General features: G+C 43.1%; 5 protein-coding genes across 23 annotated transcripts; 2 read left to right on the forward strand and 3 right to left on the reverse strand.

The window, feature by feature from the left end:
* Positions 1–22,710: 22,710 nt before the first annotated feature.
* On the forward strand, positions 22,711–90,079 carry NIBAN2 (niban apoptosis regulator 2). 6 transcript variants are annotated; one of them, XM_075835380.1, is made up of 15 exons: positions 22,711–22,732; positions 30,418–30,504; positions 72,832–72,962; positions 73,373–73,501; positions 73,579–73,684; positions 75,636–75,800; positions 77,829–77,944; positions 78,050–78,154; positions 81,575–81,737; positions 82,409–82,596; positions 82,675–82,830; positions 84,259–84,375; positions 86,846–86,953; positions 87,751–87,862; positions 87,946–90,079. In XM_075835380.1, the coding sequence occupies exons 2-15, from the start codon at positions 30,450–30,452 to the stop codon at positions 88,986–88,988; spliced, it is 2,694 nt and encodes an 897-aa protein (XP_075691495.1). In that variant the 5' UTR covers positions 22,711–22,732; positions 30,418–30,449; the 3' UTR covers positions 88,989–90,079. The 6 variants fall into 6 exon arrangements, with proteins under 6 accessions (XP_075691495.1, XP_075691496.1, XP_075691491.1 ...); XM_075835381.1 differs by lacking the exon at positions 22,711–22,732 and adding an exon at positions 23,004–23,022; XM_075835376.1 differs by lacking the exon at positions 22,711–22,732 and adding an exon at positions 23,031–23,556.
* Positions 90,080–91,116: 1,037 nt separating this feature from the next.
* Positions 91,117–112,892, reverse strand: SLC31A2 (solute carrier family 31 member 2). The gene is made up of 4 exons (XM_075835382.1): positions 112,715–112,892; positions 97,692–97,758; positions 92,756–93,008; positions 91,117–92,645 (listed from the first exon to the last, which is right to left on the reverse strand). The coding sequence occupies exons 1-4, from the start codon at positions 112,718–112,720 to the stop codon at positions 92,459–92,461; spliced, it is 513 nt and encodes a 170-aa protein (XP_075691497.1). The 5' UTR covers positions 112,721–112,892; the 3' UTR covers positions 91,117–92,458.
* A 6,891-nt stretch (positions 112,893–119,783) lies between these two features.
* Positions 119,784–201,049, reverse strand: HUWE1 (HECT, UBA and WWE domain containing E3 ubiquitin protein ligase 1). 8 transcript variants are annotated; one of them, XM_075835391.1, is made up of 84 exons: positions 200,916–201,049; positions 185,477–185,615; positions 181,938–182,007; positions 181,411–181,509; positions 180,997–181,203; positions 179,961–180,113; positions 179,808–179,870; positions 178,655–178,732; positions 178,503–178,550; positions 178,354–178,422; positions 177,450–177,549; positions 175,443–175,543; positions 175,048–175,198; positions 172,784–172,911; positions 170,175–170,315; positions 169,150–169,255; positions 168,882–168,986; positions 168,318–168,419; positions 168,143–168,223; positions 167,932–168,038; positions 167,483–167,660; positions 166,864–166,955; positions 166,439–166,650; positions 165,672–165,729; positions 164,026–164,202; positions 163,286–163,531; positions 163,012–163,145; positions 162,249–162,349; positions 161,829–162,014; positions 161,441–161,657; positions 161,227–161,349; positions 160,595–160,832; positions 159,510–159,740; positions 159,225–159,347; positions 158,617–158,712; positions 157,893–158,162; positions 157,624–157,776; positions 156,157–156,284; positions 155,973–156,054; positions 155,081–155,257; positions 154,783–154,942; positions 154,324–154,682; positions 153,471–153,666; positions 153,176–153,343; positions 151,490–151,638; positions 150,266–150,332; positions 149,351–149,571; positions 149,058–149,269; positions 148,413–148,595; positions 148,109–148,281; positions 147,796–147,941; positions 147,637–147,694; positions 147,265–147,363; positions 147,008–147,141; positions 146,707–146,872; positions 146,352–146,580; positions 146,084–146,262; positions 145,841–145,930; positions 145,182–145,336; positions 144,981–145,026; positions 144,013–144,291; positions 143,645–143,894; positions 143,011–143,144; positions 142,698–142,915; positions 142,324–142,612; positions 141,553–141,655; positions 139,398–139,941; positions 137,436–137,955; positions 135,270–135,376; positions 133,974–134,130; positions 133,759–133,891; positions 133,444–133,676; positions 132,696–132,778; positions 132,216–132,297; positions 131,972–132,127; positions 131,640–131,885; positions 131,282–131,399; positions 128,986–129,126; positions 128,598–128,885; positions 128,302–128,407; positions 126,790–126,907; positions 126,517–126,698; positions 120,563–120,753; positions 119,784–120,397 (listed from the first exon to the last, which is right to left on the reverse strand). In XM_075835391.1, the coding sequence occupies exons 3-84, from the start codon at positions 181,980–181,982 to the stop codon at positions 120,295–120,297; spliced, it is 13,077 nt and encodes a 4,358-aa protein (XP_075691506.1). In that variant the 5' UTR covers positions 181,983–182,007; positions 185,477–185,615; positions 200,916–201,049; the 3' UTR covers positions 119,784–120,294. The 8 variants fall into 8 exon arrangements, with proteins under 8 accessions (XP_075691506.1, XP_075691505.1, XP_075691501.1 ...); XM_075835390.1 differs by having other exon boundaries at positions 132,651–132,778; XM_075835386.1 differs by having other exon boundaries at positions 132,651–132,778; positions 142,698–142,936.
* A 143-nt stretch (positions 201,050–201,192) lies between these two features.
* TOR2A (torsin family 2 member A) lies at positions 201,193–221,785 on the forward strand. Of its 7 annotated transcripts, none has more exons than XM_075835395.1 (5): positions 201,193–201,291; positions 209,700–209,965; positions 212,147–212,322; positions 214,597–214,724; positions 221,500–221,785. In XM_075835395.1, exons 1-5 carry the CDS (start codon positions 201,276–201,278, stop codon positions 221,742–221,744), a joined length of 831 nt encoding a protein of 276 aa, XP_075691510.1. In that variant the 5' UTR covers positions 201,193–201,275; the 3' UTR covers positions 221,745–221,785. The 7 variants fall into 7 exon arrangements, with proteins under 7 accessions (XP_075691510.1, XP_075691509.1, XP_075691508.1 ...); XM_075835394.1 differs by having other exon boundaries at positions 201,200–201,333; XM_075835393.1 differs by lacking the exon at positions 201,193–201,291 and adding an exon at positions 208,013–208,491.
* A 2,020-nt stretch (positions 221,786–223,805) lies between these two features.
* On the reverse strand, positions 223,806–243,472 carry TTC16 (tetratricopeptide repeat domain 16). Its single transcript, XM_075835392.1, has 14 exons — positions 243,325–243,472; positions 241,453–241,504; positions 241,211–241,377; positions 240,468–240,558; positions 239,751–239,894; positions 237,148–237,248; positions 236,335–236,464; positions 235,209–235,423; positions 230,665–230,927; positions 229,113–229,254; positions 228,861–229,026; positions 226,325–226,458; positions 226,123–226,231; positions 223,806–224,221 (listed from the first exon to the last, which is right to left on the reverse strand). Exons 2-14 carry the CDS (start codon positions 241,495–241,497, stop codon positions 224,063–224,065), a joined length of 1,866 nt encoding a protein of 621 aa, XP_075691507.1. The 5' UTR covers positions 241,498–241,504; positions 243,325–243,472; the 3' UTR covers positions 223,806–224,062.
* Between the last annotated feature and the right edge of the window lie 321 nt (positions 243,473–243,793).

Here is a 243,793-nt window from a genome sequence, read left to right on the forward strand (position 1 = left end):
GTGTCTTTTGGCCCTTTCCCTGGTCCCTTTGGGAACCAGCTATTGTTTCTTCTGTATTTCACTTCCTCCAGTGACAAATGAACTAAAATGCTGAATATTTTGTTGCAGCTGATGTATTTATAGTTAAGGCTTGGTTCACATGTCGTTTTTTCCCGTATATTTCAGGTATACCTCTGACAGAAGGTAGCGACGTATCCCACTGTGTAGGCATACAGTGGGATACGTCACTCAAACTCCCCGGGCAGAACGCTACTGGAAGCGCTGCACCCGGGGAAGCTCCTGACGTCACTTTTCATATATGCACAGCAGCTTCAAGATGAAACGCTCTGGCCGCGAAATCTGCTCCTGGAGGAGCCCTTGACGACACTGTCCGTATATGAACAGTGACATCAGGGGTTTCCCCAGGGCTGGAGTCCCCAGGCCGAGCGCTACCTTATGCTCTTCCCGGAGACTCCAGCCCTGGGGAAACTCCCCAAGGTATACGTTTAACACATGGACACCATATATATTTTTTTCCAGGATCAAAAAGTCATACTCCAGCCCCAGAAGCCAAAAGGACACTGTTTTGGCCTCCGTAGGGCTAGTGGAGCCCTATGGACACCTTTAGTGTGCATATCGGTTGCTTTCCCGACGTACACGCTAAACGTAGGGCAAAAACGTGATGTGCACAGACCCTAAGCGCTATGAAACACTTACCAGTGTTTCATCTATTTTTACTACAACATTCTTTGTCTGTAGACTTATACCAGTCACCGCATGTTCAGGTTATACCAAATCTTATCATCATCATTATTATTATTATTATTATTATTATTATTATTATTATTATTATTATTATTATTATTATTATTATTATCATGTTATTGTACTATATGGTGGTTATGCAGTACTAGCTTCTGGCACTAGAGGGCAGCAGGAATCAGCTTTGTATATGGAAGTTACTCAGTGTCAAACACGCCCAAATATCTGGCTTGATGCCTTGGTTGCCAGGTTGTGCTATATTTAGTCCATTAAGCTGCTTTGCAAGAAAAAAAAACATCAGATCTAAATCATAGACAAGCACTTCCGGTGCTTAGCCCCTGGAAAACAGAAACAAAACGCAGTAATGAATAACTTTATTACATTTACATTGCACAACCAGAGGGGGCTTTCTGAAAATAGCACCCGTCAGCTCTCCTGACATGTCTGTGTTAGTTAATCTTTTCTTCGAATTCTGCATTCACTGTTATTACTCCTGGAAATGTATGAATAAATTGACAACTGTGCGTTACCATTGCCATTGTTAAAAGTGTGTGTCCTGTTGTCAGAATATATAGGGACACACCCCATTTACAAGGGGAATGGAAACATCCAGTTGTCAATTTACTTAAATTTCCAGGAGGAATAACAGAGGGATGGTACAATGCAGAGTTCTAAGAAAAGATGCTCCAGCATTTTTATCTTATGGGGATTACAAGTATTTACTAAAAACAGATATGACAGGAGAGCTGGCAGGTGAGTTGATATGAGAGTAATAATGGTGGGGGTTTAGCATTTGTGGCCACTCTTCTAATTGGAAAAAAATTGTGAAATCCTATAAGCGCTCCTCGGATATCAGCCTGCTTTCTTTGTTTCCACCACTGGGAATTATTCAAGGATTCCAACACTGCGCATAATCAAATCAGCTCTACAAGGTCAGGAAATTGTCAAAGCCAAACCATGAAGATCTATGGCTCGCTATCTAAATGTCTTCCTGTCATGGTCTTATTGCGAGTATATTGGTTCTGCTGCAAAATCAAGGGTCACATATTCCTATAATACTTCTTAACTGCCAGCCCACTATGGACACATGTAGCCTATTAGGGTATATGAGTATCATAGAAGGGTCCCCCACTCAGGATCCCCCTCCCAGAGCAAGAGGGAACGGGCATCAGCTTTCTGTCTGGCGGACCTTGTCAGTCCATGTATTACACTGTAATACTACATTTTCCCTGTAGCACCCACTGAATGGGAAATGAGCAGCTGATGGCAGAAAAAAACACGGGCGCCGGACCTCTAAACGGTTGTCTGTGATGAAATACTTAGGGTCCGTTTACACCGCCGATCAAGGAGACAGCTCGTTGATCGGCGTTCGTTTGCTCCTTTCACAAGGAGCAATGATCGGGTATATATAGGGACGGGCGATCGTTACAGCGATCATTTGTCCAAATATATTTCCATTATGTCGGCAGCACATCTCTCTGTTTACACAGGGAGATGTGCCGCCGACTGGTGACCATTTTATTGGCCGCGTAAACCAGCTAATCAGCCGATGAATGAGCGTTGGCTCGTGTATCAGATGATCGTTGCCCTGTTTACATAGGGCAATGATCGGGAATGAGCGTTAGTAGGAACGCTCGACTGCCCGATCATTGGCCTGTGCAAAAGAGCCTTTACTTTAACCTCTATTGCTCTCTCCTAGGAGAACAAGCACTGGTGTGGGTAGGATCATTGTCTGATCACTACTCCCTTCATACCCTGTATATGCACAAAAAGCAGACCAGTGGGATGGACAGGCGTCAGCCCCAGGCAAATTTGGGCAAATGTCTACAAAATCATTTGGGCCACTTTCCTAAATCTACTTGAAGTCTTTAGAGTATGTTCACACATAGCGGATTTGTTGCAAATTTTCGGTGCTTATCCTTATTGTTCCATTTCTTTAGTGTAAAGCAGCATTCCCCTGTTACCCCAGACACATTTCAGCTACCTGGTACTGCTACTGGGGAACAGAACAGAATAATCATACACCGCGGGCTGTGCTCTAGCATGAAAATCTGTGTGACCTTTTCATAAAAAGAGTCAGATCAGGAAAAAAATGCATCTGTCCAATGACAGAATCTTAACAATTAGAATAATTTAAGGGTTGGCAGGACCATACAGGTGTAGATGTGCAATGAGGAACAAAGGCGTGGAAGGATAAAATAACCCACGTAGGTCATAGCGAGGACAAGCTAGATACTCCTAATTTTACATAATTTGTGCTAATCCATGTATAGATTTCCTCCTGATGATCGGAAAGGGCAGCTATGTGGCCCATGAGTTGGAAGGGTCCTGTCCAGGATAACGCTATGCCCTCTCTTATAGGCTATGTGTACCTGCATAGGGATTCCTCTCTCTGCAGCAATGTAAGCACAGAAATAAAATAAACAGACAGAGGCAGTGTCGGACTGGAGTGCCTTGGGCCCACCAGAGGAAATCATTCTTATGGCCCACACTTCAGCTATATAGAAATAATGTAGCACTTTTATTTCTGTAGTAAAATATGTGTAGTAAAACAAAGACCAATATTACCACCATATAGTGATCTTAATAGAGTTCTACACAGGCGCTCTACAGACCATATAAGTTAATACAGTACAGTTACATCTAGTGACTCACAGGTGACGTCTTCTCTGATTAGAGTTGTTCACTTCTTCCCTAGACTGTATCTATATATCCTGGCCAAGGCAGAGCGGCTTGTTGGCAACCCCTCTGACACCCAGCACCAGGGTCACATGCCCTGCTAACTTTCCTCAAGCTATGCCCCTAACTGGTACTCCTCTAAATTGTTCGCAGGTGCACCTTCTCCATGTGATGTCACCATCCAGTGATCACATGATTGCAGGGACTTCATCTGCACATGTGTTCCAGAAAACCATCCTAATTATATATGGGATTTTTCTTTCTCCCATGTTGCACATTGTCCTGATTGCTGCCCCTGGAGCCCCAATTCATTATAGGGGTTATTTTTATCACAGAAAGTGATGGCATTTCACTACCATCACTTTCTGATTAGTGGGGGTTCGACTGCTTGGAGAGTTTAGCGCTGTGTCCCTTTCAAAGTTTTTCGCAGCACGGTTGCATTTATATGCAGGAGCCCTTTTTATGCTTTCTTCTAAAAAAAATGCGGTACTCTTGCCCATTTACTCTGCTAGTATGGCAGTTCAAGTAAATGGGTTTGAGCTACAATACACGGTCCATGGACAAGAGTGGCGCTATTTCTGGAAGAAAGCCGCCATGTTTTTCTAATCTCATAAACCTTTTTAATCATCAGTGTATCTTTGTTCTTAGTTCCCCAAAAAGATAATCTGTTTGACCCACCGATCTCAGTTGCAGACTGGTTGCATGGCCTTAATCACATAATGCTTGATAAAAGCCATAAAACTTTTTTTTAACAATTTAAGTAAATGGGAACTGTTTCTCGACACTTGCAGAAAAGCCTTGGTTTCTAGTGGACTGAAATTATTGCGTCTGCAGCTTCAGTGAGACTTTTTTGCATTCCTATGTGTCTAAAGGTGCCCATTAACATTAGATGAAAGTCGACCGGACCTGCTAATCTCGGCAGGAAAGGTCAACCGTCTAATGAAGGTCAACCGTCCAATGTGTGTGAGTGTGTCCCAACCAGTGGCGTATTATCATTAGGGCGTTTCGGGCGGTCGCCCGGGGCCCAAGGCTCCCAGGGGGCCCAAGGCTCCCAGGAGGCCCATGACCGCACGAATACCCTCATGCCCAGTGGCGTCGCTAGCATCGGAGGGAGCCCCGGTGCCAGGACCGCACCTGTCAGGCGAGGGGAGCTTCGCTTCTACTTAGCAGCCGTGGTCTGTGCTGCTTTAGAAGCTCCCCCTCCAGCCCCCCTTCCCTGCTCTAAACATCTCTCCTCTGCTGCTAGCTGTCGGGACATGGGGGAGGGGAGACTGTCGGCGGGCTCTGTGTCGTGCTGTGAGCAGGAGAAGAGCTGCAGTGAAGACATAAAAGGTAAGTGCATGTGTGTTTAATGTCCATATTCATGTATGTTTCATGTCCATATTCATGTGTGTTTAATGTCCATATTCATGTGTGTTTAATGTCCATATTCATGTATGTTTAATGTCCATATTCATGTGTGTTTAATGTCCATATTCATGTGTGTTTCATGTCCATATTCATGTGTGTTTCATGTCCATATTCATGTGTGTTTAATGTCCATATTCATGTGTGTTTAATGTCCATATTCATGTGTGTTTCATGTCCATATTCATGTATGTTTAATGTCCATATTCATGTGTGTTTAATGTCCATATTCATGTGTGTTTAATGTCCATATTCATGTGTGTTTCATGTCCATATTCATGTGTGTTTCATGTCCATATTCATGTGTGTTTAATGTCCATATTCATGTATGTTTAATGTCCATATTCATGTGTGTTTAATGTCCATATTCATGTGTGTTTAATGTCCATATTCATGTGTGTTTCATGTCCATATTCATGTGTGTTTAATGTCCATATTCATGTGTGTTTAATGTCCATATTCATGTATGTTTAATGTCCATATTCATGTGTGTTTAATGTCCATATTCATGTGTGTTTAATGTCCATATTCATGTGTGTTTCATGTCCATATTCATGTGTGTTTCATGTCCATATTCATGTGTGTTTAATGTCCATATTCATGTGTGTTTAATGTCCATATTCATGTGTGTTTAATGTCCATATTCATGTATGTTTAATGTCCATATTCATGTGTGTTTAATGTCCATATTCATGTGTGTTTAATGTCCATATTCATGTGTGTTTCATGTCCATATTCATGTGTGTTTAATGTCCATATTCATGTGTGTTTAATGTCCATATTCATGTATGTTTAATGTCCATATTCATGTGTGTTTAATGTCCATATTCATGTGTGTTTAATGTCCATATTCATGTATGTTTAATGTGTATATTCATGTATGTTTAATGTCCATATTCATGTGTGTTTAATGTGTATATTCATGTGTGTTTAATGTCCATATTCATGTGTTTACAAGGTGTACTTTGTGTATAATGTGCATACTCGTGTGTACTTTGTGTACTATGCATACTTTGTGTATAATGTGCGTACTTTGTGTATAATGTGCCTACTTTGTGTACTTTGTTCATAATGTGCGTACTTTGTGCATAATGTGCGTACTTTGTGTACTTTGTGCATAATGTGCGTACTTTGTGTACTGTGTGTACTTTGTGCATAATATGCGTACTTTGTGCATAATGTGCGTACTTTGTGCATAATGTGCCTACTTTGTGTACTTTGTGCATAATGTGCGTACTTTGTGCATAATGTGCGTACTTTGTGCATAATGTGGTACTTTGTGTACTGTGCGTACTTTGTGCATAATGTGCCTACTTTGTGTACTTTGTGCATAATGTGCGTACTTTGTGCATAATGTGCCTACTTTGTGTACTTTGTGCATAATGTGCGTACTTTGTGTACTGTGTGTACTTTGTGCATAATGTGCGTACTTTGTGCATAATGTGCGTACTTTGTGTACTGTGTGTACTTTGTGCATAATGTGCCTAGTTTGTGTACTAGTGTTTAGGTAGTGTTAGCAATAGTTACGGCGCGGCAGGGTGGTGGTGGAGAAGGGGGGCCCAAGTTTGGGTAACAGCCCAGGGCCCATGGTCTTCTTAATCCGCCACTGGTCCCAACTCTCCTCGATGGAAGATGTCTGAGGGAAGGAAGGATAGGGTATGTTGGATTTCAACATGGTCGATCCTTCGTTGTCATAGGAGATACTTATTTCCCTCTCCCCATTGAAAACATACCGTATATGTATATGGGGCAGTTGGGAGGAATATGTGTACATGTAGTGTATAGACAATTTAGCTATCCGGCCTAAAGCACACGGACGTATTACGGCCCCATACAACCTCCGAGTTGTAATAAGGCACCCATAAAAGTCCTACAGTACCTACTGTAATCTGTCAGATGCCATATTACAGGAATATTCTTCCCTTGAAACATTAATCACCCCAATATAATAAAAGGTATTGCAAAATAATAAAAAACACATATGCAACTACAACATTCTGTATATAGTTCCTCTAAACATCAATGTCATCATAGCAACAATATAAATATGAATAAAGTATCTGTGACTCATCCTATTGGGAAACCTCAGTGACAAAGCCGGATACGTACGGTACATGTTTTACTTTGCTTTTATTTTTTCTTTATTTTAATTTTAGGAATAGTTTTTCTTCATTATGATCGCAGCAAATGGTCTCCTGTACTTAGAATTGAATGGTTAATGGTGTGAAGGGAAATCTGCACATAAACCACAACAACCAGACAGGCACTTCCTCTCTTTACGTCTATCATTCAGCTCACGATACTGTGGCTGGAAGCCGCACGTGCAGGATGTAAGTGGCGGTTTCGACAATAGAGCTGCAGCCATTCCATTTTTCTACTTATTAACCCTATAGAATTAAAAATTGGATACACTTGAATACTGTTAAATCAGAAAGCCTATAGGATTAAAGTGCCGGCATCCTGCTTTGGTATTTTGGTATATTGATTCGCCCAAAACCTGCCGTGCAAAAGAAGGACGAGACGGTTTGGGCTGGAAAGTTTTATTGTCTTGTTTGTTCCACTATAAGAGAAAAACCAAAAACAGTGACTCCCTTTTTTCCCCTCATTGTCTTCGACAGGCACAGAGACAGCTCAGGCAGCAGTCCAGTGTAAGGACCCATCAAACAACTTACCACAGGGCTGGATCATAGGGGGGGCAAATTCCCCTAGGGCCTCCACTGCCCTCTTCAGGATGATTCACAGCAGGGTCTATCTACGGGTTTCTCTGGCCATTGTACAGCACTGATATTTAGACAGTATTTTTTAGGCATATTATAGCTCTGTTATTGGGGCACTGTGGCGGCATTATTCATCATGGTAATTTTCTTTGCTCTCTTTATGGTAGTTTTTGACTATTGTGATTAACCTGCTGTACATCTTTAACCTATACTGTTTTTTCTCCCTTCCTAAAAAAAACTATGCCCCCTCCCCCCCCCAAACATCTTTTTTTGCACATTGGAGTGCTGTGGTTTCTCCCTTACTTCTGTGGTCATCTGAAATTAGCTATACCACTAGTCTGAAGGGCCCTTTAGCAAGAAATTTTAGTTGTAAATGTAAAATAAGGAGGAATCAATCTTCTGTATAAATGCCATTTTACAGCGGTCAATTATTGCGCAAACGAGTGTTTACAGAACGCACGTTCCCGATCATTGCGCAACGATCAGCTGATGATCGAGCAAACGCTAGTTCATTGGCTGATTATGTCATTTATACAGCCGAAAATATTGTCATTGTCAGCAGCACATCTCCCCGTGCAAACAGAGAGACGTGCCGACATGATAGAAACTTATGGGGACGAGTGATCGTAGTAAGGAGCGCTCGTTCCCTTACATAGCTCCTTGTGATAGGAGCAAATGAGCTCCGATCAAAGAGTTGTCTCGTTGATCCACGCACGTTTACATCGTAGTTTACACGTCGGGCCGTATAATAGGACTTCGAGTATGGTAGCTGCTGGACTAAGTAAAAGAAAGGCAATGGCTTTTACTTCTTGAATACTCTGAATGAGGGTAACTCAATCTACTAATTATAGACGTGTGAAGGTTTCACTACTTGTTCTCCAATTGTCCTCTATTCTGTACAGATCAAAGTTTTACAAGTCTACAAGGTCTGACATTTCTGGCAAAATCAGGTTGTTTGCAGGTATGAGACCAATTAGGAGTGTTGTGTCAATCATTTGACGCATGGCACAACCACCCTATACAAGGCATCCTAATACAGCATGGAGAGGGACCAGAAGAGAGCTCATTCAGTGCCAGTGTGCCACAGAAATCACATTACAATTCGCTTGCCGTTGCTTCCTTCTGCATGGTTTCAATGGCCTGGATTTCTAGCGTGTTCACTTCAGAAAACAAAGGAAGCACAACAAGCACCAGCAATCCCTGACTGCAAGGTAGCTATATACCATCACCTGTTTCCTCCCTATACCCTCAAATGAGTGGTATTGTAACCCCCGAAGGATTGTTATATTAGATGTACTGTTAATGCAGCATGTAGGTTCCATGGCCCGTTTACTCACCCCCCGGCGGCCGCAGCCATGGATCTGTGAACGCTGGTCCCCATCTCCTTCCCAGGAGACGCCAGCCCTCACTTCCGCTCCGGTCCGCTGTGTCCCGTACGGTGCGTGCGCACGCTCATGCTCGGCCTTAAAGGGCCAGCGCGCACAAATGAACTCATCATCATCAACTGCCCATGATTCCATGGACTATAAAAAAGGGCCCTGCCCTTCTGAGCTTTGCCTGAGCATTGTTAGTTTATCCTATGTCAGTCTTGAAAATGGTCCCTTAGTGTTATCCTGTTCATGTTGTTACCCGTGCCCTGTTACCTGTATCCCGTACTGTGTCCTTGTTCCAGAGCCTGTTAGTGTTGGAGTCGTGTTCCTCTGCACCTGCTGTCGTCTGCCACATCCAGTGTCTCCTGCCACGTCCAGTGCCATCTGCCACGTCCAGTGTCATCTGCCATGTCCAGTGTGATCCACCACGTCTGGCGCAACCTGCTGCACCTGCTGTCATCCGCCACGTCTGGCGTCACCTGCTGCATCCATCTCCATCCGTGCCAAAGCCTCGGCTACTGTCTGGCTATACAGGTACCCTAGTGCGGGACTTTGTATTGCTGGGGTACTCTGTTGTTTGGCCAGCTGCCTCCCCGCTACAGTGGTGCGGCCTAGTGGGTCTACATACCCACAGACCGTGACACAGCATCCCAGTTTTTTCCTTCTGTGGCATATTCAAGCGCTGTAGAAGTTGATGGCACCATATAAATAAATGATAATAATATTCAGAGTGCACATGGGCAGAGTACAGTTAAAATACGCAGTGTATTTTCTGTGCTCTATACCGGCAGCAATAAAGTTTTTTTTCATCTGTGACATGGACAGGGCCCTAATTTCTGTTCTCCCTGTAACCGAAAAAAGCATCAAAATCCATGTCAATTATTTGCAGTTTTTCTCAACAAATCAAACAGGATGGCCACATTTGTCAAAACGCCAGCAAATCAAAAACACTATTTCTGTTTTACTCATGTCTAGTCATGAGTCTCAAAAGACTCTGCATTGTAAATACTCCCTATGTGTATTTTCTAGGCAGCCTCTTAGATAGCGTGTGAACATGGCTCTTGGGAGTCACACTCTAGGGGGATCTGGCAGAGATATACCACAGTTCTCCAAAACATGGGATTGAAAGTAAGTAAAGGCACCCACAACAATAATTGTCAGAGATATGGCTAGATGGATTATTGCTGTGTATGTGATCAATTCCAACACATGGAAATGTGTCCTACTTGTGGTACCAGTCACTACGGATTAGTTATTGCATGAGAAAATACAGGTGCAACAATATATATAGATTATAGATCAGATTGGGGATAAAACAACCTGTATATGGCCATCGTAACACTTTAGGGGGTGGAAGGGTGCTACTTTAAACAAAAAACTGAATTGTAGTACTGGATTGTGTAGGCTGGGATTAAACGGTCATTTCGACCATGGTGTGTGAACCCAGACTTAGGCCTGATTTAAACGCTGCGTTTTGCGTGCGCAAAAGGCACTTAACAGCTGCGTGTGTCATCAGTGTATGATGCGCGGCTGCGAGATTTTCTCGCAGTCGCCATCATTTTGACACTCCGTTTGGATGTTTGTAAACAGAAAAGCACGTGGTGCTTTTCTGTTTACATTCAGAGAATGACAGCTGTTGCGCGAACCACGCAGTTCGCACGGAAGTGCTTCCGAGCGACCTGCTTGATTTTCACTCACCCATTGACTTCAATGGGAGCGTGATGCACAAAAAACGCAGAAATATAGAACGTCATGAGTTTTAGGCAGCGGACTCACGCTGCGCAAAACTCACGGACTGTCTGCACGGCCCCATAGCCTAATATAGGTGCGTACGACACGCGTGAAAAGCACGAGCGTATATTACGCTCGTCTAAATGATGCCTTAGGTATTATTTAGACAAGCATAATATACGCGCGTGCGACGCGCGTGCTTTTCACGCGTGTCGTTTCACCTATATTAGGCTATGGGGCAGTGCAGACAGTCCGTGAGTTTTGCGCAGCGTGAGTCCGCTGCCTAAAACTCACGACATGTTCTATATTTCTGCGTTTTTTGCGCATCACGCACCCATTGAAGTCAATGGGTGCGTGAAAACCACGCAGGTCGCACTGAAGCACTTCCGTGCGAACTGCGTGGTTCGCGCAACAGCTGTCATTCTCTGAATGTAAAAAGAAAAGCACCACGTGCTTTTCTGTTTACAAACATCCACACTGATGACACACGCAGCTGTTAAGTGCCTTTTGCGCACGCAAAATGCCGCGTTTTTTGCGTGCACAAAATGCACACGCTCGTGTAAATCAGGCCTTAAGGAATAGTCTCATCGCAAAAAACACTTTTTGTAATAAAGCCAGCCCAGTGATCAGCTGATTGCTGTGGATCAGGCTTCTGTAGTTGCATCAAGCCATGGATTTTTTATGCAGGAGCCACTGCTGGGGAAATGTGGTATTACATACAGACCTTTAATACAGGGGCAGGCTGGGTTCGCCAGCGTGAGAGCCAATCTAAGTTTGCAGCTCTGATCTGACTCATAGAGAGGGCAACCCCCTCCTCTATGATGTCTATATACCCCAATAGGGAATAAGAAAAGGAGTTGTCTGACAATCCGTTTAAATGGATTGCACTGAATGCTAACCATATAAAATGACCATGTACATATACAATATTACATTACTAAATTACAGATCTGTGCTGTACACATCCATAATGGGGCACCCTTTTTCTGCTATGTCCCATACTGTACTGTGCCTTCGGTTTTGTATGGAGGCACAAAGAAGTTTTTATTTTCATGGATTTCGTATGAAAAGTAAATATGACATTCTCCATCGCTGGTTGTATTGGGACTACATTGCTTTAGAAGGAGAGTATTGTGTCTCACAGAAGCGCCATATAGTGACAAACAGGGAGCCTATGGGTCCATAATACTTTACAAGTCAAATCGACATAATTACTTTATGACGTAAAAGACACTGCACCCGTATAAGTCGAGCAATACTTATTACATTACAGGCCCTCTGTTATGCAGAATACATAGCAGGGACTTATATAATCATTCTATTATGCAGTAATATCTGCGCTGCTGGTTCTTATAATTGGGAGGACTAGGCGGCAATAAATAATACAAGGCTGATTCATAATGTCTGAAACCAATCCGGAATTTTTTTCATACCTTCCTAGTATCAGTGTAGCATTGGTGACAGACATACAGGCCAGGTATTCATGTAATCCTCTGCTGATGCAAAGTAAGGAGCAACCAATTAATCCTCTCCCAAGTGCACGGCACATGAATGATGAAAACCTTATTTAGCCGTGTCCTGGATCATTACATAATGGGAAATCCTCCAATTCTCTAATAGAAATTGTTTCCATTTCTCAGCATTTTCCAGATCTGTTTGCCATTAAATGGTAAGAACGTATGCAGGACTCTCCTCTCCGGAGAAACGCAATTGTTAACAAAAAGAGGGTGAAGAATTGGCTCAGGGGTCATCGAATGGGTGACCATAGGTTTGGGTGACGTGGAATCGTGAGTGCAAGCCCAAATAATCTGGCCAGTAGTGCCCCATTCAATAGTGACAGGTGATGCGCCCTGCCGGATATGCACCCTAGGTGGCAAAAACGTGGCGTCGTATTGGGGTTCCAATTTGATCTTTGTTATGAGGCCCCCTCTCTTCTATGTATACCACTGCCTATGTGATGTAAGAATAGCAGCAGCACAAATCTCTCTACTTCAGGCTGATAGCTTGCATCTAAACTGATACATTGTAACTAAACCTTCAGTTGTGTGAGCAGGACTTGGTCATCACAGTTTTTACCCTTATTGTGTAAACGAAAGTGGTTTCATTCAATGACAGCAAGTATGGATCTTAAAGAAGGTAAACAATTGAACACAAATGTTCATGGTAGAAATGATTAAGCTTCAGGCCAGGGCTACACGGCGACTTTGGCAGCAACAAGAGTCGCGCTGCCAAAGTCGCCGTGTAGCCCTGCCTGCATCTCGGGTGAGAAAAGTCAATGTGGCCCGTGGGTTGCCATGAGTGCGACATGACAAACATAAGAAATTCGGACCTGCTGGATTTTTTGTGACTGTCATTAGCTGCGATGCAGGCAGGGCGACACAGTAATCTCCTGTGTCGTGGCCAAAGTCGCCGTGTAGCCCTAGCCTGCCCTTGCCTTATTAATAAGACTGGACAAACTCTTCAAATATTTCCTCAAACTCTTGAAACTTTTTATGTTTTTAAAGCCATTAATTAAATAAGGATTAAGACCAGAAGTCAGAATTAAAACGGTTGTAAGAGATTAGATAACCATGGCTGCATTCTTCTAAAAACAGCGCCACTCTTATTCATAGGCTGTGTCTGGTATTGCAGCTCAGCCTCACCTTACTCTTATACAACCTTTTAATGTCAAAGATCAAATTTTATATTTGCTTCCACATTTGCATTCTAAGCACTAATTTGTGTGCAAGGTCTGTAAGGAAAAAAAAAATCTTCATAGAGATTGCAACAAGCCTTCTCACATACAAATGCAAACTCATAACTTTTATTATATGAGATCAAGTTTTGTATAATCTGCCCAACCAACATGTTGAAACAAATGTGACATGACTGCTGCCCTCCCTATGAAGGAAAGTTGGACAGCGCTGATCCAGATCGCTGTTTTCATACTTGGAAGCTCTCCACTTGTCTTTGATTTCATCAATTCTGTCATGGTAGATGCAGAGGGAGGACGAGGGGCCTCCGAAGCGTGGGAATGAAATCTTGATGTATGTTGCTTGCATTGTAAGGGCTAATGCGCACGGCAAAGTTCTGTGTACACCGACCCTGTATAGCGGCACATGGAGTCCCGGACCTGAAGTCCCCCTGTGTGCCACCATATGGTGCCTCCATGAGGCACTGCGTTCTCCGCCACAAGCAATAGCGGATTACGTATGAATCCATGAGAAAAATAAAAATGTATACACCTGAAAAGTGTGAATGAAGCCTAAAGACCCATTCACACATAGCAGTTATCTAAACTACAGCTCCATAATTACAGTTGATATATAGATGTCATCATGATAATAAGTAACTTACATAAATATATCGCTTTACTTTTACAGATCTTGAGTTAAAGAGGACCTGTCACCTCTCCTGACAGCTCTATTTTAGTAAACGATTGTATTCCCCATTAGATAACAATTCTGGAGAATATTTTCTTATAACTCCCCATTGTTTCGTACCTCTGTTATTCTTCCTAGAAATGTATGAATAATTTGACAACTGGGTGTTACCAGTTGGGGGTGTGTCCCTGCACAGACTGACAATGTCCAATCAGTGCTGACAGAGTGAGATTGTGTAGGGACACGCCCCTTGAAAAGAGGAATGGTAACACCCAGTTGTCATTTTATTCATACATTTCTAGGAGGAATAACAGAGGAATGGCACAAAGAGTTCTAAGAAAAGATGTTCCAGAACTGTGTTTTCATGCGGAATACAAGTATTTACTAAAATAGACATGTCAGGAGAGGTGACCGATCCTCTCTAAACTGGCCATAGACATGATAGTTTTCTCCGAAGATCCCAACACGGATGCATGGCATAGCATTATATGAGATGTGGACAATGAGGGTAGCATATTTCTGATAAACAACTGTAGACCATGCACAAACACTAATATAATAGCAGCATTAAGAAATGTTAGCTGGAAAAAATGATCTCTCTAAAGACAAAATATCCAGACAAGAAAAAGAAGCAAGTCATGGAACTTGGCAAACAGCCTTTTTTTACACAAAATTTATCTCTAAAATCACATTTTTGTACATGGAGACCGGAGACTTGTAGTCCGTCTGATATGTCAGTTTAAAACACAAATTTAGAACTGACTGCAAATAAATATAATCGTCGAGTATAATCATGACAGTATTAAATATACAAATACCATAGTAAGTCGTGTTTAGACTGCCGAAGCTGGACAAAAGGGGGCGTCCATATCATCTGAAGGACATGGACCACGATACAGGACAGGGACATAAGGAGCTCCCATGTTCCTTGTTGCTGTTCTAAAGTTGAGCCAAAGCAAGAGGAGATATATACCTGTATGGGAGATAGACAGACCAGCACCTCTCCATTATATCATACTTCACAGACACAGAAATGCTGGTTATCTCCTATTATTTTGGCCCACGACAAGGACCCATGTTCTCCTGATCAGCTATAGCCCCAGCAGTTGGACCTCCACCGATCAGACATTTTATAGGCCATACCTAAGGGTATATTCACACTCAGTAGCAAAATACGTCTGAAATTACGGAGCTATTTTCGCCTGAAAACAGCTCCTGATTTTCAGACGTTTTTTAACAACTCGCGTTTTTCGCTGCGTATTTTACGGACGTTATTTGAGCTGTTTTTCAATGGAGTCAATGAAAAACGGCTCCAAAAACGTCCCAAGAAGTGACATGCACTTCTTTGACGCGGGCGTCTTTTTACGCGCCGTCTTTTGACAACGATGCGTAAAGTTACACCTCGTGGGAACAGAACATCGTAAAACCCATTGAAAGCAATGGGCAGATGTTTGTAGGCGTAATGGAGCAGTTTTTTCAGGCCTAATTCGAGGCGTAAAACGCTCGAATTACATCTGAAAACAGTGCGTGTGAACATACCCTAACAGCGCTTATCTTCCAGTGGAACCGACCCCATGCAGATCAGACATTGGCCAGCTTTAATCTTAAAGGGGTTGTCCAGGATAAGAAAAAAAAATTCCGGTTTCTTCCAAAAAGCCCCACCACTGGTAACGTCAATGGAGCCGAGCTGCAGTATCACACACAACCCATGGATAGGTGTGGCTCTGTTTTTGGAAGAAAGCAGCCATGTTTTTCTCATCCTGGACAACCCCTTTAAATGCCAAAATTGAGCCAATATTTTTCCTACTCATCTTTTCAAGTCTGGATGGTATTTAGCACCCGCAAGATGCAGCGACAGTTGCAAGAAATTAAAATTTTATGGACTTCTTGTGGCGTCACAGTCGCAGCAACTTGCAGGTTGCAATGCAGCCACATTCACTTACATTACTGCAATGTACACAGCGCGACACAGCGATCCCTGGATGCATGACCTGTGTTGCGGACAAAGTCGCCGTGAAGCCCTAGCCTAAATCAATGAATTTTAGAAACATAGATGTGCTGCAGCTTCTATAGGGCACTTCTAGAGGTGGAATCCAGCTCAGGTAAGCTCCATCCTTCTTATCCCTGTGAGCTGTACCGGCACAGATACTGTTAGGCTGGGTTCACACGAGCATGTTACGTCCGTAATGTACGGAACGTATTTCGGCCGCAAGTCCCGGACCGAACACTGTGCAGGGAGCCGGGCTCCTAGCATCATACTTATGTACGACGCTAGGAGTCCCTGCCTCTCCGTGGAACTACTGTCCCGTACTGAAAACATGATTACAGTATGGGACAGTTGTCCCGCAGCGAGGCAGGGACTTCTAGCATCGTACATAACTATGATACTAGGAGCCCGGCTCCCTGCAGTGTGTTCGGTCCGGGACTTGCGGCCGAAATACGTTTCGTCCATTACGGACGTAACATGCTCGTGTGAACCCAGCCTTAAGGCCCTTTTACACTGGGCAATTATCGGGCAGGGTTCATATAACGCTCGTTACCGAGCTTGTTCATCTGCTGATCGTATCGTTTAAAAAAAGTTAAATATTATGGTTGCTGGCAGCAAACAGGGAGACGCGCTGCCGACATGGTAATAATGTATGGGGACGAGCGATCAGGGTAACGACCACTCATCCCCATCCATAGATCCGTGTGACAGGAGCAAACGAGCGCCGATCAACGAGTTGCATTGGCCAAAATAGGCAAGTGTAAGTGGAGCCTTACATGATCAAAGAGCTGGAGGGGTGTCCATCCTATCTAACAAAGACCCTAGGTAAGGGGGGCCCATTTTTATTTTGGACAGGGCTCCCTCTCTGAATTCTGCCATCATGCATGTAGCCTTGCAGTTCTTTTTCCAGGAGTGATGAGATCGCAGTAGGCTTGCTGCTTGGTAACAGTAAGAATAAATGATGCAGAATTTCTCTGCAGTCTTGGATCGCTTATGTTGCCATCCCACTGTCACCAGAAATAACGTGGTTAAGGAGTAAACTAAAAATACATTTTTCTTATTTTGATGTCGGAGCCTGCAGCCAGATTCCCTTATTTAGTATAATTTCTTCTAAGAAATATGATTCTCTGCTTTTGTTTCAGATCTTTTCAATGTTGTTCTGGCTGCAAACAACTGCAATGAATGATTGTATGTATAGGCCGTATAACACGATTCACAATACTATGCTGATGGCACAGTTCACTTTCTTCAGGACGGGTGCGAGTCTCCATAGTTGGCCCCTACCAATCACACTGTCATGGAAAATGCCATTATAAGGGTATATTAAGCAAACACTTTAAAGACAATCCTACAAAAGGACTGCCCTTTAAATTAGGGCACCATACAAAAACGAGCCAGCAGGTGTCACGAAGGGTCTGTGGACCCACTGGGCCGTATCACCTTGGCGGTAAGGCAGCTGGCCAACAGGGAGCAGGTGAAAGTCTATAGTTCATATAGGTACCTGTGGCAGCTCGGACAGCAGCAGGACAGGCTCGGCTTGGACTAGGCAGCAGGAATACGTCAGGCGAGGTGAAGCAGGTCAGACATGGATACAGCACGACACGACTTTGGCACAGCACAGTGCTCGACCAGGATGGTATGGAAATGCAAGGAACAGGAACTGGAACAGGTACAGGAAACAGGAACTGGTACAGGTACACACTAGGAGGCCATCACATAGACAAACTAGGGAACACAACAATGCTCAGGCATAGAACTAGGGGGACTGGACCCCTCTTATAGTCCAGGGTACTCACGGGTCAAAGTTCATCAACAAGGTCCGGTGTGCACGCTGACCCTTTAAGAGCGGGCACTAGTGTGCGCGCGCACCCTACGTGATCCGGCTGAGGTGAGTGGACGCGAGCGCTGGCGTCTCCTGAGGAGGAGCCACGGACATTACAGCAGGTGAGCAGCCCCCACCCCAAATTCCCAATAATGTGACCACATCCACGTACTATAGTCTGTAAGATGCCATGGATGCAGCCGCGGAAATTGGGTGGGGGCATGTGACGGGTGTAGGAACATCTGTTAGATGCCCTTAGTTAAAGGGGTCTGTTCTCGTGACAGATTCCCTTTAAGAAAAGTTTGATGAAGTGACCAATAATCCAAAGGGCCTTTCCGTGTACATTTCCCTGTGCAAATCTGGTGCCTGAGCAATAGGGTTTATCATATTTCTGTGTGATTTGCTATTTTACCTTATTCCTGGCCTGGTACCAACCCAGCCGGTTTTCTCGCTCTGCGTGCCCTGACCTGTGTGAGTTACTCGCCTAAGAACCAACGCTGCCTCTCCTGATCCAACTTTATTCTTCCAGAAGGTCCGTAATGTGGGAAAAGTCGACAATCCCTTAAAGGGGGATTCGCATCTCAGACATTTGTGTCATATCCACGGGATACATTTCTGAGATGGGAATACCCTTCTGAGCTGATTAATTCCTCAAAGGGGTTTTCTGAGACACCCCCCCCCCCCCCAAATGAAAACTAAAAAACATTTTCCTTTACTGTATACAACTTGTAGACCATATTCCACACAAATTTTTTTATTTGATGTCACTCCCGTTGAGCGCCCCTGCTTCCTGCTTAGCCTCCGTTTCCCATTATTTCCCATGATTCCTTGAACACTGTAAGAAACATGTATTTGAATTGGATACTCATTGGGGATGGAAATGAGTAATTTCCCTTCCTCCTGCAATGACTTTACAGATTAGCGCATGCGCTGGGCAATCGGTATTACATAGCAGGGATAGCACTGGCACAAAAACCACGCTTGTGTCACACATTGAGAATCTAGCGGGGACGGCACATCTGCATTTTCTCGATGATAAAAACATGCCCCAGAAACGAAACGTCACTAGTGACGTGCTGTATACTAGGCTAGGGCTATCGGCTCCTGGTCTATGTGATCGGTATAGAGGGTATAGAGCACATCACTAGAGGTAGCAGGAAACGTCACATCGGAGGTCATAGGATGAGTAGAGAAACAAGACACTTTGGAAAATGTAAGTAAATCACTAAGTGGAGGCTAAATATAGACCAGAGATAAAAGTTTAACTCGGAAAACCCCTTTAATATATCTGTATAGCAGTTGGAGCTGTGTTTTTTTTTTTTATACAAAGCATCAAATCCCCTTCATAGACATAGATTTAAAACATAACATATTGGCTACCTGCAGCCACCACTAGAGGTAGCATGGGAGGCTACTGCATACTGTCTTATTAATGAGTTCAATTTATAACCCGTATGCAGTAAGCTCCTAAGCTCCCTCTAGTGGTGGCAGCCAGCAGCATAAACATTATGTTTTAAGTCTATAGCGATGCACAGGATTTGGATCTCTGTATTGAAAAAATGACGTTCCGACTGCTATGAAGATATTTTCAGAAATTAGCCAGCGCAGAAATTTAGATTTAAAAAAAGAAAAGAAGAATGGCGTATAAGTCTGGACATTCTTTTTAAGCCCCACACCCTTATCTAGCCTTGAGCCAAATTTAGCTCTATGAGACTATTATAACCTGCATTTGCTGTATAAGGGTTCTGGTTTGCAAATGACTATGGGTTCAAAAAAGAAAAGGGACAGTAGAGGTTTGCAAGAAAAAAGTTTAGTCTAGAAAAGTAAAAGGCGGTGGCATTCATGTGCATTTGATTATAACTGGTCGTAACTGCTGATTTCGCCAACCCTTCAGCTTCAAGCACTGGCGTTTTGTTCAGTCTCTTTGTTAGCAGCCTGGGTGCTGCTGTCCGGTATGTGTCATCTGCGCTACACACAGACCTCAATGTATTTTATCTGGAGATACTCCAGTTCTCTGTTGGTAAAAGGAGCAGATGGCGTGACCAGGACATCTCCTCCGAGCAGAAGCTGTTTTTGATTCAATACAAGAAGTATGTCTTAGTGATCGCTTTTTATATAAGAAGATAAGACAGATTGTTTTTAGAGGACTGTGTATCCTGCTTAGGGCACGTACACAACTATCAATGTGCTGCCATACGGTGACTGGGCCCAGTTGCCTCGTGGCAAGAAGTGTTGATCAAATTTACGAGCCAATGATGCCACTCTCATCCATTGGCTGTGTCCCTTGAATGGGGTTGAGCTGCAATATCAACAGGGCCTAAGCAATGAGGGTGGCACTATGTTTCGGAGAATTTCAGAAGGGTTTCATCTCTCCATCATCTTGTAATGCTATACGAGCCATTTAACTTATATGTATAGCCCGTGAAATGGGAAGTCAATGGAGAAAACCACAAAGCAAAATCATAGGAGGAGATGAATAAAAGCCATAGCAAATAAAACAGTAGTGCAATAGAAAATAAAAAAAGGACGTAAGGTAAAAAAAATAGCTGAAAATACATCAAATTGTAATGTACTTACCTTAGTAATTCTGTGCCATTCCTGCACCGCAGGTACCCGCCTGTCCCCAGTCATCTCTGTTTACCTTGCTCACACAATGACGTGATGTGTTCATGTCACGTGGTTGTGGCGGCCAGTCACCGCCGCACTAAGTAAAGGTACTGGAGGTGTGGGAGCGACACCGTATTTACAGTAAACACAAATACAATTACCTTTATACATATATCACTTACTGGTACGCGGCAGCCGTTAAGGATAAGGGCGGATTTACACGAACGTGAGCGTTTTGCACGCGTTGCAGCAGCGTGACAGCTCCGTGTGTCATGTTCATATGGATGCGCGGCTGCGTGCTTTTCGCACAGCCGCCATCATTATGACACTCCGTTTGGATGCTTGTAAACAGAAAAGCACGCGGTGCTTTTCTGTTTACATTCATTCTTTTACTGCTGTTGCGCGAATCACGCGCGTCCCACGGAAGTGCTTCCGTGTGGTGCGCGTGATTTTCACGCACCCATTGACTTCAATGGGTGCGTGATGCGCGAAAAACGCCGAAATATAGAACATGTCGTGAGTTTTACGCAGCGGACTCACGCTGCGCAAAACTCACGCACAGTCTGCACTGCCCCATAGATTTGCATAGGTCCGTGTGACCCGCGTGAAAACCACGCGGGCTGCACGGACGCAAATTACGTTCGTGTAAATCCGCCCTAAGTATGGAGGGGGCTCACGGGCTGAGCTCGCTCCATACACAGCGGATGACGACTGTGTTATACAGCCGACACCTCACTGCAGAGGGCGGAATCAAGGATCACTTTGATCCTGCCTGATTAAAACACCTTAAATGCAGCGGCATCTAAATTGTTAGAATCAGGGGGCGCCCCTCAAACACACAAATAAAAATATTAAACGTTCAAAAAAAATTACATTTTCCCATTTTTTCCCTAAAGCAATGTTAAAAAAAATAAAAGTTAACATAACTGGTATCGCCACGTCCGTAAATGTCCGAACTATCACAGTATAGCGTTATTTAACCCGCTCGGTGAACGACGTAAAAAATATATATAAAACATGCAAATTGCTGTTTTTTGGTCACCTTAGATCTAAAAAAAAAAGGAATAAAAAGTGATCAAAAAGTCCCATGTACCCCAAAATGGTATCGGTGAAAACGACAGCTTGCCCCACAAAATGTAAGCCCTCCCACCTCTAAATTGATGGAAAAATAAAAAGTTATGTCTTTCAGAATAGGGCGAAATAGTTTTATTTTTTTAAAAGTGGTAAAACATAAAACAAAACATATCAATTTGGTATCGCGGTAATCGTATCTACCTGTAGCATAAGGTGAATATGTAGCTTTTACCACCTGATGGACGCTGTAAAAACAAAACCTCCCAAAAAATGGTGTAATCGCTGTTATTTGCACATTTCATCCCACAAATATTTTTTTTTCCAGGTTCCCAGTAGATTATTCGGTACAATAAATGAAAAACTACAACTTGTCCCGCGCAAAACAAGCCCTCATATGGCTTTGTCGACGAAGAAATCTTTCAGTGGCTGGGGTAGGGCCAAAAACAATGCTATGTTGTATCTGGCTGGTTATGAAAATTGGGGGGGACCCCCACATTGTTTCTTCCTATTATTATTAGTTTTTTTTAAATGACATGGGGTCCCCCCCCATTTTTCATAACCAGCCAGATACAACATAGCAGCAGGCTAGCATTACCAGGGTTGGAAGGGTCACTGTTTTTGGGCTTTCCCAGCCTAATAATACCAACCTGTGGCCTCCCCAGTACCTGACCGTCACTGCAGATGGTCGGGTACTGGATCACACTCGGCTCTTCCCGGTACCCCTGGTGGCGGTGGGTACCAGGGTAATAATGGGGGTTAGTGTAGGCTCTGCAGCGGCTAACATTAAGCCCCGCCTTAGCAATGGATGCTGTCAATCAGCCAGCGGCCATTACTAATGTGGTAGTAATCTATTTTAAAGAAATACAAAGATACTGAAAAAATATATTCCTTCGAAATACACATAATCCTTGTTAACCATTTTATTGAAAATAAAAAAGCCATCATCAAAGTAGTCCTCGAATCCGACGTAGTCCAACAACGAACCTGTAAGAAAGCACAAGCACACAAAAAACAAAACATTAGTAACAGGTAGGTATGGTTTTTGTAACCTCCACCGCCTCCAAGACTCTGTCTACACCCCTATAATAACAAAGCATCAAAGCACTTTTATAGCCGGAGTACCCCAATCACAGGTACAGTGCCCATAGCAACAATGTCGCCATAGCAGCCAGGGCGCCATGTTCAAAAGGACACATCGGGGATCAGTGCTGGAAGAAGGTTACTCGTCTTGACCGGTCGGTCTATAGTTGACCTCTTCTGCTGAGTAATCTGAAGGCATGCCTGCTCTGCCTAGAGGCCTCCCCTTTCTTCAGGAGAGATCTGTAGGATCCATGAAAAAGCAGTAGACAACCATGGGGAAAAAGGGGCCATGTTGTCCATAGCAACCAATCAGAGTTCAGCTCCCATTTATGAAACAGCACGAAAAAAATGAAAGCTGGACTCTGATTGGTTGCTATTGGCAAAAAGTTTCCTTATGTGGGCACTTTCCACCATTTTGTGCAGGACAGGCGTCTATTTTATTAATGTAATCAGCAGAGAGCAGTCTGTTATCTCAGGGTTATATCGCGATTGTGTCGTCTGATCTTCTCTGTCTCTTGTCTCACATTTATCTCCTGGTGCATTGTGTGTCTTATCTCAGTAAATGTCACACTGCATTCTTACAAGGAGTTGTCATGGCTTATACTTCGTGTTCTCGTCCTTAAAAATTGAATTCATTCCTGACATTCCAGTCAGAGTGACTTGTTTCCCTGCTGCGTCACTACCTCTTATTTGTGCCATCTCCTCATAATGCCATGTCCGCCCTCCCGCAATGACGGGGATTCTTGGATGATAGCAAACACGAAGCAGCCATCTTCTACCGACTAGAACTTGGCTTCCATGCTGCTCTCTAGTATTTAGGTAGTAAGGAATGCTGAGATTTGTAGTTCACCACAGCTGGCAGCGCTCTGTGGTTATAACAGGCAGCGTCCACTAGATGGCGCAGGACGTGTTTAGTAAACTACACCTTGAGATGATACGATACGCAGATCTTCCTGACGACATCGCCATAGAATTGCGGGTATGTGGCCCAGGTTGTGTGGCCTTCTGGCCTGAGGCTTAGTAATGTAATAGTGTATAGATGTTAAATAATCTTACCATGAACTAACACCATAATATCCTGGTATGAAGTTGGCACCTATGAGGTAAGGCAACAGTGCTGGCATTACTTGTATGTGTGTCTAATATTAACAATAACTGCTGCAAATATTTATATGCCACAGCTCCCCCATAACAGAACCAATCACAAGGCCCCAATAAGGCCCAGTTCACGCATGTACCAGTAGTGGTGTGGCAAGGAGCAGCTACCAGTTTATTTGTGGTGAAGTTTTAGGAAATGTTCAGGTTCAATGCCATGTCTTGAAAAAAAACTACAAATAGTACGTCCTGTGCCCGCTATAGTGCTGCCATATCAGTGCCAGCCATTGTGCCTCAACGTTGTCAGCTACAGTGTACATATAACACTGACGTACACAGTAATCTTATCAGTAACATCCACAGTGCCCCTATAAGGGTATGTGCACACACACTAATTACGTCCGGAATTGACGGATGTATTTCGGCCACAAGTACCGGACCGAACACAGTGCAGGGAGCCGGGCTCCTAGCATCATACTTATGTACGACGCTAGGAGTCCCTGCCTCGCTGCAGGACAACTGTCCCGTACTGTAAACATGATTACAGTACGGGACAGTTGTCCTGCAGCGAGGCAGGGACTCCTAGCATTGTACATAAGTATGATGCTAGGAGCCCGGCTCCCTGCACTGTGTTCGGTCCGGTACTTGCGGCCGAAATACGTCCGTCAATTACGGACGTAATTAGTGTGTGTGCACATACCCTTACAGTGGCAGACACAGTGATCTAATAAGTAACACCCACAGTGCCCCCACAAGAGTGACAGACACTGATCTCATCAGTAACACCCACAGTGCCCCCATAACAGTGACAGACACAGTGCTCTCATCAGAACAGCCACAGTGCCCCCAGTGGCGTTTATCACGGACACTTTTGGAGCTGTTTTTCTATAAAGTCAATGAAAAACGGCTCCAAAAACGGCTCAGGAAGCGACATGCACTTCATTTTTCGTGGGCCTCTTTTTATGCGCCGTTTTTTTGAAAAGGAGGTGTAAAAAAACGCCCCGTCGGAACAGAACGCCGTATTTCCCATTGAAATCAATGGGCATATGTTTGTAGGCGTTCTGCTTCCTTTTTTTCAGCCGTTTTTGAAGGCGTAAACGCCCCGAAGTACGCCTGAAAACATTCCGTGTGCTCATACCCTAACAGTGACGTACATAGTAATCTCATCAGTAACAGCCACAGTGCCCCCATAACAGTGATAGACACAATGCACTCATCAGTAAAGGTCACCGTGCCCCCATAACAATGACGTACACACGTTAATACATTCCCCTCATGGTGTTTTCGTTTCTCACCATTTTCCATATTTACTTGCTGTCAGTGAATAGAAATATTCTTGTTTATATACAGATTCTGAAACCTGTACAGACCTGATTCTCCTTACACTTGTATACAATCTAGGCCAGTGATTGTGAGGTGGGGCCCCCAGTCGAGGGTAAGACTGATCTGGGGGGGCAGTTGTGCTGATATCCCGCACCGCTCACGGAGGATCACCCTGTATAGTACATGCAGTTCCACAATGTGGTTTTCATAGCAGCAGTTATAGAAACGTTTCATAGAATCACTTCTTTAAAAAAGATCAGCAGCCGCTCATGTGCAGCCCCGGCTCGGGGGCGGCCTGCCTGTCAGAAGCAATCTATGCCACAGACAGGGGCACAACAACCTGAATTTCTGATACAATTCTGCCAGTCCCAGACTTAACCCCTGGGCGGCCTGGAGAATGTGCATGTTGGTAAATAGTCAGAGCTTCTTCTCTTCAGAGGTCGCATGATGTGTAATATGGGGGGACACATTCTCTTATGTTATCATGTCATTGTGGGGACAGAGTCCCTAGAAGTTCAGGACCCGTGGGCCTATGCCCAGAGCTTTTCTTCCCCGTAGGGTCTATTCACACTGCGTTTGCAGAGTACTTCAGTGGTATATGTCATAAGAATTCCCCGACGTATATCTCCGACAGATGCCACTTTATAGGCATACATTGGCATCCATCACCCATAGCCTCCTGTGTTAAAAATCCGTATACCGCCCAGTATCATGTGTGGTACTGTCTGCTGAGGCCTTGTATCTAAGCTTATCATATAGGATACTGTCTTCTGGGGTCTGTATCTAAGCCTATTATGTTTGATACTGTCTGCTGAGCCCCTGTATCTAAGCCTATCATGTGTGATACTGTCTGCTGGGTTCTGCATCTAAGCCTCTCATGTGTGATACTGTCTGCTGGGTTCTGTATGTAAGCCTATCATGTTTGATACTGTCTGCTGGGTTCTGTATCTAAGCCTCTCATGTGTGATACTGTCTGCTGGGTTCTGTATGTAAGCCTCTCATGTGTGATACTGTCTGCTGGGTTCTGTATCTAAGCCTATCATGTGTGATACTGTCTTCTGGGGTCTGTATTTAGGCCTATCATGTTTGATACTGTCTGCTGGGTTCTGTATCTAAGCCTCTCATGTGTGATACTGTCTGCTGGGTTCTGTATCTAAGCCTCTCATGTGCAATACTGTCTGCTGGGTTCTGTAGCTAAGCCTATTATGTTTGATACGACGATCTGCTGAGCCCCTGTATCTAAGCCTATCATGTTCGATACTGTCTTCTGGGGTCTGTATCTATCATGTTTAATACGTCTGCCCATGGATACGTTTGACGAATGTGCCAGGAGGTTTCGCGGGGCGTACGCCAAGCTGGCACGGCAGTGTGGATTCCTTCTTTCTGATAGGGGTACGTTCATAACTACCATTTTTAGTTCTGTCATTTTTATACAAAAACATTAGACAAAACGTGGCAAGAATCTGGGCTGGAAATGTGAACATACCCATATACTGCTGTAACTGTAGAGAATCCTGTGCAGGTTCACATAGTCAATACCAGGGGGGGGGGGGGGGATAGGACAAGCCTCAGACCCCCCATTCTCCTAGACTGCCTCTGATCAATTATCACAAAAGACCATCAATTGCTACGTAATGTCACATAATGTCAGACGCCACATTGTTTCCAGCCGCTTGTAACAATTGCAGCCTAAAGACTTGGAGAAAATAAAAGATACAAAAGTGTTTGTGGAGAGGAACAGGGAGGGGAGTGTGAGCGGAGGGAGTGTCAGCACAGGGAGGGGGCAGAGAGAGCGGGTGAGAGGAGAGACTGCTGGGTGTGTCACACTGTGAGAGGCAGCGAGAGAGACAGGCTCCCCGTGCTAGGTATGTACTACAACCGCTGCTACAATGCTCCGAAGGGCACTGATTTCTACAGATGGTGGACACAAAGACGACCCTGTTGATGTGGCATAGACGTGGGTATGATGGGAGGCAGCGTGCCATACACAGCACTCTGGACATGTGCTGAGGAGTTTCCAAACTTCCATCCGCTCCGATGTTATTTACCACTGGTGTAATGTGGAGATCGGAGGAGCTGCGGCTTCAAGGGCTTGTCCTATATGGACCGTGTGATGTACAGACTGTGTATAGGGAAAGCAGTCAGACAATGAATGAGACAGCCTGGGTGTGGAGGTCAGACACATTCTGCTCTCAGTCTGTCTCTCTGGGAAGCAGCCAGACCCGTCTCCCTCCCCTGACTCTCTTACTCAGAAGTACGAGCCATGCTAGCTGACTTTAACCCTATACCAGTCTTCATCTACTAATCGTACTCATATGATGAGCAAGCCTGACGCTTATTATATCTACATCTCCACCCTCATTTGTTTTCTGGGGAGAGGAGGTATATTTGGCTGATGGGGGTTATTAACTTCTAGTACTCACACTTTGTAATAGACTCAGGGTAGGGGCACACCTGGCAGATTCGCTGCAGATTTTTCGTAATGGATTTCCTTACAGAAATTCCGCAGCATTTACAGTAGCAGCAAAGTGGATGAGATTTCAACAAATCTCATCCACGCGCTGCGGAAAAAAGTGCCGAAAATGACTTGTGGCGCAGCGCCTCAATCTGCAGCATGTCAATTTCTCTTGCAAAAAAAGCTGCGGAATTTATGCACAGAAAATCCGGTCGGAAATTCCGCAGTGTGTACGCTGTGTGTGGACTTACCCGTAGGCCTGATTCAGACGAACGTGAGCTTTTTGCGCACGCAAAAACCGCTGCGTTTTGCGTGCGCAAAAGGCAATTGACAGCTCCGTGTGCCCTGTTCATATGGATGCGCGGCTGCGTGCTTTTCACGCAGCCGCCATCTTTATGACACTCCGTTTGGATGTTTGTAAACAGAAAAGCACGTGGTGCTTTTCTGTTTACATTCAATCTTTTACTGTTATTGCGCGAATAACGCTTGTCCCACGGAAGTGCTTCCGTGGGGCATGCGTGATTTACACGTACCCATTGACTTCAATGGGTGCGTGATGCGCGAAAAACGCCGAAACATACATGTCGTGAGTTTTACGCAGCGGACTAACGCTGCGCAAAACTCACGGACTGTCTGCACTGCCCCATAGACTTGTGTAGGTCCGCGCGAGCTGCGTGAAAACAACGCGGCCGGCACGGACGCAAAACACGTTCGTCTGAATCCGCCCTTAAAGTGATGCTTTATTGATGCAAATTTTGACCTCAGACGCACAGTAAACTACTGGTTCTCTCTGTCACAGTTCTACACATGAAGTGCCGTTTTACTTTCTATGCAGGTAAACGTGTACAAATATATGACCCATTCCAGGGTGACCCCATAGTTCACTGAATATAAAGCTGTACTAATATATGACCCGTTCCAGGGGACCCCATAGTTCACTGCATATAAAGCTGTACTAATATATGACCCATTCCAGGGGACCACATAGTGTACTGCATATAAAGATGTACTAATATAGGACCTATCCCAGGGGACCCCATAGTTCACTGCATATAAAGCTGTACTAATATATGACCCATTCCAGGGTGACCCCATAGTTCACTGCATATAAAGCTGTACTAATATATGACCCATTCCAGGGGACCCCATAGTGTACTGCATATAAAGATGTACTAATATATGACCCATTCCAGGGTGACCCCATAGTTCACTGCATATAAAGATGTACTAATATATGACCCATTCCAGGGTGACCCCATAGTTCACTGCATATAAAGCTGTACTAATATATGATCCATTCCAGGGGACCCCATAGTGTACTGCATATAAAGATGTACTAATATATGACCCATTCCAGGGTGACCCCATAGTTCACTGAATATAAAGCTGTACTAATATATGACCCGTTCCAGGGGACCCCATAGTTCACTGCATATAAAGCTGTACTAATATATGACCCATTCCAGGGGACCCCATAGTGTACTGCATATAAAGATGTACTAATATAGGACCTATCCCAGGGGACCCCATAGTTCACTGCATATAAAGCTGTACTAATATATGACCCATTCCAGGGTGACCCCATAGTTCACTGCATATAAAGCTGTACTAATATATGACCCATTCCAGGGGACCCCATAGTGTACTGCATATCAAGATGTACTAATATATGACCCATTCCAGGGTGACCCCATAGTTCACTGCATATAAAGATGTACTAATATATGACCCATTCCAGGGTGACCCCATAGTTCACTGCATATAAAGCTGTACTAATATATGATCCATTCCAGGGGACCCCATAGTGTACTGCATATAAAGATGTACTAATATATGACCCATTCCAGGGGACCCCATAGTGTACTGCATATAAAGATGTACTAATATATGACCCATTCCAGGGGACCCCATAGTGTACTGCATATAAAGATGTACTAATATAGGACCTATCCCAGGGGACCTCATAGTTCACTGCATATAAAGCTGTACTAATATATGACCAATTCCAGGGGACCCCATAGTGTACTGCATATAAAGATGTACTAATATAGGACCTATCCCCGTGGACCCCATAGTGTACTGCATATAAAGCTGTACTAATATATGACCCATTCCAGGGGACCCCATAGTGTACTGCATATAAAGATGTACTAATATATGACCCATTCCAGGGGACCCCATAGTGTACTGCATATAAAGATGTACTAATATATGACCAATTCCAGGGGACCCCATAGTGTACTGCATATAAAGATGTACTAATATAGGACCTATCCCAGGGGACCCCATAGTTCACTGCATATAAAGATGTACTAATATATGACCCATTCCAGGGGACCCCATAGTTCACTGCATATAAAGATGTACTAATATATGACCCATTCCAGGGGACCCCATAGTGTACTGCATATCAAGATGTACTAATATAGGACCTATCCCAGGGGACCCCATAGTTCACTGTGTGCATGTGGTCAGAATGGTGTCACTGAAGAACCCCTCTTATAGGGACCCTGTTTACATTTGCTTCTCTATATGGACTGCACTTAGATTCCTATGTTAAGAAACAATCCCCTGAACGCTTTCAGCTTCGTCCTCAGTGACCACGTTTTAACACCAGCATGAGATCCAGCGCTCTAATGGTTAAATGATAGTTGGCTGTCCTTATCCATGCTGCATGTTTTTCTTCATTTATGTAGATCTCTTCATGTGATCTATCTCACTCTGGCACCATCTGTCTACTTTGGCATTTTCCAGTGCCAGCTTTCTTCTGCATCATCGTCTTCCGGTTTCTTTTTTTTTTTCCTCCTGAAAATCTTCTATTCTCTTCACATGCCATCTTCTTGTCTTCAGTGCCATGACAACTCCCTCTACTCGCCAATTCACAGGCACTTCTCACCGCAACCCGCCGCTAATCCCACCTCTCCTCACACCCTCTGATCTCCTCTAATTCTCAGCTGTTTCTTCTAGGCAGGACCTGCTGTGATCACCGGTGGTAGGCCATGGGGGATGTTATATCAAGTCACCTGGATGAAAGCAGACGCCAGTACATTACAGGTAAACCTACGGAACTCTATCAGCGAGGCGGCCATGGAAAGCTGAGGAGGATGTTTCCTTATAGAACGTCTTCTGTTTTTTTTTCGTTTTTTCTGATATTGAGTGTCTTTTCTTAGGACTGGGATTACAACTTTTATTCTTGTTTGCGTGGGTTCTTTGTTTGAAGTGGCGCAGTCTTGTAGAACATCTTTCCTGAGGGAGTGAGTGGGTGCCGGCTGCCTTCAAAGACCCTTGAATAGCAGGTGTCTATATGTAGTAAGGTGGTTGTTATTGAAGAACACCTCCGTTTTGGGGCACCAAAGCGTTTCCACTTGGATGATCGTTGCTTTGTGTAAATGGGCCATAGGTGAAATCATGGGAGATTTAAAGGGGTTGTACGCTTTTGGCCACAAACGGCATGAGAGTGAGTAGATATTTATTGGCAGTGTCCGGCACAGAAATAACCGTTACTTAATTTAGGTGGTTCCTCCCAGGTTTCCTGACTAAAGCAGTAAAAACTGTTGCAGACAGAAAGTAGAATTTGTAGTAACCAATCAGATCATTTCTAACTTGTATGAGAAAAATGAATGCTTGAATCTGATTGGACACGATCAGCAACACCAAGAAGCACATCAGAGCAAATTCGCTGTTTTTGGGATTCATATATAAGGTCATTTTCTTTACGGAAAAATCCAAGGTAGACATTTACACCACGTATTCCTATGGGTGTTTTTTTTTTTTTTTTTTTTTTTAAAGTCTGCAACTTTAATGAATTTTATCATAGACTTCAATACTATGTGAAATTTTACACTGAAATCCGCAGCAAATGCACTACCAAATCCACTGTGGAATTACGGTTGTGGATTTTGTGGCGTATTCCATGAGAACTCATAAGGTAAACTCCCAAAACGTCCCATACTTCCAAAATGTAAGAGCAGGAGGACTTACAATGGGAATGATGAGTATCACTTTCTTTTGATTCTGGATAATGTCTCCTGCACACGGCCATATTATGGCTCTGTACATGCGCCATTGTAATAATATTAAGTTGTGCGCGCTCTGTATTGTGCGCAGCCCTAATACGGCCCCAATACAAGTCTTTGGGGTCGTTCTGTACCTCTGTATGTCTTGGATTTCATACATGTACCGGTAGTTTAGAGAATCTCTGCCCTATATAAGTTGAAGTGATGCAATTACGGCTGTAGGAAGGTCAGCGCAGGTCGTTTCACTGTGTGTTTTGGTTTACGGTTGCCGTTTTCCTCCCTACACAATTGTCTTTATATGACTGAGTGGAATAATAGCTAGGTTGGCTTGTGGTGTAATGAGGCTTGACATTGGAGAACAAGGCTCGTCCTGTGAACTGAAAAACAAGAATTCTCTTGGAGACATTGAAACTAATTTTGGGATGGGAAGATTGTGTTGTAATTACCTGTCGCCATTTCCCGCATATGAACCTGTTAAATGCGGAGAGGTTTGGATGGTTGTGTCATCCACCTCCAGGTGATCTCTCATGGAGAATGTAATGATCTGTGCAGGAAAGGAGTAGGGGAGCAAAGCTAGTGCATGGACGAAAGTCACCGTGATCTATGTATTGGGTAAAATATAGGAGTAGGAGTTGCCTCAAATATTAAAATATCCCTAGATTTCCATAAAATGCTGCTTTTAGTGGTTAAATATTAATAGACACTGATGGGGTCTATTCACACGGTGCAGTTTATTGCAGAGATTAATGCAAAATTGCAGCAAAGTGTCAGGGTTTTGCAGCGATTTTTGTAAAAAAACTCCGCATTTTGGCACGATTCCGTGGTAATCACTCTACTAAAGCGCTATTTCTCCGCACCTTGTCAATAGACCCATTTAAACATTATTTTAATCACTTTCACAGACCGCTATATTTATAAAATCTTGCAGTGGATGATGAATGGCGTCTGAGGCATTTTTTCAGCTGCCAGACCCATTCTAAGGGCATGTGCACACACAAACTAAAAAACGGCTGGTTTTCAGACGTTTTTTTTAAGCCACTCGCGTTTTTCGTGGCCGTTTTTGAAGCTGTTTTTCAATAGTCAATGAAAAACCGCTCCAAGAAGTGACATGCACTTTATCTTCGTGGTCGTTTTTTTACGCGGCCGTTTTTCAAAACGGCCACGTAAAAAAACGGTCCGTCGGAACAGAACGACGTTTTCCCATAGCCTCATGGGCAGATGTTTGGAGGCGTTCTGCCTCCGAATTTTCGGCCGTTTACGGCCAGAAAACCTGCCGAATATAAGCAGTGTGAACATACCCTAAGGCTTCGTTCAGGTCTACGTCGGGACTCGGTTCATGGGAACCCATGAACGTAATCCAAAATGATACAAACAGAAACCATAGTTTTCCGTTTGCATCCGGTGCAAATGGTGTCTGTTTGTCACCGTTGTGTAAGGGTTCTATTGTTTTGACGGAATCAATACCGTAGTCGACTGCGCTATTCATTAGGTCAAAACGACGAAGCCATTGGCATCGGATCCATCACCATTGAAATCAATGGTGATGCAGACAGAAACCTATGGTTTCTGTTTTTCATTGTGGATTCCGTTCATGGGTTCCCCTGAGGGAAAATTCCTGAGGAACCCGTGAACGGAGTTATAACACAGATATGAACATAGCCTAAATCAATGGGATAAATAAACAGCTTTCTGAAACTGGTCATAACATCTGTCATATGCGTCATATATTCTGTAAAAACTGAAGCCAATGGTGACAGTCTGAACAGAGTCGCAGTTTTAACACTATTTTTTTCAAAACCGCAGCAGTACACATACTCTCTGCCAGTACTTGCCTGTCGTACGCTTCCTCTATATGGGTGTTTTAAAATGTGACATGTTTAGTTGCAGGGTTTTTTTTACCATGACTTTTGCAAATACCTCAAACGCATCGTCTGAATTTACCCTTAGGGTATGTTCACATGGAGTATTTTGGCGCGGTTTTTTACTTCGGACGTTTCCATCTCTCTGACCTCCCATTGATATCAATGGGAGGCAGAGATCGCGTTTTTCGCAGCGTTTTTTGTCCGCGGTGCTCAATGGCCGCGAGCAGAAAACGCAGCGAAGAACGCGGCAAATGTTCTGCCAGCAGGTTAAAATCTGGCTAAAAATTCCTGCAAAAAAAACTTTGTATGAACAGGCCCTTGGGAGTCAAATTGTGCTTCATGTGCTCCGGCTTACTACAATGGTGGGCAGTGGATTCTGGGAATGTTCAGTGAAGATCATTCTCACCAGGATTGATCAAAGAGGTTGTTTTTTGTTTCTTATACAAACAATTCCTTTCTTTCATCAGTTTTTTTTGTGAGATCGCTTTTTTTCCCTATTTATGTTGTGCATACATATGGCTATTCATCTCTTGCTGAACTATGGTTCCCAGCATGCTCTCACAGCTGAACTTTGGTTGTGTTTGATCTAGAGTAGTGGTCCACATCATGCGGTCTGGGACCTAGGGGAGGGAGGATATAAGATTGTGAGATCCTCCATTTGCCAGACATGCAGCATATTATATTGATGACCAGCTGTTGACGTTTTGTAGCCACACTGAGCCTGACAGGGCGGCTATAAGCACTTCTGTGCTTCTCCACATACCGGGGGTTGTCGTCCAGTCATTCTTTTTATGCAAATGTTGACTTACTAGAAAGTATTAGGCCTTGTTTACACTACGCTTTTTTTACCCCCAGAAAATCGTAGCAAAAAAGATTGACCGGAATGTGTGAACACGGCCTGTGTAGTACTATGATTTGTGGGCTCAGGTCAATGTTTGCTGGTATTCCCTACATGGTGGTCCTAATGATAACCATTAAAGGGGTTGTCTAGTTTAGAAAGCCGTTTTTATATACTTTATTACGGGGGGTCCCGTGTTCAGGATCCTCAGCTAGAGTGGAGAGAGGTTACAAAGACCGTCTTATACTCTGGAAGACCTTTCCTAACCTGCTTTACGGAGACAGCTCATTGATTTGAACCTGTCAGCACTGCTTTTAGTAAATACTTGTATTCCACATAAAATAACAATTCTGCAGTGTCTCTTAGAACCCTGTGTTGTACCGTTCCTCTGTTATTCCTCCTGCAAATTTATGAATAAATTACCATTGAGTATTATGAGGTGGGGGTGTGTCTCTATACAGTCTGACACTGTCCAATCAGTGCTGAGAGGGTGAGACTGTGTAGTGACACGCCCCTTTGATAAGGAGAATGGTGACACCCAGTTGTCAATTCATTCATACGTTTCTAGGAGGAATAACAGGAATTGCACTACACAAGGTAAAGATGCTCAAGAATTGGGATTTTATGGCGAATACAAATATTTACTAAGACACGTCAGAGGTAACAGGTTCTGCTTTCATTTTCCCCTGCGACGGTGCTGTCAGGAAAGGGAAAACTTAATGCCAGCTTTTCCCACTGATTAAGGCCTTATTCACACGAACGTGTTTTATGTCCGTGCTACGCGCGTGGAAATCACGCGCATCGCGCGGACCTATGTTAGTGAAGGGGGCCATTCAGACGGTCAGTGAATTTCACACAGCGTATGTGTGCTGCGTGAAACTCACGACATGTCCTATACTTGCCCGTGTTTCACGCAGTAAATCGCGCACGGAAGCACTTCCGGGTGTGGCGCGTGATTCGCGCTACAGTAGTAAAATAAATGAATGAAAACAGAAAAGCACCTTGTGCTTTTCTGTTTGTAAACATAAAAACAGAATGTCATAATGATGGCGGCTGCGCGAAAATCACGCAGCATATACAGATGAGACACGGACCTTTTGCGCATGCAAAACGGACACGTCCGTGTGAATAAGTCCTAAAGCTTCTCAAGGGACCCTACTAACAAATAGGAAATGTCCAAAGTGGAGAACCGCTTTTTGAAGGTAGTAGTTCCGTCACTGACTGGGTCAGAAAATATTGTCATTTTCACATTTAAAGGGGTTTGCAAGTCCCAAAAATGCGATTCACAGTATTCGTTTTCTGCCATATTGCGTTCAGAAAAACTTCTGACGTGCCACTTTTCTTACACTCGTGCATTGTTTTCATCTTATGTCTTTATAACATTTTCTATGCAGGAACTGATGTCTTGTATTTGACTTATAAGCAACTACTTTTGCATTTCGCACAATACGGTCTTGGCCGGCAGTCTGGGTTTCCAAACAGTGCCGAATGCTAAAAATTCAGTCTCCATACGACTGCTGCTGTACCTAATGAAGGTCGTGCTGAGTATTGTAAGACTCATTACCAAATATACCCCGCGTCTGTCTATTAGTAACAGGGCATAATCGGTTGAAGAAGTGGAAGTATTTCGGAGTACCACGTAGTCAGTGAGCGATTTGCAAGGAGGGGAAGGGGGGGGGGGGGAGTAGAGCCAGACGTTTCCATGGGTTAGGGCAGGATGCAGAGGACGGAAATTCCAGGGTATGGATGGGGAGGGGGAGGTGACTTTACTTCTGCAGACTAAAGGGAAGTCTTAGGATCCCCAGCACTTTTGCTTGTTGGTCAAAATGAGTTTGTCCAGCAGAAGTGTTCTCATTTTCTGTGTCTAGGATTATTACATTTGTGGAATAGCAGCATGGAAGAAATGAATGCTTCAATAAAAAGAAATCTTATGTTAATCAAAAGTTACAAATGATGTCAAAAGTTTACATGATCGAGACTGATACCTGTCAGATGTCAGAGCAAAAGCACCCACCGAGTGAAGCGCCCTAACTTCCGATTAGAGGGGCCAATAAATCGATTGCGATTTTTTGTTGTGGCTTTTAACCGCGCGGCACACTACCGCAACGTGTGAACTCAGACTAAGAAGAACGGTTCAGGTGATCCTTCCCAGCTCAGCGGAAGTGATGCTTGCCCTCATAGCCTTCATCCACCGGAAGCGCAGAGGACTATTCAGTGAATCTTACGTATTTTGGGGTACTTAGTGGCTAAGCACAATATACAGGCTTTCTCCATGATGAGCCATCTCTCTCAACTGTTTTGGAACTACAACTCCCAGCATGCTGTGGTTTTAGCAACCGCTGGAGACTCAGTTTGGAGGCCGCTGCTCTAATAAATAACTAACCACAGAAATAATTGTAATAGGAAACTGTATTGCAGATTTTCTCTACACAAGTCATGTCCTGATAATTCCTTGTCTGAGGTGACACCGATAAGATCTGAAGACCAATCATTCCCATCATAGCAGAGTAAACCCTACTATTCCCCAACGTGGAGTTTTACGATTTCAGAATAAATAACACAATTGTAGCAATAACTGCGATAAGAAGATTGTAACGTTTTTTCACGGCAGACTATTTTCGTACCTGTTACTTTCCTCGTTTACATAAATCCGTGATCACTTCAATGGGCCATTTTTAGACGGATCACACTGAAAATCCCGGCCGTAACCAATGTAGTGAAAAAGCTTCCGTGCCATAACGTGACCCTACACACTAGACTCTTCACTGCAGTTGTATATCCGAGGAAAAGATCAGATCTGTTTTTTGGTTTTTTTGGGGATTTACAGCGTCTGTCATGTGTTAACTCTTTCAAGAATGGGAAAAATGTTGTGTTTTTTTTTAACTAGTGTTTGATACCACCCATATTATAAATCCTATCATTGCGCTGTTAATTAGTAATGAAACGGTCGCTGCTGTTCCCATGGTAACAATGAGGCTGAAACAAAGACGTTAATCACGTTTTTCCTTTCATCTTTTAACTTTGTTTGAACAACATTAATCTTTATACATGAAGATCATGTTATCTTTTTATTAAGGTACCGTATATGATTTTCCAGTCTTCCTGCCTAATGCATGTCTGCTGGTAGGCGGAACGAAACCACCATTATTAGGGCACCCTCCCGCTAGGTAAAGACCCTGAAATGGACACACGACTTTCTATTGCTGGATGGTGGTCAGTCACAGCTTTTGTCAAACTTCATAAAACAACTAACTTTATAAGACCGTATTTAAAATGGCATAGCTAGAAAGCGGTATACCAGCGGCTGGACTCCCGACGGGTGATTCTCCAGTTTAAGCTCCTCCTCTCACCGCTCGAATACTCAGACCGCCAGCTGTGACTTCACTTTAAGAAGAAATATGTCATGAGAGAAATGCGTTAATATAGATATAAAACATGTTCCACTTCATAAAAACAGGCATCTTAAATAACTATCAAAGAGGTAGCCAAGACCTATAATAGTGAGGGGGGCTCGGACAACTAGCTTCCAGGACCCCCACCAGGACGAGGCCAATCTCAGGTGAGAAGGGGCTTAAATAAAATCTCATCGGAGTGGAGGGGGGAGAACAAGCTCCACCAGGGCAGCACCACTAGACCGGAAACTGCAAGGGGCAAACCTCTATTCTTAAAGGTGGCAACAAGACAGCGTATGCCACTGCCCAAAAATTTGTATTGGGGGTTATATATTGGCGCAAAGGGCTTGTACGCACTGCATGTGCATCCGGATGCCGCGAGAGGCACCATATTCTCACAGGTTTTTCCTTACTTGGGGCAGAGACTGAGATTGTTGCCCTAACCTTGTATCTAAATACCCAAGGCACAGTGGCCTGCTAGTGCCTCCTATGGGACCTAGCACCTGGGGCACATACCCTGCTACCCGGCCCCCTCCCCCCAGTTTAGCTGCAGACTACACAGATCTGTAATACGACAGTGCATAGACCTTAGGGGTGGCGAGTTCTGCTGTGAGATGCATATCCAGATTAGGGGCTCTGCTTTAAGCCCAGCAGATGATTTTAATTGATTTATGGACTGTTCTGAGTCGCAGAAAAAACGCTCCATCATATAAAACTATGTGGCAGGATTAGCAGAAATAAATTTGATTCGTATGGAGATGATTTTTACGGAAGTGCTCTTTACACTTTTCTCAGATTCATCTGCCTTTGATCAGTGTCAGTCTCTCTATTTTTGCATTTATCATCCTGTAAGTGTTGTCTATTAATGATCGTGTAGAGTTGACTTACAACAGAAAAGTTGCATATAGCATGAAGGGTATAAAGTTCCACCATAAAAACAACCAGCCTTAGGATAGGCCACCTGCCGGACCCCCACTAATCAGTAAGTGGCGCCGTCCCTTCGTTCTGTGGATTGGTGGGGCTCGGACGCCCACCTTTCATACATTGAAGTCTGGAAAACTTCTTGAACTTTTTATTATGGTCTTAAAGGAACAAGCTGGGCAAAAATGATACATAATGTATAATGCCTAATGCAGGGCCTGAAGGGGTGGAGCATGACACAGATTCAAAGAACACCAAAGGGAAAAGCCAAGAAGGCTCTCTAAATATTTCCACTGATTGTTTTGTAACTATTACAAGGTATTTCTCCTGTCACTTGTTACTGGATGGATCAGCCAAATTATCAGCCATCTATAAAATAGTAAAGAAAATGTTTAACAGACAACTGTAGAGTCTTCGCTTTTTATGCAAACCCCCCACCATACAACAGTAACCTTGAATCCCCCCGATGATATTCCTGTATAGATACGATGAGATACAGATGATATACATTAAAATCTGCTTCTGTATTGAAGACATCTGCTCCTCGCTAAGCTCATGTTTGTGGCAACTGAATTCCAATGAGCCACGCTGTCAGACGAAATGTCAGCGCACACAATGAACATTAACTGTCACATATCCAGCCTGATACTTGTGAGAGCGATCTGTTCCTGTGCAACTGCCTGAAAGTGGAGATAAAATGAACAAATTTTTGATTGTGTCAAAAGGAGTCATTACCTAGACAGATCTAAAGCTAGGTAACTAGTGGGTGCTAATATCACCCAATAAAAGGCAGCCCAGAAGCACCAGGTACCCTAAGGCCGGGTTCACACTGAGTTTTTTGCAGTTGGAAAATCTGCCTCAAAATTCAGTTTGGACGTTTGAGGCAGATTTTCCTCTGCCTGCACGCCGATTTTCGTGGCATTTTTCGCCCACGTTCATTGAGCGCCGCGGGCATAATACGCTGCGAAATACGCTTTCTCTGCCTCCCATTGATGTCAGAGGCATAACCGTGCGAAGATAGGGCATGTCCCTTCTTTCTCCCGCGAGCCGGTTTTACCCCTCGCGGGAGAAAGCCGCCTCCGCCTCCCATTGAAATCAATGAGAGGCATTTTCGGCTGGTTTTGCGGCGCGGTTTCACACCTTGCGCTGGTTTCACACCTCATGCATGGGCTATAGCCAGAAGCCCATTTCTTTCTAATCCACTTCTGGCTTTGGTTCAAAAATCGGCTACAAATTCGCCATGTGTGCATCAAGCCTTATGCCGGGTCCACACGGGAAGAAAATGCTGCAGCTTTTCTGTTCAGTAAATTCGCAGCAGATTGAAGTACCAGCCATGTGGATGAGTTTTAAACAAATTTCACCCACTTGCGGCAGAACATTTTCATATCGTATTTCACCCTTTTTAATGTAGTAGGGGTGAAATCAGCAATGCAATCCACAGCAAAATCTGCCGGTAGTAGATAGTAGAAAAATCTGCAACAAATCCGCTACATGTGTGGGTATCCTGAAAGCGGTTGTTTTATCCCGGATATTGATGACGGATCACAATGTCAAATTGGTAAGAATCTGACCACTGTTACCCTTGCCTATCTCTAAAATGAGCTGGCTGTTGCACTAGTTATCTGCCATGCCACGTCTCCTTACATAGTTACATAGTTACATAGTTAGTACGGCTGAAAAAAGACACATGTCCATCAAGTTCAACCAAGGGAAAAGGGAAGGAAAAATTTCTACACATAGGAGCTAATATTTTTTTGTTCTAGGAAATTATCTAACCCTTTTTTAAAGCCATCTACTGTCCCTGCAGTGACCAGCTCCTGCGGTAGGCTATTCCATAAATTCACAGTTCTCACTGTAAAGAAGCCTTGTCGCCTCTGCAGCTTGAACCTTTTTTTCTCCAGACGGAGGGAGTGCCCCCTTGTTTTTTGAGGGGGTTTTACAAGGAACAGGATTTCACCATATTTTTTGTATGTGCCATTAATATATTTATATAAGTTAATCATGTCCCCCCTTAGTCGTCTTTTTTCAAGGCTAAATAGGTTTAATTCTTTCAATCTTTCCTCATAACTTAAATTCTCCATGCCCCTTATTAGCTTCGTTGCTCTTCTTTGTATTTTTTCCAACTCCAGGGCATCCTTTCTATGAACTGGAGCCCAGAACTGAACTGCATATTCTAGATGAGGCCTCACTAATGCTTTGTAAAGTGGCATTATTACATCCCTGTCCCGCGAGTCCATGCCTCTTTTAATACACGACAATATCCTGCTGGCCTTTGAAGCAGCTGATTGACACTGCATGCTGTTATTGAGTTTATGATTTACAAGTACACCCAGATCCTTCTCAACAAGTGAATCCGCCAGTGTAGCGCCCCCTAGGACATATGATGCATGCAGGTTGTTGGTACCAAGATGCATAACTTTACATTTATCTACATTAAACTTCATTTGCCAAGTGGACGCCCAAACACTTAGTTTGTTTAAATCTGCCTGCAATTCACAAACATCTTCCATAGTCTGAACTATATTACATAGCTTGGTGTCATCTGCAAAAATAGAAATAGTGCTATTAATCCCATCCTCTATATCATTAATAAATAAGTTGAATAATAGTGGTCCCAGCACTGAACCCTGGGGTACACCACTTATAACCGGGGACCATTCAGAGAAGGAATCATTGACCACAACTCTCTGGATACGGTCCTTGAGCCAATTCTCAATCCAATTACAAACTATATTTTCTAAACCTATAGTCCTTAATTTACCCATTAGGCGTCTATGGGGGACAGTGTCAAATGCCTTTGCAAAGTCCAAAAACACTAAATCCACAGCGGCCCCTCTGTCTAGACTTCTGCTCACCTCTTCATAAAAACAGATTAGGTTAGTTTGACAACTTCTGTCCTCCTGACTTCTCTGCTTAGCTTTTTCTGTCTTCTAGTCTATGGCTCACCATGTGAGCACCTGAAAAAGCTAATGAGACGGGCCATATACAATATATTTATTCTTTGTAGATCAGACTGACACTCTGTCTACGGGTAACCTTGGATTCTTCTAGGGTTGGGGAAGTGTTTTTTGCAGTTCAAGGCCCCATGCACACAACTGTGCTTTTGTGGCCACAATTTATCCGCATATTTGTGGATGAATTGCAGACCCATTCTTTTCTATGGCCCCATGCATACGACCGTGGTTACACGGATGGGGCGCAAATCCGCAGAGACTCAGGAAAAGCAATTTTACGGTCTGGATTTGCAGATTCATTAATACTGGTGAATTGTTGTGGATCCCTGAATCCTGATGAGACACGGATGCGCAACAAAGGTTTTTTGTGTCTGATGGACCACAACGGACCCTTGGTTTTGCGAACCGCAAAACCAATGCGGTGGTGTGCATAAGACCTTAGTATTTATTGACCTTTTGCATTGTGTGTATTTTTTTACTCCTATACGATCTTTTCGGTAGACTCCGTGGATGTGCTTTATGGGCAGCTACACCCATGTGTTTTCTACGCCACGCTTTATACTGATACACACCGGCATTCATAACCTGTACACAGAAGCTCCTGTATGCACAGATCTCTGCCAGCGAAGAGGTTAACTGCAGAGCCGGTGTTTGGTGTAAACTGGTTATGTTTGTTTTGTGAGTCCTTTAGATATTTGGAAGAGGCGGCAACGTCCTGCGTCCTGCCCGCTGGGCCTGTCACAAGTCCCCTTGTACACAGCGTCACAATGACACCTCTGTTGCATAGAGTAGCTCACTCACTGTTTGTGTATGTTTAGTATAAAACTATGAAGACATTTTGGGGAGTGGTGGAAATATTTAGTAATATAAGAGCATTATTATTTTTTTTTCCTGGAGCTCAAGGTGGAGCTGAGAGCGCTGCATGGTGAGATTTTATTGACTGCTAATATGAAATGATAATGGAGATTTGTATGGGAAAAGCAGACCGCCTGCGTATTCAGGGAACTCTTACTGGTCTTCTCCGTGACGTGGTTTCATGTCCTCCCTAAGAATCACGTGTCACTTAGGAGCTGGGACCACTGTCCTTGATGCCATTACCAACGTGAGCATTAAGGTGTTAAACGGCACAGTGGTCACATGTCTCTCCTATATTAGTTCCTGAGAACTCCATAACCTTTCTTCCATGATATCACACTTTCTTATTGTTGGCTTCTGGCCAGCGCCCTTTGAATAAAACAAATCTATGTCTCATCCATTCAGAAATGTGGATTAACGAGGGGTTGGAGCAAAACAATGGAGTTTGTGGAGCAGTTTCTGTGTGCAGGAGCAGATTATAAAGGGTTGGGGTACTTAAATTTAGGCCGTTGCCCCAGGTATTAATAAGACACCTAAGGCATGCATTAAGAGGGTTTTACACTGGGCGATTATCGGGCAGATGAGCGTTCACAAAATGCTCGGTGCCGATAATTGCGCAGTGTAAACGGGGGAACGATCAGCAGATGAACGGGCAAACACTCGATCATTTGATCGTATCGTATTATCGATGTTGGCAGCAGGACTCCCTGTGTAAAGGGGAGACATGCTGCCGGCATGATGATAAAGTATGGGGTGAGCGATAGGAGTAACGACTGCTTGTTCTCATCCATAGCTCTATGTGACCGGAGGAAGCGAGCGCTGATCAATGATGTCTCGTTAAGCGGCCGGTGCAGCGAGCGCCGATCATCCGCCAGTGTAAAAGAGCTTTTAGTCTGAGCAAACCCTGCAATGCTTTATTGTAAACTCCTGCTGTTTTCCTGTTACCAGAGAGCAGGGCATTGTGGGAGCTCAGGTGACAGTTACAAGGTCAGAGCTCCGCTGTTAGGTCACATGACTGTGGAGAGCATTTCAAGATGGAACCAGCAAAATTTGTACTTTCACTTTTGGTGTGAATGGTAAAGAAAACGCTGAAAATCAGTACAACAAAAGTAAAGGGAAGTATTTACAAAGTTACTCAACCTCGTATGTGGATTTTAACCGGAAAGTTATTCAAAGGGGGATTTTACCTTTTAAAATGCATCTCCAGGCAGGATCGGCCGTCTGCTTATTGTGTATGTGGGCCGGACATCCGATATCCGGGAAAAGAGTGATCTGACCTGTTGGAGTTTTTGTACACATCTGCGTCGGGACTCCGTTCGTGGGTTCCGTCTGACCTCTCCGTCCGGGGAACCCATGAATGGAATCCAGACTGAAACCAATGGAAACCATAGGTTTCAGTTTGCATAATTATTGATTTCAATGGTGACGGATCCGGTGCAAATGGTTTCCGTTTGTCACCGTTGTGTAAGGGTTCTGTTGTTTTGATGGAATCCATACTGTAGTCGACTGCGTTATACATTCTGTCAAAATAACAACCCTTACACAACGGTGACAAACGGAAATCATTTGCGCCGGATCCGTCACCATTGAAATCAATGATAATGCAAACGGAAACCTATGCTTTCCATTTGTTTCAGTTTGGATTCTGTTCATGGGTTCCCCTGACGGAAAGGTCCGACGTAGCCCATGAACAGAGTCCCGACGCAGATGTGGGCGAAGCTTAACGTGGCCAATCCTTTGTTTCTACAGGAGGGGCCAGAGGGGTCTGGCAATTTCCCTCCATATTGAGATAAACATCTACACTCCGCCAAGTGTGAGTGTTTATGGTGCAGCCGGGAGAGATAGCTGTCGGCAAAACAACTGTTTAGCCGATACTTATGGCCACCTTTAGGCCTCATGCTCACTTCAGTTTTTTTCCTTCATGGTGCTATCCGTTTTTTTTCACTGATCGCACCCTGACCCATTCATTTCAATGGCCCCATGCACACTTCCGTTATTTTCACGGATCCGCCGTAGAGCATGTCCTACTTTTGTCAGTGATTCAGTGATCGTGAGGGCCATGGAAGTCAATGGGTCCGTTTTTGACAGATCCGTTGCCCTAGCAATGGCAGGGCGTGCCAAAGTTCAGACTGGGACATGGGACATGTTCAAATGAAGTTCAATACATTCCGATTTTTTTGTTTTTTTTAACGGAAGCACTACGCCCATTTGAAATGGGATGGCCGTGAAAATGGTGATGGAAGTGTGCATGAGGCCTAAATGTGAGTTTACATGCTGCAATTATGATTTGCATCCACAAATTGTCGCTGCGTCTAAATGTTCTATAGCCTGTTGACCCCGCAGCCATCATACATGAAATTAAAGTGGTTATCCAGAGTTAGAACAATGGATCTGCCCCCCCCCCTGAAACAGTCAGTATTAAAATTGAGATTGTTTGTTCGTATCTTATAAAAAAAAATCGCCCTGTGTAGAGTCTTTGAAAAAAAAATAAAATATTTTTTTGTTCAGAAGTAGTCCGTGATTGACCAATTTATCTGAACAGACTATACAGGAGACTTGCTTGCCCCACTGGGAATCCGGGGAGACGTACCTTTTTATATAAATCTCTCCAATTATGTACAAATGTAGGAAGTCGCCATAATGATAGATTCATACGTTTGGTCTCCACAGAACTGTCGCGTGTAAGCCTATCCTTATATAGTGTATAGCGCTGGGAGTGTTTATACGGAGGACATGCGAATCATGGCACCTAAGAGCCCCTCTCTGGTTTTCCTACATCAGGCCTCATACGCACGACTGTAGTGTGTTGTTTTTTTTACTGTCCCCGAATACGGATACATAGTCATCCGCATATCTGGCACGATGTTGGCAAATACAGTCCGTAGTACGTCCCTATTTACGGATCTGCAAAAAAAAGGGAGGCTACAAATGATGTCGCCAACATGTCCCAACCACTTGAAGAGGTCCCATGATTGCTTAGGTTCCATTTTCTTGGAGAATCCCCTGTTGACGCATGCCAACGCTTCTGCAATTACGGATGGCTACATTTTCACATCCGTAACTGTCCGTAATTTTGCACACGCCCAAAGACTTATATGAGCAATTCTGTGCCGCAGTTGCAGACATGACTAGGACATGTTCTATATTTTGCGGATCATTTCTACGGCACGGACGCACATCCGTAAATAAATGGAAAGGTTTTCCGTGACCTATATAAATGAATTGTTCCGCAGATTATACGTTATTACTGATAAAAACTACAGTCATGTGCACGGGGCCTTTAAAGGAATAAGGCCAGGAGAACCCGCGAGACCATGGGGTTGTCTAAAGTGGCCAAAATACAATACATTTAAAGTCTGTTGCTTAAGGTAGCCAAGCCCAGTTGTACGTTTCATATTGGTGCCAATATTTTGTTAAAACCGTTAATGAAAACTGATGATTTATCAAACTTTCATTATAAACAGAAGTATGCAGAGAACTAAACGGTAAACGCACTATGACATTGTATACATGTCAGCTTTGTGTTACCAGTGTGTTACCTACACAAACTGACTAACATAATGAGTACCAAGAACTGAATGTCCTGTCTACCTTTGACAACCATTTTACAGTATACAGGTATAAGTAATCTACATGAAAAGTGGGGTAACTAAATCTTGACTACCATACTGACACTGAATTAATCACAATTTAGCAGGCTTTGGAGGAGAAATCTCCCAGTTTTCCCTGCTGATTCAGAGTCCGCATAACATTTTGCAGTATAGTAAGTGTAGCCTGTGCATTGGGCACTGTATGGTAGTCTTATGGATAAAAGCAGGGCTGGCGTCGGCACCCGGCGAACCCGGGCAAGTGCCGGGGCTCACTTGGCCACCGGGTACTGTCGCTGCCGTCGTCACAGCATCACTATACATATATGGACAGTGATGTCAGGAGGAGAGAAGGAGTCCCAGGCAGAGCGCCACAAGTGGCTCTGCTCTGGGACTCCGTCTCTGGGGAAGCCCCTGACATCACTGTCCATATATGGACAGTGTTGTCAGGAGCAGAGCAGTGTCCCAGGCAGAGTGCTAGTAGCGCTCTGCCTGGGACTTTGGCTCTGGGGCTGCCCATGACCTCACTAGCTGTATATGGACGGTGATGTCAGGGGCTTCCCCAGAGCTGGAGTACCGGAGCAGAGCCTTTACTAGTTCTCTGCCCGGAACTTCAGCTCTTCTCCGGACATCACTATCCATATATGGACAGTGATGTCAGGAGCAGAGCAGGAGTCCCAGGCTAGTAGGACACCAGGGTTGCCCCTGACAACACTGTCCATATATGGACAGTGACGTCAGGGTTTTCTCCTGAAGCGGAATCCCCAGCCAGAGAATCGGCAAATCCCCAGCCAGAGCATCGGCAATGTTCTGGCTGGGAATTCCACTCCTAGAGGGAACCCCAAAGGCACTACCTACAGGGAGGGATGATGTGTGGTACTACCTGGGGGGCTGTGTGGCACTACCTGGCAGGTGGGGTCTGTGTGGCACTACCTGGCAGGTGGGGTCTGTGTGGCACGATCTACAGAGGGCACTCAATTTATGGGTATACAAACTGGTGGCCTAACTTCTACCTGGGGCATAAACAGGGCCTAATGAATACATAGGGGCACAAAGTGACTTTTACTGCCGCCATGAGTTCCCCCGCAAAGGGGCCTACTAAGTCTGTGTCGCCCAAGGGCCCACATAAACCTGGAGCCGGCCCTGGATAAAAGCCTAATTGTCCCACTACATTATAGGAGCTCAACTAAGGCTCTGTATAGGCATGAAGTGGCATATGTCCCCTAAGCTAACTTTAAGAATGTTTCTTGTGGAATACCTCTGCATAAAAAAGCGCATAAACCGCCGTATACGGAAGACAGAGGACAAAAAGACACTCTATTGGCCTCCGTTGGGTGAATGGAGCTCTATGGATACGTTTGGCATATATCCCATTTGTAGGGCTCAAATGTGATGTGAACAGAGCCTAAGCTATTACTGACAACAAGTTTGTTGTCCGTTTCTTATGATGGCCAGCAGAATTGTGAATGCAGCTCTGGAGTATAAACTAGGCTATAACTCCTGATTAGTAAAAGACCTGTACGGTATATGCAAAGTTGCTCAACTTTTTATTTAGATTATATCTATACATAATCTGTAAAATTGTCTTCATAGGTGGACACACCCTTTAAAATTTACAGGGTTTACAGCGGTTTATGGTCTGTGATTGGGGTGCAGATTATTGGTTGCTGTAAAACAGCCTGAAGTCTGCTGGCTGGCCTTATTAGAAAACCACTGTTGCTAAAGTAAATAATAGCTCAATTTCAGCAATTATTGATCTATTGTTAAACGCAAATATACTTTCCTGTGAGTCTTATTTTTGGTCTTCACAGACTGCCCCTACCTCCTGTAATCTGTCAGGGTGACTGGCCATACACTAGTGATTTTGATTGTCCGAGATAAAAGATTTAGAGAATTGTCGTCCATTGATAGTTCATTTTTCTTCCACCAAATTAACATGTTTGACAACAACTAAGCCCCCGAGATCTGACGGGTTAGATTTCTTTGGTTGTTTCATACGACTGATGGTATGTAAAGAGCATGCGCTGACATTGTTATAAAATGGGCGTTAAATGGATATTGCAGGTCTCTTCTTCGGCATATTGGAATAAATAGTTTCACAAGCATTGCCAAGCTCATCCTATATTATTCACATATATTTTACCGCCTACGATAGAGGTTATGCAGATGTCACAGATCGGGATTTCGTGAAGAATTCTAGAAAGTAACACAAGAATAAATCTAGCTTTAGGAAGTAAGGATTACATCGTAAATTTCTCTGAGAACAGAGAATTGAGTGTCTTTCTCATTGGGATTTCGGAGATGCAGAGTATGTTTTCTCCCCAGGGTCTGGGCGTGTAGAATAATTGAGGGCTGTCATCATTTAATGAGCAGGCGTGTGGTTGGGTATTGGCACAGAATGTGCTTTTCATCTCTCGTTGACAGGATTTAGGGTGGAGAGCTGATCTTGGCTCAATGTTTGTTATATCTAGGTCTGGTTGGGTAAGATTCCTGTGCTGCATCTACCACACTGGGCTGCAATGCCGATAGGTGCCAGCCCTGCTGGATGGCAGATGCACCAGGTTTTCTGGACACAATAATAATGAGCACTTTACTTACCCGTGCCAATCGTCCTTATTCATAACTATGTGAGGAATCTAGGAAAGCTACCTCAAATCTGATGTAAAACCTACACGGACATTAACTGCGGCCTCCTTGCATATGATATCACGGACTTGTAGTAGAAGCCTCCTCCTTGCATTATGATATCACTGACTTGTAGCAGAAGCCTCCTTCTTGCATATGATATCACTGACTTGCAGTAGAAGCCTCCTCCTTGCATATGATATCACTGACTTGTAGTAGAAGCCTCCTCCTTGCATATGATATCACTTGACTTGTGGTAGAAGCCTCCTCCTTGCATATGATATCACTTGACTTGTGGTAGAAGCCTCCTCCTTGCATGTGATATCACTGACTTGTAGTAGAAGCCTCCTCCTTGCATATGATATCACTGACTTGTAGCAGAAGCCTCCTCCTTGCATATGATATCACTGACTTGTAGCAGAAGCCTCCTCCTTGCATATGATATCACTGACTTATAATAGAAGCCTCCTCCTTGCATATGATATCACTGACTTGCAGTAGAAGCCTCCTCCTTGCATATGATATCACTGACTTGTAGTAGAAGCCTCCTCCTTTCATATGATATCACTGACTTGCAGTAGAAGCCTCCTCCTTGCATATGATATCACTGACTTGCAGTAGAAGCCTCCTCCTTGCATATGATATCACTGACTTGTAGCAGAAGCCTCCTCCTTGCATATATCACATCACTGACTTGCAGTAGAAGCCTCCTCCTTGCATATGATATCACTGACTTGTAGCAGAAGCCTCCTCCTTGCATATATCACATCACTGACTTGCAGTAGAAGCCTCCTCCTTGCATATGATATCACTGACTTGTAGTAGAAGCCTCCACCCAAAATGCACATACTGTACTAATCTTGACCTTTCAATAGAGAGTTGAGTTGCGTCACTGTCAAAAGTTAACCTTATAGCAATTATATACGGGATCAATTGAGCATGCGTAGACGGACTGCAAGAGAAATTAGCACATTTCACTATGACTTAGGAGCGTCGTCATATGTATCATGTCGAAGGTCGAATATAGGCTATGTTGAGTACAGGGTGCAACTAAAGGGATCTGATCATATATCTTTTATGTCCCAGCATCAGTAGGGGTCTGTGAGACCCCATCCCTGATCTCCACCATGTGAGCAACATGGATTATAATCCCATTAATTTCCATGGGATTTCTGTTCGCATAACCTGGAGATGCAGATATTTCCAAGTTCGCCGTTGTAGACTTTAAAGAGGCTCTGTCACCAGATTTTGCAACCCCTATCTGCTATTGCAGCAGATAGGCGCTGCAATGTAGATTACAGTAACGTTTTTATTTTTAAAAAACGAGCATTTTTGGCCAAGTTATGACCATTTTTGTAATTATGCAAATGAGGCTTGCAAAAGTCCAAGTGGGTGTGTTTAAAAGTAAAAGTCCAAGTGGGCGTGTATTAGGTGCGTACATCGGGGCGTTTTTAATACTTTTACTAGCTGGGCGCTGTGAAGAGAAGTAACATCCTCTTCTCTTCAGAACGCCCAGCTTGTGACAGTGCAGATCTGTGACGTCACTCACAGGTCCTGCATCGTGACGGCCACATCGGCAGCAGAGGCTACAGTTGATTCTGCAGCAGCATCAGCGTTTGCAGGTAAGATCGACTTACCTGCAAACGCTGATGCTGCTGCAGAATCAACTGTAGCCTCTGGTACCGATGTGGCCGTCACGATGCAGGACCTGTGAGTGACGTCACAGATCTGCACTGTCACAAGCTGGGCGTTCTGAAGAGAAGAGGATGTTACTTCTCATCAGAGCGCCCAGCTAGTGAAAGTATTAAAAACGCCCCGATGTACGCACATAATACACACCCACTTGGACTTTTACTTTTAAACACACCCACTTGGACTTTTGCAAGCCTCATTTGCATAACTACAAAAATGGTCATAACTTGGCCAAAAATGCTCGTTTTTTTAAAATAAAAACGTTACTGTAATCTACATTGCAGCGCCGATCTGCTGCAATAGCAGATAGGGGTTGCAAAATCTGGTGACAGAGCCTCTGGGTTGGGGTCCTTCTATTTTAGCAACCGATCATAGACTGTAACCTTATGGAGGTACCGGCAGCACTGTAATGTAATTTAGGAAATGTAGTGAAAGGGTTACTACTCTTTAGGTTGTTCTAGACAATTGAGGCAGGTCTGGGCCTGTAACAAAAGCCTGTAGCAAGGTATTCTCTTTTAATAGTGACTGTCAGAAGACACATCACAATAGAGTTCTATAACCATGACATGGACATTCATCTTTATTTGTTATACGTGGTTTGTGATTTGCTTGACTTCCAGTCTGCCTTCTCTCATGCTTGACTTGTACCCTGTAGTCACTGGTTCTGTGCAACTAGAAACACAAAGGCCAGGGATCCACGGCGATATGTGTCCCGATTATTGCAGTGTTTGATCGCAGTAGATTGCTTTGCGTATTGCAGGTTATTGACAGTGCTCGTCCTATAGGGGGTGCATGAAATTGCATGTGTACATTGGTGCCGGAACGTGTATATTCTGGCATCTTGCTTTAGGTGCCTATGAATTAAGAAAATGCCTTTAAACTGTACCTAACTTTCTCAGACCCCTGAAAGGCAAGGTATCTAGTTGGCCTGCAAAACACAGAACTGATGGGAACTGGTGTCTACCAACCCTTTTTTTTAAAATTTATTTTAGTTTATCTAGTTGGACTGCAATTGCAAATTGATGAAAAAGTTGCTGCAGGCTTTGATAGAAAGGTGTCAGAACACACCGCATATTGCTGCTTGCTGTGTTAGGGGCTCCGCAGCCACAGACCGGTCAGAGTGCCCATGTTGCCTCCTGCCCACTGCCGAAAGTACCTACAATGGGCACCGCTGATGACAGAAACATAGAGCAATGGTAGAAGGTGGCCTGGTCTGATGAATCACGTTTTCTATTTACATCATGTAGACGGCTGGGTGTTTGTGCGTTGCTTACCTGGGGAAGAGACGGCACCACGGTGCACTATGGGAAGACGGCAAACTGTGAGAGGCAGTGTGGTGCGCTAGGCATTTGGGTGCTGGCATTCATGTGGCTGTTTTTTCATAAAGTATTCCATACGCAGCTTTCAGCAGGATAATGCATCGGTCACACTGCAAAAATTGTTCAGGAATTGTTTGAGGAACATGACAAAGAGTTCACGGTGTTGATTTGGCGTCCAAATTCCCCGAAACTCAATCTGATCACACATCTGTGGGATGGTAAAACATGGGCAAGTCTGATCCATGAAGGCCCACCTCACTGGACTTAAAGGGATTGTTTGAGATTAGAAAACCATGGCTGTTTTCAAAACCACACTACAACTTAAAGAGGCTCTGTCACCAGATTTTGCAACCCCTATCTGCTATTGCAGCAGATCGGCGCTGCAATGTAGATTACAGTAACGTTTTTATTTTTAAAAAACGAGCATTTTTGGCCAAGTTATGACCATTTTTGTAGTTATGCAAATGGGGCTTGCAAAAGTCCAAGTGGGTGTGTTTAAAAGTAAAAGTCCAAGTGGGCGTGTATTATGTGCGTACATCGGGGCGTTTTTCCTACTTTTACTAGCTGGGCGTTGTGTATAGAAGTATCATCCACTTCTCTTCACAACGCCCAGCTTCTGGCAGTGCAGACACAGCGTGTTCTCGAGAGATCACGCTGTGACGTCACTCACAGGTCCTGCATCGTGTCAGACGAGCGAGGACACCGGCACCAGAGGCTTCAGTTGATTCTGCAGCAGCATCAGCGTTTGCAGGTAAATCGATGTAGCTACTTACCTGCAATCGCCGATGCTGCTGCAGAATCAACTGTAGCCTCTGGTGCCGATGTGTCCTCGCTCGTCTGACACGATGCAGGACCTGTGAGTGACGTCACAGCAGTGATCTGACAGAAGCTGGGCGTTCTGAAGAGAAGTGGATGATACTTCTCGTCAGAACGCCCAGCTAGTAAAAGTATTAAAAACGCCCCGATGTAGGCACATAATACACGCCCACTTGGACTTTTACTTTTAAACACACCCACTTGGACTTTTGCAAGCCTCATTTGCATAACTACAAAAATGGTCATAACTTGGCCAAAAATGCTCGTTTTTTAAAAATAAAAACGTTACTGTAATCTACATTGCAGCGCCTATCTGCTGAAATAGCAGATAGGGGCTGCAAAATCTGGTGACAGAGCCTCTTTAAGCTTCATTCACATCTGCGTCAGGACTCCTGTTCATGGGCTCAGTCGGTTCTTTCCATCGGGGGAACCCATGAACTGAATCCAAACGGAAACCTTAGGTTTGCGTTTGCACCACCGTTGATTTCAATGGTGACTAATCCAGTGCAAATGGTTTCAGTTTCTCACCATTGTGTGAGGGTTCCGTCGTTTTGACGGAATTAATACAGTAGTCGACTGCGCTATTCATTCCGTCAAAACAACGGAACCCTCACACAACGGTGACCAACGGAAACCATTTGCACCGGATTCGTCACCATTGAAATCAATGGTGATGTAAACAGATACCTATGGTTTCAGTTTGGATTTCAAGCCTAGAAATAAGCGAGAAATATAGATAGAACCACTTTTAATATCTTATTATATAGTTTTCAATAAATATTGTTGAATTACTAGATGACATGTAGCGCATTAACACATAATATAGTGACTGTTATTAAATAAATAAATCAGCCATAGGAGGATGGTATGGAGGGCAGTGTTTGTTTTCATACATGTTCTCCATATAAAATGGATGTATAGTATTCTATTTTTGCACTCTGTCATATCTCCCTTTTTGGATTCATTCCTAGTTTTGGCTACTAACAACTGAACGAAAAAACTGCATCAAAATGCAAAGTGTGAACTAGGCCTAAGCATATTCATTTAATCCGAGCAATGAGACATATGTATGTTTGCTAGTAGCAATTGTGTTTTTGTTGTTGCCATAGACCTGTGTGTTTTTATGATCCAAAATTGCTGTGGCCAGCTTAACCGCGATCTCCTTGTTGTGTCTCAGATTGGGAGGTGTCCTTTAAATCACTGGTATGCTAATGAGGGGATTTGTGACCTAAGGCAGCCGGGTACTTCAGCGCCTTGCTCCAGAGCCAGCACTATGTATTAATGCAACTGTGAGCCGCCATGACCTTTGAACTGTTGGAAATCTGATTGACAGTGAATTGTTTTAAAAATAAATAAATAAAAATAAGTAAATAAAATTAAAAATATATATATTTATTTATTTTGGAGAATTTTAACCACTTTCCATCCAAGCAAGATTTAAAAGAGGACCGGTCACCTCTCCTGACATGACTGTTTTAGTAAATAATTATATTCCCCAAGAAATAACAATTCTGAAGCACCTTATCTTAGAGGAACAGCAGAACATACAGTTCTGTTATTCCTCCTGTAGATTTATAAATAAATTGACAACTGGGTGTTACCAGTTGGGGGGGGGGGGGTGTCCCTCCAGAGACTGACCATGTCCAATCAGTGCTGACTGAGTGAGACTGTAGGGACAGTCCCCTTAGACTAGGGGAATGGTAGCCCCAAAAAGCCTTGCTTTTACACAGTCACTCACCAAGTTGCAGTGCGGGCTGCTGCTTCTGGCTCCTGCAGACATCCACCGACGTGGAACGCTACTTTACCTCCTCCTCACACGTCGCACACATGTCACCTGCGTAGACACCAGGCACAAAATGAATTCATACACCTGACCCGGTCCTTTAAATTCAGACACCCAGCCGGATTCCTAAACTAATTCAGACCCGTAAATTAATTTACACCCCCAATCATATCCCCATATTGATTTAGTCTCCCCGCCAGACCCATGAATTAATTTACACCCTCAATCAGACCCCTACATTAATTCAGACCCCAGACCAGACTCCTAAATTAATTCAGAATCCCAACCTGAACCAAAAATTAAGACCCATAATTTAATTTACACCCAATCACATTCCTAAATTGATTTACACCTCAGACCAGACACCCCTCCAAAAAAAAAAAAAAAAAAAATTCAGTACCCATGTACTTACATTTCCGGGTTATTTTTCCTGCACTTCAGTCTCTGGGCGCCTCTTCATCCCGGACAACAGGGCCCTGCTTCACAAGCCCGGCCAATAAAAGGAACAGGGGCCTGGCCAAACTAAAGAAACAGGAGCTCGCATTCCCCCTGGCACAACCAACCACCCGCCGGCTAGTCCGCCCGCCATAAGGCACGCCCTCACTGTCCACCGGCGCCGCCCATAGTTTGGATAATGGAACGAGCCTCATATTAACGTCCTAACGAGGCACATAACGTCATGACGCTACCCAGCGTCAGTCCTGTGAAGAAGAGCCCAGAGTTAGTTAAGAGAAGGGAACGGGCCCTGCAATATAATGGGGCCCATTCCTTACTCCAAATTAACTTTGGCTTGCGCTGGTGGACAGTGTCAGTGGGCCACTGTTCTTTCTGTTTTTGGCCAGGCCCCTGATGGGAGTACCACCGGTACTGCCCTGATAGCGGCCCTGACAACCAATATGGCTTCTGTTACAGGGATTGCTACCTAGATTTCCTGAAATAAAAATCAACCTAGATAGGCCTCATACATGTGACTGTAGTCATATCCATAATACAGACCTGTAGGCACCCCGTTTGCCAAAGTATTCCATGTGCAACAATAAGGTGAGAAATGTTGCACACTTGCCATCCAGGTATCTGTGAAATCTGTTTGCCCACCCTTCTGTGAGCCATAGTGTAATGGCCATATTGGTTGTCCCCTAGCTTAGGACTCATACACACTATCATGTTACACTCCGTAAAACGTCCGGAGCTGTAATGCGGCAACCATAGAAGTCTAATTTGTGGCGCGCAGAGATTTTTCACTCTGATTTTGTATGAAAGTCTATCGGATGCCGTTTTACAGAGCAAGGTAAGAATATACTTCTAATTCAGCGCCATACGTAGGCAACACATAGCGTTACTCAGGTTTCCTCCCATACTTGAAAAATATAATGATTTTCTGTTAGACTTTCTATGAAATTGGACTTGAGAGAAGGGAAGTTAGAGTGTGAGCCCCATTGGGGACATGGACTTGTGTGAATGGTGGCAATCTCTTTACAGCGTCGCAGAATGTTAACGCTATGTAAGCAACAGGAAATAAATATAGAGCTGTAGGGACTCCGGGTTTCTCCGTACATGCTGCGTATGCATCAGACCTTTACCGGAAAGGATGCAACTAAGAAAAAGCGGCGTTTTTAGCAGCAGAGGTCAATTCAAAGATACTTCATGTTTTGTTTTTTTTTTCTTGAATTTTCGTATACCACGCTGTATATTGTAAATATATCAGAGGAATTGGGAGGAGTAAATGGAAGCTATTGTAGGAATTTGAAGCTCCGGCTGGTGGTATACTGGAATCACTCTCTCTGTTGTATATTATTCCTGTTGTCAAATATCTCATTTAAAGCATTGGCCAGTCCGGTGTTCTGTTTCCTGTCCACGATCCCCTTTCTCTTTTCTGACTGTGTAAATCTTTTTGTGGCTAGGTAAAACTCCCTGTGCCCATGTTAATTAATTGGACGTACATCTGATGGGGGGGGGAGGGGTTATTGGCACAAGTAATGGCAGCCCAAGAGTCCTGTAAACGGCAGAGTTCTTGAAATTCTTCACACTTAGTTTTATCTGAAGTTGCGCTCTTATGTAACCATCGTTTGCTTCGATAAGCTCATGTAAACAAAAAGCCCTCACTTGGCAGCAGTCGTGGTCCCCGGGATCAGAGCTCAGGGCCACAGAGTGTGTATATAGTATGTCCTGTGTGTTTTACTCTCCCCCAATGCACACGCCCTGATCAAATCAATGCCAGGTCAGATAATTTTTTTTTAAAAAGACAAACCGAAAAACGTGATAAATGAGTCACGTGGAGTGCAACTCGTTCACTCTTCCTGACACATTTGGACGTGGTTCCTGCACTGGTTTATGGTTAGAGAGCCTTTTCATATAAAATAGTCATCCAATCGACTACCAATATAGAGGATGTCCGACTACTAGAAGGCAAACCTGCCAAGTTATGTAGTTAGACCAGATTGGGAATGTATTACATTATGGCAAGTCAGATTGACAACTCGACAAGGATGGGTGACACTGGCAACCCCTGTGTCCTGTAATGTTGGCCATATCCTGTGTCACTCTATTCTCAAAGAAACAGATATAACTAAGACTTCGTTCACATCTGCGTCAGGACTCGTGGGTTCCGTCGGACCTTTCCATCGGGAACCCATGAACAGAATCCAAACTGAAACAAACCGAAACCGTAGGTTTCCATTGGCATAACCATTGATTTCAACGGTGACCAATCCGGCGCAAATGGTTTCCCTTTGTCACCGTTGCGTAAAGGTTCCGTCGTTTTGACGGAATGAATAGCTCAGTTGACTACGGTATTGATGGCGTCAAAACGACGGAACCCTTAAACAACGGGAACAAACGGAGACCATTTGCACTGGATTCGTCTGCTTTAAAATCAATGGGGATGCAACCGGAAACCTATGGCTTCAGTTTGGATTCCATTCATAGGTTCCCCTGACGAAAAGCTCCAACGGAACCCCTGAATGGAGACCTGGCGCAGATGTGAACTAAGCCTTAGGCCTCAGGCACACATCCGTTGCAGTTGTACGGCCGCTAATGACGGATCCGTGAAACACGGACTGCACACGGATGGCTTCAGTGTGCAGTCCGTCGTTTCAACGGACCAAATGGAAGAAATGGCCGAGACTGTTCCGTCAAAAACAGACAGGTGTAGGTTCCATTAAAACAACGGAAGTGTGCATGGCCCCGTAGAAATGAATGTCCGTGGTCTATCCATTAAACTGATAGCGCACTGCAGAAAATAACTGAACTGGACACGAGGCCTTAGAGATCACTGAAGAGTGCACATGTTTATTACAATAGGGAGACGGAGATAAGCTGCTGCAAGAAACCTCTGGCAGCTGCCTATCTTCTATGGATCGGGTATGTTGAAATCCAAAGTGCCTTTTCCTCTTTTCCCCTGACATCTGCCCCCATACACATTAGATTGTAGATAGATCTCACCGATATTGCCAGGGGAACATCCGATGTCTGAGACCAGGTTTAGCATTGAATTAGAGTAATATTTTCTGTGTGTTTAATAGTCTGACCTTTCTACCACAAGGTTACATTCTTTGCTAACTCTTCTTACTACAACCTCTACCTGTCCATGTGAGACTACAAATGAGGCAATCGCTCTCACACTGACATGCTAGAATACTTCCATACTTCAGATCAGATAGCTGTCGGCTGTCAGGCTATTCCTCCCCACACCCCCATAAACATGCCCGATCTGCTTGGATGAGCATACGTATTTATTTTAATGTGGAGAAGGGGAAAGGCTGATGATGGACCCCTCTGACAGCGACTCATGGGAATAAATAAGGCATGTTGAAATCCTACTATGTTTTGACTACCACGGACCTCCGATTGTCGGCAGATTTCCCTAAGTTTAGCTGGGTCTACCAATGGTTTTCTGATAAATATCTCATGTCTGTGGACATTTAGCCGCGTTAAGTGAACATACTCTTTAAGGACTTGTTTAGGGTATGTTCACACACACAAATTACGGGCGTAATTCGGGCGTTTTTGCCCCGAATTACGTCCGAAAAATGCGGCTTGAAAGCGTTGACAAACATCTGCCCATTGAAAGCAATGGGCTGACGTTTGTCTGTTCACACGAGGCGTAAATTTACGAGCCGCTGTCAAATGACGGCGCGTAAATAGACGCCTGTGTCAAAGTGACCTGTCGCTTCTTGGGGCGTAATTGGAGCCGTTATTCATTGACTGCAATGAAAAGCAGCGCCAATTACGTCCGTAATGGACGCGGCGTTCAAGCGCCTGCACATGCCGTTACGGCTGAAATTACGGGGATGTTTTCTCCTGAAAACATCCCCATAATTTCGGCCGTTACGGACGCTGTCGTGTGAACAATTACGCCAATTACGCCCCAAGAAGTGACAGGTCACTTCTTTGACACGGGCGTCTATTTACGCGCCGTCATTTGACAGCGGCTCGTAAATATACGCCTCGTGTGAACAGACAAACGTCAGCCCATTGCTTTCAATGGGCAGATGTTTGTCAACGCTTTCAAGCCGCATTTTTCAGACGTAATTCGGGGCAAAAACGCCCGAATTACGTCCGTAATTAGTGTGTGTGAACATACCCTCACTGGTAAGACGCGCACTGCTGTATTGGGCACACCTGCATAGAAACCAGAATAGTCCTAAATACACTGCCAGAAATAGCCCATAGCAGGTGCAGTAGTAAATCTTCACGTGTATCTGCACATGTACTGCTGGTCATTTAAAAAATAAATGTATTCCATACAAGAAGTGTCTGACCTCTCCTATACACAGCAACTGTATGTCTGGATTTTACATTAATAGAGTCCTATGTACTGATTGGTCGATCATGGGACTAGGAGCAGATGTCTGTGAGTCAGAAGGGGGTGTAGTGAATCACACATTGCTCAGTGTAACTCCTTCCTGCTTACTTCATCCCATGCTATCCTCTATCTAGTCTCACACTTGTGTATTGTCAATGTGTGTTGGTTTCTGATCTTAAACAGTGAATCCATTTATAATAAAACCCACAAAATAAATGATTGCAAAAGAACATCAGATAATGATGATGCGAGGCACTCTCAGTACTATAAGAGAACGTAAAATATGTGCATGGGTGTCTGTCCTAAATATACATTTTACATCACAACTGGTAATATGTACTTCTACAGATTTTATTACTACCGCTATTACTGCAGCTTCTATTATCACTGCCGGTACTGATACTACAGCTGTGATCACTACTGCTGCTACTACTATTACTATAGCTTCTATTATCACTGCCGGTACTGTTACTACAGCTGTGATCACTACTGGTACTACTACTACTATTACTACTGCTTCTATTATCACTGCCAGTACTGTTACTACAGCTGTGATCACTACTGCTGCTACTACTATTACTATAGCTTCTATTATCACTGCCGGTACTGATACTACAGCTGTGATCTCTACTGGTACTACTATTACTGCAGCTTCTATTATCACTGCCGTTACTGATACTACAGTTGTGATCGCTACTGGTACTACTATTACTGCAGCTTCTATTATCACTGCCGGTACTGTTACTACAGCTGTGATCTCTACTGGTACTACTATTGCAGCTTCTATTATCCCTGCCAGTACTGTTACTACAGCTGTGATCACTACTGGTACTACTATTACTGCAGCTTCTATTATCACTGCCAGTACTGTTACTACAGCTGTGATCACTACTGGTACTACTATTACTACTGCTTCTATTATCACTGCCAGTACTGTTACTACAGCTGTGATCACTACTGCTGCTACTACTATTACTATAGCTTCTATTATCACTGCCGGTACTGATACTACAGCTGTGATCTCTACTGGTACTACTATTACTGCAGCTTCTATTATCACTGCCGGTACTGATACTACAGTTGTGATCGCTACTGGTACTACTATTACTGCAGCTTCTATTATCACTGCCGGTACTGATACTGCAGCTGTGATCACTACTGGTACTACTACTGCAGCTTCTATTATTACTGCCGGTACTGATACTACAGCTGTGATCTCTACTGGTACTACTATTACTGCAGCTTCTATTATCACTGCCGGTACTGATACTACAGTTGTGATCGCTACTGGTACTACTATTACTGCAGCTTCTATTATCCCTGCCAGTACTGATACTGGAGCTGTGATCACTACTGGTACTACTACTATTACTATAGCTTCTATTATCACTGCCGGTACTGATACTACAGTTGTGATTGCTACTGGTACTACTACTACTATTACTATAGCTTCTATTATCACTGCCGGTACTGATACTACAGCTGTGATCTCTACTGGTACTACTATTACTGCAGCTTCTATTATCACTGCCGGTACTGATACTACAGTTGTGATCGCTACTGGTACTACTATTACTGCAGCTTCTATTATCACTGCCGGTACTGTTACTACAGCTGTGATCTCTACTGGTACTACTATTGCAGCTTCTATTATCCCTGCCAGTACTGTTACTACAGTTGTGATCACTACTGGTACTACTATTACTGCAGCTTCTATTATCACTGCCGGTACTGTTACTACAGCTGTGATCTCTACTGGTACTACTATTGCAGCTTCTATTATCCCTGCCAGTACTGTTACTACAGCTGTGATCACTACTGGTACTACTATTACTGCAGCTTCTATTATCACTGCCAGTACTGTTACTACAGCTGTGATCACTACTGCTGCTACTACTATTACTGCAGCTTCTATTATCACTGCCGGTACTGATACTGCAGCTGTGATCACTACTGGTACTACTACTGCAGCTTCTATTATCACTGCCAGTACTGTTACTACAGCTGTGATCACTACTGCTGCTACTACTATTACTATAGCTTCTATTATCACTGCCGGTACTGTTACTACAGCTGTGATCACTACTGGTACTACTATTACTACTGCTTCTATTATCACTGCCAGTACTGTTACTACAGCTGTGATCACTACTGGTACTACTACTATTACTATAGCTTCTATTATCACTGCCGGTACTGATACTACAGTTGTGATCTCTACTGGTACTACTACTATTACTGCAGCTTCTATTATCACTGCCGGTACTGATACTACAGTTGTGATCGCTACTGGTACTACTATTACTGCAGCTTCTATTATCCCTGCCAGTACTGATACTGCAGCTGTGATCACTACTGGTACTACTACTATTACTATAGCTTCTATTATCACTGCCAGTACTGATACTACAGTTGTGATTGCTACTGGTACTACTACTATTACTATAGCTTCTATTATCACTGCCGGTACTGATACTACAGTTGTGATTGCTACTGGTACTACTACTATTACTATAGCTTCTATTATCACTGCCGGTACTGATACTACAGCTGTGATCTCTACTGGTACTACTATTACTGCAGCTTCTATTATCACTGCCGGTACTGATACTACAGTTGTGATCGCTACTGGTACTACTATTACTGCAGCTTCTATTATCACTGCCGGTACTGTTACTACAGCTGTGATCTCTACTGGTACTACTATTGCAGCTTCTATTATCCCTGCCAGTACTGTTACTACAGTTGTGATCACTACTGGTACTACTATTACTGCAGCTTCTATTATCACTGCCGATACTGTTACTACAGCTTTGATCTCTACTGGTACTACTATAGCTTCTATTATCACTGCCAGTACTGATACTGCAGCTGTGATCTCTACTGGTACTACTACTACTGCAGCTTCTATTATCACTGTTTGTACTTTTATTACTGCTGCAGCTGGCCAAAGATATGAAGATTATTTGGCTGATATGACCATTAACAAGCTGTAGGACTCATAATCTCCATCTATGAGGATACAGCAACTTTCTCTGACTGATATTCATATAGCGGAGGTCCATGGCGATTTGATTTTCCACAATGTGATTATTATGCTTTGAGAACACGGACGCATGGAACAGCGAGTACACAGTAAATTTTATGCAGCCCCAGTAAGTTAACATTACGCTTGATCACGTGTAATGTCACACTGTAATCTACAACCAACACAAGGTGGAATACTTGCGATGCGTTAAATTGCCGTGGAGCCTGGGCCTAAAAGTTATTCTTGTTCTCCGCCCCATTCAAGTGAATAGAGCCATACCGTTCTGTGAGGGGTAAAAGAGGCCCAAGCTACATGGACACATAACACAAACACATCTTCTAGAAATGAAATGATGCACTAAGGTGGAGTACGCCAATCTGCAATCTTGAGGACAGATAATGACGTTTTACCAGACGAATTTGACCACTGGCAACTTTATCAGCATCAATAGAAATCTCAGGCCTGAATGTTTTGTGTAGTCCGTCTACTCTTATGCGAGAAGATTTTTATAGCTGCATTTTGTGTTGAGGTATTTAGTGATTCTAGGAAATATATGGAAATGTCGGCTCACCCTCCTAGGTGCACGAATAAAACCGCGATCTCCACGCTGTAGAAACAACAATCCAGAAGGAAAAGGTTCAGCACTCCTTGTGGAACATGAAAAAATCCTCTTTATTGGTTAAAATAGATAGCCAGCGGAAGACTGAACAGCAAACAGTGGACAAGAAACATAAAACATACGTTCCCTCTGACGCGTTTCTAGCTCTCAAGAGCCATTACTCATAGATTTAGTGATTCTAGAAATGAAAGCTTGTGGTTAAGCTGCAGGTGTAACCAATATGGGAACCCCCTCCCCATCCCCCGCCTGCTTAAGGGAGCCCCATATTGCTTTCATGAAAGAGTGTGTGTTTTTTTGTCTTCTTTTAAATTCACGTTCCTCTTTTAGACTGAGAAATTGTGGTGAAAAACGCGTTTGACCGTGACGTGAAAACCCAGTCTCTCACAATGAAAATGTAAATGACAGTTGGCCGAACCCACGGAGTTTGGTGAGAACGGACGATTATCTGATCTTTATGGGGGTGTCCTGACTCTACCCCAATGGCAATTGTCGGGGAGAGAAGGATCGGGCATTTTATTTCAATATGCCTGTAAGCTGCTGGCAGAAGAGCCTGGAGGGGACAGAAAGGGTCTGACAGCGGCTATTTCCATCTGCCAATTGAAAACACATGTACGTGCTCAGTGTGTATGTGGTAGTCGGCAGGAATAGCTGTCGACCGAACACTCTATCTCCTAACTAATCTAATAGGCGCTTTGCTGCTGATAACTACCGTGTGATTTATTTTCAAAAACGTTTATTTGCAAAGTTATGAGCATTTTTATAAATATGCTAATTTGGCTATACTTGCCAAATGGGAGGTAACAATTTATTTTTCTCTGGGCGGTGTTATGTTTTCTGTAAGACGCTGTCCAATCTGTTTACAGCTTCTCCCCCTTCCCTGCCCAGCAACACAGTGTGATCATATAGTATACAGCTTCCATTCCCCACTGTGTTTTTAACTGGTGATATCTCCAGTTGTTTTGCAGCTAGAACTGCGATACAGGTGCCACGTAAAAGATTAGAATCTCCTCTTTCATATGCCGGAGATATGGCTGTTTGAAGTGCTTCCCCCCCCCCCCCCCCCTCAAGCCTCAGTCTCTCACACTGTGTGAAGCAGCTTTATGCTGATAGGACAGCGTCAGAGGCTGTGAGGAAGCTCCACCCTCAGGAGTATCACTGGTGTTGACACCCACTTGTCTAGTGTAGCCTCATTTGCATATTTAGAAAAATGCTAAACTTTTAAAAAACTTTATGGGACACAATTTTCACTAGTATTATCAGTGTGGCAGCGCCTATTAGATTAGCTAGAAGATTGGGCATTATTAAACTAGTGGCAGAGCCTCTTTAACATACCTGGTGCCCTCCTTTTCAATGTTGCTGCCACAGCTAGTCCCATTCCTAATCTCCTTATCATATAAGTACAACACCCTATGCACTGTGTGTTTTGGTAGTATAATAGGAGGAAATTCCAGCAGGTGTTAGTAGGATGGGTATTCGTGATTTAATTTCAACTTCTTTTGCTTATTTCTTCTGTGTTTTAAGGTGGATTTTACTTGTGGTTTCCCAAAATAGATGAGAACAGCGTTTATAAAAAGCACACACCATCTCCTCCTTCTAACGTTTAATCTTGACGTAACCACAGAAGGTAAACATCCGAGAATCCTTCTTACATTGCATTTTATTTTCAAATTTAAGAAGGGAATCTCGGATGAAGACGGGTGTTTACCATTTTAGTTATTCTTTATGGGATAATTGTACCTATAATTGTAGTATCTAGCCAAAGAGTACTTTTTAGACTCTCTGTATGCTGAATATGTTTTGGTACATTTATTAATGAACATTTATATGGTCGGTGCATTTTCTTGGCAAGAAGACCCAGAAAAATGGTTTATGCTGGCTCTTCTTGCTCTCGTGGACACCAGCATAGACTGGCCTGCCAGTCTTCAGAAGTTTTTAGTGTCCTAGGGAATTCTCCTGGGAAGATTCCTATTCCCATCACTGCACTCAAGAATTGTTGGCAAGTATTCAATTCATTTATTTTTTGCTGCAGGTGGCTGTAGAGGTGTGTGTTTTTTGGCTGATCTATCCAGTGAGTAGGGGTTGGCGCAGTGATCCGTGCATCTACGACAAAAAAACAGCAAACCAATCCCTTCTGACCAAATCTATAAAATCAAATCTATTTTTGCATCAGTGAAAGTGCATACATACACTATGTACTAGATATTCAGGCCCTGTAGCTGTTATGGGACTGCTCTGGTTGGTCCCTTTTACCATGGGCAGTAGGATGTATAATGCAGCGCTTCTATCCACTGGCACTGCAGAACTTGGAAAACAGGGGAGGATAGACCTATAGAATGCACGGTCCTTCCAGTGGGTGAAGCTACATGGCCCCATGTGTAAACAGCGCGATCTCCAGATTTGAGGCTGTGCAGTGTAGGGGAGATGCTGTATGACCCAGCATCATACAGACCACACAAACACCGCCCACAGAGAGAGCAGCGTTACCGCCCCTTTGGCTAGTATTAAGTCATTAGCATATTTAGAAAAAAAGACTATAACTTTTAAAATAATAATAGGTTTTTGGATAAAATTTGCACTGGAATTATCAGCGGCACAGCGCCTATTAGATTAGTTAGGAGACTGGCCATTAATAAACTAGTGACAGATCCTCTTTAATGGTGAGGTTTCTTTATAGGTAATCCATACAATCTCCTAATCCTTGTAATTTCTTAGCCGTGTTCATTGAAGTTGAATATATTAGAACTTTTATGGAAAATCACACAAAATATAAGAGCTCGAACACTAAGTAGTTATTAAAAACTCCTGATAGCACACCTCAGAACCAACTAAAAAAAACACCTTTGATTTGCCAACCGCATACTATTTTTCCAGCGCCGCGCCACACAAACGGACTTTGTTGATTGTCTGACTGTGGGACTGCTGGTAAATGATCGATCGCTGGTGCAGTTACTGAACAATGACGGGTCTTGTTGTTGGCTATGAGACAATTATTTTTGGATATTTTTAACTGCCCAAGTCTATTTGTATTTAGTCTTTATGTGTCATGATGGCAGGGCGGGGAGTCTTTTAACATGTTGCAACTTCCAAAATACTTGGAATGTTTTTGTATTCCATTAGCAACCTCACTGGGTTATTAGTAAAGAGGTCAGCCAAAAGAAGCAAAATTTGCAAAAAATAGATCTCCAACAATGTGCAGAAAGGTCTACAAAGGTTTATCCTTCATCCTTCATCCTTCATGGTGATATGTCTTCCGGAGTCCCCAAAGAGTAAGGGCCTGTTCACATCAGCGTTGGCTTTCCGTTCTGGGGTTCTGTCGGAGGTTTCCGTCGGGTGAACACCACAACAGAAAGTCAAACTGAAGCCAGATCGTCCGTTTCCGTCACCATTGATATCAATGGTGTTCTACCTCATGTACACACGTATGCCAACTTATTCTAAAAAGTTACCAGAAAAGTTAGGGAAGCTTCAATAAAAGTGTGGGGGTAGTGTACTTGTGCTGGACGTATGGGAGACCAGGTGCTTTACGACTGTCACGCAGGTCGAAGAGGCAAAACTGTTTAACCTTTAATAATTAGAATTGTTCGTGTAAGTGACCGCAAAAGTGCATCAATGTAGGAGAACCGTTTTTATGTAGCTGTGAGGTATGGACATCCACTTTACTGCCTGCCGAATGTACTTAAAGCAGACCGGTCACCTCTCCTGACATGTCTGTGTTAGTAAATAATTGTATTCTACATGAAATAACAATTCTGAAGCATCTTAGAACTCTATGTTGTGCCGTTCCTCTGTTATGCCTAAAAGAAATTTATGAATAAATTGACTACTGGGTGTTATCAGTTGGGGGCGTGTCCCTACAAAAACTGACAGTCCAATCCGTGCTGACCGGGTGAGACTTGTAGGGACACGCCCCTTTGACAAGGGGAATGGTAACATCCAGTTGTCAATTTATTCATACATTTCTAGGAGGAATAAAAGAGGGATGGCACAACACAGAGTTCTAAGAAAATATGTTCCAGAATTGTTGTTTCATGGGGAATACAAGTATATCATTGGTGACAGGCCGTCTTTAAAGTTCCTTTGAGGTTGCTGAGGCCTTCATTTTGTTGTAGCAATCTGTCGTCCGTATGTAATAATGCTAAGGCCATGTCAGGATGATTTTCTGGATTTTATTAGATTCCGTCTTCTGCTGTATCCATGTGTGGGTGTTCCTTCAAAACCATCATCTCTTCTTTCTATACAATTAGAATCGATGCAGTTTTCGTGAAGAGGAACTGATGGTGTCTCATATGGTTGGTTTATATATGTTCTGGTCTTCCGATGTTGTCAAATGGTTTAATTTTTGGGTGCCCAAACTGGCATCAGCTAAATTGTATACCAAATGCACTGTGCCATGAGATGCCTGGTACAAGCACCAGGGAAGTTGCCGAACTGTTTACTTGAGGTGCAATGTTTACTGCTACCAGTCATTGTAATAATGGAGACCCCCCCCCCCCCATCTCCCTTACCTATAAAATGACCAGCGTGCAAATGTGTATCGTGTTTAGCAGGGAACTGGTATAACACTGAATAAATCTCTTCTATTCTATGAAACGTCATTATTCAGAGCACATGACCAGATCAATGCTGTTTTGTAGACTCTGTAATGTCCTCACACCACTGTGGTGTGAGGCACATTATACCTCGGCCCTTGATACCGGACTGATTCTGCATGAACTAATACTTGGTACCAGCTACATTTGTGTCCATAGAATGGCCTCCTATGACCGAAGGCAACAGGTGCAATGAAGCAAGAAAAATGTCCTGAATTAATTGGATTATTTGCATTTTACTATATGGAGTCCTGGTACATTGCTCCTGAACATATTATTTATAGCAGTCATAGGATTTCAGAGTGGGGAGGTGGTTTTGCAAAGTATATGATTTGTTATACTATAAACCTGATACTTTGTAACCACTGACTTGATACATTTTGAGTTGCAAAATCTAAACAACCTTTTACCCCTACATTGTACTGAAGACCGGCCAGTCCTGTTCACACGTCCCATGTAGAATTCGGATTCGTTGTTGGACTAGATCAGGGTTGGGGAACCTTTTTTCTGCTGGAGGCCGTTTGGATATTTATAACCTCATTCGCCGGCCATACAAAATTATCAACTTAAAAATTATCCTGCTGTATTTGGTCAAACATTTAATTAACTCGCCCCTATCGTGACGGCTGGATCTGCTTCTCTTCGGTGAGGCGTGCGATGTTAGTCTGTATTGATGATGTTACTTCTGCGTCGGTCAGTCTGGAGCGCAGTCGACTATTTACAATAGTAAGATTTGAAAAGAGTCGCTCGCTGCAGTAAATTGTTCCGACTTACTTAAAGGGGTTTTCCCATCAGGGACATTTATGACCTATCCAGAGAACATGTCATAAATGTCACCTCTGGGGCCCGCACCTATCTCTAGAACGGGGCCCCCGAAACCCCTGTCTACCGCTCTGTGTTCCGGCTGATTTCCGACCATGAAGAAGAAAACAGCGTAACTCGCTGAGCTATGCAGTTTCCGTAACTCCCATAGTAGTGAATGCAGTTACGGAAGCAGCGTAGCATGCAGGTTATGCTGTTTCCGTAACTACCATTCAGCTCTATGGGACTTACGGAAACCGCGTAGCTCAGCGAGCTACGCTGCTTTCTTATTCATGGTCTGAAATCACAAGCTTCAGCCACAACACAAAGAAATAGAACGGGGTTTAGGGGGCCTGTTCTAGAGAGAGATCTGGGACCCGCACCTATCTGACATTTAGGACACATCCTGTGGATATATCATAAATGTCCTTGATGGGAAAACCCCTTTGTCACCTCACCTCAATTCCTGCGTTTAGGACAGGTCCTATGTCTACACTACAACTAAACTTCTACATTTAGGCCTCAGCTTAGTTTCTCAATTTTAGGTCCGGAGCAGCAGGAGGGCAGATGGAGCCAAGTTTTGTCATTCACTACTAGTGAATGAGGATGCAGCGGTCTGAGTGAGCACGCACCAACCTCAGACCGCTGCCGCCATACTTGGCTCCATCCGCCCCCCTCCTGCTCCTAAATGTGAGTGAGTAGGGCGGACCGAGCCAAGTAGCGAATGAAATTTTTTTGCTTAATGTTTTTTTCAGACGTTTTTGTAAAAATTGCAACAAAAATTTATTTTATAAATACACCAAAATGATGATCATTACTGATCTGTCAGATCGTTTAAAGGGGTTGTATGGTTTAGAAAACCCATTTTCAAATGCCTAAATGGGACATAAAGGGTTAGAGGTTGGTTCATCAAGACAACCCCCTTATAATGTGGTGACAGAGCCTCTTTAAAAGTGCCCCATATTGTACATGATGTGATCGGCGCTGTAATGTAGATTACAGCAGTGTTTTTTATTTAGAAAAACGATAATTCTTGACTGAGTTATGACCTATTTTAGATTTATGCTAATGAGTTTCTCAATGGACAACTGGGCGTGTTTTACTATATGACCAAGTGGGCGTTGTACAGAGAAGTGTATGACGCTGACCAATCGGCGACCAATCGGCGTCATACACTTCTCGCCATTCATTTACACAGCACATAGCGATATAGCTTTGTTGAATCCGCTCAGAATTTATTCTGGGATAGCGGTCTGCTTTCTTTTCTTGCTCTGGAGGAGCCAGCAAGTCCTTATATTACACAGACCGTCCATGTAATGCTTCATTTCCCCACTGGTGGTGTTGCAGGGAAATTGAACACTTGTGCAGGACAACCTATCACCAGGGGGCCCTTTCTACAAAGGGGACAATCTATTTGCCAAGCCTTGTTGATAAGCTGACCATACGGTGTATCACAAAGTAGTGTTTTCCCACAATTGCATGTATCCCCTCTGCTAAATTAGAGCTACATAGAAATGAATGGAGTGCTGGCCGAGCATGTCCACCAGTGCTCCATTCTCATGAAACACTTCGGGGGACTTCCGACACCCCATTCTCCTCGTCGCTGGGGGTCCCAGCGGTCGGAACCCCAGCGATCACACATATATGTCCCCTATACTGTGGACAGGGGATAGATGTGTTTTGTGGGACAACCCCTTTAAGAAACTTTTACAGGTTTTATTTGGTGGGTACAAGTGCACCCACTCTTTCAGCTATGATTCCTATCACAAAGACCTGTTCCTCTACATTTTAATAAGGCTATTCTAAGGCTGGGTTCACACGACCTATTTTCAGGCGTAAAAGAGGCGTATTATGCCTCGATTTACGCCTTAAAATACGGCTCCAATACGTTGGCAAACATCTGCTCATTCGTTTCAATGGGTTTGCCGACGTACTGTGCAGACAACCTGTCATTTTACACGTCGCTGTCAAAAGACGGCGCGTAAAATAACCGCCTCGTCAAAGAAGTGTAGGACACTTCTTTGGCCGTAATTTGAGCCATTTTTCATTGATTCCAATGAAGAACAGCTCCAAATTACAGCCGTAATTGACGCCTCGCAAAAGGCGAGTACGAGCAATTACGTTTGAAATGACGGAGCTGTTTTCTCCTGAAAACCGCTCCGTAATTTCAGAAGTAATTGCAGTTATCGTGTGCACATACCCTTGGAGTAAACATTTTTATCGCCATTTGTGAATTGAAAGTTCTTCTTTGTGTGTATTCTGCTTTTTAGATATATATCACACAAATCCTTTAGTCTTATTCGCACTACTAATATTGCGGCTGTAAGTTGCACCAATGTTATGGGTATTTTTTGTAAAGAAATGGTGTAGGAAATATTCTTAGAAATGCTTCTATTAAAAAGTGCGTTGCAACAGCAAATGTTTTCCCATAAAAACAAACAAACTGCTGTCCCTAAAAAAAAAAAAAAAAAAAAAAAGTGTGGTTCTCTATAATAGTGTCAGTGGGGTTTTATAAAATCCTACTCTCTAACATATGTAATCTCTGAAACCAAATCCCATCCTCAAGGTGTGAACAGAGCTTTACAGTTTATCTCTTGGTTTCGCAGTCTTGACACCATTTTTATAGTATCCGTCATGTAAGCTATAGATATTACAGAGTCAAGCACATGGCGAACAAGTATCGTGAGCAGTCATGCAATATAGCGGGTGTGACTATGGTAAATGGAAGGTAGGTCCTAATTCTAGCTGGAATGAATGTGGTAATGACCATGTAACCATAGAATGAGGTATTGTTAATGCAGCGTTCTATGTCCAAGCACGCAGAACAAGAGGTGGTTACAATGCAATCTGCAACACAAAGGACTTCATGGTCATAGTCGGAACGGGCGGTCCCGCAGGAAGGTTAGAAGGTTACACTTCTTTGACCTTTTAACTGGAAAAAGGGATGCCGATACTGACAGGTGGTGCCCCCCCCCCCTATTGCAGAGGGCACCATAGGGGCAGATATGTCACCCCAGCACTATGCTGTCAATGCAAAGCCATTAGAATTAGAGCAGTCCTGTCGCATGTTATGAGTCGCACATTGACAGGCAGCTTACATGTAACGCCCTCACTGATCTAAGATCATTCTGTGCGCCACATAAAGGCATCACTCTTTCCAATCTTCAACTGCCCATTTCATATTCCAAAGGCATCAAGATTTAGATTCACCCTTGGTTGGGAGTAGGTAGTTGTGGCACATGATGCACTTTAGCCATATTGTACTTCATAGGAACCTGTCAGCAGGTCCAAACTGCCCTATCCATGACTGTATCTTTCTGTATATGGAGGGACCTGTCAATCAAGCTGAGCCAGCGGAAACCTCTCCCTGAGCCTGGCACTTATTAAAACTATGGGGGAGATTTATTAAAACTGGTACAAAAGAGGAGTGGAGTAGTTACCCATGGCAACTAATCTGTTTTTTGCTTTCCTTTTTAAGGACCTCTGCAAAATGAATGGTGGAATCTGATTGGTTGCTATGGGCGATCTCCAGTTCTAATACATTTCCCCTTATATTTTCACTAAAAACCCTTCAAAATAAAAGATAGTTCGGTGTAGTTAGCGCGGGACCCGCTATTGGTCTTCATCGGGTGAATGAGGCTTTTGGCTACATTCGGAAAAATCCCTGGTGCATATGCCGAATGTGTTCTCATGGCGTGATTTAAACATAGCCTTACCTGCCCCTTTAAGGGCCACTCCATGTATATAATTGTTTGTTAAAGGAACACTCTGGTCAAAGCTTATATACCGTTCTGCCTCGTGCAGGGTCTGAGGGGGCAATACATGTGTGTGCACAAACAAACCCACTAAAGAACAAGTCCCTATGTCATGCACCCTCTGCCAGGTCCTGCGCTAGGCATAAAACAGTATCATTTCTGCCCATAGGTTTTCTTTTTAGTAGTTCTGTACTGCCCTTTTACACAGCCTGACATGGGCGGTTATGAGGAACGAGCATTCATATGAACGCTTGTTTGCCCGATATTTGGCCCATGTAAATGAACCTTTTAAAAGTGAAGTTGAGATCTGAACCCAGGGAGCAATGTAAACGCTCTGTCCATGGAGTGGATGTATAAGCAAACCGCCAGCTACCTGTGCTATGCAAGTGATCACATATGTTTAAGTGGAATGTGTGAACCTGGCCTAAATGTTAGAGAGGGGTGAGAGGCGGCTTTCTATCATTCAGACGGCGCACTGAGGAGGAGCTCACTAATCCCCTATTTTCTTGTAAATACCATGGCTGCTTGTCTTCCAGTCCTGTCAGGGTAATACATGTGTGACTGATCATCAGCATATTTGTCAGATGTATTGTCCAGTTTAATCCGCAATGACACACACCGTGTCCGGGGATGACGCCTGTACATGTTCTTTGTGTGATACATGGACAGCGTGATCTCACACATTGCCTACGTCAGTCAGCTGCAGTCCGGATTATATTTTTGCTTATATTAGTCAAAAGCTAATCCTAACTGAGCTGTTCTTCTCGGACATCTACGCTAAGCCCTAGATCCCTTGTATTCTTTTTGGATCTGATGACTGTCTCCGTGTCACTTCGGCGCTGGCTGTACGTCTGGGCACATACCCGGGACACCCCCAACTACTGTCCAGTATTGCAGTCTTTATAGTGCGAATAAAACGAGCTCAGTCTGTAACTAATGTGTGAAGTGTAATGCACAAAAACCACAATATGCCAGAACTCGTTTCCTTAAAGAATTCCCATCATGCAGACAATTGCATAAATCTATATAGAAATGTGTATATGAATGGTTATGTGCGTATGCAATGTGCTGTCGTACCAGAGTACGGTCATATATTCAGGTTCTGTCCCGTTTCTTTTCATACAGACCGAACTGGAAAATTGCTGGCTGAATTTGGGAAGTTATACGAGGAGCAATATGGAGTTGCCTTGTTTAATAGTGTCCGGTATGAGATTGAAGGAAATGGAGGCCCGCAGACGCAACTACTTCATCGAAAGGTAGGAATGGAGACCATCAATGACTATAATATTGTGAAATGCAAAAACTTATATTATTGGCTTTTGCAAGGTTAAAAAAAAATATAGATTTATCAAGAAGCCACCATCTTGTCCGGTCTACCGTCATACCTTGTTGATGGAAAAACCTGTAGGTCGTTGTACAAGGTCAGGTTTACATTTGACGTTATAACTTTTGCTATTTGACCTTGTTTCCCTATTGGTGTATTATTTATATAATGCAAGTTAAAACCTGTTTGAGATGAAGATCTTCTAGAGGGGGGATTCTCTCAAAAATGAGGCCAAAATACAAGTATACAGTATATAAGGGAATTGAAAGTCGGTCACTGAAAGGTCCAGATCTGTAGTGGTCTGTGTGTTTTTTAATTATTTTTTTTTCTTCCTCCATTTAGGTCCCATTGAAAGACAGGGTGATCTTTTCGGGGAACCTATTCCAGTACCTGGAGGATACAAAGAAGTGGAGGAACCGTTTCTGCCTCGTTCCTCACCACTATGGACCAGTGCTTTATGAGAACAAAATAGTAAGTGTTGTCCAATGTCCTCCTCAACAACCTACAGCCGGGCCCAGCAACTGTAAGAACTTTATTTATCGTCCTAGGCTTATGAGCGTGGCCTGCAACCCCGAGCTGGCATCAACTGCGCAGGGTACAGAGTCCTCACCTCCCTGGATCAGTACACTGAAATGCTTAATAACACAATCCCAGGTATGTATTGCGTGAAATAGTCTCATACTTGCCTGTGTCTGGTCAGATTCTGTCGTTTTCAGTGTGCCGATCACTTATGTACCACGGCCTGCCCCATTTCAGTCGTGGTCTTCGCTTACTTTTGCTGAATCTTATACTTGGTGTTCGTGTATATATCATGGTATAGAGTATAGACACTGCAATATTTTGGCTTGATAGACGACATGGAAGCTCTTACAGATATTGGATCCTCACGCTCCAATGCAGATGGAGTTCTGAAATGTGGAAATGGCCCACACAATGACAGCGGCAATGAGACCGATCACTATTCAGAAGTGAGGAGGAGGAAAGGAAGACACAGCGTTTTCGTACTCCTTTATGATAAAACCACAAGGGCTGCAAGGACACAAACACCGTATCCCAAAAAAAGGCACGACAGCAGTTTCACGTCACATGACGCTTCATCTCGGTGCCTCAGATGACATTTACAGCGATCACATGGCCGCAACAAAGTTTCACGTGTGATAAATAAAACACCACACATACACAGAACAATATGAAAAGCAGAAACATTTACATAGAAACAAGGCAGTAAAGGATATTCATCATACAAGTAACTAATGCCAACATAGTATTCCAATCGATTATTTAACTCCATAGGGCCCAGTGCATCGAACCGTGCAATGCATAAGTGATCGTAACTATTGAAATACTATGTTATTAGTTACTTGTATGATGAGTATCCTTTACTGCCTTGTTTCTATGTAAATGTTTCTGCTTTTCATATTGTTCTGTGTATGTGTGGTGTTTTATTTATCACACGTGAAACTTTGTTGCGGTCATGTGATCACTGTAAATGTCATGTGAGGCACCGAGATGAAGCGTCATGTGACGTGAAACTGCTGTCGTGCCTTTTTTTTTGGGAGTACTGTGTTTGTGTCCTTGCAGCCCTTGTGGTTTTATCATAAAGGAGTACGAAAATAACGTGAAAATCTGGATCTGGTGAGTGCCGTGTCTCCTTTCTTCCTCCTTGCTTATGAAGATTGCATTACTCTATATGTTCATGTGACACTGAGCACCACCGCTTGATATCTTCCAAAAAGCTTTTTTACTCTAGTGTGGCTAACGCTTATTTTTACTGCACCTGGTGCAGGTGCTGATCGATCCCTTCATTTCAACAGACCTATCACTATGTATGGCTGGTTTACCACACAATGTTCATATAGTGCCTGGTTATTCTATGTGTAATGAGGTTATAAAGTCATTAAAGGAGTGAATAGGAGGGCAGTAGGTTAAAGAGGCTCTGCCACTCGTTTAGTAATGCCCTCTCTCCTAGCTAATCTAATAGGCGCTATCACACTGATAATACTAGTGAAAATTGTACCCCAATATGTTTATTATTTATGTTATGAGCTTTTTTTGAAAATATGTAAATGAGGCTATACCAGGCAAGTGGGAGGTCAACACCAGCGATTCTCCTGAGGTGGAGCCTCCTCACAGCCTCTGACGCTGTCCTATCAGCATGAAGCTGCTTCACACAGTATGAGAGACTCAGGCTGGAGGGGGAGCACTTCAAACAGCCATATCTCCGGCTGTGGATCGCAGTTCTAGCTGTTACACAACCGGAGATATCGCCAGTTGAATACACAGTTGGGAATGGAAGCTGTATACTATATGATCACACTGTGTTGCTGGGCAGGGAAGGGGGGAGAAGCTGTATGCTGATTGGACAGCGTCACATTACTCCGCCCAGAGTGAAAAGAAAGAGTCACCTCCTATTTGGCTATTGGAGCCACATTTACATATTTAGAAAAATGCGCAAAACTTTGCAAACAATAAATATTTTTTTAAACAGATTACACTGTAGTTATCCGCAGCAAAGCGCCTATTAGATTAGTTGGGAAATGGTGAATTGATAAACTAGTGACAGAGTCTCTTTAACTTGATTTCCACTTTCTTCTGTTATCTGCAGGTGCAAAAGTGAAGGCAGGCAGCGCACAGATGAAATGTGCAACACCCTTCCCTGTCATACTGTGGCACCCATACAGCCGTCACTATCACTTCTGTTTTATGACTGAGCGTGAGCAACAGCGATGGAGTGCCGTGTTCCAGGACTGCGTACGTCATTGCAATAATGGTAAGCATGCAACCGGAAATAGTTAATAAGAAGCAGCAAATACCGCTACCGTGGTCACGTTATATCCGTGTAATAAGGCAGTGGTCTAATATTGGCTGTCCTGTCACTAGAGAGGGTTCAGATCGTGCGCTATAAATGTTTTGTGAGTATAAATGACAATTCAAATGGATTTTTATTTTCCAAATTCACTGACATGTCGACCTTCTTGTGATGCACAGACATATCATTTAGTTATCCCAGTAGATCGCACTGGTAGGGGTACGTGAGTTGGGACTTTAGTGTCTTTTAATCTGATCACAAAAAGCAATTGATTTCAGTGATGTGATGGCTGCGTACACACTACAAGACCCCGTTTATAACCGCTGCTGTTCGGACCCAATGGAGCCAGCATCTTACATTAATACAGGGCATTGGTGGAGAATTTCAGGTCTCGGCCTCCTATCAGTTGAAGTTTCTTTTCATACTTACTCCATGAACCGTACTTTATCTAGGCTGACGTCCTTTTACTATAATCTTTCGTCTCCCGCTTGCTCTGCCGTGTCCTCCACAGTCGCTGACCCCGCTGTATACCTGAATACACACAATTACACTTCTATAGTGCACACCTGCAGCTCACACCTGTAGCAGCCTTTCCTCTGTAGGCTAGAAGGAGATAGTTTGGCGATACCGAAGAGCATGACACACACAGGACATTAATGCCGTATTTAAAAAAAAAGATATTTTTAATATAAATATTGATCTGTTTTCCCCAACGTCGCCTGAGAGAGCCCATTGACTTTAAATGGTTTCATCAGGTTTTCGTCATGGTGTCCGTGGTTTTACCGGACACAAACCGTGCAGCATGCTCTATGCGTTGCTATTTTGTCCGGCAAAAAACGGCAGAATCTGCGACGAAGCCTCAGACGTAGATGTGAACAGAACCTCATGGGGTATTATATTATTGTGAGGAAAATGCTAGAATAAGGGGATTTGCACAATCTATTGTCTGGCCTTCCTCTCATAATACCATTGTTTGTATTGTAAGAGGATTTTCAATGTCTAAGGGCAAAGCCTTTTGGGGAGAACTGTAGGTAATGAAGGGACATGGCCATAAATTATTTTAAACAAGTAGTTAACAAAAAATAATCCAGTGCTGACCCTTCTCACACAACCGTTTACGTGCTGCATTGTTTGGAAGTCTTGTAGTTTTCTAATGGGCTTTGGATTCCAACCTTACACGTATGTGGTTTGAGTTCATCAATCACAATTCTGTCCAAGCCACTTCACATCTCCTGTAGGTCAGCAGCTCGGACCAACCACCTACCCAGTTTTTCAAGCTGTTCCAAATAAAACATCTTGCTCAAGTTACAGTACGATGGCTGCAGTCCTTTTATCTGTAACTTGGAGATCTCCGAAAATATGCAAGAAAAACTACAGTATCCTATTCGAGAAGACCGGTCCGCTCTTCTGATATTTTTGTTTTCGTAAATACATGTATTCCCTAATTCTGGAGTCTTTGTTTGTACTATCCCTCTGTTATTCCTCCTGGAAATGTATGAATAAATTGACAATTGGGTGTTCTCATTCCCCTATACAGTCAGTCAGCACTGATTGGACAATGTCAGACTGTGTCGGGACTCTTTCTGATGATTTTTTTTCCGCAGTGTGTGGATGAGATTTGTTAAAATCTCATCGACTCTGCTGATACTGTAATACGCTGCGGATATTCCACAGTAAAATCTGCGGTTACGCTGCGCGTGTCCCTACTCTTACGCTGTGCAGTACTGATAGTCAGACACATCCTATTGACAAGGGCAATGGTAATGTCCATTCATAAATTTCCAGGAGGAATAACAGATGAATTGCAGAATGCAGGTTACCAAGAACAGGTAATCCACCATTATTATTTTATAGGGAACATAAGTATTTACTAAAACAGACATGGCCAGAGAACCGACCGGTTTTTGTTTTTTTAAGTTTAACAATTGTACATAAAAGGGTTGTCTGGTTTTAAGTAACGTTTAACAAATGATCTGTCTTACCGGTCAGGTATCCCTGAAGAAGCGCGAGTGGAATCAGCAGCTTTTACAGACTCTGTTCGGCTCTATAGGCAAGCTCGAGATGAGTATGGGACCTGGGACATGCTGTGTGGTAACCAAGTACAGGTAAGTGGCTACTGAATATATAATCCAATACAAAATCCGGGTCTCTAATCCATTGTTAAACCTGCTGATAAGATTTACCCATAGTATGTTTTTGCCTTTGTGCAGGTCCTCAGCAATCTAGTGATGGAGGACCTTATTCCTGACTTGAAAAACATAATTGGCCCCAAACTGAGGGGTAAACCCCAGGAACGGCAGAGGACGTGGTTGTTGGTGAGTCGCAGAATCCATTCCTGTGAAATAAATGTCATGAACGTAATAAAAACCTGAACTGCAGAAAGAAAGTTGTAGGAAATAATAAAGCCTTGCTCCTCGACAGCGACGTCCTAGATCTAGTTTCATCAGTATGACGTACCTTCTATGTTTATTTCTCTTCTTCCACCACCCCAGTCGTGTATTTTGTAGGCATGTTACTTCAGGCTGTTTATCGACCATGTGACGACTTGTCCGTGTGACCACCAAATGAGTACACGGATCGAAACTTCTGATACTGTGTGTCGCTCAGAAATATCACACGTTTTCTGAAAGTTTAGTTAGGGTATGTACACACAGCGTTTTTCGGGCCGTAAACGCTCCAAAAAAGGCTGAAAATACGGGGTGCTGAACGCCTCCAAACGTCTGCCCATTGATTTCAATGGCAAAAACAGTGTTTCGTCCCCACGGGGCGGTTTTTACGCGCCGTTTTTTACAGCCGTTTTTTGTTAAGCGTGTGAACATAGCCTTACTCTTCAGGCTTTTCAGGAACTAGTTAATGTTCTGATATTTGATAGGGCCTTTGTTCTAGTTTTTACTGTACGATAGATTTCCTCTGTGAAAGTCAATTGGAGGAAACTGCAGGGAAATTTCTGGGAATCTCTTGCAGTCAAAGATGTGAGATCGGGGATTGCAACTTGTAATGTCACATTTCATATAAGGTCACTAATCCTAAAATATAGTTTGTAACAAAAAAAAAAAAATGGCGCTCCAAAATTGTATTAGAACAATATTTATAGATTAACAAATGAACAGCCCACAAGGTGGTATAATAATATAGTTCACCCGTACAATGTTTCCGAGGAAGACATGGAGGACAATATACAATAGCCAAGCTAATCTTGAAGGGCATGTCCACCTATAACCACTATTTTAGATATATAGATATAATCTGCATAAAAGGTCAAGTGAGATTTGTAATTGCATTGCTTATATTTTACTGAATTAGAGTTACAGCCTGTATTCACAATTCTGCTGGTCGTCATTGGAAACTGTCCACAAGTTTATGGTCAGACACTCCCCTAACCGCTTATAATTGCTATAATGCAGTGGGACTGTGTTTTTCTCCTACATCAGATTAATATATAAGTACTTGGTGTACGGATGACACTTTCCAGAATGCAAATCACCAGATTAAAGGCCTGTGCAGACATTGAAAAAAGCAAAGCATGCTGGGTGGCCTAAGCCTGCAGAATTGTGGATGCAGCTCTGGAGTATAATACAAGCTGTAACAAATAAGTAATATCATGTATTTACAAAGTAACTTACAATGAAACTACATAATGTTATGTGTAAAATGATGTTCAAAGCTTTAAATGGGTTTTTAAACCCGGCGATATAAAGGAGAGGATTACTAAACCCGGCGATATAAAGGAGAGGATTAATAAACCCGGCGATATAAAGGAGAGGATTACTAAACCCGGCGATATAATGGAGAGGATTACTAAACCCGGCGATATAATGGAGAGGATTACTAAACCCGGCAATATAAAGGAGAGGATCACTAAACCCGGCGATATAAAGGAGAGGATTACTAAACCCGGCGATATAAAGGAGAGGATTACTAAACCCGGCGATCTAAAGGAGAGGATCACTAAACCCGGCGATCTAAAGGAGAGGATCACTAAACCCGGCGATCTAAAGGAGAGGATCACTAAACCCGGCGATCTAAAGGAGAGGATCACTAAACCCGGCGATCTAAAGGAGAGGATCACTAAACCCGGCGATCTAAAGGAGAGGATCACTAAACCCGGCGATCTAAAGGAGAGGATCACTAAACCCGGCGATCTAAAGGAGAGGATCACTAAACCCGGCGATCTAAAGGAGAGGATCACTAAACCCGGCGATCTAAAGGAGAGGATCACTAAACCCGGCGATCTAAAGGAGAGGATCACTAAACCCGGCGATCTAAAGGAGAGGATCACTAAACCCGGCGATCTAAAGGAGAGGATCACTAAACCCGGCGATCTAAAGGAGAGGATCACTAAACCCGGCGATCTAAAGGAGAGGATCACTAAACCCGGCGATCTAAAGGAGAGGATCACTAAACCCGGCGATCTAAAGGAGAGGATCACTAAACCCGGCGATCTAAAGGAGAGGATCACTAAACCCGGCGATCTAAAGGAGAGGATCACTAAACCCGGCGATCTAAAGGAGAGGATCACTAAACCCGGCGATCTAAAGGAGAGGATCACTAAACCCGGCGATCTAAAGGAGAGGATCACTAAACCCGGCGATCTAAAGGAGAGGATCACTAAACCCGGCGATATAAAGCAGAGGATCACTAAACCCGGCGATATAAAGCAGAGGACTCGTGGGACTTGTCATTAGCACACGCAGAGATTTATTAGTTTACCCGGTTACTGGAGTGGATGTGGTTTGCACATACTGGCAACCAACTATAAAAATGTCACAAGACGGATCTTCTGAGATTACAAGATACTGATATAAGGAATGTTACTAGGGATGTGATCTTGGTCATAGACTTTTTATATGTTAGAAGATTTTATGTTATTTTTGTCCCTGTAATGTAGCATGGCATTGACAAGTCAGTTGCGAATAACGTTTGAGGCTGTCACTTGATTTCCGGAGACTTCTCCCTTCTCTCTGGGTATTTGCCAGTTATTATCTCTAACCGAAGTGCTCAGTGAGATAAGTGGAGAGAAAATACTTCACAAACAGAGTGGTAGACTTTGAGATGCGAAAACCCCATTAAACCTAAAGTGATGGCATATCGTATGATTAGTGGTGGTCCGAGGACCACGCAGATCCTGAGAATAAAGGTGTACTCCCAGCCACCCGCTGTGCAGGGGGCTCTAGCACAGTGGCCATTACTTTATGAGATGGGAACGCCCAGTAGAGTGTCGCTGGCAGTCACAGGAGGTTCTACCACGCTGGAGGGGAAGGGTGCCCGCCTCTGATCCACTTGCGCTGCTACATGAAAGCGGTCTGTGGTATATTTCAAAGTGACAACCAATATGGCTGCACTTCCCGTCATTAACTTTGCAAATTAGCTGCTCCAACAACACAGAAAAATACAACCAACTATATACTGTAAATAACTAGACATGGCTCTAACTTCCACTAGATCACCAAATGAACTATGACGGCGGCCCAGCTTGCCGGCCCATTGCTGTGGCTGCTGTACGTCTACCACCCGGCAACTTCAGGGAAATATTTATTAAATTGGGGTTTTCTTTAGTCTTTGTTTCCTCTGAGATAAGCCGGCTCCACGTTTTGTCTGGCTGTGCTTCACCCTCTTGTCTGCTTGGACATAAGCAAGCAAGCTGAACGCGCAAGTTTATCAAAACACGTCTATAGAAAGCTAAAGGCCGGCCTGGAAGAAGATGATCTGTTCCTTAAACAATTTCTGTTTCATAGATTTCCGATACAGTGTACCGGATGGTGCATGAGCAGACGCGACAGTTTTACGAAGGACTGGAAAAAAGATGCAGTGGCCGGAGAGCAGAGATGGAGAGTCAGATCCGAACGGACATGGACCAGATCATCGCCTGCAAGGAGCACGTGTCAAACAAGATTCGCGGTAAAGAAGTCATTGATTATTTATATATATATATATATATATATATCAATCTATATCTGCTTTTATAATTCTGCTGGTTGCCTTGGATACAGTCAGCAGTTTAGCGCCATCTTATTGTCAGACATGTGACCTTAGTGCTAAGAGTAGAACGGTCTATGGATCATCGGGATTGAAAACCTTGTCTGTCTGGTTAACATCATGGCCTACAATATAAGGGGTTAACCAACCAAGAAAACCCTGTTAAAGTGGACACCAAAAACCTTTAAATTGCAGTCATACCTGGATTTCTGACTTTCCCTTTGGTTCCAGTGCAAATTTTTTCGGATCTCCCTATGGGCCTCTGTTCCCGTTATCCGCTTCATTAGTTTCGGCCACCTATATCCTATTATATGAATAAATTGACAACTGGGCAGTCTCCACCACCCAGCATCACAAAATTAGGAGATAGGCGGCCAACGTGTATGGGGCGAATAACAGGGGAACAAAGGCCCATATAGAGATCCTCCTCAAATCAGGGAAAGCAGGAATCCAGGTTTGGACAAAATTGAATGTTTTTGGAGACCTGTCTGTTCTTAATATCGTTTAGTCTGAATATGTCCTAGAAAAGGGTATTTAATGTTCTTCAGGATTACTAAACTCGAGCGTCTCATCGGATGTGTTTTATGTAACAGCCGCCGTGTTGCCCAAAGCCGAACTGTGTGTGAGAAACCACGTCCAGTCACACATCCCATCTATTCTGGAAGCTCTGATGGTGCCAACAAGTCAGGGTTTTACTGAAGTACGAGAACTGGTCTTCACCGAGGCCACAGAGATGAACAAGAACCTGGTGAATGAGGGAGGACGGGACAAGCTGGGTGAGGTAAGGTTTCAAGAAGTGTGGTGCCAATGCCAAGGGGCACATGATGGTGGTTTTAACTTTTATTTGTGTGTCCACCAGAATATGGAGAAGATCTCCCAGCTGGCCTATCATCCAGTAAAAATGCAGCAGTGCTACGAGAAGATGGATCACCTGAATTTAGACGGCCTACAGCAGAGGTTTGATGTGGGAAATCCATCTGTGTTCAAGCAGCGGGCACAGATTCTCATGAGGGAGGTGAGCGAACACTCCGGTAATGTGTGAGATTCAGCCACGTGTTCTACTTGTCACCATGAAGGAGGCGCATGACACTGTGATCATTCAATATATCAATGAAGTTGAAATCTTAGTCTAATGCCAAAAAAGAAATGGTGCCCGATCCCAGACGGTTTTGTATGGCACTTGTTAATCCCAAAGCGATTGCATTTATATATAAAAATGTTCCAATTGTATGATCAAAATGAACACTCCTAAAGTTTTGCCATCTCCATTTTCAGTCTGAAGTCGTTGTCTGCGAGTCTTTACATTTGAGACAATTGTCATTTACTAATAAAATGAGTCTACAATTGGCAAATCGTACGCATTATCCAAGCATGTAAAGTCGCCCATTGTCACAGAGCAAGAATGTTTTGATTATTGAACTCTGCCCTCTATGCTAAAATGACTGATACACTAAATCCTAGTTTGTCATTTGTGGTCACTTACATGGCGGCGTTATTCGTGCATTTTGTACTTTTAGTGGAGGCTTTTTGATTCTTACTCTTTGTCTATTGAAAGGATGAAACGATGGCTCCCTCTAGTGGTCTTTTGTAGACTCTTCTAGTTACACTAACTGGATGATTGCAAAAAGTAGAGCTCAAAAGGATTAGTTTGGCTGTGGGGCTGTTTTGCCGTAGTACCCCTCTGGAGGCCATGCACCTCCTGGGAGACCTTACTATCCTGACCTTCTGTACAATGATCAGACTATCCCTATTTGTGCTCTACTCGCCATTTACACAACCTTGGATAATTATAGGTTATACTTTGCATTATACAGTAGAAATGGGGAAATAATTCTGACTACTTTCTTACTGTAGTCAGAACCCCCCGTATGATCAGTGTGCAGTGGTTTGTCCCACAACACACATGGCCTCTCAACTGATAGCGCCATTGTGGAACCGACCACTTAAAACTTTGGCTGCAATTGTGCATTTTATTTCAGTAGAGCAGAGGATGAGCGGCCACTAGGCACCGCTTATCCACATGAAAAATGAAGTATCAGACAGCTGTGACAATGTGGCAGGCCTCGATTTGATCCAGCCAAAAGTGGTGGCATCCTCCGCCTAATATCTAATGTGTGTCCAGCTTCAGAAACAGTGAAGGCATTTACTGGCGTTTTTGTTTTTGTAGTTTCTACTATTCAGTGTGAACAATTTAACACCGTAACATTAGACAGTAGATCGTTGTGGTTGTATCTTCTGAAAGTCTGTGGAGGAGATACCTGCAGATCCCACCAAAACTGGCCAGATCTGCCAACGTCCTAAACATGCCTAAACGGGGGGGGAAGGAGTTTAGTTTGGACGCTGTATACATCTTGTATGTATGGAGCCCTGAATGTTAATGGGATTGCTTTACAGGAACTGAAGTCTTTCTATTTAATAATAAATCCATCTCTTTCCTTTGTAGCAAACAGACAATGCAGCTTACACGTTTGAGCAGCTCATCCATCAGGATCTGGGCAAGTCTGAAGGGACCGAGAACCTGTGCAGAGACATCCAGCGTATATTAGAACGTGTTCTCAAGGTAAAAGGAGACCTCAAGCAACATAATGCATCTACTACAAGAACCAGCATGCCCTAAATGTGATCACAATCACCAAATACAATAATATACACTCTCCACCTGGTGTGTGTGTGTGTGTGTGTGTGTGTGTGTATGTATATATATATATATATGTGTGTATGTATATATATATATGTGTGTATGTGTGTATATATATATATATATATATATATATATATATATACATACATACATACATACATACATACATACATACATACATACATACATACATACAGTGAAGGAAATAAGTATTTGATCCCTTGCTGATTTTGTAAGTTTGCCCACTGTCAGTCATGAACAGTCTAGAATTTTTAGGCTAGGTTACTTTTACCAGTGAGAGATAGATTATATAAAAAAAATAAAAAAAAATCACATTGTCAAAATTATATATATTTATTTGCATTGTGCACAGAGAAATAAGTATTTGATCCCTTTGGCAAACAAGACTTAATACTTGTTGGCAAGCACAGCAGTCAGACGTTTTTAGTAGTTGATGATGAGGTTTGCACACATGTTAGATGGAATTTTGGCCCACTCCTCTTTGCAGATCATCTGTAAATCATTAAGATTGAGGCTGTCGCTTGGCAACTCGGATCTTCAGCTCCCTCCATAAGTTTTCGATGGGATTAAGGTCTGGAGACTGGCTAGGCCACTCCATGACCTTAATGTGCTTCTTTTTGAGCCACTCCTTTGTTGCCTTGGCTGTATGTTTCGGGTCATTGTCGTGCTGGAAGACCCAGCCACGAGCCATTTTTAATGTCCTGGTGGAGGGAAGGAGGTTGTCACTCAGGATTTGACGGTACATGGCTCCATCCATTCTCCCATTGATGCGGTGAAGTAGTCCTGTGCCCTTAGCAGAGAAACACCCCCAAAACATAATGTTTCCACCTCCATGCTTGACAGTGGGGACGGTGTTCTTTGGGTCATAGGCAGCATTTCTCTTCCTCCAAAAACGGCGAGTTGAGTTAATGCCAAAGAGCTCAATTTTAGTCTCATCTGACCACAGCACCTTCTCCCAATCACTCTCAGAATCATCCAGATGTTCATTTGCAAACTTCAGACGGGCCTGTACATGTGCCTTCTTGAGCAGGGGGACCTTGCGGGCACTGCAGGATTTTAATCCATTACGGCGTAATGTGTTACCAATGGTTTTCTTGGTGACTGTGGTCCCAGCTGCCTTGAGATCATTAACAAGTTCCCCCCGTGTAGTTTTCGGCTGAGCTCTCACCTTCCTCAGGATCAAGGATACCCCACGAGGTGAGATTTTGCATGGAGCCCCAGATCGATGTCGATTGACAGTCATTTTGTATGTCTTCCATTTTCTTACTATTGCACCAACAGTTGTCTCCTTCTCACCCAGCGTCTTACTTATGGTTTTGTAGCCCATTCCAGCCTTGTGCAGGTCTATGATCTTGTCCCTGACATCCTTAGAAAGCTCTTTGGTCTTGCCCATGTTGTAGAGGTTAGAGTCAGACTGATTCATTGAGTCTGTGGACAGGAGTCTTTTATACAGGTGACCATGTAAGACAGCTGTCTATAATGCAGGCACCAAGTTGATTTGGAGCGTGTAACTGGTCTGGAGGAGGCTGAACTCTTAATGGTTGGTAGGGGATCAAATGCTTATTTCTCTGTGCACAATGCAAATAAATATATATAATTTTGACAATGTGATTTTCTTATTTTTTTTTTATATAATCTATCTCTCACTGGTAAAATTAACCTAGCCTAAAAATTCTAGACTGTTCATGTCTTTGACAGTGGGCAAACTTACAAAATCAGCAAGGGATCAAATACTTATTTCCTCCGCTGTATATATATATGTATATATATATATATATATATATATATATATATATATATATATATATATATATATATATACCCATTACTCTTGAAGATGTTTGTTTTTGCTTGATCACCCAGGAGAGAAGACTGATCTGGCAGTGATTTATTTCCTTCTCTTTATTGAAATAAACCTGCATTCTCGGCCGATCCAAGCGTGCATGTTTATGGGGGGCGGGCGGGCGAATAGCGGTACAAGAAACTATCGTTTAGCCAACAGCTATTAAATGTGTAGGGCCGGCTCTAGATTTGAAGAATTCACGGGAAAAAAATAAGTGGGGAGCCCAGTGTTTTTTTCTTTATTCCCTGGTGGCTGGATAGTAATACTGACATTAGTGAGCGCTTCCATGTGGTCTGATGGTGTTAATAAAGGGGTTTTCCAATGAGAAAAAATGGGTGGCCTGTCCTCAGGATATTAATATCTGATCGGTGGGGGTCCAACTCTCGGCACAGCCTTTGATCAGCTGTTTCAAAGGGGCCGTGGCATCAATTTTTTTCTCACTGGAAAGCCCCTTAAAGTAATTATGGAAGATTAAAGTCAAGTTTCAAGGAATGAGAACGTTAATCTCGGTAATATATTTTGCAGAAATACGATTACGACAGCAGCACGGTCCGAAAGAAGTTCTTCCAAGAAGCGTTGCTACAAATCATCATCCCATTTCTATTGAAGAAGCTGGCACCAACCTGCAAATCCGTGAGTGTGGGGTGAAGGGGGGGAATAAGAGGATGAAGAAAGTGGAGCGACTGCTTCTGAATGTGGAAAGGAAGGAGTTGCCAGTAGTGATAAGTCACTGAGAGAATAAGAAAGGCTTGTAACACGTCCCATAACCCACAGCAGAGGGGACAGTAAAAAGAAAGCAGAAGTCTGTACTTATTCACCATTGCAAAAGTCACACTAAGCGCAATGGGGCAGATTTATCTACAGGTTTCTGTGTTGAAGCCTCGGTGACACTTTTTTTTTCCAATGTATTTGAAAAAGTTGTCCGGCTTTAGAATTGTTCTGAGTGCAAATCACGTATCAAATATTTCCATCGCTTTTCTAACTCTATAGAAATCAATGCCAAATTTATCAACACCGCGTGGGGTGAAGAGACCATATAGTGTACCAGTAATAATACATCTCCCCGATCAGTAGGAAGCCGTACAGGCTGAAATACCTTTTTCTTCACTGATTTAATAGGGACACAGAGCGGAAATAACTGACCAGTGCTGGTATAACAAAAACTCCTAGTGAAGTTCAGCTCCCAGGATGACTGCCCAGCACAGTGTCCATCCACCTACCTTCGGCGCTCGTCAGAACATTTTTTTGATGCGGGCAAAAAAAAACCAAAACACTGGTAATTCAAAATCTGCCTCAAAATGACTGAAGGAATTCTATGTCGATTTTTCTGCCTGTCATATAACTCCGTGTGAACTAGGCCTAAGGCTAGAAAACAAGCACCTGTCGCCACATGGGCTGCTCATTTACCAGAACTTCTCTGTCCTCTGCAGGAATTGCCCCGTTATCAGGAACTTATATTTGAGGAGCTGTCGCGGTTTGTGCTGGTGGAGAATATTTATGAAGAAGTGGTGCTACAGACTGTAATGAGAGATATCGTGCAAGGTAAGGAGGGAGCAGTTATTGTATCGGTGGGGGTGGCGTTGTGCGATCCGCTTTTATATGTTTTTATCTTTCATTATTTGCAGCTGTTAAGGACGCTGCCACTCAGCGCAAACACAACTTGTACCGGGATAGTATGGTGATGCACAACAGTGACCCCAACCTTCATCTTCTCGGTGAGGGGCCTCCCATTAATTGGACTGATGAATATGCCAATAGTACTGAAAATGCAGGAGAGCGGCATGGGAGGCTTCGCCAAGTAGTCTCTATTATTCAAGATGATGAAGTACCGGAATACGTAGAATCCTGCCAGGAGGCGCCAACCAATGAAGGCATCCCTGAGGAACCTGGGTCTAGTGATGTGTACACAATCCGTAACATGCTGGTCAAAGAATTTGATGTTGAAGTTCCAGTAAAGGACATTGCAGAGACATCTGCCCAAGTAGAAGCTGAAGAAGAGGTAACACACGTGATCCAGTCCCACACACAGCAAGTGAAAGCTTCTGACCTTCAAGAGCCAGGAACAGAAGTGCACGTGTCACCCCATGAACATTATGAAGAGAAGATGGATCATAGTCCTACAGAGGAGATGCCGCCACAATACAATGAACCAGCGGTCCAGAGTGTAGAGAGCGCTCCAGAAAATGAGCCAACACCAGAATACCACAATGTAAAAGACATCCTAGACCATAACGAACGTCGAGCTGTTCATAGTGAAGAAGAGGAACGACCACAGGTGACAAGCGCCCATTTGGTCGAAGAAGAACCACCATTTATACAGGAAGAACAACCTGAAGTTCATGAGAACACGCCACATCAGCATGAGCTGGTAATCGAATGTGCAAGTCCAGAACCCACTGAGATTGAAGCAGACGACTGCACAGTACAAGGAATAACCCATCCCCAGATGCCACATGGAGAAACTCCGACCCTCATCACCCCTACAGAAGAAAGCCGAGCGCAGCCGCTACAGTCCCCAATGACACACATAGCACAGTCAACTCCGGATGATAGTGGATTCCAGTCCCCCATGAGTGAGGAAGGTGAGGAAGAAGAGGAAGGTGAAGGGTACAGAGAATTCCCTGTACCTACTCCAAGAAAGCGCGATGAGGTGATCACCCAATTCTAAGTACCGTACTATTAGACTGTGTTTGTAAAATGAACTTGTATGGTGGGCAGAGGCAGCGCCATGTTCTCCTTCCTTTTGGCACAAAACGACTTATTTAAATGCTTTTGGCTCTGTTACTCTCTGCTGTGCCAGGGCTGCTATTTTTGAGTTTTTTTTTTTTTTCCCCCTTTCGGAAAGTATTCAGTGTTTTTTTTAAATATTCACCAGCACAAGTCACTGCACTTCACCACCATTACACTGCTGCATACTGACCTATCAAGCAAACAAATTCACCAAGGCAGTCACTAAATCTCACTTACACCCGTCCTGTCGGTAACTTCTGATTTTTCAGCTGACGCAGATTCTAGTCTGAGCCTTGTACACACTTCCATTACTGCCACCTACTGTATACACGTTCTCGTCCTGTGACTGCACAGACTTGTATAAACACTAAGGACCGCTTCAATGTCTCCCCCTTGTGGAAGGGTCTGAGTATGCTACAGTGATTTTACACAGGTTGGAAAAGTCACATTCTTCACTTAGTTTTGGCCATAACAGGGTGGGAGAAAGAATAATTTTAGATCCAGACCATACGACTTGGTATCTTTGTGTATAGACTTACATGTTAGACATTCCAAAAAGCCCTTTAATAACACAATTTCTTACCTCCAGATTCTTCTACGCTTGAGGTATCTTCTTTAGTTCCCAATTCTTCAGGCTGGCCAATGATCCTGCTGTAATTAAAACCTTGTTGGCAAAACTGTCTTTAGACCTCACCCAGGTCCTAGCATGCCATAGATAAGCAGAACGGGATAAGTTATTAAACAAATGTCTGGTTGGGGGGATGTATTAGATTAACATTCTATGAAATGACAGGAGCAGGGCCCCTCTGCACAGACACACAACCCATCCTGTACTGAGAGATGCAGGGAGCGTTCTCACAGAATCATGGGGCAACCCAATGTTTTAAGCCGAGCAGTGCCTTTTTATCTCAATCCAGACCTGCGGATTTTCCTCTTTAAATATATTTTATTAAAACTTTTAAATGTTTTAAAGAAAATTCAAAGCTTCTAATTAATAAATAAATAAAAACTTTATTATAAGAAATCCAAGAGCGTGTGTGGAACGTTTTCTGTGTCGTTTCATTGAGGGGGATTTTCCCCATTGCCTGAGATGCGCACACGCACCGGTCCAGTGTAACCGATCAGTAGACAAATATAAACCAAACAGAATGATGAAGATGGAAAATAATCTACACAGCGTCTAGAGGAAAACAGTAGAACAACGTATGGAGTGGTACCTGAGCCGTCTACGCTTGTCCGGATGTGGATGCTTTTTTTTTTTTCTCTTTGAAAACCCACCTCAGAATTTTGTGTGTGATCGTTGATATAATGTAGAGTAAAGTCTGCCTGCCTAAGGCTGCACGCACACTTTGGGTATGTGCACACTGAGCAGACTAGCTGCGGATTTTCTGCAACATATTTCATTGCGGTTACTGTAATACGCTGCAGATTCATAAATTGACCTGCGGTGCGTTTTTTAATCCAGCATGTCACTTTATGCTGCGGAACCGTTGCCCTTTTGTTGCGGGTTTTCCCCATTGAATTCAATGGAGGTGGTAAAAGCAACAACAAATAGCAAATCAATAAATATATATCTTATTAATGTCCATAGATGCGCAAAATAAAACAAAATCTCATTATGCATACATTACCCATGAGTCCAAATCCCACCATAGCTGTATAATAATGAAGTGCTAGCAGTGTAAAGGATGGCTACCTCACTGTTAAGATGTTCGCAACGTTCGTGTGAATCTTAGGTGAAAAACGTCCATTTTTCACGTCCGAGGTGCACCCGGGCTGTGGGTCGGGTTATCACATATTCCCCATAGATTAGAGTCTACGGTGAGATGTGTGTAGCGCTAAAAAATAGGACATGTCCTATGTTCTCGGACTTATTACACGTTTGTGTGAATAAGGTTTTAGTTATCAACAATATACACACATGAGGAAGTCAAAGCTGTATAAAGCAAGCCGAGGTATACAGACCAGACAAACCAAGGTTGGGAGAGAAACCCCTACAATTCACCCGTCGCTGCTTCCAGGATGTGGGGATTTAAACCTTACAACTCGCACCCCACCCCCCCCCCCCTAGTTCAATATGATAAATAGATTGGGTATGTGAGTTGTAAGGGTTAAATACCATCTTCCCCCACCCTTGGATTGTCTGGTCTGTATACCTCGGCTTGCTTTACACAGACTTCCCTATGTGTGTATATTGTTGATGCTATATCTGCACGTATATAAGTGAGGCAGCCGTCCTTTGCACTACTAGCACTTTACAATCCCACCATAGCTGTATAATGATACAGTAAAGGATCCTGGGTAATGTATACACAATGATATTTGTTTTACTAAACGTTGCTTATATATTAATATATTTTTATTGATTATATTCCTGTGCATTGGTTATTTGTTTGTTGGTGTTATCATACATAGTTATACCAGCCCTGTTTATTCAACTTGGTGTAACAAATTAGAAAATGCTGCGATATTTGTGGCGGAAAAGCTGTGATTCCACTTAAAAAAAATCACAAATAAAAAAAAAAAAAAGTGTTTTTTTTTCAAAGTATAAATCATATTTTAAAAAAAGTCTTGTTCCCCTGGCTGTCCTCTGTCCAGCCCGGCCTCCTGGGATGATTTTTCATCCCATGTCACTGCTGCGGCCAATCACAGGAGGCCGGGCTGCGTGGAAAACAGATGGACACTTTGTTTTGACGTCAGTGAAGGTTAGCAGGTTTTTTTTTAATTTTATACACCGTTTTCCGCAGCTGGAAATCTGCACCTCCATTTGATAGTTTGTTTTTTTTTGGCCAGAAGGATTCTCCTTCACTTTTTTTTTTTCTTCCTCCAATGCAAACAGATCCCAGAAGATGTAAGCGTTTGGGGAAGATCTCCCTGGTTTTACCCTTCTGGTATGTGCCCCATTTTTGGGAATGGATTCCTATTGCGCTAGTGTCAAAGCAGCTTAATATAAAGATCTTGCTGAAAAGCTTTATAAAAACCGTAGCTATGGTGTGTAATGTCCACATTTATACGGTTTTACAACTCAAGTTCTAGGATATAACCAAATTCCTCTTTATAGGTGATCCCTATATGGAAGAATTCACCCTGCGTATATAAGGGAGCGCTGCATGCTAAAAACATATAGATAATCTGCTGAGCTAGCCGTACACTATAAAAGTGGAAGACTGGTGCCAGGTAAAGCGCTGAGCCACACATTAACTGGTTACTGTCCAGAAGTGACAGCGTATCTAGGAGTGTGTGAAGGAAACCGCATCTATAGGACATTGAGTAGTCTAACACCTCTGTCCAGTATGTGCCACTTCAGGGCCATAGACAGTATATGGAGAAATAGTTGTCCATAACAGCATTGGTCGCCACGTGTGGAAGACAGACCCCATTCAGCAAGGTGTAGTCCTCTGAAGGTCTCTATAAATTGTGAGGCTTAGGGTATGTAGCAAGAAGAGGGAACGCCACGTAGTATCCGAGAGCAGAGCCAAGAATGACGGCTAGAAAGATGGTGGCATTGTAGGACATGACACACAACATCAACACGTATCCAAGGAAAACCTGGGCTGTGTGCAGGAGGGCAAGAGAAGCGTGCAGGAGCCACCACCTGTGTGTAAAGAGAGCAGTGAGTCGGGCTGGCATACTATATATACTGAGCTCTGGTTATAACAAAGAAGACAAATCCTGAGACATGGATCCAATCCCCTGGACACTTACTGAAAGGCAGAGGAAGAGAACCGAACATGAGGAGCAGAGTCCTCCCCAGGAAACACAGGATCAGGGGTGAGCGAGTTGTCAGAAGCCGCTGGGAAGTGCTCCTCGGTGTCTGAGATGAGTGGGGGACAAAGAGCAGAATCCGGTGTCACTGGCAGCGTCTGGAGGACCCTGGTGAGGAGGTTTGATTTCCACACCTTTGAAAGCTCATAAAGAACGGTGAGGAGCAGGACGACCATGAACGAGAGCACAAGACCTGGAGGGAGAAAACCCAATTTCACACCTGGAAAGTGCATGAATGTGGCTACCAACATGTAACCTGGTGCCAACTATAGCATTTTATAAACATGATAAAATAGGGCCTACAGGTGCGCATACACATCAGGTAAAAGTTGGCCGTCTATTTGATATGTATGGGGATGTCCTGACTTTCCATCAGCGCCAGATATTGGAAGAAACAAGGATCGGACATTGGCGTTTTATGCTTAGCTCCCAGTAAGCTCTCCATTGATTCGCCACCTGGATGCATGCTAGGCCGCCACATCCGGGTGGTGATTTAATCTTGTGGAGATGCCATAAATGGCTAAGATGGTAATACACCTTTAAAATATAGCTATTTATAACCATCCTGAGGCCCCATGCACACGACGTAGTTACAATCCGTAATTATGGGCATGGCCGGCCGCTGACAGCCGTCCGTTTTTACGGGCCTTGCTCCCATTACAAAGTATGGGAGCACGGCCTGTAAAATAAAAAAAATAGAAACTTGACGAAAAAAATGGAACGTGTCCGTCGGCCATAGAAATGAATGGCTACGTAATTACGGCTGATTTTACGGTCGTGTGCATGGGGCCCAAAGCTATGCATACATTTAAAGTGAATAGACCGTCTTATATACCATTATGGTTGTTTTTTTTAACGGATTAATTTCTTACTTAGGTTTATAGCATTCATGGCTCTGTTTTCCACGCTGGTTGCCTGCAGCTGCTGTAGAGGGAGCCAACTGCATACGGTCTTATTATTACTGTAAATTAAATAAATAACATGATGCAATTAGCTCCCCCTGGTGGTGGCTGCAGGTAACCAGCGTGTTCTTTTTTACATTTGGAGCACTGTATTAGATCACAATTTTGGATCTAAAAATCAACATAAAAAGTGGAGATTCACTTTAAGGTCCATAGTCCTAAGTTCAGTAGAGACACTGGGGGAATTTGGGTCTTACAGCCATAATAAAAACCCTAAAATTAAGCCTTATTCATTACACATCCATCTAAAAACTAGCCTTAGGGCGTGTTCCCACCGGTCGGTTATGCGGTGTAAAAACTGTGCAGCGTATCCGACCTGGCAACCGTAGCACTTTTTGTCCGAAAAACCGCACCACACTGCGGAAAGCAGCACGGTGGAAAAAAAAAAGAAGCCGTTCAACTTACCCCCTCCCTCTTCTCTGCGTGTAGTCAGGCCTCCCAAGATGACGTTGCAGGCCATGTGACGCTGCAGCCTGTGATTGGCTGCAGCGGTCACATGGGATGCAATGTTATCCCAGGAGGCTGAATTGCAGGAAGAAGAAGGGTGTCCTGGGTAAGTAAGATTCTTTTCTTTGTCCCCTGAGTTGCGATTTTTGCGGCAGAATCGCTGCGATTACAGCGCAAAAGTTGCAACACTGGTTTTCTGTTGCGGGTTTTGCATCCTCATTGAATTTAATGGGGAAAACCCACAACACAAATTTATTCATGTTTATGCTGTTTTTCCCCGCAGTGTGGGCATGAGATGTGTTGAATCTCATCCACTTTGCTGCTACTTTAAATTCTGCGGAACTTCCGCTCAAAATTCCATTGCGGAAACTCTGCAGCGTTTACGCTATGTGGGAACCCAGCCTTAGGCCAAATGGTCTATAGACCGAATTCGGTGTGACAGCGACGCAACGCAACGCATAGACAAGAGTGGCGCTGTTTCTGCAATTAAAACACACCTTTTTTTCCCCCACCGTTTGATGCTTTTTTTTATTTTTAATATAGCCATAACAAAAAGTGCCTACAAGTTTTTCCTTTATACTTTTCCTCCCTTTATGATCCACTCCTGGTGCCCTGTGTGAACTTGGCCCAAACCAAACAGTGAATTTCCAGAATAATACAATTTCATATCAAAAGTGGAAATTCACAGTAAAAAACGGAAGTGATTCATGAAATCATGAGACTGCAGCCCTGACTCAACGCTCAGATGTGTTAAATGGATTTGCAGAAGTTTTAACTGTTTAATGAGACGTGTTCTGTATTTCCATTATTACTGCTAACCCAATAATGTGTAATGATCAGTCATGTAAAGGTTCATCCAGAACACAACGGTCTGGGATACTTCATTGTTCAAACCTGGATAAAGGCAGCAGCAAACGCAGGATTGCCAGGAAATTGTCTGATGGTCTGACATTTCAAGGGGGCAGGGAGACTTGGTGCACCAACTGCAAAGCCCCCGGGGGTACAGCACATTGTGTCCCTCATAGTCAAATACTATACCAAGATGGCAGTGACCCAACTACCGTGTGTGGCCACAGCTGAAAAACTCCTCTTAGGCCTCAGGCACACGAACGTGTTCTTGCGGCCGCAATTCACCCGCAAATCTGTGGGGGAATTGCGGTCCAATTAATTTCTATGGGCCCATGCACACGACCGTGGTTTCCGCAGTCCGTGCATTGCCCGGGAACCTGGAAGGCAAAATGATAGGACATGTCTTATTTCAATGAGCCTGGACATAAGTGCACACAGCCCGTGATTTGCGGGCGGCCCTTTGAGTGACACTCCGCAGCCGTCTGAGCCGCAAATCACGGGCTGTGCACACCACTACATTCGTGAGCCCTTAGACTTTTACCCAGTTTTTTTCAGCCGTATTTCGACTTCTATAGAGAAGCATATGGGAAAACGTCTAAAATAACGACATACCCAGAGCATGCTGCGTTGTGAAATTTTCACTATTGGTTCTTTTTCAAGAGTGGAAAAAAAAATCGTTTGTAGTGTGTTTTATATTTTACTTCTGAATTTCAACAAACATCTGATGAGTTTTTTTGCAAAAAAAACCTTCAGGAAAAACGCAGTAAAAACATTGAGGTTTCCGCCCCTTTAGGCTGGGTATGTTTTATTGTTGCGGTCAAAAAAATTGTAGCAGAACGGTGCAGTTTTGCGGCAAAAAAACGATTTTGACTGAATCGTATGAACCCAGCATCAGTGTCCCCTTAAAGGGGTTATCCGGGTTAATAAAATGAATGGCCCATCCTTAGGATAGGCCATCAGTATTAGAGCAGCGGGTGTCTGACTGTCAACCCCCACTGCCAATCCGCTGTTTAATGGGGCTGCGCGCGTTTCAGCGTCTTCATTGCTTAAATGGTTGTTCTTTCTGTTCAAGGGAATGGGACAGTGGTGCAATAGCGTGCACGGCCACGACAAATGTAACAGAGTGCGCATGTACCAAATGAAAGAAGAGCCATGTAAACAATAAACAGGCTGCAGCACGCGTACGAGCGCTGTGGCTCCTTTAAACAGCGGATTGTCACAGATGCCGACAGCCGATCTAATATTGATGGCCTTTCCTAAGGATAGGCCATGAATTTTAATAACCTGGATAACCCCTCTTAGGCTTTGCAGGTGGTGCAGAGGTGGCAGAACTTATATAAAGTATTCCCCAATCACCATCTGAATTACACGGCTAGTCTTTGCATGCGCGGATTAGCTGCGGATTTTCCGCGTATAATCAGTAGCGCATTACAGTAGCAGCAAAGTGAATGAGATTTGAAGAAATCTCATCCAGACGCTGCGTAAAAAAACCTGCCAAAACAAAGATCATAGATTGACCTGCGGTGCGTTCTTTTAAAATTCCCAGCATGTTCATTTATGCTGCGGAATCGCTGGTTTTCTGTTGCAGGTTTTACTTATTGAATTCAATGGAGAAGTAACACTTGCAACAAAAAGCAGATGTTGCGATTTTTATGGCGGAGAAGCTGCGATTCCACTGCAAAAATTGCAACTCCGTCTATACACAGATCTCTATGCTCCTGCGTCCAGCCCAGCCTCCAGTAATGACGTTTCATCCCATGTGACTGCTGCAGCCAGGACGTCAGGTGGCAGGACGTCAGAGCCATACAAGCTGTTTTTCGCAGCGGACATTGCAAATGAAAAACTGCAATACAATTTGGTGCGGTTTTTCGGACGGAATTCCCTGCGGGGACCAGGGCAGATACGCTTTGTACCTTTACGCAGCGTATCCGCCCTGTGTGAACATGGCCTAAATTTGATTTTGAAGTGGAAAATACGCTATTTCCCTGCAAAAATCACAAATCAGAAAAGGGAAAAAAAAAAAAAAGTGTCTATACTTACGGGCGTTGTCATTGTGACAGCTTCTTTTCTTCCCGGCTGTTCTCTGCGTGGCTCAGCCGCTGTTTCATCCCATATGACTGCTGCAGCCAATCACGGGCTGTAGAAGTCACATAGGCTGCAGCGTCAACACGGGAGGCCGGGCTACACAGAGACCAGGGGGACGTGTGGCTATGGCATCTCTAGTACAGGTAAGTATTGACTTGTTCTGCCCCATCTTCCACAGCTGAAAAATTCTGCCAAAAATTTGCACCACAATTTGGTGGGGTTTTTCGTCTGGAATGCCCTGCGGGTTCTAGGGCGGATATATGCTGCGTACTATTACGTATCGTTTTCGACCTGTGTGAACATACCCTACATCTCCTTATCCTTTTAAACACATTGAGGAAGCGAGCAGCAACGCCTTAGTCCACTTGACATGGCGGTATTATTCTGGAGAGAAAGACCAGTTTCACACGAGTATTTGTAAATGTACAGAACACGGATCTGCAATGTGGAGCTGAGTGTTTCCCTCCTGCCGGATTACTGATCCGAACATGGTTCTTTATCACTGGTTAATATATAAAAATAGTGTCTCTTACCTGCCAGAGTCTGGACCGTCCAGAAGTCAAACAACAGGGTCACATTGTCCGAGAAAATGAAATGCATCTGAAGAAGGAGAATAATAAATTGTGTGAATAAGTGAACGCTGAGGTGGAGTGACCGGCGCACAATCTGTCATGGACGCCTTTTACTATGGATCACAAACGCTGCACCTTACATGAGACAACACCAGTATACTGCAAGGGGGTCTGGGCATTTTACCGACAGCAAAGGGGCTGAAATAATCCACCCCATAGAGCCCTCACATCACTATAATGGAAGGATAGGGGGGGGGGGGTGGTTCTGAGCATCTGGCTTACTGCAGAGGGCTCTATAGGGGGGATTCTGCCCCACCTTTAGAGCAGTCAGTCAGATGCTCAGACCCCCTTAACCTTGCAGTATAGTAACTAGTGAGGGCTCTGTGGGGGAGGGTAATTCCCCCATATAGAGCCCTCTGCTGTCAGTAAAACACCCAGACCCCCCCCCCTTGCAGTATACTCCCGGCCCCCCAGCGTTGGCCAACCCCTTTTAAATTAGTAGGGGTAGGAAGCTGAGCGCAGTATAAGCGCCTGTTCACATCAGCGTTGGCTTTCCGATCCGGGGTTCCGTCGAGGGTTTCCTTCGGGTGAACCCCGCAACGGAAAGTCAAACTGAAACCACAGCTTCTGTTTCCGTCACCATTAGCGCAGTCGACTGCGCTATTGATTCCGTCGGAAAAACTGAAATCTTCCGGAATGGTGACGAACGGAATCCATTAGCAATGTTTCCGTCACCATTGATATCAATGGTGACAGAAACGGAAGCTGTGGTTTCAGTTTGATTTTCCGTTGCGGGGTTCACCCGATTGAAACCGCCAACGGAACCCCGAAACAGAAAGCAAACGCTCATGTGAACAGTCCCTAATCCTTCCCCATAAAACTGCCCCCGCTAATTCAAATATATATATATAATGTGTATAGCACTGAATCCTGTATGCGTCAGGTCAGTGGGTCCTGCAGGATTGAGCTGTTACCAATCACATCTAAGTTCATAACTTAGATGTGATCGATAATAGGCGACCTAATGGATTCAGGTCTCAGCGCTATATACAGCTGCTCTGTATACAGGATACAAAGCAGCTGTATCTCAAAAAGTAACAATAATTTTCAATAAAAAGCAATTAAAACTTGCACCAATCACATTGATCGATATCTTCATATATATATATATATATATATATATATATATATATATATATATATATATATATATAAAATAAGTTTTTAAAGGTGGACATAGCCTTTAAACTGTAACTAAACTTTTATCATGTCATAGTGACAAGTCCGAAGTTTTCATTGGTGGGGGACCGAACACTGAGACCCCCACAGATCGCTAAAACAAAGCAGAAGTGCTCGGGTGAGCGCTGTGCCGCTTAATTTATGATCGACTGTCAGCCGAGTGAGCGGTGTACGGACTCATAGACTTTCTATTGAGCCTGTACACTGCTCCAAGGAAAGCCAAACAGAATTGAAGCGGCACACCGCTCACCCGAGCACTACTGCTGCTTCGTTTTAGCGACTAGTGGGGGGTCTCAGTGCTCGGACCCCACTGATAAAAACTTCTGACATGTCAAAAGTTTTTTAAAAAGTTGTTACACTTTTTTGAACTGTCAATGGGGCGGTAATTGGCAAGGGGACGTGTAACATCGCTGTGACACTGTCCAATCCGCTACGGACAATGTCAACAGCAAGAGCTGGAGAGAGGAGAGCATGTGCGCACACACGCTCTCACTCTTCAGCTCTCGCGAGAGATCAGTCTTGTAGTCTTTGTCTGATGAGAGCTAAAGAGTGAGAGTGTGCGTGCGCGCACAGCTCCGATGCCGTGAAATAGAAGAAGAATTCACACTCTTCTTCTGTTCCGTAGTGGTGGCGGAGCTGCGCACACGCTCTCCTCTCTCCAGCTCTTGCTGTGACGCTGTCCATAGCTGATTGGACAGTGTCACAATGATGTTACACGCCCCCTTGCCAATTACCTCCCCATTGACAGTTCAGGGGATTATTTAACCGGATTATGTCGCCTCCATATAGAAGGGTTTCCATTCAGCCCATTATAACCCAGTAAACATGAGACTCACTCCCTGTGTACAGAACTAAAAGTGAAAGATGCGCTCGAATGTTGTAACACATACACCGGTTAATACAGGTTTATTCATAGAAACAAGTCCATGGATGTTCCCGATTAAACCTTCCCCCACCCTCAGACCGAAATTATTATGCCATGAGAACACAACAGATTTTCTGTGCAGAATATACAACAAAATCCACACCCAAAAGTGCAATACAAGGGATTCAACCCCCGGAAATAAACCATACATGCGGATCTGCAGGCATGCCGTCGATTTTCAAGTTCATAGCGTGACCTGTCGGAGATTTTTTCTGGATTTGTCGCAGACTTTACCGATTGCAATGCAAAGGGACAAATCCGTATGTAACAAATTTGCAGTGGATTTCAGGCACATAGGAAAGTTACAGCAAGACAACGGGACTTGGAATATGTTACGCATATGCGCTGGAAGCTTGACCGGCACAAGCGCCAAACATGGTGCAAAAACGATATGTGAACAGAACCTTACAAAAATAAACCTGTTCTTTTATGAGTGGAAACACAGTGGTTAATAGGGGTCGGCCTAAGGAAATCAAAATCCCACTGCTGCCCTGTCACCGTCAATAGAAAAAGGAGAGTGTTGTGTTCTGTCAATGGAACGAGGTGGGAGCCATCATGGATGCGGTCAGCACGGTCACAATATTAATAGACAGAATACAGCTGCAGTGCTCGTTACAGTACAGTTATCAAAGCTGTCATGTAATTACCCTGCCCCTCTGTTCATCACATTCGTACATGCACACGCTGTTATTTTCGTAGCGGCTATAAACGGTATTGCAATGTGACCCATTCAAGTGAATTGAACAACACTGCGATACCGTGCACGGCCGCTATGAAAGTTACGGCGTGTGCATGTACAAACCAGACTGAAACCCCATGTAAATAATGAATCGGCTCCCGAACTCCCACAAGCGCCGCTTCTACACATAATTGGTATTGTCGCAACAAACGGTCCTATAAACCTAACGTGTTGTTTACCCCGGACTGAACACTAAAAAAAAAAAAAAAGCCCAGCTTCCCCAAAAAAAAATCAAAAAATATCAAAAAGTTATATGTACCACAGAATGGCAGCAGCGCAAACAACAGCTCCTCCCAAATAAAACACAATAAAAACAAAGTTAGGCTGAGTTCACACGGGGCAGATATGCTGCGTAAAAGCATGCAGCGTATCCGCCGTGTGAGCCACAGGGAATTCTGGGCGAAAGACCGCACCAAACTGTGGTGCAGTTTTTCGCCCATAATGTCCGCTGCAAAATACTGCAGCACTTGAATTTTATCCCAGGAGACCGCTGCAGCCTGTGATTGGCTGCAGCGGCGGTCACATGTCATAAAGCGCCATACCAGGAGGCCGGCCCTCTGACGTCATCCAGGCCGGCCTTCCGAGATGATGTTTCAACCAATGTGACTACCGCTACAGTCTGTGATTGGCTGCAGCCGGCCTGGAGGAAGGAACACAGACTCCTGGGTAAGTGTCCGACCTTTTTCTTCTAAGTTGCGTTTTATGCTGCGGGATCGCTGCGAACCTACTGCAAAAAAAACGCAACAACTGCTATTTGTTGTGGGTTTTACATCCCCATTGAATTCCATGGGCAAAACCCACAACAAATATGCAGCGTTTACGCAAATACAGTTCACATGCTGCGGAATAAAATTCCTGAGTGTTTTTTCTGCTCAGTATTTACGCAGCGTGTGGATGAGATTTGTTTTATCTCATCCACTTTGCTGCGGATTTTCCGCAACAAATTCCGTTGCGGAAAATCTGCACTATTTACACTACATGTGAACTCGGCCTTATAGCTCTCAGAATATTGCAACACTAAAACATGAATTCAAAAGTGGTAAAACATGAAAACTACATATAAATTTGATAGCGCTCTAATCATACTGACCCTCCGAATAATGTTGACCAAAAAAACAATGACGGAAATTAATTTTTTTGTTTCCTTTCCCCCGAAAAAAAATAAAAATGTTTTTCAATAAATTTTTTATACCAAAAAATGGTGCAGTTAAAAAACTACAATTTGTCCTGCAAAAGAGAAGCTCTCGTACAAAGGTCGCTGTGTCCTTAAAGGGGTTTTACCAAAATCGACAATTGTCACTTATCCACAGGACAGGCGATAATTGTATGATCGCAGGGACCCCCGCCGATTGTGAGAACAGGGCCAAGAACCCCCCTTCCGTTTCTTCTCACTACTCGAGCGCTCAGCTGTTTCCGTCAGTCCCATAGAAATAGAATAGAGCAGCGGGCGCATGCTCGACCACCGCTCCATTCAGGCTTCTCCTTAAAACAGGGGGGGAGCAGTGAGTGAGTAGGCGCGGAAAACCGTTATCGCGTTCAGTGGGGGTCACAGAGATGGGTGTGGATAGGTGGTAATTGTCGATTCTGGTTCAAACCCCTTTTAAGGCCCAAAATACCTGCATCCTCGAGTGGTTTAGAATTGACAACCAATATGGCCGCACTTCCGGTTGTCACTTTGCAAAAATGTCAACATCCCTGTAATATCAAAATGTAACTTTCAGCCAATTCTTGGGTTAGAGAATTGAGACAGCGCTGTGATTGGCTGCTTACGCGACTTGGGAGGTGGGACAGAGGGGGCAATGCCGGGCAATGTTGTTATTGACCAGTCATAATTGGAACCTCCTGGGCTGAAATACAAAATCAGTCCCACCATTTATAAAACTGGCGTCGTCTTATGTGGCAGATGTGATGGCTGCCTCTGCGCCCCTATAGCGACTGTCTCTATAAGGTTGTGTTCAAACAGTAAAGTGCAAGGGAATTATTAATGGATTACAATAAACCATTTACATGATGGAAAGAAAATTTCCCAGATTTTTGCAGAGGATTTGTATCACATGCAGATCTTGCCGTAAATTCATGCCAAAATCCGCAGGTGTTATAATTTTGGATTTGCTGCAGATTTCACGCTTTGCAATGCAAATATAAGTCATGGCGGTGATTTCAAAACTGCAACAAATCTGCATCAAGCTTTTCTTCTACATGTGAATGGGGCTTTAAAATACCCCTGAACATGGTCTAGGAACGTTGCAGGCAGGGCATCATGGTTATAATATATTTATACCTCGCTTGGCCATGTCTGATAGCAGTGTTATTACCATCATGGTTATAATATATTTATACCTCGCTTGGCCATGTCTGATAGCAGTGTTATTACCATCATGTTTATAATATATCTACACCTCGCTTGGCCATGTCTGATAGCGGTGTTATTACCATCATGTTTATAATATATTTATACCTCGCTTGGCCATGTCTGATAGCAGTGTTATTACCATCATGGTTATAATATATTTATACCTCGCTTGGCCATGTCTGATAGCAGTGTTATTACCATCATGGTTATAATATATTTATACCTCGCTTGGCCATGTCTGATAGCAGTGTTATTACCATCATGTTTATAATATATTTATACCTCGCTTGGCCATGTCTGATAGCAGTGTTATTACCATCATGGTTATAATATATTTATACCTCGCTTGGCCATGTCTGATAGCAGTGTTATTACCATCATGTTTATAATATATCTACACCTCGCTTGGCCATGTCTGATAGCAGTGTTATTACCATCATGGTTATAATATATCTATACCTCGCTTGGCCATGTCTGATAGCAGTGTTATTACCATCATGTTTATAATATATCTACACCTCGCTTGGCCATGTCTGATAGCAGTGTTATTACCATCATGGTTATAATATATCTATACCTCGCTTGGCCATGTCTGATAGCAGTGTTATTACCATCATGGTTATAATATATCTATACCTCGCTTGGCCATGTCTGATAGCAGTGTTATTACCATCATGGTTATAATATATTTATACCTCGCTTGGCCATGTCTGATAGCAGTGTTATTACCATCATGGTTATAATATATTTATACCTCGCTTGGCCATGTCTGATAGCAGTGTTATTACCATCATGTTTATAATATATCTATACCTCGCTTGGCCATGTCTGATAGCAGTGTTATTACCATCATGTTTATAATATATTTATACCTCGCTTGGCCATGTCTGATAGCAGTGTTATTACCATCATGGTTATAATATATTTATACCTCGCTTGGCCATGTCTGATAGCAGTGTTATTACCATCATGGTTATAATATATTTATACCTCGCTTGGCCATGTCTGATAGCAGTGTTATTACCATCATGGTTATAATATATTTATACCTCGCTTGGCCATGTCTGATAGCAGTGTTATTACCATCATGTTTATAATATATCTATACCTCGCTTGGCCATGTCTGATAGCAGTGTTATTACCATCATGGTTATAATATATTTATACCTCGCTTGGCCATGTCTGATAGAAGTGTTATTACCATCATGGTTATAATATATTTATACCTCGCTTGGCCATGTCTGATAGCAGTGTTATTACCATCATGGTTATAATATATTTATACCTCGCTTGGCCATGTCTGATAGCAGTGTTATTACCATCATGTTTATAATATATTTATACCTCGCTTGGCCATGTCTGATAGCAGTGTTATTACCATCATGGTTATAATATATTTATACCTCGCTTGGCCATGTCTGATAGCAGTGTTATTACCATCATGGTTATAATATATTTATACCTCGCTTGGCCATGTCTGATAGCAGTGTTATTACCATCATGTTTATAATATATTTATACCTCGCTTGGCCATGTCTGATAGCAGTGTTATTACCATCATGTTTATAATATATTTATACCTCGCTTGGCCATGTCTGATAGCAGTGTTATTACCATCATGTTTATAATATATTTATACCTCGCTTGGCCATGTCTGATAGCAGTGTTATTACCATCATGGTTATAATATATTTATACCTCGCTTGGCCATGTCTGATAGCAGTGTTATTACCATCATGGTTATAATATATTTATACCTCGCTTGGCCATGTCTGATAGCAGTGTTATTACCATCATGGTTATAATATATTTATACCTCGCTTGGCCATGTCTGATAGCAGTGTTATTACCATCATGGTTATAATATATCTATACCTCGCTTGGCCATGTCTGATAGCAGTGTTATTACCATCATGGTTATAATATATTTATACCTCGCTTGGCCATGTCTGATAGCAGTGTTATTACCATCATGGTTATAATATATTTATACCTCGCTTGGCCATGTCTGATAGAAGTGTTATTACCATCATGGTTATAATATATTTATACCTCGCTTGGCCATGTCTGATAGCGGTGTTATTACCATCATGTTTATAATATATTTATACCTCGCTTGGCCATGTCTGATAGCAGTGTTATTACCATCATGTTTATAATATATTTATACCTCGCTTGGCCATGTCTGATAGCGGTGTTATTACCATCATGGTTATAATATATTTATACCTCGCTTGGCCATGTCTGATAGCAGTGTTATTACCATCATGGTTATAATATATTTATACCTCGCTTGGCCATGTCTGATAGCAGTGTTATTACCATCATGGTTATAATATATTTATACCTCGCTTGGCCATGTCTGATAGCAGTGTTATTACCATCATGTTTATAATATATTTATACCTCGCTTGGCCATGTCTGATAGCAGTGTTATTACCATCATGGTTATAATATATTTATACCTCGCTTGGCCATGTCTGATAGCAGTGTTATTACCATCATGGTTATAATATATTTATACCTCGCTTGGCCATGTCTGATAGCAGTGTTATTACCATCATGGTTATAATATATTTATACCTCGCTTGGCCATGTCTGATAGCAGTGTTATTACCATCATGGTTATAATATATTTATACCTCGCTTGGCCATGTCTGATAGCAGTGTTATTACCATCATGGTTATAATATATTTATACCTCGCTTGGCCATGTCTGATAGCAGTGTTATTACCATCATGGTTATAATATATTTATACCTCGCTTGGCCATGTCTGATAGCAGTGTTATTACCATCATGGTTATAATATATTTATACCTCGCTTGGCCATGTCTGATAGCAGTGTTATTACCATCATGGTTATAATATATTTATACCTCGCTTGGCCATGTCTGATAGCGGTGTTATTACCATCATGGTTATAATATATTTATACCTCGCTTGGCCATGTCTGATAGCAGTGTTATTACCATCATGGTTATAATATATTTATACCTCGCTTGGCCATGTCTGATAGCAGTGTTATTACCATCATGTTTATAATATATTTATACCTCGCTTGGCCATGTCTGATAGCAGTGTTATTACCATCATGGTTATAATATATTTATACCTCGCTTGGCCATGTCTGATAGCAGTGTTATTACCATCATGGTTATAATATATTTATACCTCGCTTGGCCATGTCTGATAGCAGTGTTATTACCATCATGGTTATAATATATTTATACCTCGCTTGGCCATGTCTGATAGCAGTGTTATTACCATCATGGTTATAATATATTTATACCTCGCTTGGCCATGTCTGATAGCAGTGTTATTACCATCATGGTTATAATATATTTATACCTCGCTTGGCCATGTCTGATAGCAGTGTTATTACCATCATGGTTATAATATATTTATACCTCGCTTGGCCATGTCTGATAGCAGTGTTATTACCATCATGTTTATAATATATTTATACCTCGCTTGGCCATATCTGATAGCAGTGTTATTACCATCATGTTTATAATATATTTATACCTCGCTTGGCCATGTCTGATAGCGGTGTTACCACCATCATTACTGGGGAACAATCCATAAAGCCCCCCCCACCCCCGTTCTACAGAACTTACTGCGGACACCAATGATCTATCTATCTAGTTGTCTCTAGGACTCAGATGTTCATTGCTGTATAAACCCGTCCAGAACAGGAACAACCAGTTCAACAGAAATGTAAATGTGTCTGGTTATAAACAGCAGCCGTAGACGTTCATTTCACACAAAACCAACAGTAATAAACTGGAAATAAACAGCAATATATGTACCTACAACGGCGGGCGGGCGACGTCACACAGCAGAAATACAAGTGACAGCAGCGTCAGCTTTGTGCCTACATTTAGTGCAAGTTGATGGTCACTTTGCGAAGAAAGAAAGCAGTACATGTACAGTACCACGTAGGCACAGATAGCAATGCCTTCCTATAAATGACGAAGGTAAATATAGTACTGCCTCCCCATCTATTCCTGTAAATTATGTAGGTACAGATAATACTGCCTCCCTATAAATGATGTAGGCAGATAGTACTGCCTCCATGTCTCTCCCTGTAAATGATGTAGGTACAGACAGTACTGCCTCCCTGATAAATGATGTAGGCTCAGATAGTACTGCCTCCATGTCTCTCCCTGTAAATGATGTAGGTACAGACAGTACTGCCTCCCTGATAAATGATGTAGGCTCAGATAGTACTGCCTCCATGTCTCTCCCTGTAAATGATGTAGGTACAGATAGTTCTGCCTCCCTGTCTCTCCTTCTTAATGACAAAGGTAAATATAGTACAGCCTCCCCATCCATTTCTATAAATGATGTAGGTACAGACAGTACTGCCTCCCTGATAAATGATGTAGGCTCAGATAGTACTGCCTCCATGTATCTCCCTTTAAATGATGTAGGTACAGATAGTACTGCCACCCTGTCTCGCCATCTTAATGACAAAGGTAAATATAGTACAGCCTCCCCATCCATTTCTATAAATGATGTAGGTACAGACAGTACTGCCTCCCTGATAAATGATGTAGGCTCAGATAGTACTGCCTCCATGTATCTCCCTTTAAATGATGTAGGTACAGATAGTACTGCCACCCTGTCTCGCCATCTTAATGACAAAGGTAAATATAGTACTGCCTCCCCATCCATTTCTATAAATGATGTAGGCACAGATAGTACTCCCTACCTGTCTTTCCCTATAAATGATGTAGGCACAGATAGTACTCCCTACCTGTCTTTCCCTATAAATGATGTAGGTACAGAAAGTACTGCCTCCCTGTCTCTTCCCATAAATGATGTAGGCTCAGATAGTACTGCCTCCCTATCTATTCCTGTAAATTATGTAGGTACAGATCGTACTGCCTCCCTGTCTCTCCCCATAAATTATTTAGTACTGCCTATAAATGATGTAGGAAGATAGTACTGCCTCCCTGTCTCTCCCTATAAATGATGAAGGTACAGATAGTACTGCCTCCCTATAAACGATATAGGCAGATCGTACTGCCTCCCTGTCTCTCCCTGTATATGATGTAGGTACAGATACTACTGCCTCCCTGTCTCTCCCTGTAAACAATGTAGGTACAGATAGTACTGCCACCCTGTCTCTCCGTCTTAATGACAAAGGTAAATATAGTACTGCCTCCCCATCCATTTCTATAAATGATGTAGGCAAATATAGTACTCCCTACCTCTTTCCCTATAAATGATGTAGGTACAGATAGTACTGCCTCCCTGTCTCTTCCCATAAATGATGTAGGCTCAGATAGTACTGCCTCCCCATCTATTCCTGTAAATTATGTAGATAGTACTGCCTCCCTGTCTCTGCCTATAAATGATGTAGGTACAGATAACACTGCCTCCCTATAAATTATGTAGGCAGATAGTACTGCCTCCCTGTCTCTCCCTGTAAATGATGTAGGTACAGATAGTACTCCCTACCTGTCTTTCCCTATAAATGATGTAGGTACAGATAGTACTGCCACCCTGTCTCTCCGTCTTAATGACAAAGGTAGATATAGTACTGCCTACACAACCATTTCTATAAATGATATAGGCACAGATAGTACTCCCTACCTGTCTTTCCCTATAAATGATGTAGGTACAGATAGTACTGCCTCCCCATCTATTCCTGTAAATTATGTAGTACTGCCTCCCTGTCTCTCCCTATAAATGATGTAGGTACAGATCGTACTGCTTCCCTGTCTCTCCCCATAAATGATTTAGTACTGCCTATAAATGATGTAGGCAGATAGTACTGCCTCCCTGTCTCTCCCCATAAATTATGTAGGTACAGATAGTACTGCCTCCCTGCCTCTCCCCATAAATGATGTAGGTACAGATAGTACTGCCTCCCTGCCTCTCCCCATAAATGATGTAGGTACAGATAGTACTGCCTCCCTGCCTCTCCCCATAAATTATCTAGGTACGGATAGTACTGCATATAAATGATGTAGTACTGCCTCCCTGTCTCTCCTCATGTAGTTAGAGATAGTACTGCCTATAAATGACATAGGTACAAATATTAAAACCTCTAGGTTTCTCCCTATAAATGGTATTGGTATAGATAGTACTGTCTCCCTGCCAATGACATAGGCACACAAACATTTTTTTTCTCATTATTTCCATGAGAAAAACAAGTTGTGTCATACGGCAGTGCACGCCACATCACAGACAATTTTTTTCCCGCTGGAAGTGTGGCTTATATGGGAGAATACTGTACATGAGGCGCCACCACACGGACTGTACTACGGTTTTGTATGGTGGACTATTAGTAGTCTGTAACTCCATGCGGCAAGAAAATCAGTAGGACAGAAATTAGCTTTGTCATCTGTACGGCTGTGGACAGGAGAACAAATTGGAAAGAAATTGATGAGATCAGTGACAAGACTTCTCATCTTGATCCTCAGTTTTCCGATCAATTGAGTTATGTTGGTCCCATCCGTCAATTTTAACATTAGGCTCTGTTCACATTTCCGTTCATTCAATTGTTCTGCAATATTGACGGATCCGCCACATGATGGACATCAAAGGTGCCTAAGGCTTCATTCACACGACAGTGAAACACGGACGTTTTCAGAACAATGTCCTATTTTTCATGGCCAGACGGCGCACATAGAAATCAATGGATCCGTTTATAACAGCTGTCAATACATGTAATAACCGTTAAAAACGGATCTGTGACATGGGGACTCAAGAGGCAAGGGAACTATTGGTTCCCTTGCTGGCTATCGGCGGCGCGATGGCACATACTCACCGATGCAGCGCCGTCCTTTGCAGGTGTGGTCTCTAGTCTCACGGTTCCTGCGAAGGCGACGAGATGATGTCATCGTGCCGCCTTCGCAGAACCCGTGAGACTAGAGACCACACGTGAAGTAGACAGCGCTGCATCGGTGAATGTGTAGGGCATTCAGGCGGAATTAAATGTCAGGGATTATTGCACTCACTACAAGGGTAGTGTGGCGCTAGTACAGGGGGCATTGTTGTCAACTGCAGCTAATTTTTCGGGACTGTCCTAAATTTATAGAGACAGTCCCGGAAGATTACTACAGGGAGAGGGGGTGCTTTCTCCGGAGAGGTGTGTGTGGCATGTACAGGGGGGCTGTGTGCCATCATCTACAGGGGGGCTGTGTGCCATCTACAGGGGGGTCTGTGTGCCGTCATCTACAGGGCGGCTGTGTGCCATCATCTACAGGGGGGTCTGTGTGCCATCATCTACAGGGGGGCTGTGTGCCATCATCTACAGGGGGGCTGTGTGCCATCATTTACAGGAAGGCTGTGTGCCATCTACAGGGGGGTCTGTGTGCCGTCATATACAGGGGGGCTGTGTGCCATCATCTACAGGGGGGGCTGTGTGCCATCATCTACAGGGGGGGCTGTGTGCCATCATCTACAGGGGGGGCTGTGTGCCATCATCTACAGGGGGGGCTGTGTGCCATCATCTACAGGGGGGGCTGTGTGCCGTCATCTACAGGGGGGCTGTGTGCCGTCATCTACAGGGGGGCTGTGTGCCGTCATCTACAGGGGGGCTGTGTGCCGTCATCTACAGGGGGGGCTGTGTGCCATCATCTACAGGGGGGGCTGTGTGCCATCATCTACAGGGGGGCTGTGTGCCGTCATCTACAGGGGGGCTGTGTGCCGTCATCTACAGGGGGGCTGTGTGCCGTCATCTACAGGGGGGCTGTGTGCCGTCATCTACAGGGGGGACTGTGTGCCATCATCTACAGGGGGGCTGTGTGCCATCATCTACAGGGGGGCTGTGTGCCATCATTTACAGGAAGGCTGTGTGCCATCTACAGGGGGGTCTGTGTGCCGTCATATACAGGGGGGCTGTGTGCCATCATCTACAGGGGGGGCTGTGTGCCATCATCTACAGGGGGGGCTGTGTGCCGTCATCTACAGGGGGGCTGTGTGCCGTCATCTACAGGGGGGCTGTGTGCCGTCATCTACAGGGGGGGCTGTGTGCCGTCATCTACAGGGGGGGCTGTGTGCCGTCATCTACAGGGGGGGGCTGTGTGCCGTCATCTACAGGGGGGGGCTGTGTGCCGTCATCTACAGGGGGGGCTGTGTGCCGTCATCTACAGGGGGGCTGTGCGCCGTCATCTACAGGGGGGCTGTGCGCCGTCATCTACAGGGGGGCTGTGCGCCGTCATCTACAGGGGGGCTGTGCGCCGTCATCTACAGGGGGGCTGTGCGCCGTCATCTACAGGGGGGCTGTGCGCCGTCATCTACAGGGGGGCTGTGCGCCGTCATCTACAGGGGGGGCTGTGCGCCGTCATCTACAGGGGGGGCTGTGCGCCGTCATCTACAGGGGGGGCTGTGCGCCGTCATCTACAGGGGGGGCTGTGCGCCGTCATCTACAGGGGGGGCTGTGCGCCGTCATCTACAGGGGGGCTGTGCGCCGTCATCTACAGGGGGGCTGTGCGCCGTCATCTACAGGGGGGGCTGTGCGCCGTCATCTACAGGGGGGCTGTGCGCCGTCATCTACAGGGGGGCTGTGCGCCGTCATCTACAGGGGGGCTGTGCGCCGTCATCTACAGGGGGGCTGTGCGCCGTCATCTACAGGGGGGCTGTGCGCCATCATCTACAGGGGGGCTGTGTGCCGTCATCTACAGGGGGGCTGTGTGCCGTCATCTACAGGGAGGTCTGTGTGGCATCATCTACAGGGAGAGGGAGGTTGTGTGCCATCATCTAGGGGGTCTGTGTGGCATCATATACAGGGAGGTTGTGTGCCATCATCTAGGGGGTCTGTAATCATCTACAGGGAGGCTGTGAAACAATCATGACAATGACCTTCCTTTGGGTGTTTTCAGGGGGTTGGGACAAAAAAAAAGCCTGATCAATGAAATTCATCAGTTGTTTTTTTTTAACGGCCATGAAAAAGAGACAGACGGACTGGAAATGGGTGAAAACTTGGAGACACTGATGCAAAACGGCCATGAAAAACTGACAGTTGATCAGTTTTTAATGGCTATTTTTTTTTCAGTCGTGTGAATAAGGCCTTATATTGGGTTCTGTTGTGGTGTTTATTTTACCGGAAATAATAGGACTGCTTGCTGTGATATTTATTCATCAAATGTGTCAGAGCCTCCAATACAGATGTGAACAGTCCCTGGGGCCGGGCACGAAAATAACGGACTTCAATGCAGGGATGGCGGATGATGCTGGCATCACTCTTTTGTCCATCATAATCCAAATCCTTCACTATAAGGCTTTATCCACACAGTGCAGATTTTGAAGCCACAACCAGAAATGGATAACGTAGAATCATTCCTATATACTTCCCATCTTTTTACGGTCCACTCCTGGTTGTGGCTTCAAAAACAGAACCAAAACAGCACTGTGTGAATAAAGCCTAATATACAATTGATGTAACTGAAATGTTACCAGGTGCATTTTTGGGTTAAATAATGTGAGCAACAGACAGGTGTGAACAAGCCCTCAGAAACCACTCTGTGCTAATCACAAAATCAATAGTATTTTGGGCTACGTTACATTGAATACAGCAGCGGAGGAGTTAAAAGCTTTACTTTACGGCTGCACAGCACTTGCAAGTAATGCTGGGAGTTGTAGTTCCACAGCACTTGCTGAGCCACAAGTTATGAGAGAATTCCCGGCTGCTCTGTCATAGACCGCCGTGCCCGAAAACTACAGGAGATATAACGCTGGCAGCGCCGTCACACTGAGAGCGGCGTCATTTACCTGCATGGCACCGGGTCTCCGCTCTACCAGTCTACCACAACGAAACTCATTTGGACTTCCTAAGTCAGGTGACAGTGTGGAGAGCGGAGCACGTCGGGAAGGGGGCGGAGCCGCACACTCGGGACTAGGCGGTGCTCCAGTTGTTATGTGACGTGCTGGGATATGCGCCTCCCAGCGGTGGGAGGGCGTTGCTGCTTGTCATGTATATAGGGGCTTCTTGTTGCAGTGACCCCACTATGGCCGCCATATAGTTCAGTCGCCTGCATTGTGTATGGGTGGTCAGGTGTGATGATAGTGATATTTCTAGTTGTAGGACATGTATAGTTTGTCAGCTCAGTCCAGACAGGACAGCCCCTAACTACTTGAAAATAGAGGCGCTCATAATTGTATACTTTAGGCCACTTTTCACACACGCCTAATACGGGCACGTTTTTAGGGCTGGAAATCCTGGTCCAGCCATGGGTCTAACGACCTGAACTGACAGTATCCGGGATCTATTATGGGTTATGTCCGGCCATTAACCCTTTCAGGAACAGACTAATTTTCGTTTTTATTCTTTTCATTTTTTTCCTCCCCGCCTTCTGAAAATCAGAACTTTTTTGATTTTTCCGCTGACACAGCCATATGAGGGCTTAATTATTACGGGACGTGTTGTACCTCCTGATGGTACTATTTAATATTATGTGTCATGTGCTGGGAAGCTGAAAAAAATATCAGAATGGGGTGGAATTGGTAAAAAAAAAAAAAAAACAACCGCAATGCCATCATTTTCTTATGAGCTTCGATTTTACGGTGAAAATGACACATTACCTTTATTCTGTGCGTCAGTACGATCACGGTGATACCAAATTTATATAGTTTTTGTTATGTTTTAGTACCTTTGAAAAAAATGAAATTTGAAAGAAACCAAAAAATGTTTGCATCCCCATATTGTGACCCCTGTACCTTTTAAAAAAAAAAATATTTCTGTGTATGGAGCTGTGTAAGGGCCCCATGCACACGAACGTAAAAACGCCCATCATTACGGGCCCATAGACTTCTATTGGCCACGGGTACCTCCCCGTATGCTTAAGTCTATGGGCCTCCCGTAATTACGGGTGACTACGTGTGTGCACCCGTAATTACGGGAGCGTTGCTAGGCGACGTCAAGGGATAGTCACTGTCCAGGGTGCTGAGAGTTACTGCCGATCGTTTAACTCATTCAGCACCCTGGACAGTGACTATCCATTGACGTCGCCTAGCAACGCTCCCGTAATTGGACAGTAATCCTGGACAGTGCTACCGATCACAATATAGATAAAGCTGTAAAAAAAAAAAAAAAAAAAAGGACGTTCATACTTACCCAGAACTTCTTGCTTCTTCCTCCAGTCCGGCCTCCCGGGATGACTTTTCAGCCCATGTGACCGCTGCAGCCAATCACAGGCCAATCACTGGCTGCAGCGGTCACATGGACTGTCGCGTCATCCAGAGAGGTCGGGCTGAATGTCGAAAGAGGGACGCGTCACCAAGACAACGGCCGGGTAAGTATGAATTTATTTTACTTTTATTACGGAAAGGGCTGCCCCTTCTCTTTATCCTGCACTGATAGAGAGAAGGGGCTGCCGATTACTGCAGTGCAATTTTGCAGCGAAAACGTGCCCGTAAATACGGGTGGAATACGTGTGACACCGGACCCGTATATACGGACACGGGTCCGTAAATACTGGTGCAATACGGGTCGAATACGTGTGACCAAGGACCCGTATTTACGGACAGTAAAAAATACGTTCGTGTGCATGGGGCCTAAGGCTGAATTCACACAGTTTTTTTGCAGGCAGAAAATTCTGCATCAAAATTCAGATTTTCATCTGCCAACACGCCGTTTGCCACATTTTTCGCTCGCGCCCATTGAGTGCCACGGGCAAAAACGCTGCAAAATACACTTTCTCTGCCTCCCATTGATATCAATAGAGGCGTAAACGCCTGAAGATAGGGCATGTCGCTTCTTTTTACCGCTCACATGACGTTTTTGGGGCGTTTGCGGCCCAAAAATAGGCTGTGTGAACATACCCTAAGGCTCTATTCACACAGCAGGGTCTGAGTATCGGCCGATAAAAACGGCTGTTTTGCATCTGTTCCGTGCCGTGTTTCCGTTTTCAACAGCCGATTTTGATCCATTTTGCATCCGTTTTTTCCCATTCTGTTTAAACAAATGAATGTCATTCGTAAATTTTCTCTCTCTCTCTCTCTCTCTCTAGGGGAGTCGGGCGGCCGGGACAACAGCCCAAAATAGGGCATTTTCAATATTTTGCAGGCCCGGTTTACCATGCCGTCAAAAAATTTACCATGTCAATAGCCCCATTTGGGATCCATCGTTCCTACTGCGGCCGTGTATCCCTAACGTGTGAATAGGGCCTAAGGGGCTTGAACCTGCGATCATTAGATCGCTTATGCCATAGACTGCAATACAGTATTGCAGTCTATGGCAAAATCAGTGCATTGCTATTGAGACCTGCCACAGACGACAGGCAGGTCTGATGAGCAAGCTTCCTATAGCAGAGTTCACAAAGCTTCTAGCTGCTATAAGAATACACCGGCTGCCGCAACCTCGCCCAGGCGGGAGCCAGTGACTGGCCCCCGAAGTGGAAGGGGCAGTAATAAAAAATGTAAAAATTTAAAAAAAACCTCAGATGCCGGTAGTCACATCTGACATCGGCATCTGAGGGGTGAAATGCTTGAACAGAAGTTTTTCTGATCGCAAGCATTGCCACTGGGTCCTTGCTGCGCAACATAGCCAAGACCCGGCAGTTCAGGCGCCCACTCTGCTCTGCCACCATATTTAAATATCCTTTCCCAACATAAATCTCCAGGAAAGAGTTAAACCTGGAGTTAGGGACGGCTTTACAGCCATAAAACGGGCGCTCATGTGCGAGAACAGTATCTGCAGGGTTTGTATGTGTTTAGGGCGTCTGGTCTTCGGTCTGTGACTTTAGGTGGTGAGGGGTTTGCACTGTATTTTGGGTGTAAATATATCTATATTGGCGACGCATACGGTAAAAGATTTTGCCTCATGCCACTTTCCCTGAATCTCTTGTGATATATGATCTTATATTACCTCCAAGCTGAAGGGATCTGCATGGTATGTAAGTTTTGCCGAGCGATTTACTATTGCTTCAACGCGACTAAAGAGAAAAATTCCCTGGAGCAAGTTGACGAATTACAGCATGGACGTCTGTGGAGCGCAGGTCCGGTGAAAGCTTCTGAATAGTTTACAGGCGCAGTCATACACGGCAGAAATTTCTGCGACTGAAAATACGAAAATCCGACTGGTTGTTTCTGCAGTGGCTTCCTGGATTTCTGCAAGTTCCATTCAGATGAATAAAACCGCTTTTCAGTCCCAGAAAAATTCTCTAACAACATCTGTTGTGTGACTGCAGCCTGATCTGCAAAAAAAAAAGAAAAAGGAGGCAACCCCAAAAACAAGAGAACAGTGTTCCCTACTAATAGAGATCAGGGCGCCACGTGCCTTCTATACTATAGTGCAGAGGTCCACAACTGTCTTATGAGCCACATTCAATCCACAAACGTTACTATATTAGACAAGGAGAAACACATCATGAAAACTCCATTTCAAATTTGGCGCTAGAATTATCAGATTTCTGGGGGCTGGGATAGATCTGTAATCTTAATGTGGACGTCACATTATAGCAAGTCCCCTGCCACACACAGGGGTGTCCTGAGCCACTGGTTGGGGAGCACTGGTAGTGTGGATGATGCCCCTCACTAGAAACCCTACCTCAGTAGACAGCATCTTTCTGGTTGTTTATCCTGGTGCTGAATACCAGCCCGTGCAGAATAGAGGCAGTCTACTGTACAGCAGATAGAGCTTCCTGTGACCCCTGCAGTACATACAGTTACCTATAGTTGACAAAACAAAAACCTATAGATCTTGCAAATGTAATACTAAAACCTCATTCACATCTGCGTTGGAGGCTTCGTCGTGCAACAGAATTGGCACTTCCAGTATTTCCCAGGTGCACTCCTGAGGGAGCAGAACAGCAAGCCGACCGCTGGTGTAAACCCGGCCTAAAGCCCCATGCACACAGCCACAATTTTGATTCGCTTTCACAGAACATAATTGCAAATCATAATACTGATCCTTTCATTTCTATGGCCCACGGAAACCTTCCCGTATAGATTTACAGAAAGGTGTCCAGGCCGTAGAAATGATCTGCAAAAATAGGACACTTAATACATTATAATGGGAGCACGATCCGCAAAAGCGAGTGACTGTCTGTGCCCGTAATTAAGGACCGTAATCAAGGACCTTCGTAAACGATGTGTATTCCATGATTAAAGAAGAGTTGTGAAAATGCCAAAACTAGAAACTTTCTAATACAGAACAAATATACAGATGTAGCAGAGCTGAACTGGTCATCCAAGTCCAATGGTAACTCAAGATAATGCAGTAGTGTAAAACCAGATCATTGTAACCAGACTGTGGTAAACTCCATTTCTCCACTTTACCCTATAGTATTGGTGTACAACACGAGATGATGGACCTCACACTCCTGCTGGTATACACTAGGCACAGACATGTTAGTTGGCAACATTTCCACTTCAGAAGCGCTATTAGATCCAGACCATTTTCATAATCTAAGCAAAAAAAAAAACCCCAATACGTAACCGTAAAGTATTGTAATCCAATGTGGAACATTAATGGGGAAGTCGACCAGTCACTAGGATCACAGGTTATGCCGCCATTCAAGTACTTTATCTTTTTGGGACCTATAAAAACTTTAATGTGACCTGACCAGAAGTTAGAATGATATGCCTTCAACGCAGTATCCAATACTCCAGAAAGTCTGCTAATCTGGCACTAGTTTTCAGCACAGAACTACGACATAACGTGGAATTTCACAAGGCCAGAAGAATACTGCACAGATGTCCGATTAGGAAATCCCTGATTGTAGGATCATATTTTAGGTCAGTGTTTTATTTTGGTTTTTTTCTTGAAGTCAGTCTTAGGGATCAAACACACCATATTTTCCATTTGTCGGTCCGCAAAATTTGGTCCGTCCTGTGGTCTGTTGTTTTCACGGACCCATAGACTAGAGTAGGCGAAACGTGACAGAATCACAGACCAGAACCCATGTTCCATAATTTTGTGGGATGGACAGAGCCGCAAAAACAACGGATTTGTTCATAGCTCCATAGAAATTAATGGTTCAGTATTCCATCAGCAAAAAACTAACGGACACTGAAGAAAACATGTGTGCATGAGGCCTTATAGGTCTATGATTGATGTTCCTGCACCTATCAGGTCTCATTCATGCTGGACTTAACTTTTTATGGTCTCTCTCTGAAGACGGGGGCCATTTTTTGTGAATCCACAGCCTCCATCTACAGGCTGTATCAACCGCACGCATACATGCCAGGATATTGCTCTAGTGTCACCTGTTTCCTTTCCTAAAAACGATGACCAATAGACAGGAGCTATATTAAAGAGGCTCTGTCACCAGATTATAAGTGCCCTATCTCCTACATAATCTGATTGGTGCTGGAATGTAGATAAGAGCAGTGGTTTTTATTTTTAAAAACGATAATTTTTTAGCAAGTTATGAGCAATTAGATTTATGCTAATGAGTTTCTTAATAGACAACTGGGCGTGTTTTTACGAACTGGGCGTTGGAGAGACGTGTATGACGCTGTCCAATCAGCATCATACACTTCTCTCCATTCATTTTTAGCAGCACTCGCAACACAGCGTGATCTTGCAAGATCACTCAGTGCAGTCACATACTCCCACATTAACTTTACCAAACAGACATCACCTCCAGCCAGGACACGATATATATGCATCACTCCCGACACTTCGGTAAAGTTTCTGTGAATGACTGCACAGCATGATCTCGCGAGATCACGCTGTGTTGCGAGTACTGCTAACAATGAATGGAGAGAAGTGTATGACGCCGATTGGTCAGCATCATACACTTCTTTACAACGCCCAGTTGGTAAAAACACACCCAGTTGTTGAAAGTAATTAGCATAAATCTAAAATTGTGCATAACTTGTTTAAAATTGATCAGTTTTCAAAATAAATTATAAACACTTATCTACATTACAGCGCCGATCACATTATATAGGAGATAGGGCACTTATAATGTGGTGACAGAGCCTCTTCAAAGTTGACCCTATAATTTGACATGTCAGAAGACTGGTGAGGATCACAAAACCAAAGGCAATGTAGAGATGCAACTAACTATTTTAGGCGCTGTGCTCCTTGCTTTTCAGAACCCCCCCCCCCCTCCCATGTCATTAGATTATTTAAAGTGAACATCCACCTAGGTTACGTTTTAGAACTTTTCCATACTAACACACAAGTATAACTTATTGGCTTTTCAAACTAAACCTTTATTTAAACACTTTCATCCATTCTCTCCTTCTGAGCGGTCGCAAAGATACAAGTGCATTATGTTGTGCACAGCATGTGAGGGGTGAACTAGGAACGCCTGGCATGGAAGGGCATCTTGAAGGGAGGGGACAATGCTCCGTGCAAAATGACAAAATCTGTGTAAATGACGCCTCTCTCTCAATGCTTTACGGCCATGGCCGCCACATCTCTTCCAGCATTTTAGAACGTGCAGCAGAACTCCTTTATTAAAAGTAATTTCTTCATTATTATTATTTTTTTTCTATTTATTTTAAGAGAAATTCAAAAAAACATCCAAAACAGAAAATCCTAGTAATCCAAACCTTAAATCATGATGGGATGAAAAATAAATAAATATTGGGAAACGGGGAAGAAAAGAAAAAAATAAATCTTGGCTGGACCATATATATCTGTGTACTCTGTACTGTCCCACTGAAGTGTAAATGCCGCATTGCATCCCATAATGCAATGCTGTTCTTCCTAGGCTGACAATGGATGGAAGGGTACATGCTGAGTACAGTAGCCCCCGGTGTATTACCAAACCTTGTAGGCTGCATCTGACACTTACAACTCCTGCATTTTCCCCTTTTCAACACTTTGCGATTTGACCACCACCAGAAAGATGGGCATGAAATAAAAAACTGTATTGATCGGGTATTTCCTTTCAGTGGTTTATTTACAGGTAAACACCTCAGTATTTTAATTGAAGCTGAAAAAATAGCGTTGGAATAGTGGCTATTTCTTAATGAGTGCTCTAGTTTTCTCTTCTTCCACTGGTTCCTTGCATTTTTCACATATTTATAGAACTCTTAAACCATTTCACCAGCTTCTCTACCCTGCATTCAGAGGTTTTTTTTCTTTAGAAGAGCCAAACCAAATCAACTCTTCCTTAGGCAAAACTGAAGAAAAGCAAAAAAGAAAAAATATATTTATATACTATATAATTTTCCCCCCTGCTCCTCTCCGTTCTCTACATTCCTCAGAGCAGTGTTTCAAGTCTCAGCACAGCCAGTTCACTGTTGGAAGGGAACCGGAGACACGGCAGCTTCAGAAGGCAAGTCCTTCTTCTCTGTGCCAGCAGGGTGAGCGAGATAGATGCATGGCTTGGTTTTTCTTTTGCTCTCTCTTTAATGTCCAACGGCAGAAAACATACGTGACGGGGAAAATCCTAGGCCAGGCCGAACCCCTCGGAGCACTCCTGAATAGCCAAAAGCAGCATGTGACGTAGTTTCTCGTAGCTCTCATAGGCCGGAAGGTCCAACTGGTTAAAACTGAAAAGAGGAAACAGATGTAATGATCAGAAGTGAATATAATGTAGTAAAGAATATAAAGTATAGGAAATAATGCAAAGGGGCGGGGGGGGGGGGTTTAGTACAGCCTGAAAGAGTGCCATGACCATGTATATGACAGTGTTGTACCAGCAGCAGGATTCTTACCATGTGTGGGCAGAAGGCAGCCTGTCCGTAGACCGATCATCTCGATGTATTTGGAATTTCTGAATGCCATTCATTCCCTCGAGAGCTGCAAAGCCCTGCAAGGGAACCTTTGATGTTCCAGTGACAAACTGAAGAAACTTGGCTCTGTCCGCTTGGTCGAAGGAGCGCAACGCTCTCCAGAACCACTGAATCTATGAGAAAACAAGGCAGCAAGAAAGGTTAGCAGTAGTTGTTGAACTTCAGCCTATTCCAACACTGAGAACGTAAAAGTTGCCTTATAAGTGAATGTGCCTCTTGACAATTAACTGTGGTGCCCAAACCCTACTTCTAAACACACATCACACAATGCTGGGCTTTAACCCCTTCCCTCTTTAGCCACTTTTGACCTTCCTGACAGAGCCTCATTTTTCAAATCTGACATGTGTCACTTTATGTGGTAATAACTCCGGAATGCTTTCACCTATCCAAGCGATTCTGAGATTGTTTTCTCGTGACACATTGGACTTTATGTTACTGGCAAAATTTGCTCGATATGTTCAGTATTTAATTGTGAAAAACACCAAAATTTAGCGAAAAATTGCAAAAATTAGCATTTTTCTCAATTTAAATGTATCTGCTTGTAAGACAGGCAGTTATAATACACAAAATTGTTGCTAATTAACATCCCCCATATGTCTACTTTAGATTGGCATCGTTTTTTGAACATCCTTTTATTTTTCTATGACCTCACAAGGCTTAGAACTTTAGCAGCAATTTCTCACATTTTCAAGAAAATTTCAAAAGGCTATTTTTACAGGGGCCAGTTCAGTTGTGAAGTGGTTTTGAGGGCCTTATATATTAGAAACCCCAAAAAAGTCACCCCATTTTAAAAACTTCACCCCTCAAAGTATTCAAAACAGCATTTAGAAAATGTCTTAACCCTTTAAACATTTCACAGGAATTAAAGCAAAGTAGAGGTGAAATTTACAAATTTCATATTTTTCTGCAGAAATACATTTTTAATACAATTTTTTTTATAACACAGAAGGTTTTACCAGAGAAATGCAACTCAATATTTGTTGCCCAGTTTTTGCAGTTTTAGGAAATATCCCACATGTGGCCGTAGCGTGCTACTGGACTGGAGCACCGGCCTCAGAAGCAAAGGAGCACCTAGTGGATTTTGGGGCCTTATTTTTGTTAGAATATATTTTAGGCACCATGTCAGGTTTGAAGGGCTCTTGCGGTGCCAAAACAGTCAAAATCCCCCAAAAGTGACCCCATCTGGGAAACTAGACACCTCAAGGAAATTATCTAGGGGTGTAGTGAGCATTTTCACCGCACAGGTTTTTTACAGAAATTATTGGAAGTAGGCCGTGAAAATTAAAATCAACATTTCTTCAAAGAAAATGTAGGTTTAGCGATTTTTTTTCTCATTTCCACAAGGACTAAAGGAGAAAAAGCACTGCAAAATTTGTAAAGCAATTTCTCCCGAGTAAAACAATACCTCACATGTGGTAATAAACGGTTGTTTGGAGACACGGCGTGGCTGAGAAGGGAAAGAGCGCCATTTGGCTTTTGGAGTTCACATTTAGCAGGAATGGTTTGCGGAGGCCATGTCACATTTACAAAGCCCCTGAGGGGACAAAACAGTGAAAACCCCAAACAAGTGACCCCATTTTGGAAACTATACCCCTTGAGGAAATTATCTAGGGGTATAGTGAGCATTTTGACCCCTCAGGTTTTTTGCAGAAATTTTTGCAAGTAGGCTGTGAAAATGAAAATCGACATTTTTTCAAATAAAATGTAGGTTTAGCTAATTTTTTTTCATTTCCACAAGGACTAAAGGAGAAAAATCACCATAAAATTTGTAAAGAAATTTCTCCCGAGTAAAACAGTACCCCACATGTGGTAATAAACGGCTGTTTGGACACACGGCGAGGCTGAGAAGGGAAAGAGCGCCATTTGGCTTTTGGAACTCAAATTTAGCAGGAATGGTTTGCGGAGGCCATGTTACATTTACAAAGCCCCTGAGGGGACAAAACAGTGGAAACCCCCCACAAGTGACCCCATTTTGGAAACAACACCCATTGAGGAAATTATCTAGGGGTATAGTGAGCGATTTGACACCACAGTTTTTTTGCAGAAATTATTGGAAGTAGGCCCTGAAAATAATAATCTACATTTTTTCAAAGAAAATGTAGGTTTAGCTAATTTTTTCTCATTTCCAGAAGGACTAAAGGAGAAAAAGCACCACAAAATTTGTAAAGCAATTTCTCCCGAGTAAAACAATACCCCACATGTGGTAATAAACGGCTGTTTGGACACACGGCAGGGCTTAGAAGGGAAAGAGCACTATTTGACTTTTTGAGATCACATTTAGCAGGAATGATTTGCGGAGGCCAGGTCACATTTGCAAAGCCCCTGAGGGGACAAAACAATGAAAACGCCCAAAAAGGGACTCCATTTAGGAAACTACACCTCTTGAAGAATGCATCTAGGGGTGTAGTGAGCATTTTGACCCCACAGATGTTTCATAGAATTTATTAGAATTAGGCAGTGAAAATAAAAACAGTCCTTTTTCTTCAATAAGACGTAGCTTTAGCGCAAATTTTTTCATTTTCTCAACAAATAAAGGAAAAAAAGAACCCAACATTTGTAAAGCTATTTCTCCCGAGTACGGCAATACCCCATATGTGGTCATAAACTGCTGTTTGGGCAAACGGCAGGGCTCAGAAGGGAAGGACCGCCATTTGGAGTGCAGATGTTGCTGGATTGGTTTCTGGGCACCTGTGGGCCCAAAACAGTGGAAACCCCCCAGAAGTGACCCCATTTTGTAAACTACACCCCTCAATGCATTTACCAAGGGGTGTAGTAAGCATTTTAACCCTGCAGGTGTTTTGTAGAAATTAGTGTGCGCTCAATGTTGCAGAGTGAAAATGGGATTTTTTTCCATAGATATGCCAATATGTGGTGCCCGGCTTGTGCCACCATAACAAGACAGCTCTCTAATTATTATGCGGTGTTTCCCGGTTTTAGAAACACCCTACATGTGGCCCTAATCTTTTGTCTGGACATATGACAGGGCTCAGAAGTGAAGAGTACCATGCGGAGTGGAGGCCTAATTTGGCGATTTACAAAGTATTGGTTCACAACTGCAGAGGCTCAGATGTGAAATAATAAAAAGAAACCCCTGATAAGTGACCCCCCCTATGGAAACTGCACCCCTCAAGGCATTTATTAAGGGGTGTAGTGAGCATTTTCACCCCACAGGTCTTTTCCATAAATGAATGCGCTGCGGATGGTGCAAATTAAAAATTTATATTTTTCCCTAGATATGCCATTCAGTGGCAAATATGTCATGCCCAGCTTATGACGCTGGAGACACACACCACAAAAATTGTTAAAAGGGTTCTCACGGGTATGACGGTGCCATATATGTTGAAGGAAACTGCTGTTTGGGCACGCTGTAGGGTTCAGGGCCGAGGGAGCACCATTTGGCTTTTGGAGAGCGGATTTTGCTTGGTACTATATTTGTTTGAGTATTGCTGGTGTTTTATAATGTGGGGGTACATGTAAGCGGGGCGGAGTATATAAGGGGCATAGTCAGGTGGTATAAAAAAATAAAAATAATCCATAGATGTGTGTTACGCTGTGAAGCAATCCTTTCTGCACAGGCCGGTGTCGCACTGATAAATGGTGTCATTTCTTATCCCCCTTTTGGTCCACACTCCGCGCCTTTGTAGTTTGGGGAATTTTGCTGGGAAAGTATTATCCTGGTATAATACGGGCACCGTCGCTTCCATCGGATATGATTGGGCCCTCCCTTCCTGGTTCCCTAATTTTAGGTCCTTGATAAATCGCCTCTTGAAACAGAAGAAATGTTCTCCTCGGGCACAACTGCATATTTTTTTATTTCCTGACTTATTGGAGCCATAACTAATTTTATTTTTCATAGACGTAGCGGTATGAGGGCTGGTTTGTTGCGGGACGAGCTGTAGTTATTATTGGTACCATTTTGGGGTACATGTGACTTTTTGATCACCTTTTATCCTATTTTTTGGGATGCCAGGTAAACCAAAAAACGCAATTCTGGCACAGCTTTTTTTGGTTTTTTTTTTATACAGAGTTCACCACGCATTATAAACTACATGTTACCTTTATTCTGCGGGTCAGTACGATTCCGGCGATACCTCATTTATAGAACTTTTTTATGTTTTACAACTTTTTGCACAATAAAATTACTTTTGTAAAAAGAATGTATTTTTTCTGTCGCCAAGTTGTGAGAACCATAACGTTTTAATTTTTTTGTCGACGGAGTTGTATGAGGGCTTGTTTTTTGCGGGACGAGCTATAGTTTTTATAGGTACCATTTTTGGATACGTGCGACTTTTTGATCACTTTTTATTGTAATATTTGTAGGGCAAAGTGACTAAAAAACAGAAACTCTGGTAAAGTTTTTTACGGGTTTTTTTTACGCTGTTCACCGCGTGCAATAAATAATATAATATTTTGATACCTCCGGTCGTTACGGTCGTGGCGATACCAAATACATATGGTTTATTATTATTTTTCAATAATAAAGGACTTGATAAGAGTAAAAGGGGGATTGTGTGTTATTTGATTACTTGAAACTTTTATTGTTTTCAAACTTTTATTTTTTGCACTTTTTTTTACACTTTTTTATACTTTTTTTACACTTTTTCTCAAGTCCCACTAGGGGACTTGAAGGTCCAACGGTCAGATTTTTTTTTTCTAATACATTGCACTACCTATGTAGTGCAATGTATTAGATCTGTCAGTCATTCACTGACAGCAAGCCGTTTAGGCTTCGCCTCCCGGCGGGGCCTAAATCGGCTTCCGTAATGGCAGAGCAGGAGACCATTGTGTCTCCTGTTGCCATAACAGCAGTCGCCAGTCCCGATTGCCTGTCAGGGCTGGCGATCTGCTTGTAACCGCTACGATGCAGCAATCGCTTTCGATTGCTGCATCGAAGGGGTTAATGGCAGGGATCGGAGCTAGCTCCGGTTCCTGCCGTTACAGGTGGATGTCAGCTGTACAGTACAGCTGACTTCCACCGCTGATGACGCCGGATCAGCTCCTGACCCGGCGCCATCTTGCCGGCAGCTACGGAAGCCGATCAGGCTCCGCCGCCGGGCGGATCTTGACCGGCTTCGGTGCTAGGCAGACCGGGAGGCCAGTATTAGGCCTCCGGTTGCCATTGCAGCCACCGGAACCCCGGCAATTTCATTACTGGGGTTCCGATGAGCTGCAAACACCTTAAGTGCAGCGATCGCGTTTGAGCGCTGCACTTAAGGGGTTAATGGCGGGGATCGAAGCTAATTTCGGTCCCCGCCGTTACAGTCGGATGTCAGCTGTAAGATACAGCTGAGATCCGGTGATGATGGGACCGGCTCAGCTTCTGAGCCGGTGCCAAACGTTTGACGTACATGTACGGCAAGATGCGGGAAGTCAGTACTTTCCATGACGTACATGTACGTCAAATGTCGGGAAGGGGTTAAACGTTACTCAACTTTCTAATATGTCCTGGAGATCAGGCTGTAGCTGGTATCTATTCTGAGCATATTTAGCAAAAATCAGGCCAGGAGAGAGACTTGTGCAGCTGATGTATATAGCGCACAGGATTGCCAACTCTAAATACATTTATAGCAAACTCATGAGTGAGAATTTGAAGATTTGTTACTGGTTTTATGCCTCTGTATTTAAATGGGTATGTTTTCATCCACTGAAAGCAAACAGAATTCTTTACAATGGAGAGGAATAGACACAAAGTATATTAGAAAGTTGTAGAGCTTTCCATTATACAATAGGGGAGCTTTTATTTTCATAAAACCACGTTAATGGTTGAGCTGATTTTAAGATTTCCAATTAGTGAATGAGAAAATCACCAAAATGTATCCATCCCATGACTACGACTCTGGGATCCTGGATGCTAAGAGCCAAGAAACGGTCCTTACCTGAATAGAGTTAGACTGATACTTGTGATACTCTGTGTTAGATTTCAAGTCATCAATATCTATTGTGGGCAAGCCAGAAATGAGTAACTCCAGTTCCTGCTCTGTGAAGATGGAGATGAGACGCTTGGGAATAATTTCATAAAATCCCTCCAGGAAAGCAGCCAACTGCTTCCGGATTGCACCTTAAGACAGGAAATAAAAGTGTCCATTAAATGCACAGAATGCCTCACACGTGGACATCATGCGATATAAAACCTTCACAGACGTAAGTACCTGTCATCTTCATCTGGCACACAAGGTGAACATATTCCTTCTTGTTATCTTCAGTGACCAGGATGTTTGCACCGTTGGGTTTTAAGTCACGGACTTCGCAAACACCAAATTCCTGAACCTAAAGCAGATGGGAAGAAATGTCCGGACTATTCAAAACTCAAAACAATTTTCTAAAATTAAAAAAAACTAAATCTAAACCTCAAACTGTTGCTTATTATTCTAAAAACATCATGGACGAAAAAGCTTGAGGACCCTTAAAATAAAAGCACTCCCGCAATCTTTTATTTTTATTTATTTTTTCTTGCCCACCGCTCTGTTCTGGTTAGTCTTTGGGTCACGTGGATCTCTATTCGGACTAGCCAAATCCTACATCAGCTGCCGTACAACCCAGAGGTCAATGCTAGCCTATGAGATACAAAGGCTCTCAGACTTGCATTGAACCTGGAGAGAGAGTTAAAAAACACATGGCACCAACATGGTGCAGGTCACATTTGATAAAGGTAGAGCAAGACAATATGAATTGATAACTGCTCACCTATTGGATTTGTGCTGCAACAAGCACAACAATGGTACAGATGCATAGGATGAAGCTGCAGCTGGGTTAGAAGAACCGGCCAGGAACCGCTGGGTGGGGGTATATATATATATATATATATATGCAAAAAAATGGAACTTCCAAAAAATAGCGCTGCTAACATCCAATAGAGGACAACCCAGTAGTTCAAAACAAGACTACATTTATTGGAACATAAAACGGACTACGCGTTTCTACGCCAAACCGGCGTCTTCATCAGGTCAAATACCGATTGAAGAAAGCAGCTTGAGAAAGGCTCCAGTGAACGGAGCTGAAACGTTGCACGGGCAATAAAAGTACCCACTTTTTTCACCCTTACTATTGGAGTTGCTGCTCATTTTTTGACATATATATATATATATATATATATTAGATAGATATAGATAGATATAGATAGACTTGCATTGAGACACAGAATGCCGGTCTCTGCAGCAGACGCTGTAGAATTTTGTCAAAACGAAGATCATGTGACCCAATGGCAGCAAGGAATGGAGTGGCTACCAGTAAGAAAGCACCAGGTAAAGTCAATACACATCACTACATTGCATTTAAATCACAATTTCAAAGGGGTGGGGCACCGAAAAAAAAAAATGACAGAAGCGCTTAGAGAGCACATTGCTTTAGTGACAACTTTTGAAGGGGTTCACGCTTCATGACAACACCTTTCCTTATGCCCTATCCAGCAGCCAGGGTGAAGAGCCACTAACACATTCTTCCACGAAAAGTGGCTCTGGCATCCCCAGCTGTCCACATATATGCATATGCATACATTCGGCCAATTGCAGCTTCTTGATGAGACAATCCCTTTAAATTGAGTAAATCAATGGATGATATATCCTCCCCAGTAGCCATCAGTGCTGCATGACCAGAGACTACAGATCTAAAATGATGGTGCTATTGTAACCAGCTGAAATCTATTGTTTACTAAATGTATTTACCTCAGTGCTGAAACTTAAGTCGTATCCCAGTGTGGAGACATCGTTCTCAAGCAAGTACACCAATCCTTGGTAGAAGTGATAATCCTCACTCTCCATGTCCGTGTATCTGCAAGGCAAACCGTCAACTATTGAAACGGCTTCATTTTTTTTGAGAATGTTTGTAAGAATGAAGTAGAGTGCAAATCAAAAGGGAAGAGACTACACAGGGACTGTTAGTTTTTTTTTGTTTTTTTTCTTAAATGGACATGCATAGGTCTGCATATACCCGTGGTATAATAGAAATCATTAATGCCTACCTGACTGATTTTCCTAAGATGTGCTTGTAAAAGGACCGTGTGAAGTAGCACTCCAGGAGCCGGTTGTCATACACTGCTTTAGCAACTATCCGTCCGACAAACTTGAAGTAGCTGAGGTGGTTGGGGTTGCAGTGAGAAGAGGGGTTGATTGTGTAGGTGACTCGGTCCCCAGGTGACGTGCGGAACAAAGCGTACATTGGATTGAACATTTCCCTGGAGATGATCATGTACCATTCTCGGAGAAGACCACCAGCATCCTGCCCTTCTTCCCCCTCAAACACTATATACCTGTAAAGAGAAAATTATTTAGCATTTCTCAGTTATCAGATGCCTTGATTTTTATTTTATACACACTACCTTTTTTTTTTTTTTTTTTAAATTTACTTACAATCTGTTTTTCATTTCTTCTGGTGATTTCCTGTGCAATTCCCGGTAAGAGTCTTCAAACACATGGTCCCGTCTGACATGCACAGCCATATCCTCTTTTCGCAATCCTTCATCCAGGCGCTCAAGCTCCTGACGGAAATATCTGCATTTTGCACAAAAAAAAACAAAAACAAAAAAAACAGATTAGGTGATTACCACATCCTCTTGAAATGAAAGCAAATATAGATAGAGGCTGCATGAATACTGAAGGGTAAAATTACATAATCACCAAACCTAACTTAAAGGGCCACTTTCCATCTCTGATATTTATGGAATATCCACACCTACCTCCGTGACTCTCTCCCATCTCTAGAACGGGGCTCCTGACCCCCATCCTACCTGCTGTCACTGGGGTCCAGCCACTGTCTGACAAGGTGTCCTGGTTTTCTGGAAACAGACGAGCCCATTTTGCTATGCGGTTTCCGGAGTTTAGGAGTCAAGGAAAATGTAGAACAGTGAGCTACACTATTTCTGCAACTCGGGAGATACAGTGTCGTTGTTTCCAGAACTCGCATTAACTTCTACAGGAGTCCCGGCAACAGCATAGCAAAACACACTCGGTAATTTTTAGAATACCCGGTCACCATGAAACTCAGCGGCCGACAGAAGGCAAGGCGATGGTCAGGGAGCCCCGTTCTAGAGATGGGTGCTGGTCCCAGAGGTTGGAACCACATCTATTGGATATTCATGGCATATTCCTTTAAGCAACTGAAGCTAGAGGCAGAGACTGGGGGACCATGCACGCATGTGGGTAAAGAACTGGTAAAGGGACAGAAAATAAAGTCATTATAAATAGTGCAGACTCAAAATGAGGTACCGCATGATTGTGATAGACCCATTTTTAATCTCTTCATTAATGATTTAGCAGATGATAGATAGTAAGTAGTTAGTTGTTCCTGAAGAAATAAAACTTTGTAGGATACGCAAACCTCTGCTTTTATTACAGAAAAACTAAGAGAAGATTAAGCATGGGCAGAAACAAAAGATGGGGGAAAAAAGAAAAAAAGGACAGCAACTTATATGTGAAACTGAGTGAATGAAAATCTTATCCTAAAGCCCATACAGTAGCATCTTTCATGTCAGGATCACCAGCTCAGACATCCATCATCCCAATGCTGCAGATTGGTGCCAAACAGTATCATTAGGGCTCTACCAATGGACGATGAAGTGATGTATGGGTCGTTTTGAGTAAACCTTGCATTCAATAGAGCAAATCTTATGTGGCTGCATAAAAATCCTATCTAGTGCTAGTGAAATGAGACGAAGAGGAGACCAACCCCTAATAAGCATCTAAATTACAACGGCTAAGAACTTAAAGGAACAGTGTCACCAAAATATTTTTTTTTATATCAGTTTTATGTTAGGGTTTTATTAAAAACGTTTATATTTGTGTGTTACTTTTTTCTATTTTTACACTTTTTCTTCCCTATGGGGGCTGCCATTTTTTTTTCCATTTCTGTATGTGTCGATTAACAACACATACAGACATGGAATACGGCAGCTACAGTCCCATAGGGACTGCGAACGGGGCCTGTTCCATCGACTATGGTGTACGCCGTGTGTGTGGGAACGGCACATGCACACAGTCCAATTTGAAATGCGCGCCGTCCGGCGCCATTTTCCTGTGGACCGGGAGTCGTGGCCGGACAGTAAGATTACTACTTCCGGTGGCGGCTTCCGGACTTGTGCACATGGAGCAGCGGCAGCAGACGGAGCGGCGGCGACTGGAGCAGGTAAGTGATTTCTGTGTATGTAAGTGTTATACTGTGTGTTTACTACTGTATGTAAACCTACTACACTGTGTGTTAGCTCAAAAAATGGCGACACACAGTGTAGGTTAGACCGTTCAAACCCCTCGTTTCTCCCGGCACTAGCCAGGATAAAGGAGGGGGGGATTCTGAGAGCTCACTAGAGCGAGGGATTTTTTTCCCAATTTTGCAGCATAAAGCAATGTGGTTGCTTTACCACATGCAATGCGGCAATTTTGGGAATTGCTCCATCTAGTGACCAGTGCTGGGAAATATTATAAATTGAATCCAATTTATAATATTTACTGACTCGTGAAAAAAATAAAAAAAAATTAGAACAATGTTTAATCACCTACACACTAATTGTTTAACTAAAAAAAAAAAAAAAAAATGTTTTGCTGGCAACACATTCCCTTTAAATATAAAGATATAAAATAACGGGTACACAAAGACCAGAAGTGGGCAGAGAACGGGTGGGGGTTTGAGAATTCATAAGCCAGCGATACGTACTTGCGTTTGACATCAAAGTCCAGGACCCTAATGTAGTCCACAAGAACAGCAAAGGGTCCATCAGCCAAGTGAGTAGTAGACTGCCTGAGGATCTGATTTAACACAGTGCGATGCGTCTCTAATGGGAAAAACCAAAATATTTTAATACTGTATGTATATATTTATAGCAATATACACACAAACACACTAACAAATATTATATTAAACACTTGAGACTTTTGGAAATGTGGAACACATGAAATGACATTCAAATCAGATCAAGACCGCGTTTGGCCACGGATCATTTTTCCATGGACAATGGATATTTGAAGAGCTTTCACTAAAGATAAACATACCCACGGGGTTCCTTCCCCCTTACCTGCAAAGCGTAGGAACTTCTGAGTGTCAGGAGGCAGGCTAGAGGAGATGTGCATAGCGGAGGGCTCCCTTGAAAAGAAGGGATCTAAGGAGGAAGGTGTAGCAGGAGTGAGGGGTGCTGGCGATAACGGGGGAGGCTCATCTTTTATGTGAGCCAGTTGGCTTTCCCGTGTGTCTCGCACAGGAGGCTTGCTTTCTCTTTCCGTTGCATGGACCAAGAAGAACGCTTCTACAGCCGGCTGGAGAACTGCAGAATGAAGGACAAGACCGGAAACTTAATACCCACAGAATTAGAAAATCAGAGCGAGACTTGTAGCCATTTAAACTTTGTACCTAGCACTGCATGTTGATCATGAGACTCCTCCAACTCCTTCAGACATTCTCCTAACATATCCCACAATTCATCCAGACTCAGCTGTTCGCTCAGCAGGGGCAACTCCGGCAGCCGCTCCTCCTCTTTCTTTTCAGCAGCTTGAGATCCTTCAGACCCTAGAAATATAACCGGGTTCAGGAGTTATTCAAAGCACTAAACCTTACAACCTCCAATCCGTGCACACTGCTCAATACAGGCACTGACCAACTGATGGGGTATCTTGTGTGGCTGGTGATGGTTGGTCAACATCCATAGGAGATTCTTCCCTGCGAGCTGAACCCTCCGCCTAGACAAGATAATAAAAACCAAGTTAGATTACTAAGTGGAGTTAGCGGGGTTACCACAGGGAAGTGTAGAGGCTAGTAATGGAAGAAAATAGGAAACACAAAGCAGCGCAGAGGATGATGCCATGCAATCCGTACAGACACAATGCACGCGTTATGTCTGCGAAAGCAAGATGCTTGTACTAACGCACGATGGGAAACATGCACAAGGCGGAGATGAGGCGATTAGACACAACCAGATTAGCAACAGAATACGGACACGCGGGAAAGTGAAATTAAACTAGAAGAAAAAAATTAATTGGAGGGAAGGAAAACGAAGGATGAGTGTTCTGCCAGCGCCAGTCATCATGCTAACCGTTGCAGTTTGCAGCTGTCTCCGCGCCCTTTGACCCTCACGTACCATTTGTATAATGGCATCAGCCTCAGCCTCCAGCTGCTGCACAGCTGCCTGGATGCTGCTAGCCGAGGCCAGACTGGCAGCCCCTGCAAGAAGACGACAGCCATAAGAAAACATTGTCCACGACATGCGCTATAGGCAGAATTAATGCTTACACTAGACAGAAACCAGTCACCCATGAGATCTCTTCACAGCAGTATTTAGTAAATATTGCCCATTTGTCCAAATTAGTTTTTATAAATTTCCCAGCATGCTCTATTGGCCAGTGCAGGTTTAGTACAACAGTTCAAGTGATTGTTTTAATATCGTTCCTTTATCTGGCAGAACAAAACTATTATCGGCATTATAAAATACAAAGTAATGTAAGTTTTGGACACACACACACACAATGCTTGTAGAGGCATCTTCTAAAACGAAATATGTGCAGAATGTTACATTTCAATCTTTATAGCACCAGAGCTTCATCATCCCAAAACGAAGCTCCAAATACCTTATAGCCGTAGGTTTCAACGACAATAGCTGCCTGCAGCTGCCACTAGAGGGAGCTTACTGCATACAGTTTTATAATAAAGTTCAATGTACTGCATAGACCGTATGCAGTGAGCTCCCTCTAGTGGCAGCTACATGCAACCAGCATTTTATCAATTAAATCTGTGGCTATACAGGGCTCTGCATCAGAAAAACTGATCAAGATAGTTTTTATATTAAGGCTAAATCAAGTTGATCCATATAAAATAAAAAGAAACCCCACCTAGTCTGCTGGTTTGCTTGGCCTTTTTGTTGGCTCTTCTGGTGTCATCTCGGAGCTGAATGATAACCTGTAGAACTCGCAGGAAGAATTTTTGAGTAGAGGTCTTTGATGTCAGCATGGACATGGAAGGTAACTGGAGTTCCCTACCCCCTAGAGGTCTCTTCTGTGATGCTACGATCACCACATTCTCTGCAATATCAAACCTGGATCGTAGGGATGGAGTGGGTAGAGACCTGACAAATTAGATGGAATTATGTTCAGAATGTGAAATCGTGAAATTTGCTACTATGGAAGTATTACGGAGCTGAGACTTACCTGCTCTGCATTTTGCCCTTTGCCTTGGTGTTATGAGGCTGCTCTTCCGACATGCCATCTGGAGAGAGGGCCTCACACTGAATGCGCTTCTGCTGATCAAGGTTATACTCACGCAATTCCGCTAAAAGCGTACCTAGAAAGGAATTCAGGTGTAAAATAAATATCTTCAAAAAACTAGTAAGACTAATCTGGCCTTACATTCGATTAACCCTTACCTATCTGTTTACACAGTGTATATCCTAGATGGTGGGCGCCACTAAGCAGCAGTTTTAATACAGTGTCACGCGTCCCAGGGTCACCTCTGGAAAGCTGAAGCAACACATTGGCTGCATCCTCTAATCCTTCTTCTGAACACGAATGAGATGTTAACACCTGTAAAGTAAAAGAAGTGACATTTATGGTTTATGCACTATGTGCGGTCATTTCCCGGGCTTTGCAGTGATTTTCATAAAACTGCAGCAAAAACGGATTTGACCGCACTGTGTGAATACAGCCCAAAGCATATTAATGTCATAAGCCCCTTAAAGGAACAGTGTCATCACAAACAATTTTTTTATATGTTAAAGATGTTAGTGCTTTAATAAAAACGTTTATTTTCATTTGTGTGTTTGTGTTTTACTGTTTCTTATTTTTACACTTTTTCTTCCCTATGGGGGCTGCCATTTTTTGTTCCATTTCTGTGTGTGTCGATTAACGACACACACAGACATGGAATACGGCAGCCACAGTCCCATAGGGACTGCGAACGGCTCCCGTCCCATTGATTGCCGTGTACGGCGTCTGTGTGGGAACTGCGCATGCGCCGCTCCCACACAGTCCTATTCGAAATTGGCGCCGTCCGGCGCCATTTTCCTGTGGACCGGAAGTCGCGGCCGGACAGTAATATTACTACTTCCGGTCGCGGCTTCCGGACTTGTGCACATGGAACAGCGGCAGCAAAGGGAGCGGACGGGCCGGAGGGAGCCGCGGCGGCAGGAGCAGGTAAGAGATTTCAATGTATGTTAGTGTTTGTGTGTGTTTACTACTGTATGTAAACCTACTACACTGTGGGTTACCTCAAAAAATGGCGACACAGTGTAGGAGGTTAAACCTTTCAAACCCCTCGTTTATCCCGGCACTAGCCAGGATAAAGGAGGGGGGGATGCTGAGAGCTCACTAGAGGGAGGGCTTTTAACCCAATGTTGCAATGCTGCAATTTTGGGAACAGCTCCATCTAGTGACCAAAAATGGGTAGTATTATAAATTAGAAATAATTTATAATATTACATGGACTCGTGCAAAAAAATAAAAAAAATTTGAACAATGTTTAATCACCCACACACTAAATGTTTAATTTTTAAAAAAAAAACATGTTTTTCTGGCAACACATTCCCTTTAAGACAGTCCAGGTCTCGGGCTCGAACCACAGCCCACCCCCCCTCTCATGAGCTGTATTTTAAGATCCACTTAGAAGAGGTACAAGGGTCACAAGAACAACAAGAATGAATGATCGGATCACTTGAAATATTTACCTCCACAGAAAGCTGCAGCTGTTTCTCTGTGAGTCCTGAAACAGCCATTTTGTCTAGTACCCCGAACTCGCTCGACTTCACTACAGCCTTCAAACTTTTCATCACAGCTTTAAAAATAAGAAAGTCATTTGATCTTCTTAAATTCATGACATATTTAATTTTTATTTGTATTAATAAAATAAATTCTTCAAAATGTCGTTTTCTTTAAACCGTTGTAATATCTTTTTAAATAATACTTATTTGTTGTACAAGGGTCTGCCATCTGTAATAGCATCTGTGTAGCGTCTCTGCACGACACATACACAGTAGAGATGGCATGTGAACCTATATCCTATGCTGGAGCCGTATAAGCTGTAAACGGCACATACTCCAAGGCATGCGCAGAGGACTGACTGACAGGCTCTTGTACATCTGGGTAGCCACAAAGGGGGGGGGAGTGGCATGCCAGCCGTGAGAGGAGCCGGGCCAAATTTACAGTGACCGTTTTACAGTTGCTTGAATTCCCCTTTTTCATATTCGTTCCCTCCGGTGGTCAATACTGGGAAAGAAAATGTACACTTTTTTTTCATATTTCCTTACCAATGTGAAAATAAAAGGCCATTAACAAAAAAAACACAAACTATTTCATCATTAAAGAGAACCTTTCACCTCCCCATACATGTGCAGCTGAGTGCAGCATGTAATGGGCAGGGCTGCACAAACCCTGGGCACTTTAAAAAAAATATTCCTACCTTGCTCCGTTATTTAGATATCGGTGCCGTTATATTTGGCGCCCGTTATTTAAATAACCCCCACTCCGTTGCTCATGTATGGGGAGGTGAAGGTTCTCTTTAAATAGAACAAAACTGGGTGACAGGCTCTGTAAAAAAATAAAATAAAAAAAAAATAAAAAACACAACTATGTCCACCCTCACAACCATTTTTATTTATTTTTAGATGAGATGAAATAATTAAAAAATGAAGTCAAGCAAGTCTGCAGAGTCAGTAAAAATCTATTGTTTTGAGTCTAAAGCCCCTATGGAGACCTATAGGTTTCCACAGTAACAGGCTTCAAACCAACCCTTTGTAGTCTGAACCTGCAGTCATACTTCTATCTGTCCCTTACTTCTTTCTAGCCTACCAAATGTATGATCGTATTGGTTGCAAAGGTGGACATAACCTTTGAAGTAAATGTGTCAAGCTTTAACAATATGTAATTTTTAGACCCAAAGTGATAAGTGTCTGATCGCTGGGGCGCCCAACAATCACTAGAACGGGTCCCAAGCCACCGTCCCTCCTCACTGCGCAACCACAGCGAAGGGAACTTTGAATGGAGCTGCATCGAGCATGTGCTTTACTGCTCCATTCAAAATCTATGCGACTAACTATGGAAGCCGAGTACTCACTCGGCTTATTCAGTCAGTACCATAGACACTAAATGGAGCGGCAGGGCAGGGCGCACGCTCAAATGCCACTCCATTTAAGCGCCTTCTCACTGCAGCGGATAGGTGATCAATGTGGATTCTGAAATACCCCTTTAATTTATTACAAGGGTTGTCAGCGATTAGAAAAGTGGTTCTGCTCGTTAATCCAGAAACAGTGCCACTCTTGCCCAAGCGCTGTATTCTGGTACTGCAGCTCATCCCTATTCACCTGAACAACCCATGGACGCAGTTTCTGGGGGAAAATACACTCTCTCGAATCTTCGATAACCTTCGATAACAGTTTTGTTGCAAAATGTTATGCCATTTTTGGCTGTTTTTCTTTGGTTTAGCCAAAAGGAGGGGACTATATAAAGAAAAGACGGAATCATCTTGTGTGTACACTCCTGTGTTTGGCTTAAAAAAATATGAGCCAAAAACAGCATGTGTGATCCTAGCCTAACAGTCGGAGCTCTGTTTTCATGATAGAGCTTATAATGCTTTGCATAGACAAATAATCAAATTGCCTGCAGCCAGCACTAGGCTGAGCTTACTGAATACTGCATCATTGAGTTTAATCTATAAACCGTATGCATTAAGCTCTTCAGCTCCCCCTAGTGGTGTCTCCATACAGGATATTTATCATAAAATCAGAGCTCCAACCACTATAGAGATATATTAAGAAATTAATCTGTAGAGAATGCAGACCTATAGATAAGAAAAATAGATTGTAAGATGTCTGTCCCATTGATAACCGGGTACTTACCCGAGACAACACTTGTGTTGGCAACTGTCGGCACAGTTACAGCGGGTACAGGAAGAGGTACTGGTGCTGTTGCAGGCGTTGGGGCAGGGGCAGGTGCAATTGCATTGCTTTGATTAGCTAGACTGTCTGGTAATTTATTATCAGGCAAGGCAATAGATATAAGGGAGAGGAGTCTCAGCAATTTTTCTGTAAGCAGCGAACTCCGTCGAATGACAGGATGAGATAACATATTCATAAGCTGTCCCAAAGGAGAGGCCTCCAGGCTACACTGCAAGCTTTCTGCTTCTCCACCAGAACTTACAGGCATCGACTTTATAGACGTTTTCCCCTTACGGCTCACATTCATATTGTCTAATTTGACTAACAAGTCCCAGAAGTCTGTGGAGATGTTGCTTGCCCCACTGTTACTAGATTGAGTAGCAAAGGGGCTACAAGTCAATTTTATACTCCTCTCCTTATTTTCACTGTTTTCTACATTGCACTCTTTGGTCCTCTGCTGTGTGAAATGGCTGGGGAACACCTAAGAGAAAAGAAAAAAAAACAATACATAAAATTATTTTTGGTGCCACTGCTTTTGAAACGGTGACCACACAACAACAAAATGATCCTTTATCACATAAGAAAATGGGATATGGCCTTGAACTCCAATAAAATGATCAGAAATGCCTGTAAAATTTCTGAAAGGACCAAAACTTGAACGTTATGATGCGGACACAACTTCTAAGCTTTGGCGTAGCATAACCATGGCTAGAAAGATGCAGTCCTGAAAAACAAGGGGGGTCTCCCTATGGTAATAAAGGCATTAAATGGGGCAGCCGCCACATTTAATGACACTATTGATGACACCGTCCTCTTTTCCAGACCAGATTAGTGGTGGAACAAGATATATGGCACAGCCATCAAAGTAGCTACCATCCTCCTTGTAGGATGAGAAGTTCTGCAAGTTCCTAATATACTTTGCATTTCAATTTCTCATTCCCCACTTCTTTGCTTTCAGTCAATGAACACAAATATTCCTATTGACATTCAGAGGCTGAAAACCCCTGTATAAGTAGATCACACAGCAGCACAGTTCTCCCTCCTGTTCTGTACTTCAGGGTGACGAGCCTGGTGGCTTAGTCCTTATTACGGTCACCATGCAGCACTGGGTTAGTCTCCGATAAAGGGCAACATCGGCACGGAGTTGGTATGGACTTCCTGTGTTTCCTTCGGGTTCACTTGTCTCCTCCCACTCATACAGATAGGGAATTTAGATTGTGAGCCCCTATGGGGAGAGCGAGTGATGACAACTTTTGTAAAGCTGTGTGGAATATGATGGTGCTATATAAACATGAATTAATAATTGTTCAAAAGCTCTCAGCTGTATGACCAGGACTTCTTAAGACTCTTAATGTAAAGGTTCCAATTCACTGACCGCAAGTCTTTAAAGGGAACCCGCCAGCAGTTTTGAAACCTCAAAACTGCTAACAGTGCAATGGAAGGGGGAGTGCCTTGTAACAAACTTTTGTCTCGAGAAATTATGTTGAATTCCCCCAGTGCTGTTGCCGCAAGTGCCACTGAGGCGGGACACTATGTGCAAGTGCTCCTTGGCTCTCCTCCCTGCAAGCTGAGTGACTGATCTAGCAGTTTCCTATTCAGCCGCTTGAGCAGTTGCGAGCGCGGCACCTACTTCAGTTTGTGTCTTTTTTTTTTTGAGGCCTCAAAACTGTTGACAGATTTTAGAAAAAAATATAAACCTCAGCCCTAGCCATGATTTCCAAGTTGCTGCACTTGCTTGAAGACAGGCTGTAATACTTCAGACTCTGGTTTCATATCCTCTTGACTTCCAGGAAATAACTCCTAAATCCTCGGCAGTCAAACTGTTAACCAGTTATGGGCAAACATTTGTGCCAATAAGGAAAAATGACCCAGCATTGTATATCCCATTAACACAATTTATCCAACGAACAAAACAGAACATACCTTGGCTAACTGAATAAGAGTGTCCAGCACATGCCTGCACACCACAGGGGCAGCTTGCGGGTGAATGTGAACAGTAGAGCCGCAGGCTGCATGCTTTTCTGTGTGCTTCCGCCCTAATGATCTCTGGATTTGAAATATGTTTGTTCGACAGCCAAGAGCAGCGTCCATTGAAACAGAGAGCCAGGACAACTGGTTAGAGTTCTTGGATTCCATTTTGTGCAGCAGCTCTAAGGGACGACCATCGTGGCTGGAAGAACAAGCCTTGGCGGATCCCCTTCTATCACTTCCTCCAAGAGAAGTCTTGGGGCTCTCTATACAGAGTTCACTCTCACTGCTGCGTTGCAAAATTGACAAAAGGCTTTTGATCACCCAATTGCGGGTCTGTGCATGGTAACAAAGATTCCGCAGGACCCTGTGCAGACGGCTGGTGTTTAGTTTTGGCTCATCAACAAAAAGCAGAACAAGCAAACAGGAGAGGGCTTCATGATCCAATAACAACCGTCCTCGCAGACGTAGTAAGCTGTCCACATTACTGCCTGCAGGTCTGGACAATACAAGGATTAAAGAAAACATTTACAGAAAAGTTGGGAAATTGTTTTAAATTTTTTAAAAAGTTAACATTTCCTACTGCTAGTTGGTTACAGACTACAAACAAGCCCCGTGCGTGTGCATCCTGCAGCCATGTGTTACTCCCTTCCCTGTGTCTGCTCCGTTTACCTACAGACCGAGGAGGCTGCAGATTGAGTAGACCAACATGACTGCAGGATCAGAATACACACAGGGTTTGTTAGTAGTCTGCCACAAAGCAGACACATAGGTATAGAAGCTGTATATAGAAAATTATAGACTTTATTAATACTATTCTATTGGCTTAATTCTATAATATAAAAAAAAAAAAAAAACAAGTTTCAGCACTTCACATTTTATGCCAAGACGAGATGGTATAAATATAATTTCTGACTTGTGTTATTGGGGGACACAAAAGACCGTGGATATAGGTTTCTGACACTTCCGAAAAAAAAAAAAAAAAAAGCTACACCGCTTCTGCAGACATTGAGCTACTGAGTTTTAGATTGCTGCCTTTTTTTATTTTAGCTTATGTGGTTTCTTTTTCTTCTCCTAGGTTAGGAAACGGTTGACTGTCTCCCGGTTCTCCCCACCAGTTTTAGTAGACCGCAAAACAAAACTGGAGAGTCCAGTGTTCAAGTCTTCCAGTGTTTAGTTCCTGACATGTATATTACAGTGCAGTCAGTCTCTGCCCACCAGGTCCCAAAAATGCCAACCTCTCTCCACACTTTACTCTGTAGGGCGCACACTGTTACATTTTTGGATGCTTCTCGATTGTTGTGTGATGATTTTTGTTCTCTCCCCAGGGACTGCTGCAGGACGCCCCACGGTCTTCTGTGTCTCCCAATGACACGCATGAAGTGTGGATGTTTTTTTGTTTTTTTTAAGTAATCACAGTAAGATTCTGTTTTTGTCGAGATCATTGGGAGACACCGCTCCCACCCAATTATTTTTTTCCTGAATTTTGGGCATCTACTGGTTGCTCTTGTTTTCAACCCAGTAAGCGCTTTTTTTCTTTATTTACTGTTTCTTCTGTTGGCTTCTCCTGGTTGCTCCTATACAAACGGACTAGCTCAATGTCTAAAATGAAGGGTATAGCCTGTATAGGAAGAGCTAACAATTGTGTTGCCTCATAGTGGCAGCTGCTTATAACAGGTCTGCTGTGTCCCCCAATTACCTTGACAAGAAGAGTATTTTACAAGGAGTGCTTAAAAATAAATAAATATTTTTTTTTTAAAATCACACTTTATCAGAATATGTAGAATTGCTTTAGAAACAGGAGTCACAACTAATAAAAGGCACATTCACACAAAAAACCCTCATCCATACACTACAGCGGAAGGAGGGTGATGTTGATTTTCCTGGAGATTTGAGGGAACTTTCTGCAGTAGTAATTGTCCTCTCTATGTAAACATTGTCTAAGTTTGCACGTCAGCGTGGAAATGCCACAAGCAGCCAGATTACATTTAGAGAACACATCAGGATTGGAATTGCATTGCAGAATATTTTATGAAAATGCATCAATGGCAACAACACTAGATAATGGCGAGTACTTGAAAACAGACTAAAATTACAATGTTTCCCATACCTTGTGTGCGTGCTGCTGCTTCCCATCTGGAAAGTGCTTCCTCTTTGCACTGCCAAGCGCGTGTACTGTACGCCCCGGTTTCCACTTAGCCGGCTTGTAAATGCTAGAAAGGACAGTACAATTAATGTAATTCATAAAATTAGGTGTTCTAATCTTAATTCTTTAAGAGGCCTTAAAACCAAATAAAGTCGTAAAAACATTAAAGGAATTATGCAAAGATCAAACATTTATCACCTATACACAGGATAGGTGATTGTGTCTGGTGGGAGCCCCATTCCTCCTCACTACACAAACTCCGAGAGGGTCAGTTTGGATGGAGTGGTGGTCGAACATACAAGGAGTCATTCCAATCAAAGGCTATTATGGGACCGACAGACAGCGGAATACAGCGCTTGGCCGTTCCCTTCAGCACCAGACATTGATTAGAGCTGCAGGGCGCATGTTCAATCGTCACTTCATCCACTGCAAGGGTGGGGTGCATGCAGTGAGGAGCAACAGGGGCTTATTCAAGAGGGGTAATATAGTTTGTTAACCCTTTAAAAGAAGTTTCCCCACAAGATATGGATAATGGTCTGATAGATGTAGGAGCCCACCCTGTTGTGAATAGAGGGTCCCTTAATCCCTGTTCTGCAAGGCAAAGAGGTCAGAAAACTGCATGAAGAAACGGTTGCGTATGTGCAACGCTCTGTATTGAAATCTATGGGAGTTACATTGGCGGGGGCTTCTGTGGCTATACATATATATAAAAAATATGCTTATAAGAAAGTTAACCTGGGCTTCTAAGGATGGCAGAGAGTGCGGATGTACTGCTGTGCCCAAAGAGTCTTTCATGCATGAGCTGTCTCTGCCGTGCCTCCTGTTCCCTCCGCAGTGCCTGTGCCTCAGCTGCTATGTCTGGGGGCATCACTGCCAGAACACTGTCTTCCATGTCTTCTAGTACACTACGACGCAGATCAGACGGTAGAGTTTGTATGAAAGTTACTGGATCCATTGGGGTGTCAGAAGTGGTGTTCTGCACAAGTTCTCGCCTCTGTTGTTCTGCTCTCTGTTGAGCTAAAACCTTTCAAATTGAAAGAGATAAAAGTTAAGAAATAAAAGTAAAAAGAAATGAGGGTGAAGACAACAAGTTTATTATATAAGCACACCTCTTCCTGGATAGCGGGTGGTAGAGCAGCCAAGAACTCCGGGCTGACTTCAGTGACACCAGCAGTACCTACAACTGGCGGAGGAATAACGGGGGCAGTAGTAGGAGGAGCCCGAGCAGGAGGTCTGATGCCAAGTTGGTTCTGTAGCACTTCTCTGCGAATATCTTCTGGAAGGGCGGCAAGAAAGGATGGATCCACTCCCTCAGGTAAGTTTATACCTAGGAAAAACAAATCAAATGCTAGAGTTTCATTCATGTATGCAAGTCTTAACATATAAACGCTAAGGGAAGTCAAAGAAATTTTCATCTCTCACCTGCTAATGGATCTTCCTCTTCGCTACTTGTGGATGGCAATGGTTCTTCCAGAATACCACTCGAATCTGTTGCCAACAGGGCTACACTGGGGTCTCTAGTAGAAGGCATTTCAGCAGAGGGTGCTGCAGGAGAACTGAAAAGTGCATGCAAGATATATGCAAAATTAAAAAAGGTGGAAACATATTTCAAAATTACTGCAGAAAGAGTAACTATAGAATATACAGTCACTAGCTAGTCAACAGTATAGAATCTATTTTAGACTATATGCAGAAGCCAAGTACTTGATTATTAAAGCATAGGGCTCATGAGCGTATTACGGCTCTGTGCGCAAGATGTATATAAACAGGATCGCAAAGGTGCTATTCTGTCCTCGCCCTTGCCTCTAAATATACAGCTCACGCATGTAGTCTGTGCAATCACGTACACGAGCCCTTGATGGGAACAGCACCTAGTAATGTGGAATGAAGTTAAACTTCAGCATGGGTCATGACAGACTCCCTTTGTCACCATATTGACATTTGAAAGACGATGCATGGAAAATGGCTTGCCTAATATCATAAAGATGGGTATACAGAATTCTCTCCTACTAAAAATGAAAAGAAAGCAAATTCACTGCTCATAGCTTTCCAATACCTGTCATCACCGAGCGGAGACACCGCTTGAACTTCGTTTGCAGCTGGATGTTCCACAGGCTGCTGACCAACTGCAATACTTGTGGTGACCACTAATGGCTGTTCTGAATTTAAACCTCCAGACGACTCTCCAACTCCTTCCTCTAGTGGCCCAGAGGCCAGGCTACTGGTATCCATAGGAGACCCCTCCAGCTGACTACTCACAGCAGTAAGAGCATCAGAATCTTCTGCTCTCTCAGGGGAAAGAGAAGCTAGAGAAAAGAGCAAAGGACAAATCACTTAATGTGAAATAGGTTTATGATCTACTAAGATTCAAGCTCTAAAACTAGGAGTAATCTGAAATTAGTGATATATTTGATAGATACTAACTGATGGTTGGTGCTGGTGATAGCTCCATTTGAGTAGCATCCCCCTCTGCACTGGGTCTCCCTGGTCCAGAATCCTCTTGATCGGCTGGCATGAGTAATTGACCAGCATCCTCCGTACCAGGTTCTGCGTGTAAGCTTTCAGGGAGATCTCCCAAAGCAGCCTCAGGAGGATGAGCACGTAAGGTAGGATCCAAAGGAACAAGTTCTGGGCTTGTTGGGGTTCCTTCAGCAGAAGATGGGGCAGTAGGAAAGTTCTCAGGACGACCACTGCCATCTTGATCTTTAGCAGCAATAAGGGGCCAAGAAAAACCACCATTAGAAATATACAGGTTTTAAATTTAGAAAACTGAAATGAACAGGTATCAATTGTGTTCCACAGAACCATGACGCTATAAAATTATATCTCTTAATAGCAGATCATAAAATAAGAGATAATCACTGTATATTCTGGTTTGTAATATATTAAACCCCATGAACTATTAAAGTCATGAAAGCGTCGGCATCTTGGACACTTCTGAAAAATACCACACCACTAGGAAGGCAGTAAGCTGTATAGTTATCACCGATATAGGAGCAAAAATTCCTGCCCCTCACAACAATACAACTTACTACCTCACCCTGAAGAGGGCAGAGGTCCCTTACTCAGATTAGCCGACAAACTGAACCACCTTTAGTTAAAACAAACTCTTTCACCTTAAATGCATTAGAGTTTCTACACACAAAACAAGCTTAAAACATCAAGAAAACATTCAAAATTCAGCTTAAATATATGATTTTCTGGAAAGGATGTCAACAGATGCCGCAGGAAAGACAGTAAACTGTATAGTTATCTCCCAGATCGGGTGTGACCCCAAAACTATACAATCTACTACCTCACCCTGAAGCACAGAGCAATCTTTTGTTACATCTGCCTGTGAAAGAAAAAACATAAGAGGAAAAAATTAAAAAAATGTAAAGTAAAAGAAATACCTGCGAGGCTCAGCTCAAATGAGGCGTTCCTCTTAGAGTTTGCAGCCTAGGGTAACAAAATAAAAAAATAGTCACAAAAGTCCTTTTAAAAGCACAATCAGCGCAAGGTGGTTGCTTGCTTTTTTTTTTTTTCATGCGCACAGCCCTCCAAGTCACAGAAGAAATAAATTGTGAATACAAAAATGGATCAAGACTAGGGACCTGAGGATTTTGATCCTTGTTTTCCTTCTCTTCCTTAGACTTCTCTGCCGCCTTGGCCTCCTCTTCTGCCAGCTGTTTTCGCCTCTTCTCACGCCTCTCCTCTAATTCCTCATCCCTCAAAGCTTCAAGGTGGTTAATTATAGGAACTTTAACCACTGTTCAAAGAAAAACAGAAAATGCTGTCAGATCACATCATCAAATAAATCAGTAAATCTGGATCTAGGCTCCAAAAAAATAATTTTGTGCAACAGAGTGTTAATTAAAACGGGGTTGTCTGTCACAGATAAACCGTTTAAATGCTCGGTTAGGGCGTATGAGTGTAAGAGATGGGAGCACTAGGGACCTCCCTCTTAGTCAAACAGAGCAGCTACAATAGCAGCTGGAGAACCCGGGCAAAACTGACATCCTATGGACTTCAACAGGTGCTGCGTAACGCTTCATTCATGCTGTGGTGGTGCGGCAGGGAATATTTAACGCTTGCTGCCAGTTTGCCCCAAAACATTACAGCTGAATACTGGGGGAAGGGGGTGTCCCAGCAGAGGGGCTACTCCGGATTAGCTTATCATCAGAGGACTATTACGGACAATCTGATGCTTCATCTTACACCCTCACGCATTATAAAGAGAATATCATTCCAATAGCATAACGCAAGCTCTCACCTGATACACAATCATGCATGCTCTCAGCATCTAACACCTTACACTCTTCTGTCCATCGAGTCAAAGCAGTAGGAATACTGGAGAGAGTGCCTTTAAACAAAAAAAAACAGTATTAAACTGAATTGAAAAAAATAAAAATGTAAATAAATATTATATATATATATCTCAAGTGCAAAAAAAAAAAAAAATAAGATGTTACCAAATGGTAAATACATTACATGTGCATCTTTAAAGGAAACTCACCAGCCTGACTAGTAGCAGTACTCTGATCATGGAAAAAGTCATCCAACAGTTCGTCATCAGAGCGAGCTATAATGTGGACATCATCATTGCCAACAAGGAGACGAGCACGTCCACGACTTTGAAGGGGAAGACTGCTGCTAAGTTGTAAAATGTCTGCAGCAGCTGAAGGGCCGAGAAGCCTAAGGGATTATGAATTATGATGAATAGAGTATACCCAAATCATAATATATGCAGATCACCTTATCTCCTCCCAAATAGTGAATCTCACCTCTGCAGTATTAAAGGTGGGTTTGGCTGCCTGTTCCCAGGATAGTGAACATGAATGGTGTGGCCAGCATTAGCAGTAATCTGCCGGAGAGTACGCTGGCTTCTGCCAATGCCCTGGGCTAGACGAGTTGTGGAGGTACCGCTGCCCAATGTGAGAGAACCATGGTCTGCATGACGCACCATTAAAGGGTGAGTGGCAGGGATGTTGCCAGGCGAAGGAGGAATGTCGGCTGTAAAAAGAATTCAAATACGATTAATGTATATACTGATGGTATTTGAGAAAAGCACACCATGAGAAAAAAAATATATATAAAGAAACCACCATGATTTGTGTAGGTGAAGAATATAAATCTTACTGGCATTGGAGAACATGTTATCAAACTCTATAATGAGATCATCCTCTCTGTCAAATCTCTCAAAGCGCACAAGGGGTGACGCATTCATGTCAGGGTAATCCTCATCCAGCTCCATCTCCGAACAATCATCATCATCGTCTTCATCCCCCTCCTCACCCTCATCATCCTAATATGAAAATATAAAAAGATTTTAACTGTATAGTACGGCTTTTCCAACTGTTTAATATAAAGGCACCATGAAAAGGAAAACCCCAAATTTAGTTACGATCTTTTTTGCACTTTAAAGTGTCACACAACATACCTGATCATCTTCATCTTCCTCCTCCTCCTCTTCCTCCTCTTCTTGACTGTCATCTTCATCTTCATTGCTGCCACTACTGTCCTCTTCTTGTGTATGTTCTTCTTCATCCTCAGGGTCTAGGATGTTCATAGAATCTGTTATAGGAAGCGGGGAAAGAGATCATGCAGACTAACATACAACTAACATGTTCAGATACAATTCCCAAGCTAGCAAAAGAAACAATTTTTGGAATTTGATTGCCTGGGGGAGGGACGTACCTTCCCTATTAGCCTGAAGTGTAGATGCTTGACTCAAGTTTGTAGGAGCCTCATCCATCAATACATCTTCCTGTGATTCATCTTCCCCCACACGACCTACTGTAACAGTAAAAGGGACATTCAATCGGTAAGAAGGTTGTTTCTGTTTCATGTGAAATTCAAGATCATAAGTCTTTGGAGGGAAAAAAAAAAAAGCCCAAATACAATATTTCTAAGCAACGCTTTAAGATATACAGCCCTTTGGCTTATTGGGAGAAGTGCAAAAGCTTAATTTCTGCAGGAATTTTTGCTGGGATCTTTTACATAGGTAGTAGGCAAAACCAGACAATCCATTTAAGTACAACGTTCTAAAAGTAAACACAAAAAAGGTACCTGCAGCCCCGTCTCGCTCTAGAAGCTCATCTATTAGATCTTCTAACTCAGTCTCCACCTTATAATAAATATATAAACAGTCCGCCATTAAACATTAATACTAATTTATTTATTCATAAAAGATAAGGACCATGAAAAAATAAAAAAAAATATTCTCACCTGCATCTCCTGGGTGGTTAAAATTTCTGGTTGGCCAGCAATTACCACAGCATCGGTTTCTGCCTCACCATCCATTATATCTCCATCTGCCACTTCAGCGTGGGAAACATCTGGGTCTTCCTCCTGAGTTTCAGCTCCTGTTTCCCCTAAATGACCCAAAACGATATGATAGGATTGAAACATAGCATCTGACGTGGAATAAACCACATTTTCTATTTTCAAACTACTTTCTGGGGTGCTGCTTCGATCACTTAGTTTGGATTATGGTCAAGTTTGCAGAGCACCCGATTCTTTAAGCTTTGTTTAATGGTACCTGTGTCTGGCTGGTTGCTGTTTGGGTCCCTGGGAGCCCCATGAGCGTCCTGTTCGGACTTATTTTTCCCAGATGTGCCTTTGCTCCCGAACAGACCGCTTGGCTGGTTCACTATACGTGACAATGTCTCTAGAGGCTTTAGTGCTGCATTCACCGTGTTTGCCATATTTGGACTACAAGATGTAACAACCGCAAACCAAGAAGAGAAGAGTTCATTAGAACAAACACACAAGCTGGTGGTAACACAAGTGATCATTTCAAAGATGGATATAGAAAGGACAGATATCAGAATCCATTTATATACCTTGACAAGTCTAGGCTATGAGGCACCCTTGCCAAATCACTAACAAGACCTTTCTTCAGGAAGAGACGAATAATATTGTTCATGCCATTGTGCTGGGTTTTAGTAGTGGCACTGCTGTAGAAGCTGGAGGTGGACGGGCAGGACTCCATTATAGTGCTAATAATACACATCACAGCCTGTAGCCTGTAAGATAAGAAGCAAAAACGTCAAGTCAATAAGCAATACTTCAGAACAGTTCTAGCATTACATAGTAGGTAATAGTGCTTAACGTATGTGTATCAGGATAAATAATATACAGTTGGAGGGAGGATGGGGGGGGGGGGGGGGGTTACCTTCATACTGACATTATGTGACCTCAACAACCAATAAAAAAATAGAAGTACCATAATGTGGGCTACACTAGGAGGTGATGGGTAGAATTTCATTTGTTTGTTGAAAAGTTTCCTTTAAGCAAGACGTTAGGTGTACACTAGGCAAGGCATAATTGCATGCCCATGCTGCAGCAGAGTTAACTGCATATTTTAGTTTAAGCTAAAGCTAATTAACACAACGAGTTCCATCATGTATCTTCCCTACTTTAGCAAAACCACCAAATAATTCTTTAAATCCCCTTAGACAATCTAGAAGGATTATAGAAAACTTTACCTGGCATGCTTCTCTGTACTCTCAGCCATTGCTAGTGCACGACCAAGTGCCGCTTTAACTTCATTCACTAGTGCTACCTGTGCATCAGTACCACTTCCAGCTGCAGCCAGGCTGGCTAGGAACAGGCGTGCCAAGGCTGGGGTGTCCTTGTCCTCAGCATTCTGAGTGTGGGGAAGGAGATGATCCAGGACAAAAGCCAGGACACTGCAATCCTGTCAGGATTAACAGAATTACTTAAAGCTACTAAACGGCAAAAAAGTATAACTTTCGACCTAGTTTTGACTTCTAAATACCTCTTTAATGAGCTCAGATTGCCCCGCAGTGTAGTTGTAGTTGGCAATGAGTGTGGCAATACCCACATAAGACCTGACAAGCTCAGCCAACAGTCGAAGTATAGTAGAAGTAGGCAGCAGAGGTTTGCTGCCTTTCGCCTTCTGCTTCCCTTCTTCTGAATTGCGGTCACCTTCCTTGTCTTTCTTGCCACCTTCACGGTTTTCTTCTGGTGTTAGTGCGGCTATAAAATTAGTACAGATTAGAGTTATTAGTTAGCGGTGTGCACTCCATCATAACTTATACATAGACAGACACTATTATAAGTCACAAGCTTGACCATGACTCTACATAAGCTCATAATGACAGTATTGCGGGGCAAAACACATCCTTAGGGCTTAGACGAACGTGATATACGTCCGTGCAACGCGCGTGATTTTCACGCGCCTCGCCTGGACTTGTTAGTCTATGGAGCCATGCAGACTGTTCTTGAGTTTCACGCAGCGGTTCCGCTACGTAAAACTCACGACATGTCCTATATTTGTGCGTGTTGTTCGCGCATCACGCACCCAGATGCACTTCCGTGGGATGCGCGTGATTCGCGCAACAGCAGTAAAAAGTATGAATGAAAACAGAAAAGCACCACGTGCTTTTCTGTTTACAAACCTACAGTGTCATAATTATGGCGGCTGTGCAAAAGTCACTGCGGCTGACACACGGAGCTGTTAAGTACCTTTTGCGTGCCAAAAACGCTGCATTTAATGCGCGTGCAAATCCAGCCTTACGCTGCGTTTTTTTAAACATGCTAATTTTTTTGGGGGATTGACGAATTCCCTTTGAGAGACCTGGAAGTTTATCTAACAAAACCAAACACTATGTTAAAAACGCAACAAAAACGCGAGTGTGAACCCAGCCTTAGGTTTGAATAAATCAATTACCTTCTCCTTGAGGGGTTCCAGACTGTGGAGTCTCTGTGGAAGAACTGTCAGCAGTAAAGACACGTGCCTAAAAGGGCAGAATATACAAAAGTCACAAATGACTACATACAATAAAGCAAAAGAAAAACAAAACAAAAAACAGATTATTGTACTCAAAACACTCCTCTCGAATTTATAGGGAGACACAGAACTACAGGTGTAGGCCCCTGCCATGGTGCAGTGTCCCTCAAAGACATGAACGAGTAGAGATAGAATTTTTTTTGGAGTACCCACATTAAAATCCTTTTCTCGTCCAGTCCATTGGGGGGGGACACAGACCATGGGTATTGTTGCTGCCACTAGGCGGCTACACAGCAAGAATAAAAAAAAATAAAGTATTGACTTCTACAGTACTTACACCTCCTACAGGCACTGAGCTAGTCAGTCTGTACAGAAGCAGGAGAAGCAGCATACAAGGTAATAGAACTGTATCAGAACCAGATAAAAAAAAAAGTGCAAAGAAAACCCCCAGAGAAGAGTCTATGGCCCGCAGGGAGTAGCGTTGTACTGCATGCCGATAAAAAGGTTGTCGGAGACTAGCGGGCTGCGAACTTAAAAAAAAACAAAAAACCACGAGGCATGGTTTCGGGGGAAGAAGCGGGAGGCCGGGGGGCTGCAAAGGGCCTGGGGCGAACATAACTCCTGTCCTTAAGTCCACTTCATTTTCAGTATGTAGAACCAGCAGGGAAGTTCCTACTGTGTGCCAGCTGCGATGATGTGGGACACAGATGGGAAGGCGCGAAACTGGCTGGTAGGCGACAGAGGAGCTTGCGCTCTTGTCTTTAGTCTTCAGCATGGTAGAGGAACAACAGTGCAATAAAACACTAAGCGCCTGTCATATGTTGGGGAAAGTAGGGGGACTAGGTTGCCCGTTACCTCGCTAGAAGAAAAGAGGAAAAAGGCAAGACAAACCGCTATAACAGCAGGGGGTGTCTGCCTCCTACTGACACTATGCCAAGACTGACTAGCTCAGTGCCTCTAGGAGAGTATATTACTGTAGGAGTCACTTTCATATTCTTAGCATCACGACACCTAACAGCAATAGCATATACCCATGGTCTGTGTCCACCAATGAGACGAAAAAGAAAGATACATATAGTATTCAGCCCAACCTCATAATCCAGTGTGCAGTTATTAGATAAATACTCAGGGAATAATGGTCAAAGGAGAAAAGAAAATGCTTACATTGATTGCAAAGCTACCCTGGGGATCAAAGTCACTGCCTTGTCTGGTGAGATCTCTGTACTGCTGGAAAACTTCATCACCCATGTCCTGCAAAATCTGACTGACCTCTTGGTTCATACCCACAGGTTTTTGCTCTGTCTTCTCAGTCACTATAAAAACAGAATGTTTATAGTTAAAAGATCTGTTGAATACCGATCAACTAGAATGACAGAGATAAGATAACGTAAAACTACTAACATGAATCAAAGCTGCACTTATGAGATCAGTGGCGTTAAAGATTTGCCCATAAGATGCCCATAAAACATTAAAACAGCGGGCTCGAAATCCTGAGGCAAATGGAGTAGACCAGTGATCAAATTGAAGTGCCACCCCTCTGTCCTTACAACAAAAAAAAAAATAAAATTAAAAAAGGTGTCCTAGTTTAGAAAAAAAAAAAGGTTACACAGCCTGGCTCCTGCTGGAACTGCCAGAATCGAAGCGCGCTCCGATTCCGGAAGTTTAACCCATTAAATGCCGCTGTCAATAGTGACAGTGACATCTAATGTGTTTGACAGAGGGAGGGAGCTCCCTCTGTCCCCCGATCGGCGCCCCAGCAAACAAATCGCGGGTCGCCGTCGGGTTTCCATGACAGCCGGGGGTCTAACAAAGACCCCCCAGGTCTGTCTTCCGCAACTGGCTGTTAGGCGATGCCGGAGGCATGAGCTAACAGATTGCCTGTCAGTTTTACACTGACAGGCAATAATGCTTTGGTATACTAAGTATAACAAAGCATTATATATGCGATCGGCACATCGCATAGTGAAGTCCCCTGGTGGGACTTAAAAAAAAAATGACAATCAGTTAAATAAAGTTAGTTGAAAAAAAATAAATAATAATTACAGTGAAAATCAAATAAAACTACTTTTTTTGCCCAAAAAGTGGTTTTATTCAGTAAAAGTGTCAAAACAAATCACACCTACACATATATGGTATCCCCGCGATCGTAACAACTTCACCAATAAAATGAACACATTAATTAAACCGCCGGATGAACGGCATCCAAAAAAACAACGGCAAAATTCTCTTTTCTCCCATTCCCCCCATAAAAATATAAGTTAATCTATAAGTCCCATGTACCCCAAAATAGTACTTATGAAAACTACACATTGGCCCGCAAAAATCAAGCCCACATACGGCCACATAGACGGAAAAATAAAAAAAATGACGGCTCATGGAACGCGGCGATGCAAAAACAAGTAATTTTTTTCTATAAGTGGTTTTTATTGTGCAAACGTAGGAAAACATAAAACCTTTACATATTTGGTATCCTCGTAATCGTGCCGACCCATAGAATAAAGTTAACATGTTATTTACGCTGCATTGTAAACGGCGTAAATTTATAACATGAAAATTAATGCTGGAATAGCTGCTTATTTTCAATTCTCTCCTAAAATAAAGTTAATAAAAGTTAATCAATATGTTACAAGCATCTAAAAATGGTACAATTACAAAATACAACTCGTCCCGCAAAAAAACAAGCCCTTATACGGCGATGTCGACGTAATAAAAAAAAAAAGTTACGACTCTTGGAATGCGACCATGAAAAAACAAAAAATAATCCGTCATGAACGTGCAAAATGGCCCGGTCATTAAGGGGTTAAAATCAACTGACAATAACAAACAGAGCATGGCGTATAAATACTGCACCTTCTTCTGGAGCATGATACGCTGCCAGAGCATTCAACATGTCGTAGATAACCTCCTTTATTGTATCAGGGATGACTGGTAGAGTGGATGGTTTCACAGGTGTGGTCTTAACCAACTGTACAGCATTAGGACCCTTGATACGGAGATTCTCAAACTCATCATCAGATGCTGGCGGGGGGAAAAAAAAAAATATAAATAAATACCAATACTGATGCTGAATACTGAAGAAATGAATACTGCATATTAAGCATGACTGACACATTCATAATGTATGTGCAAGCTCAAACTAACTCACCGGTTCCAGATCCTCGGGGCGCAGGCAGAGCTATGCGAATGCAGCCGTTTGCTACCTCAGTGAAAATGTCAGGGTTTCGGCAGGCAGCTGGGCCCAGGACTCTCAGGATATAGTTAATCTCACGAGAGCCTAGGCTTCCTGATACGACTCCAGAAGTTGTGCTGCCAGCTCCACTCGTTGCTGCCGAACGTACAACCTGAGAATCATGGTAAAAAAAATTGTACATCAAAAAAAGACATTCGTTGTAAGCAATTATACATAAAAGTTAACCAGGTTCTTCAAAAAAGTTATTATGTGGAAGAGGTTTTAAAAAAAATTCAGAGACTGGATTTCCATAGCCAAGAAGAGACATGGAAGTCTGAGATGTCTGCGTGCAATGATGAGCAAATCCTCATCTGGTAGTCCGTGCGTGTCAGACACAGGGTGAATGTTCTGCACCCAAATGCATAATAAATCGAACAGTCCGTCAAGTTCCAAAATCTAGTGAGAAGCCAGCCAGATAGGTGGGGGTATTATAGCAGCGATGGGATGAAAGGGAGAGTCAACTCCACATAACAGCCCGTGCTTATAAATGAGATCTTCAACAAGCATATAAAGGATTACTTGTCAGATGTCAACATGCTTGTGTATATGGCAATTCTTCAGTATATTCTTCTACAACTGCACTTAGTCTCAAATTCTGAGAAAATGCAAAAATTACACCTTAACTTCACCTTTCTTAATGGTCTGCATTTTCATTTTTGCAAAGGTATAGAAAGCTTCTTAACCTCGGCTGCTTATAAAATGTGTAGCTTTAGACCATTTGGATAATAGTAATGCAAGAATAATTAACATTGTAGATAAAGATGCATACCTTCTCCATTGTATGTTGCAAAGTGCATGGATCCTCTATGATATGCCTGAACAGAAGGGTAACTAACGGAGTAAAGCCATTGAATCCAGAGCTCTGGGTCAAGCTGAGAATCATGCGTGTACTCTTTAGTTCAGCAAACATCATAGCATATTTGTGGTCACGAGTAAGACGCAAACACAGACGAAGAGTAGCATGTAAAGTGTCCGGATCCACAGGTACACCAAGCATGCTGACACATGATCGGATCAGCACAGTCACCATCTCTTCTGTGAGACCTTGGATTACCAAGTCCCCAGCTTTAGGCTCTTCAGGAGGAGATTCTCTTTCTACAGTAGAGTTCTCAGTTATTGGTGTAGCCTCTACATTTAAAAAAGGAAAATTAATTTAAAAAAAATAAAAAAAAACAGGAGAAAAAAAACATACATACATAATACAAAATCAGATCAGATCAGCACATACCAGCCACTTTCTCCTCCTTTAACTTGGTTTCAGTTTCTTTGCCTTCCTCCAAGGTCTTCTCCAGTTCTTGTCCATTCCCGTTCTTGCCACTTTTGAGTAATCGTGGAACTCGTAGCAAAGTCAGCATCACGGGGCGTCTGTTACCAGTCTCCTCATTTACCTATAAAACACACATAATACAGTCTTATGCACCTTATATAGTGACAGAACAAAAGCAGAATACAAATTCTGGTCTGTTAACAAAACCACAAGATCTCAAACACAATGGTTTAGGGGGATCTGTCCAGGAGACAATTACCTGGACCATGGTGGTAAATTGTACAGTGTATCTGCGACGACCAGCTGTGAATCTAACACAAGTCTCCCCAGCTTTCCATGCAGCATCAATAGTGCTGTTGTTGCTAGCACTGTAGCTACACCAACGTCCTGATCGGTCATCAAACCAACGCCAGTTGTTGCCATTTGACTGTAGATACTAGGAGGACAAAAAAAAAAAAAAACATAAAAGTTAACAGCCCTTTAACTACAAGAAAATTCAAGATTACAGATTAAACCTATAACTATTGTAATGCAACTTAAATTATTTTATTACAGTGAGTGTCATTCTATCAAATGGAGTCACAGCAACGCTGAAGTCATGTAACATACACTGCACTACCCTTAATCCTTTTGTATCATAGAATCCTTTTCAGAGAAATCACACGATACACCATGTGATTAGTATAATTTTACTCTACAATTGGAAGCTATAGATTTGCTGCTCAAAAAACAAAAAAAACAAACCTACAACCTCAATAAAGATACAGTATATTAAAAACGTTAAAAATCGCACAGAATAATGGACCTAAAGACAAAATATTCATAGTTGGACACACTTTTGTGATAAAAAGTTAATCTATGCTCTATCCACGGGTGGTAGGACTTGTTTTGAGGATTCTAGTACAAGCACATATCACTTCTAGTCTATTGCAACATCTTCCTCTGTAGCGTCCCCTCGAACTCTTGCACCCCATCTAATCCATTCTCAACATCGCTGCTCAGGTAATCTACCCATCACTTAGTATCTCAACCGCCTTCTTTCTCTGCAATTCCCTTCACTGGCTATTCATTGCCCAGCATATACAATTCAAAATACTAATTTATTCTCCAGCAGCAAACGAGATAGGATTCACATCTTAAAAAAATGTTACCCTGTTCATCTGCATTCTCCTCTTGGAGGAAATAGAGGTTTTCTCATAGAAATCAATAAGCAGTAGGACAGGAGTAATCCACCTGAATAAGAAAATTGGTTGTCGTATTAGTGATGTGAAAGGCTCAGTATGACCAATATGTAAAACATGAATTGACAGGTGTAGTTGTAGATCAGAGTCTTACTTGGGTGTTTGCACTTCCTTCTGCTCCTTAGCTGCTTGCAGACAAGGCTGGACAACCTCTAGAAGCTTGATCAGTACGTTAAGGATGCCACTTGTTTCCACAACCCTAGCACATGGCAGCTTTAACTCCTTTTAGAAGGAAAAATAAAAATCAGTTCAAGTCAAAGGACAAAAGAGCTCTGCAAATCCTCAGTAAGCCAATATACAAATGTAAAATAGGCTGTACAAAACTAAAAAGGATACCTTAGGAATACACTGGGTAAAACTGATACACTAGGTCTAGTCAAGGGAAGGCAAAGAGTAAAACGTTAATACCAATCCTATTTTGAAATAGTCTTAGGCTTCGTTCACATCTGCGCTCAGGCTCTGTTCCAACGGAACCCTGACAAACACAAACTCAAACCATAGGCTTCCATTTGCATCACCATTGATTTCAATGGTGATGGATCCGATGCCAATGGTTTCCGTTTGTGTGTCAGGGCTCTGTTCCAACGGAACGTCGGAAAGGAGCCCGAGCACAGATGAGAAGGAAGCCTAACTTCATCTGTCACAATACATAGATCAGCTACTTGCAGGTAAATTACAAAAAAGACAAACTACTAGAAACTCCTTTCGGTCTGAGATTAACAGCATAATGGAAGTCAGATTTACTAATCATCTGTAATAAAACCTATCCCTTTCACAATTCTCTAACAAACTTCAATGGTAATTAAATCCCCAAATTTCAAAAAGGAATTAAGATCAGAGACAGGAGTGCACGTTCACAAGTGTACAACCACTGACAGAACTTGTGACACGAGTATTTAGTGGTGGTTGTCCAGACTGCAGAACTCTCCGTCCCTTTACAACTTTATTCAGGAAAGGTGAAGACAGGCCACCGACTAATGCAATTTTATGGTGCGTCTCTCACACCTCCCAAATGAAGCAGAGGGGAGCTTACTGACACCAATCCATAGAGGCAAGAAAAACAATGTTATAAAAATCACTGGAGGGAGCGCTTAACAATTTAAGTACATTGAAAACTAAAAGCTGGCGCACATACTAGTAAATATGCATAAATATTAAAGTCTGAGTGGCGGCGAAAACTATAGGTACGACTCTTAAGGGACGATATTAGGAATCAGCTGAGGGAGAGGATGTTGGAAAATAGCAATTACTCAATGCAATTAGATGTTCAGAAACTAAACTGATGGTTTGAATTTTGATGTCAGATGCCCAAGTAGGTTCTCACACTCCATTTTACGATATATAGAAAATTATAGGGAATTTTGTAAATACAGGATAATACCGAGTCCATCAACAGGCGTGACAGTTTCTAGGGAAAAAAGCAGCCATGCTTTTTTTTTAATTTTAGAGCCATTAGTGTTTCCGACATCAGATTACTGTACAGGGTATTTATGAAATTACTCCATTTATTATGTGGATTTATGAAAGAAAGAAGAAAAAAAAAAAAAAAAAAAAGAACTACCTCAAAAAGCAGAGTCAATAAAAGGATTCGAGTGGCCAAGTTAGAAGCTTGAGGAAGGGTAGCCATCTGGCTTATCCATTCCGACACCGTTTTTGTGTCACTCGTGGTCAGTGGAAGAGCGGCCTTAATAAGGACATCTGCAGCTTCCCACACCTACAAAACAAAACCACAGAATTCAGATTAATATAATCTTATTTTATATTATTTCACACACACAAAGAAAATGTAAAAAAATAAAACTTAACCTGATGTCCACCAACAGCTCTCACCTGGTTAACCACTTGCTTGAGAATCATATCCCGATAGTCTGCTCCATTTCGCTTTATAGCCGTCATAATGAGATCACAGACACGGTAGACGGTGTCCGGTAGCTCATCCAGAAGATGGAAGCAGCCGGGCAGCATCGTGTCTGTGAAGCCATGAAGTTCCTCCTGTTCCAGAGGTTCAGCATCTTGAAACTTCTCAAGACATTTGGCCTCCTCCTCTTCTTGCTTCTCCCTTGCCTTCCGCTCATCTTCCTCTTTTCGGCGAGCAGTTTCCTGAAGAGTCAATACGAACAATTTAAGTCCACTTCATATACAAACTTGTCCCCAAATTTCCCTATTTAGAGCTGCAATTTCTAAATGTCCAACACATTGGAGAGGGTACTATGTATGTGGCATCAAATATGCAAAACACAAACAAACAAACTACTACACTTGTGAATAAAAAAATAACAAAAAAAAAAAACTACCCTCTTTGTGATGTTTCACCAGAGGTGGAAGGACGGGCTGTCACACCATGTGGAGGGGGGGGGGGGGGGGATTGGGAATACAGTGGATGGGAGAAAAAAAAGGGAAGGGAACATTGGTTCAGGAGGATGGGAGAAAGAAGAGTTCAACCTTTTCTAACGCAGGCACACGAGCTTGTGCCCTTTAAAAATGTATGCGTGTCTGAATGTTGAAGGCTCCCTCCTCTGTCCCTCTTTATCCCAACCCTGATCTTGTACTGTACCTCGGGCAGCTCTGCCCTCTGTTCCATAGTGATATCTTGTCCCAACGACATGGCAATGGCTCTCAGCATCTGATCTTCCTCTGACATACTCAAGTCCTGCAGAGCAACAACAGATACCAGTCAGCTGGGCTGCTCTGCAGAATGGGGAGGTCAGGGCATGAGAGTAAGGGATGCATAGGAATAGGAAAAGACATCAAGTGTCCAATGGGTTTCAGGTAAACTAGAGTAAAAAGGCAAGAAGGTCGCTGCTGCAGATTGGCTAGTGGAACCTGTTTTGCTATTTCAGGGAAGGGAACAGATTCACATTTTAACTAATGTACAGTCCTAAAAATTTACCATTTATTTCAGGCTACTCAGAAGCAGTGTCTATATGCATGGGTTATCCCTCACCTAACTATGATAACTGCTCTGTCACATGCAGATGCTTAAAATATCTGCCTTGTATGACAAGAGTGGCACAGAGAAGCCTGCGGTAGAAAGGGGCTTGAATGGGAGGAGTAGGAAAAGGGATGAAATGTGATGAAGGTACTGAAGGAAAGCAGATTTGAAGCGGAATCACGTAAAATGCAAGAAAAAAAACAAAACCACTTCAGAAGGGTCACACTTACCCGAACGACTCCACCAATAAGAGGTGGTGGGTGGGTGAGGAGATACTCTGTAGCTTGTTCCATGGTGCTTGTGTTCAGAAGGGCTTCCATTGCATGCTCACGAGTAAAACCCATATCCATAAGCTGTAGAGTTAAAAAAAAAAAAAAAGAAAAGGTTAGGAAAGTCACCCAAAGTGAGAGACCATTATTAAAGTCCACCAAATAAATGGGCATTATCTTAAGATGGCACCAATAGAAATTTGCTATTAAGAAACTGATCCATGTAAACTCGATTCACACTCCCACCTGCTGGAGTTGCTGCTGGTTCACTTGGGGTTCCCGCCTCGCAGCACTCTCATCTGGTTGCCCAGCTTCTTCTTCACGGCTTCCCTCTCTCTCTTTACTCAATCGCTCTCGAATTACTGGCTCCCCGCGAAGAATATGACACAAGATGGCAAGCATAGACTCTGCCATACGGCCACCATAGACCTTTAGCGGCTTCCGGTTCCACAAGTTCTTTATACAAGTAAAGGCTGCCTTTAGAGAGCAAATGAAAGATAGACAATATCACTGGAAAAGTTAGGACTACATGAATAGATTCGATCCCATTCCGTGTGATGTTTTTATTTAAGTCACAGAAAAAGGCCTTGCACTTAATACAAGGGCAGGATAGAATGCAAACATGCCCGATCTATATATGGGGGGTAGCACAGGTGCAAAATTGGCATCTGAATCAGATTTAGGTCTCTTTAGTTTTGATGATTTTGTAAAGATATGTGCATGATGACATAGGCATAACTGGCATGTATGAACTCTGCACATCATAAACTTTTATTTTTAGGAGGTGTTGTGTGTCTCAGCCACTGCTTTGCCCAGAATTTTAGCCGCAAATTTGACCTAAACTTTTCACTTTAATGCAAAATAGCATGAGATCACATTTTCACAATGTGGCAGGTGTCTCCTTTTAGAAAATATGAGGTTAACTTTTAGATACTTTAGAATTCAAATTATATTTCTGCATGTCAAAAAGTATGAAAATGGAGCAGAAACTTCTGGCAGCGAAAGGCATCTTATGTTTCTGTTCTCACTAAAACAGTGATAGACAATTACAGTGTAAGGCCCCATGCACACGACCGTAAAAAAACCTCAGTTTCTACGTACCGCAATTGCGGGCGGCAAAAATGGACCCATTCACTTTCATTGAACGCAGACACCTTCCCATAGCACTACAGATGGGTGTCCGTGCCATAGCACCGTGCAGGAAATTATGGAGCATGTCCTATACCTTGTATGGGAGCACGGCGCGAAAATGTGGATGGCAGTCGGGAACAGTCATGTGCATGGGGCCTAACACTCCTATTCAGAGGTAGCATAAAAGAAACACAACAAACCTTCTGTGTAACCACTAGGAAGCGTAAAGAGCTAAACTGAGGGAAGTTCTGTCCTCCAGGTAGCTTGGTGGGAGGTAAGGAGTGTGGAGATTCTAAAACAGTTGTAGGGTTCACCATCTTTTCCACCAACATGAGCCAGGCATCCAAAAACTCTCCAGTACCATCTGGCAGGTCAGTGTGCTCCAAACCCTCAGAAACCGGTACTCTCCCACCCATTGAAAGGGCCCAGTTAAAAGTTCTATAATTACAAGAAACAAGACAAATCAGCATGTCAATATCTATTCAACCAATACAGTCAGTCACCAACATTAAAGGAATGGTCTCATGAAGAAAACTACTTTCCACGTGCCAGATTAGAGACGACCCCTCTATGAGAAATAGCGGAGAGCTGCTGCAGGGGAAACATATCACCAGACACAAATTCACTAGGCGTTAATAGCCGATAGTCAAAGGTTAAAGGAAGCCGGACTGGTGGCTTTAGGTACTTTGTAAAATGAAGCGAAAACCGCAACCACTTTATTAGCCCGAGCTAAACAAAATATGCAAACGGAGGCAAAAAGGATGTAGCTAGAAATAATAAACACATTAAAATCAAAAAACGTAAGCAAAAGTGGAAAACCGACTTAACTTACTCAAAAAGTGCATTGTGCCCGCCGGAACATAGAAACTTCTGTAGCATAAGGTGATACGGATATTTGCGTTCATCAAACAACATGGGAGATGTAAAACCAACAGAGCAGATAAAGAACGTTAACCTAAAGAAGAGAATGTTGTTAAGCCAAAGAGACCAGAAAATCCCCCCCCCCCCAAAAAATATACAAAAGATGCTGAATCCCCAATACTGACCTGAACCTTGGTGTGGGAGTATAGGGAGGAGGCTGCCAGGAGAGACCTTTGGTGAGTAGTTTGGTCAAAGCAGACGCAGTGGAACGAGCCGCTGGAGTAGGGGCTGTGGTTGTACTTGCTGCATGATGGCTTCTCCTTTGTCGGACAGGAGACCCCACACATAGTTTTACTAAGAGTCCAAAAAGCTCTGCTAATGCACGACCTAACCTTGAGGACGCTGCAATGGAAATGTGAAAACATGTGAGAACAGTGTTGTGCAAAATCTTGAGGGCTAGCTGGATTATTCCAGGAACCAATTTAAAAACTTATTAGCCAGATAATATAAAACAACCCATTACGTTTAAACCTGGAAACGGATAATATATTAAGCTACATCGCTATTACTAACCTGACAGTAACGGCTTGATCTGTTTAATTCTGGCAGCCATGGCTGGTGTGATCTTTGGTTTACCCTTCAGATCTGAAGTGCTTGGTTCATCGGTTTCCATGGGGGCCAGTGTGTCACCATCCAACCCAATACCTTCCAGCAAACCAGTTGTTTCTTCATTTGCTGCTGAAGTTTCGACATCTCCATCTGCGGTTAAGCAAAATAGTAAAAGCTTCTATTAGAGGCAAAAATAATGCAAATCTAGTTCCGGTTAAAAAAACCAAACGGTCATAAATCTAGCTGGTTAATAAGCACAAACTCATTAAATTGATTAAAAACTCTACCGACTAAATATTTTAGACACAAGAACTACAACCCTTATAAATTCATAGCAAGTTTTTGGGTCAATACCAAAGCATTCAGCAAGAGTAGTGACAATACCTGCTCTTTTGGCTCCTTGAGGTAACGTACTTGCAGTCTTCTCCTCCTTTGGGGCAAGTTTCTGCATATCTGCTTGACCAAACTCACACCCAGGTGGCAAACTGATAGAACACACAAAAAAAAAAAAAGTAGTCTAACTTAGAACACTGAATGAAGTGGTATTTTATTAAAAGTGCAGACAGGGTATAACCTGAATTTAATTTTTATTGTAATACGTATTTTCCATTCACTATGCTGGTGCTAGATAGTTTCACATGGTCAGTTCAAGCAGATCGTGGTCTTTGTTAGCTATGAAAAATTAAAAAGGTATATTCCCATTTAAGACGGTTATGGCGCATCGCTAGGATATGTCATACTATAATCAGCGTGGGTCTGCCGATCACAAGAACAAAGAGGGAGATGACCCTTTGGTATTTTTCCCTGCACGGCGGCTCTCCCATTCACCAGCTGTGCAGGGAACTACAACCAAGATCCCCCCAAAAAAATGAAAAATAGAGCAGTGACAGTTTCCTGCACAAAGCATGCATGAGAGTACAGATGTGCAGGGGGGACGGAACCGTAGGATATTCTACAAATGTATGATTGGTATGGATCCGACCACTAGAATTGCTAAAATGGTGGTGCTGCTGCTTTTCTTTGGCTACATGAGGTGGATCTATTATAGTCTATGGACCAACCTAGTGTTTCCTGACAAATCTGATCACAATGTATACTATAAATGTTAGTTAGTAAAAGAAAAAACAAAAACACACATTGGCAGTACCTGTTAGGAGTACACAGAGAAAGCAAAACTGTGCTTTCCCACACCAGAGAGCAGTATAGTTGGCTAAGCTTGTTCAAAACGTTGAGTCCCAATTGTGAGCCCCACTGGTTTACAGATATGGCGCGAATCTCACTCTAAAAAAGTTAATATTTAAAAAAAAAAATGATTATTATAAAAACTTGCAAAAAGATCAATCGTTTAATAAGTGACAAACAGCATTAGTTACAGGATAATGCATTTGATAGAAAGTTCTCTAAAGACAAGCTCTGCTTACCTGTCCTACTCTGCACGTGTGGACAAACATCATGATGTAGGCATGTGCCGCAGTGAGGGCATGAAGAAGTGGCGTGGCTTGAGCAGAAAGTGTGGCATCTGCGACATTACCAGCACATGCCAATTCTCTCAATAGTACAGACCCCCCTGGTGCCTCAATTGGTCGATGAAGAGGATCGAGAGAGGAAAGAATAGAGTCCAGCTGAAGGAGCCCTTCCTGGAGAACTTTAGGCTCATGAGATAATGTCTAAGGATAAAAAGTAAATTTTGCTTTTTGGATTTTGTATAGCGATGGGCTCTAAGAACAGGCAACAGCATAAAACTCAAATCATCATCAACGTAGTCTATGAACCTACACATCAATTCCATATTCTATTATAAGGTTCAGCTCCAACCACTTAACTGGTCTGTATTATGCGGTTATTTATCCCATAATGATCAGTCATGGGACTATTGTCACATGCTGGATCGTCTATATTTACAGATGAGTTGGTGGATTAATAACATTTTACTGTATATATCAGGAGTTGATAAAATTACTGCTGACTTTAGGAGCGAGTTAGACCACGTCAAGAGCAAGTTTTCATTCCATAGCAAAGAACCCAAAAAGTTAGGCACCTACAGCAAATTCATAGAAGCATTAGCTATCTCGTTCCTTACATTTCTCCTGCCCTGACATAGATACACACGCTAAAGTAAAAACAAAAAAACATACAAAAGCAGTTCAATACAAATACATACCAGGATGGATTTGCAAACTCCAGCCACAGCCTGACATGCAGCAGAGGTAGGGAAGTCAATAGGTAGGTTAGGAAGGCCCAATATGGTTACCAGGGGCAGGAGACCCTTCTGGCTCACAAACTCCTGGCAGTGATCATCTGTTGTGTTGTTGCTCAGTATGGATTCCACAAATTTCATCTGTGAAGGAGCAAATGTGTAAAGTGATCAGTATCAATCCTTAGTTGTACCCTTCCAGAAATACATATAAACCCCATTCCACGTATACGACTGAATAGTCTGATCAATGACTGGTTCAATGCCAAAAAGGGTAAACCGGTCTGACAATAAACCGTATTCAAAAGACTTTAACCCCTTAGTGACCAGCCTATTTTAGGCCTTAAAGACCAAGCTATATTTTTTCTATCGTCTCATTCAAAGAGTTACAACTTTCTTATTGTTTCGTCGACATAGCTGTATAAGGCCTTGTTTTTTTGCGGGACAAGTTGTATTTTTTAAATAGCACCATTTTGGGGTACATCGCATTTGATTAACTTTTTTTATTGGGGGGGTAGATAAACGGCAATTTCACCACACTTTTATGCGTCCTAAATCTACGCCATTTACCGTGTGGTATAATAAACAACTTCATTCAGCGGGTTGTTACGACTGCAAGGATACCAAATTTATATCTATTTTGTATGTTTTACTGCTTTCACGCAGTAAAACCATTTCTTTCAAATTTGTTTGTTTAAGCGTCTCCATATTTCAAGAACCATAACTTTATTTTTACGCCGATGCAGTTGTACAAGGGCTTTATTTGCCTGACGACTTGTAGTTTTTATTGGTACTATTTTGGATTAGATGCAACTTTTTGATCACTATCCCAAAAAATGTAAACCACTAGTCACAGAAAACAGCAATTTTTGCCTTGTTTTATTTTTTATGGCACTCACCGTGCGGGTTAAGTAATGTAATAACTTTATAGTTGGGGTTGTTATGGACGCGGCGATTCCAAATATGTGTAACTTTACTTTTTTTGAATAAAGTGTTTTGTAAGGGGGAAAAGTGTGCTTGTCATTTTTTTTTCACTTTTTTACTAGTCCCACTAGGGGGACTTCAATATGCGATCGTCCGATCGCTTTTATAATACACTGCAATAATTTTGCATTGCAGTTTTAGTGCCTGTCCGTGTAAAACGGACAGGCATCTGCTAGGCCACGCCTCTGGCATGGCCTAGCAGGCATAACTAGTGTCAGACCTGGGGCCTTGATTAGGACCCCCCCCCCCCAGCTACCATAGAAACCACCGACATCCTGTGATCTTACACAGGATGGCGGTGGGGTGAGAGTGGGAGCTCCCTCCCGTTCTCCAAAACCACTCATATGTGGCACTCGCTATTGAACGCCGCTTCTGAGTGGTTAAACGAGCGAGATCGATACGGATATCACTGGCCCGTTCGAGCAGGGCTGCTCCCAGCCCTCGGCTCCCTGCTATGATGCAGTGCCGTAAAAAGGCTATTGAATCGGAATAAAGCCAGTTAGTGGCCACCATAAACACACTAATGGGTGGTCACCAACGGGTTAAAGCCATGACAGTAAAGCCTAAAATCCCCAAAAATAATCAACTGCTTTTCTTTAATATTTTAACAATTTTGCTATCAAACTCACCACGTTGAGAATGTAGTCCATGAGCGGAATAGGAATTCTCTCTTCGGTTCCTACAACACTATAATAGAATAGAGATTACTACAAATACAATTTAAAAGGGAAACCAGACAAGATTTACAGAAAGTACTCTTGTAGAATAGTTTTTACAAGTTGTCAAAAGAAACTCACAACTTTCTTATGGGGCTATGATTGACTAGGTCAAGGCTAAATAAAACACAGGTTGCCATGGTAACCAAACACTGGGATGAGATCAGCCTCCTAGTGCCAGTGCCTAATCCCACAGTGCCATATTTAAATCTCAGACTTAAATTGTCCTAACCACCTCAAAGAGTAACGTTTAAAGACTATCTCAGAGGTCCATACACTTTTCTAGCATGGAAGCCACTTTCAGGTAAGACAGGTGGTGTACAGCCACACTAACAGGGTTAACTTAGCAGTTATGACCGAGAGATCGGTCTCTTACCACCCTAGCGTTATCTGTCAGATGTTACACAAATGCCAACCTTCAGTAATGGTATTACATCCTAGTGCCGCTGTTACACAATAGTATCTGCAGCTGCCATCAGGGACCCTCAATAGTTGCCCATTCTGGGCTTAACGCAGAAAACTCAAGGTCAGGTGGTAAGTGACAGAATCAATAACAATTAAAGTTAACTTTATGTAGTACGTCTTGTTCCTTGGATGTTAGTTAGAATACAAGAAAAAAAGAAAATAAATCCCTGCTAGTATACATTTTCCTAACATGGATACGCAAAGAGAACACTTACTGTTGGCTTGGTTCAACTTCACTCTGCTGATTTGCACTGAAGCTCTGCATAGCTTGGACTTCCTCCTCCTCCTCGTCCTCACTGGACGCCTCCTCTGCGGCATGGTTGGACCGTGGTGGAGGGGCAGTGGCTGTGCCATCAGCCTTCTGAATTGATGGCTTTTGACAAATATACTTCGGGTCCCTACCAAGATTGCATATTTCTTCTAAGAGCTAAAGAGATGATAAATCACTCAGAATTAAAAAACTCTAGGTAAAACTGTATTTTATACACTTAACGTATTTATACATCTTTAACAAGGTTGACAGAACATAAGATTATTAAACAATACTAATAGTGTATAAGACCTATGAACGTGATCTCACAACCCAAGTCAACACACAAGAAAACAAGAGACCAAAAAGACCAGAAACACTGAGCCTTACCTTAATAATAGCAGTGGTGGCATCTGTTTTTAACGTGGGCTGGTGCCTCATCAGCTCATCAACAGCACTGCCCAGGTTAGAGGCTGTATCGCCTGCAGGAGACCGGAGAGAGGTCAAAGCTGGAAGAGACCACGGGCCTCTTAATCCCTCAGCTAGAGACCTGAAGAGAGCTACTCTATATGCTGCACTACAGGTCTCTTCAGCAGGGGTTAGAGGTGTTTTAGAGAAAATTGGGAAGTGCCATGGACTGATCTTTCTGGTTAGTGACAGAGCCTTGGAAAGCTAAGATCCAAACGCTGTCACTGCTATATGAAAAGAATCATTAAATTATCTATGGAGTAAAAATCTGATGCGAGGAAAGTTCTCATGGCAGGGATTTACCTATACACTCACTCATGTGACCGGTCTGTAGATAATAAATCAGTCAAGTGTAAAAAAAAAAAAGTTAGGGAATATTAAAAGTAAATAAAAACAACATGTTCTACATAACTGGTAGGGAGACAAGCTAGTCAAATAGGTGGGGCCTCGAGCTACGGTCAATTTGTGAACTGCTGGCTATCACTTGTGCTCCATAATAAAATCAAGATTTTATACCTTTAAGAAAATATTTGTTACTTACCTAAAGGATCTGAGCTACGTCGTCTCCTCATCGCAGGAAGGTAGTCTGGTGATAACAACACTTTAAAGAGTCTTTCGAAAGGTTGGCACTGCACAAATGACTGCAAACCACGGGCATTCAGACAAAGTGCACTGAAAACATTTGGAAGGGAGCCCAGAACCTCCCGGGTAGCAGGTACCTAGAGAAAGAGAGCGGGGGACCCGGTCAGCAAACGGTTACAAAGGGAAAAATGTCCGAAAACCGTAATAACACATAACCAAATGAGTCTTTAGAGCAGGTTACATTTCTACTAGGGTACCAACAAATACATGTTTTGGGTACGGGACAATTATTAAATAAAATGTAAAAGCCTCAACTTCTATACCTCCATCAGAAAAAAGCAGCGAGATGTAAAATAGAGCCTAAGCAAACAGCGGTATTATTTATACATAAAAGGGGGGGGTTCTTACATCTTTTATAAGGAGAGCGTGCAGCATCACATCTGTCAAACCATTGTCTTGGAGAGAGGAGAGTAGAGAGGGCTCTTGAAACACGAAGACCGTTACCACTTCAGTAGCTGCAGGAAACACGCACAGCTTTATTATGCAATACTAGAAATCCGTAATACAAACATGTATGAAGACTTGAGTTCACATAAGCAGATTTCTTTATTAGACTTACCCAGCAAGAAGAGGGAAGGTCCATAATACTCTGCATTACTGATGATGTGTTTCAGGGATGTTGGTAGAGTTCCATCCATCACTAATATAACAAAATAAAAAGAAAACCGTCATACGCATGTTTTAAAGAGTGTCGTTTTTTAAGTGAGTTTTTAAAGAAAAAAAAATAAAATTACCATGACGAATTCCGTCTGAGAAAGCCGGATCCTGAATTGCTTTCTTCAAAAAATTTAGCATAGATTTCAACAAGGCTGCTCTTTGTGGAATGCACTGCACCCCTGTAAAGCAAAGAATATCATCTTGTAAGAAAAGTAAATGCTTACACTTTGATTCTAAGGGTATGTGCACACGGCTTCGTTTTGGCCGTTTTTTCAGTCCGTAAACAGCCCAAAAAAATAAATCCTAAGCAGAACGCCTCCAAACATCTGCCCATTGATTTCTATGGAAAATATGGCGAACTGTTCCGACGGACCGTTTTTTTACGCAGCAGTTTTTAAAAATGGCCACGTAAAAAACGCCTGCGAGAAAGTGCATGTCACTTCTTGAGACGTTTTTGAAGCAGTTTTTCATGGACTATAGAAAAACAGCTGCAAAAACAGCTGCGAAAAACACGAGTTTGCTTAAAAAAAAACGTCAAAGTCAGGAGCGGTTTTCCCTTGAAAATAGCTGCGTATTTTCACACTTTTTTAGTAAGCGTGTGCACATACCCTAATAGTAAAGTACACACTAAAACGTCCTACCAGAGCGTGGCATTACTAAACTTCCTGAACTGCTGCTTGTGATCATAGGCCGAGACTCTGCAGAGGTGGAAGGACCGGGGCTGCTTTCCATGGCTACATCAGATACTACAAGATAAAAAAGGATAAAAGGATACTGCTGTGAGCAACGTTTAATACAGGTCAATAAATCCAATAATAAAATACCACACAGAGAACTTAAGGTCTTCTCTACATTTGAAATCGGTTGACTCTTTAGTCGTGTATTTACTAAAGTCTCAGAATAAGCTACCTTCCATGTCAGTTTCCATCTCTTCTCCCTCCTGAACAGTACTGGAGCGCTGGATTTTTGGTTTAATTACAAATGGACACTCTTTCCTGCACAAATCAACTTCATGCTGAGGAGAAGATCAAAGGATAGGTATTAGACTCAAACAGAACTCGTGGGTAGCTCAGCGTGATAACACATTGATATAATAACACAACTCTATTTTATGCATCCAGTAAGGGGTCAACACGCTGCGGAATTGCCGCGTTCTTTTCGGCAGGAATTTCGGACAGAAAGAACGCAGCAGAACAGTAGCTGCATAATGGATGAGATTTAAAAAAAAAAAAAACTCATCCACATGCCGCGTAAAAATTCCGAGCAGAAAAAGACCCGCGGTTTGTATTTTTCAGACCGCATGTCAATTCCTGCTGCAGAAAGTGCCCAGAATTTCTGCGTTTTTCAGATATGTCACATCTTGCAACATTGTGAAAAACGCCGCAAAATACGCACCATTTTCTGCTGTAAAAGCTGCAGGAAACGGTACATTTTTGTAGCAGCGGAATGACTGCGTTTTCAATGGAATTGCTGCAGAAAGAGTTAAGAGTCAAGGATAAAAAAAAATATTTTTTTTTTTAAAAAAGTGTAAACGTACTTCAGTTACAGAAAGGTTGCTTGCTTTTGGCTGTCCCTTTCCTATTCCCCATGAGAACATAAGGTGCTCAATCAGAAGCCACTTCTATAAACCAAGAGTGGAAAAGGCATATAGCTGCACCTCTTCAGAAAGCGGCAGGCATCTGTGCGTTACATGGCATATAAACGTCGCAGACTGGAAGCTGCAAGATGCTGATGGGCATTTGGTCGGAGGGACTCCCGATTACACAGTAATCAAGAAGTTGCCAAGAGTCAAGACAAAAACCACTACGAGGCCTAGTGACATGGTTTATTTGCAATTTTTTTTTCCAAACATGGAAAAACAAAAACAAAAAAAAAACAAAAACTTGAAGACATTTCACCAATGAAAAGATTTTATTCTAAGGCCTTAATCTCACCTCCAGTCGGTAAATGAATATAGACAACCCGCTGTGAGACTGAAAAGCCGCCATATCCAGGTTTGTAATTAGGTCAACAACCCTCACAGCTCGCGTCACAAAAGTGATCTGGTCCTGTTCGTCTCCTAGGAACTTGATCACCTGGGAAACATAATGCCAAAGAGAAAGCTGAAAGCGCCGACTACTGATGCTGCAACTCAACAAAAATAGTGTGAGCGGCTGCCATGGTGATAACAGCCACTAAAGCTTCACTGCAGCCCTCAGCTTATATACATTACATTAACACTCTTGCTTCCCTTTCACTATGTAAATAGAGAAAAAAAAATAACAGCAAAAGCTCTTCAAGCCAAAAGAAGAATTAACCCCTTAGTGACCAGCCCATTTTAGGCCCTAATGACCAAGCTATATTATTCGTTTTTCTACAGTTGCATTCAAAGAGCTATAACTTTTTTTATTTTTTCGTCTACATAGCTGTATGAGGACTTGTTTTTTGCGGGATTAGTTGTACTTTTTAATAGCACCATTTTAGGGTACATATAATTTTTTTATTAACTTATTAACTTTTTGGGGGGGGCGGGGGTTATTAAAAAAAACCTGAAATTCCACCATTGTTCTATGCGTTTTTAAATTGACGCCGTTCACTGTGCGGCGTAAATAACATGTTACCTTTATTCTATGGGTCGGTACGATTACGGCGATACCACATATGGAGGTTTTTTTATGTTTTACGACTTTTGCACAATAAAAACACTTGAACTAAAATGATTTGTTTTTGCATCATCGCTTTCAAAGAACCGTAACTTTTTTATTTTTCCATCAATGTAGTGATTTTTTGGGCTGGTTTTCTGCGGGACGAGACGTAGTTTTGATTGGTATTGTTTTGGGGTACATGGGACTTATTGATTCATTTTTATTATGACTTTTTTGGGGGGCAATGGAAAAAAATTGCAATTTCGCCATCGTTTCTTGCGTGTTTACCTTGCGGTTTAAATTACATATTAACTTTATTAATGGAGTCATTACGGTCACGGCGATACCACATGTGTACTTTTATTTATTTTTTACACTTTTACTAAATAAAACCACTTTTTATGCAAAAAAAGGGATTTTTTTACTGTAATTTTTATTAATAATCTTTATTTCACATTTATTATTTATTTCATTAGTCCCACTAGGGGACTTTACTGTGCGATGTTCCGATCGCTGCTATAATGCTCTGGTATACTTAGTATACCAGAGCATTATTGCCTGTCAGTGTAAATCTGACAGGCAATCTATTAGGACGTGCCTCCGGCGCATCCTAACAGGCATATGTCCAGGGCAGACCTGGGGGCTTTTATCAGTCCCCCGGCTGCCATGACACCCCATCGGAGACCAGCGATTGCATTTGCGGGCCGCCGATGGGTGACAGAGGGAGGTCACTCCCTCTGTAAACAAAGTTAAATGCCGCGGTCGCTATTGACTGCGGCATTTAATGGGTTAAACGGCCGCGATCAAAGTAAACTTTGATCGCGGACGTTGGAGCAGGAGCTCAGCTGTCAGACAGCCGAGCCCCGGCTCCAGCCTGCACGGGAGACCCGTGCAGGATTTAGACTAGGCAAACGTGAAAAGGCGTCAGCCTAGCCTAAGGCCCCTTAGTGACGAACGTTAAAGGAACAGTGTCATCACAAATAATTTTTTTATATGTTAAAGATGTTAGTGCTTTAATAAAAACGTTTATTTTCATTTGTGTGTTTGTGTTTTACTGTTTCTTATTTTTACACTTTTTCTTCCCTATGGGGGCTGCCATTTTTTGTTCCATTTCTGTGTGTGTCGATTAACGACACACAGACATGGAATACGGCAGCCACAGTCCCATAGGGACTGCGAACGGCTCCCGTCCCATTGACTGCCGTGTACGGCGTCTGTGTGGGAACTGCGCATGCGCCGCTCCCACACAGTCCTATTCGAAATTGGCGCCGTCCGGCGCCATTTTCCTGTGGACCGGAAGTCGCGGCCGGACAGTAATATTACTACTTCCGGTCGCGGCTTCCGGACTTGTGCACATGGAACAGCGGCAGCAAAGGGAGCGGACGGGCCGGAGGGAGCCGCGGCGGCAGGAGCAGGTAAGAGATTTCAATGTATGTTCGTGTTTGTGTGTGTTTACTACTGTATGTAAACCTACTACACTGTGGGTTACCTCAAAAAATGGCGACACACAGTGTAGGAGGTTAAACCTTTCAAACCCCTCGTTTATCCCGGCACTAGCCAGGATAAAGGAGGGGGGGATGCTGAGAGCTCACTAGAGCGAGGGCTTTTAACCCAATGTTGCAATGCTGCAATTTTGGGAACAGCTCCATCTAGTGACCAAAAATGGGTAGTATTATAAATTAGAAATAATTTATAATATTACATGGACTCGTGCAAAAAAATAAAAAAAATTTGAACAATGTTTAATCACCCACACACTAAATGTTTAATTTTTTTTAAAAAAAACATGTTTTTCTGGCAACACATTCCCTTTAAAAGGCGTATTGTTGGTCACTAAGGGGTTAACATCCACTGACACAAACACAGCACGATGATTTGGATTAAAGTAAAAGCACTGTATTGCATTACAAGGGATATACCTTTAGAAGTGCTTCCATCATGCCACAAGAAACCAGTGCCTCACCACCAGCATCATAACTGGCTAGATGATACAAGAATGAAAACAGAGCAGTGGCAAACTGATGAGGGTACGGCTCCATCGTGGGATCTGAGAGGAGGAACAGATTTGTTTTTTTGTTTGTAAAATGATAGATCATATTTTAAGTTCCAGGTAAAAAAAACAAAAAAAAAACTTTGCAATTATAAAGTTAACATTTGCTACACGGCTTTGACAAGCTGGAACGGTCCGATAACATGCTGCGTTACCTACTCTGAAAGTAATGCAAACAAAAGGGGATTTGATCACCTTCAGCATTAAGGCCCTCTTACACCGGCCGACACTCAGCCGGGTCAGCGAGCGATGATCAACGAGACATAGTTGATCGGCGCTCGTTTGCTCCTGTCACACGGAGCTATGGCTGTGGACGAGCAGTCGTTGCTCCGATCGCTCGTCCCCATACGTTATGTCGGCAGCGTGTCTCCCTGTTAATAAGGAGATGTGCTGCCGATGACAAGATTGAACTTTTTTAAAATGATACGGCCAGACGACGATCGAACGTTTGCTCGTTCATCGGCAGATCGCTGCCATTTTTACAAAGGGCAATTAGCCGCAACGAGCGTTATATTAATACTAGTCTGCCCAATAATCCTGTGTAAAACCCCCTTTACTTTCAAAGATTGCAGGCTGCCATAAAACAAAGTCAGCTAAATATTTGTTATTGACAATGGGCAGAAACAAAAATACATCTCAATGGATCAAAACAGTATCTGGGCCTAAATTATGCAATACACATTTGCTTAGGTTTATAAATTCAGGGTATCATATTCCTAAAGGGGTTTTCCTACTATGAACATTTATCACCTATGCACAGGTATGATCTTTAAAGAGGCTCTGTCACCAGATTTTGCAACCCCTATCTGGTATTGCAGCAGATCGGCGCTGCAATGTAGATTACAGTAACGTTTTTATTTTTAAAAAACGAGCATTTTTGGCCAAGTTATGACCATTTTCGTATTTATGCAAATGAGGCTTGCAAAAGTACAACTGGGCGTGTTTAAAGTAAAAGTCCAACTGGGCGTGTATTATGTGCGTACATCGGGGCGTTTTTACTACTTTTACTAGCTGGGCTCTGACGAGAAGTATCATCCACTTCTCTTCAGAACGCCCAGCTTCTGGCAGTGCAGACACAGAGCGTGTTCTCGAGAGATCACGCTGTGACGTCACTCACAGGTCCTGCATCGTGTCGGACGAGCGAGGACACATCGGCACCAGAGGCTACAGATGATTCTGCAGCAGCATCAGCGTTTGCAGGTAAATCGATGTAGCTACTTACCTGCAAACGCTGATGCTGCTGCAGAATCAACTGTAGCCTCTGGTGCCGACACTATGCAGGACCTGTGAGTGACGTCACAGATCTGCACTGCCAGAAGCTGGGCGTTCTGAAGAGAAGTGGATGATACTTCTCATCAGAACGCCCAGCTAGTAAAAGTAGTAAAAACGCCCCGATGTACGCACATAATACACGCCCACTTGGACTTTTGCAAGCCTCATTTGCATAACTACAAAAATGGTCATAACTTGGCCAAACATGCTCGTTTTTTAAAAATAAAAACGTTACTGTAATCTCCATTGCAGCGCCCATCTGCTGCAATAGCAGATAGGGGCTGCAAAATCTGGTGACAGAGCCTCTTTAAGGTACTCATGATTTAGACACCCCCCCCCCCCCCACGATCGCAGTGAGAAGGAATTTGAACGGAGCGGCGGTCACGGACGGACTACATTCAATGTCAGCACTTGGGTTTTTCCCTTGGTCCCAAAAGACAAAATGGCGTGGCAGGTCACTACATTCAAAACCCTCCTTACGGTGATTGCGCAGTGAGAGGAAACGGGGGCTCGCAACAGTCATTCTCGTGATTGGTGGGGGTTCCAGTGATCATACATTTATCACTTATCTTACGGATAGGTGATAAAAGTTCTTAGTGGGTAAACTCCTTTCCATATACCCGATTAGGGCATATGCATGTCAACTAGTAACCCCGTCCATGAGGCAGAGCAAAGAGCCGCTGACTATTTAAAAGGCTGCATGTAGTAGCAGCATCTGCAGGGCATTTGAGCAACAGACTAATTTCCCCTGGCAAGAATCCTCTTTTTTTTTTTCTCGGAAACTAGCTATTATATTAAAAGGGTTGCCTGTGACGAGACATCCCCCTTTAAGAACAGACAGGGGGGAATGTTTGCACTCACCAATCATAGCTTGAATACAGTTTCGGACAAGAACAGGTAAAAAGCCATGGTAAGAGGCAGTACCGGTGCAGTCTATTATGCTGCTTAATTTGGGTGTTCTTTCCAAGTGAACAATAGAGGTTAAGGTTCTCAGAGATGCTGCTTTAATATCCTATTAGGAGAAAAAAAAAAAGTGCTTTACATAAGTCAATGTAACTAACTTGGGCTCCCTTGCACAACGGAGACAAACGGAAACCATTGGCACCGGATCTGTAACCATTGAAATCAATGGTTTACGTTTGTGTAGGTCAGGGCTCTATTCCGATGGAAGCCTCCGACGGAATGTCAGAATAGAGCCCGAACGGATATGTGAACGAAGCCTTCGTTGGCTTGATGATGGTTTGGGAAAGACTTACCATGAGCTGCTTGTCCGTTATCTGGAGAACATCCACTAATTCCTCTATTAAACCATTGTAAAGAATGCTATTTGCAGACTCTTGCAAAGCATTAGAATATACTAAAGAAAAAGACAAAAAAATCTACATTACATTTAGACAAGTATAGCAGATGTGAGAGATTAGGAAACATAACTGAAGAGATAGAGTGCTGCCATTACAAGACTACTTTTTAACTCCAGCAGGTATATGCTCAGATTATATGACAGGATTGATTTTTCAGTAAGGCTCTTTACATTTAAAAACACAGGTTTCCAGTATTTTGTTTCATTTTTTTTTGGGGGGGGACGGGGGGGGGACACGGACACAGATTTTAATTTCAAGCATTTTGCACACAAACCATAACTTTTTCAGACGCTCTCGCTCATTGACTTGACAGGTAAGCCAGTCGGTAAAAGCATCCAATGGACCAATAAACTCAGGAGTTAGGAGGAAGTTAGATCAAGTTATACTGAAATTGTCGGCATGTGTGAGCGTCTGAATCAATCTCCTTTAGTGTAGGAACTCACAACGTATTCAGTGCGGATACACTGAGTTAAGCTGCGCAGCGTATGCGTCCTGAACACCCAGGGAATGCCATCTGGAAAATGGCACCACATTGTGATGCGTTTTTCCGGCAGAATTTCCGCTACGAAGAGGCGCCGGAAAACAAAAAACGGCGCAGTCTGGCCTCCTGGAATGACGTTGCAATTTAACTTTTTTTTATTTATTTTTGAGATTTTTGTGATTCCACCTCAAATATCGCAACACACACTGCTTTGTTTGCGAGTTTAAGCACCCCTTTGAATTGAATAGGTAAACCCGCAACAGAAGAGTTGAGTATCCACAGAATTAATTGACATGCTGCGGTTGAAGTAACCGCAGGTCAATTTACGTGCAGTTTTTTTGGCGGATATTTACCGCACTGTGGGGACGAGATTTGTTTAAATCCCACCCACACTGCTGCTACTGTAATACGGTGCAGATTTTCAGCAATTAATCCGATGCAGAGTTTACGCTGCACGTGTTCTTACCCTTAAGGGTAGGAACACACTAGGCTGCAGCAGGACGAATATGCTGCGTAGAACTACACCGTGTATCCGCCCTGGTAGCCATAGGGAATTCCATACAAAAAACCACACCAAATTGTGGTGCGGTTTCTGGTGTGGTTTTTCAGACTGATTTCCCTGTGGCTACCAGGTTTGATATGCGTCGCTAGGACTACTTCAGGGGGCAAGTAGGAGTTTTATTTATTAAAAGAATAAAAAAAAAAAAAATTTCTTCATTTGCCTTTTTTTTGCCGCGGAAACGCAGCATTTCCACCACAGAAGTCGCAATACATAGAACTTTGTTGCAGGTTTTACCACCCCCCCCCCATTGAACTCCCAATGGAAAACCCGCAACAGAAAAGCAGTGAGTTTGAAGCATTAACGATTCGTCAAATTTTATCCGCTGTGTGGGGATGAGATTTGTTCAAATCGCACCCACACTGCTGCTACTGTATCACGCTGCGGATTTTCCACAGTAAAATCCGTTGCGGAAAATTTGCAGTGTTTACGCTGTGTGTGATCCTACACAGTTGTTTTTTTAGATTTTACTTTTATGACAAGCCCTACCATTACCGAGAATGGGAGGGACCCATGAGAATTGGCTGTGCGTATGAAACCGCTCACCAGAGAAATGAATGGGACTGACAGAAATTACTTAATGTGAGCGCTTGGCTGTTTGATTTCCTACAGTCCTGTCCATTTAATATAGTCCAGATGTAAGTAGAGAAATATATTTTTTATTTAATTGAAGACCAAATTGAAAATGGAGGGGGGGGGGGGGTCACAGTTATCTAAAGACGCAAAAAAAAATTGCCAACATACAAGGAAAAAAAATAAATGCATGGCTTCCAATATATACTGTCTAACTTTTCTAAATTTAAGATTATATGATAGAAGTCATATCACATGTTTTAAACCAGTGATAAATGGAAAAACATACCTAAAATAGAAATCGCGTGTAGTCTGGCCTGAACTGCTTGTAATCTCTTCTTGTGATTAGAGAAACCATGTGCCAGCCGTATGTGGGTAAATAAAAGCATCTACAAAACAAACAATTAAAAAAAGGAAAAAAAATTAAAACATAAAAATAAATAAATCTTGATTACAGGCGAATAATCCCTGCACCCTATCAATCTGAAATACAGACATCTAGCCATTAGTAGACATTTGCCAATCTGACCACTGACAGCCGGTGATGTCTTGAATGAAGTGGCAACGCTGCTAAGAAAATGGTAGTCCTCACGCAGTTTTCTTTTGAGGTCCTATGTTGGCCAATTATAGTCAATAGGTGACAACGTGCCCCGCGGAAAAAGCAGAGCCTATAGGATACAAAGAAGCATGGCACTTTTCTAGCACCGATGCCACTCTGTTGTAGTGAGTGATCGGTAGGGATAACAGCTGTTGGACGAACGCCAGTCACTGGTGGCATATATTAGCGATACGCAACCTATTTCTATTCTGAAAATGTCCCTAACACAGTTAAAGGATTATTTCCAACTCAAGACGTCGGATAGGTGTGGCTCCAGCTTGGTGAGGCGTACGCCGACTGTTGCATCCAGGCGGCAATCGACTGCATGTGCACATCTTTCTACACTCATTGCTTTAGGAATTACGAGAAGAGCCGAGGCTGCTTGCTCAGCAGTTTCCGTAACTCCCATAGAAATGAAGGGAGAGAGTCATGCTGCCACCGCACCATTCTCTGGCTAAGTGCGGCTGCCACCCCACCTGGGACCCACATCTATCAGAGGTTTATGGCATATCCCATAGACACGCAAAAAATATCTGAGTTGGACAGATGGATTATTCTTCCATACAGCCACTAAAAGAGGACAAAATGTACGTACCTGCTTATCCTTGGGAATGCTGTGCAATTTAGTCAGAGACTCCATAATTTCAGAGGGACTTTCAGAAATCTGGAACACAAGAGCATGAAGTATCAATAACCAAAATCAGACTAGCATCGCACTGTATAGTATATCAATGACTGTATTACCTTATCTAGCTCTTCTATGTGAATGTAATGTAGTGTATTACTGGATGCCTGGAAATACAAAGAGAAATGGTGCTCACACAAACCTCAAATGGTCAAAGTGGTTGTAAATTGCAACAAGCGCAAGTTTAGAATGTGTAAGTCATTTCACTCACCCTTTTTTCTACCTTTACTTCAGATCCTGGTTCTGCATAAAATTCAAAATGAAGAGTTGTGGCGCTTGGTGGATATTTCTAGGGAGAAAAAAAATATACATAGTTTTTGAAAGATTAAATACTAATCCCACTCACCGGAGAAATGTTAGAACTGTATATCAGGACTGGAGTAATAATTCCAGGAGCCAAGAAAGTTGATGTCGGCACTTACATTTTTTTGGGTTGTATTCTAGAGTCTATGGGTGTTCTTATTGCGAAGCCACTAAGGAAATCAAAGTGGCTACTGGAGTGGTCTAAAAGACTCCTAAAACGTACTAGCACAATTAAAAAACCGCAGCACTTAAGAGAACCTTTCACCTGCCCATACATGTGCAGCGTGTAATAGACAGGGCTTCACAGACACTGTCTTCACTTGAAATTATTTTCCTATCTTCCTCCGATTTTTACATATCGGTGCAGTTATATTTGGCGCCCGACATTGTAAATAAGCCCCTGAACTGTTAGCGGGGCGTTACTGTAACTAAATGGCAAGGGGGCGTGATGTCTTCGCTCTGACACTGTCCGATCAGCTACGGACAGTGTCAGGGAGGCTTGCGCTGTGTTCCCTCCCGTGAGAACACACAGAGACTGGTGGTTCTACAGAGCGCGCTCTCTCAGTCTGTGTGTGTTTTCTCGGGAGGGAACACAGCGCAAGCCGCCCTGACACTGTCCGTAGCGGATTGGACAGTGTCAGAGCGAAGACATTACTCTCCTTTGCCATTTAGTTAGAAACGCCCCATTGACGGTTATGGGGCTTATTTACATATCAGGCGCCAAATATAACGGCACCGATATGTAAATAACGGAGAAGGTTAGAAAAATTATTTCAAGTGAGACAGGGTTTGTGAAGCCCGGCCTATTACACACTGCACATGTATGGGCAGATGAAGGGTTCTCTTTAACAGACGAGAAATCACGCAGTTTAGCACATGCCGAAATGCAGTAAGCAGGACGGGAGCAGATTACTTGTTCCTCCACCATTTCAATGAATTTGTGGATGCCGCAATCATAATTCTGATGTATGCAAGAGTGCAAGTAGGAGCTCATATGATTCGAAAAAGAATCCATTAACCTCATAAGCCAACTAAAATGACATGTTGCTCATGAAACTTACCGACATCTGCATGTCTTTGCAACACTCAGCAAGACCAAAGCCATTCTCTTTTCCTCCCCAACTCTGAAAATAAGAAAGACAGAACTGACTAGAATGTGATTTTATTTTAGATCTACAATTTATAAAATTGTATACTTTGTATTGTAAGTTTACCTCTGCAAGATGCTGTAGTCGTGACAATAGGGGTGTTCTTTTGTCAGAGGCGAGGCGTGTGATGTAATTGGATCTCTTGCTGAAGACATAGAGAAGGTTTAGCACAGCCAGCACAACTTGCATGTCAGAAGAGGCGAGCAGAGTTGTCAGGTGCTAAAAACAAGAAATAGATCATCATCATCTGCTCCACATAGTGAGGTGTGTGACCAGTTTTAGATTTGCACAAAAACTGAACATAGTCCAATGCTTAAAGGGTTTGATCTGTCCCATCAATACAACCCCCCCCCCCCCGGTCCATATGCCCTTTTAAAGGCATATGGACGCCATAAAGGGAAGAGCCCCGCTTGGGAATGTGGCACGACTGAAAGCCTGTGCTATGTGCGAGGTCAGAGTGCCGATATGTAAGAGCCTCTACTGCTCTGGTGCACCAATCATGCCCTTGAATTACATGGATGGCCATTCATCTGAATAACCGGTATGTAATACTTCAGAGGGAATGTGTGGCTGGCCGCAGCTTCCCCAGGCGACAACAGCTGATCTCACCACCGCTTCTTTTTGAAAAGGGGTTGTCTTCATGGAAAACTTATTTAAGACGTTTTAACATGGAATGGGGGGGGGGGGTTAGAACTCTGCAACTAATCATTGTAGGGACACAACTAATCTATAAATCACTTTACTCATAGTTCCTTTAGGATAGGGCAAAATTTATCTCTTCGGCAGCAATCTATGCATGGGGGGGGCAACAGGAAGACCTCCACACAGGGAGAAGACTGACTTCCGGTTGACACATGAAAGCAAGCTCCGAACTGGTTGTCAGGCTGAGGACAGCTGCCCAAAACAAAAAGGGCTTAAAATTGATGGATGCAACTAAGCTGGAAAGAAACAAGTTACGCAGCTAGAATATTGATGGCGAGTTAGCAATAGAAGTTTTAAAAAAAAAAAAAAGTGTAAAAAAGTCATTTTAATAAATTTGCCGTGTTGGTACTAAAATCTCCAGAACTTTATCACACTTTTCTCCTCTATGTACAATAATTACCTCGATAGAGCTGTAGAGATGCCGAGAAAAGCTGTATTCAATAAGCAAGGCAGTAAAGTTGAGCACTGCCAGAAGAAGTGCTTTCAGTTGCTCCTTCTCAGGTCTGTCACATACAAGCATCCACGACATGTTCTCTACTGTTTGCCCAGCATCGGCCAGGATCCCATCAAAGCGATCCAACAGATCCACCCAGTGATATAGCTCACACTAGGGAATAACAGGAGGTTTTATTGATGAATATCATTTACCCATCTATATTCAAGTTTATTGATTTAAGAAGTCTGCAGTTTTGTGCAAAAGTAACAACATGACCATATAGTAGTGTGTGGGGAGGGGGTAAGAGCAACAAAAACAAAAGTACTCAATGAAAATCACAACCGTCACCGCCTAGATTACATAAGTCATGTCACATACCTTTCCAATGTTCCATGTTTTGATCTGCTGGAGCTCCAGCAGAAGTTGCTCATCAGTACAGAGTTTTAGCTTGTCAATCAGAGACCTGCAATCAGCAGGCTGAAGAGCAGAAATACAAGACCTAGTATTAGAACGATATCAACACCAACACACAAGAATTGCTTAGTTTAAGAGCTCATACAGTCTGTCATATTACAGCCAAGTGCATGAGCTGTATATTTAGTGCCAAGGACCGGATGGGATCCTGTCCTTTGGGCTTAAAAAAAGTATTTTGCAAAGGGAGTTAGTTATTATACACAAAGAACGGCACCCTGAACTTCTGTGGTGCCTCCCGGTCAATGCGGCAAAGAGTCTGCAAAATTAACATACAGCGCACGCTATTACACTGTGCCCAAGACAAGAGATTGAATGGCTGTTCTGGCAGTGTTGAGCTTCAGCTAGTATGAGAATCTTCTACATGCTCTTATTAAAGGACAGTCAGATGACCGTGATTGCATTGTTTGTTAATAAAGCATAACAATACTCACTGCCTCTGTTGGCGTCTTCTTCAGCTTCGTCCTGTCCACCTTCATCTTCAGAGTTAATTGATTCTATAAACTAGAATGGAGTCACATCAATTTGAGCATTATCAATAATTCTACATAGAGTCTCTAAAACATGTATTCAGACATATTGCGGCTATTGCCTCAAATTACAAAATTGCGACAAAAATGCCCTATGAACGTGTTAATACACCCTAAAGATCTAGCAGACCAAAAGTTGAGCTTGGGAAACTTAAGGCATTGTGGGAGAATTTATTAAACGTATGCCGCATTTGCCCCACTCATACTTTAATTAAAGGGTCCTGACAAAATTACTAGTTTACACCAGAAAGGGGAGTAAATTATAGAGCAAATCTACTCCAGTTGATATCTAGTGCAGGTTTGACTTTGACGTACAGATGTCGAGATGTGACTATTTAATAACAGGCGTATGCCACTTAATAAATCAGGCACATCTTACTTCAGCGCTGTTTAGATTAGGACTAGCATATAAAAATGCCAGTCTTATTGAATTCGTCCCATTGTACTCAATCCAATGGTCAACTTATTTTTGTCGGCACTATTCCTTGTTTTGTTTTTTTTACCTTCAAAACACCTTTGGGTCCATTGTGTGTAAAAAGAAAGTTTGATTACAATATCAATCACCGGGATTAAAAACACTATAAAAATAAAAGCTGCAATTATCTGAACCCCAACAATAGGCTGCACTACCACCCCCTTTTAACAGTTTGATTTAACGAACAAGTTTGCAGACATTGGGCATTATTGTTCAGTGGGTGACAGATGCATCCCTGTATTGAAGCACCCAGAAGAACCAATATTGACTATTTCAATCTATCAGAACCACGGACAGCAACACAACTGTTTATCAATTAGAGGCTGTGAGAATCGAAAATCTCTTTGACCGAAAGCCAGATGGATAGCTTACTAGCCACTGCACCACTGAGTGCAGCACTAATGCTTTTCCTGCTAGTTGCCCACGTTCCCCTCTAATCGGTCCTGTTTGTTTCAGTGACCTGTATAAGTAGACCCAAGTGTGTGGTCCGGAGAACTCAGTGTCTATGACAGAGATTTACTGAGCGGTCGCCCACTTGACAGTCTACTCTTACAAGGCACCAAAACGAACGTGATACTTTGCGGGGGAACCGCGGCCTGCAGGAAAAGACCAGCGCTGCACCCGCTCTGCAGCGGCTGCTAAGCTATCCAGCTGGTATTGTGTCAGAACACGTGACAGGTCCTCTTTAAGCTCGTCATACATTATGGGTTTCAGGCAGCCGTGTTATGAGGGATTTGTCTTTTCCTGGCTTGTGTGTAAGTGTATGTTCACACGCTGAAGTAAAAACAGCTGTGAAATATGGAGCTGTTTTTAAGGAAAAACAGCCTCTGATTTTCAGCCGTTTTTAAAGCACCAAACATTTTTTGGAGCCGTTTTTCTATTGACAATGAAGAACGGCTCCAAAAACAGCTCAAGTGACATGCACTTTTCATACGGCTTCGTAAAAAAAAACGCTGCATCTGACCAAAACACAGATTTTCCTATTTAAACCAATGGGTAGATGTTTGGAGGCGTTCAGCTTCCGTTTTGAGACGCTTTCTGCATACTGCGTTGTGAACATACCCCAAAGGTGAAACAACAAATTGCAGATCAATCTGTGCCTTGATCTGTGGCCTGATCTGGGCTCCTATTGATAAGATGCAGACCTGTTTGTCACGAAGGATCTTCCAACGATAGCTACCAACAACGACCGAAAAAAATAAAATAAACTTTTCTACAGATATCTGCTCAGTCATGTCAGGAAAATGTGCCAGAAGTCAGCAGAAAATGTTCTAAATCAGCCTTTTCGCCCATCCAAACCAAACAGTGTACGGCCACTTTGAAGGGATGTTCTATGATTTTTACATTTATGACCTATCAATGAGTGATCAGTAAGGGCCCCCCACCAATTAGCAGAATTAGGGGGCAACAGAGCTCACAGGAGCATCCCAGTGCACGCCCTGCACTACGGACTAGAGTTGTCACAATACCAGAATTTGGACTTCGATACCGATACTTTGTGTAGTATTGCGATTTGCGATACCAAAACAATACTTTGCCAACAGTAATAAAAAATATGTAAGTTCTTCCATTTCCTGATGTGAGGCACAAGGTGTGGAATTTTGTGCCTCATTAATATTTCCTCAATTATAATGGTCAACATTGGATTTGTGTAAGGTACATGATGGGGTAATTACTATTAATGTGAGGCACATGGAGGTTAAAGTCATCACACCTCATGCCTTACATTAGCAAGTGAAGTTTTTTTTTTTATAGCGTACACATCATAAATGACAAAAAATTTGTTGTGCAGGTTATTACGGCCGCGCCAATAGAGAATGTGTATATTTTATGTATTGAGACTTATTTTAATGTTTATTGTAAAAAGTGTATTTTTTTTATTTAATATCACATTATGTTTTTACTTTATTTTTAAACTTTAAAACACACGAGTGCTTCAGCTGCTTCGTTCTAGCGATTGGTGGGGGTCTCAGTGCTCGGACCTCCACCAATCCAAACTTCTGACATGTCTCTATGACATGTCAGAAGTTTGTCGAACGTTCAGCTACACTTTAATGTACTGGCATACATCTATATGCGGATAGTACACAGGCAGTTGTTAGGACAGACCTAAGTATGCCCTAACAGGAAATATGCTAAGAGCCCTGGGGACCTTCAATGGAGCCTGGGCACGCTGCCCATATATGGTATGTCCCTCAATCGCATCACAGGGACTCCCTTTGATGCGATCCAAGGGGCATCTCCCCTTCTCATTTTTCCCTTGAATGCTGAAGTCAGCTTTGATCAGGGGAATAGCGGCAGAGATGAGAGGTTTCTCTGATCTCCTCCCTTAGAGAGGGGCTACGGCTGTGTAATACAGTCATTGCCCTGCTCCTAACAAGTACATGCGCGGTCAGCATGAGGGGATGCGGCCAGCGCTACACTAATGACAGAACACGGGGGTGTTTTGAGGTGCCCCCGCCATGTTCCGTCTTCAGTGCCGCCGCTCATTAGTGCGGCGCTGGCCGCATCACCTCATGCTGACCGCGCACACACTTGTCAGGACTCAGGAGAGGCACAATGGCTGTATTACACAGCCCCGCTCTCTCACATTCATGTGTTACAATGCAAAGCTGTGCGGCGGCACAGCTTAGTATCAAAATACATGAATTAACGGTATCGAACCGTTTGAGGTTGCACGGCATCGAAACAGTATCGAAGTTAAGATGCATCGTGCATCCCTACTAGACACTGCGATGTCTAGGCGTTTGCAGCCACGTCTGGTACTTCAGCTCAGCAAATTGAAATGAACGGGGCTTAGCTACAGTACTAGACATGGGTCAATGTGTCTGTACTGCATTGAGGGCATGCAGTTTATCGTGGGGTTCCGGGGTTAGGATCTACACGCTCTAGGCATTTAAAATTACTATTCTCCACCATCATACAATACCCCGCCTGATTATAGGAATAAATGGTCTTTTCAACTTACTCTAGCTGGAACCAGCAGGGCACGTAAAAAGGAGCAGAAAACTGCATTTGAGACAGTCTGTTGCAAGACCGCAAGTGTCGTCCAGAAATTCAAGGAACCAGGAACTCAATGGGAGGAGATACTCAGAACGCAGTGCCAACTAGAAAAAAAAAACAAAAAAAAAAAACAAGAAAATTATTACACCCATCCAGACAACCAAATTTTTCCTCACACTTGTAGAACTAGGGATAGTCAGGCGATCAAAGCTGCAATTAAAAAAGGGATCGTCCAGTTTCAGCAAATTTGTTATTTTTTGTATAATTAATACAATTTTCCAATATACTTTCTGTATTAATTTCTCACGGTTTTCAAGATCGGCTTGTTATTCAGTAGGAACATTCATTGTTTACTTCCAGTGGATACAATTCTGTCCATGGTCATGTGATGGACACAGGTGCACGGCTTGTTACATTATGTGTATCAGAGCGGTGTCTTCTAACGAGCCGTGCACTCGTGTCCATCACATGACCAGAATTGTATCCACTGGAAGCAAACAATGAATGCTCCTACTTGAACAAGCAGAGATCTTTAAAACCGTGAGAAATGAATACAGAAAGTATATTGAAAAATGTAGAACTTAAATCATATAAAAAAACAAAAACCACAACATTTGTTGAAACCAGACAACCTCTTTAAATTTATCCATTTCTAGGAACAATTGGGCCTTGCTCAAAAAGACCCATTAAAGTCGATGGGTTCCGTTGGCCGCCAATTGTACTTTTTACACAACGGATCGGGCGCTTCCGATATTTTCGTTCTGCTCTTCTGACAGCAGAACAGAAACAGCGCTTGTGTTTACCCAGCCTCACCAAAGTGCTAGATAAAAAGTTATTCCTAGGCAGCCATGTGAAAAGATTTGCAAGCTTGCTTTGCTTACACAGGTATTAACAAGTAGGAATTAGTAATGAAGACACACCGTAGGACAGGTCACCAATTCGACAGGGCCCAAATTTTCAGTAAATCTCATTCAATCCAGTAGAGTGAAAATATATCCACTGCTACTCTCCTAGTGAGGTTACAAGGCCCACACATCAGAGCTTGTCTGGTAACTTGCACTGTGATAAGTGTAGTCTTCACACCAGGGAACACACAGTAATCCGATGGAGGAAAAACGATAAGTCCCACTGCATTGTAGGTGCTCAGCTAAGCTGTTAGGGGGGCTTGTCAGACAATCTTTTTGACTGTTTCCAATACAGTCACCAGCACAATTATGAATGCAGCTCTAGATGATAGATTAGGGTTCATAAAACTGCAATGAATCATAGGGTAGCTCAAGTTTTTATGTACATTACATATAAAAACTATGAAAACAGGATTGAAAGGTGAACAGAAACGTTAAAATCCAGTAAGGGAGTCACGAGACACAATCAGTATGGAGCGAGAACGGCACGAAATCAGGAAACGGTTATACCAATAGAAAAACCCTGAACAAGAACATAGGCTTTGAAAGGAAAACAATGGGCCCAAATGCTGAATGAGGAGATGAATCATAACTGGTGTAATAGAAAAGTGGAGTGTTCGCCCCTAGAAACCAGAGTTTATTTTCCAAAGTTCTTCTGAAAAATAAAATATGGATTCTGATTGGTTGCTTTAGGACAACTATTCCACTGATAAATTGCCTCCAATGTGACCATAAACAAACACTTAAAAGGGGTTTTCCAAGCTTATGGGGGGGGGGGGGAAAAAAAAAGTACCTATACTTTTCTGAATGGTCACCAGATGATGCCACAATAGTTCTTCCGGAATTATTTTTCATTATGTTGCCCTGCTCTGTGCAGCACAGTTTTATTTTGCTAGAGCTTGCTGTGGGCGGGATTACCTTGTAAAAGTAGCCCAGTTCTGTTGCTTCCCAGCATGTGAAACACAATCCCTCCAGAGACTGGGAGAAGTAGATAAGAGGCATGTGATGTCCTATACTACAGGGAGGGGGATGAGAGGACAGAAGCATGTGTTCATGGTACAGTATGTCATACAAGGAGAAGATAAACACCAGGAGTATAGTCGTGTGACACTGGCTTATGGAGACATTTTCTCTACGAACTGTACATTAGTGAAATCTTCTTGAGGTCACACCATCTGCACAAAATTTCTTAAGACCGAAAAAAGGCTTTAAAAGGTGTCTTCCACTTTCTGACAACTCATTACCTATCCACCGGATAGGTAATCAGTATATGATCTGTGCGTGTCCGTTACCCGGACCCCACACCGATCCGCCACTCTGGCTGCCTCTGTGCACTGGATGTTTGGACCGGTATACAGTAGTTGGAGCCGGAAGCAGAAGGTTCCGACCACTGCATAGCGGCCATATGGCAGAGCTGCAGCTCTGCCGCTATTCTTTGACTAAAGCCATCTGCTTCCAGCAATATCGTCCGGTGCCCGGAGGCAGCCGGAGTGGCGGTTCGTTGCGGGCCCAGGTGTCGGATGCGCACCTTTCATATACTGAGGTCATCAGTTGTCAGAACGTGGAAAACCCTTTAACCTTGTAGAAAACCCCCGTTTAAACAGCATATGGCAAAAACCATCAACATCTTAAACTAGTTACAATTCCTGATTGCTGTGAGTTAGGCCCCATGCACACGACCGTGCCCGCAATCACGGCCCGCGATTGTGGGCACGGCCGGCCGCCAGCTCACAGCACGGCCCACAAAATGCAAAAGTACGGACATATTCCATAATTCCCGGAACATTTCCACGGCACGGACACCCTTCCGTAGTGCTACGGAAAGGTGTCCGCGTTCAATGAAAGTGAATGGGTCCATTTTTGCGGACCGCAATTGCGGTCCGCAAAAACGGAGGCTTTTTACGGTAGTGTGCATGGGGCCTTATAGTCGTTTAATAGGGATTATTTGACCTTTTCATTTAAAAAAAATAAAAAATAAAACCAATACAGATGCATATGGCAAAAAAAAAACAAAAACGAACATACAATATTTAACCCCTTAATGACCGGCCTATTTTAGACCTTAATGACCAAGCTATTTTTTACGTTTTTCAATCGTCGCATTCCAGGAGCTATAACCTTCTTATTTTTACGTCGACATAGCTGTATAAGGTCTTGTTTTTTGCAGGACTAGCTGTATTTTTTAATAGCACCATTTTTAGGTACATATTTATTGATTAACTTTTTTTTGGGGGGGGGGGGGGAATAGAAAAAAAACCTGACATTTCGCCACTTTTTTGCATCCTAAATCTACGCCGTTTACCGTGTGGTATAAATAACACAATAACTTTATTCAGCGGGTTGTTACGATTGCAACAATACCAAATTTGTATAGTTTTTGTATGTTTTACTACTTTTACACAGTAAAAACGCTTTTTTTTCAAAATTATTTGTTTTTGTGTCTCCATATTTGAAGAGCCGTAACGTTTTTATTTTTTCGCAGATGCGCATGTAGGAGGGGTTTTTTTTTGCGGGACGACTTGTAGTTTTTATTGGTACCATTTTGGAGTAGATGCGACTTTTTGATCACTTTATTATTTTTTTTACGGCGTTCACCGTGAGGGTTAAATAATGTAATAGATTTATAGTCGGGGTCGTTACGGACGCGGCGATACCAAATATGTGTAACTTTTTAACTTTATTTTGTTTTTTTAATAGTAAAGCATTTTGTAAGGGGAAAAGCTGGGTTTTTCATTTTTTTCACATTTTTTTTTAAATTAACTTTATTAAACTTTTTTTTCACTTTTACTAGTCCCACTAGGGGACTATAATATGCAATTCTCCGATCGCTATTATAATACACTGCAATACTTTTGTATTGCAGTGTATTACTGCCTGTCCGTTTAACACGGACAGGCATCTGCTAGGTCATGCCTGCGGCATGATCTAGCAGGCATTCACTCCAGGCAGCCTGGGGGCCTTTATTAGACCCCCGGCTGCCATTACAGACACAGACACTCGGCGATCGTATCGCCGGGTGTCGGTGGGAGAGAGAGGGAGCTCCCTCCCTCTCTCCAAAACCACTCAGATGCGGTGCTCGCTATTGAGCACCGCATCCGAGGGGTTAAACGTGTGAGATCGATACTAATATCGATCTCACACGGCAGAGCAGGGACGCTCCAAGCCCTCAGCTGCCTCTAGCAGCTGAGAGCAGGGAGATTTGACAGCTCCCTGCTCTGTTTACTTATTCCGATGCCGCGACGTAAAAAGTCTATGCCATCGGAATAAGGCCCGTTAGTGACAGACGTAGAAACACGATGGGTCGGTCACTAACGGGTTAAAATCCCCTGCTGTTCCTATGTGGACGGTTCTGTGGTCTTGGTTTACTTGGCTGCATCAGTGATGTGCCATCTACATGGACATCAGCAATGGACTTAGCTGGTCACGTAAACGAAGACTGGCAGGAGAGCAAGTAACCTCCCAGGAAATGTAAGAGTCGAGTTTGTACCTTTTTTTGTGATTTGCAGCTTATACTGGGGCTTTCTAAAAAAGGTCAGAAAATCCCTTTAAGGCTATGTTCAAACGGAGTATTTTGCCGAGTTTTTGACGCGGAAACCACGTCGCAAAACTCGGCAAAAACGGCCCGAAAACGCCTCCCATTGATTTCAATGGGAGGCGTCGGCGTCTTTTTCCCGCGAGCAGTAAAACTGCCTCACGGGAAAAAGAAGCGACATGCCCTATCTTCGGGCGCTTCCGCCTCTGACCTCCCATTGACTTCAATGGGAGGCAGAGAAAGCGTATTTCGCGCTGTTTTATGCCCGCGGCGCTCAATGGCCGCGGGCGAAAAACGGCGCGCAGGGAGAGGAAAATCTGCCTCAAAGTTCCAAATGGAATTTTGAGGCAGATATTCCTTCCCCAAAATACTCCGTGTGAACATAGCTTAAGGCCCTGTGTGAGTTTTTTTGACAAGTTTTTTGACGCGGAAACCGCGCCGCAAAACTCCTCAAAAACCTGTCCGAAAATGCCTCCCATTGATTTCAATGGGAGTTGGACGAGTTTTTTTACCGCAAGTAAAAAAAACGCATTGCGGTAAAAAGAAGCGTCATGACGGTTTCCGCCTCCAAAACCCCATTTCAAACAGTCAGAAAGAGGAAAAAAAACGCCTCGAGGAGTGTTTTGACGAGTTTTTGTCAAACCACTGTGCAAAAACCGTCTGGAGCAGTTTTTGCAGGAGGAATTTTCCGTCTGCAAAAAAACTCTGTGTGAACATAGCGTAAGAACCAGTTATGTATATTTCGGAAAACTGCCAGGATTGTCAGACATTGTAGCCATTGTAAGACTTTATCAATGTTGACTTTTAGGCCTGATTTACACGAGCGTGTGCATTTTGCGCCCGCAAAAAACGCTGCGTTTTGCGTGCGCAAAAGGCCCTTCGCTGCGTGTGTCATCAGTGTATGATGCGCGGCTGCGTGATTTTCTCGCAGCTGCCATCATTTTGACACTCCGTTTGGATGTTCGTAAACAGAAAAGCACGTGGTGCTTTTCTGTTTACATTCAGAGTTTGACAGCTGTTGCGAACCACGCAGTTCGCAATGAAGTGCTTCCGTGCGACCTGCGTGGTTTTCACACACCCATTGACTTCAATGGGTGCGTGATGCACGAAAAACGCTGAAATTTAGAACATGTCGTGAGTTTTACGCAGCGCACTCACGCTGTGCAAAACCCACGGACTGTCTGCACTGCCCCATAGAGTAATATAGGTGCGTACGACACGCGTGAAAAGCACGCGCGTATATTACGCTCGTGTAAATGATGCCTAACAGATACATTTAGAGATTCGCTCCTCGTGTATACATTTTGTATTACCGGCGGTGTAATGGTGTTTTGCAGACACTATTGAGAAGAGTCTAGGGACCGGTCACTTCATGAGCTCCACTACATTAATAGCCTTTTTCTGGCACCATTTCAGTCTTAATAGTCTTGTATCACATTCCTTTACTAATGAATTACAAAGTCGGTAGAAAATGCTGCGACAGACTCTTACTCGTCTTGCTAACGTGCACCTGAACAAACAATTATTTTGGCACCAAACAAGTTGAAACAAGCACAAGAGGCAAATCCTCAGTGGTCGGGAACCTGCTGCTCTGCAGGTGTTGTGAAAATACAAGTCTTTCAGCTGACTGGGCATCCTGGGAGTTGTAGTTTTACAACAGCTGGAGAGCCGCAAACGACCGTATTATTCCGTCCCTTAGTTACATTGTCAACACCATCTGTCTTCATACGTGTGCTTGCTTCAAGTGAGAAAACTCAGATACTGATTTGAACACTCACGACAAGTAGGAATCTGACAAACGCAAGAACGTGACTACTGCATTTCTTTATGCAAAAAAAATTGAAAACACGACAGCAGCGAGATAGTAGGAGGCTTTTGTCAGACACCTCAGGACATTTATAGCTTGTAATAACTTTTGCAGCATTAAAATTAGGCAGAAATGAACACGCTCCTGGCACATGCACCCCCAGCATTATAATATATTATAGGACGATATGCCAATTATCGCACTGCAGTCACACAGCTAACATGGCTGCACCAGTATCCACAATAGTCATGATGCCCCAGACACTGGACGGATCTGTACACCTGACAATACTTTGTACTGAACTTAGAAATGGTCCACATGTCGGAAACAATCTCAGGTTAAGTAGCCAGTGAACCTCAAACTAGTTTGCTAGGAACTAAGTTTTTAGCTAGTTTCACTTATGCAGGTTATGGGGGGGGGGGGGGGGGTTACTAAAGAAAGAAGTAGATCCAAAAGGAAGGAAAAAAGTAGGAAGATATACACTTCTCTTCAGTATTTTCTGCAGTTTTTAGTAAAAAACAAAACTGCATGTGTGAACACAGCTTGTGGAGTTGTTATCTTGGGCTGGGTTCACATTGCATTGCTCTTTCCGTTGTTCTGCTCAGTCAGAGGTACAGAACGGAAAAACTAGAAATGCCGATTCCGTTGCACAGTGGTACCCATTGACTTTAATGGGTTCCGTCGGGATGTCAGTGGCTTTAACGGAAACAATGAAAAAGTCATATGGTGTTTTGGCGCATGGCACCATATAACGGACAGTCTCCTCTAAAAGCGGTGCTCCTAGGGGAGAACAGCTCCGCAACACGGCTTCTGACGGAACATGCCACTATTTTATTTACTGCGGGATTCAAAAACAAAAACAACTCTCCATGCCTCTGCTGCATTGAAAAAATAAATAAATTATATATATATATATATATACACACGAAAGTAGTCAGGCCCCATAGACTTCTATAATTGTATCTATACAAATCAGAGCGATTGTGTATGAGGTCTAACACAATGATCCTGTGCAGAAAACTTCCAACATGCTCCATAATATCAATACTGAGAGATGCCTCAAGCCATGATAAACACCTTTAGGGCTCATACTCACAGACGTATGTTGGATCCTTGTTGTACGGATGTGTGAGGGCACCTAAAGAAATTCTGGACCATCATACAATGGCACACAGTGCCTACAGCTCCATAATACAGAATCACAGGGACCATGTGCCAGCGTACATGCTCTGCCTTGTAACTAATTAAAAAGCATCTCCATATTTTATTGAGGAAAGGACTATGATTATTTTATAGCAGACACTACACACCCATGTGACAAAGCTTCAAAGCAACAAGTATTAACACTTTCAGTCCAGACACTACAGCCTAGTGACACCCAAGGGCCCTCTTCTCCAATAATACCTTGTCAGGGGTATTGTAAGCAACCATGCTTCATGTTACAGACCCGACCATATGATCACGAGCGCATCGCTATCCATAGTGCACATTAAGTACTCACCAGCTTGTGGAAAAGACTTACAGCAATAGACCTCAGAGTTAGGGAGATATGTTGGATTTTTCTGCCATTTCCTTACTTAAAATAGTCGGTGTAAGGCCGTATGATGGTTCATATACGCAAAATCATTTACTTTGCCCTTTTTCTGCAGATATATATTTATGGGCATAATGTCTGGCAATAATGGACAATTGCGATTGTCGAATTTCTGATCCATTGTGTTGATATTCCTAGAAAAATGTCTGTGTCGACCATATGCAGTCGGCCTTCTATCGGAAACAGTTCTAGGACGATTTCTAAATCCTATTGACTGCAGTAAAACATCAGGCCACTCTGGTAAATTGCTACAGCAACTAGACCGACAAATTGGTAAATAAAGTATACTGACAGTCTCTGTCCCACTGTGCTGTTATAAGCAATCTATTGCTCCATTTTATCAGCCATTTCAGGCTGGTAAGGGGTGGACTATAGGGTACTTCAATGGAATAAATGACGAGAACCAGAAAAATGTCTTCCCTCATCATCATGACTCACGTATGTCCTGTACATAGAAAAAAAACTAAAAATGCTTTTCGAATAAGCTGAAGACTTTAGGTTTAGTGGCTGTTGGCATTAGATTGGGCATATTCACGGATGCGCAAATATTTTAATTTCAGATTAAACATTAATTTAAAGGGATTGTCCAGTCCCTAAAAGTTGATGGCTTATCAGCAGGATAGGCCATCAATAGCTGAAGGGTCAGGGTCCGACTCCTGGGACCCTGCCGATCAGCTGTTTTATATGGGGTGCATTGCTCGCACGAGCGCTGATTCCCCTTTATTTCTACTTGCTCACTGTGAATTATACACATGTATGTAGTGGCGACTCACAGGTATTACAGCCTTCTTCCCTCATTGAAGTGAACAGACTAATACCTGTGAATCGCCGCTACATCAGTGTTGACGATTTACAGTGAGCAAGTGGAAATGAAGGGGAGGCAGCAATTGAACAAGCGCTGCAGCCCCTACAAAATAGCTGATTGACGGGGGTCCCGGGAGTCTGACTCAGACCCATCAGCTATTGATGGCCTATCTTGCAGATAGGCCATTCGTTTTTAGGAACTGGACAATCCATTTAAAGAGTAACTGCACTATCTTTAAACTTTTGATATGTCGGTGGTGGTTCGGACACTGTGACCCCCATAGTCACTGAAACGAGGGTGCAGAACCGCTCAGATGAGCACCCTGCACCTTCAACTGATCAGCGCTCTTCAACAGCAGTTACCAACTATGGTGCAATACCTTGCACAGCCGCTACAAGTGCAACGGCACGTGCAAAGTACGAACGAGAAGGAGAACTATGTAAACAGCTGATTAGTGGGGGTGTCGAGAGGCCGACCCCCATATATCAAATATTGATGGCCTATCCCAAGGATAGGCAATCACTTGTTAAAACCCAGATAAGCCCATTAAGGTGGGTTTAAACGGGTAGATTTTTGCCCATAATGAGCGACGAGCCCTGATAATACAAGTCAATCGGTGCACGTTTAATTGCATTTTTACACGGGCCAATGCAAACTGTACGGGGACAAACAATCCTTAATACGATCGTTCGGACCGCATACAGTTTGCATATTGTATGTCACACATTGAGTTTATACTGGGAGATGTACTGCTGGCAGCAATTATTTTATAAAAGAAGCGGTCAGTCAACAAATGAGCAGACATGTTTACACAGGCCAACAATTGGGAACAGGCGTTCGTATGAATGGTCGTTCCCCCGATCATTGGCTCACGTAAACTGTCCTTTATTGAGACAAACCCTTTAAACAGATGGAGGAATACCATTCCCTCCTTTAGAGAGATGATGAGAATGATCTTCCAATCCAACCACTTATCAGGTCAAACTCCTCCATCAAATAGAGCGGTTCTAGAGAAGAGGCATTTTGGACTCTAAAGCATACTCCAATCTACTTCAGGAGGTTTTGGGAGTGCCCATGTACACAGGATTTGTGGCAAGTTATCTCTTCTTCATGGAAAAGAAAGTTCACCTCCACGTTGTAATCTGAAGTGTATTCGATTACTGGTGGATAAAAGAGGAGATTCCAACTTTGGCCAAACTTAACCTATTGGAAAATGCCTAAACGTCTTGCCAAAGAGCAATGGTAACCCAGACTTCATTCTTTGCCCATATATAAATTGATGTAGGAGTTTGCGAGAGTAGTACTACTACGAGCACTTCTATTTCATCGTGAGTTTTCATGGGTATACTGTCCGGTTTCATCCTGCCCCTGAATGCTCGGTTGCTGGTCTGCTATATAGACTAAGGCCTAGTTCACATCTGCGTTGGAGGCACCGTCATTTACATTTAGTTACATTCCTTACAGCGTTAATATATGTATTGTTCACATCAGATCTACAACAGGGATGGACAAAATATAGTAAATGTGAGCGATTTAGGGAATTGCAGTAGCTTTCTTTAGTGATAAGTTGTTTTCATTATATTATTCATTTACTGGACATAGGGCATTATGGTTTTATAGCATGCCCGATCCTTGGCGCTTGTGAGGAGATGTCCCCCTCCACTGATGTCCCCCTTTCTAAAGCAAAAAATATGGTTGAGAAACGGAGATGACAATACTTCTGATCCATACTTTGCCTACAATGTCTCAGGTATTGAAGTGGTTCCTAGAGGGGGCACGTCTTCCTGACATTCATACTGGGACATCTATGGCCAGCTTAAAGCGATTATTTTAAAGATATCTATTTAAAAAATCAAAATAGATCCAAAATTGACTGTTTACTGCCACCACTAGGGGGCGCTAAAAGCACATGGTTTACTCATCGACCTCAAACACAACACTATACACTAAGCTCCCCCTAGTGGCAGCTGCTGACAACAGAGATGTTATTTAACCATACCAGGGAAATGGAGCCCTGAATAAGAAAAATGGATCTCCGACAGCTGTAAAGAAATAATGAAATGAATAAGCACACAAACGTGAACTTGTAAATGACACGGTACAAAAATAGTTTGTAGAAACTGAAGACAATGGTTGCCTGGTAATATTGGCAAGACATATCTCCAAACTGCTCTTCACACCCAGTCATTATCTATACAGGTCAGGCCAGATCAATCATTCCCGACTCAGTTCTGCTCCACGTAGGCCATGTAATCCCCAGCAGATTGCTTTACGGACATGTTTAGAGGTTTGTGTTTCTTCAAACGATCTTAAGGTCAATTGGTGTTACTGAAATGTGATGCAAGTGCCTATAAGAAAACAAGTTTCTATCCATCTACCAAAACATGTTTCTTAATAGTGTATAGGTTGTACTAATACCTCATACACAAGTCAGCACAATTGGATAAGTTGTGTATAGTATCAGATGTCCCTGTATACAAACGAAAAAGCAGCACGTAATGCCGATAACCAACCAGGCCGATCAGCACAGCAATAGTCACATGTATTTATATGTCTCAATGTCACATGAAACCCCAGAATTCCAAGCACACACTGACCTAAATACACAGATCATTACACCACTCAAATATCTGGGATTGCCCACTTTCTACAATCCCTTTTTATTAGAAGGGTCCCTCAAATATAAACTGATCACAGGTTGTTCCACTGCTGAGACCACCAGCGATCAGCTGTAATCTGTGAGGAACTCCGGAGAGAGTGTGTTCATTTGGCCTGCGGCACCACCACAGGGGAAATGAAGAATTACATAGTCCCCATTGAAATTAATTGATGGTCCATGTAATGCAGACGTGCCGGGTCCAACAGACAGAGATGCTCTTTGTAACTGCTCTCTGTCGAAGCTAATTGAAGGAGGTCCCGAATGTTACCACCCCCTCCATTACCTCACCTAATAAGGTTTTTGAAAATTTTTATTTATTTATTTTTCTTTAAATAAGACTACCCACTTAAAGGGCTTATATTTAAAAAAAATATAAAAAAATAACAGATCAGGAGGAAGCCAGGCTTGAAATGCAAAATTTTTTTCATAGTATGCAAAAAGAGAGAATGCTGGTTAGCTGTAATGCTTGAGCCTAGCATCAGGACATAAAAACTTGATCATTTATAAAACAAATCTGATCATTTATAAGATACAGAAATTGATGGCATTTCCTAGGGATGTCACCAATATCCAATCAGGAGCTGCGACCGTGACTACCGCTGATTATTAAAAAGGACTGTGCCCCTTTTCTAGTGTTCACTCCAGTCGATTTTTACATAGCTTGCAATAGACTATAATGGGCTGACCATGCAGGCTCTGCAAAAAGTGCCACTACCAGTATGTTACAGCAGTCAAACCCCACCGAATGGACGTTGATGGCATATACTCGCCAACTATGTGTACCATGACAACCCCTTTAAGGGCAGGCAGATGCTTCACAGATACTGGCAACATATTTACCTTTTTTCACACTGAGCAGGAACGATGGACTTCATCACTACATTTCTAGTGTTAAAATTGCTACTTGCGTAAATGTATTATTTCTCCCCTTCACATCGTGGTTCTCAGTGTCTTATCCGGCCACCGATGACCATTATTTCCTTCTCCATTTAGACCACATATATTGCAGCCAAACTCCATATATTAACTTTCCTACTGTAGTTATACCATTAACTTCAATTTCTGCAGTCAGGGGTACGAAGAGAACGGCTGGTTACCAGCCAACAGGGTAATGCTCTGACAGGTAAAGACTGAATATCCAACAAATATGGTCAATAGCCGAGACTTACAGAAGTTAGATTAAATGTTAAACTGATCGCGTGACCAAGATGAAACTAACAACACTAAACTAGTGGGTGCAACACCACCCACTAAATGCCCGCTTACCCAAACACCTGGGCCGTAAGGAAGTGCTCCAAATTAAAACATTCTTATTGGCCAAATGTTTTGCTCCACAGGACCATTCATATAGATGTACAGCTTCAAACATAGTATATGCTTATTTTTTGGCTCTTTTCTACTGAGGTCTATGGAAGTCCTTATTGTCAGGCTACAAAAAAAAAAAACGAACCGTAAGAGGTCTACCCCTGGGTTAATAAAACCAGGGCCATATTCTCAGTAAACCTCAATAAGGAGACAGTTAGAAATAGAAAAATTTCGCCAGATGAAGAAACAAGTAGCAAAGAATAAGTAGAAACATTTAAAGGGAACCTGTCAGCAGGCTTGGAGCCACTAAACCACCAGTATGCCATTATGTAGCGGACGTTTAGCGTTCCAGACGTGCCTACCTCAAGAACTGACGTTCCAGGAATAGTTAGTAGAGTAAATTATAACTTACCGGGATGAGACTGGGCGCATGTTCAGGAAAGCAAAGTGTACTATCCTCAGCTTTACGTTGGCAACGCGCATGTGCTCGAAGCCGCCAAACTCCTTATAATTTACTTTATTAACGCTTCCCGACACGGCTATTTTTGACATGGGCAAGTTTGAAACACTGAACCCAGCTGCGTTCACGGCATGCCGTGGTTTGTTGGCTCCAAACCTACTAACAACTTCACTTTAAAAGGGTGTTTTAACTTTTACAAAAAACTGTTCCAGGCTTTAAATGATTTAACATAACAAAAGGGAATAGAAATAATCAGCAGTGGTATCGTCCGCTGACATCGACAGCATAACAGTGTCGCCACGGACAGCCAATCGTTGTCCACAGCCAGGCCGTCAGTATGTACCTATCGTTACTGCGGCCAGCAATCGAAAGTGCAGTTTCATCCAAAAGGGGTATGTGTAATAAAATACATTTTATACACATACATAAAAGAAAGCAGCACAGCTCCAGTAGTGGGTGCAACTACTCCTAGGCTCAACAAGCAAAAAAAAGAGTTGAGGCAGCGCACCAAAAGTAGTAAGTGAAAAAAGAAGTACGTTTATTCACACCACAGCCTTGCGGGAGATATAGATAGAAGATTTTGATAAAGGTTGGAAACCATATAGGTTGGTAGGAAAACTATTACAGACCTAAAGTTCTCTCAGGAGAAGAAATAGGGGTCTGTATTAGACCGGATTCACACGAGCGTGTTCAGTCCGTGATATACGGACCATACGTCGGACGCATTTCCCGGACCAAACACACTGCAGGGAACCGGGCTTCTAGCATCATAGTTATCTATGACACTAGGTGTCACTGCCTCGCTGCGGGACAACCGTCCAGTAATCAGGTTTTCAGTACGGGACAGTTTTCCCGCAGCGAGGCAGGGGCACCTAGCGTCATAGATAAATACGATGCTAAGGAGCCCGGCTCCCTGCAGAGTGTCCGGTCCAAGAAATACTGCCGACATACAATCCACATATCACGGACCGAACATGTTCGTGTGAATCCGGCCTTAAAGCATTCAATTGCCTTACATGGGAGGAAATATTGCTGTGATAGGGTTTTCGACATGACGCCGATTTCTAAAAATCTAAAATTTATTACAAACACATACGGCCGACAAGACAGGGCACCTGTAACAGAACACTAAATAAGTTATTGCAATAAAAAGATAATCACTTCATATGCAAATATAGTACTAACACCAATGTAAAAAAAAAATTACAAAATAAAAGTATTAATTATAAAGAAGTTAATCAACACATCACAAGAATGTCATGACGACGATACATGGGGGGGGGGATCTTCAGTTGTGTTAATAAAGTTTATTGAAAACAAAACTCTGGTTGTAATTTGACTTCTGTATTAATTTGGGGCCCCAAGAGCAAAACTCAGAGGCCAAAACTAACAGAAAACTGATGTCCCTTTACGTTCAGTAGAACCAGGTAAGGGATTATCAACAAACTTTATTTATACAAAACCGCTCTAAATCACCGAACAAGTTTCTTTTTTGCTTTTTAGGCAAAATACAATCTTATTAGACAATACTAATGTGTATAATATATATATATATATATATATATATGTGTGTGTGTGTGTGTATCATATACAGCTAATGACAATTCTACCACATGAGCTTCTATGTAGGGTCTCCGAACTGGAAATAGGAGAGAAGGTAGTGATCGGGGGGGGGGGGGCACATTTTTTTTCTAGACTTCCTGTCAGTTGTGATGAACACTACAGTCAGCCTGAAATGGCTGCTAACAGGGAACAATAGACTGTATTCGACTGCACAGCAAAATGTACGTAAAATAGATTATACGGGGTCTCTGTCGCTTTAAGATACAAAACAGTGGCAGGAGGTCACGTGACTACCTCGCCTAATGCCCGGCAGACACCGGCAGAAAAGAGCTGGGTCATGGTCAGTCACTGACACTCAGGCTCAGGGCAGGCAGTGAAGTGACAAGGCGGGAGCGCTGCGCGGGGACAGGCACGGAGCACACATCACATAGTCGTGTCAAAGGGGCAATAGGGGATGTCAGAATAAAAGGCCGAGGCCTAGCGGGTGTCAGACTGCTCGACCTAGAAGACTGGTAATACGCGGAAAGAGAGGCCCGGCGGCCTCAGGAAAGAGGAAATGAGCGAGCGACGTAGCAAACGTCGGGCCCGACTGCGAGGAGCCGGCACCCAGGCCGCTTCACGGGTGACAGGAATAAGACAGGAGGAGGCCGCCAGTGCTTGTGAAGCGCCGGGAATAGACAAGAGGCCGCCCCCGTGTGTCAGCTGCCTTGGGTGTAAAGCTGTGCCACTACCTAGACGCCACCTCCGTCCCTCCTCAGCTCCGGGACTGTTTACCTGGTCGGTCAGCAGATTCAGTTTTGAGCTCCAGCCGCCTCCGCCATCTTAAAACAACCCAAAGCCCCCTACTGACTGCTGGACCCCTGAGCGCAAGAGCCGCGGCACCTTGTCTCGCGAGACTGCGCAGGCCCCACCCCCTCCGTCTGCTTTAGACTGTAGTCTCGCGACACTTCCTCTCCTCCCCCTGGGCGTTCTGTCTGAGATCTCGCGTTATTCAGCGAAAATTTGCCCCTTGCTAATCTCGCGAGAACGTCACCCCCTCTCTCTACAGCAATACAGTTCCCCAGATGGAGGCCGGCGCGGCGCAGAAACTCTCGAAGCTTCTGAAATATCGCGATATTTACAGCTGACAGCAGCATGGACAGGATGAGCAGTAATACATCTATTAAAGGAAGAAGTGGAGGGTTTTGGGCGGGTACTGATGCATATTCTGCTCTCCACCTATGTACTGGTATCCCTCCTCATATATATCATTCTGTTATGATCTATTAACCACTCGTCTACCGTTACAAGTGGCAATGCTGCGTTCTAGATTAGGTTCTACGATCACGTGGTGAATCATGTGATCACTATTGTGGGACAACTGCAGGATCATCAGTCCCAGATCAGCTCTGCGGTTGTGGTTAAAAACGCATCTAAAATACGCACGCGGTCTTGCAATGCGGTAAATGGACGCATGTTTTTCACAGGTAAAACGCAATTATATGTTTCACCTATGACAACTGCACGGCCGATTACTGCTTCATCAAACCGCATACGTTTTTTCCGAAGCAGTTTTAACGGCACCTCAACTGCTACATGCGAATATTATATGCCCTAAAGTATTTCCTCCTGTAACTGGGACTGATATGTCAACTGTGTAAAAAATAAATGTAAAGATAAAGTGCGCGCTACAGGACCTTATGCAGGACACAATATGTAAAAAAGAAAACTGAACGCCGGCCGTAACCTTTGTGTCGCCAATGTGAAAATCGTACATTTCACTGCTTTCAAGGTGAGGGGTGATATGTGGATGTTACACATGCAGAGTTTGCTATGGATTTGTGACGAAATCTGCCGGCGGATTTTATTATCCCATGTAATATAAAGGGTGAGATCTGCGTCAAGTCCGCAACCAAATCCTCGACAATTTTGCGACGTGCGAACTCAACCTTAGGGCACGTCCAGACGTGGCGGATGTGCGGTGTAGATTCTGCATCACAAATCCACAGCAATTTGCATGTAGCATATGCTGATTTTGCCGCAGATTCGTCAGTTTTCTTTGAAACCGTTGCGAAATCCATGGTTGAAATTGCCTGCCACGTCTGAACGTGCACTTAGGCTCCTGGCATCTGGCTGTTGGCTGATACTGTTGTGAACCAATGGCATCAGAGATTATTGCATTGCTGAAACTTGGTACTTGGTTGCTTGTAGAAACCAATCAGATTGCTGCTTTCATCTCTCTTCTGAGAAATGAGAGATGGAATCTGATTGGTGAGTATCGACAACTCTTCCAATTTTTCGTTTGTACCAGTTATGAAATATCTTCCCATGAGTTCCTGTAACACTTTAAAAAAATATGTCCACCGTTACCACCATTTTTTCAATTTATAAACATATGAGTTTCAGCGTCCATAGTGGAGCCGCAATACCTGGCCCGTAGGTCTACTGAACTAAACTTAACCCCTTAGTGACCGCCAAAACGCCTTTTTGCCTCGTTCACTAAGGTACCTTATTCTGATAAATACGCCTTTTAGATGCGGTGCTTTGAAATAAACCCGGCATGGCCGTCCCGTGCCAGGAGGAGCGGGTGTTCGGCTAATGACAGCCAAGCCCATGCTCTAACGGCCAGGATCTGAGGTAATGAGATCAACCTCGGCATCTCAGGGATTTACAGAGGGAGGGGGCTCCCTCTGTCTACCTTCGGTTTACAGCAAATGAGATCTCGGGATTGGTTACCTAACAAAGGACCCCGGGCCTGCCATGACTGTGTGCCTATAATGTCGTGCCAAAGGCATTGCCTAATAGACCGCCTGTCAGCTTTACACTGACGGGTGGTAATGCTTTGCTATACTAAGCGTACCAAAGCATTATAGAAGCGACCAGAAGATCGCATAGTAACATCCCCTAGTCGGACTAAAAAAATATATTAATGTAAAATAAAGATTATTTAAAAAAAATCTATAAAAAGTGGTTTTATTATGCAAAAGTATAAAAATAAAAGTACAAATATATGATCTCCACGATCATAACAACTCGAAAGGAAAAGGTAACACGTTATCCACATGTTAAGAAGCGTAAAAAAACAAAATATAGACAGAATTGCGATTTTATCCACCCCAATTTTTTTTTATCAAAATAATGAGTAAGTCTCATGTACCCCAGTATTGTACTAATGAAAACTTCAACTTGTCCCGCAAAAAACAAGCTCTCATGGCTAGATCAACGAAAAAGTCAAAATTATTTAAAGGTATTTTTATTGTGCAAATATTATCACCGTAATCATATAGACCCATAGAATAAAGGTAACACATTATTTAGGCCGCACGGTGAAGGGAGTAACTTTAAAACGCAAACAATGAGAGAACTTTTTTTCATTCCCCCCCCCCCCCAACAAAAAATTCATCAGTAAATTATTTGTAATCGAAAATGTTACTATTAAAAAATACAACTATCCTTAAAAAAAAAACAAGCGCTCATACAGCTAAAAGCTATGGTTCTTTGAATGCGATGATGAAATAATGTCTTAGTCATTAAGGGACAAAATAGGCCAGTCATTAATGGGTTAAATCACCATACCGCTCTATGGTAATCTAAAGGCCAGTTCACACTGAGTTATTTGTGCTGATTTTGATGTGGAAACTACTTCGGAATCAACGCAAAAAAATGCCCCGAATGTTTTTCCCATGGATTACAATGGGATGCAGAGGCGTCTAAACCTCCATTGAAAACAATAGTAGGCCGAAAAAAACGTGCCGCTCGTTTGAAGTGTTTTTTTTTCCATTGGATTCATTCTACAAAACGCCTAAAAAAAACGCCAAAAAATACTGGCATTTAAAAATCTGCCTCACAAACACTGAAGGAATTTTGAGGCAGATTTTTTTCTGCCTGACAAAAACCTCTGTGTGAACGGAGCCTATGTTTACTTACGTAGAGACCACGTGTATTGCGAGCGGAATACGGATGAAGTAATACAAGTGAAAAATCAGAGTAGACCATTCATTTGAAGGGGCGCCATATGTAACACTACATTTCCCCATCATCTGCCTCCTGGCTTAGTCTGGCCGTGCACTGGCTGGTTGAGTGTGCATGTGTATGGCGGAGTCGGGAGGAATAGTCGCCGGCTGAACAGATATGGTGGACCCAGCTGTGTAGGTCGAGGCCTCTTCTCTGCTGCTGCTGACATTGTGGTAAGTAGTTTTTCTCGGTGCATCTCATCCCGACAGACAGACAGGATGCGATTCTTGGGCTATGGATTATTATAACGTACGATCTCATCCTGTCAGTGTATCAAACAACAGACCTATGGGCGTCATTTATCATAGCAACCAATCGGAGTTCAACTTTCATTTGTGATGCTGCCTTGGAAAAATGAAAGTTGATCTCTGATTGGTTGCTATGGGCAATAGGACAATTTTGATAAATGACGCCCAATGACTTGAAATGCGCAGTAAGGGGGCAGTCACACGTCAGTCATTTTCGTTGCGGAAAAATCCACTTCGTAAATTTTACACCATGTTGTGGAAATAAAATCTGCAACACATACATAGTTTAAAATGTTTGTGCGGAAGTTTCCTTTGTGTTTTTTGATGCAGAATTTCATCATAGACTTCAATGCTATGTAACATGCTGCACTGAAATCCGCAAGACAAATATGCCACAAAATCGGCAATAGTAAGGCCTTGTTCACACTGCAGATTTGCTGCAGATTTTGCGTGTATTTTTTTTAAGCCAAAACCAGAATTGGATCCAGGAGAGGAGGGAGAGGAGACCTATAAGACCTTCCTTTATATATTCTGTTTAGATTGTTCCTGGTTTTGGATTAAAAATACAGTCAAAATCTGCACTTTGTGAACAAGGCCTAATTCCGCTGTGGAATAACTGTTGCGGATTTTGTGTCATATTTTACGTTGGGACAGGCACTCTGGCTGTGGCACTGTATACAGTTTGTGTTTTTAAATTAGGAACGAAAAGTTCTGGTTAGGGACTCGCAAGGCACTGGGGACCCTTGACGTTGGGTTGCGAGCTTTGCGTATTTTGGCCAAAATAACAACTAATACCCCATGTTTCATGGATATTTCTTACTACGTATACTACACTTTTTTTCAGGACGCAGCCGGGTCTTATATGCTGGGAGGGCATGATGTGCTGGCGTTTGGTTTGGAATGCAGAGCAGCCCGCTTTAGCTAACACTAGCGGCGTTACAAATAGGCTGTTATTCGGCAAGATACGCCATGCCTGACGACCAGCACATTATCCCTCCACGTATTACACATAGTACTGACACCCCATGTACTATTCACAGCACTGACCCCTATTTATCACATTTATTTATTTATTTATTTTTATTACATTATTACACACTTTCATACATACATATTTATTTTTTACCATCCATTCACACCCTAGCACTACACTGACACTCATTTATCGCACACCTTTGAGCACTTAGTCCGCCACTCCCCTCAAGACTAGTGGGAGGGGCTATCACTACTTAATGCACACTCCTTCTGCAGCATTCTTTGACCCGTCTGCGTCCTGATGGGAACGGGTTTTCACCCACCCACCTACCTAGTGAGTATGGCCTTTTTTGTGGTTTTGATAATCTAAAGGCCAGTTCACACTGAGTTATTTGTGCTGATTTTGATGTGGAAACTACTTCGGAATCAACGCAAAAAAATGCCCCGAATGTTTTTCCCATGGATTACAATGGGATGCAGAGGCGTCTAAACCTCCATTGAAAACAATAGTAGGCCGAAAAAAACGTGCCGCTCGTTTGAAGTGTTTTTTTTTCCATTGGATTCATTCTACAAAACGCCTAAAAAAAACGCCAAAAAATACTGGCATTTAAAAATCTGCCTCACAAACACTGAAGGAATTTTGAGGCAGATTTTTTTCTGCCTGACAAAAACCTCTGTGTGAACGGAGCCTATGTTTACTTACGTAGAGACCACGTGTATTGCGAGCGGAATACGGATGAAGTAATACAAGTGAAAAATCAGAGTAGACCATTCATTTGAAGGGGCGCCATATGTAACACTACATTTCCCCATCATCTGCCTCCTGGCTTAGTCTGGCCGTGCACTGGCTGGTTGAGTGTGCATGTGTATGGCGGAGTCGGGAGGAATAGTCGCCGGCTGAACAGATATGGTGGACCCAGCTGTGTAGGTCGAGGCCTCTTCTCTGCTGCTGCTGACATTGTGGTAAGTAGTTTTTCTCGGTGCATCTCATCCCGACAGACAGACAGGATGCGATTCTTGGGCTATGGATTATTATAACGTACGATCTCATCCTGTCAGTGTATCAAACAACAGACCTATGGGCGTCATTTATCATAGCAACCAATCGGAGTTCAACTTTCATTTGTGATGCTGCCTTGGAAAAATGAAAGTTGATCTCTGATTGGTTGCTATGGGCAATAGGACAATTTTGATAAATGACGCCCAATGACTTGAAATGCGCAGTAAGGGGGCAGTCACACGTCAGTCATTTTCGTTGCGGAAAAATCCACTTCGTAAATTTTACACCATGTTGTGGAAATAAAATCTGCAACACATACATAGTTTAAAATGTTTGTGCGGAAGTTTCCTTTGTGTTTTTTGATGCAGAATTTCATCATAGACTTCAATGCTATGTAACATGCTGCACTGAAATCCGCAAGACAAATATGCCACAAAATCGGCAATAGTAAGGCCTTGTTCACACTGCAGATTTGCTGCAGATTTTGCGTGTATTTTTTTTAAGCCAAAACCAGAATTGGATCCAGGAGAGGAGGGAGAGGAGACCTATAAGACCTTCCTTTATATATTCTGTTTAGATTGTTCCTGGTTTTGGATTAAAAATACAGTCAAAATCTGCACTTTGTGAACAAGGCCTAATTCCGCTGTGGAATAACTGTTGCGGATTTTGTGTCATATTTTACGTTGGGACAGGCACTCTGGCTGTGGCACTGTATACAGGGTTACCCCAACTTGGGCAGGCACTCTGGATGGGGCACCGTGTATGGAGGAAGTCTTCTCTGGTATTGTGTATGTGGGGCTCTCACAGGTTGGAGCAGGCACTCTCTGGATTTGGGCACTATGTATGGGGTACTAAGGCTGGCACTATATGTGGGGTTCTCACAGGTGGGAGCAGGCACTCTCTGGATTGGGGCACTGTGTATGGGGTACTAAGTCTGGCACTGTATATGTGGGGCTCTCACAGGTTGGAGCAGGCACTCTGGATTGGGGCACTGTGTATGGGGTACTAAGGCTGGCACTGTATATGTGGGGCTCTCACAGGTTGGAGCAGGCACTCTCTGGATTGGGGCACTGTGTACGGAGGCACTCTGGCTGGTACTGTATATGTGGGGCTCTCACAGGTTGGAACAGGCACTCTCTGGATTGGGGCACTGTGTACGGAGGCACTCTGGCTGGCACTGTATATGTGGGGCTCACAGGTTGGAGCAGGCACTCTCTGGATTGGGGCACTGTGTACGGAGGCACTCTGGATTGGGCCACTGTATATGGGGTACTAAGGCTGGCACTGTATATGCTAGGCTCTCACAGGTTGGAGCAGGCACTCTGGATTGGGGCACTGTATGGGGTACTAAGGCTGGGTCTGTATATGTGGGGCTCTCACGGGTTGGAGCAGGCACTCTGGATTGGGGCACTGTGTACGGAGGCACTTTGGCTGGCACTGTATATGTGGGGCTCTCACAGGTTGGAGCAGGCACTCTCTGGATTGAGGCACTGTGTATGGGCTACTAAGGCTGGCACTGTATATGTGGGGCTCTCACAGGTTGGAGCAGGCACTCTGGATTGGGGCACTGTGTACGGAGGCACTCTGGCTGGCATTGTGTATATGGGGCATTTTCTATGTCTGGTAGTACTGGTACTGTATGTGTTTGGGGCACTCGGTTAATTTGTCCTCTTGAGGCCCTCTCATCTGAGTAAACATGTCCTAAAAAAAAGTAATTTGATAAGAGGTTGAGTGTAGAATTGCTGAAACGCCACTGATGACAGAGAAAGTATGTTGCAGAGCTCCTGGCAGCCAGCAGAGGGCGCTTATACAACACACTCGGTCCTGTGATGTAAACGCTTACAACACCAGTATATTAATCGAAGGCCGCAGTGCAGTCAGGTGATATGGTCACATGACTGTGATGTCATCCCCAGATCTGAGTTCATGAAACAGTAGAAGGAGAAGTTTTCGGAAGAGTACAAGTGTGGAGTAGACTGCATTTCCCGTCATGCTGTGGGGCAGGTAAGGATGGCGGGCAGCTTCAGCCTGCTGTTGCTGGTTATACTGAGCACCGGAGGATGCTGGGAACTGTCTGCCTTTCACTGCAGCCTGTACAACTCCTGCGAGTGCGGCTTCAGGCCGGACCTTAACGGTGAGTGTGACGTCATTTTTGTCAGCGTGACGTCATTTGAGCATCCTGTGTTTTCATGATCATGTCACTTCTGGTTTAGGCTGCTGTAGTGGAAGGACGTGTTTCTGAAGTCCTTTGACAGAAGTACCAGCAGTTGTGTAAAACTGGTCACTGGATAAGTGCATTGATTTGTGGCCCTTGTGCTATTGGTGTACATTGAGAATTCATCACATGGGAATCACGGGCTCTAAATCAATTGGCCCAATGTTTGCTGATGGCTAGAAGATGGCGCATTGGGCTGATTAATTTACTAATCTGTGGACAGACGTAGGTTGTCGCCCAATATAAAATCCCCCCGCTCTACTGTAAAATAAACATGCCTTTGTGGCCATCGTCCCCCTCTATAAATCCGTCACACTGTGTCCTACTGTGCTAGTCCCATTGGTTGGTGAGGTCACGTGACTGCAATATATGACATCACTTTAGATGCATGGTCTTGTTTAGACAAGGTTACATTGGCAGGGGTCGAGAGTTGGGACCCTGACAAGCCATGACAGGGGCACAATGTAGCCACCCATATTATTAGAGAAACGCCTGATGTACATTAATATGGGGGGCCTTTGAATTCAAGACGGAAACTCTGGGCACATGTTTGGATGTGTTACTATGGCATTAGCTTAGTTATATAAATCTCATATTAACAGAAGCGTTTTTGAACAATAAGGGCCCCTGCACGTGTAGAAAACGTTGTAGTGTTTTTATGTCCGACTTTACGAACGGAAAATCCATCAGCGGCGACTGTTGCAGGCAAGCGGATGAGATTTAAAAAAATGTCACCCACGTCCTGCTGAACGTTTTCCGCATGGAAATCAAAGCTTGCTCATTCTGTATGAGATGTTAGTTGAGGATTTCACTCTTTTCCATGTAAAAGGGGTGAAATCTGCTGCAAAATGTGCAGATTTTGCTACAGAGACGCCGTGGATGAATTGCAGAAAATCCGCCAATCCGCTACGTGTGTGGGGGCCCTAAAGAGGACCTGTGCCCTCTCCTGATGTCTGTTTTAGTAAATACCATGACATAAAAATTCCGGAGAATCTCAATATAGAACTCTGTTTTGTGCCGTTCCTCTGTTATTCCTCTTGGAACGTATGAATAAATTGACAACCGGGTGTTACCAAGTTGTCGTTCATGAAATTCCAATTTATTTATTTTATTTCTTGCCTCTGCAGCGTTGGACTGTGATCTTGCTCGTAACGTGTTTGGCCAGCACCTGGCTAGGGAGCAGATGGTGAAGGCCCTAAGAACGTTTGTGGAGACCGACCAGCCCAGTAAGCCCCTTGTACTTTCTCTCCACGGCTGGAGTGGAACTGGGAAAACCTTTGTGAGTTCCCTGCTGGTAAAATACCTGTACAAGGATGGAAACCGGAGTCCGTATGTCCATCGCTTCTCTCCTATCCTGCACTTCCCTCATGCCCAGAATGTCAATCAGTACAAGGTGAGAGAGAACAATTATTAGCAGCGCTGTAAAGTGAGACTGTCACTAATGGAGGTAGACAGGGCATCCGGATATTTACAGAAAATTGCCAAGACTGGATACCATTGTAGCAAAGGTGTATGGTTCCACTTACTGACAGCAAGCAGAGAATGGTGATGAATATTACAAAGTTGCAGAGCTTTTGATTACACAATAATGACTCTTTATTGACATAACAAGAACTTGATAAATAGCAGATCCATACGCTTCCCAGCTGCTACAGAACCTCGTTTTGAAGAGGAAGCAAGATCTTTATGCCAGATACTGACTGAAGGTCTCTCTTCTGATATCGGCTTTGACAGAGCTTATACTACACACGTCTGCTGCAGAACCTCTTAGAGAGAAAATGAGTAGCTGTCAGTTTAGTACAATTGGCACATCAGCCTCTGTCTATTATTTTCAATACCTGTATAATTATTAGTTGTGATGTCAGGACGTGACGATATCGCTGCTTCTATTTATATTCACGCCAATAGAAATTCACCCTTGAATTTCCAGTCCGCAAATTAAAGCTGTTTTATCAGAGTCTGGAGTCCGCTGGACTGTCATAAACAGCAGCCTGTAGTCTGACAGATCTACAGGGCAGCCAACCCCCAGGTATAGTAATGTCCCTATGGCTAAAGCTGTGTCATTTTAATAGGTCTATGGAGATTTTCTGTCATGGTCTATCCGGTCGAGGTCATTTCTACCACATGTAAACCTCACGTTAGGTTATATAGGAACTTTCCTACCTTTATGCTAGGATTCAGTTTCTTATGTAATTAAGAAAGTGACGTCCACTGTGTTGGCAGTAGGTAGTGCCCTGCAGATTAAAGTTGGTATTGATTGTAAATGGCAGGTTCACAGTTCAGCAGGAAGGACGTGGGAAAATCTCTACATCTGTCCGGCTCACACAGTATAGACAAAATCCTGGAGCCAGGGAGACCACTCCAGACTTGTCCAGCCCGGATTAGGAAAAAAGGGATTTCTATCTAATTCCAAAAATATTAGACCGTTCTGTTATGTCTGAATTTGTCTTGTCAACCGTTCCAGGTAGAGGAGAGGCTGCAAATGACTTTAAAGAGGCTCTGTCACCACATTATATGTGCCCTATCACCTATATAAGAAGATCGGCGCTATAATGTAGGTGACAGCAATGCTTTTTATTTAAAAAAACGATCTATTTTTACCACTTTATTAACGTTTTTAGATTTATGCTAATGAGTTGCTTAATGCCCAACTGGGCGTGTCTTTACGTTAGACCAAGTGGGCGTTGTACAGGGGAGTGTATGAAGCTGACCAATCAGTGTCATGCACTCCTCTCCATTCATTTAGTCAGCGCATAGGGATCCTTTTAGATCACTATGTGCTGTCTTATACTAACACATTAACGATACTGAAGTGTTTAGACTGTGAATAGACATTACACGGGATATCTATTCACAATCTCTGCACTTCGTTACTCTGTCTGTGGTAGTTACAGCAGAGGAAGCATGATCTCGTAAGATTACGCGGTAAATGACAGGTTACAACGAGATCACGCTTCCTCTGCTGTAACTACCACAGAAACAGTAACGAAGTGCAGAGATAGGCATCCCGTGGAATGTCTATTCACTGTCTAAACACTTCAGTATCGTTAATGTGTTAGTATAAGACAGCACATAGTGATCTAGCAGGATACCTATGCGCTGCCTAAATGAATGGAGAGGAGTGCATGACGCTGATTGGTCAGCGTCATACACTCACCTGTACAACGCCCACTTGGTCTAAAGTAAAAATACACCCACTTGGGCATTAAGCAACTCATTAGCATAAATCTAAAAACGCTAATAAAGTGGTAAAAATAGATAGTTTTTTTTAAATAAAAAGCACTGCAGTCACCTACATTATAGCGCCCATCTCCTTATGTAGGAGACCGGGAACTTATATTGTGGTGACGGAGCCTCTTTAATGTCATTGGGGTATACCGTACCACTTCGCTGCTATGCATACTGGTCAATGTAGTTCAATGATGACATCATTAAAGGGGTGAAGTTACTGTATCATGCAGCCTAGTGCGTTACAAATAAATGGCTACAAAAACTGTACGAGAATTATTGTGTAAACCCTGTGTAACATATAGATATGTACATCTCATCCACTTATTGTCATATATTGATACAGGACGACCTGAAGCTCTGGATCCAGGGTAACCTCACTGCCTGCAGCCGCTCCATGTTTTTATTCGAGGAGATGGATAAGATGCATCCAGGGATGATTGATGTTATTACTCCCTTCCTGGGTCCATCGTGGGTCGTCTTTGGTTCAAACTACAAGAAGGCCATATTTGTGTTTGTAAGGTAAGTCCGAGATCAGTCTCCTGTGGACTGCATGACCACATATATAGGTTTCTAGCTATTTACTCTGATGCATGTGAGTATAACCAGAACCTGGAGCTGAGATCTGTATACGTCATGTGCCTTAAAATGGTTGTACACATGCCCTGTAAGGTTGTAAAGGGGAACCACAACTATTCGCTAAATTAGAGATCCGCTGTAAAGAAGGGCTTGGAGTATCCATGTATTACGGGGCAAATGTGGATGCTTGCAGCTTCCCGTGTTTGCTGGAGGTTCCAGTGGCCAGTCCCCCAACAATTGGATGGTGAGCTGCCTTACAAAAGCAGTTTGTGCAGGGGGGACAAGCCCTTTAAAGAGAACCTTTCACTTGCCCATACATGTGCAGCATATAATAGTTAGGGCTGCACAAACCCAGGGGGCACTTTACATTTTTTTTCCTAACCTCCTCCGTTATTTAGATATCGGTGCCATTATATTTGGCGCCCGATATTTAAATAACCCCCCTGAACAGTCAATGGGGTGTGTTATTGGCAAGGGGGAGTGTAACATCGCAGTGACACTGTCCAATCAGCTACAGACAGCATCACGGCAAGAGCGGAGAGCTTGTGCGCTCGCACTCGCAGCTCGGAGCTGTGCGCGCATGCTCTCACTCTTCCGCTCATGGCAAGACTGTGTGATCTCTCGCGAGAGATCAGTCTCGTCTTCCGAGAGCTGAAGAGTGACACGCTGTCCTCTATCCTCACTCTTGCTGTGACGCTGTCCGTAGCAGATTGGACAGTGTCACCGCAATGTTACACGCCCCATTGACCGTTTTTTTTGTTTTTTTTTGTTTTGTTTTTTTCTCCCTCTCCTGCTTGTCCCACACCCTTCACTCCTTCTGTCTATCTCCTCCATCACAAACCTACTATCGCTCTTCCTTTTTATAAACTAGGCGCCTCGTTTTGTTTTTTTTAAGAGGATTTGTACTACATCGTCCGCACACCGCAACTGACCTCTTAGGCCTCATGCACACAACCGTATTTTTGTCCACCCGTAAATACGGGTCCTTGGTCACACGTATTCGACCCGTATTCCACCCGTATTTACGGGCACGTTTTCTCTGCAAAATTGCACTGCAGTAATCGGCAGCCCCTTCTCTCTATCAGTGCAGGATAGAGAGAAGGGGCAGCCCTTTCCGTAATAAAAGTAAAAGAAATTCATACTTACCCGGCCGTTGTCTTGGTGACGCGTCCCTCTCTTGACATCCAGCCCGACCTCCCTGGATGACGCGGAAGTCCATGTGACCGCTGCAGCCAGTGATTGGCTGCAGTGGTCACATGGGCTGTAATATCATCCCAGGAGGCTGGACTGGAGGAAAAAGCAGGGAGTTCTGGGTAAGTATGAACGTGTTTTTTTTTTTTTTACAGCTTTATCTATATTGTGATCGGCAATCACTGTCCCTGGTCCTGAAAGAGTTACTACCGATCGTTTAACTCTTTCAGCACCCTGGACAGTGACTATACACTGACGTCGCCTAGCAACGCTCCGGTAATTACGGGTGCACACACGTAGTCACCCGTAATTACGGCCTGAAGTAGGACATGTTCTATATTTTTCAACGGCACGGGCACCTTCCCGTAAGCATACGGGGAGGTACCCGTGGCCAATAGAAGTCTATGGTCCCTTAATTACGGCCGTTTTTACGGTCGTGTGCATGGGGCCTTACCCTAATGTGCCTTTTACAGTGTCCCGTTTGTACAAAACATATAGGGGGAGATTTACCAAAACTGGTACAAGGGAAAAGTGGAGTAGTTGCTCATGACAACCAATTGGGTTTCTGCTTTCATTTTTCAAAGGACCGAGGAGAAATAATCTGTAATCTGATTGGTTGCTATGGGCAACTACTTCACTTTTCCTTTGCACCTACTTTGATAAATCTCCCCCATATTGCTCTATGGAAGAGTATCTGTTCCCATAATTCAAAGGCGGTTGCGATACATAACATTAGGCACTTGATTCACAGCATTTTTAACGCCCGTTTGCCCAAAAAAAGGTTTTATTTCTTTATACTAAGGAGCAGCGTGACACCCCACCCAATGTGGGTTCGGGGCACATCCTACAACTGCAAAGGACTTCTGACATAGTAGTGATTATGGGGCAGAGATTTGTATGAACTTGTCGGTAATCCCATGAGAGAACATTACGGTCTGTGTGTATTGAACGGCAGAGCAAATGGAGATCAGATGTGAAGTTATGACGCATGTATAGCATTTTTATCTTTCAATTTAATGTCTACAGTAATTCGGGAGGAGAAGCCATTAATAATGTGGCACTGAAATTCTGGAGAGAACACAAAGATAGAGAGGAGATTCAGCTTCGTGACGTGGTGCCTGCTATAACTGAAGCTGTGATATCTGACCAGGAACGTGAGTATAACTTTATGTATTGGACACTTATTTTGTAGAGACAAGTATCAAGAATATATATTAATGAAACGTTAAAAAAGACCAAAAAGTCTTTCATCTCTAAAATTCGCAGGTTTAGACCTCCTTCTTTTTTTTTTTTTTTTTTTTTTTTTTTTTTTTAAATCTCAAGTCTATGGCCAGCTTTAGACCGCACTGTCCATTTTTGTTTTTTTCCAAGTCAAATCCATTATTGGATTCAGGTAGTAAAAGTTGTTTTTTCTTCTTCTTTGTGTGAGATTCACTCCTGGCTTTGGGTTAAAGGGCCTTTCCCATCTTGGACATTTATGGCATGTCCACAGGACATCTCTAGAACGGGGCCTCCTAAACCCTGTTCCACCTTGGTTGTTTCCCGCTGCCTCCCGGCCATTTCCTGATTAGGTGGTCGGGAGTTCCAGAATCAATCGAGCTTGCTGAGCTATGCGGCTTCGGTAACTCCCGTGGAAGTAAATGGGAGTTACGGAAACAGTGTAGCGTGGAGAGCGACCCTTTTTCTGAAACTTGGGAGCTATGCATACAAAGTTGTTCGCAGTCCTATGCTGTTTCCATAACTTCCTTTCACTTCTATAGGAGTTACAGAAACGGCATAGCTCGATTTGATTCTGTAACTCCCGACCACCTAACCAGGAAGTGGCCGGGAGGCAGCGGGAAACAACCAAGGTAGAACACTGTTTAGGGGCCCCCTTTCTAGCACCTCTAGGAACCGCACCTATCTGACATTTATGGCATATCCTGTGGATATGCCATAAATGTCCAAGATGTGAAAACCCCTTTAAGAAAAAAAAAATCCATAAACCGTGTCGCCCTGGTCCTGCGTGTCTTTACATGCTACGATTTTGCTTCCAATGTTTCTGGTTAACATGTAAACGCTCCTAAAATCTAAAAAGTCCATCTATATTTTTCCCATGTACCATGCCCTATTTCTGCATATGAATATGATAGAAGTTGGTCACCCGTTTGGGACCAACCTCCTACCAGCTAGAGAGCTGCTGCAAAGACCATGTCTTGCTGAGGAGGACCTGGCCTGTCCATCCATTACTGAGATGTCTCATTGATTCTAATAGGCATTGTGTGAATGAAGATCTAGCAGGGCAACCAACATCAAGTTTGAACATGGTCAAAGGATGAAGTCAAATATGGTTTTTGTGTGTTATTATTTTTTTTTTTTTTTTTTTTTTTATAAACCAAAACTGCCACAAAAATAACCTATTGATTCAAACCTTCAACAGTGTTCAACTTTTTTTTTTTTTTTCCCTTCTTTTGCGTAAAACGGTCACATTCAGCTGTGACATACATTTCAAGTGCCTGCAAACAGCTATCCATTGATTCCAATGGTAAAAAGCCGCATAGTTCGTTCAAGACGTAATTTTATACCGCTGTTCTTTAAAGAATTGCAGCGGAAAAATACACCTTGTAAGGAACAAGACACTTCTTGAGGCGTTTTATGAAGCAGACTTTTAACCCCTTCCCGCTCCTTGACGTACTATTACGTCATGGCAGCTGTATCGTTCGCGCTCCATGCCGTAATAGTACGTCTTGGGAGTAACGGCCGTTTCGGCCGTCCTCCCGACACATACAGGAGCTGTGACGCTGCTGTCTTGTTCAGCAGCTGTCACAGCTCCTACAGCGGGGACCGATCGCTGTGTCCCCGCTGATTAACCCCTTAAAAGCCGCGTTCTATTGAGATCGCGGCTTTTTAGGGGTTAAGCTGCCATCGCCGGCCTGCTACGCGATAGCGGCCGGCGATGGTGACTATGGCAACCGGACACCAAACAATGGCGTCCGGCTATGCCATAGACGGAAGCCTAGTGGGTCCTGACAACGTCAGGACCCACTATGCTTGCTGTCAGTGAGTAGCTGACAGTTCTAATACACTGCACTACGCATGTAGTGCAGTGTATTAGAATAGCGATCAGAGCCTCCTGCCCTCATGTCCCCTAGTGGGACAAAGTAATAAAGTGAAAAAAAAGTTAAAAAAAGATGTGTAAAAATAAGAAAATAAAAGATTTAAAAGTAATAAAAGTAAAAATCCCCCCTTTTCCCTTATCAGTCCTTTATTATTAATAAAAATATATAAACAAACAAATAAACTATACATAATTGGTATCGCCGCGTCCGTAACGGCCTGAACTACAAAATTATTTCATTATTTATCCCGCACGGTGAACGCCGTAAAATAAAATAATAATAAACCGAACCACAATCACAATTCTTTGGTCACTTCACCTCCCAAAAAATGGAATAAAAAGAGATCAAAAAGTCGCATGTACCTAAAAATGGTACTGATTGAAACTACAGTTCGTTACGCAAAAAATAAGTCCTCGCACGGCTTTATTGATTGAAAAATAAAAACGTTCTGGCTCTTAGAATAAGGTAACACAAAAAGTGAATGATTGTTTACAAAACGTATTTTATTGTGCAAACGCCATAAGACATAAAAAAAAACTATAAACATCTGGTATCGCCGTAATCGTATCGCCACGCAGAATAAAGTGAATATGTCATTTATAGCGCACGGTGAACGCTGAAAAAAAAAACAATAGTAGAATTGCTGTTTTTTAGTCACCAGCCACCTAAAAATAGAATAAAAACTGATCAAAAAGCCGCATGCACCCCAAGAAAACTACAATGGATTCCTCAAGGGGTCTAGTTTCCAAATTGGGGTCACTTTTGGGGGGTTCCCAATGTTTTGGCACCACAAGACCTCTTCAAACCGGACATGGTGCCTAATAAAAAAGAGGCCTCAAAATCCACTAGGTGCTCCTTTGCTTCGGAGGCCGGCGCTTCAGTCCATTACCGCACTAGGGCCACATGTGGGATATTTCTCTAAACTGCAGAATCTGGGCAATACGTATTAAGTTGCGTTTCTCTGATAAATCCTTTTGTGTTATAAAAAAAATGGAATAAAGAGGATTTTCTGACAAAAAAAAAATGTAAATTTCACCTCTACTTTGCTCTAAATTTTTGTGAAACACCTAAAGGGTTCATAAACTTTCTACATGCTGTTGTGAATACTTTGAGGGGTCTAGTTTCTAAAATGGGGTGTTTGATAGGGGTTTCTAATATATGGGCCCCTCAAAGCAACTTCAGAACTGAACTGGAACCTAAAAAAATAAATAAATGAGGCAATACTTCGCTTCTTACATTATACTGATAATGAGCCGTGCCCACCCCGAGATGACCCCAGTTTTGACCGTTTGTATAAACTGAGACCCCTATTAGACCGTTCCAGTGCCCGGTTTTCCCAAGCATACACCCCCGAGAAGTGTATTTCTATAGATGAGTCCCTGGTACATTTTAAAGGGAGGGTTCAATTCCGCGAGTACCTGCCGGGTAAGAGGGCAAGGTATGGCGTGAAGATGTATAAGCTGTGAGAGTGCATCAGGGTATACCTACAGGTTTAGGATATATGAAGGAAAGGCCACCCCCAAACCAGACTGCATCCTGGACTACAATAGGTACATGGGAGTGATGGACTTGTAAGATCAAGGCCTGAAGCCCTACAGCGCCATGCGGTGTGGTATAAGAAGCTGGCAGGGCACATCATACAGATGGCTTTGTACAATGTGTATGTGCTACGTCGATGTACAGGCCAGATGGGAACTTTCCTGGAATTTCAAGAGGTGATTATCAAGAACCTAATCTTTAGGGACCAAGAAGGGGGGGGCACCCAGTACTTCTGGAAGCGAGCCCACACGCATCGTACCAGGGCAACACTTTCCAGGGGAAGTTCCCCAAACTGGCAAGAAGGGAAAAAGTCAAAAGAGGTGCAAAGTCTGCTATAAGAGGGGGATAAGGGAGGACACAATATATCAATGTGACACGTGTCCCGAATAACCAGAGCTCTGTATGAAAGTGTTTTAAAATTTATCATACATCCCTTGGTTTATAATTTACCCCAATTTTACTTACCCTGATGCACTCCGCACAGCTTATCTCCCCTCGTCTTTCCCCTCTGGGCCCTGCTGTGTGTCCAGGCAGCTGATAACAGCCACATGTAGGGTACTACCATACCCGGGAGAACCCACATTACAGTTTATGGGGTGTAGGTCTCCAGTCAAAATTGTCACTACACCTCCTAGATGAATGCCTTAAGGGTGTAGTTTTTAAAACGGGGTCACTTCTTGCGGGTTTCAACTGTACTGGTACCTCAGGGGCTTCTGCATACATGACTTCGCACTAGAAAATCCCGAGTAGGCCAAATGGTGGTCCTTTCCTTCTGAGCCCTCCCATGGGCCCAAACGGCAGTTTATCACAACAAATGGGGTATTGCGGCACTCAGAACAAATTGCGCAACAGAATGGGGTATTTTGTTTCTTGTGAAAATAAGAAATTTTCAGCCAAAACTACATATTATTTGACAAAAATAATTTTGTTTTCATTCCCAGCCCAATTCAAATAAGTTCTGTGAAGAAACTATGGGGTCTAAATGGTCACATTACCCATAAATGAATTCCTTGAGGGGTGTAGTTTCCAAAATGGGGTCACTTCTGGTGGGTTTCCATTGCTTTGATACCTCTGGGGCTCTGCAAATGTGACATGGCACCCGAAAACCAATCCAACAAAATCTGTACTCCAAAGAACACACAGCGCTCCTTCCCTTCTGAGGCCTCCCATGGGCCCAAACGGCAGTTTATCACCACAAATGGGGTATTGCCGCACTCAGGACAAATTGGGCAACAAAATTGAGTATTTTATTTCTTGTGAAAATAAGAATTTTTGAGCTAAAATGACATATTATTGGAAAAAATATATTTTTTTTAAATTCCCAGCCCAATTCAAATAAGTTCTGTGAAGAAACTATGGGGTCTAAATGGTCACATTACCCATAAATGAATTCCTTGAGGGGTGTAGTTTCCAAAATGGGATCACTTCTGGTGGGTTTCCATTGCTTTGATACCTCTGGGGCTCTGCAAATGCGACATGGCACACGAAAACCAAACCAGCAAAATCTGTACTCCAAAGAACACACAGCGCTCCTTCCCTTCTGAGGCCTCCCATGGGCCCAAACGGCAGTTTATTGCCACAAATGGGGTATTGATGCACTCAGGAGAAATTGGGCAACAAAATTGAGTATTTTGTTCCCTGTGAAAATAAGAAATTTTGGTAAAAAATTACATCTTATTGGAAAAAATTACATTTTTTTAATGTCACAGCCCAATTGAAATAGGTGCTGTGAAAAAACTGTGCGGTCAAAATGCTAACAACAACCATAAATGAATTCCTTGAGGGGTGTAGTTTCCAAAATGGGGTCACGTTTGGTGGGTTTCCATTGCTTTGATACCTCTGAGGCTCTGCAAATGCGACATGGCACCCGAAAACCAATCCAACAAAATCTGGACTCCAACAAACATATAGCGCTCCATTCCTTCTGAGCCCTCCCATGGGCCCAAACGGCAGTTTATCACCACAAATGGGGTACTGACACACTAAGGACAAATTGGGCAACAAAATGGGCTATTTTGTTCCCTGTGAAAATAAGAAATTTTGATCACAAATGACATTTTATTGGAAAAAATGACATTTTTTTCATTTCAGAGCCCAATTCAAATACGTGCTGTGAAAAAAATGTGCGGTCAAAATGGTAACAACAACCCTAAATGAATTCCTTGAGGGGTGTAGTTTACAAAATGGGGTCACTATTGGGGGATTCCTACTGTTTTGACACCTCAACACCTCTTCAAACCTGGCATGCTGCCTAAAATATATTCTAATAAAAAAGAGGACTCAAAATGCACTAGGTGCTTCTTTGCTTCTAGGGCTTGTCTTTTAGTCCACGAGCGCAGTAGGGCCACATGTGGGACATTTCTAAAAACTGCAGAATCTGGAAAATACATATTTAGTAGTGTTTCTCTGGTAAAACCTTCTGTGTTACAGAAAAAAAAATGAATAAAATTGAAATTCAGCAAGAAAAATGAAATTTGCAAATTTCACCTCCACTTTGCTTTAATTCCTGTGAAATGCCTGAAGGGTTAAAAAACTTTATAACTGCTGTTTTGAATACTTTGAGGGGTCTAGTTTTTAAAATGGGGTGTTTTATCAGGGTTTCTAATACATAGGCCCCACAAAGCGACTTCAGAACTCAAGAGGTACCTTAAAAAAAGGCTTTTGAAATTTTCTTAAAAATATGAGAAATTGCTGTTTATGTTCTAAGCCTTGTAACGTCCAAGAAAAATAAAATAATGTTCAAAAAACGATGCCAATCTAAAGTAGACATATGGGAAATGTGAACTAGTAACTATTTTGGGTGGTATAACCGTCTGTTTTACAAGCAGATGCATTTAAATTCTGAAAAATGCAATTTTTTCAAAATTTTCTCTAAATTTTGCAATTTTTCACCAATAAACACTGAATATATCGACCAAATTTTACCACGAACATGAAGCCCAATGTGTCACGAGAAAACAATCTCAGAATCGCTTGGGTAGGTTTAAGCATTCCGACGTTATTACCACATAAAGTGAAATATGTCAGATTTGAAAAATGGGCTCTGAGCCTTAAGGCCAAAACTAGGCTGCGTCCTTAAGGGGTTAACATATCCAATGTACAGTGCCAAAAACACTTCACTTCAGAATCGCTTGGCAAATATGCTTCCAAAATGTCTGGTTTTGAGGCAGTTTTGTCTTGAAAACGTTTTCTTAGGGACGATACCTACCATTTATTGATTGATGATTGTGGTCAGAGCTAAGCGACTGTGAAAATGTTCTGTCATTTAAAATGTTTTGTTTTTTTTCTATAGATGGTTTCTGGCAGTCTGACATTATCAAGCAGAATCTCATCGATGTCATTGTCCCTTTTTTACCTCTTCGTCCCAACCACGTCCGACACTGTGTGCGCAGCGAGCTGGAGCAGATGGGATTGGCCTCTGAGGAAGACCTCGTACATTCTGTAACAGACAGTTTGGTTTATTTTCCTGAAGACGAGCGCGTTTTCTCATCCACAGGCTGCAAAACTGTTGCGTTTCGGATCAACTACTATTTATGACCGGCTGCTCGGGGCTTCAGTAATACAGACTTGAGAATGGAGATTGCCGTCGGCGTATATCCCTCTACCTCTCAAAACAAACAGCCGTGTCTATGGGGGGGGGGGGATAACTGCGTGGCTATCGGCTGTTTTAGGTGTATGACCAGCTTTACTAAAGAGACCGGCTTTATAGTCCGGTGAGGTTCACATAATCCTCCACCAGGATTGGATCCAAAAAGAGAGAACTAGTTAGTCTTTCCATTATTCTTTGTTTAGTATCCACTCCTGGCTTTGGCTGAAGAAAAAACATTTGTAAAAACAACGTACCAAACTGCCCAATTTTGTTTGGGATCTGCAATTCTTTAGCGCTGTGTGCACAGCGGCGTGCAGAGTCCCTGCGGTTCTGTACTAGGGAGCCATGTGTATTCTGTATGGCGCTTCATACATTGCACCGGTGTAAACCTCGGTTATATGGCATCCACTAACACTTGGCTTTTTCTGTATGATGTCTGAGGCATATGGGTATACAATAGGGCCCCATACACTTCTATGGGCACAGTATTATGGCTCTATTCTTGGAGGCCTAATTCCATGCACCGCAAACAATCGTTCTGAAAATGATCTGAAGAGGATACATTTCGGTATTGGGTAAATAACGTTAATTCATTTTTATAATGACCGGTTGTGCAACTTAGCGTTTCCATTCATTGACCGCTAGCAGAAGTCTTGAAAATGAGTTGAAACACAATATTCACTGCATAACTTTTCATTCTACAATGTATAAGCTTTATTTACAGAAAATGGAGAAAAAAAAAGTGTCAGACTGGACCCAATGTGGTGGTCTCCATGACTGGCCTGCCAGAGTTATGTGATCGATGCTATAAATGAATCATTTGCATCTGATTTTAAAAATTTCTGTATATTCTAATCTTCATCCATAACGGTTGCATTACCCCATCATTAGAAAGGCTGGACTACGCAAAGGTAATTTTAAGTCTTTGGGTATTTTAATGTTTACAAGAGCTCTTACACATGTAGAATATAGTGATGTTTACCGGTGAAGATTCATTGCAGGGTACGGCCTGTCATATGTATCTGGTCAGCTGATCTCAACTCCACGAGGTGTTTGCTCTCACCACAATTGCAAAATCTCTCATTCTGGAAGCCTATTTCACACATAATGGGGTTGTGTATTACAGATGTTGTTTTACCCTCCATTGTCGTCTATGGGTAGAAGACGGTGTTGTAATTGGGGATTTACTGGCAAGTTTAATCTTATTTAGTGTAAAACCTAATTTATTTAACATTGTGGTGAACTTGTATCACCGGCCTGTCTTCTACTTGACTTTGGTATCTCTGTTAGTCAGGGAAAAAAACATCTTATACATTTTTATATTGCCACTTTCTGTGAAAGGAAAATGAAACGTTGTGGCGCTCTGGTTTGGAGCCATTGTAAATCTTAAGGAATTGCACTGTGAGCAATTCTCTTATAATTCCATTAAAACTGCTCCTCATACAAACGAACCTGATATTCACCTAGAGACAGGAACTTCTGAGTCACAAGCTTGTACCATGGTATAGATCAGTGGTCACCAACCTGTGGCTTCTCCGGCTGCTGCAATACTACAACTCCCAGCATGCCCTAACAGCCTGCAGCTGTAATTTTGCAACAGCTAAAGAGACACACAGGTTGGAGATGACTGTAGAAATGCTTTAAGAAAGACAGACATATGTAAGGCTTGCTGACACGGCAGGTAATTATGGGCACGGGGGGGTCGCAGACCGTCACCCCCATTTGGGGGCCGTGCTCCCGTTATAATAAAAAAAATAGTACGTGTCCTATTTTGTGCGGGTCATTTCTATGGCCCGGACACCCGTGATTACGGGCACGGCCGTGTGCGATAGAAATGAATGGATCTGGGCTTCAATCCGCAAATACGGTTCAAAGTTACGGGCTGGAGATTGTAGTTGACATAAATATAATCCACTGTGTGAAGGGGAATAAGGAGATGACCGGTTTTTAGTCTACGTTTCCTCAACAGCCAGTTAGTCCATGGCCGTGACACAAACCAAGGCTGAGCCTTTAGGTTTTTAAAAACTAATTTATGGTCTTGATCAAATGGTTTAAATATTGTTCAACTTATCAAATAAACATTTTAAAGAGAGCGGCTCCTTTTCCTCCAGTTCATTGCTGTTACCTCATGTGAGGCCATGATCTGCAACCTGAGGCCCTCCAGCTGCTGTAAAACTACAAGTCCCAGCATGCTGTGAAAATGGTCAGTATGTTGGGTCGTGTAGTATCACAACGGCAGGAGAGCCACAGATTGCAGCATGCCTACCTATCGAATGCTTGTCAGTCCGAGTCCAAAAGTCTTCCAATGATAAGGAGCGTTTGCGGCAGGTGTTTCCTCCTGGGGTAGCGGTGGGGTAGTGACACGTGGAGCTGTTGACGTCAAGTATCCTGGTCTGTCAAGAGCTGCTTGGATATCGGTTTTAAGCTGTATGTACAAAAAAAACAAGGTTGTTTTTTTTTTTGTTTTTTTTTTGGGAGTGCGTTGTATTTTATAAAGACTTGCCACACAAGTGCATTTTATTTGAAACGCCTAATTATTTACAGAGTTGTGATCCATGTTTTGTATAAGCACACGGCCATATGACGAATCCATACATCCCTGGATTTTATACATATGAATCGGATGGAAAAAATATTGTGGCATGTGCGTGTGCGGATAATTTCCCCTAAAATTCATTACTGTTGGGGGTTCATCTCTGTTTGGGCGGATTTACACGAGCGTGTGCGTTTTGCGCGCGCAAAAGGCACTTAGCTCCGTCTGTCATCAGCATATGTGATGCGCGGCTGTGTGATTTTCGCGCAGCCGCCATCATTATGACACTGTATGTTTGCAAACAAAAGCACGTGGTGCTTTTCTGTTTTCAATCAGTTGACTGCTGTTGCGTGAAAAACGTGCATCCCACGGAGGTGGCATGCGTGATTTTCACGCTGCCATTGACTTCAACAGGTGCGTGATGCGCGAAAAACGCACAAATATAGGACATGTCGTGAGTTTTCCGCAGCGGACTCACTCTGTGCAAAAATCACTGACAGTCTGCACGGCCCCATAGACTAATATAGGTCCGTGCGACGCGTGTGAAAAGCACGCGCGTTGCACGGACGTATTACACGTTCGTGTAAATCCGCCCTTATACAGGGGCGAAGAAGCGCCGTACTGTGCCACATCGAATACCTTTTGGCTTCATAGCGCGTGTTGGATCTTAACCTCTGGAGCCACTTTAATGACTATCTTGGGAAATTGCATAAATATAATTTCTCTAATTTTATTATCCAACTAGCTCCTTTTAAATACAGTATTTCTTCGAACTGATTATTTAAGGGTCCACACACTGCAGAGTGTTTTTCGTAGAGAAATTAACATTCTGCCGATTAAACAAAAAAACAAGGCTCTGTTCACATCTGCGTTGGGGTCCCGTTCCGTCGGAGGTTTCCGTCAGAACGGTACCCTGAGCAGATACTGACACCTACGGAAACCAGAGGTTTCCATCACCATTGATTTCAATGGTGACGGAGCCGTTGCCCATGGTTGCCGTTTTGTGTCTGCTGTGCACCGGACCCGTCGTTTTCCCGGAAGCAATAGTGTAGTCGACTATGCTATTGCTTCCAGCAAAACAACGGGTCCGGTGCACAAAAGAGACAAATGGAAACCAATGGTGATGGAAACGGAAATCTCTGGTTTCCGTCGGTGTCAGTTCGTGTCTGTTCAGGGTCCCGTTCTGATGTAAACCTTCGACGGAACGTCAGAACGGGACCCCAACGCAGATGTGAACAGAGCCTTTACACTGCAGGTCATTTTCCCGACGTCGTTTTTGCATTTTGTTTTCCCCGCAGAGTGCGGATGAGATTTGGTCAAATCTTATCCACTTTGCTGCTTCTGTAATACGCTGCAGAATTTCCACATATAAAATACAGACGGGCATGGGTTTACGCTGTGTGTGGACGTACCCCAAGAAGAGTGTTATTTCTCCACAAGTGTTTTTCGCAAGAGAAATTGGCATGCTGTAGATTTTAAAAAAAACAAAACCGCTCGCTGCAGGTTAATTTCCGCACGTGTTTTCTGCGTTTTTTTTTTTTTTTAGTTTCCATGTGTGGATGAGACTTCAAGTTCAAATCTCAGTCACTTTGATGCTACTGTAATAAGTTGCGGAATTTCCACATGGAAAATACAGACTGAAATGTGTTAAAGCGGTGTGTGGAAGAACCCGAAGAAAAAAAAAAAAAGATGCCGTAAAAGTACTTGGGGGGGGGGGGGGAGAAAGAAAGGTGTCGAGGATCCGCATCCTGCTGCCCCACTACATGTGAATGTAACCTATTCGTGCAACTCACCCTCCTGCGCCTGCCAACCATGTCTGACAATTGCTGATCGGTCATACAAACCACGAGATCTCTTCTTGTTTCAGGACGGGCACCGCTCACCTGTCCACCTGTGCGCGGACTGCAAAGCAAGAAAATAATTTGTGGTACCGAAGAGTTTAGCCCGTTCCAAGCCATGTCCGTGTTATATACGGAAGGATAAAGGAGAACTCACATGCCGTCTCTACATTTTACTGGGAGCTTCTCCAGACATCTGCCCAGGACGCATCGAGCTCTGCTGGCGAGTTTGCTGGTAATAATTTCCTCCAAGGTTTTTCCAGAGAAAAAATTCATCATTGTGGCTGATGCCTGAGAGTAAGTAGTTACTGTGTTAGCAATGGTGAAAGTGAGTCCAGGGCTCCAGCTTCTAGGCTTTCCACACATGTACAAAGACCATTTAATTTACTGTCGAGCCTTAGGCAATGTTCACACATCGTGTGTTTGTTGCGGAATTCACAAACCCAATTTACTCTCAGCGTAAACAATCCGGAGTGGGTTCTAGGCATGTGGCAGATTGTCAATTCCACAGCATGCCGACTATGGTACGGATTTTTAGGCCGGTTCCTGTAATATCACACGGACACGGATGTAATACGGCCACAACTCACGAACCCCCTGCAGTTAGGAATCTATCCTAGATCACTACAGAGATCTATGCTTCATCTCCACTTAAAAGGCCTAGGGCAGTGGATGGTCCACAATCGGGTGCAGCGACACTCCGCTCATCCACTGCTACAAGCTCCGCCCCTGACGTTTACTCCAACTTTGTAGCAGACAGGACGCACGCACATCTGCTACAAGTACCGCCCACCACTAGAAGAGCCTGACAGAGGGAGAGGAGCCATTAACGCTGGGCAGGGTAAGTATTTCTTATATAGTTTGTTAGAAATTGTGTGAACTGGAGCCAGGGGAATGATGGAAGTTATAGTCCCCTCCTCCTATACCTCTTCAGGGATGTATAAGAGGAGAGGACTGATGTCACATAAGTCTGGGCATGCTGGGAGTTGTAGTTCGCTCCTCATACCTTAATAGCCTGGACATGCTGGGAGTTGTAGTTCTCTCTTATACCTCCTTATTTATTGCACATTTTCTGTCTGTGATGGTCACTTTACTAGAGGGGCTGATGGTCATTTTACAGGGGGGGAGCGGATTGTCATTTTACTGGGGGGGGACTGATGGTCATTTTATTGGGGGGGGGACTGAGGCTGATGGTCACTTTACTGGGGGGGCTAAAGGTAATTTTACTGTGAGTGGGGGTCTTATGGTCGCTTTACTGGGGGTCTTATTGTCTCTTTACTGGGGGGGCTGATGGTTATTTTACAGTGAGTGGGGGGCCGATGGTTATTTTACTGTGGGTGGGAGGCTGATGGTCATTACTGTGAGTGGGGGGGCCGATGGTCATTTTACTGTGAGTGGGAGGCTGATGGTCATTTTACTGTGAGTGGGAGGCTGATGGTTATTTTACTGTGGGTGGGAGGCTGATGGTCATTACTGTGAGTGGGGGGCTGGCTGATGGTCATTACTGTGAGTGGGGGGCTGGCTGATGGTCATTACTGTGAGTGGGGGGCTGGCTGATGGTCATTACTGTGAGTGGGGGGCTGATTGATTGATTGTCTTTCAGTGGTTTCTGCCTCTGACCTCCCATTGAAATTAATAGGTGGCAGAAAATACCTGCTGCGCTTGTTTGGTGGTTTTTGCATTGGCTTCAAAGGCTTAAAAAAATGTGGGCAAAAAACACAGCGAAAAAAAAAGCGTCAAACAACGCTGTCAATTCAAAATCTGCCTCAAAATTCCTAAAGGAATTCCTGATTTTCAGACGTTTTTTTATTCAAAGTTGCATTTTTCACGAACGTTTTTGGAGCTGTTTTTCTAGAGTCTATGAAAAACGGCTCAAGAAGTGACATGCACTTCTTTTTCACGGACCACTTTAGGTAAGCAGAGCTGGTGCTGTGGGAATAATCACTGTTGTTAGTTAACATCATAGAATGGAAATTGTATGGCCAGCCGGGCACTACCCATTTTCTCTTTTTTATTATATTATTATCTCTTCCATATAGTGCTGTATGTCATAGATGTTAACGCTATCACACGATTATGGTTTCGCATGTTTCTTTTTTAGAATGTGCAGTTGCCTTCAATATGTTCAACAAGAGCCGGCCATATTAGTTCTGACTAATGGAAATCTGCGCTGATGGACCAACTCTTAGGCCTCATGAACACGACCGTAGCCGTGAGTCGTCTGTGACTACGGTACGGAAGGCCCGTGGAGTGTCATACGCCGGCCGTCCGCAATCACGGACCGTGCACACACAAGATGTGCATTGACTTTAAAGTGTAACTAGACGTTCAACAAACTTCTGACATGTCAGAAGTTTCGATTGGTTGGAGTCCGAGCACGGAGACCCCCCACCAATCGCTAAAACGAAGCGGCAGAAGCGCTCGTGTGAGCACTGAGCCACTTTGTTTCTGTTCGGCTTTTTTCGGAAAGCCGATGTTGCGGTGTTCGGGCTCATAGACTTTCTATTGAGCCCGTACTCCGCTACATCGATTTCCGAAAAAAGCCGAACAGAAACGATAGTATGCGGACGAAAAACTACGGTGGTGTGCATAAGGCCTTACAGAAGCTACAATAACAGGATTTACTTTATTAGTGGCCGAGTGTCTGCCCCTTTTCCAAAGAGTGGACTATGTTTACATCTATGGTGTCCTACCTCATCACTTTTTGGGTTGAGCAGAATAGAGATGACGGCATCTTCTTGTGCATCCATGATGTTCTGTGCGGAGCGCCTGAGCCTGGCTCGGTGGAGATATAGTTGGGGGAGCAGGGGATGTTTTGTGATGGCTTCTGAGAAGTGGCGCTCAGCTTGCTGGTATTGTCTGTGAGGGGTTATCAGAATGCTTAGAAATTGTACATTAAAACGTCCAAGGTAAATGTGTCCTGTAGATCCCCCCCACCCACCCACCTCTGATGCTGAGCCTGACGTCCTATCTCATCCAGGAGCTTAGCAACTCGAGTCCTGATACCCCAATCTTCCTCGTCTAGGTCAAATGCCTGCTGGTAATCTGCCAGGGCAAAGACTAGCTCCCCCAGCTGGAAGAAACAATCTATTTGGGTAAACAAAAACAAAAAAGAAAAAGTGGGAATATAGAACTTGAAAACCAGACATCTACTATCTACACAACAGCATCATATATACCCTAGGGTGTTCGCGCAGGTTTTGATCAAGTTTGTTATGCAGTTTTTTTAAACCAAAACCAGGTGTGGTCATAAAGGGAGAGAAAGTACATCTGTTATTCGTTGTAGCAGCGATTACGCTAACGCAATTGACAGGCTGCGGATTTAAAAAAAAAAAAAAAACAACAACACACCGCAAGTCGTTTTTTCTTCTTGTGATTTGCGCAGCCCATGGATGAGATTTGTTAGAATCTTATCAACTTTGCTGCTACTGTATAATACTGCGGATTTCCCGCAACTAAATCCGTTGTGGAAAATCCGCAGTATTTGCGCTACATGTGTACTTGCCCTTAGGGTATGTTTCCACATACCGGTTATGCTGCGCATTTTCTGCAACAGAAAATCTGCAGCGGAATCTCAAAAAAAACCAAACACTGGTAAATCTATCCCAGACATCCGCACCACATAGTGCATTTTTGCGAAGCATATTGCTGCGGAAACGCTGCAGGTTTTCTTCAGTGGTTTTACCTGCGGATTTAGACTGGGTTCCCACTTAAAATAAACGCTGCAGAATTTCTGCAACAGAAATATTGTGTCCGAAAATTTCCGCTGCATTTACAGTAGCAGCAAAGTGAATAAGATTTAGCGAATCTCAGCCACACGCTGCAAAAAAACCAGAAAAGTCGTGTGGAAAGTGTTCTGCGGTGCGGCTTTCAATTCTGCAGCGTGTTCATTTATGCTGCAGATTCTGTGCGGAGATGCTGCGGGTTTGGCCCATAGACTTCAATGGGGAGCAGAAATTCCACAACAGAGGAGTTGTGTCGCGGTTTATACATTGTTTACGCAGCATAAACGCAGTACATACCTCTGGAAATCCACAGTGTCATATAAAGTTTGCTATAATCGATATCTAGACACTAAATCCGCAGGTAAAACCGCTGCGTTCCTGCAACAATATGCACAATAAAAACGCACTATTTGCTGCGGATTTCTGTGACTGAATTACCTACGTTTTTGTTTTTTTCTAGATTCCGCTGCAGATTTTCTGTTGCAGAAATTCTGCAGCATATCCTGTGTGTGTGTGTGTGTGCAAACCCTTAGCACCATGGGACTCTAACCTAAAAGCCTGTATCAGATACATTTTTGCTGGATTCACACTGTGCGTTTTTATTGCGATTTTTGCATGCGTTTTTATTTTTTGTTGATGAACTCCTATTGAGAGACATGGTAGTTTATCAACCAAAACAAAAAGTACATTTTAAAAATGCAGCAAACACACCCAGTGTGAACCTAGCCATATAATGAATCCTTTATCATCCTTTCCTGAATGAATCACTCACCTCCCCTGTTCATATAAAGCTCCTTTTTATTTCTGTCGCCCTTCAGCGCTTTGTTCAGTAACAGCACCCCCTCCTGGTAGAAACCCTTCATGTAGCAATGCACAGAAAAGTCATTGTAGGTGAGAAGTAGCTGGTGTTCAGCCTCCGCATGTAGCTGCGTGCCTTCACTGCCATATCTGTCCTCTGCATTACAAAGCTGCATGGCACGTACAAAGTCATCCACTGCAGGACTGAAATCATTCAGCTTCTTGTACACAGTACCCCTGAAAGTCAAGTTTTGACATATATTTTTACGTGATCACTTTTAGGGTATGTGCACACACACTAATTACGTCCGTAATTGACGGACGTATTTCGGTCGTACTTATGTACGATGCTAGGAGTCCCTGCCTCGCTGCAGGACAACTGTCTCGTACTGAAAACATGATTACAGTACAGGACAGTTGTCCTGCAGCGAGGCAGGGACTCCTAGCGTCGTACATAAGTATGATGCTAGGAGCCCGGCTACCTGCACTGTGTTCGGTCCGGTACTTACGGCCGAATTACGTTCGTCAATTACGGACGTAATTAGTGTGTGTGCACATACCCTTAGGATGACATGTTATAGCAGCTGTGAACAAAGCTTTAATATTTGTATAATATGTGGATAAATCCCAGCATGTTGTCCCAGTCACACAATAATCTTATATCAATTAGTGTATAGTCTTAGGCCTTGTTCATACTGTGCAGATTTTGCATGCATTTTTTTTAAATGCCAAAACCAGACTTAGATCCAGGAGAGGAGACACTTTAAGGCCTTTCATTATGTGTTTCTTCCCGTAAAATCACGTACAGTTATGTGATGTGCACTAGTGTGCTAGCGCAGCCCCACGTAACTGTACGTGATGGAGCTGGCTCAGAAGCTGTAATGGCCAGGACCGGAGCTAGCCTCCGAGCTGGCCGATTAACCCCTAGATGCAGCAATCAAAAGCAATCGCTGCATCTAGGTGGTGTCTATCCTGTCAGTACCCCTAACATTGCCCTCCGGTCTGCCACGTACGAAAGCCTTTCAGGCCCCATCTGGAGGCAGGGCCTAAAAGGCATGCTATCGGGGCCAAGAAAATGTCTCAGAAGCTGAGCCTAAGCCATTAGCCGTGGGTGTCAGCTGTTTGTCATAGCGGACATCCTGCTGTAAAGGCCAGGACCAAAGCTAGGCTCTGATCTGGCCGATTAACCCCTTAGATCAAAAGCGATCGCTGCATCTAGGTGGTTAGATAACACCTGATGGTTGCTAAAGGCAACGATCGGCACCTGCGGTGCCTCCTAGTACGAAAGTCTATTAGAACCCATTGGGAAACTAAGCCTAATAGGCTTGCTGTCAGTGAATAGCTTACAACTCTAACACACTGCACTATGTAGGTAGTGCAGTGTATTAGAATAGCAATCCGGGCTTAATGCCTTCAAGTCCCATAGTGGGACAAAAAAAAAAAAAGTTTTAAAAAAGTTAATAGAAATGTTGTAAAAAAAGGAAAAAAATAAAAGTTTCAAGTTAAAAAAAAAACATAAATGCCTTTTTTCCCATAATAAGTCTTTTATTATAGGAAAAAACAGCATTTAAAAAAAAAAAAAGTACACATTTTGTATCACCGCGTCCGTAACGACCCGAACTATAAAAATATAACACTATTTTACCCGCACGGTGAACACATAAAATAAAAAAACAATTCCAGAATTGCTGTTTTTTGGTCACTACCACTCCCAATACGAAAAAAGTGATCTAAGTACCCCAAAATTATGCCCCTAAAAACTACAGCCCGTCCTGCAAAAAATAAAGTATTTGAAACAAAAGTGATTTTATTGTGCAGACGCTGCAAAACATAAAAAAAAAAGCTATATACATATGGTATCACCGTAATCGTACCGACTCGCAGAATAAAGTAAATATTCTTTTATTTATAGCGCATGGTGAACGCCATAAAAAAAAAAAAAAGAATGAAAATACATTATCAGAATTGCTGGTTTTTGGTCACCTTGCTTGCCCAAAAATTAAATAAAAAGTGATAAAAAAAAATTAAAATCGCAGGTGCCCCAAAAATGGTACCAATGAAAACTACAGATTGTCCCGCAACAAATAAGCCCTCACACTGCTCCGGTGGAGAAAAAATTAAAGCGTTCTGCCTTTCATAATATAGCGATGCAAAATGTGCAGTGTTCCAAAAGAGGATAAGATCGGGCAACGTTTATCAGTGCGACACCGGCCATATATCTGCGGATTATTTATTTACTGCATTATTATTTTATTATATTATTGCATTATTATACCCTCATGTACTCAGCACAGATTACATAAACCCCCACATTATAAACTGAAATATCAGTAAAACCCCAAACAGAACTACTACCAAGCAAAATCTGTGCTCCAAAAGCCAAATGGTGCCCTTCTGAACCCCACAGTGTGCCCAAACAGCAGTTTACGTCCACAGATATGGCATCACCATACCCGGGAGGACCCGCTTAACAGTTTGAGGTCTTTGTCTTCTGTGGCATGAACTGGGCACAACATATTGTGCACTAAAATGGCACAATACGCTCTAAAAGCCAGATGGCGCTCCTTCCATTTTGAGCTCTGCCAAACAGCAGTTTAGGGCCACACGTGGGATATTGCTGTACTCGGGAGAAATTGGGTAACAAATTGTGTGGTGTTTTTTCTCCTATTACCCCTTCTGAAAATAAAAATTTGGAGCAAAATCTACATATTTGTTGAAATAAATTTAATTTTTAATTTTCACTACCGAATTCTAATAAAATTTATGAAACGCCTGTGGGTTCTAAATGCTCATTACACCCCTAGATGAATGCGCTGAGGGGTATAGTTTGCAAAATGGAGTCACTTCTCATGGGTTTCTACTGTACAGGTACCTCAGGGGCTCTGCAAATGCGACATGGCGCCCAAAAAACAATCAAGCAAAATCTGCATGCCAAGTAGCACTGCTGTCATTCTGATCCCTGCGGTGTGTCCAAACAGCAGTTTGTTACAATATATGGGGTATTGCCGTACTTGGGAGAAATTGCTTTACTATTGTTGGGGCGCTTTTTCCTCTTTATTCCTTGTAAAAATGAAAAAAATGCAACATTTTAATGGAAAAAAATTGGATTTTCATTTTCACTGCCTAATTCCAAACAATTCAGCAAAAAAACAGTGGGTTAAAATGCTCACTATACCACTAGATAAATTCCTTGAGGGGTGCGCTTTACCGAATGGGGTCACTTTTGCAGGGTTTGCACTGTTTTGGCCCCTCAGGGGCTTTGCAAAACATGGTGGCATGGTGCCACAAAACTTGAGCACCAAAAGTCAAATGGTGCTCCTTCCTTTCAAAGCCCTGTGATGTGTCCAAACAGCAGTTTATTACCAAATATGAGTTATTACTGTACTCAGAAGAGTTTGCTTTACAAATGTTGGGGTGCTTTTTCTCCTTTATCTATTGTGAAAATGAAAAAATCTGAGCTAAAACAACATTTTATTATGAAAAGTTTAGATTTTTAATTTCACTGCATAATTCCAATAAATTCTGCAAAAAACCTGTTGGGTCAAAATGCTAACTATACCCCTAGAAATATTCCTTGAGGGGTGAAGTTTCCAAAATAGGTCACTTTGGGGGGGTTTCCACTGTTTTGGTCCCTCCAGGGCATTGCAAACACAACATCGCACTGAAAATCATTCCAGCAAAATCTGCGCTCCAAAATCCAAATGGCGCTACTTCCCTTGTGAGCCCTGCCGTGGGTCCAAACAGCAGTTTATTACCACATATGGGGTATTTCCATAATTGGGAGAGATTGCGCTACAAATGTTGGGGTGATTTTTTTTCTCCTTTACTCCTTGTAAAAATTAAAAATGTAATTTTTTCAGAAAAAAAGTCTATTTTCATTTTTACAGACTAAGCCCTTATTCACACGACAGCGTTTCCCGGACGGGTGACGGTCGTTCATAAATCGGCCGTCACCCGGCTGCAGTAGGAACAATAGAACCCTAATGGGGCTATTCACACGACCGATTTTTTGAAGGCCCGGGAAACCTGGCCGTCAAAAAATGGGACATGCCCTATTTTCGGCCGTTTACCCGGCTCCTATAGAAGTCTATGGGGCCGGGTAATATACGGCCATCACCGGAATGTGTCCCGAGTGATGGCCATGTATTCCGTCGCTCGCGCTCTCTCTCCTCCTCCTCAGAGTGCATGTGAGGAGGAGGAGGAGGGTCTTTTTTTGCTCCCTGTAGGAGTCAGAATCCCCAATTCCTGGCCGGGGATTGGGGATTCCGCTACAGGAGAAGTGAGTGACTACACTGTCCATATATGGACACAGCGACGTCACTCACTTCTGAAGCAGAATCCCCGACCCTGTGCCACTAGGCTTCCGGTCCCCCACCAGCGCTGTAAAAATCTATTAAAATCTCATAATAACCCCTTTAAGATGTCGAGATAAAGATTGTTGTCGGTGAAAATGCCCCCAAGTAATCCAAACACGTCTTTCAAAGAGAAGGGTCAGCAGTAGAGGTTTAATGGTTATACCTGAATATGTGATATTTAGCGGATAGTGGGTTGTTCTCTATGGCAAAACCGATTTTCTTTAAGGCATCCTGTAGCTGCCCCTGGACAGCCAAGTTTACGGCTTTATCTTTTGATTCTTCTGCTTTTGCCTTCATTTTATTTCGTAAGCCGATAGCTTCATGGTTCTGAGGATCCAATGATAAAGCTGTGTGCACGTCCCGATAGCACTGTGTGGCCTAGAGGTCAAAGACAAATGATATTAATGATAGGAACTTAATCTGGGATTCCGCTTCAGGAGAAACCCCTGACACCACTGTCCATATAGAGCCACAGTCAGGGACAGAGGACGACTAGCACTCTGCCTGGGACTCCTGCTATGCTCCTGACATCACTGTCCATATATGGATAGTGATGCCCGGAGCAGAGCTGAATTCCCGGGCAGAGCGCTAGTAAAGGCTCTGCTCCGGTACTCCAGCTCTGGTTAAGCCCTGACATCACTGTCCATATACGGCTAGTGATGTCACGGGTAACCCCTGAGCCAAAGTCCCAGGCAGAGCGCTACTAGCACTCTGCCTGGGACACTGCTCTGCTCCTGACAACACTGTCCTTATATGGACAGTGATGTCAGGGGCATCCGCAGAGACTAAATCCCAGAGCAGAGCCGCTAACACTCTGCCTGGGACTCCTCTCCTCCTGACATCACTGTCCATATATGGATGCCGTGCAGCGACAGCATCTGGCGGCCGAGTGGGCCCCCCCCCAAGGGTAGTGGGCCCCGGCACTTGCCCGGGTTCGCTGCGTGCTGACGCCGGCCCTGGATACAACACAAGCCGCGTTATAAAGCATTGCTTCTACAGGAGCATACAGAGGCACCATACGGTGGCATAAGGAGTGCCTATGGATCAGTAATAGGTGTGCATAAGACCTTACACCGAGCGAAGGGTGGGAATGATTCTGATGTTCTTGTGAGCAATAAGCCTATTTAGTCCCACATTCTGAATATTACCTTTTTTTCTTTCCCGTTTTCCACTGCTGCCTAAACTAAATGACTTAATTATTAAATATGACATAAGAATAAAAAGTACTAGGCCAGAGAATACATCTATTTCTTCTAAATTTAAAATATTGTATATATAGGTGCAGTTACCTTATTGAGTTGATCATACAGCCTGGCACGTACTACATATAGGTCAGGATTCCCTTGTTCCTCTTCCAACTTTTTGTTTAGTAGACGGATACATTCTCCATATCTTCCCAATGCAGCGAGACAACAAATACTGTCCGAAAACAGACAGAGCGACAGTGAGTAACATCCTGGAAAGTTATTTCTAAAACTGGTATGAGGGTAACGGAGCTGCATTAACGCGGCCTCTTTGTTGTAGGTAGAACGGCGGCTTACCGGCAAAATCGTGCAGCCATAATGGGTGTATTCATTAATAGCCGCACCTTTTTGCATGTAAACAGCAGTTTTACTCGCAAAAACGTGTCAATGCCACTCAGTGGGTCCTTGCATTAAGGCTATGTTCACACGGTCAGGATTTCTCATAGTCCAATCTCCAATGGATTTTTAAAAATAAGCAGCAATCTGAGACTGACACTTGGATTTCTGCCGCGGATGTGCCAGCAGATCTGTACGCAGATAAGACCCATTGAATTCCATTCGGCATACGTGCAAATAATGAGCATGCTGCAGATTTCCACAGCGCTGTAATTATTCTGCACAGATTCTTTTTCCATGCATATGAATGGCATATAAAATACCCAATTCACTTGCATTGCACGCGGAAAGTCTGGATTTGATGAGGATTTGGGCGCAAAATCCATTCCTAAATCCTCATCAAATCCTGAATGTGTGAACATGGCCTAAAAGTATCCTGCAAAGCAGCCAGGACTCAAACAGGTAACGCTGTCTGGAAGATCAATCAGATAGATTTATTGGTGAATGTGTCGATCCTCTCACCTGCGCATGTGATAATGTCCGTTCTCAGGCTGGAGCTCTACAGCACGGGTCAAATATTCCAGGGCGTCTAGGGGACAGTCCTGCTCAAACAAGCTCTGTCCCTGCACAGCAATGCGAACAGTAACCACATTCAGTTAAAACGAAACCATTATTAACAGTACTTTTTTAAAATTATATAACGCTCAGGTGTTATTTGGGATGATGCCGACCATAGAAATTTAATTTATGAGATTAAAAAAAATATGGCTGCCTTCTTTCTGAAACCGTGCCACTCTTGTTCATGGGTTCAATCGAATGAGGCTGAACTGCAATACCAGACACAGCCCATGGGCAAGAGTGGCGCTGTTTATGGTTTTTTTTTCTAATCGAATACTATCTATAAAATTGAGTCCTTACTTTAATCAGCAAGAATAATTTTATAAAATTCAAGTTTCCACATGTCATTGCTATAGTTGTCATAAAAGTCCTCCCCAAGCGCCAAATCCTGATTGGATCTAATTAGGACATTTCTTTACTAGAAAGTGGAACATGCCTTTGAGATCTGTTATTAAAATTAAATAACATATATAGAGCCTTGTAGGACAATCTATAGTCCTTATAGCGGACTTGTCACCTCTCCTGACATGTCTATTTTAGTAAATACTCGTATTCTCCATAAAAAACAATTCTGGAGCATCTTTTCGTAGAACTCTGCATTGTGACATTACTCTGTTATTCCTCCTAGAAATGTATGAATAAATTGAGAACTGGCTGTTACCATTCCAATTGTCAAAGGGGCGTGTCCCTACACAGTCTCACCCTGTCAGCACTGATTGGACATTGTCAGTCTGTGTAAGGACACACCCCCAATTGGCAACACCAAGTTGTCAATTTATTCATCAATTTCTAGCAGTAATAACCGATGTTCCAGAATTATTTCCTGTGGAATCCAACTATTTAGTAAAACAAATACGTCAGAAGAGGTGACACATCCCAAACCAGACCTAAATATATCATAGCTACATTTCATTTTTCCTTGAAATCAGTCATTTCAGGCCATGTAGGGACAGACTGTAGCGTCCTACAATGGGATGACTGACAAGTCCAGACGAATATCGGTCCTTATGATCGTTAGGGTATGTGCACACGCTTTACAAAAAACGTCTGAATATACGGAGCTGATTTCAGAGAAAATAGCCTCTGATTTTCAGGCGTTTTTGAAGCTGAAAATGAAATTTGGAGCTTCTTTTGAGGCTTCTTTTCAGGCGTTTTTTGAGGCGTTTTTGGAGCTGTTTTTAAGGCTGGGTTCACACGACCTATTTTCAGACGTAAACGAGGCCTCGTTTTAAGTCTGAAACTAGGGCTACAATACGTCGGCAAACATCTGCCCATTCATCTGAATGGGTTTGCCAACGTACTGTGCAGACAACCTGTCAAACGACGACGCGTAAAAATACAGCCTCGTCAAAAGAAGTGCAGGACACTTCTTTCAGACGTAATTTGAGCCGTTCTTCATTGAACTCAATGAAGCACAGCTCAAAATTTACGGCTGTCAGAGAAGCCTCGCAAAATGCGAGGAGGAGCTTTTACGTCTGAAACAAGGCAGCTGTTTTCTCCTGAAAACAGTATGTCTTTTCAGACGTAAAAGCCTCTCATCGTGTGCACATACCCTTCTAGTCAATGAAAAACGGCTCCAATTACGTCCCAAGAAGTGTCCTGCACTTCTTTTGACGAGGCTGTATTTTTTTACGAGCCGTCTTTTGACAGCGACGCGTAAAATGACAGGTCGTCGGCACAGTACATCATAAAGCCCATTAAAAGTAATGGGCAGATGTTTGCCGACGTATTGGAGACGTTTTTTCAGACGTAATTCGAGGCGTAAAACTCCTCCAATACGTCTGAAAATAGGTCGTGTGAACCCAGCCTTACTTTATCTCACCAATCTCCAATTCTGAGAACCTCCAGATCATGCCTTGTGCGGTACCTTCTGTTTACACCCTTTCACTATGGTTGACTGTCATATAGTGTACAACTAACCATACCATACAGTATGGTGCCTAAATAACACTTCCATAGAGTTGCATAAAAAAAACAGTATTATACGGTGTCACTACCACCATACACTGCAAAAATAATATACCATACAGTGCCTAAGTAGCTGTGCCATGCATTGCCTAAGTAAATATCACCATACAGTGCTCAAGTAAGAGTACTTTTACATGGCACGACGTGGGCCGTGTAAACGAGCACCGATCAATGAGACAACTTCACTTGATCCGTTCACTCGTCCCCATACATTTCTATGTCGGCAGCGCGTCTCCCTGTTTACACAGGGAGACGCTCTGCCGACAACGATAATAGTTTCAGCATTTAAAACGATACAATCAGCCGAGGAACAAGCGTTTGCTCGTTCATCGGATGATCGATGCCCTGTTTACACAAGGCAATGATCGGGAACGATCGTTCTGTGACCTAACACTAGCATACAGTGACCAAATACCGCTCCAAATAGGGATCTGATAATAGTGCTATACAATCTCTAAATAATACTACTATACAATTTATATTCAGATTTATGGGGATCACAAACTTTGGGTGACAGGTCAGCGGGATCCCCGAGTTACCTGTAGGTAATATGTAAGAGCCAGTAGTTCTATATGTTCTTTGAGGGGATGAGCAATGGAACAAGCCTTCTTCAGGTTCAGTGCCGCAGACTTGAACTCACAGAGCTGGAGGAATGCTTCCGCTCTCTTGACGTACAGCTCTACCTATAGTACCATGCAATAGTACAAGACCGTCATGAAGAAACAATGTTAGTCTGGACGTTGTCTTCTTGGTTTGATGAGCAGATTTCTCTTGCTAAGGCCTCATTCACACGAGTGTGTCCGATTTGCACGGGCAAAAAATGGGCTGTCTTTCACGCATATTTACGACTCCACGTCCGTGCAGTTTCCCTGTTTTTCTCGTCCATATTCCTCACTTTGTCGTTTTTACTTTTTTTTTTAGCTCTGCATTTCTTTAGCAACTGATGCGTGAAACACGGACAGCACGCGGATGTTGTTTTCACGGACTCATTGACTGGGTGACGAGATCATCATAAACGGACCAGTATAGGACATGCGGTGAGTTTTACGCAATGGACACACGCTCCGTGAAACAACACGGACGTGGAAATAGCCCCGTTGAATTGCATTGGTCAGTGTGCTGTCAGTTATTAAAAGGGACAGGACACGGATGTGAGAAACACTTGTGTGAATGAGGCCTAAGGCATTGCTGCTAATATAAGAAGGGTTTTGTATTTCGGACAATTATGTAATTCTGTATCATTATTGACGTCATACCTTCTCTGGACACAGGTTAATTGCTTTTGAAAATGCAGTAACAGCCTTTCCCCATTCCTTCTGTGACCAGAACTGCAGACCACGCTCATAGCTGCAAGAACAAAGTGATAAATGCGTAGAACGGTGGACCGGCGCCCCTGCGTTCCCACTAACATCAATGAGAAATGCTGAATGGAGGAATTTGATTCCGGCTTTAAATTATTTGTCTGCTCTTACAAAGTGAAGCAGAACATTGCGGTGCGATTCTCACAACATCTAGCGCCATTTGTCCCTCCCTGGGTTTCCCCTTCTCATTCCCACAGGACTGTGATCACCTAATTAATATATACATACATCTAATTTACCTATTAATACAGACCGTCAGAGTATTTATATAAATCTTCCCTACAGCAGGTGCCCTCCCACCAGGGCTGCCTATAGACACAGGTCTACTGTGCCTATAGGTATATCAAGCTCTGGACGGACCATTTGTGCCTTGTGTGCGCAACTCCAGCTTAATTTTGTCTTAATGGTACCTGATAGGGTTTTTTGGTTTTACGTAAATAAAGCTTATTTATTGTATAATAAAAAAAGTTACACAGATATGCAACATGTGTATCGATTTGTCACCATTTTCAATATCTCTGCTTGCTATAAGTGAATGATGAGATTCAAGGTTGCCTCATTGTTTTATTTTAGATTTTTAAGAAAGAAGTATAATCACAGGAGACTAGTATCTGGATCACACCTTCAAGAAAACTTACTGCTCGGTCATCTTTTCTTGCACAATATTTTCGTATGTGAACTTGGTGTATTGATTGGTTTTGCTGTGGACATCTAAAAACACTCGACTGGAGCCAAAAAGTTTTCTTTGGGATTTAATCCGAGCTTCCTGGAGCTGCTCTTCACTCACTGCTGTGGGGAACAGACTCTGGAAAATATTGCAAATTTAATTACGTGAGCAAAATGATCAGGAAGACACAATGATAGTGTTCTCCAACTTTACCTCTTCCAGTACTGGAGTATTCATTTCTGACATTATCTCCTCCATACAGAACCTAAGAAAAGAAATGAGAAATATATTGTTTGTTTTTAGCGAACATGTAAAAAGTCAACTTTTTAAAGCGACCCTCAAAACCTGAAAAAGGTCAATCAACTGCGACTATTGGGCCATTTTCCTACTTTTCTAAGCCAGAAAACTTGTAGAAAGGTTGATAAATTCCCTACTTTGTGTTCTTTTGCTGTACGCCGGGCCAGTATGCATCTGTATACTTTATATTTTTTTCGCTGTATAGAGTAGGCTATGCTATTCTACACAGAGTCAGGGTATGTTCACACGGCCAAATTTCAGACGTATACGAGGCGTATTATGCCTCGTTTTACGTCTGAAAATAGGGCTGCAATACGTCGGCAAACATCTGCCCATTCATTTGAATGGGTTTGCCGACGTACTGTGCAGACGACCTGTCATTTACGCGTCGTCGTTTGACAGCTGTCAAACGACGACGCGTAAATGTACTGCCTCGGCAAAGAAGTGCAGGGAAATCAATGAAGCACGGCTCAAGGTTTACGAGCGTCTCAGACGCCTCGGAAAATACGAGGAGGAGCTTTTACGTGTGAAACGAGGCAGCTGTTAACAGTCTGTCTTTTCACACGTAACTGCCTCTCAGCGTGTGAACATACCCTCAGGGTATGTGCACACGTAGTGACCAAAAACGTCTGAAAATACGGAGCTGTTTTCAAGGGAAAACAGCCCCTGATTTTCAGATGTTTTTTGAGCAGCTGTTTTCATTGGAGTCTATGAGAAAACGGCTCCAAAAACGTCCAAAGAAGTGTCCTGCACTTCTTTTGACGAGGCTGTATTTTTACGCGTCGTCGTTTGACAGCTGTCAAACGACGACGCGTAAATGACAGGTCGTCTGCACAGTACGTCGGCAAACTCATTCAAATGAATGGGCAGATGTTTGCCAACGTATTGTAGCCCTATTTTCAGACGTAAAACGAGGCATAATACGCCTCGTTTACGTCTGAAAATAGGTAGTGTGAACCCAGCCTTACAATGGTAGCCTTTTGACGACCTATGCCATTATATGCCTATACAGTGGCATACATCAAAGCCCACCGTCCTAGGTATGTGTCAGGAAAACCTACGGATGTATACCTCCAACGGAAAGCTCAAACTTGTTGTGAACAGGGACCAATCCTTTCCTTCCATCAGTCTACGGCTATGTTCACATGCAAGATCAAAATCGGCTGAAAATTACGGAGCGGTTTTCAGAGAAAACAGCCTCTGATTTTCAGCCGTTTTTGAAGCTGAAAAAGTTTTTTGAGTTTTTTTTTACACGTTTTTGTAGCTGTTTTTCTATTGACACAATGAACAACAGCTTCAAAACCGGCTCATGAAGTGACATGCACCTTCTTTTTATGGGGCGTTTTTTTTTTATGCGCCCTTTTTTTAAAACGGTGGCATAAAAAAACGCCCCGTCTGAACGTTACGCCGTTTTCCCATTGAATTCAATGGAAAGATGTTTGTAGGCGTTCAGCTACTGTTTTTTCAGGTGTATTTCAATGCGTTTCCATCCCGAAATACGCCTAAAAACACATCGTGTGAACACATACCCTAAGGCTTTTCTCTGATGCATCAATACCTGAGCGAGTAAATTTGGCATTATGGACCTAGTAAAGTCTAGGACATTGCAGATTTTTTTTTAAAAATTTGTTGTATATTTAAAAAATAAACCAGTGAATATACATCCGCTATGAATAATGCTTTTCCTACTAACATATGCATTGAACATCGGCTGTATGCCCCCAGAAAACACCTTTAACTTACAAATAAAGCCCAACACGTAATGAAAATCGAATTTACTTTACGTACCTCAGGTTTTTAGAAATATCCTTCTAAGAAATCTGACTCCACCTCTGCTCTTATACTGAAATAACACTCCAGCAGCCGCACATTGCTCTGGAGTGTACAACTTCTTGGTTACTAAGCAACAGCTGCGGGTGGAGCTCTGGAGCCGGTGTTTGGTAGATGAGGAGAAGGCCATTCTTGTGCAGTCATGTGACTGAGCTCTGTGTCATGTGACTGCAGTGTATTTACTGTATATCTGATGCTGCTCTATACACTGAGATGACGTCTCATTATTATTATTATTATTATTATTATTATTATGTGTTCTCTGGGTAAAATTCTGTCTGCACTGTTACATAGTTGCCAACATTTGATTTTTTTTCCCCAGGGACACTTAGGGTGTGTCATCTTTGGTGGGTGTGGCTTTCCAGAATTTCTGCATACAAATAAACAAACAAAAATGTCTGCACTAGTTTGGCTGACAACTACTATG

The sequence above is a fragment of the Rhinoderma darwinii genome, chromosome 8 (genome assembly GCF_050947455.1).
Source record: "Rhinoderma darwinii isolate aRhiDar2 chromosome 8, aRhiDar2.hap1, whole genome shotgun sequence".
NCBI lineage: Eukaryota > Metazoa > Chordata > Amphibia > Anura > Rhinodermatidae > Rhinoderma > Rhinoderma darwinii.

What these genes read in the sequence shown, in the direction of transcription:
- NIBAN2 (XM_075835380.1), top strand. Translation starts at nt 30,450, where the DNA reads ATGGGGGATGTTATATCAAGTCACCTGGATGAAAGCAGACGCCAGTAC. An exon ending in CGCAACTACTTCATCGAAAG is followed by an intron (nt 72,963 to 73,372) that starts GTAGGAATGGAG and finishes TCCTCCATTTAG; the next exon opens with GTCCCATTGAAAGACAGGGT. An exon ending in CGTGTCAAACAAGATTCGCG is followed by an intron (nt 81,738 to 82,408) that starts GTAAAGAAGTCA and finishes TTTATGTAACAG; the next exon opens with CCGCCGTGTTGCCCAAAGCC.
- SLC31A2 (XM_075835382.1), bottom strand. An exon ending in GACGGTCCAGACTCTGGCAG is followed by an intron (nt 93,009 to 97,691) that starts GTAAGAGACACT and finishes TTCTCCCTCCAG; the next exon opens with GTCTTGTGCTCTCGTTCATG. An exon ending in TTCTCTTCCTCTGCCTTTCA is followed by an intron (nt 92,646 to 92,755) that starts GTAAGTGTCCAG and finishes CTTTACACACAG; the next exon opens with GTGGTGGCTCCTGCACGCTT.
- HUWE1 (XM_075835383.1), bottom strand. Translation starts at nt 181,982, where the DNA reads ATGAAGGTGGACAGGACGAAGCTGAAGAAGACGCCAACAGAGGCA. An exon ending in TATTCATTTACCGACTGGAG is followed by an intron (nt 169,256 to 170,174) that starts GTGAGATTAAGG and finishes TCTTCTCCTCAG; the next exon opens with CATGAAGTTGATTTGTGCAG. An exon ending in TCAAGGAGCCAAAAGAGCAG is followed by an intron (nt 162,015 to 162,248) that starts GTATTGTCACTA and finishes GCTTAACCGCAG; the next exon opens with ATGGAGATGTCGAAACTTCA.
- TOR2A (XM_075835393.1), top strand. Translation starts at nt 208,368, where the DNA reads ATGGCGGGCAGCTTCAGCCTGCTGTTGCTGGTTATACTGAGCACCGGA. An exon ending in CTTCAGGCCGGACCTTAACG is followed by an intron (nt 208,492 to 209,699) that starts GTGAGTGTGACG and finishes TTGCCTCTGCAG; the next exon opens with CGTTGGACTGTGATCTTGCT. An exon ending in AGAATGTCAATCAGTACAAG is followed by an intron (nt 209,966 to 212,146) that starts GTGAGAGAGAAC and finishes ATATTGATACAG; the next exon opens with GACGACCTGAAGCTCTGGAT.
- TTC16 (XM_075835392.1), bottom strand. Translation starts at nt 241,497, where the DNA reads ATGGAGGAGATAATGTCAGAAATGAATACTCCAGTACTGGAAGAG. An exon ending in GGACATTATCACATGCGCAG is followed by an intron (nt 236,465 to 237,147) that starts GTGAGAGGATCG and finishes GTTTTCGGACAG; the next exon opens with TATTTGTTGTCTCGCTGCAT. An exon ending in GTAAAATGTAGAGACGGCAT is followed by an intron (nt 226,232 to 226,324) that starts GTGAGTTCTCCT and finishes CTTGCTTTGCAG; the next exon opens with TCCGCGCACAGGTGGACAGG.